Source organism: Falco biarmicus, chromosome 7 (genome assembly GCF_023638135.1).
Source record: "Falco biarmicus isolate bFalBia1 chromosome 7, bFalBia1.pri, whole genome shotgun sequence".
Classification (NCBI taxonomy): Eukaryota; Metazoa; Chordata; class Aves; order Falconiformes; family Falconidae; genus Falco; species Falco biarmicus.
The window spans coordinates 58945047-59188839 of NC_079294.1; the positions used below are offsets into that span (position 1 = coordinate 58945047).

The window sequence follows — 243793 nt, forward strand, 5'->3', positions numbered from 1 at the left end:
TGACCGATGCTAAATGGATCTGGGTGGGACTTCCTGGCTGGCGCCAGCCAAATATGCAGCTGAGTTTAGATCAGGGTTTGGCAGGGGTCCGGATCTAGAAACTTTCAAAACTTACAAAAGCACTTGTATTAGCGTTTTGTTTTCAGATGCACTCAGAAAGTGAGAAAAGGGAAGGCATTAGATGAAGATTGGGAGGGAGGCCTTGTTTATGTGACAGTGGTTTTGTGTAGAATAAATGTTGTGCAGATCTTCTGTGGAATGAGTATTAGATGGGCCAAGTCTTGTGCAAGCAACAGGAAAAAAATGCTTTGTTTTGGAGACCTTTTGACTTTGGGCGTTCTTACTTTTATTATGTTTACACATTTTAGCCTGGTGTAGCTGGTTCTGCATAGCTGTGGAAAGCATTACAAAAGCCTCACAGACATGTATGGAAGTACTAAATACTGAGAAGTTCCTCTGAAAAGGTAACTTGTATTCTGTCGAAATTCATGATACCTTTTGCTAAACTGCTTCTTGGACTGACTTTGTGTATTTCTGTGAGAACAGCCACTGATGGGAAATAATAGCGTGGGTGTTTACAAGCAGGAAAAATGAGTCGTTCTAATTCAGATGTTGAGTGATGTGGCCACATTTCTGACAACCTCTGTACCTGGCAGGGAACGTCTGTGAGAACAGAGGTAAATTGTCAGGCTTGACTTTATGATTATTTTCCTTCAGCTGTAAGTTCAGAGGAGCAACTGAAGCTTCTTTTCTACAAATGGAAACTCAAAGGAACACAAAGCATAAGACAAGTGCACAGGCAAGCGACGCGTATTAGCCAGTTTGCCACTGGCGGGCTGTGAGGGGTGGCAGTGCACTTGTGCTGAACGAATGGCAACTGTGGAGCTGGAACAGAGAAACTGTTCTTGTTGGGAAGCGCAGGGCACGACTGCAGCGTGTGTGCCTGCATGCTCTAGGGGACTGACGCGTGCTGCTTTTTGGATGGGCACCCCGCAGAACATCATTCCCTTCTGCTTCTGTGGCATGCAGACAGCGGAACAGCCTCGTGGTATCTTCCCACAGAACTCCTCAGCACCTTCCCCCCTTTCTTTATAACTTTCCGTAGCTGGCTGTGTATCGGCTGAGCAGTTTTACCTCCACAGAAACTTTGTGCCAAGAGGGGAGAGGTGAACCCGAGAAGGAAGGCCTGACGCGTGGTTTGGATCTGTTGGTTGCTTGATGCATGTGAGTTGGCACAAGGAATTTTGTCAGTGTATGTTACTTTCAGCACTGATCTTCATGTGACTTTTTTTTTTTTTTTGGCTTGACAAACATAACTTAGTGGATTAACAGCTGTTATTACTTTGTGCTGTCACCATGCCATAAATCAGAGGCCCTATAAAGTTTCTGGGAAAAACATTTGAAAGCTTGGCTCAGCAGCGGGCTAAGTGAGCTGAGCAGGAATGAGGGACGGCCACCCTGCGCTCTGCCTGCCCGGCTGGCAGGGCCCCCTTTCTCCGTGCGCCCAGGGGGGGCACAGCCTGATTGCAGCTTAGGGCTCTGTTTGACTTCGGTTTGTTCCTTCATATTTATTTTTATTTTAACGTGGTGGGACTCCAGGCTTGATTTTTGAGGTGGCAAGGAGGAAGAGCAATTGGTTTGAAGATGGAAGGACAGTTGGGGAGGGGTGGGGGAGGGAATAAAAATTAGCCCAAACCCTCAGGAGGAGCAGCCGCGACGCTGCGTTCAGCCTGTTGCTGGGTGCCGCCGCCGGCGTTCGCCGTTAGACGCCACCGGCCCGCTACGCGAGGGCGGGCGGCACGGGGGGGTCCCGCGGCGCCCGGCGGGCGGTACCACAGGGGCGGGCCGGCCCGCAGCTCCCCCCCCCAGCCCGGGCCGGCCCGCAGCTCCCCCCCCCCGGGCCGGCCCGCGGCCTTTGCCCGCCGCCGGGCAGCACCTGGCGCCGCCGCGCTCCGCTCCGCCCCGCCGCGCCCGCTGGCAGCGCCCGGCGCTTATCGCGCACGGGGCGGCGGCGGGCCCTTCCCCCGCCCTTCTCCGCGGCGCAGCAGGCAGGCGAGTGCGGGGCGCTGGCGGGAGCGGGGGGCGCCCTGCCGGGAGGGAGCGGGGGTCCCGGTTCGCCCCGGGGGACGGGCCGCGGCGGGGGCGGCTCTGGGCCGGGGCAGCCTGCGGGCCGAGCGCGGCCGGGGCAGCGCCGCCGCTGTGGGGCTGCCCGCCGGAGCGGGCACCTGCGGCCGGGGGCGGCGGGGCGGGGGTCGCCGGCGGGAAGCGCTGCCCGGCCCCTGTGTGCCGCCCCGGGCGGGGGCTGCTGGCCCTGTCCCTGCGCGGGGATGTTGATCTGTTAATCTGCGGCCGGCTGTTCAGCGGGCGGTCGCGGTAATCTTTACTCCTGCTAGTAAGGTTTTTCTAACTTGACTTGTTCTAACTCCCTGCAATAGATTGTAAAGTGGCGCAATGAAGTCGTCAGTCTAGGGGTTTTGCACTATATAAGGCTAATACCGACCGTCATGTTTTGAGTAGTTTACAGGGCCATGGGTAAGTGTGCAGTGTGTTAAAATGGTCGTGTAAAAGCGTAAAGTTTCAGCTCGGTTCAGCAATCAAACCGTGAATTTTCCCCTTTGCCTTCATTTCTGTTCTGTAATTCCCCTGCTCCTTTATCTCCGGTGCCCAGAGCAGAGGGCTGGTGTGCTGTTGGCAGACTCAGTCATGCAGCTGCTGTCAAACTTGAGAGTTTAATATCACTGACCTGGCTGATGGACAGTGCACCCTCAGCAGGTTTGGGATGACACAAAACGGGGAGGAGCGGCTGATGCACCAGAGGCTGCGCTGCCCTTCAGCGAGACCTGGGCAGGCTGGAGGGTTGGTGGAGAGGAACCCCATGAAGTTCAGCAAAGGCCGGTGTAGGGTCCTGCACCGGGGGAGGAACAGCCCCACGCACCAGGACAGGCGCAGGGCTGACCTGCTGGAGGGCAGCTCTGTGGAGAAGGACATGGGGGTGCTGGTGGGCAGCAAGTTGCCCATGAGCCAGCAGCATGCCCTGGTGGCCAAGGAGGCCAACGGGATCCTGGGGTGCGTTAGGAGGAGCGTGGCTGACAGGTTGTCTGCTCTGGTGCGGCCGCAGCTGGAGCGCTGTGTCCAGTCCTGGGCTCCCCTGTTCAAGAGAGACGGGGGACTCCTGGAGAGGGTCCAGTGAAGGGCTACGAAGGTGATGAGGGGACGGGAGCATCTCCTTTATGAGGAAAGGCTGAGGGAGCTGGGCCAGTTCAGCCTGGAGAAGACTGAGAAGGGATCATAGCAATGTCTACAAATATCCTAAGGGTGAGTGTCAGGAGGATGGGACTGGGTTCTTTCCAGTGGTGACCAGTGACATGACAAGGGGCAATGAGCAAAAACTGAAACACAAGAAGTTCCTTCTGAATACGAGCAAAAACTTTTTTTTGAGGGCGACAGAGCACTGGAACAGGCTGTCCTGAACAGGTTGTGGAGTCTCCTTCTCTGGAGCCACTCAAAACCTACCGGGATGCCATTCTGTGCAACCTGTTCTAGGTGAAGCTGCTTTATCAGGGGATTGGACTAGATGGTTTCCAGAGGTTCCTTCCAGCCCCGACCATCCTGTGATTCTGGGACATGAAGGATTTTGCTGTTCTTTTTAAAACAACTGTCTACAAATGACACTTGTTTGTTTCTGTATACTCTGAAACAACTTAAAAGCAATGTAATACGGCATTCTCATCAATTAGGCTGCTGTTAGTTAAGGTACATTTTGTGTGTGCTTATAAGCATGCTTACTTCAAAATCTGTACGGTCAGAGAAGGTAATTATTCCTTAGTTAGCATTACAAAAATGAGGTCTTGTTCTCCTGGTCCGGCTGTGCTGTGTGGTGTTAACCAGCAGGCCACTGTGCCTGTTCTGTGTGTTTAATAAAACCCAAAGCAAAATCCTGTGCTCGCAAGCTTCCGGAAACAGGACGTCCCTCTTCAAACTGTCCTGTGCACGGAAGTTGCAAAACTTACCCTTCACAACGAATGTCTGTCTGACTTGGAGAAAGCAGGACACATCTCCATCAGGTAACTTCTGTTTCTGGGGATAGAATAACTTCCTTCCCTTGCTTGAGCAGTCTGTGCATGTCTTTAAATAACTCCCTGCACTAGAGAGTTAATAAACAGCCTTCTAAAGTGAAACTAACTGGTTCTAGAGTTGGTGGTTTTGTTTTGCATGGGGAGGAGGATGGGAAGAGTATGTCTGAACCTTTGAAACTTTCTGCAAAACAAAATGATTACAATTGTTTTTACAGTGGACACCTCTGAGATTTTCCCTCTGTAACTCCTGTCTCTAAGTACCATAAATGAGTTCTACCCTTTCTGAGTGCAAAAGCTGGAGTTCTTGCCTGATGACTCAAGGAATTAAACAAAGGGAGCAGATATAGAACACAGGAAGGTCTTGTCCTAAATTGCCTTTCAGGTTGTAATGCTTACTCATTCTTTATTGGCAATGTGGCAATAAGGAACTGAATTAAAATAAGTTTATACTTGTTTTATCGTTGAAAAGCTAAAAACTGATATTCAGCATGTGCAAACAATGGATTTAGAACAGGGAAAGTTCTTGTTCACTGTAGCAGGAGGGAAACTTCGGTTAACCTTGACTGCTTCTAGATAATGCAATTCTGTGTACAGTGCTACAATTGTCAAGATATATCATGCTTTAGGGTTCTGGCTGTCACTAGTTGGGTGACAGGGTCAGCTGTAGTGAGGATAAGCATGGGTTTCTGACCTTCGTTTCCAGCTGCTTTGCTGATGTAAAAGCTAAGAGGCGACTATGGACAGAGAACCAAGTATTGTGGTTATGCTCAAAGATCCCAGGTCTAGGAATATGTAGACTCTTGTTTCATTGAACCTTGTTTTCCTGCCAGGCTTAGGGCTCACTACTTCCACAAGAACAGACTAACACATGTGCTTTTGCTCAAAGCACCATAGAACTCGGCATGCTTACCCCAGCGGCTTGCATCCCTGAGAGGCACTAAGAAAACAGGTATGTCTGATGGGTGCATGTGCTGGTACATCCTAACATTAAAATACAAACGTTAGGATGTATTTGGCTGACTAGTATTACAGTCAGCAGAATGGCACCCGGTTTGTTCACACAGCTATCTTGTTCAGTATTTCAGTGATCTACAACACCTAGCGAATGTTTGTCCCTTTTTGCAGTCCTAATCTCTTCAGGACTGCAGTATTACAGCTGGAGTTGCAGTGTACGCATTGCATGGGGTCAGATACAGTTTCCTGCCACAATAACCAGAAGATGTTTTTATGCTTTGTTAGAATTCATTTGCTTGTATGAAATTTCAATTTCCTGGCAGAGGCCGTGATTGACTTTTTTTTTTTTTTTTTTTCCTTAAATTGGTTACAGTCCATTTCCAAATTAGTGGTTTAGCTGCAACAAAGGTTTAGTATTATAATTCTTGCCTTGAGGACTCATCCAGGCATATAAATTCTACCTTCCATAATTGTTACTGGTGCCTTTCTTTATCTTGCAGCTTCCCACTTACTGGGATATGTCAGCAATTGGAGTAGTGTCTTGTTCCTGTCTCCATCCTGGTGCGTGGCTGCTGAAACCAAGAATGCAGAAGATGAGCTCCTTAGGCTTACATACAGCAGCCAGGTGTGCTGCCAAGGATTATTATGAAGTACTTGTGCTGGGTGGAGGCACTGGTGGAATCACCATGAGTGCTCGGATGAAGAGGAAAGTGGGGGCAGGAAATGTGGCTGTTGTTGAGCCAAGTCAGGTAAGTCTTCCTTTGCTATAAAGCATTGAAAAGCATAAGTGTTTTACACAGGTGACCAGATTGGTCTGATTCTCATCCCTCTCCAACCCTACATATTTTTAACTGTGGAGAGGAAGCCAACTAGCCATCTTTTAGAAGGCTTTGCGTGAAATTTGTTGCTCCACAGTAGAGATGCGTGCACCCCTCCAGCTTTGTCACGCAAAACTCTTTTGTTAAGAATAACGTAATGTTAAGAACACATCACTTCCTATTTGGTGTGATGTGCCTTCATCTTTAAGTTGCTTAGTTCTTAAATGTCCATTTGAACACCTGTTTCAGACTCATTACTATCAGCCATTGTGGACCCTGGTTGGTGGTGGTGCCAAGCAGCTGGCAACCTCTGCACGTCCAACAGGCAGCGTGATGCCTAAAGGTGTTGAGTGGATCAAATCTCGAGTTACAGCATTGGATCCGGATAAGAACTGTGTCTGGCTGGAGAATGATATCAAGGTAATAATGTAAAAAGTTATTCTTGGTTTCTTATCCCATATCATGAGTTGTCTGTCCACCTCCTACAGATCCTCTTGGAACTGCCTATCGAGCAAGACCTTCCTCCAACATCTAGGAGGCCAGGAAATTCCACCTAGTCTTATGAGAAGTACTTATCCTAAAATCTGTTTTTACTAAAAATTGTTATAGATAACTAGGTTAGAATAACATCAGCTTAAAATATCATTACAATCTTTTCCCTGTTTATAATGAACTGAACACAAAAGACAGAATACTTTGTTCCAGATGCTTAGTTTTGTGTCTAACAAAGGCTGTGTGTGTAACTCCTAATGCAGTTGGTAACTATAAATTATTCTTAGAGCTTAACACTTGCATTAATAATGCTCCCTGTATCTCCTTCCCTTGTGACTCTTGCTGTCAGGTAACTTCAGTTTGCTTTGAGGTAATGTTTTGGGTATTGTCTAAAATGCCTTTTTTTCCCCCCTTACACAACAGGTATCTTACAAGTATCTGATAATTGCCCTTGGGATTAGTCTGCATTATGAAAAGGTATTTGTTTTACAGTAATCATGTTTTTACTAGTTTTAATGGCATCACATACCCTTATGATTGACTAAAGTAAATGGCTTTTCAGTACACTTCTTTTTTTTTTTTTTTTTTTTTTTACTGCAAGATATTGAACGCTAATACAAATTAAAGAGCCAGAAGACAGCCTAATGACTTTACTGCTTCCACAGATCTCTATGTAATAACCCAAATTACCCTTGGGAAGGTCTTTTAAGACTGCTTTGTTGCACCTCCATGGCAGTATGAGCAGGTAGGGCAGCAAGTCAAATCTAGAACTTAGAGGCAGCCTGTAATAATGAGATAATAAGGTATGCTGACTGTAGACCGAAGCCTCTCTAATGTAAACAAAAGCGAGGAACATACAGCAGTCAGTAAAATCTGTCCTGCAGAATTAATTTGACCCACCCTCAGCTTTCTTAAAGGATGCTCTTCAGAAGGAACCAGCTGAGTTACCACGTTTGTGTTTAAATAGGCCCTGGGGCCCTTCCCGTCTGTTAGGTTTGCTGTACACTTCATACAGTGGCACTCAGAGGAAAACGTTAATACCACTGTGCGGCACAAGAATGACAAAGCAATATATAGCAGGAGGAAAACACAAAGGCAAGATGTTTGAGTGATTTGACTCCCATGGTTTTAACCTGACCTGAATATGATGTAGTACCAGAAAATATATTTGAGTATCTCTTTGAAAAGCTCCCAAGGTATACATAAAGCAAGAGCTAGTCTTAGTTAACTATAGTCACACCAGATAAATTCTGGTGATTTGGCCAGTGGAATGAGGAGTTGCATTGTGTCCACTGACCCTCTCAGTCTTCATATAGAACTCTTCAGTACAACCTGATAAAACTAAATCCAGCGTTTAGTAGAAGGCATGTGATACAGTTAATCACTATTACTCTACAGTGCATAAAATTCATCGTAACAGATTTGTATGGCTCTGAAATGAAAGTGACCAGTTTAAAAAGAGGGATGGTTACTCATATTTTTCTTCACCGACAGAATACTTCCTGGTGTAGACTGTAATGTTCCAACCACATTTTAGTGCATGTAACATGACTCCGTTTTCTCACAGAATTTCCGCAAGCCATTAGTTTGAAATGGGTTTTACTGCCTTTCTCACAAGCAGATGGTCAGGCATAGTAGGAGTAGTATGGAAATCATTATTGGAGACAGCTGAGTTTAAACAAAACAACTGTAGGAAATACAGGTATCTGCAACTGACTATTGAAAAGTTTAACTCGCCTTGTACAGTTTCGTAATGCCTTTTTTTTTCCTTTTAACATGATTTTTACTTACAATGATGTGGCAGTGACTTTATATATTCTTATTCGGAGTTTCATGCACTAGTCTACAAAAACTTGGCTCTGGGTCTGTACTGAACACTTATGCTACAGATGTTGCAGACTAGAGTAATTTCAATAAATGTACATCTACTAAATTCTAATGGAAATACCTGTTTGATTGGTAGGCATATTTTCAAAAATGCCAATTAGCAAGTGAGTATGGGCTTTCTTTTTGCTAGAGGCTTCCTAAATAGCTGTTTGTGGAGTCTGCATTTAATATTTGGCGTTGATGACAAAATTTTTGCCATCTGTACTTTAAACCTTAATTTCGTTTTCTTAGATCAAAGGCTTGCCTGAGGGTTTTCATCACCCTAAAATAGGTTCCAATTATTCGGTTCATACGGTAGAGAAAACATGGAAAGCTTTACAAGATTTCAAGGAAGGAAATGCTATCTTCACTTTCCCAAATACTCCAGTGAAGTGTGCAGGGGCTCCTCAGAAGATCATGTATTTATCAGAGGCCTACTGGAGAAAAGTAAGTATTTTACTCTCTCTGCCACTTGTTTCCCAGTTGGAAGGAAGGCTTAGCCTAAGGGGTTCATATTATCTTTACAACACATGAAAACCACACAAGGGGAATGTGACTCAGAATTATTGAAGGGACTGCATTGCTTTTTTTTATTATTGATGTATACCAAGTGAAGTTAACTGAATCATACATGAATAGCCTATATTTAATACTGGAGAAACTTGCAGAATTCGGAATCCGTAAGGAAAGAACTGCTTACTGTGCTTCTGGTGAGCTACAGATACAACTGTTCTCAGCCTAATTTATAACTTCAGGTGGTGGACTAAAATAACACAGGCTGGAATTAAATAGTTCTTGTTACTTTACGTACTGAATACCTGTTGCCATTTGTCCTTCTGCTGGTCTGAAAAGCGGCTGTGCTTGCTTGTTGTGGCACGCTGTCTCAGCATTAGGAGTCTTAGCAGGGCTGTTAAAGTAAGCTTAGTAGAAACAAAAGACAACTTCAAGTGGAAGTGTCAGGGTTCATATGTGTTTGTTTCATGAGCGATCTACTGGGCAAGCACCTGAATAATGCACAGAAGTGAAGGTTTCAGAAAGCTGTATAATGCTAAGCTGCTACAAGTGTCTAACCTGCACGCAGCAGTTCATCAGTGAATTGCAGCCACCCCTTCTCACTAGCAGTTTGTGTGGGGTGTCCTCAGGGCCTTGCTCAGAAAGGGCAAAGATGATCCTGTCTAGCTTCTAACAGGGTGTGGAACAGCTGCATCTGAGATGCATTAATTCTAATGTTAATACCTCATTAATAATTGAACTGCATTAATAGCTCTATCAGCTCTTCAGTAGTGCAGCGTAGTTCTTTTGTCTGCTAGCTTGTTGCCATTTCTTAATAGAAAAGGCTAATTTGATCTCTTTGTGCAGACAGGAATACGTTCCAAAGCAAACATAATGTTCAACACTTCACTTGGTGTCATTTTTGGTGTTAAGAAGTATGCTGATGCATTGCTTGAAATAATAAAGGAGAGGAATATTGCTGTTAACTATAAGCACAACCTTATAGAAGTTCGAGCAGACAAGCAGGAAGCTGTGTTTGAAAACCTGGACAAGCCCGGAGTGACTGAAGTTCATCAGGTCAGGAGCTTTTGGGCCTCTAGTTTGGTCCTATTTCTTTTCTTTGTATACTGTAACATAACTGCCATGCTGTAACAACATCTGCTTCATTGTATGCCATGCTATAATAATTCTGCTGTTTCCTCCTGAGAGTACCATCTCTAATTTTAGCAGAAGATTAAAAAGCTTGAAACAAAGGTGGAGGGAAGAAAAAAAAATACTTAATAAACCATGCTTGGAGTCCTGTATGCCTTATCAGTATAACTTGGGAATGTCTCGGGTGTATATGGAAGAAGGCAAATTGGTGTTATGCCAGTCTAAATGGACTTGCCTGAATAAGGTTCATGTTAATAAAAGGATGCCCTTCAAATCTGAGAGCAGATTTTCATTCTATATACTTGTGTTGTTAAAAAAAACCCCAGACTAGAAAATCCCTCTCCCCACTGCGCTTATTGCCTTCTATCAACCCAGGTAGGATCTGGTCCTGTAAACTAGCTATTGAGTGCCTTTTTCTCCTGTCTAGTATGAAATGCTTCATGTCACGCCCCCAATGGGGCCACCTGATGTACTCCTCAACAGTCCTGTCGCAGATGCAGTTGGCTGGGTGGACGTAGATAAAGAAACTCTACAACATAAGAAGTATCCTAATGTATTTGGTATTGGAGACTGCACCAACCTTCCAACATCAAAAACTGCTGCAGCTGTAGGTAAGGTTGTGCACGCGTGTGTGTGTCTAATGAAAAGTGTGGGAGTGACAGTAAGCTTTTTGTTTAGTTTGTTACTCCTGAGGTCTTGACTTCAATTATTTGCAGCTTTCAAAAAGACCCAAGTCTCCTGGGCCAACTAATTAGCTACAGACTGTGCTGGTGCCACTAACCCACAGTCCTCTTGTTCCAAATGCCTCACAGATGAACTAATTCTATTTTCTGTGTTCACAGAATGGCATGAAATGAGTATACTGCCCTTGCATTCTGTCATCATTCAGTAACAAAACTTTCTGCTCTATCTTAGCAGCTCATGCATATGTGTCAGCTGATAAGTCACTATTGGAAGTCACATGTTCTGTACTTGTAGCCATAGAGTCCAATATAAAAGCACTTCAGACATATTGTCTCACAACTGAAAAAAAAAAAAAAGGCAAATAAGGGCATGGAAAAAAAGAAAGGCTATATGGTATCTGATTGGTGTAACGTGAAGAATGTTAAGTCAACTATTCCAGGAAGTGGGTCTCGAATACTTCCCTTACAGCACTGAAAATGAAACAAAACTTCAGTGCCAGAAGCATAGCGTTTGGGAAGACTGAGCAAGTGTAATAAAACATACAGCTCCAGTTTCATTCAGCTTTAGCATGTTACAACAGCAAGGCCAAAGCATTATTCCAAAATTATTTTTTTAAAAAAAAATTGGGACTGTAAACTTTCCAAACTGATTTGACATTGAAGTTCAATTACAGCTGAATCATCCAACCAAATGCCTGGGTAGTAGTGTTTGCCTTAGTAACTACAATAATTGTTACCTGAAACAAAGCCTTAATTCTTTTTTTTTTCCTTTCTTATATAGCTGCCCAGTCTGGAGTGCTTGATAAAACTATTTCCCTGGTTATGAAGAACCAGTTGCCAACTAAAAAGGTACCTACAGATCTTGTTTTATCATGAATGTTTTCTCCATTCACGCAGGAAGTCTTGCCAGCAGCTAAACCATGTGAACCAGAAGGCAGGAAGGGCTTTGCAGCAGCAGCTGGGGTACTAAATGGCTAAATGCTGTATGTCATAATAGTAATCGAGTTGTACAATTCATATTTTTGATACTGCTATTAAAAAATAGTACCTATTTAATTCCTTAACTTCTGAGTTGATACAAGTTGAAAGGCTTAGTCCGAGTTCTTAATCAGTGTGGGTGACTTATTTAGAATAAAACTGTTGACTAGTATAATCCCTGCTCCAGGAAAACTCTTCCAAACCTAACACATCTGCACAATGTTGAATTTTAAGGAGTTAAACTGAGGTTTTGTACTATAAAAAAAATGTTAAGCCTGTAACTATGTTCAAATTTCTTCTCGAGACTTGGCTTTCATTTTCTGAATTAATATTCCTTGGGGCACTAACCTGAGTGTCATCATCCATACTCCTGCGATCCTCTGGAAATTCTGGCAACTTAGTTCAAGGTTCTTTTTAAATACTGACTGTTAAAAGCCAGCACCACCTCTCATCCTGATCTTACTGGTCACCTATTCTGCTGGTTACAGTAATAACCAGCAATTAATGACACAAAGCCCTATTGTTCTAGATTAGTTCTAATTTAAGCAATATTGTTAAGCAAATCTGCGTTGGAAAGAAAATGGCTTGGTATTATGGTTATTAAACCGTAATTGGCTTAGCAGCCTTCCAAACTCAATGGTATTAATGCTATAACTGCAGAAACGTCTTCGTAACTCATTTCGAAATACGTTAAACACATGGCTTGTAATACTTTGGCACTTACTCTGCTTGAATTAATGGAAAGGGGATATTCTTCATTGCAGTATGATGGATATACTTCCTGCCCGCTAGTAACAGGCTACAACAAGGTGATTCTAGCAGAATTTGACTACAACGCTCAGCCCTTGGAGACCTTTCCCATTGACCAGAGTAAGGAGAGAGTAACCATGTACCACATGAAAGCCGATATGATGCCTTTTCTCTACTGGAATGCGCTGCTTAAGTAAGTATTTCAGTTCTGAGGAGGCAGAGCTGCTGTGATCTCTCAGGAAGAAGCCAGGTTACAGATAACTGTTCTGGCTTAGTTCCTTGCTAGAATAGAAGCAAACAGAAGTGCATTCTTAGTCAAGACTAAGACCTTTACTTTTTGGGCACTTTGTTCTGCTTGAACCCGTTACTAGCTGAGTTGAATTGCACAGAAGGGAATCCCTTACCCAACTGACAACCGCACTGAAACAAAGATTCTCCAAAACAGACCCCTCTTAGCAAGTATGGCATCTTCCAGCAGGAAAACAAAAACACCACCACCTCACCACCCCCCCAAACCCTACTTTAATAGTATAGCCATAAAACTTGACAAAACAACTTTCTCCATGTCTAGGGGATACTGGGGAGGACCAGCTCCTGTCAGGAAGCTGATGCATCTGGGCTTGAAGTAACTGCTGTTTTTGTGTGGAACAAACCCTTTTGAAGAACAATGACTGATCTTACAATGGATCTATAGGTATCTTCCCTCTTGGACCACCTCGTCCACTGATTTATTTTTTTTTTTTAATCAAGCTTTTGTCCTATATTCACTTTTCCCCCTTGTAAGGATGAATCCTTCATGTGCTCTTCTACTGCTTTTCTATGTAAGCCAACAGCTTTGACTACTCCTGTGTATGCACAGGACTTGCCTTAAGCTATGGAACACTACTGAAATCTACAGAAATCAGTGATTTTAAAGCTGTATATTTATAAAATAAAATTTTCTCCCTCACTTTAAACTGGATTGTCTGCATCTGAAATCTGTGTGTGCACGGGATTTAACAGAATAATTAAATCCTGTTATCAAGAGGCATAGTTGCTGCCTGACTCGAGGGATTACAGAAATTCATACAAGTTACTGAAAACTCAAAGCAGTGTTATGTGTATAGATACATACACACTCTCTCCTACCTCTAAGAGTTGTGCCATTTAACATCAGTTCCACTATAATGTTTTACTCTCACAGGTTAAAAGCACAGTGAAAAGAATTCCCAGGAGACTGGGAGAAAACAGATCATCTGAGGCCATATACTAGCCTGAAACACAAATGAAGTTAACAGACAAGGGGGAAGTGCTTTTTAATTATGACCATATATAAGTCAAGTTTCAAGGGAAGACTGAAGAATTTAAGAGTTGAGAGTCTTCACAGAAGCTGGAACTTTAGTGGCAGTCAGGTAGACAGCGCAGAGCAAACAGGAATCATCTTCACTCACAAGAATCGGCAGCAACAGCTTACTTCTAAACAGGAAGATACACAGGAACGTATTTGAAGTTACAGCTTCATGCTTTTTCAACATAGCCTTTTTTAAAAGGGTTATCTTTGTGTTGTAGTTATAAGCATGAATACGTACCTGCATGTTAAGTAATTCTTCAATCTTATTCTGGATCTGTCCATACACATCATTAAACAGCTCCTCCTTTGATTTTGTTCCATTCAAGTGCACTTAAAAGAAATTAAAGTAAGAGAGTTGTAATTCAATGTTTCTGTAATACTGCCAGATCCTAATTTAAAGAGCATGCACTTGACAGGTATCAGAGAAACATACGGCATCCCCTTGCTCCAGCTCCTCTCATGCATCTAACCAGCACAACTATCCCAGGTTTGAAAACCACTCCCACAAAGCGATCTTTCAAAAGTGCTTTTGTCATTAAAGACTTACCCACATCAACTCCAAGATCTTCCATTATCTTCCTGTGCTTTACATACATTGGCCAAACATGGCCATCAAACAATCCAGGTGGATCCGGTACAGTGTAATTCCTTGAGCTGTAAGTTAAGGCATTGTTATTCAAGAATAGTCTATTTACAGTTCAGGGAAATGACAGCTCATTCAGTTTGTCTACGCAGCAGCCTAAGCCTGTTGCCTGCAGTGTAGTTTCTGAGCTTATCAGAAGTCAGTAGTCAGCATAAACTGCAAACATGAAGATACCCCATAAAAGTTGGAATTTGACATGCAGGTCCTAAGTGTTCAAGATACAAAAAGGATTCCCAAGACAGACTGATCTTAACATTGATGAACCACCTCTTTCTTAAAGCGTCAGCAAAGCTTTTTTAGTAAAATAGCTGTCTGCTTATTCCTCTGAAATGTAACTTCAAGTTTTAACACATTTCATTTGCATTAAGAAGAGTTAATGTGTACAACAATACGGCCAAATAGAAAACCCCATGATAGTTAAGAGACCTGGCAGCACTATCACTGGAAAACTGGAAAAGGAGAAAGCATATTGAAAAATCTGTGCAGAAACTGAGCATTACTCTCACAATCACAACAGCTTGGTAGGAAGCTTTTGGGTTTGGGTGAGGGAAGCTACAGGCTTGTAACAGAGCAGCTGCATTAGTGTTTATCCTTTCTTATCTAAAAGCTTTAGAAAAACGAGTCTTGAACGGAGCAGGTTGTTACTGGCCTAGCAAGGGAACTCAAAGACCTACCTCCTTCTCCTTTTACACTCTTCATATGGAATGGAAAGAAAGTACCGATGGTGGAATACATCAATCAGCGGCCTGAAAGAGATACATGTTTGGTTACAGCTAGACTGATTAGTAGCAAGAAACAGAAAGGTGGAATTACACCTGTTTCCTGTACCTAGGGCTATCTTTGGACCTGTGACACCTGAACTCAGCCGTGATCAATACCAGCTACTAAGTCTTGGTTCAGAACTCTTAACTGTTAACTCTTTTTATTCTGTTGGATGCTTGCCCGTCATGTAAAAATCAAAATGTAGGAAGGCAGGTTTGATTACCTGTAGGTGTAAAGCAGGAAGCCTTCAACTATAAGAATGTGGACTGTTTCATCTCCTCCGTCCTTATCTTGCAAGATCTGGGCATCCAGTGTGTTGTTGATCCCATGAGAACGTTCAAACTTGACTGGGTTTTTTATCCAAGCATTTATGGTACTCATCATAGCTTCCATATCTAATGCACTAATCACTAAGACAAAACAGACAACCATCGTTAAGCAGCAGTTAAGTATCATCTAGCGGTAGTCAGTAGAAACAGTGCACGTCAAGGATCAAAATACTCTAAAGTTTTTGAGTTACACTTTGATAACTGTAGCAAAGCCTTACCATCGTACTGTTTGAACCCATCTTCAACTTCTATTTCATCTTGGGGCTGAAACAGCGACAAGAAAAAAAAAAAAACCGGCTTGGTCAGGACAGCTACTGGGAAGCTCGATACCGATTTCAAAACAAGATTCAAGACCCGACCCCTGCAGCTAGGAAGGGGAATCTTAACCCTCCACCGGGTCGCTCTGCATGCCGATAAAAAGCAGCAGTAACGAGGCGCAGATAAAGCAGCCCGCTCCTCTATCTTCCCACCGACACGAGCTCGTCGCACAGCGCTCCAGGGAAACGGGGAGCCCTCGGGACAGGCTACATGGCGCAGGCTCAGCCCCCCCGGCCGCACGGCCGGCCCCGGCCCGGCCCAGCATGGCGGGGGCGCCGGGGGGGTGGGGGCGCCCGGGGGCCGGAAGCACGCGGGGGCCCCCCCGGCCTGCAGGGGGCGGCCGGGCGGGCGCCTCACCTTGAAGAAGTCATCCTGGTGCACCACGCTGCAGTTGGGCAGGGCCTGCATCAGCTTGCGGGTGAGGGTGGTCTTGCCCCCGTTGGTGACCCTGCGGGGAGAGCGCCCGGCCGTCGGCAAGGGCGGCGGGGCCACGTGCGCGCGCCGGGCCGCCTCCCCCCGCCCCCACCCCCGCTTCGCGCCCGCGCCATTGCGGCAGCGGCACCGGGAGGGGATGCGGGCCCGGGCCGGGCCCAGTCCCCTGGCGGGCTGCCCCCCTCCCCCGGCCCGCCCCGCGGCTCTCACCCGCCGATGCCGATGATGATGTTCATGGCGCGCCCGGCAGCCGCCCGGCCCGACTCCTACCGCCTGTTCCTGAGGGGCGGGGGGGACCCCGGTGCCTCCGGTACCGGCCGCCTACGTGCCTGAGCCGGGACCCGGGGCAGGGGGGAAGAAAGGGGCTGGAAAAAGAGGAGAAGGTAGAAAGGGGAGAAGCCAAACGTCAACTGCTGGGCAACGCCATGGTGGGAGGAGGAGGGAGCAGCAGCAGAGCTGGTCCGCGCCGCACCAGAGCGCTCCGCAAAGGGAGGCTGGCACCCGCTGCATGGCGCTTCCCCTCACGCTCCTGCGCGCCCATTGGGCCGCCGCCGCCGCACCGCGGCCAATGGAGAGCGCGCAGCGCGGGCGCCTCGCGGCTATTGGGCAGGGCGCGCTCACTCAGGCCCTGGCGGGGCTGCGGCGCGGCTGCTCGGCGGCGCTCATTGGCCGCCGCGCTGGGGGACGGCAGCTGCGCCAATGGCAGGCGCGTCGCACCGGGGGGGGCGGGGCGGCGGTGGCCGCGCGGGGTGGCTGTGCCGCGCCGGCTGCGCCGCGCCGGGGCCGCGCGTTCCCCTCAGGCGCCGCAGCGGGTTGGCGGGGGCCGCGCCCGGGGAGGGTGAGGCCGGGCTCCGCGCTGCGAGGCGGCCCGAGCGGGGCCCGCTGCCGCTGCCCCCCGAGCTGCGCCGCCCGCCGCCATCATGGGGGCCCCGGCGGTCGGAGCCGCTCGGGCGGGGTGCGGCGCCTGAGGGCGGGCGGGAGGCCCCGCCGGGCCGGGCCGGGCCCAGCCTGGTGACAGCGGGCCTCGCCCAGCCGTCAGCGCCCCCAGCCGGAGGGCCTCGGGGGCTCCCGGCGCCCCGCCCCGGGCTCCGGCCCGGCCTTCAGCGGCCGCGCTGCCGGAGCGCCGGGCCCGAGCGGGCAGGGCGGCGGGGCGGGCTGAGCGGCATCGCATCCCCAGCGGCGCCAGCCGGTGAGGCCGGGCCGCTGGGGCGGGGAGCGCTGCCGCGGGGCAGGGCCGCTCCCCCCTGCCCGCCGCGAGTGCGAGGCGGCGGCGGCCCTGCGAGCACCTGTCGCGGCCGGGCCGGCCCCTGCCCCAGCCCGTGCGGCCGGGAGGCTCCAGGGCCCGGGCTGAGCCCCGGCTGGGAGCTGCTGCGCCGCGGGTTCCGCCGCCCCTGGCCCGGGCTGCGCGCCATCTGTGAGGGAACAGAACTTGGGCTCGCAGCCTTTTCTTGCTTTCTATTTATTTCATCTGATTTTATTCTTAGTAACACTAAATTCCATAATTTACAAGCTAGGAGCTCGGTACGTGTTTACAGCACCAGTAGTTGGTGCATTGCCAGCCATTCGTCTTCTCATCTTTTGTGTTTTTTTGACTAATTTTGTTCTGGCAGGACTCCAGGCAGATCCCTCCGTTGATTTCTCTTGCAGTTACATTTAACTTTCAAACAGAACACACAGCTTGGTCTCTTGGCTCGTCTTAGAACAGACAGTTAAAACTGCCCCCCTCCCCCCGTTATTTGACTGAGCTCATTTCCACTTTGAAATAGAGGAGCTGCCTTGGTGGTTTTTTGTTTTATTTAAATGTGTGTGTACTTAGCTTTTAAAAGGGGAAGCTTCAAATCTCTGTGCACAGAGACTACACCCAAATTCCTTAGATTAACACCACCAACACACCTACATTGTTGGAGGTCTCTGTTAAACCGTTATTCTCAGCTTTCTGTGTGAGGCTTCGGGGTGGCAGAAGGCCAATATATAATCATACTACATAATAGTTTGTTACATAGTTTGAGGATTACATCTCAAACCAAATTTGTCATCTGTATGTACGCTAGTAAAATCAGGATGCTACTTCCAAGCAGTTAAGCTCACTCGGCAGCAGGATTTCACCTGCTTGGCTCCAAGGTTCTTCCAAAATCTTGGTAATTTATTGGGTTTTACTCCTCACCTTTCACCAAACAAGACACACTCTTCAAGGTTCTCACTCAAAACTAATTTTAGATCTAGAAATAGAAGTTCCGCTGTTTTTTACCATACCTTGCCATTCAAATAGAATAGAATGGTTCAGGATTTTAATGTGATGCAAATATCAAATGGGCAAAGTAAGGACAATGAATAAATTAGCACGGTGTTTTTTTAGAAAGGCAGTTTGACTAAACATGTTTCTCGCATTGGTTCAGTACTGACAGAGCTGGAGTGAAAATGACAACTGGACTCAGAAGTTGTCACAATTTAACAGCTCAGTCAGGGCAGGGTGATGACAGCCTGCATCTGAGGTGTGATAATATATACCAGCTTTATTATACTCGCTGTCTTTCACTAACAGCTCGGAGTCAAGGGTTTGTCACGATCAGACCCTGAGTCTAAAGGCTGATTGTGAAGAATGGATATGTTTAGCGATGTTATTTATCAAGTTCACCGTGCATCTTCCATGTCTATGGAAAGGGAGAATTCTTCTGTCCTGATTCAGGCAAACATTTCCCACTTTGAACAGAACTGATATTTTGTAAGTAAAATATGAGACTACTTTGAATACTTTTTAATATGCAGCAATGGTAGAACAAACTGAACGTTATGCTCAGGAAAGTACATTTAAACATTCATAAAGCTGTCAGGCGCTCTAAGATTGCGGACTCCAGAATGGCTGTGCATCCTGCCCATCTCATTCAACATCTGTGTCTGCGCGTGCTAGCCATTTCCCTGACCCTTTGTCTCTCTCTCCTCGATGATACTGCTGCTATGGTGAAAAATAGAGAGAAAGAACAACAGGATATTGTCCAGTTCTAGTCTGTGTGCCAACAGTGACAAAACGTTGTTTTCTCCTAGGTTTGGGGATTCTTGTTGGCTTTTATTAGTTCTGGGCAAGCCTGACCACGTTAAGATGTTTTTCAAATTCTTCCAGTTAGTGTGGAAACCTTGAGTCTCTGGGAGGAAGGTGGTGTCCCATGCCCTGGCACGGGCATTCCTGTCCTGGAGGATGATACTCTGACTCATGCAGAGGAAAAGAAAAGTTCTCCTGTAAAACACAACAGGAAGCTGTCCAGTCCTGCTGTGTGCCAGGAGGACACCTGCAGAGCTGCCGCAGGGGTGGAAGCGAGCCACAGGCTGTATGGATAATGCTGAGAAAACTGCACGGCTGCACAAATCTGACGCCAATCTAGGGCGCTATTTTTGGTTTCCGCTCTGCTTTTCTGACACCTGTAGGTAAGCGCGAAGCGCACATCAGACTTCTGCAGCACCTTACAGAGCAAAGGAACCCTCGCAGGGCGTGGGATCACGGTGAAGCGTTTCTTGCTTTGCCATCGGGATTAATTATAACCCAGGGATAGGAACTGTAAATGCACTGGAGTTGCCAAGACGGGAGCTGGCTGTGTGCCAGTGCACCATCCCATCAGGACTCCCGGAGAGCAGCAGGTAACACCCAGGTACGCACAGGGCCCCGTGGAGGTGGAGTGCCAAATGCTGGGGGGTACGGTGAGGGGAGAGTTGGTGTTCAACAGTTATTTTGGGATGGGGGTGCTTATCGAACTTGATGCTCATCTCAGTCTGCTTTCAAAATAGGTTATTAGTGGATAGTGACACAGATTATGATTTTTAAGAAAACCTTAGCTTTGATGCAGTTCTCCTTAATGTGAAATAAACCCAAACAATCTGCAACCAGCGTGACACAGAGCCAAAAGCTTTGGCTTCTGCATGTTCTTATGTTGTGTGGACCACGGCCCCTTCTTTGCTGCACCCAAACAAGGCATCAGTGGTGATTAAGACCATTGTGAGAGGATGAAGTGAGCTGAAAAATGATAATTGAGCCAGATAATGAGTTGTATTAAAACCACCCAGGATAACATGGAGTAATATATGACACATTCTGCAATGACATATCATATAGGACACCTAAAGCTAAGGCAGATGTAACGCATGCTTTGAAAGATAAATGGCAGAAATTTGAAAAAATCTGCTTGAAGTGTGAGAAGTGATGAAGTGTAAGAAAACCACAAAGGTGAAAGGAATAGATGTGCTAATTACATAATTGTGGGACTACATAAGAAATGCCTGTGAAGGGGGAAGCTTGTGCTGTTTGGTTGTGAAGCCTTTGGTGGGGTTTCGGGAAGGTTGAATTCATGAAGCTGTAACTTCTGTTAAGCTGTAAGTTTAAAAAAAACACACCAACTTTTATAAAATTAACATGTTACAGTATTGTTTTAATGATCTAAGGTACGAAAAAGTTTATATGAAAGGGCCTTCTCTAGGCTGGGTTTGATTTGAAGGAAGATACTAAAAATCCCCAAACAGCAACCTCTAAAAGCTTGGTTTTTTATCATAGCTTCAGGGCACTTACAGTCGGTGAGTTGCCTGGTTATGTCTCCAGTTCAGGAGTGCTGTGTTAATAGTTTTCTGCATTCTGGGAAGCTCTAAGCTTTCATGAATGGTTTCTGTTGCTGGGTATACAAAGCTCTTTCTTTTTCTTTTTTTTTTTCTTTTTTTTTCTCCTCTTTTAAGAGTTTTTTGCAGTTGTAGAATACTTTTTACTTTGTGCTTTTGTACATCTAAGAAAAGCAGGTATATCAGGTGTAATAAAGTAACTTTCTTTTGCACTCATTTGTGAATGTTAAGCATTCAATCTGTTGTACTTCAAAGCTCTTTTCTTTCAAGATACTAAATAATTTGTAAGTATTGGCTAGCTCTGCTTATAAGCAGATAGCAGAGTGTTAAACAAGATGTGATTTCATTCTAGCGTTGCTCTTGCTATGCTTTTGTAAAGAAACCAGAATTTATATATCTGTCTGGGCAGTCGATGTGTGGGGTTCTTAACCCTGATTTCTGACATGAACACTGATTTGAAGTTGATGCTGCTCTTCTGTCCAGGTATGTTTAAGAATTTTGCAGTCTTGTTTTAGTCTTCTGAAGCATCTATTGCTCAATAAATGTTACAAGACTTTGGTACGTTTTATTATAAATTTAAATAATTTCTTTTCAGGTATACTCATCAGATGCTTTCTGTGATCTTTACCAGTGAATCTGCACGAGTGATTTTTTTTCTAAGCTTACTTTAGGAACTGCATCTTGGTCCTTGTGCTGCTTTAACTCCCTGAGAAATAATTACGCTTAGCAAGACCTTATTACCAACTGAAGAACATAATGACTGAATTCCTGGTTTGCTTTAATTGGTGCAATGGTGAACAGCCCCAGCCGGTAGGTAGATGCACAACTGCCATCCTTTATCAGACTTGAAATTTTGTCTTTCAGTTATTTGGAAAATGCTTTCATTGTCATGTTGTTTTGATTAGTTTGTGCTAAGTAATGCCAAACCTAAACCCAGATCTGTTAAACTGTGTTTGAACTATGTGTGTTTTGCCAGAAACTTTGGCCATATGACTGTTTGCAGTTCTCAGGCTCTGGCTTTCCAACATTAAAGAAAGTTTTTGCAACAATTCAGTTAGCAGTAATAAAAGTGACTTTGACCCTCTCTTATTGCAAACAATCTGAAACAGTTGCTATGAGGCACCACCTGTTTTTTGGTTTTGGTTTTTTTTTTTTGAGATGCTTGTTTCTGCCTGAAAGCTGCTCATGTTTTTTGAATAGGTATCTTTTTTCTTACAGAAGAGACGTCGGAGACTGGACCGGAATATGATAGGAGAACCAATGAACTTTGTACACACTGCGCATGTGGGGGCGGGAGACATGAATAGTGACTACTCATCCGTAAGTGTGCACCTCTTGGATAAGCAGAACTCTCTGCTCATTAGCCTGTAAAGCAGGTAGCTAATAAAATGCTAGCTAATTGTAAGAGAGAGAAAAATCTGACTTTTTAAAAGTCAATAGAACAGCATCAGAACAGAACTGACCTTTAGTTTGTAAACACAAGATACTGTGGAACATATATTCAGCAAGAAGTGCTAATTTCCCCAGTACCTTTTGTATGATGAGAACCTTTTGGCTAAGGATTTTGTGGAAGCACTTGATACTAGGTCCAGATAACACATCATCTTGAAGTCAAAGCTGTGCCAGGGTGAGGGATGTAGGAATAAATGGATTTTGGATAGCAGGACCTATCTGAATGCACTGACTTAAAATAGTATTTAACAATCCTGAGTTTAGTTGTTATTTCTCCCTACTACCTTTGGGACCCAGCACTGTAAACTTATGTCTCACCTGCCTCTTCAAATCGATGGTTTTAATAATTGCTCTGGCAACCAGACTTCATAAAATGCAAGTTCTAATGAACTTTTTTTTCTAGGCTGTATCAATTCAGGACCACATGAAGTCTAAAGGTGGCTACACAAACAGCACTCCTGCAACTGTTGAGATATAGCAAAGTGAGAGAAGGCTGAAATTTGCTCTGTCTTATGAGGACCCCTTGGACTGTGCTTTTGTATTCTCTAAAACCTCTTTATCATGGAGTAGGGAGAGTACTTGAATTATAAACAGGTGAGTGCAGGCTTTGGTGTTCTTTGCACAATAGCTTCCAAAGGAGTTATTTTAAGTTAACCTTAAAATGGTCTGTCATGATAGCACTGTAGTAGCAACTGTAGTTTGTCATTGTGGATGACTTCCTAGCTGTGTCCCAAAAACCTCACAAAGTTGTCTTGCAGGATAGGATGGGAAGTCAGTATGAATTGTTTGGGGGTTTGGTTTCTGTCTTTTTCTCCCATCAAGAAATGCAGAGATTGATTTACTTGGAAGATAACATGTTTGCACTTTAGGCTAAACTGAATTGTTAAGTAGGATCCTGTAGCTTGTAGTAAGATTCTGGACTTGGTTTTTTAGACCCTTTACAGCCTAATCTAAAAAAAACCAAAAACAAACAACCAACAGAAGTACAGCTCAGTAGGTTTATAATTTTTGACGGTGAACAAACTAACATAATGTAGTTAGCAGAGTTTGCAAAACCCAGTGAAACATCTGCCTTGCTGTGATAATGCTTTTGTAGCTTAAAAATAGAGGGTTTGCAAACGTACCCGCTCTTGGATGAGGCTTAGAAAGACTGCGGTTTCTCTCGGATACTGGGCTGCCTCCCTTCTGTCCATGCACTAGTGTGACTGACGGGTATCGCAACAACAGTGCTAATAACATGTACCAGTTAACTTCAAGTGGTGCTACAGTATGCTCACAACTGTGTTAATTTTGCATGACTGCTAATGAATTTTAATTAAACTAAAAGTATCTAAGATTGCTCTCTCTGCCTGTCTGTAACAGTAACTACACAGGACTTTGAGGGATATCTCTCTTGTCTTTCTGGCTCCTTAATTTCAAGACTTTTTTAGATGAGAAATAAAAAATATGGTTTAAGTGATACAGCCACGTGAAGGACAGAAATTTAAAGAATATCATGAAAACCTGTGGGAGAATATTAAATAGAAACAGTGTCTTGCAGAGCTCCAGCACTTCAGAAATATTTAAATAAATAGCCATAAATGTTTAGTCATACCCAGACTACAATTTATTACTTCTTATACATCTTTCTATTAAGTGGTATGACAAAACTGCTGAAGTAGAGCTAGGTTTTTTTTTTACCCAATCCTGGCAACTGTTCCCCAGACAAAATTCTGAATGACTGCCGGTGCAGAAATTTAGGAACTCTGCTTGCTGTCATGGGGTTCACTAAATAAAAGCGCTTAGATTGCTGCCATGTCAGCACCAGTTATGCTGGAAGTCAGTGGAACTCTTTCTGTGCTCTGGGTGTACGATCAGTTGTGAGCTTTATTCCATAAAAAAAAAAAATCTACTGGCAAATCTTTCAGCTTGTATGATTCTGTTTGTGGCTTGTGATACTTATTAAATCTAGAATGCTGGCTTTGCTGAATTGTTAGGCTGTCTTTTCTGAATATACTAGGGAACTTGAAAGACAGACATGAAACACAGAGCTACCTTTCTTATGCATTCATCACACCCCCCCACCCCCCCATTTCATCTTTAAGGGCCAAGGGGAAAGAGAGAGTATTACTTTTTGCAACAGTCAACAGCTGATCATAATATTCTGCAACCACATAAGAGAAATCTAATATCCATGTCTTGCTAGATCCTTACTCTTGAATTAGAATGTATGCCAAGTTTTAATATATTTTAAAATTAGCATGAGTTGGGTGTACATTTAGCTTTTTAAGTCTTTTGTTTTTCTGGCTTCTAACTTCAGATTTATTCCAACAGCCTAGTTAAGATACCGAGTTTAAAGAAGCTAAATCCTGTACACCATTGCGGGAGCATGAAGTGGCCAAATTGTTTTAAAGAATAGATTCTAACTCATCTGCTATTAGATTGAGTTAATGCGTTCATTGGTCCATACCTGCCTAGAAAAAAATAGCGGTAGGGCAGCTGCTGCAAAGAGAATGGGTTGTATTTTGTTAATGCTATAAGAAAACAAATTGAGCAGGAGTTAGTGTTTTAGTGTTTCCTGAAGACCCATTCAGTATGTTTAAGCTTAGTGGTGTATGCATAACTAGAAATAAAGAAGTTGGTGATCATGTCAGCTCTTCTCTCCAAAAATAAATCAACAGAGAATTATGTTATTAAACCCTTATTTATAGAAAAATTCTAGCTTTCATTAGGTAAACAAAGTAACACTATCTGGTGTAAAATTAACCTATTTTCATCAAGATCTATAGTATTATATAGGACCATATTAAAGTGTCACATCATTACAAGGAAATGTTTTGCTATTTCATTAAGAGTGCCATTACTTTAAAAATCTAAATAAACATAGAAACATGTTTTAAGACTGACATTATTTTGTTGTATATTTAGAAACATTTATATAGCTGTAATCCGTCATGTAACTCAGTATAAACCTATCCTGGTTATAATAAATACGTTGAACTAGGCACTTGTACTCTTCTCTTATTGTGGAAAATCTTGATATTTTTCTCTGCACTGTAAACCTGTTGGTTGGTTAAGCAGATGGATCGCCATGGCTTGAGCTTTTATTACACAAAATCAAGATTCTCCACTAGAGAGCACAATTTTACATCAAGTCTTTTCCATCTGCTCTATGAAAGCTATTCATTGTGGGAGGTTTGGTGGGTTTTGAGCTTGACTGGAATAAAATACAGTAAATAAGACCAAAGGATCAAACTTCTTAATTGCATTGTAGTCTGTGAAGACCTTATATCAAGACAATGTGGCAATGAAACATTAGTGCTCTGACTTGATGGCATTTTATGGGGTTTTTTTTGTATTTGGAAGTAAACCAACTTGCAAGTGGAGTAGGATCAAATCTTTTATGTGTAGTCTGGCAGATTCTTAGCACTGTATTTGTTTGCTTCCTTTAAAAAAAAAAAGTGTGTGTGTTAACTTATTTTAAATACTGTATGTCTTAGAAAAGCCTAGCAGGGACATCAAGGGCTGACTATCCCATAATGCTGCATAAACCTTCAGTCAGTACATAGAAAAGGTATTTGGCTTTTTCACAACCTAATACATCTTTTCACCTCCTGTAGAGTGACTTTGTAACAATTACCTGGTGTCGTGCCGTGTTCCAGGTTAGCCCGTAATACGGTAACTTGCAGCCCAGGCAGGCAGCGCTGTTCCTTTTTATGGTCTTGCTGTTTTGGACTATCGTGCTTCTGTAGCTTCCAGTCTGTATAGACAAAAAATATGAGATTAATAAATGCCTGTAATCTTACTGTGCCAGCAAGAATTAGCACAATTTGACAATGCTGAATTCCACGGAGGTACGTTTATGAAATGTGTTGTATGTTACTAAATATGTTAACACTGGGGGGAAAAGAACCCGAATCTGAGAGTGAAAGATGATTACATGGCTGCTCTTGATTGTGTTTGGATTTACTTTGCTATCAGCACTGTGACACCGCCATAAAAATCCAACAGCTGAAGATAAGAATAATACTGGCTGCCTTTCATAATCCCTGTGGAGACAGATGAGATGGACCACAGGAAGCAAACAGTGCCGCGTTACAGCGGTGTCAGAAAGATGCCCTCTGGTGAGTGGGTTCCTGTATGGCTTCCAGGTACTTTGTGTTCTGCAAACTTGATTAGTCAGGAATCTCAGGTATTTGTTGTAATGATACTGTACTATGAAATCATTCAGGTAAAGTTAGGCAGTCGGGGAGTATGAGGTAGAAGCTACATCTTCCTTCCTAGCGTTTGTATCTTCTTTTCTCAGAACGAACTCTTCATGAGTAATCACAGTACTCTGGTTTACTAGGTCATGCTTCTAGTTTATGGCTCCTGGAGGTAGACTTTGAATACTAAAATCTGTGAGACAGGTGAATCACATACTAAGGTTTAATGTCAAACGTGTGGAGTCCTGAAAAATTCTCATTCATTAGATTGCACATAGGCCTCAGGGCAAAAAAAAAAAAAGCTAACCATAATGGAATGTTTCCCTAAAAACAAGGCTGCTTATTTATTTATTTTTAAAAAGTGGAGACCTGCATTTTTAACTTCTTGCTTTGTAGTATCACTCTTACTATTTACCTTTCTGTCTTAATACAGAGGCTGGATCAACCGAGTTTAGACCCAAAGCAGCGGTTAATGCTTGAAATTCAAGTTTTTAAACGCTTTCCTCTACAGCTGAAGTCCCAGTGTGCCTAGGGAGATGCTCTAAGTGGTTGGTTGGTGCTTGGGCTTCTGCAGAGAAACTGCCCTTTCTTCACACGCAGTCATTTGTCTAGCACACAAGGCCCAAGTTACTGACATAGGTAGTTTTCCTGCTGCTATTCATGTGTATGTAAAACAGTGTATATGTAAAAGGTCTCTTAGTTGTGTGCAGAACAGGTGCTCTCCAGGAACCGGCCCGTTGGACAGCTGTTTCCTCAGCAAAGCCTTAAGCTGTGGAGTTACTTAAACTTAGCACCACGTGCAGCTCTGAGTTAGTTTTGTACTTTGCTATGAGAAAGTGTGAAGTCTCCTTGTTGTTGCTTAATTCTTGGTACGCCAGGGAAGGTGGTCAGGCAAATTGGGAACTACAGAACAACAGGTTGATTGGAACTACAGAAAAAGGAGCTGTGCGGGTGAGGCAGGCTTAGAAGCTCTGGAGAGGCAATGCGGTGTATGTTTATGAGGAATGAGCAGGGAGCAGAACATGTGTGTGTTAACGTTTGTTATCTGCAATGCACAGGGCAGCTTTGTTGGGAAATACTCGTTATACGTACATCATTGGCATATGGAGGAAATGGGGCACTTAAATGCGTGACTGAGTTGGGACTTTATGAATAGTAGCATCCTCTTCCCGTGGTGGCTTACAAAGCTGTTTACAGAAAGCATGGAGCCACCCAGAAAGCTAGCTTGGATTTCAGCAGTGGCAGACTGATGCCATGTATGTGTTTGGAAGACAAGATGGCTTTTTTTTTACTTCTGATGAATGTGGGGTTGCAGATGTTGTAAATATGGAGGCCTGCTGCACTTGATGCTACCACTGTAGAACACAAAACAAACAAAACTTAGAGTTAATACAAAACAGTAGTAAAAGGGTAATTGGCTTTGGTCCACCATGCTGCTGAAATGTCAGGGAAGTTAACTAGAACCGCCTGATGTTCAGCTTCCAGGAGCTGGGAGAGTATGGATGGGTTGGGTGGAACTGAAGGGTCATGAAGACTGCCTTGGGGCTGAGGATGTTTGAGGGATGTTCCTCTGGACTCTCTGCAGGCTGAGGTGCCAGGAGGTCACCACGGCTACACCACATTTCCATTAAGACCTTTTCTCCCAATGCTATGTAGAGAAAGGAAAAGTGAAAGGAAACTATGAAAGCATTTTAAGTAGGCGGGGATCTTACTCGTGTTTATTCTTGTGCCAAAACCACTCCCAGCTTGAGGTGCTTGATGCTGAACTAGGACTGCAGTCTTCCCCTGGAAACTTACAGATAAGCAAACTCATGGTACCATAAAAAACTGTGCCCCTGCAGGGAGAGCGGGGTGCACGAGAGCACCCATGCTGTGGTATGCTGTGACCTCTGTAGCACCTGAACCCACCCCTAAGTGGCTTATCGGGCGCTGCAGTACAGCTACTGAACTCCTCGTGGCTGTCGCTTGTTCCATACATCCTGCTTCTGTGCATCCCATTAGCATGTCCCAAATCCTAAAATGTTACCCACAACCATAATTCAAATGGGAGGAAGTTCTCTTAACCTAGCTTAATCCCATTTAGAAGAGAGCAGTAACAGATGGACAAAAACAACTTTGAGGTGGCTGTTGAGACCGCTACAGTAAAAAAACCTCTGAATTGAAACTACTTTACTTAGTGAACCTTATTAATTTTTTTGTTAAAACAATGTAAATGGGAAGAAAATTATCTTTGTAACAAGTGTTAAATTTCTTCTGATATTTGCTTGTAAATCCAAACTGAACAAAATTGAGGTGGTTATTATTAAGGGCCCACCCTAGTTCAGGGGTGGAAAAAGAAGTCAAATTATGTCTTTTACTGGTTTAATATATATGTTTTAATATATATTTAGAACTTCCTCCTAAGTAGAAGGAAATAATCAGTTTTTAAACTGAAATTAGTATGATTGCTCCAGCTTACTGGAAGTTTTGTGTTTGGTTGTGTGGTTGGTTGTTTTTTGTTTTTTTTAAAGATTTAAAATTTGAATTTAAACTACTGAGAGAGAATTTAGTATGCTTTTATAGCTGACGTTGATGAAGAAACTGAAATTATTTAGGCATCCACTTGTACAGGTCAAAGAGAAAAAGTGTTTGGTCACAGGATTGTGGTGGTGGGGTTATTTTGTTTTGTTTGTTTGTTTTTATGTAATAGTGTATTTACATGCATCTGATGTTGCTGGTGCTTAAGACGTATATTTTGCATAACTTACCTGAGCTGAGTCTAAAGGTGAATGAACACTATACTGATAACCAGCAATTAATTTCGTCACAGTGAGCTGTCCAAAACTCAGGATTTGTAGATCAGGCAAAACAATGGCACTTATTATAGACAGAAATTTTTTTAAAAATTGATCTCATATATGTAAGTCTGAAAGTCCAGTCTCAACATGAGCTGAAGCTGCATATTAATGGTGAAAGTAATAATGCTTTTAAATGCAGCTACCCACGTTTACCCTTGTCGACTCTGCCACCAGGAAACATTAAAACCTGACGCAGTACCTTGAGGTTGTGATACAAGCTTGAAAATATAATTCCAAAGTAAGGTTTATAGTCCTTAATACATGCTAATGTAACCGTGTTGCATAATGGCATATGAGAAAGGCTTTTACTAGGTTTTTTTCAACTACTTTTAAACATCACCTTTGACAATGCACTTGAATTGGTTATTCTTGTTATTCTCTCCACTGCATAATATCCAGTGAAGTAGGGTATTGCTTGCATAAAGTGATATTTACTGGTGTTCAGATAAGGCTGCTAGTATGTGAGGAAAACTTGCTAGATGTGTGTCTGTATTAATAAATGATTCTTAAATACCAGTCTTTCCATGTTTTGGATCGTTTTCTTGCCAGGAGATGAAGGTCTGTCTGTCCCATCAGGCTGTTGCACGTGTCCTCATCTTTGCCGTGTGTGTGTCACAGAGACGGCAGGTTTCAGTAACGATGTTTCCCGTGTCACTTCAATCACGAGGTTTCACAGTGTAACCTTGCTGTCTTGTTCCAGGCTCCAGCCAAAAGGCTGTGAAAATACAAATAACTGAAAGAGACAGTTTATAGGACAGGCTCAAATGTTCTTTGGTTAAGCCAATTTGTTTTCCTTGTCACCTGCTTTATTCTACCCTGTTACTCTACCACCCACTAAATTGCTTAGAAATATGTTTACATTCAGTATTTGGGTCAGTGTTCTTAGTTATTCGAATACAACATATTAAAAATTCCTTTATCACTTTGAAGCTTGTGTGATGATTAATGAACCCAAAATACCCTCTTTACTGACTTTTTTTTTTTTGCATGACATAACTGTTTAGTGAGTGGAATCTAGTCTGTTTTACAATCTTAGTCCTTTAAAAATCATGCAATATATTTTCTTTTAAATACTTAATGCTGATAGCCACCCTTCCAGATCTGCCTACCTAACAAGACAACTGTTTTCTGCTTACGGTAATTTTATGCAAAATCAGCAGAATTAGATAGTAACTCCAAGTTAAGGTAATGGAAGAGCAAATTCAATTGCATGAGGAGGTATAGGGAAAGGAACAGAAAAAGGCTGATCGGTTGGGATAAGTTCACTCAAAAGCTGAGAGGCCGTTAAACATAAGAAAAACCATAAAGGAGCACTTAATGCAATGGGAGAGTTGGGGGGATGGCCTTGCAATGGAAGGTGGTTTAGATGTCTCTTGGATGTCTGTCCTTGTGTTTAGAAGTGTGCATACGTGGTAGAAAACAGGTAGAGGGAAGGAAAGGATAATTTCATTATCCCTTTGAAAAGGATTTCAATATATATATAGTATTATTCAAGCAGTTTATTTTCTGTGCTAATGGTTATTTAGCTTCAGTTTCCACTTTCTAACTAATGCGCTCAAAGCCTACAATTAAGCATCTGTGTTCCTTAATGCTTTAGGAATGCCTGAATAGAGTTACAGATTTCATTTCATGTTGTTGTTTTGGCTGGGGAAAGTGATTTTTCCGAGTGGTGTTGCTTTTCTTTTATCTGATGGAAATAATTCTGGTGGTATAGAAAAGATGCGATTCTCGGTGTAGATTATTAGTATCTCACACTGATTATGGGTAGAAGCTATATTGTTCATGCCAAATACGGAATGTCAGGTCTAAAACTGGAAAGAAAAAAAAAAAGAGGATTGTGGCATATTGATGTACAGACTCCGAGAGCGGATCAAAAACTCGAAGACACCTTGAAGACACTTATTAAAATCGAGCAAGCCTTTTATACCTTTACAGCGGGCTGACATATCAGCCTGTAACTGTGCTCAGCAATTTGCCACTCTAGCACCTTTTTGTATTGCAGACACAGCAATTTAGCAACTCCCTTTATCTATGAGGCCACAAGCTCTGCAGACAACTCTGTATCTTAAAGTTTCTCTTCTGGCTCCCATGGCTTCTTTCCAACAAGCATAACTGTGTCTCTCTCCCAGGGTTGGTTTTTACTCATTGGTGCTGTTGAGGTAGCTTGAAAAATACTCACAGAGGATCCTTTAGGCTCTGAAGTCATTCCTCAGACTCTGGAGGCCTTTATAAACTTCTTCTGCCTGGGACTGGAAATAACATATATGAATAAAATGTAGTTTTTGTCATAGTACTGAAATTTGAGACTAGATCATCTGGGTTTAGTTTAGGTTACACGTTAAAGCCAATGGTAAAAATCGGGAACTGCTTTTGCTGACAAAGATTACCTAAAAAGTTTTTATCGGTGTCCTGAATGTGAACTGCCCATGTTCACAGCCAACGTTGGGGCTCTTCAGTGCAGGCATTTCTAACCTGCACAGTCCTGCTGGACTGCAGCGAGTGTGTTTGCTTTAAGAGATGCTTCCACAGTATCTTTAAGCATGCAGCAAAGCAGGGGAGATCAAACCAAACATACGCTTTTTTGGGAAAGTGGTTTCCTTCTGTTTAAAGGAAATTGTACTCCCTAGTATTTTGCCTTGGTCCATTTTATTTTTTTTCCCCCAGCTGTGGACAGAATAAACTTGTGCGTTCCTAGGGAATGCAAGGAGAGGGTAGGGCAGGACAATCTGATGTGGAACCTGATCCTGTGAGCAGCTACGCACTGGCAATTCAAATTAAACACACTTTCTGTGCCCAAAACAAGTCATGTACATGCCCTTAGCTCTTTACAGATCACAGATTTGATAGATTTATCGAGGTAATCTATATTAATCTTTCATCCAGATCTTGTTAGATGCAGAAGAGATGGTAGCTGGCATAAAGCTGCATGGTCACTCTGACAACAGCAGCAATATAGAAGCACACAGATGGGCAAGTAAGAGCTGTTTTTTAAATACCAGTTCTGCACAGAATATGAATTATTAGCTGTGTCACGGGGTGCTGCTATCTTTTGTTGTTTAAGCACATGAAATTGTTAGATGTGCTTTGGCAGCCCGGTGGACCTACGGGATGCACAAGCCTGTTGCTGATACAGAGCTGAACTGCAGATGGTCGCGGGGGCGGGGGGTGATCCCAAATTTGCCTGTTACCATCAAAACACCCGTACTGATCCAAGGACTGCTTGCTTATAGGTATGTAAATGTTACTCTGATTCTTACAGCAAGAGAACAGCTGGCCGAAAACTTGCCATAACGCAGCATGGACGTTCCCCCGTGGATGTTCTGCATGGCTCTCTCCTGAAATTCACGCAGGGGACAAACCACGCGGGCGAGCACCGCCGCTGACGGTGCCCAAAGATCGCTGCGGCCCAGGCACGCGTGTTACCTGCCGGGAGTCCGGCTGGCAGCGCCGGGCTGCCGCTGGCCCCCTCGCCGCCCCCCTCCCGCCCGGTCGCGCCCTGGCGCAGGGGCGAGGGGCCGTAACGGGCCCGAGAGCCCCCCGCGAAGGGCCCCGCGCAGCCCCTGGGCTCTGCACGGCGGGGCTGCGCGCTCTCCCCTCCGCGCCGGCGCTGCGGGCCGTCGCCGTCCTCCTGAGGCTGCCGCAGCCTGTACGGCGCCCTCGGGCGCTGCGGCCTAAGCGCCCCCAGCGCGGCTCCCGCGGCCCCTTGTGCCGGGGCGGGTCCCGCTGCCCTTGCTCTGCCCGCTGCCCCGGCGGGGCGGGCGCTGCCGTAGCTTTGTCTCGGGAGCCGTGGGGCAACCCCACCGCCCCTCGCGTTTCCCGTGCCTGGGGGGTGTCGGGTACCGTTCAGCCCCCAGACCTGCGCGTCTGGGCGCGGTCGAGCCGCAAACCCGGCGGGCCGGCAGCCGCCCACCACCCTCAGCCCGGCGGGGACGGCTCCTACCCGGGCGGGCGGGGCGAGGCCCGGCCCCAGCTCTCCCGGGCACTCGCCCGCCGGCGCCGCCCCGCGGCGGACGGGGGGGGGGGGGGGGGGCGGGGACGCTCCGGGGGCCGCGCCGGCAGCAGCCGTCCCCGTCGCCGCGGCGGGCGGAAGAGGAAGTGGCGCCGCGCCGGCAGCCGGCGGCAGAGAAAGGCTGCGCGGCGGGTGCGAGGAGCCCCGGCCCGGCCCAGGCCCTTCCCCGAGCGGGCGGCGGTGGCTGAGGACGATGAAGGCCGCCGGGCTGCTCTGGGCCGCGCTGTGGGCGCTGCTGCTGCCGCCGGTAAGGGGCCGCAGGCGGCGCTGGGGCCCGGCCGTCGGGCGGGCCTGGGCCGCGGCCGTCGGCGGGTGGCGGTGGGGCCGGCCGGGCCGCCCGTCGCTGCCCCGTCTCTGCGGGCCGAGGGGCTTCCTCTCGCCGCCTGGCTGCTGGAGCCGTCCCCTGGAGGGCCCCGGCCGCCGCGGGCACAGTCCACGGAGCTCCCGCCTCCTGCGCCCCCGCCTCAGGCGCCTCCCGGGTGGCCGGGCCCCCCGCCAGGCCCCTGGGCTCCCCGGGCTGGGGGCGCGGGCCGGGCTGCGGGCGAGCGGTGGGTTTGGGTGACGAGCCCCGGTGCCGTGTGTGGAGCCGTTCGGGTTGGAGCGCCGAGGGGCAGGGGGGCTGGGGCGTGTGCGCGGCCGGGCCTCGGCCCGAGCCGTTCGGGCTGCGCTGCGGGAGCCCTTCCCGGGCTCGGCCCGCACACGGTGTTCGTCGCCATGGGAACGGGGGAGATTGCTCTCCGCCTCATGGAACAGCCAAATGGGGAAGCTGGAAACCTCTGTAATCTGTTTAGGCAGTATGAAGGACGCATCTGCATGAAATGCCGATCTACAAAGCTGCATTCTTGTTGGCTGGTAGCTTGTTTTTAATGTAACTTTTACCTTGTGTTGGTAAGGCAGGATACAGAGCACTTCGCTGCGGAGGGAGCCACCGCTGGATTAGCTCAGCAGCAGGTGCACAGCGCGGTTTGTTAGTGCCTTGAGAATGCCTTCGGGTGAAGTAGCTTGTGCCTCTCTGCGAAGGGCTCCCTCCATGCCTGTGAATCCCACGTACCTGTCCTTGGAGTTGCCTTGGGCTTTCCTGAGGAGTGGCTTTGCTCCTTAGCCCCGTGGTTTATTGCTGCTGACAAGGGGCTTCTCCTGCCCTCCTGGAAGACTCCATGCCCTGTGTCCTGCCTCCTCCTTTGCTCTACAAATGCAGTTGTAGCGGTGGTGACCAGGTCATTCAGCCTCGAGAACAGCATCCTGAGACTAACGACATGGGGACTCAGCGCTTGGGAAGGCAGTAGGTGTTCAGCTGGGGACCGGTGCTGGTCTCTGAGCATGGGCACCGGTTCCCTGGGGTTGCAGTGCCCAGAGGGAGTGAGGGAGGGGTGGTTTGTGTGTGATGGGGCCACTGGCTGAACTATGAAATTATGCTTGTTCTGTTTATGGCTAGTTTTTTCCTACCTTTTTTACATTTCTGTGAAATTTATGTAGTTACTTGCTACGTACAAAATACCTTCTCCTTGTGCTTTTAAGTTTCTTGTATGTCTTACCTAGGTGCGAACTGTGATGGATATTGTAAACGTAGGCTTGGTTTGGTCTCTGTGTCCACTGGTTCATATAACTTGGAGTATTCTGTGTGGTGGAGTTACCTGTGCACTCCAAAGCTCAACAGCCAGCCTAAGCTCATATCCTGGCAGTGACAGGGACCTGTTGGGAAGAAGGAGGATTAAGAGAGAGCGTGAGATATCTTCCTCTCTCTCAAAGTTAAGAAATTATACAATAGAAGTTTAAAGGTGGTAGAGGAAGGAACCACCTGTCAGAAATAGGAAGAAACTTGTTTAAAGGTGGGGGGCCACTGGGAATTGTCTGAACCTGAAGTGAAAGGTGATTGTGCTCCTTTAGCTAAGGACAGCTGTCACGCCTCTACCCCATGTGGGAACAATTTTATGCTGGAGCAAGTGAGCCTATGGAAGCAAGATAATCTTCTCGGGAGCAGTTTTGTGGACACACTCTTACTCTTAAGTACCAAGACTGAATATGTGCTCAGTGAGAAATTTTTAATTTGCACATATACTGAGAGTAGGATTTGGTTTGTGCTGTTCGGTGGCACAGCTGACTGCAAGGCCATGTACCCACACTAGTAGCCCTTTTCTGTTGTGCGAGAAGGATAGTGAAGCAATTAGGAAAATAAAAGTTCAGCAGCATGCAACAGGATTTCAGTGGGGGTGTTCCAAACAAGGTGTAGCATGTAGCGCTTCGCTTCGTTTTTGACTTCTAAATGCTGTTTTTAGAGCTCAGCAATGAATATGTGAGTGTAAGTGTTGTCCTCTGGTCTTCCCTCCCCTGACCTTGTGAGCAAGAATTGTGTTCCCTGATGCATCCCCAGAGAAGGGAAGCTTGCCAAAAAAACCTTGAGTATCAAATAAGCAAGCAATTACTTCTAGGTAGACTTATGGTTGTGTAACATTAACACTTGATTTCCTGGAACCCAGAAAACACTTATTCTACTTTGTGAAGCAGAAAGAGCTTTTAATGGATGGAAACATCTGGGCTTTGCACCTGCTGGAAGTCTTTATTGCTTTTAATTTGCCATTAGTTTGTGCTTTTAGGTGAGTGCACTTAAGAGGGAAGCTTGATCATTTTTGTGCTGATCATAAATCATGGATCAACTTACATTAGCTGACAGCTAAAGAACTGTTATATGTTAAACAGTTAATGTGCTCAGGCCCTTTGACACAGTTCTCCTAGCAGATGTTCGTGTGCTATGGCCAATATAATGGATTCCTCTGAAGAAGGTTTTTTGCTATTCAAACCAGGCAAACATAAACCTCTGGAACAATATCATTGCATGTTTTTCTTTTCTCTCTAGTTCTCGCTGCAGAATACTGATAATGCTAGCCTGAGGAGAAATGCCTCTGTAGCACTGTTAATGATTAGCACTGTGTATCTGACAAATATTTGGGCTTCCCTCCACCTTACCCATGCCTACTTCTAGCTTAGTATCTCAGTGTTCTTTCAGACAAGCCTGGAATTTTACAACAGGATTTAATTATTTTTTTTTTAAATCTGTTGATACTTCTTGATACCGAGGTCAATTTCTCTCTCAAGAAAAACAATTTAAATGAGATCATGTCCCAGTTTTCTTAAGATGACACTTCTTTGAGGTACAAATTATGCTTGTTTTCATTACTTTGGAGCTGTAGCTGCATCTAATCCTTTTATGATTTATCCACTTAGATACCTTAATGCTTGGGGAGAAGTATATATCCATAAAATTACTGGAAGTTTTAAAATTCATGTGTATTAGTAAATAACAGAAGTCATATTACATGAGGGACTCTGAGAGTAATCTTAATAGACCAAAGTATTTCCTCAACTACGCAAGTTCTTTAAGTGGCACACTAGTTGATCTTATTGTGTTTACAGTTATTTGATAAAAAAAAAAATATTCTAGGAATTGCCACATAATACCATAATTAGTAGGAGAAGTCCTAGAATCTGTGAGGAGGGAAGGACTTTAATCTACTTTTCCATGTACTGTTTTAGTTGCTTTTTAATTTTAGACTTTTTGGAAAGTACAGGACACAGAATATGCAATCATTTGCTTGGGTTTCTTGATCGTATTTTACTTGGTGACATGAACTGTACATGTAACAAATACATTATATTTGAAGTGACGATAAGCAGCATTATACAGTGGCTAGGTTCTTGCTAGTTTTCCATCTTGCTCTCAAGTTACCCATCTCTCACGGTATCGGTCATTATATAAAATAATTATTTGAATATTCTTTTTCTCTGAACAGCTCTTTCTCTTTCTAAAAACTTTTTAGAGGAATGTCTATATACTGATGTTCTGAATTAAAGTTCAGAATACCCTGGTTTATTGCAGGTAACTGCAGATGAGGGGATCCTGCACGCTTCTGGAAGTGGCATACCTCCCGTAACAAAGGATTATTGCATAATTTACAATTCTAGTTGGGTATCTCTTCCAAAGAGCCTGGACAATGCTGTAAGTAGTTTATAACCATACTTTCTAAGAAGATGAGAATGCAATTATGAATTTGGGTCAACTATAACTGGTCCTCAAACTTTTGAGTTAAATAGGTGCTATGTTGAATATTTACCTTTTTGGGTCATGTTGTTCTCCATCTCCCCCAAAAAAAACTACAGTGAAATTTTCTGTGTTTTAAAAATCCAGCTTCTAAAGCTTACAAAGGTGATACTCGCTGTGTGCTTAGAACCCATTTTAAATACGTTTACATATTCATCTGATGTAATTTTTTTTTTCTTCCGGTGTCATCAGTATGTCTAGGTTTCAGATTTATGAGTAAAGCTTCTGTTCATTTGTTTACAAAAATATTGTAAATTTTTGAAACAGTTTTCTTATATTGGTTCATCAGTTTGATCTTCTGTGTAATTGTCTTGAAAACATGTGGTGAAATAGGAGATTACCTGGCATGTAGCATCATGCTGTATGTTCTGAGTGTGTTTCATTGAGCCAAACTGGGGTGTGAGGCAGAAACATTTTTTTAGGTGCTCTTCCTATAAACAGGAAATACTTCGTGTTTTGAAGAGATCAAGCCACTCTTCTCTCCCTTTTCTACTGTGGTTCATTAACATGTTAACTCAGTGTTAGAACAGTAAAAATCACTTGTGTGCCCCAAACAACTTTGCTGTGCTACTTTGGCCACTGGGATGCCTTGACTGGCTAAGGAAAGCTGACAGTAATTTTAAAATGACTGTCAATATGAAATTGAACTTTGAAGTAAGGATAGAAATAGTTTTTTCTAATTCTCGTGTAGTAAGTAATATGTTACCAGGCTTCAGAACTCTGGTGTATCTGTCAGTGCTTTTTTTGGTTTGTGAAGCCTGGGAATATCACAGAGAGTACACTGGATTCCCCAGAACTACAAGCAGTGATTTTCCTATATAACAAGTTTCCTATGTTTAAATTACAGCAACAACTGCTGTGAAATTGCATTTAGAAGCAGCCATATATTTCAGCTATATGCTGCTCTAAATGTCCCTCAGTATTGCAGGCTGCAGAAACTGCTGCTCTGATTTTATGTTCCTGAATTACTGATTCCTTTCTGTTATACCTCTTTCATGGCAAATTTCAAGTTGGGAGGCATAGTTCTGTAGCCTTCTAGATTAGTTTGCAATATCAAATTTCCTACTTCCATCACGTATCTTTTCTCCCTCTTCTCTCTGCAGACTTTCAGAACTCTGGAAAACCTGACTTCTACGGTACTCTGCAGTTCTTCTGAAGTTCCTTCTGGCTTAATGAAGGACAAAGCAGTTGTAGTGATGAGAGGAAACTGCACTTTCTTGGAGAAAGCAAGAATTGCACAAAGATTGGGTGCTAAAATGCTGTTGATTGCCAGTAAGCCTAGGCTGGTAAGTCACAACCTGAAGTTTTCTTCTGTAGTGAAATAGCGTCTTACCTGTTTGGTCCGATGCAGTGTTGTGCAGGGTTAGCTGAGAGAAACCCCAAAAGCAGAGGATGCTGGTGATGGGTGGGATTCCAGCACGAGTGATTAACCTTCCCCACAGAGCACTGTGCTGGCACGACTGCTGTTCCTGAGACTGAGAGGGTCATTCTGAGTTAGCTGTGTGCAGTGCTGTGCTATGGCATCTAGAAGTATCTACAGCTGAATTATATTTTTAGTCATGTTTTTGTCTTTATCATTCCCTAAAAGTAGTGTACTCTGAACTCCCTGTAACCCTAGGTGACCTTGTTGTAGGCATGTGTGACAAAAATAAGATAGGAAAATGTAATCTAAAACTGGAAATAAAAGAAAAAAGGCTTTTTGAGAGATCCTTGCATATACTTCTGTTGCTTTTTGGTTCTCAATTGCAGCTGTAACATGTATGTAAAAATGTTTGCAGTTTGTGAATTTGTGTGATTATCCAGGAAAGTTACTCTTGTTTTAAAAATGTAGAGAATAAAACCAGAGTTTTGAGTATCCTTTGTAGCACTATAAAAACATGAGAATTTTATGAATCCAGATGTGTTGGTAGTATTGTCTGTTTTGATGTAATTACATCTGTCTTAACCTTTTGCAAAAGGTGATGATTGAGCTCCCCCCCCCCCCCCCAGTACATTGAAATCTAAAGGACAATCCCCTTTTAGGGATCTAACCTGCATTACAAATAGGCTTAACATACTTAGCACTGACACTTTCCCTTTTAGTCTCCTCTTTCAGATAACAAGACTGATTTTGAAGATGTGACTCTTCCGGTTGCTCTTATAAGATACAGTGACATAGTAGATATGCAGCTGGTAAGTAATATAACTTCAGCGTGTTATGGTTTGTATAAACTTAGGTTTTTGAACAAATAAAATCATTTCAGGTCAGCTATGGATGTCTGCCTGATTTGAATGTACTTAGATACTGCTTCCAGTTTCACAGAAGAGGATAGATATTAAGTCATGGAAGTACTAGTCTTCCTAGTTTAGGTTAATTTGAGAGAATGATTAATTAAACTCTAAGAATGGGAAACACAATACCTGACTGGAGGGGTGGTAATCTTGGGAGTCTTCTTGCTAAACAAGATAAGCAGCCTTCCAGTAGACTTGTATACGACTGAAGGTGCCTGACACACATCAAGAGCTATAGCCCGAGAGGGCTGTTCCTTTAGCACAGTAGCTAGGATAGCTGAGCTTGTGCCTACTGGCATGATATCTTTCAGGCAAGCTGTACCTTGTCAGGTTGGATCTTGAGGAAGATGTGAGGGTGGTTGTAATTTTTGCCAGATGATGAGCTCGCTCCTTATATAGCATGACGACATCTGTTACAGAGCAGTTAGGCAGTATAGTTTGAGTTGCAGCTGCCGAGTTCATGGTGAGATGCCAAGTGTGTGTCATTAAAATGCTGTGATTGTGGTATCTCCTGTGCTTGATAAGCAGGGGGTTTTGTGTTTGGGGTATTTGGAGTTCGTTTTCTTTGACCTGTAATATCAGGATACAGACTCTTGCAGAGGGTTTTAAGGAAAACAGTATCTTTTCTTCCGTGTGGCTTTTTCTGTTGTTTTTTTGTTCAGTTTTGTTTTTTATCTGGTGTTAAATAGCTTTGCTAGGCAGGAGTTGCGCTGCACACTTTTCTGTGAATAGCAGAGGCTAGCGCTAACCTGCGTAGTTTTAGCTTCTTGGATTGAATTTACAAGCTCACTTCACCATTTCTGCTCTTAATCTTCAGAGCTGCCATGGGAGGTTGTCTTAGGTAAGTATGCAAACTGAAACCATGCCTAGATATATAGGACTTTGGTTGTTTACTGTTCTCGTTAAAGACTGGTTTTTGCCAAGCATTGACATGACTGAAGGTTTATGATGACAGTTCTCAGTTTCCATAGTTTTGATGAATACTGTGTTTTGGGTTGGGTTGTCCTCTGTCTTCAGATTTGTTCCTTCAAGACAGACAAGTGTTTTTCGCGTAGTTGAGTGGTTTTAAGATATACCCCACTAATACGGAAGGGAACTAGGGCAAGGTTAGACCTCTGATTTGTTCTGAATCTTCTCTGTACCACTTCATTGCCTAGTGCTGCTTGGGGTGGTGTTGTGTAGCACCACTTCTGTATAGCTGTAGTAATTCACCAAAGTAACTTTGCTAGTAGATTAGCATGCTGGATGATGTCTCATAACGCTGTTGAGCCAAAGAATTAGTTTTTATCTTATAATGAGGCTGCCCTCATAAAAGTAGTGAGGAACACAGCCTAGAGTACAAGTGGTCCTTTCCTAGGTCTGATGTAATTTTTGCCAAAGCTTCTGTCATGTCACTGGCAGCTGTTGTTTTGATTGGTGCGTGCTGCTTATAAGCTGGCAGCCATTTTACTCTTCCTACTACAGTTGTGTTTCTGTTTTAACTCTTCAAGGCTTCTAAACTACCCCTCCTGTTTAGGAGAGAGGGACAGCACCAGTCTGGGGGTAGCTAGTTTGTATGGACATTCCTTCTTCTTAGACGACTTCATCTCTACTAGCCTTCACCATTCGTGTCAGGTGTGTTATAAGTCTTGATAGCAATACCAAGAGTATTATGAATCTTCTAGTAGGCGGACAGCTCTCCTGGGGAGTTATCTGATGCAGTGTGTTTGATTCTAGTGCTCCCTGTGGTGGAAGTTGAGACTTTGCAAGTTTTTAGTGAAGTGCAGAACGACAGGAACAAAAGGAAACAATCACTCTAGATTCTGATGTGAATTATACTTTATAAGATTTATGAAACTTAAAGGAAAAACTGGATTAAGTTATGTTGGAATTGAAGACTAAAAAAATGTATAAGCCTTTAGATTTCTTGGGGTTTTGGTGCTTTTTTTTTGGTGTCTGGGCTTTTGTTTGTTTGGGGTTTTGTGGTTTGGTGTTTTTGGGTTTTTTTTACATAAATGATGCTGTAATTTGAGTAGAGGTTTTTTTGCCTTTATCTCATGTTATGTTCCACTTTGTACAACTGCAATGTTTCACTAGAATTTAATTTTCTGGTTTTCTGAACTTCTGTAACTTCAGGCAGAAGAATGATTTTTAGTTCTTCAGGCTGCAGTAGGGTTAATATCTGTAATTAGGTAATTCAGATGCTAAAATGAATCAGCTTTCTTCACATATGGCCAGTGTATTCCACTACACTACTTGGCTTTCCCTTCAGTCTCTCCGCTGCCAGTTTGAGCTTCCTGTAGCCAGACCTGCCTGGCATGTTCGTCTCCTCTCCTGCTTTTATTGTATGTGCAGGCTGTTAACAAATCTGTTGTTCTGCTGCATCTCTGAAGTGTATATCTGCTCAGTACCGATCAGTAATCACTGCAGGATTGCTTCACGTGCTTTGACTGACTTGGATTACAACAGCAAACCTTTCTTCCCTGCCACCTTCCATTTCCTGTCAAATCATATTCCATGTTTCTTAAATCCCACCTTTCAGTCAGATGGCAGCATTTTTTTTTTTTGCTTTCAAGATTTTTGTCCGATTTGGTATCAGTTATGTCACCATGTTCCCTCCCATCTTCTTCAGTGTCCTTCAGCGGATTTTTTTTACCATGGTCTTGAATTTTTTCAGTGGAGTGAAATTGCTTTTTTTTCCCCCTTTGAATCCATCTCCAATCATGTTCATGTAAAGCTGTGAGTAAATAACTTTTTGACAGTTTTCACTGTGTCCTGTCTGAAGCATCGTGCCTGTATCCGAGCTGCATGTTTTGTGGTTTCACAAGCTAGAGGTAGACCTCTGCTGGTGTCACAGTGGACCTGTGAGTTTGTGTTGCAAATTGATTGACTCGGATATGCTTTTCTGCAGAGCAGACATCTCTGATAGAACTTGATATATTTGGGGGATGAGAAGCATTTGGGCTAGAGGCACAGCTGCTCAGAAGTGTTGAAAGAATGCAAAGTAGTACCATTTTGCCTTGTGGAAACCAACGGATACTACAGCAGTAGTGATAGGGTTGTTTTCAAACCTGACCATCTTGAAAGATAGTATGGAAGGCATTACTTTATTACAATGACCAAGGCAAATACATGGGTTGTCTTGTACAGTAGGTTGAAAACTTGCTGTCAGCATTGTGTAGGTTAAGAGCAGGAAATTGTGATATATCGCTTATTTTCCAATAAGATGCATAATTTCTTTGTTGTCCTTTATGAACCACCTTGCATGTTATATTTCAGACACTGGGAAATGAAGTTAATGTGACTCTGTATTCACCACCTTTGCCAGAGTTTGATTGCAGTATGGTTGTCATCTTCCTGATTGCTGTGTTTACAGTGGCACTAGGAGGCTACTGGAGCGGAGTAGCAGAACTGTAAGTTTTTTTTAAACAGAACTGCTTAAAATATGTAGACTATAAACTTTGTGAAAACTGTTGATATGATTGGTGACAAATTATATTCTTTTAGGTTGGTAGTTAAAAAATTAGAAGACCTAGGTGCAATTAGCTGCTTTGCCATGAAATGCTTGAGCACTGCAGCCTGTGAAAAATCACTGTAGGTCTTTGAGGAACCTTGAGTAGTTGATTGTAAAAAGTCCCTGAGCGCTAATGCTGCTCTTGGGAGGAGGAATGAGTTAACATGTTGACAGATTACCAAATACCCTATAACTAGCACCATAATACTCCAATATCCATGATGAAAGTAGGTATTTTAATGACACCTTTAAAATCCAGTGATCCAAGAGGTACGTTTGTAGTTGAATGTAGTGTCTGCATTGACAGGGATGTGTGCAACTGCTTCATCCCAGCTGGCTGTGCAGCACCCTCTGGGATGTCTCTGCACCGCACTTCTGTCACTAGGGGTACTGGGGAAGGCTGTTGCATTGTGTCTGGGTGGCTCCAGATAGTTAAAGTCCAACCAGGCTTATCTGCTTCAGCTTTCTGTGTTACCTGGTGGAGCAACAGAGCGGGGGCAATAGCAGCTCTAGGACTAGGAGAGGTCAAGGAGGCAGCAGCAGTCCCTGGGCAGGGAAGGGGAGGGAGTAGAAGTGTAGAATGTGGCAAATGCAGGAAAAAGAGTAGTAGGGCTTTCTGCTCCATGCTTGAGGGATGTGCAGCTTTTAGTGAGGTGAGGCACGCTCGATGCACGGACCTGGTTTTAGTCTGGGGTTAAACTGGGTATAGCTGGCCTTTGAGAGCATGGTGTTACTCTGCAGTGTTTCTTGGATGTCTGCGGATGCTAAATGGACCACTGTGCATAGCTACCTAGGGCTTCCTGTTCTCAGCAGTGTTCTGGTGCTTTTCTCCCCAGAACAACAGGTAGTGGATTGTATGTGGTAACAACAGCTTCATCTTTCCCACTAGTTATGCAAATCTAGTGATTTTTAAAGAGATTAAGCAGGGGGGAGGGGAGTGGCAGCCTGTGTGTCCTTTTTGTCTTTTTTGTTTTTTTTAAGTTTGCTTTGATTATGCTTCTTTTTCACCCTGCAGTGCTATAGGGTGTGACTGCACTAAATGCTAAAATAAAATGTGGTGCTGTCTCCCATATTGAAAAATACCTAGATTTAATTATATTAAACTTGTTAAAGTGCACTTTCATAAATCGAGAATGAGCTGCTTTTTTTTTGAAGCTGCTTATTCAAAGCATGTCCTCTGAGAAGGTGATTCATCCAACAAAGTGCCTTATTCCTGTGGGTTTTTCCCTTTTGAAGGTAGCTGTTTCAGTGCTGAATTCAGCATTTTGTAGGTAGGTTCTGGGATTTGTCAGGAACATGCTATCTGATGGGCAAGTTGCACTAGCGTCTGTAACTAAAGAGTAGAAGGTCTATGGGCTCAAAGAACAGACAACAATTTAAGTCTCCTTATTTTGCATAGTGAGGTATAAATATGGAGTATGTATGCACAGAAATCTTACTCCCAGCAAAAATCCCCAGTTACACCCTCCCTCTTTCATTTACTCTGTAATTATGAGGTGTAAGGGTAAAAGAACTAGTACTTAGCTAGCTTCATTCTACTAACATGAATGGGGTTTGCAGACATGTAGTGTTGGTAGTTGAGGTTTTAAAACTGTGTAATACCTGTGATTTTGATTTATCACAGGTATATTTATCGGTTGACTATCTTTAGTCCAAGGAATCCTATAGTCAGAGATGATGTGCTAATAGAGTCAACTATTAGATGTGCAACCTGAAAAGGGGTTTAAGAGTTCTGATATCGGACTAGTTTTCCTCACATGGAGCAGTGTTTTGGTTGAGGTCACTCCTTAAAGTTGGCAGTCACCACACGATTGGAAAGGAAGGCAGTTAAGAATCTTTTCCTTGTGAGCTATGCTAGGTTAGAAGTGCGTATCTCCATTAAAAAATGGAGAGAAACTCAAACAATAAGCATACAATCTTTCTGTACTTGAAAGTCTTTTTAATGGTATGAAGGATTAGACTAAAATGCTGTCAGTCTAAATGCTTTATGACCAGCAATTTGGGTCAGTAAAATGTTTTTGTAATCTGTCGTCTGAGTTTAATGTGTGTGTTGTTTTCTTAAAACAGTGAGAATTTGAAAGCAATAGCAAGTCCTGGGGAGAGAGAAACAAGACGGAAGAAGGAAGAAAATGTTACTTTCACCCCTGTAACAGTTATCTTGTTTGTTGTCATCTGTTGTGTCATGCTGGTCTTACTTTATTTCTTCTACAAATGGTTAGGTAAGAAACAATGGATGATCTCATTTCACTTTTCCTGCATGATCTTATTGGGTGTCTAAGTCTGAAAAGCTAGACTTCTAAATGAAAACCAATGTAATATTTTAAATTGTTCCCTCTGTGTATGAGTTGAGAGCTGAAAAGATTTAGTTGCTATTTAAAAAAAGAGAAGCTTTCTTCTGCTCTCTTACAAAGGCTGCCTTGACAGTCCTTATTCTGAATGAAGTGATGTCAAGGAGAGATGACTAGCAACTAATAAAAAAAAAAAGTAACGCTGTATGTTGATGTCCTTGGGAGGGTGGCGCTGATAACTTAGTGTTTTAGAGTGAAAGCTTTTGTTCAGTATTGTGATGTTGACATTGAGTTAGTGGTTGCAGCACCCTAATTAAAGCACCAGGCAAGTTGGCATTACCATAATGGAATAAACTCAAGCATTCTAGCAATAAGCAAAGTTCTTGAATTATACAATTCCGCTAGAATATAATTTCCGAACTGTTTGTTAATTTTTACTTCCCCCTGCCCTTCAATTCATGCAACCAGAAAAGGTACACTGTTTTAAATTATGCTTTTTAGTACAATTTAACTTTCATTCTGAAGCTTCCTAAATTCACTCTTTCCTAGAGATTTGTTACCAGTTAAGCTCTTTTTTTCTGCAAAAGAGGCCTCTACCATCCTGACTTCTGATTTTTGTTTAGCTTTTGTTATCTTGCTATGGGTAATGCTACCTTTACTACACTTGCCCCACTATAAGACTGATGAAGCTTTTAATGCAATCTAAAGGTTCAGGTTAAAAATGTTTCCTGTTTGCTCTGAGATGTTTCAGGTGAGATTTAGGAAGAAGTAAAGAAAGAGGCCTCTATTGAGAAACGGAGAGGAGTAACAAATTGGGGGGAGGAAGAAATGTGAATAGTTCAAAGGAAATATGTAATAGCCTTGTGCTGAGAACCCTTAGTTCTGTGCACTTTGGAGCAGACATGTATGAAATTTAGAGGTAAAGAAGCTGTTACCGTGGTATGACATGCTGTCGCAGGAGAAAGAATCTGTACTGAATTAAACCCAAGCAACCAAAACCCACCCACTTCAGTATGTCACTACTGTGTGTGTGAATGCAAGTCCTAGTACTGATACTTGGGAGTTAAGATTGATGCTGTAACTGAAGTACTAGGGAGGGAATGTTTCCAGCATAAAGCCAGTTGAAAAGCTGTGGTCTGTGATGGAGTTCTCTGTACCTCTTTTTGCAATTATTCAGACATTGTTAATACTCCATTGTTGCCTCAAAAATTGAGATTACTGAAAAAGCTGATTTCTTGCTGACTTCAGAAGAATCTGTGGTGCAAAACTTCTTGTTTTGCCTGTTGGGGGCTTAACAGCTCATAATGGTACACGATCCTGGTTACAACTATAAAATCCACCTTCATTGCCTGTTTTTTTCAGTAGTCTCCTTATAGACTTTCACAATTGCTTATATATATTGCTTATTCCTTATAGACTTTCCACAATTGCTCTCTAGCCAGACCTTCACTACCAAAACCAAAAGGAACCCCAAGTAGCAAACAACGGGTCTTGTTGTTTGTCCACATCTCAGGGTGCTTACCATAAGTTAGAATACACAATATGTAAGTTAGAAAATGGAATACAGAGTTTTTTCTTAACCAGGTGGTTCCTAGCTATATAGACATTCTTAGAAGGCATGGGATCTTTAGTATCTCAAAATGCCACCTAAAGCATTAATTAGGTCTTGGGGACGGTGAAACTTTTATGCATAAGCAGACAAAGTGATTCAAGTTAGAATTTGAAGTGAGGGATATTAACAGAAATTGAGGAAGCTGGTAGTTGTAAAATAGCACTTTGGTTTTAGCCATAACCAAGTAACAGTATGTGAAAGCTGTAACAGATGACCTATTTCTTCTTAAAGAAACGTGAGGAAAAATAATAAAAAAAAATTTTAAATTCAAAAATTTCAAAGCTCAAGTCTTTGCTTGATGAGAACTTGTCATGGCAGAGATGCTCAGAATTCAGCACTTTGTGTAATCAGCTGACTAGGGTCTCCCATGACTGGTATCAAGTCGTGCTATAACTGTTAACAGTTTGTATCCAATGTACATTGTTGTGTTTGATTCCTGTTCACTATTTTGTTGCATTTTGTCACTGATTCCCATCTTTCATTCTTTTTATTTAGTGTATGTTATAATATCAGTCTTCTGCTTGGCATCTGCAATGAGTCTATACAACTGTCTTGCAGCGTTAATAGCAGAAATACCATTTGGGCAGTGCAGGTATTGTACACCTTTCAATTAGTATAAATGTAAAGTTTCTTCTGGGTATCTTCTGGTTGCTTGCTACTCAAGGTAGTGTGAAAATATGACAGTTTGACAAATTGTTTCCTGTATAGTTTAGTGCGTGGGATTGTTAAAAGAGAAAATTACAAGCTCCTTTAATTATATATTAAAGGTGTATGTAGCATAATCAACAGTTAAAATAGCATTGTGGGAGATTTGTTGTATTACCTTTATTTGAAAGCATTGCTATAATCAAGCTTGAAAGGCTCTGCTTGGCTGTCTGAGCTTGGTTTTATGAAAACTCTGATTGATTGTAGGGTGTGCTCGCTTTGTTCACCAAGGAGTTCTGGAAGGGTGCATCCTGCACATTTGGTTCTGTTTTGAGCTAGTACCATGCTATAGGCAATAGAGGTTCTTTTTCCTCATGTTAATCTGTACTGTACCTGTGACAGACCAAGTTTTAACTTTTTCTTGCGAAGGCAACGTATTGCTTGTGCCCTCTGAAGTTAGTGGTGACAGTCCTAACTCAGGTAGTGTGTTATCAGTGTACAGATAGCTGCTTCTTACTACTCCAAATTAAATATCCTGCAGGTATTGGTGAGTATGGGAATGTCCCTGTTTTCCTCCCCTGTGTTTTCCCTTTAAAAAACCCAAATTATTAATGCCACAGATGGTTCTTTTCCCCCAAACAGCAATGCTTGTAAGCCTACGATTGTGTTTGCATGTTACTTAGTACAGGACATTAGTGCCAGGTGATCCAGTAGCCCATCAGGTAGAAAAGACAGCAGGTTTTGCAGAAGGTGCAGGACAGCATTACTTCTGTCAGATAACATCAGTTCAAGAATTGTCCCAGAAAATTGAGTAGGCAGTGGAAACAGATTGGCTCACAATTTTGCAATACATAGTTACTCCATTTTTACTCTTGTATTATGTGTCCTAAAATTGATTATTTTTTTCCCCAACTCTCCCCCTTTTCTGGAATTAAGATGCAGCTGTCCCTCAGTGATGTAGTTCTGTTGGCACATTTGTTATATGACAGAAATGGATTAAATAAATTCATTTGCTTGCTGCCTTCCCTGGATGTGTTGGCTAAAATGAGGACTGTCCATCAAAGCCCAGCTTGGCTTACTCTCTGTAGGCATGTTTCTAAGGCAGCCCGCAGAAGGACTGGTACTGCAGCTGCAAGAATAATGCCACCTGGGTATGCATGGAACAAACAGGCAAAGAAGGTCTCAGGATGAGAACATCTTGTCAGCTTAAGGACAGTACAGGCATGTGTTTTGACCGTCACAGGTTCTCTTTTTTTTTTTTTTTTTTTTTTTTAAAAATTTTAATTCCTTTCTTTTAGGATTGCATGTTGCAACAAAAACATTGAAGTGAGGCTTATTTTTCTTGCTGTATTCTGCATAGCAGCAGCTGTCGTCTGGGCAGTGTTTCGAAATGAAGATAGGTAAGTGATGCATTCTGACTTAAAAGAGTAATATAAATAATTGTTGTTAATGAACTTCCCATTGTATAACTAATTCAGGAGCATAGCATCCTTCTAAACGCCAGTGCCAATTTAAAAAAAAGTCGTGAAAGTATGAAGCTTAACAAACATGGGATAATAGAGAACAAAGCTATACAAATGAACTGTGTAGTAATTTGAAGGTACAAAAAAATACGAAGATGTGGAAGACCTAGATTGATCGCTAATGATTGTTATAAAAAAAAAAAAACTGCAAAAATAGCATAGGGATTATAGGACCTGTGCTTCCTCTGGTCCAGTGGAAGCACAGGACCACAAATATAGTGCAATCCTAAGTAGCATCTTGAGCCAGATATTAAGTAGGGCTTCCAATCAAGTGAGCAGTCATACAAGTGAGCACCAAGGCCCTGTTATGGCCTCTGTTCAACTCATTTTCTCTATGGTACACTGATGAGTAACGGTGTTGTGGTTTAACCCCAGCCAGCGAATGAGCACCACACAGCCGCTCGCTCACTCCCCCCTGCTCAGCTGGGGGGAGAAGTGGAAAGGTGAACCTGAGAAAACTCACGGCTTGAGGTAAAGGCAGAGTAATAGGTAAAGCAGAAGCTGCACACACAAGCAAAGCGAAACAAGGAATTTGTTCACCTCTTCCCGCGGGCGGGCGGGTGTTCAGCCATCCACGGGAAAGCCCGGCTCCATCACATGCAACAGTGATTTGAGAAGATAAAATGCCGTCACTCCAAACATCCCCTGCTTCCTTCTCCTTCCCTCGGCTTTATGTGCTGAGCATGACGTCATGCAGGCTGGCATGTCCCTTGGCTCAGCTGGGGTCAGCTGTCCCGGCTGTGTCCCCTCCCAGCTTCTTGTGCCCCCCAGGCTGCTCGCTGGGGCGGGTGTGAGAGGCGGAGGAGGCTTTGACTCTGTGCAAGCACTGCCCACCAGGAGCTAAACCGTCTCTGCACTATCGACACTGCTTCCAGCACAAAACCAAAACATCGCCCCATGCTAGCAACTATGGAGACAGCTAGCTCTATCCCAGCCAAAACCAGCACAGTTACCTATTTATGATCAGACTAGTGTAAACTGACTGTCCTGATACTAGTATTTTTGTGGGTTTGGTTGCAGTACTGCCTAAAAACTAATTTTTTGCTTTCCAGTCTGTTTTGCCATCTTGCTATTTCCAGCAAAATCTAAAATCATTACACTTAGATCCCAGCAGTAATTTGAACAATGTGTAAAAATGTATTCTTATTTTTAGGTGGGCTTGGATTTTGCAAGATATTTTGGGAGTTGCTTTCTGCTTAAACTTTATTAAAACACTGAAAATGCCCAACTTTAAGGTACTGTAAGTTACTTACCTTAAGAAAGTATTCTAATGCCATGAATCTGTAAGTTCAGTGTCAGGAAGTAGGTTTTCAACACTCAAGATTATATATATTAAATAAGAAATCTTTACAGTTTTTAATAAGTTTTAAAATAAATGAATCTTGTTCTAAATGTTATGCTAGAATAAAAACATGGTGGTGGGTGGGGGTGGGGTGAGGATGAGTTTCTTGTTTTTTTTTTTTTTTTTTTATACCAGAATCTCGCTATACAATCCTTGAAAACCTATGGTAATACTTTCTTCTTTTTTTGCCAGTCCTGTGTGATACTTCTAGGCCTTCTCCTTCTATATGATGTGTTTTTTGTTTTCATAACACCATTTATTACAAAGGTATGTCTGTGAATTTTAAAATAAAACAAAGAATATTGTCTGGTCATTGTGGGGGAGTATTTTTGTCTAAGGGATCAGTGTTTTCAGTATTTTCAATGCAGAAATGCTGGCTGACCTTTTCCCCGTTTAAGACAGCCGTGGCCTAAATTTTCATCGTGTATGGGTTGTAGAGCATAATGCTTGTGTAGGTGCCATAAGTTTTCTTAACTAAGTTTTCAGTAATCACGTGGCCAAAAGTAAGCAGTACCCAACTGTGTGACAGGATGATGATGAGAAATTACTGTCCTCCAGTTTTCTTCCTTCCTTTGCTTTTAACATACGTATATTGGAACGTGCTCTACTACTTTCTGCAGTGCTCATTTGCAATATAGTATGAACTGTATGCAAGTGTACCTTCTTTTAATTAGAAGCACAAAGCTAATGGCAGAAAAAGCTGATGCTGTTCTGTCTAAATGTCCAGCTACATCTAGTGGATTTGTTGCTTTTTTTGGTTTATTTTTTTTAAACAGTTATTCTAGGCTGGACTACGTGCATTTAATGCAAAACAGTGTTGTATAATAATGTACAATACTAGTGCGTTCACTTCAACATTCGGGTATTTTCCAACCCTGAATTGTACAGTGAGGTTCAAGCAGTTTTTGTGAATGTCGTATGAATGTTTTAGTATATTAACCCACTAACTTTTGAAAAATAACCTTAATTTCAGAATGGGGCAAGTATAATGGTTGAAGTTGCAGCTGGTCCTTTTGGAAACAGTGAAAAGGTATGAACAGTTGTTATAATATGTGCAACATAAAAATACACTGTGTAGCTAATTCATAGCGTGCTTTTTGGCATAACTTTCTCACAAAATATAGCCAGCTTCTGCTATTTTCTTTTAAGTATTAAATACCTTTTGACTTGGGTTTGATCCTAGAATGATGGAAACTTGGTGGAAGTCCCTGCTGAACGCTCAGCTCCCCATGAGAAAGTAAGGATTGTATTTCAGATACTGGATTTTTAAATGATTCCCTCTGAAAAGACTATTCTTTTGGGGAAATCCTAACTGTCCAAATTTCTCTTCAGGGCCTGGATATCATTGATCAATACTCTATAGTTAGGTTAATAATCCAGACTTTTTATTCCCATTATATGGTTAAATGTTGTTTTAACTTTTTGTTTTGGTGTGTGCGTATTTATAAATCTGAAATTCCATCTTACCTTAAGCTTTATCTACTTGCTATGTTGGCTTCTGGTTTTTACTTTAGGTTCTACCTATTTTGAAGTTCTTCATAACAATAAACAAATTACATTTAAACTGTTTATTAATTTAAGCAAATGAACAAAAAAAAAAAACCAAAACCAAAACACCAGGATGATTTAGATTAGATTTATGTGGGCTTTTGAAATACTGTTTTACAGTTACCTGTGGTTATTAGAGTGCCTAGACTTGAATACTCTGCATCGACACTGTGTGACATGCCATTTTCATTGTTGGGTTTTGGAGACATTATTGTCCCAGGTGAGCAAATGTTTTTGGCAATTGTAACTTACAATTAAATATTTTGGGCTTGATTCATGACTGACTTATATTAGAGTTTATTCTACAAAGTAATTACTAAATAAAATGCAGCAGTTTGCCTTGATGTATCAATGCAGGGTACAACAAAAGCCACAATGTAAGAAGGTTTAGTATGTTACAGAACACTTAAATAGTGAAGGGTTTTTGTTTTTCTGTTGCACTGTATTGTGTAAATGCAAATCCCAGAGAGAAATCCAGTTGTCAGTATTAATTAAATCTCACTGAAATCTCACAGAAAGCAAGGATCCTGTGACTTCATGGTATTTTTGTATCCTAGACTACCTAATTAGAGGTGAGGTAACGGAAAATATATTATCAAATTTTTCCATCTTTCCCAGAAGAGCTGAATTTTGCCGTAGTTGGAGTCTTGAGCAAATTACTTAAGTCAGGCACAAAGCACCATCTTGTGAACAGCGTGCAGGCAAAATTGCTGATTAAGCGCTAACATAAAAATCCTATTGAAGAAAAGTATTAAAACTAGGTTATTGCTCTTCTGTATCAGAAAATTCAAAATAGCATGATGTAATTAACTTGCTTTAAAAACCAAAACCTTTTAATACCAAGCTCACTTGGCTTATATTTCCCTTAGGGTTTTCATTTTTAAGACTTACTGTAGGATTTCTTAAACTGCTTCTTGGCTTTCCAGAGATAAATGGGAAGGAGATAACATACAGTAATGGGAATTCTTATTATAAATTCTTTTTATTCTGCTTTGATTTGGAGGATTGCAGAGGGAAAAAAATCATGGGTAAACATTTCATTAGTCCTTTTTTAATTAATTTTTTTTTCCTTACAGGGCTTCTGGTTGCCTATTGTCGAAGATTTGATGTTCAAACAAGTTCATCTTCTGTATACTTCATTTCCTGCACAATAGGTAAATCACAGTACTTCAGCATCTTCATGGTAGCTGTTTTTCAATGGCAGGGCTAGATGGTTTTCTTCAGGTAGAGGTTTGGTGTTGTCAAGAATCTCTTTATCATCTTTTTAATGTGCCTGCCCTTACTTAAGGCGAGTATTCTTTATGGTAGTCAGTTGCTTTGAGAAAGCTTGCAAATACAGAGCAACGTATTGTCCTTCTCTTCTTCAATTATATTAACAAGATACTAATTTAAAAAAATAGTAATTCTGGCTTACTGAATGAGTGATGCTAATTTAAAAATTCACCCATTCCTGATTGATGTATAAATATCTTTTTATAGCTTACGCCATCGGTATGGTGCTGACTTTCATTGTTCTGGCATTAATGAAGATGGGACAACCTGCCCTTCTCTATCTTGTACCATGTACACTCATAACTAGCTCGCTTGTTGCTTGGCGGCGCAAAGAGATGAAGAAATTTTGGAAGGGAAGCAGTTACCAGGTAGGCTGGATGCCTTGAGTATTTTGTTGTTAATTCCTTTGAGTATATGCTTCTCTAAGTACTTGGTAATATATCACCCACAATCCAATTTTTACTAGTCTTTATGTTATCTTCTGGAACTAATAAAAGGAAAAATAGTTTTTACTCTTAAAAAAACCAACAACCCTTGGTAGTTAACAAAGCTAAAGGTTCAGTACTCATGGGGAAAACTTTTATTTAAAACTTGTTCTATTTTCTTTGAAATGTTTTTTTATGTTTTAACACTTCTCAACTATCATCCTGATGTGGTATGATATGAGTCACTGAACTAAGCGTGCAGATTCCAGTCTGCCCTAGACCAGCATTAAGAAACAGTTCAAAAAAAGTTGGTGATCAGTTAGAATTTCAGAAACGTTCCATGCATCACTGCTGCTCTGCATCGTCAGGATTACATGGAGCACTCGGCAGCGAAGCGGCTGAGTGGTTATATACTGTTTTCTGTCACAGCGCACACTGTGTGCGTTGCCTTGGGTATTCTGCATTTCCCCTTTGGTTATCCCTAGCACTACCCAGGCATCGCAGTCTTTAAAATCTAACCAGTGGTCTGCCTCTGACATGGGCACATTCTCCCTGATCTGACTTGCTGTAGTAACCGAGTGTGCCCTTGTGAGCTGGTGTTTATCAGCAGGCAGACCAGTCTCACTAATACCCTGAATTTTTTTTTTTTTTTGGAGACCTAAAGTCCAATATTGTTTGAATTCAGAAACTATCACCTGCATCTAGGCTGCACTGAGCTCAGCTCAGAGGATGGATAGTCTGTTGCCGGGGGGAGATGGGTGATGTGAGGTGGTTGGTGGAAAGAAGCAGCTCCTGCTGCTTCAGCTTCTGGGTTGCAAGGTTTAGGTGCATCAATGGAAGTGGTAATTCTTGTAAATGTAAAACTGCAGCCATGCAGCTAATACTATGGTATTATCAGCTAAACACTACCTTTTGTTGCTCTAACTAACATCCTACACCTGCTTCAGCTGGAGCTTGGCTATGTATGAAATTACTGAGGGAATCTTCAGCTTTAGCTAGACACCCTGTCTTTTTGTCTACAAAACGACTTCTCCTGTGATAGGTCCAGTGACTACAAATCTTTCTTTGTAGATCAGAATGAATTTGGCTTACCAGGCATTTCTTTATAAATTGGTGATTGTTTGCTATTCTAATTAATTAATTCTAACATAAACAGTGTGACAAATATGAAGACCAGTAACTCTGGGTCGGTTGCGGAGGGGGAAAAAAAGCTTTGCAATTTATTTTCCTCACTTGAGTTCTGAGTAAGATTGGCCTAAGTAAATCTGGCAACTCTCGTTAGTGACAACCATTTCTTGCACTTTTCATAGCAAAACTCATACTTGGAAGAATTATGTTGCCATAGTAGTTATTTCATGTCCTTTCAACTGCTTTCTTGAAGGATTAAAACTGCTCTGAACTTCAGCTTGTTTTGAGGTCAGATGACTTAATTTCTGGCACAATTTAAGATCTTGATTTCCACCACCCTGAGTTAGAGTTGTCTATGATTGAACACCTCTGTGTAACTTTACTAACTCCTGTTTTTCTACAACTTTCTGAAGAACATTTTCTATATTTTTTTTCCAGAGGGTGTTACTCAAGTTGCACTCTCAGAATGCTGCAGTGTTGATCTTTCTCATGTGTTGTCCTCCTCATATAAAGCTGTATTGTGAACTGGCCTTACTAAACTTACAAACACGCAACTTCCCCCACCCAGACAACCCACACAACCCCAGAGCTGAAATCTCCAGCTTTCAGTGCTCATTCTGAGAAGGAAATATATAGAAAGGTGACAGAAAGCTATTTTTTGCTACAGCAGTGGTAACTTGGTATGGAGCAGAGCTGCCCCATTGACAAGGGTGACCAGACTTCTGTAGAGGTTAGCTTTGTTTTCATGGGAAACTTTGCAGACTTGTTAGAGCAAAGCCCCCTAAGAACAGGGGTACAAGAGCATGTGCAGTGTGTGTATCATGTAACTAAACTTCATGAATGCTGCTGTTTGTTTATAGTCCATTAGTTAGCTTTTTTGAGTTTTGGGGTTTTCTGATTTTTGTTGTATATGCTTTTAATAATGGAATGAATTTTATTTAGGTATCGGACTCCCCCAGGACGCCTTTGCTACAAGGTGTGATTATGGCCTTCTTTTAATGCAACTTTATTAATCATCTTATGGTTTCTTTTTTTTCCCTGTGCTTCCTCTTTTCATTCTTTTTTGCATCTATGTTCTTTAATTTTCCGAGTAATCTGATAGAAGATGGTAGAAGTGAAGACAAGCTATAAATCTGGTTTTATGTTTAGGTGTTGGGTGTTTTTCTTCCTTTAAAGGAATGCAGGAAAATTTATATAAAGTACCAAAGGAGCCATGATTCCTAAGCCTGAAGGCAGGCTTTGTATGCCTCTCTACTCTGTAATTTCCCCAATCCCTAGGAGTGTCTTCAAATATTTAGAATTGGTGTTAGTTCAGCTACTGTTTCCTATATGGAACTTAATTTTTCTGTGTCTCTGCATTGACATGAAAACCTGCTTAGTGCTAGACAGTGATTTTGTTGTCCTCTGTTACAATGTTCAGCATTATAATTTGCCTTTACTAATCATGTCTACAGTCCCTCTATCATCTTGTTAGTCGGCAGTATACTTTATCCTGTACTGTCTGCAGTGCTTGCAGTGGGATAGGGAGCAAAGATCCAGACCAGCTTTTGTGGTCTTGCTGCTACACAACTTCTAGACTGCAGCAAGAAGGTTTAACCTTGCTAGGCTGTAGTTCATGGCTGCGAACACTGACAGTATTTATTTTAACTGTCTGCTGTCTCAAGCACAGCATGGAGGAAGCAATGCAAGCTTTAAAATTTCAGCTTTGTACAAAATTTAAGCATTTAAATCTTGAATTATATAATCTTGAATTATATTTAGTCAGCAGTCTGGAGTGACACATCTGTTTATAAAGCATAGCTTGTCTGCCCTGTACACTGAAGACAATTTGAGATGGTGAACTCTGACAGTGAACTGAAAAGTACTTTTCTCATTAGCCTCTTTCTTCTAATAAAGAGTACTTTTAACAATGTAAGTCTCATTAGAAAGCCTTAATAATAAAGAAATTAGATACAAAGCCAAGAAGAGGTTAGGAAGTGGGAGGGGTTGAGTGCAAATTAAAATCAGATGGCCAGACTGTATTTTTATAACTTAAAATTCTTCTGTCCTGCTGTGTGCACTCAAGTTCTTGGATAGGATTGTAAAGTCAGTTTTTCAATTTCTACTTTATACATACAGAAAATACTTGACTCCCTAAGATAGCTCTGAGGTCGCATGATTCTTAACTGAGAGTATTGATGTTTCTGCATAATGATGCAGTCTTAAATTCTAGTTATACTGTGTGTAGCTTTTTTGTGGAGTAGTCTTGAGGTGTAGTAAGTTGCTGCACAGAAAAACATTGTAACTATTCACTGAAGCGCAGAGATTTATTGAGGGAGCAACACACCTACTTTCCTACCACTAAATGGGCAGTATTGCTGCTGTGAAGTGTGTAATAAAGGTTTTTTCTAAGTCTTCTGGATTGCTTATAGTCCTCGTGTGTCTGCATGGTAAACTAATTTTGATACTTTTTTCCCAGTTATTGATTTAATGAAAAAATATTATTTAGTTTTTATAGCAGGAAAATCTATGAAATCATCAGTAATATAATGAAAAATCTAGTGGACTAATGCAACTTTGAAGTTTCCCAGGTGGCATAGTCTTGCAGCTTTTCAGACTGTCAGTTTTGAAGGGTTTAGCAAGCTTTCTTAATCTCTCTTTGAAATAATAATCAACAGATTTATCATCAGCATATTACACAGCATGCATGTGCTGTTTAGTACTGTAATTTTAAATCACACTTGTAGTTACTTGCAAATTAATTATCGCTAGAAATTGTTAAGAATTATGCGAATGCGACATCAGAGTGAATCTTGCAGGCAAGTGTTGTGCGTAGGTACTATGTACTCTTTTACAGGTAGGAGTATGATATTGCAGCTTCTGGTTTGGCTTGGTGTTTGGTTTATGGAGGGGGTTGGTTGCGTTTTTTGGTTTTTGATAGTTCACAGTGTTAGGAGATGGCTTTAATTAAAATACATTTATGTTTAACCTCTCTTGACACCGCCCACCCCACCCGTTAAAACCTGTCAGGAATTCAGATATGGAAGAAAATCTTCTGAATCTCTTCCACTTTATAAATGTTTGTTAGCTCTCCACAATGTATGATCTAATTGCTTTGGCTTTTTTGAGGCTTGAAACGACACCTTTGTCTGGGATTTTAGCATGGTGCCTTCATCTCACTGCTGTTGTCATCAAGATTCGTGCAGTTTCTGCTGAGTCTTTGAGGATGAAGTTGTCCTGAGAGAACCTACAACAGAAATACTTTTGGAAAAAGCTGCTTAATGCAATCTTACATTTTTAGAAAGGCATCTGTTGTCCCTGACTTCAAGTTGTGGGCTACTCTTCTTCTATATGGTGGAGACATTAAAATGGGGGTGGGGTGACTTGCTTTTTTTTTTTTGCCTTTTTGATGTACATTTATGTGCATCAAAAAAACCCAAACACCCTTTTGGTTTTAAAGTGAACTTAAAAGTTTGATATATTAAGCAGAGGCTTTAAATACAGGGGGCATCTCCAACATAAATACATTTTGTTCTACTTACCTTGCTGTAGGATTAAGAGAAGAATCTTTGACTCTGTGCTACAATTCAGCATATCCCATAGTGTTAACTCCTTCCTTCTGGAAGCATCTTGTTGATTTAGGAGGGAAACACTTTACAAAAATGCTTCCCCACACTACCTTCTCTGTTAGCTGTTAGATGATCCTCTCTAGGATGGAGGAAGATAATGGCATTATTTGATGTAATGTGGTACTGCGGGGGTGGGGGTGTTTTTTTGCCAGAAACAAAACTTCAATCCTCATTCAAAATGACAGTTTAACTTCTGTAATTGTAGGGAGTGTTTTGCTTTTGGTGACTTTTGATGTGGGGTTTTGGTCACAGTGCAGGGAAAGTTCTAGATATTCTGAAGTGAATGCAACACTGTCATTAGCAGAGGAGCCTGGTATCTGCTACTGGATTGAGCGTGTGCTATTGCTGTAACTCAGTTCTTGGGTGTATTGGCAATGCCTTAATTCTTACTGTCTTAATTCTGACACATGAAGGATGTGAAGGATTGTCCCTAGTTTTAGTCAGATCTATATATTGTGGCCATTGGGCTCTTCTAAGCCTTACCCAAGTCCCAGTGACTTGTTTCTGCCTTCTGAACTGTCATCTCACCTTCCTGCACAGCATGTTGTTGTGTCTGGACTGGGAAACAGCTTGTTTAAGCAAACCTGCTTTTAATAGGACATGTTTGTATACCTGCAATGAAACAATTCTGTTGGCATAAGAGAAGGTATGGCACAGAGGTGGGTCACAGCTAGAAAAGAAGAGAGAAGTTAATGGAACTGCTCTCTTTGCCCTATAAAGAGAATTATACCACGCTAAAGTGCGTATGACAGAACAGTGCCAGAGCCTAGCTTTGTCTTGACAAGGATCCTCCAGCGGGTGCTAGTTAGACAAGAATGCAATCATGTCCTCTGTCGTGTGGAAAGCTGTTGTACACCAAGACAGGGAGCTCTCTTACTGTTAGGCAGGATGTGCTGGTATGGAGGAACAGATGTAAGGTTTTCTACCTTTTGACACTGAAAGCATTGTGCCCTTGTCCTAATAATCCTGCCACGCTAGGCATATGAGCTCCTTGACACATTGTCTTTCAGCATTAGTTTTACTGCTTCTGTACCTTCTGTCTGTGGTTGTCAGCTATGGAAACAGTCCAATCCTTGGGCTCTTGTTAATCACGCTTGAAGTCTGAAGCCTTCAAACTGGTGGGTCTTACTTTGCCATGCTAACAAATGTGCATGTTACCTCTGTAATTTTAGTGCCTTGTCCTGTGGAGGAGACAGGAGCCTTTGTTGCCCTGGTTGCCCTCTAGCAGTACAGCGGTGGGTAGGGAAACAGGCTGCTTTTTAGTCAGGAAAAGTGCAACGTTGTCTTGTGTTATTCAGGTGACCTAATCAGTTACATTAATCGGAAAGTATAATCAGTCTATATAGTAATTTGGTTTAGATTTTCTTCTGTTGCAGACTTTACAATTCAATTTCCTTTATCGTTTTTACAATAAAATGAAAATTTACAAAGAGATGTTGGCAATACAGTTAGTAAAAACTAACTGTACTATAGCTAGCCTTTACAGTCGTGAAAAGAGAAAGCTACTCGAGAAGAGAATTCAAGCTATTGTTTGCTACCTGTAAATGTTAGGTAGGATCCTAGGGCCTGTTTCTGGTTCTACAAACCATGTTTTTGAAAAATTTGCTTAACCCCAGTCAGGTGGTTTGGGTTTTTTTCCTGTATTTAATAATTGAGACACTTTTGACTTACAAGTTTAATTTCTTGTAGAGGACTTGAATCCTTGGTTGGAGGATGCTTTTGTAGTGGGAAGCATTAGCTAAGAGAGCTTTGATTAAGTTGGCTTGAATACTTTTCTGATCTATAGAGGATTTCTTACCTGTATGCTGCTAAAATGCACTCTAACACATGTTTAATTATATTCCTCTTAGCTAACAAATACTTTGGAGCAGTGGGGGAAAAGCAGTATTTCTTTGTAAGAAGCTATTGCTCTTTTTTTTTTTCTTCCCTCCATTTAGATGATGGAGCACCTGGATTACACAGGAAATGAAGAAAGCACAGCATCAGCCAGTGAACAGCCTGGAGGACAATAACACGTAGGATCCTGATTTAAAATAGTATTCAATTTTTCTACAAATAAATTACAGTAAATTTGGTGAAACTTTACAATATTTCTCACTCGGTAAAAGGATTTTTTACTCCAGCTCCTATATTTTTATGGAAAATATTGTTAAAACCAGAAAAGTTATCAAAAGAGACTTGCATTTTTACAGCCAAACCATAGCTAGTAAAACTGTGCCTTATTTCGATATAAATAAAAGATATTTTCTATGCAGTTTTCCAAATGTGTTTCTATACAGTATATTTTTATAAAAAACACTTGCCCATATCAATTTGATGCATTAAATGTTTTCTTGATTTTGATTATTCATTTTTTTAAGAAGTACAGTACCCTTTGTAGGATTTCTTTCCAGATTTTGAATGTAAAGATGGATAATAATGTAACTGTACCAACTAAAGAATGAAACTGTAGTTCCATTACTAAAAGTAACTGAATAAACTGTGTGTATGTTAGTCTACCTACATTGTAAGCCATAAAATAGAGAAGAGGGCAAATGTAGCTTGGGGTTCTGAGCTTTTCCCCCTACTGCCCCTTGCCTCCCCCCCCAGTCACTGGCTTAAATCTTATGGAGACTGTTAAACTTTGATGCAAGTCTTTGGATTATATACATCACCAACCATTAAAAAAAAAAAAAAAGTTGGGGAGGTACTTACACAGTGGTCCTGGAAACTTAGGTGCAGCTCCTGGAATAGTTGACAAACAAGATGGTGCAAAAGGCAAAAGAGTTGTTGCTCAAGAAGTGCTGTTTGGGGGGGTGGGGTGAGATGTTAAATCTGGCCTGGTTCTTCTCCTACTCATTGAGACTAGGTCTGTATTTGTGGCCTTTGTCTGGCTGTGGAGCAGTTCAAAGGGAGGACGACAGGACAGATTTACAGATTTTTTATTTTTTTTTAGCTTTTGCATCTACACAATACTTTTTTAAAACTATTTTTGAAAATTCTTTGCAATTGATAGACAAAACAACAGGTTTGAATAGTGCTAGTAGTGCCTGTGTTAGTTAAGGCCAATGCATGTGTTTTAACTTGTTTAATCTTAATTTGTTTTAGCTTTTAAAGACTTGGAAAAGAAGGAATAGTTTAAATCATTAGTTTGCATTTAGAAGAGTTTGAGTTCATTTGATACTTCTTTTTTCAGGAAACTGCAAATTGAGGGGGATTAGGCATAGAAAATTTGTGTACCTGTAATGCTAACACTTTACACCAAAGAAAATTGGAAAAGGCAACAACAGCAGACCACTGAGTTCACTTAGTGCTAATGTCAGGTAGTTATTAAAACATTTTTCCTATTCTTTAAATAAATGTCATTCCTGTATTCCGTACAAGTTCAAGAACCCGGAAAAAACCCCCGAATTAATGCAAGCTTTCCAGCAGTGCCTCATGGAATTGCCTCAGTATTTATCTGAAGGTCACCTCTAGACATTTATAGTTAGTTTGGGGCATGCTGGCTCAGGAAAATTTACCCAGGTTATATCTAGTTTAGCTAGATTTACTTTGGAAGTATGCTAATTAAGACAACTGTAAATCTGTATTGCCAGTTAACAAAGACTTAACTGCAAATTCACTGCTTAACTTGGTAAAAGTTATGTATAAACCTTTGTTCGCAAGAGTCGGGAGCAGACAAACTTACAGCCTGTGTATCACTTGTTGCTGTTCACACAGATTAACTGTGGTGCCAGTTGATACGGGTAAGATAACCACCTTGCTTACAACTTTCCTAAGAAAACATAAATTACAAATGGGTTTCATATGCTAGTAGTTGCCCCTCTTGACTTTCTTGACCTAAGCTTGAACTGACAGCCTCAGAATACAATGATCTTGTGCACCATCTTCAGTTTTTGACTTGCACTTAATAATAAATTACAGCATACCTCAGTTTTCCAATAGCAGGCTGAAAACTTGTCTTCTGATGTGTTGTCATGCTCTTTGACAAGCCCAGTATCTGCCAAAGTTAAATGGTTCCGAAGAAGTTTCTGAAAATTCCTGAAAGAGATAAAGAAGTCATACCTCATTCAAAGTCATGCACTACTCAAAGCCCTTGGAAGCTTCACAGATCTATGTAATTATGACTCCTCTTTCTCTTTGGAATCTTCTGCCTGGAGGATTTATTGAATTTTCAGCTATAAATGATAATGGAGTTAGTATAAATAGAGAAGACCTTTGGCAATGTAAGTGTCTTTAGCAGCTGGCTGTGGAAACTCTGTCTTGTTCTGTGCCTAATTATGCTCCATGCCTGATCATGCCTGAGGTTTCACGCATATGTGCTGCAGTTTAATGGGATGTAAACTAACTTTTTTCTTTCAAATGCGTAGGTGCTTTGTTTACAAAAATTAAGAATGGAGTTTAAAATTTTATATAAATAATAGGTTAGTATTGACTACTGAAATGAGGTTTTCCTAAGTTCAATAGAACTGATGGCAACACTTTTAGCAATTTTGAATGTTTTTAATGCTAAATTTGGTTGGGCTAAACACTGTTAAAAGCCTTTTTAGTCATACTTTAATATAAAAATCTTACTACCTTTTCATTGTATGTTTACTGACAACAGCCCCCTTCCTTAGGACTTTTAAGTTATCACTTTACAAATGTTATTAATAAATGTTACTTGGGAAAAAAATAATCGAGTAATTGCTTTGTTCTCACTCATCTTTTTCTTACTGTGAATGTTCAGGGCTAAACAGTTAATGCTTCATAATACCAAGTAAGTTAAAAATTCATGATACGCCCCCATACATACGTAGCTGTGGTTTTTATCCATCCTGCCTGATGTATCAAAGTTATGATTCTGTTTGTAAATACCGATGTGGTGGTTTTGATGGACTGTGCTTTTTTGCCCCCCTCCCTCCTGCCCCTTTTCCTTTATTCAGGGGTAGGGGGTGAACTGAGGTGTGTGAATTGAGCTGCATCAATTTTACTGGTTTAACTCAGCAAATGCTTGTTGCTCAGCTGTTAGTCATGGGGCTCTGTGAAAGTGTACCTGACAAACAGCCGGTTAGGAATTTAACACATGCAAGCTTCTTGATGGGAAGAAGTTTACTTGCATTCAGCCTCGGAAATAGTGCTGTAGAAGCATTGTTCAACTGGATGTACTTAGCTTTAGATGTGAAGGGCAAGAAAAAGGCAAGCTTCAGTCTTGAAACCCAGGCTGGGTTGGAAATGTTGGCAGAGGAAAAAGAAATAGCACTGAACCTGAATACACTTGCTAATGTGATCCTTGAGACCCCCCTAGAACCATGTGATAGTATGTTTGTATTTAACATGTTTTTTTTAAATATTTGAAGCCTCTGCTGCTCAAACACTGGAGGTTTCAGTAGCACTGAGTCACAGTAATTGAGTAAATGCTCTTTGAATTTACTTATTTTAAAAAACAGGAAGACCGGGCACAGCTGCAATCAGCAAACTTGTTTTTCACTGTCTGTTCCCCATGCATTCCGTTGTTAAGGCTGGGACGTTCAACACGGAGCAAAACTGCAAATCTCAAGAGGCTTTAAAACTGCAAGGAGGGGGGCATTTTCTTCTAAGGAAGATAGTTACCATTACCAGTTACCAAGTGCTTGCCTGGTTAGATTGGCCCAATCTTTACAATACCATTCCATTTAGACGCAAGAAAAAGCTTTTCACTGTGAGTGTGGTCAAACACTGGAGGAGGTTGCCCGGAGAGGTGGCGGGGTCTCCGTCCTTGGAGGTACTCAAGTGGACACAGGCCTGGCAGCCTGCTCTGAGCAGGGGGGTTGGACTATGCAGTCCATAGAGGAGCATTCCAACTCTACTGCTCTGATAATTAAGGCATTTTTCTGCTTGTTTTCCAGCTTGAATAATTGCCATTTTTTTCTCTATAGAAAAATCCAAATTTTATTACCACAATGTGGGTTTGATTTTCACTTGGAATAACTTACTTCTACTAAAACTGTTAGATTTAAGCATATATAAAAGTTGTCTTTGGCTTTGTAATGCTTTCAGAAGCTAAAGTACTGTTTTAATTTTGAGTAGCCTATATAGCACGTTTTATCAGATGAATGATTTATCCTTCTAATTTTTCAGGGAAGAAGGAGGACAGCGACTCAGATTGTTATCCCTTTTGTCAGAAGTGAGTGATCAAAGTTCAAGGTTTTGTATTCTTGAGAGAGGCTGATGATGGAGGCTCAGGTATCTCTGGAATCCCCCTTCTTTATAAAGAATGTGCAAGATCCTGTTTCCCTGAACACAGAGGGCATCAAATGGCTGAGAATAGTTTTGGGGTTTTTTTGCATGCAGCTCAAAGACCTTTTAACTAAGAAAGTGTTAGATCAAAGAGCTCACTTTCTGCTTTTTCTTAGGAGTGTGTTCTCAGGTATTCTGCTGTCTGGTTTCCTGTTCCCTTTCCTTGCCGGGTGCACATACTCGCCTTCTTTCTTTCCTTCTCTTTGCAGCAATACCAGCATGTTTTGAAGCATCTTTGCACGTTACTTTATCTTGGACAATAATATGTTCTTCTGTTCCTGTATGGAGACAACAGCTTATCTTCTGAAAATCCTTCTTCAGTGTTAAGGTCTCACTGAATTTCTGGGGTTGCATGATTGTTGGTGCAACAGCCTGGCTTAGATTTGAAAACCAAAAAAAAGTAAAGTAAGTTTTTTACAGTTTTATCAGAGGCTGAAATGCTCTCGTGCTGGCTTTCCCTGTGCTTTGCAGAAAGGCTACCAGTGTATATCAACTAATGTATTGTACATGCCTTGGGAATACAAGAAAATACAACAGGGATCAGTACGTTTAAAAGTTGAACAATAACTTGGTTCAGTTTCAAGCTCCGTTGTGATGTGTCCCTATCAAAGCTACAAGAAAAGTGGGGTCCTTTTAATTAATGTTTCTTTCAAAAGTTAAGGGAGACTATGCTGGGAAATCGATCCATCCTCGTGGATTTAAGGCAACTAACTGCAGAAAATTAGCTAACAGGTATTGCTGGTAGGTGAGTATTCATCTGGTAGCTGATTTCAGAAATAAATTCTAAAAGTAAATTTACATTATAGTCATAATGGAAAAAAGAGCAAATGCATGCCCGTCTGTACCTTTACCTCTAGGAAGTGGAACAGCAAACCTCTGCAGGACAAAGTGACGCTTGTCAGAGTCGCTGTCAAATAAGAATTCAAAGTTGGATAATTAACACCAGGTTTGTATAGGCTTGCCTAACATTTTACCTTTTGATTATGAGGAACTTATCCCTGCATTTAGAAAAAAAAAAAAACAAAAAACAAAAAAAACCAACCAAGAAACGGGGCTCCTGTGAACTTGTCTCTGATTTCTAAAATTCAGGAAGAAGTTGGTTTGACCTGCTGCTCTGTTCTTGTAAAGCAGTTTGTTCAAGACTGTCGCACTGGGCTGGCGTTGCCTGCTGCTGCTGCCTGGCCACACAGAGAAGTGGCACCTCTGGCTGCTGCTGTTTCCCCCGCTGGTTTGGGCAGTGCAGTCATGGAAGGAGGTGCTGCGTGTCTGTTTGGAGATGTCTCTAGACAGACGTGGAGCATCTCCTCTGCACAGAGGCCACCTTGCTGCCTGTCCACCATGTGCCAGCTGGGCTGCTAACAAGCAAAAACTTAAACCAAGGATTTGTGAGGCCAAAGAACAATTTTGACAGGGAAGCTTTAAAAAAATCTCGTAGAAGTTATGGGGGGAGAAAGTTCAGAAGGAACAAAACTGACATAAAGTAGGCGGTTTTTTGGTTTGTTTTTTTTTTTTTTTTTTTAAAGGCAGACACTAATAAAATCTTGCAAAGGGCCACCATTGTGGTGTAAATGCCCTTGTGGTGTAAATGTCCTCGTGCAGTTCAGGCAGCTATTGATTTTACATATGTAAATAGGAGTAGAGAGTGGAGGCACACCCTTGGCAGTTCTGTGCAAGACTTGGGCCTGTGTTGGTTAAGCTCTCAAACAATTTTCTGAGCAGTAAGTAATGTATCATATTCCTAAGTACAGGATAGGCTTACATTATACTTTAGACGATGGGTTGGGTAATGTATCTTTTTTTGTGCATTTACGGAGCATGTTGAAGGCAAAATCGTGCATTCAGAACTACTGTGTGCACTCCATTAGTTCCTTAACTTCGATATCCCTTCCTATTAACGTGGGCTATCTTTAATGCACGTTTTAAAACGAAAGATACCATGCTCTCATTTGCCTAATTTGGATGTGACAAGCCGTACCGCAGTCTTGAGTTACTGGTTTTGCATTCTGAGCTTGGTTTATTACTCACCTGGTCCTTTGCACTGCCATCAGAAAGCTACTCTACAGCCCTTTCCTAGTGCTGGAGGTAATTTGCCAGTCCCAGAAGAAGGGGGAAGGACTGAAAAGATATGCCTCGCATAGCTTTCCCTGCATTTGCATTGCAGGGTAAATAGCTGACTTTGTAGGATGCTCTAGCCTGAATTTAACGCCTAAATGGAGTGAAAACACTGCTGCTGTGGTGGGCCTCATGGTTAGAGGGGAGCTGGGCAGAACTGCACTGGTGGCCTTTGGGTGACACCAAATCAGCTTTCCTTTCTCTAAAGGCAAGCTATCTCTTGTGTTCGCTTTTCAGAATTACTTTGTATAGTAAGATGTCAATGCTATTTTGCCAATTTTAATACGTGAGCAGTTCTGTTACTTCAATCTAAATACATACATTGCTTGTGAGATTGGAGCCTAAATCCATTACAGGGGATAATCTGATTTGGCTGTTAAATATGTGAAATTGACTTTTTTGTTTTTCTTGATATACCTAGAATTTACCCTACATGTTATGACTTATTTCTTGAATGTACAGCTAAGGCACTTCCTTCCTTTGAAGGAATACATCTCAGCTGTTAAAGCTAACGTGTTGCTCAGACTAACTACTTCTTGGTTTTGAAGAACCTTGCTATAATGCAAAAAGATTACTAAACCTTTGGGACTTCTTCAGAAGATGATGTGTAACTCTGCAGTGTAATACATACCAACAAAGTAACCAGAATTTCCAAACAGTTTAGAAACTCTGAAGTTACGTGTTTCTTGAGTTTTATTTTCCCTGGCTTCAATGGAGACACTCCTCCTCTTAGGTTATATTTCCCAAGCGTTGTGATTAACAGCAATAAGCTCTTTCTACTTCATCCCATTTTGAAACAGCGTATTTTGAATTGCTGAAAAGTTGCATGTTTGTAAGGTTATTTGGTGTATTATCTGAGAGGTAGTGGGCAAAATATTTTCACAAAGCCTTGGCAATTCTAGCACTGGGAAAACCCTTCACAAATTATGAGGGGACCTGCAGATCCCATTAACCTGTGTCATTTTACGCTTTTTTTGCCTCACTTGACAAGCTTTAAAACTTAGTGTTTGTTGAAAAATAAGTATCTTCAGTGTCAGGAGTAACAGAATGTAAACTGGTGAGTTGCCACTTTAGCTAGACAGCAGATTTACCTAGATATACAATAAATGGACAAACCTGTGGCTGAAAAAAATAAAAGTATTTGGGAGAGTTCACCCTTGTTAGAAGAATAAGAAAAGTGAATCAGTAATACCTCTTTTCTGCCACAAGTGACTTTTGTAAGGGACAAAAATGGTTTCTACACAGAATCGGTTTGACCTTGAGTAGGATATTAACTAGATCTCCTTATCAGTTGGCATTTGCATCTGATTTAACTACATGAACTCCAGCATGTATTTTGAACAACTTTAAAAGAACAGCGGCAGAATAACAGTGTATCTCTGGTGTACAGAGTCCAACAAAGTCAAAACCAGATGACTTCTGTTTAACGGTAGCTCATCTCATCTCTCAGAAAGAGGAATACTGTATTTTAATTTTTTCTTTCTCTGCACGAGTCAGTATTTCATCTATGTGAGGGTGAGCAAGCCGTCAGCCAGCTTCATCCTGGCTACTGGCTATTGCAGTATCAAGATAAGGGCTGCTTTGGAGAGGTTTCTTGCAATTCTTTAGCACTTAATGCAGTGAGATCAAGTTACGGCTGGTTTAATGCGATGTAAAACCTATTAAGGTTGCCATCGCAAATTTTAAACGATGATTTCATAACAAGCTTAACATAAAGTGCCAGTGACAGACTGATTGTTTAGTTGAAGATACAAAAATGAGATATGGGAACCACATAGCAAAAGGAGTTTTGTTTAAACCAGTTATATTCCATTTTAGATAACAGAAGCTTGCCTCAGGTTAAAGGTCCTTAAATGCAATAAGGTATAAAATAATGCTTCATTATTTCTTCCTAATTCACAGCTGACAGTTGTTGATTTGGAAGGAGATATCAGAGGAATTCTGAGTTGACAATTGCTGTGGTTGGGAGATAACGCTTGGGGTGACAAGTAGCAAATATTTATCCTACAGCTTCATCCTCTAAGGCTGAGGTACAGTAATCAAAACATAAGATTTAACATCTGAATGTAGAATAACTCAATCTTTTTGGATGACTGACACCGCTAGCTTAGGGTCAAATCACATCATGTTCTGTATGGCTGATAACGTAATCGAAGGATATAAGGTGACTTCCCCGTGCCTTGCGCCGTCACTGTTCCCCGTCGTGCTATGTCCTGCCCCTCCTTCACAACACTGAAGGCTGACGCTCCCCCAGACAGTGAGGCAGAGAGGATGTTGATGACTCATTTTTCCTTCATTTTCTTCACAAGCTGTTCCAGTGAAATAATGTGCTGTCTCTCCATCTATGCTTATCACAAACAGCTGAACTTTTCATACAATTTGATGTCAATCGCTTTACAGTTTTGCAGGATCAACAGGAAAAAAGGCATGGAAAATTCCTCACCTCAAGCATGCTTTCCTAAAACAATGGCTTGTACCAGGGAAGTCTCATGCCCAGGCTGGCCTCCAGCTACTTTTTCCGAATTCTTTGCTGCTTCTAGCTCTTGCATTTACAAACATTAAACTTAGAGGGTACGGGAAGCAAGTCAGTATAGCCCAAATACTGCTGTGAGATGAGGTGAAGGAGCTAATCGTAGAAGAACTTGCTCTCATTAACTTCATGTGTGACGTGAGGAGGTTTAGATTAATCATTTAGAATGGGGGGAAAAAAGAGGAAGGGAGGAAGCAGGAATGTGGTAGTTTGTCAGAAATGCTTTATCGTGTTAGCCAAAGAACTCAGAAATCCCCCACTTTCTCTGCTTTCCTTGGGAAAGTTCTTGAACAATCTCCAGAAAAATATACTGGGCTTCCACTGCTCCTTCTGTTCCTGCTCTGTAAGCCAAGAGCTAGCACTAGCACTTGGGAATCCAGGCGGGAACAAGTAGCTGCAGGGCAGCAGGCTTGGGATTTCTCCTGCAGTAAGAGTGAATCCAGTGTGTTATTTGCGAGATCTTGCACTCAGAACTAATTTAAGTTTTCCCTGGAAACACCTAATTTTCCTGTTCAGTGGAAATTAAAGAGTCCTAGGGGCCTAATTTCCATACCTATGTAAGAGAGCACAAATTCTGAAGCTGACTAAAAAGAAACACCAGGAGCTCCTCTGCAGCTGAGCTCCCTGCAGCAACACCCTAACGTGGAAGCTGAATGCCCAGTTGCCTGGATTTTTCCAAATTTGTGCCTTTTGTTTGTAGCCAATTTACTGCTGGACTTGCCCTGCTAAATGGCTGTTAACACGAGGACCTTTTGCTTCCTGTTACCTACGGTTCAGTCTAAACTAGGGGCTGCCAATTCTGCTTTTTTTTGAATGCTTGACTTGATTTTTGATCACCCCTTTCTAATCATTGCAGTGGGTCTAGTAAATTTGGTAGCGTGCTGAGCCTCAGACTCCTCAGAGGCAGTTTCTGTCATGCTGAGGCTCACCAGTTTTCGGCTGGGTGCACAGAGCTGTTACCCTGCGATGCACAAACCATGGTTCAGGTGTGAGTGCACACTCGTGTGTCTGCCAGCTTCGCCCAATGCTACGTGCAGTTAATGCTGACCTTTTGCAGCAGGGGAAGATGGGTAATACCTGGTACAGCACAAAGGATAAGGCCCAATAATGAAACCCAAAGGTTTTAAATTAATTTGGATGTTCTGATTGAGTTTATACAAAAGTACCGCTCTTCTGTGGCTATGGTATTGTAGAAATGGTACCAGGACCTTTAAGTCAGATTTAACTCGCTTTTGATCCATGTTTTCAGTGCAAAAGCAACACTGAGCTGACTGCATATGTCTTAAAAATTAACGTCATAGTGTTAGACATCCTAGAAAAGTCATCCAAAAATGTATTTTTTTATATATATTTAGGGAAGGCAAATAATTAAGCCAAAGTTAATTAGTCTATTTGTCTTCCTTTACAAATGCTGTTTATTCAGGCACACAGTTTGTTGAAAAGCTATATAATGAAACACACACTGGGAGTTATTGTGGGAGGCTTTTTGTTGGTGATACTGATTCCCACAGTTTGCTGATGGCATACGGACAGCAGACCGGGCTCCTGCCCAGGGCAGCGCCTGATCTCAGCTGGGAGCGGGGCCGCTGCAGTGGGCGAGGCGCATCCTCCTCTCTCCCTCCAGATTGAATTTTCCTCCGGTTTAGCCCAGGCCGAGCTGACACGGTGCTCATGGCGGCACTTCACCGCGGAGAAGCGCCAACAGCTCCTCACTCACGCTGCTCCCTGCTACGTGGTGTAAGCAGTGAGTAGTGCGGGGGCGGGGGGGCGGCCGGCGGGGCGGTGCGGGGCCTCCCTCTCCCCGCGCGTTTCCCCTCAGCCGCGCTCCTGCCCCGCACGGCCGTCCCCCCGCCGCCGGCACTCGCTCCCGCCTTCCCGGGGTGTCGTGGCGCTCTCCCCCCGCCCCGCCGTGCGGAGCGGCTGCCCCCGCCGGCCGGCCCGCCCCCGCCCCGGGGGGCCGCGGCGTCCCCCTCCTCCCGGGGGCGGTGCGCGCTGACGCGGCAGCGCCGCGGCTCCGCCGGCCGAGTCGCACAATTATGAGAAAGAGCCGCCGGGCCGAGGCCGCCGTCAGCGCCGGGTCCTGGTGCGGAGTCGAACCAGCGCCGTCCGCCTCGCCCCGCTCTCCCCTGCGGCCCCGGAGCGCCGTCCCCGCCCGGCCCGTCCCCAGCCCGCCCGCCGCCGCCGAGCCCAGCCCCGATAGATGGAGACAGGCCCCGCCACCGCCGACGCCGAACCACGAGCGGGAGCTGCCCGGCGCGAGGCGAGCCAGAGTCGGCGCCGAGACCCAGCCCGGCCCTGAGGAGAATGGTGAGGGCGGCGGGGGGGGGAGGGGGGGTGCCGGCCGCCGCTCGGACGGGTCCCGGCCGGCCGCTCCGGGTGCCGGCGGCTGCGGATCCGCTTCGACCCTTCTGGCCCCCGGGCCCGCCTCCGCCGCGGCGGCTGCCGCCCTGCCCGCCCCGTCCGGGGTGCCGCGGCGGCGGGAAGGAGGGACCCGCCGGGCTGACACCTCCGCGCCGGAAGGGGAGGCGCGGGCTTGGCCGCCTGGGGCCCGGCCCGGCCCGGCGTCACCCCCGGCCCGCAGCTGCCCGGGCTGCCCCGAGCCGCCGGGGCGAGGCAGCCGCCCGGCATCTGCGGAGCCGTCCGGTTGGTGCCGGCGGCCCGGCCGCGCCGCCCTGCTGCCCTCCGCCCCCCGGCGGGGGTCCCGCTGCCCGGGGCGCCGCCTTCCTGCGGGGCTCCTCGGCGCGGTGTCGCCCGGTACCGGAGTGGTGCGGCCGACGGCGCCGTTCCCGGGGATGCGGCTGTGCCTCCCGGCTCGTCTGTCTCCCCGTGTCGTTTGTACCATTTCGACGCGTTGCCATGTCCAGGGGAGCGTGTGAGCCCTTGCAGAGAGCTGGGCGGGTTCCTACGGGAAAACACGGCTTTAACCCCAGCTCTGTCTTTGGCTGCGAGTCGGTTCTTCATCCTTGCGAATTTATTCCTTAGGTGATGCTCACAGAATTCGGAGCGAACCACCAAGCGCTTTCAGATAATTTTGAGAGTGCGGAGCGTGGATCTGTGGATTTCCATGCTCTGCTTGAACTTCCAGCCAGCTGCTTTGTTTCATGTCAGATAAAGGTGTTCCATGTCACAGTATATCCTTCAAAACCACAGGGGTTCATACCTGTGAGCCTTCTGTTTCTGACGATACCTGTGAGCTGTGTAGAAACGCGGGCCATCTTTTTCCAGAACCTGCAAATCCAGCACCCTTCCAGCAGGAGCCTTCCCTTTGGCTTTTCCCACTGGAAAGCGCGCTTGGCATCTCCCACCTGTGTGGTGGTACTTGCACTTCTCTCCTGAGGTGGTTTTTATTTTTTCTGGGGTGTGGTTGGTATTTAGCTGGTTTGGGTTTTAGCTCCAGTGTTCAGTCGGTGCTGACATAGCCTAGAAATGCACAGATTGCTTTTAACCATGATAGATTTGTAAACTGATTGCGGCTCAGGAGTTTTGCTGGCGATGTAGCGTGTTTGCAATGTTTTATACTTACCCCGTGTTTATCGGATATTTTGAAGCCACTGTTTAAACAGGTGTTTTGCCTAAGTTGAATGTGGGATGTTTAACGCAGGTTCGTTTTGCTAAAAATTTCCCTGCTGCTGCATGACTGTTTAGCAGTTCTGAATAATTGCTGGGCAGTGTCCAACTTTAAATCAGGAATTATCCTCAAGAGTGAGTATTTCAGTGTGGTAATTCTGGGATTCTGGGAGTTAAGTCTTTTTGTCTTTTTTTTTTTTTTTTTTAATGTGTCTGTGTGGGTGAGATAAGTGTTTGCTAGATCATCCTTCATACCTTCTGGTATGAGGCCATTCTTGACTTAGCTATTTAAAGTAGGTGAAAAAACCTTTGTGCATGTGGAACTGTTTAGGCTGGTGTTGGACTGTTTGTACCTTAGTTTCCTGATGTTTCGCTTTGATATTTTTTTTCTGCTTGTTTGAACTCAGGAGTGGAAGGGTGATTTTCACTTGTCGAACAAAGGCACCTTGAAACATCACTTTGCATTTAACAGCTATCTCACTTGTATTTAAAGATACTCTATCAGATCGTCTACCTCCCCACGTGGATTATCTCAGAGAGAGGCACTCCATTGTGTTTTAAACTTTCGTTTCTTTTCTTGTCCCTTGAGGCTCTGCCTAACTCTAGTCTCGCTGACTTACCTTTTTGTCTTATCGCATCAGCCCTGCTTTCTCTGTTCTGCTGGCGATAGACTGCAGGATCCAGACTCCTCTCTTTTTTCCCATCATTATCTTTACCACTTGCTGTGCTTCTCTTTCCTGGAAGCTTTTCACCGACACCCAAACTTTTCCTTCTCTTTCTCGTCCCTTCGTGATGTGCTTTCTGTTAACTGTTCGCTCCTTGTGGACGGTCATGACAGATGAGTGTTTTCTAAACTAATCGATGTTGTCTTGAACTTAATTGATGCTGACACAATAGAGTTTGGCCGTATCAGTTTGTCGACTTTACACCAGTAATGCTGCAAATCAGTCTCTAAGAGGACTTGTCAAAAAGTGTGTGTGAAGGGAGGGAGATACATTTATAGTCAACAGTTTGTGTACTTGACAGGTTTTTGCATAGCAGGTTTAATTTTCTTTCCCAGAAAGACCCTGATTACCCTAAGTAGGAGTTTAATACGTAGCTATACTAGCAGTGACACTCTTACTAAACTGATGCTGTCAGCGTGTTGTCAGAAACAAGCCCAAATTTGAAGTTCTAGTCTTTAAAGACTTGAGGTTGGATTTTGAAATTGTGACTTATGCCTTCAAAAATCAAGACAACGAAATGATACTTCTCATGCCAATATACTTAACCTGAAAAATGTATCTTTGTCTTGTTCCTTTTTTTTTTTTTTTTTTTTTTTTTTTTTTAGATATTTATTTCTTTTGGAATCCTTCGTTTCCTTTAATCGTGTCTACTTTGGCCGCAATATTTGCGTGCCACCTTAATTTGCTGAAGCAAGTAACATCAGTTCTGGTTTCTTTGTCTCACTTTTTTAAAGGCAAACTGACAGTAAAATCAATGTGTGTGTTTTCCAGAACTGAAGTTTTGTCTTTGAGGTCATGTTTCTTGTTTCTGATGTGAATAATTCCATCTTGGTGTATTTTAGCTTCGCTGGTTGAAATTCTGGCAGTTGACTTTTCAGCAGATAAATTACCGAATAATCTCAGTCTGTGTGTATATTTGGATAAGGTACTTAGCATGATTATTGAAGATAATGTCACTTCTTACCTCTGATACTGCCTGTATCTACTACTGTAGGTAGTGGCCTCTGACAAATTAGTCTATATGCTTCATTATTTCTACAAAAGTAGTCCATGATACTGACTTGACCTGTGGTAAAACTTGGGAGTTTGTTGCATTGTTTCTTTATGTTCCCTGGCCTGAAACTTTCATTCTCCTCTATTGTATTCTCTGCACTCTTGTTATTGCCCTTTATTTGATTTAATTCCATCTCTTTTGCTCAAATCATGAAAATGTACAGGTAATAGTGTCATGTTAATATATATTGCGATTCAACCTCTACCAAAAATGATCTACCTCATTCTTGGTTTCTGTTATTTTTATTACTTTAAGCTTAGCTTTTCTTTCACTTGAATTGTAGATATTTTTGTATTTCAAGTAATAGAAAGCTAACCTAACAAAAGAACCAAAAAAATAAACCCCCAAAACCTTTGTATTGGCAAGCTTAGCTTCCTGACCTGGCTTGGTGCAGGATTAGTGGGGCATCGGTGCTGCTGCACAGGGGAGGAGGCAGGGTGTGCGGGAGGTGACTGCTCTGTTTGGTAGCAGCCGCTCGCTAACCCGGTGCTGTTTGGCACACTGAACCATGGCGTCCGGCTGGATGGGACCACGGGCCTCAGCAGCAGTGTTTCAGACCGGTCTCCATCACAGCTGTTGCACTGACGGAGAGAATGCTGTTTTTTTGAGGAGTGGTGAGGCTTTTTCAGCCCCCTTTACGCCCATATTTTGCTTAGTATGTAAAGTGGATATGAGACGTTTTAAAGCAGGGGTGTGAGCCACTTTCTTTAACTACCAGGTTTGCTGGAACCACAGAACAGCTCAAATTTGTTTTTCTCCCCAGCCACTAGAATTCTTGAAGGGAAGCAGGGACAACACGTGTTGTCTGATGGCTGTTAGGTGGGCAGAGGAAATTTCTTACCACAGAAGGAAAGGCCAGTGAACTTCTGATGGGATAATGAAATAAAAAAACCAAGAGAGAAACTGGGATAACTAATGTTGTTATCCTTAACTGTATTGGTTTGGTTTTTTCCTTCTCAAGAATTGGGCAAAAAATATTCTAACTGTATGGGAGATACAGGGAGAAAAATAGCTGTTGCTGATTGTGGTGCTGATAATTCCCAAAAGCTGCCTTATGAAAGGACTAGAATATTTAACTGTGGAAAGTGGTTTGACAACATAATGGTATGAGGATGTTGCAGGAATAGCCTGTAAAATAAATGTAGTGGTTGATTGCCAAGAAGATTTTAAAGTATGGTAACAAACTTGACAGCACATTAGAACAGATTAAACTTGGTATATAAGTTCTGCATTTTCTTCCCCTTAACCAAAGTTCAGATGTTACTGAGGTGGTAGGCTTGGATTAAACCTTAATTCTGGGAGTGTCTGTGTTTTGTTTTTTTTTAAATAAATTCTAAAAGTCGCATCAAAGTTGCAAATTATTTAATACTTATGTTGTTAAAAGCAACATATTTTTTTTTGCCTAGACTCTTACAAACTCATTCGAAATCGAGCTGTTTCATGCATTTCTTATTATCGGATTTTCTGAGATGTTTGATCTCTCTGTGTGTATGGCAGATGTGCAGTTGCGGGGTTAGTGTATCCCAACCCATTTTTATTTGATTTCATTTCAGCTGAAGGAGGATGGCGTTTGATATGTGTGCTAGCGTAGCTGTTGACTTTCTACAGCTGCAAAATTGGAATGTTACAGGCTGATTCCAGAATCAAGTTGGTACTCTGTTGTGTGTACTTTGACAGCTAACGTTTTCAGAAGATCATCCAACTTCAGAAAGCTTGGTTGATACTTCATCTTCAACCTGTCTGTGGAGATCACTAGTTAGCACTCAGATACAGTCCAACATGAAGTGCTTATTTTGTTTACGTGCACATCATGTGCTTTGCAAAGAGTGTGCAACTGGCTAACTTTCAAAGAGTATAGGTAGATGTGTGCCTGTAGCTTGTCTACGCCTGGAAGTTATGCACATGTGAATCTTATCAATGTCTAGACTTAGTGCTAGTAATTGTAATAACAAAAGGTTGGGGAGGCCTTTTTCTGAGTTGGAGAGCTTTGGAACTCTCTTAAGGTCTGTGACAGCCTGGTTAGGCTTTTTGCTTCCTAGTTGGGGATCCCAAAGTCGGATATGGATGACTCCCAGTGCTATTGGATTCTGTCTTTAATTGTTTACTACTAATCAAGTGAGATTTTAAAAAAAGAAGCTGCAGGTTCTGAGAATTGGCATATTTCTATTAATTTCTGATTTGCTGATTTTTATTTTTTGTTTTTATTTTTTACTGATAACCTTTTGGGTTATTAATGCAGTATATTTTTGCTGTCATACACTAATCCATTCCTGCTGTTAAAGCTCTAAATTAATTTAATCTAGGTGTTCAGTCTTTCACCATAATATAACTATGTAATCTTCAAAGCCTGGGAAAAGTGTCAGTTACAGCTCTGTCAGTTTTAACACAATGATTATTGCAACTGAATACCAGCCTTTGTTTTGTGCAGCATTCCCACTTACCTCTACCCAAAGAGGTAGTTGTTTTCTTAATCTTATCTACTTGTCTACTTGATTCTTGTCATCTTTGCTAAGAGACAACAGAAACAGAAAGATGCCTTCACTTTGTAGCCTCCTACCTTGTGCTTGGTGGTATTTTGCAAGATGACTCTGGTTGACAGTTCTTATCCTAATATCTGGGAAGTTTTTCTTTGCCTAATACTGCAAAGTGGTAATCAATTTTTGTGAATGAGGACTTGACAAACATGACTTCAAATTTATGTTTATGCCTTCTGCAAATGATTTTCTGGTTGCTCTGTTAGGAATACTGTATTTCACAAGCACTCCTTGCCTAAAAAATTCTAGATTCAAGGCACTTCTAGAACTAGTACTACTCAGCAGTCCAGGTCTTCCCACTATTACTCACTTCATTGATAATATAGTTCCCAAGACGGACCTGGAGTGCCTGAGGTGTGGATGTGTGTGTTGCAGGGTAATAATCTCAGATGCAGGGCAGGGTCGATGTTCAGGTCCATAGCATCTTTACTAGCCGCTCCCAAATCTGCCAAAACTTCTTAAAGGTGTGGCTGTAATCCAGTCTAAACTCACCTAAGCCCTGGCTGTCACCCTTCCACCTGTCTCTTTTGCTTCCTTCTGTACTTGGTGACTGTTTTGGGATCTGAATTGAACAAACATGTATTCTAATCACTTCCTTTTTTTTTTTTTTTTTTTTTGAGGATTAATTATTTTGTCGGTCATTTCCCTGGATTGGCTCTCCATGTGACTGCATAAGTGCCAGTGCTGGTATGAGATAGGGTGGGATCATGTGCAGAGGCTTAGGAAATTGGACTGTGGCACACCTAAACTTGATGTGAGCTGTGAAGCTGGTTTGGAGGCTTGCTTTGAGGTGCTTGAGAGTTGACTTGTGCCATCCTGTTAGTAAGTGTTCAGTTACTCTGCGTGCCACCCTCTCTGTATGAGTGTTTTCTCTGTCTTACAGCCTTGTGCACAGGCATGGATGGAGCTGCACCATCACAAGTCAAGTTCTGTAGCCTCTTTGAAGTATAAACCAAATCGCATTGCAGACCTGGTCTAATTGTACTGCAGGCATGTAGTAGCGACGTTGGAATACTTCTGTATCTAAATTTCTGTTTAGATAGGATGCTTTTCTTGACATTCTGAGTGTGTGCTACTAGATGTAAGATGACTTTTTTACCAGGTATGCCGTGCTGTAGTCTGTGCGCTGAGCTGCGTCAAGATGAGTTTGACCCTTCCCATCAAGTTATTTCTGTTGGCAAATGATCCACTGCTGGTAACTTGTCTCACATAACATGATAATGCTAGTTTTTTTCTCTCCATCTTCTTAACATGCTGCTTATTTGCTTTCTAGTGCTATTCCTGTTCCTGTTTAACTTTCTCAAGAAGCTGAACCTATTTCTTTGGGGTAGGAGAGTGCGAAGCTGCATGCCACTGATGTATCTGACAGAGCTCAGCACAGCAACCATGTGGCCAGGTTCAAAGAGGGTCACACCGATGTGCAACGTTGTTAAAATTGCATGTGTATTGGTCTTGTGTAGTAAGCTTAATACAGTATACTGGTTTGTGGCTAGAGCCAGTCTGAAAAAGCTCTGCTTCCTTTCAAAGCCTGTCCCTGTGGCTGCTGCGGTCATGCAAGTATTTAGTCAGGCATCACTTCAGTCACCTGAATAGGTTAAATTATGCATGTGCTTAAGTGACAGATGATTTGAGCCTAAAAAAACCGGTTGTGTAATTACAGAACTGTTAATCAACTTTCTCTTCAATTACAAAAATCAGTTAATCTACAGGAGTAGGTGCAGTTAATGATGTTTGAAATGTCAAAGTCTTACCAGTTTCTCCTGTGTTCCCTGGCTGCAGTATTGTCTAAACTGTAGTTTGCAGCATTCTGTTAAACAGCAAATTTAATAGAGCTTCAGCTGAAGGCATTAGAAGAGTGCATGGCTGAGGGTGATCTGGCCAGAAAGTCTGAGAGTGATTGATCTTGAACGAATTCCTGCTCAAGGTAGTAATCTCACACTAGGGAAAGAGTAATGAATCACTGATATCATAGCTGACAAATATCCTAGACAACTTTCTAGGAACTTAGCATCGTCTGGTGTTGCAACGCCTCTGGATGCAGAACTAGTTGGAAGAAGCTCACTCCTGATTTCACAAGCTGTAGTTTACTGACTCCTTGATCGTGCTGCTGCAAATGTTCGCAGGGTTATGCTGCAGACTAGCCTGTGGGGCAGCCCTGCCAGCACTTACCTTGGCCTGCTTGAGGGGCACTAAACAAAGATGTGAGGTTGGGATGGACATTAACCTCTTAAACCGGCAGGAACTGGCTTGGCAGCCAGAGGCATTGAAAAGCAGAAATATCCCCCTAACTAACCTTTGTCCTTTTAATTTGTGCCAGCTTCACAAATGCTCTTGATGAGGACTGAAGCCTTTGCGTTGTTAAGCAATTGGTCTGTCTTATTCTTGGTTTCTTTTGTAAAAGTTTTATGTGGCAAAATCCCCTTTCAGTTTTCAGCTGTAGAAAGAACAGTTTGTATGCGTGCAGTTTTCCGTGTAAAACCTACCTCAGTATGTAGCAGTCATGGATTCTTCACTGTTAATTTCTCTGTAATTGTTTCAAATACAGTAGTGAAACAATGCGGTCTTTTTATGTTGCTTATGTAGGGAAAGAGAGCAGAAAGCACTCATCATCCTTGTCCTGGTTTGGGCTGCCAGCTAGCATTACAGGTGAACGTTCTGCGGTGATGAAGGCTGCTAACAAACGAGTCATTGTTTGAATGCATCATCTGGTTGTGCTCGGTGTTTTGTAGCCCACAAGAGAAATATTTGGTACTAGTATAATCATAGTACTTTGCTGGACAACACGATACAGTATACTTTAGGCTGCACTTTCTTTGTGCTGTAGAAAATGTGCAAGACTGAATCTTTTCTGCTTTCAGAAAAATCCTGTTTTCAGGTTGTAGAAAGATGTTTTCTGGTCACATGGATGTAGATGATCTGCAGAATACAGGTAGACTTTGCAGAGAGGGGGAGGATTATTCGCAAAAGCTAATTAGGCAGTGAGTCCCTAGGCTTGCACAGTGGGGACTGAGGGGGATTCAGAGCAGCTCTTTTCTCTCCTCTCTGCAGAGAGAACGTAGGAAAAATTAGCACTGCTAAGATAAGGTTGGTCTTTTTTGACTATCCTCTTGGGTGTCATTACTGGTTTTTTCTGATAAATATAAAGATCTTGCATGCAGGACAAGAAAAATCTCTTCTAATTAATGTATTAGGAGTTAGTTGGGGTTTAATTATACCATGAATTAGAAAAAAAATCTTTAGTGCCAGATGAGAATGGATGCTATTCTTAAACCCAGGGTATCTTCTCACCTAAAATGTGACCTTAGGCAGTATGTTCTTGCTTCATTGGCAGCTCTCTGAGAAATAAAGAAATACAGTTAGCTTCCTTTCCTTCCTGAACATCAGGATACAGGTGCTTAAAAAGAATGCCTTTTTAAAGTGTGACAGATCTGTAGTCTTTTCCTGGATGCCTAGAGTAAGTAGGCTTTGGGGGATTATTTTGATGTACCTTGACAGTATGCTTAGATCAGCTCAGCTGTTTTGCTAACCCAGTATCTTACTGCTACCAGAGGGGATGTTTTGCTTCCCACCCTCATCGTGGCCCTGTGGTCCTTTCCTGTGCCTTAGTTTGCTGCCCAGTTTGCATCTGAATCAGTGCATTCTGACATCAGAGCTACCTCCTTCTTTTTTCCTGGAAATAATGTGGTGCTGCTTAGGGAGTTCAATCAACTTTGCCTTCTCTGACTGCACCCTGGCTGTATAATTTGAAGAATTGCATCTGTTAAAGCAAATATTTCCCGTATGTATCTTGGCTTTGCCGTTACCAGGACCTCCACCTCCTTACTGTTGTCTTTTCTTTCTCTAGAATGATAGTCTGTCTGCAATCCTTTCCCCCCGTAGGCCGGAGGGGAGCTTGAGGTGTAAGTCCAGTACAGCTTAGGCGGGTCTTTGTGCCACGTACCACTCGGCACTGGTGAGCTTTACTGGAAGTGAGTGCGCTGGAAGTATAATAAACAGAAAACATTTACAAAGTGCAAGTGGTGCTGTGATCTCTCAATATAATTTAATTAGTTGTTCCCCCCACTCCACAAAAAAAAGCTATTTCTGAAAATCATTTATTTAATTTTGGCGTGATTATTTAGGCTTGTGGTGTTTAACATGAAGGTGTTGCAGCTAGTTCGGTTCTGTGGGTAGCCTGCAATTCTGCATCGGCGTTTGGTGCGAGAGCTGAAAAACTGTACTTTCTTTGACCTGCTTGAGTAGGTAATACCTCTACCACTATGCAATAAGCAAAAATTAGGAGATAAGATGGAGACAGTAAATTGTATATCCTACCTGCATTGCTTCATTATACCTTCAGTTAGTGAACAGTCATCTGGAATGGATATCCTGTTTTACATTTCAGATATTTTTTTTCTTGAGTTGATTTTCATTTTATCAAATATATTTAGTTTTCCTTGCTAGAGCAAAAAGGGAGTTTTTGTCCTCACAGATTATTCTGCTTTTTAGTTGGTATTATCCAACTTGATGAATCAGAGTATTTCAAGTCCATACAAGTGTTTGATAAGAGTTTTGTGCTTTTGATTTGATATCTGAATACCCAGCTGGGGAACTCAAGCTTACTAGGGTAGGAGAAACACCATCTTCTCTTCCCCTCTGCATTAGAGCTAGCCAGACCTAGGTTTAAGTCAGTAGTTAGGCATTAGGATATCTGTGCTTGTATCTTAATTAGCAATGCTGTGAAGTATGTGTAAGATAGGAAGCTTGGTAGTGCTTTTGGTAAATGGTGCAGTCAAATGGTACGTTTTAGCAGCCTGAGTATTGACTTGGAGGTAAAATGAATGACTTTAAGCTCTCTCACAGTACGTTGCATTGTGTAGGTTTTACAGGTCTGGCTATAATATTTAAAAGAAAGATTAATGAAGAGGGATGCAAGAGTGTAGCTGAGACTCTCAAAACCTACTAATAATAAAATGGTTGGATGCTAATGGGAAAATCAGTGTAAAAGAATATTTCAAGCAGTCATCATGAGGTTGTGATGGTGAGCTCAATTTTTATGTTTGACTAGCCTCATTATATCAACAAAATAAGACACAGTAGCTCAAACAGCCGTTCCCCTCAAAAACAGAGGGTGGAAAATTTTAAAAATGCCTAAATAAGCATTATATATTATTTCAGATGGTAATTAGCTGCTTTCACATTTGCCTAAATAAACCCAGTTAAGTTTCTTCTTTGCACTTTTCTAGAGTAAACAGAAACTACTGAAATGGTTTTAATGGGGAGCTTTATCTTCTGATAAGAGTCTAGGTACACGGATGTCTCTAGAATGCTGTCATGCTACTTGTGCCCTGAGATGAGGGCTGCGGGCGGCGTGCACTCTTGAGCAACTGCAGACCTAGCTCGCCCTGGGAGGAGAGCTGGTTCTCTCTCCTGGGGGCAATGGAAGTGTAACTGAATCCAGTAGCTCTTTGTCAGTGAGCTGAATTTAAAAACGCTTAAGTCTTTGTAATTCGACAGTAGGTGAAATATACTAAGCAAATTCTTGTTTTGGCTTTTCTCCCAGCTCACCCTACTTTCTCCATCCTGTTCTAATCTCCCAAGAACTCTGCTCGCTGTAGAGAGCTGACCGAAATGTTCGCTTCCCCTGCTGTAGCTAGCAAATACTGGGACATTGGTGTGCAGGCGTGTACCCCATCACACCTCCATGATCCTGTCCGTGAGTAATGCACGTGCATTCCTCTTGCGAAGGAAGTGAGAACAGTTCAAGGGTTGTATGACTGACTTCTGTCTTCCTCAGGCAGTCGGCTCCAGTGCTGATATTTTAATTCTAGCCTGGGACCAGCCTAATCTTAATTTTCTGCTCTGAGGTGATTTCTGTAACTTACACAAAGTGACTTTTGGTGTGGTTCTTTTTTTTTTTTTAAATTGTACTTGCTGTTAAAGTGAACAGAATTCCAAATCTGTTTCAGGTGCTTCTTTGTTTGTTTGCTCGCGGGCCTCTTTCCTAATGTTGGTAGTCTTGGTCATAAAAAGAAATCGGGTTTCCTTGATACTGTGTCGAAAGATAAGTTATGTGAAATGTCATCATCCTTAGCAGTAGTTTGGTGCTGTCACCTATTTCACGTCCCACTAGCACTTTCTCTTGCCTTTTCCTCTCACCCATGCTACAGAGAAATATTATTGATTTGTAATAATTTAAATGTGGGCATAATGTTTTGGTTATGTTTTTTTGGTGGTGTTTTGGATATTCAGAGGATTGTCTGAGGCTAGCTATGTCAAAAATCCCATAGTGATAACAAGTTTCCATCGCTCTAGCGAGTTAATAATAGCCTACTTAAGTCAGCAGGCACCAAAATCTTTGCTGTGATGATGGAGAAGTACCTTTATTTGTACATTAAAAATAAGTCAGATCTGTAAATGGGAAAAGCCTGAGTAAGTGGTAGAGCAAGATGAACAACATCCACCCTTCCAGCTTGCTTTTGTAGTTTTAATGTGCTTCAGCACATAATGCATTAATCAGATGTTCATGCACTTCATGAGCTAGAAAGGGAGGACCTTCTTTAAATCTGCAGCTCAAATAAAGCTGAAATACATCCTTTGCACAAGGTGAGGTGAACTTGCAAGCCTGTATGCTATCTATGAATAGTGGCTGCCAGTTGAGCTTTTTTCATCTGGGAACAAATCGGAAGCAAATCAAGGGTAGGGTTTATTTATTTGGCTGCTCACAAGAACCCTTTCCTACTGCTTTATTACCAGAGGTGGTCACAAACTCATTTCTTGCATCTGTGATTTGTATTCCCTACGTGATGGGGAAGGGACTGGAAGTTGCTTGGGGAGGACAGGCAACGGATCCAGGCTATGTGAATTGTTTTACCTCTGAAAGCGTGCCCCAAGTCTCATTCCTTCCAGAAATAAACCCAGAGTTTATGGATTGTCTGTTCATACACCCTATGTGGCACGTGCAAGGTAAGCCCAGCAGCTGCCAGAAATGTGAGGTATGAACCAAACTAATTCTTTCCTGTGGAGTAAATCTGGTGAGCCAGGAGGTGCAGAGGCTTCCACAGCCATTCAGTGTGTCCTGTCGGTCCCTGCGGAAAGGACCAGGGAGGGTGGCCATCCTTGATACCCACAGAAATTATCTGACCCACCTGAAAAGGCATGGCAGGGTTTCTGTTGCGTGTTGGTGAGTAGTTACGCTGACTCTACCTTCCTGCTGGTCTCATTTAAGGGAGCATGTAGGCTTGCAGTCTGCATCAGCGGTAAGGTTAGAACGATTGCAGGCTGCAGCTAAGTCGGTGCTGCTGAGAGAGGTAAAGGGGATGCAGACTATACGGTTCTATCTCTGTAGATAAGGAAGGCAAAGCAGTCTGTTTAAAAATGTCAGAGATTTGGAACTGGTTTAGATGGGTGTCCCGGCAGAATGAAAAATGGGTTTTGAAGGAGGGACCCCATCAGAAAGAAGCAGGCGCTGTATGACAAGTTTGCAGACATTCCTGTGTACTTCTGCCATGTATTTTTTTGGAACCTCTCATTTGAACAAAGTGGGTATTAGAGTTAAAAATGCTGGCTGAAAAGCTGTGGCTGTATTTTCCTTGCAGTTACTACCACATGCTCCCTTTTTATCCTTTTCTTTCATCCATGGTTGTTAAGTTTTAGGGAGTGAAGAATTATTTTCATCTTCTTTCAAAACGCAGTGGTTTGTTGCTTCTAGATCATAGCTTTGGTGTATGTTTTGAAATGCTTTATGGAATGCATCGAAATGTGATTGGTCTAGGAGATCATAGAAAGTAATTTATAGATTCTTTAGAAGGGCTGAAATTTTTTTAGCTTGGGATTTCATTAGTTGGGAGGGTTGGAAATGCGAACTATTTTGAAATCAGTTTACTTACCCCAGTTTACAGCAGTGAAACTGGTTTACCTTCTGCTGTGTTTTCTTTTTCTACTAAAATTCCAAAATCTGTTGGGATCTGAAAGCTGGGAAATAAAAATGCATTGCTCCCCTTGCCCCCCTCCCCCTCGCCGCCCCAGCATGCCATCTGCTATGCTGACACAGTCTTACAGAGTCTCTGGTTTTGGCAGGTTTATTTAATTACTGTATCTGTTATAATTGGACATTTAACTCCAAAGGTGTTTATTGTTCTCTTGGCTGAGAGAAAGATGTTCTGGAATTACACCAGTGTGTGCGTCTCTTCTGAAATCAACTGATATTCCATTGTGACCTGAGATATCTCATGCTGTAGAATCAATTGTGAAATATTTTCCAAGTATATCTTAATTTATATTTTTGTATTTTAATAGATAAAATATATTTTATGGATTATTATTAGTTAACCTCTTTTTAATGCCTTGTATGGATGGTGTATGCATTTTAAGATTAAATGCTTTCTAGAAAGGAGGAGTAATTTTATGACTGGTCTAACTACAGAACAGCATGCATGTTCCTTTGGGTGTTAAACCAGCAATTTAAAAAAAATTATTTAAAACATGCTGGATTTGCCCCAAATTTTCCACTGAAAGACCCGTACTGAAGTTAGAACATAACTTTCCCAGTAATGTGGGTAAAGTGGATTGAGTTTGGATGTAATAGAAGTGTCCCAACAATGTTAGGTCTGTTGTGGGTTTTATTCTGGTGCATCAGGATTAAGAATAACAACTCTGGAATGTTAAATTCTGTATAAGAATTTATGGTCTTCTGAATTAAATGAATCTACAAAAAAATTCCCCAGACAATTTTATGCTTTGTGATTGTATGGTGAAAAAATTCTCACAGAAGCAGCCAGTTCTCCAAATAGCACATAGGAATAATTTTTTTCAAGTTCAAGAGAGCTGTAAAAATCCCTTTTGACAAATCCCAAGTGTTCTTTGCATCCAGACCTGCATGTGGATGTGGTGAGTTCTGTGGCGACTGCGTTACGTCAGAGAAGAACTTGATGAAACAATAGCTACTCTGTTAGAGACCTGGATTTCTGTGAAATCTGTTCAGAGCAAATCTCCTGAACTGTTTAATGAAGAATGGGATTGTTGAAGGTTTGTTTTCGGCACTAAGGGAGCCATTGATTTGAAGATTCCTATCTTTGCTCACTGGCTCATTGGAGGTCTGCTGCTGAACACAGCGTGCAGAAAGCTTTCTCTGATGCCCTTTTCCCTTCCCTTCCCTACTTCCTCAACAGTTTTTATTTAAAATAAAACCGGTATTTTTTTGCTGTTGAGCAATGTATTTTCAGGACCGTAGCAGTATTTTCACTGGAGAAGTCTTTCAACCCAGAAAACGAGAGCTGTTTGGTGTCTTATGAGTCAGGTGAAGCCGGGTGAACTGTTCTGCTCGGAACAGGATCGTCAACATAGCAGAGACACCTTTGGTGCGTGATGGGTCTGTCTGCCTGATCCGGTCGAGTTCTGTGACAAGAAGTGTGCCCAAATGGGTTTGGGAAAAAAATAAATGAAACAACATTTCTGCTTGTAGATGAGGCTGGTAGTTGTTTCAGAATAATAATGAAATAATCCTGATGTGGACAGCAGGTAAAATATCCTTGCAAATATTTTTGTTTGTAGTGGATTAAACAACAGTTTAATGCACAAGTTCTCTTTGAGTTATATCCTTCACAGGGCTACGTTAAAGCCCTCTGTGTAAGTATCATTTGGCATTGTGAAAATATTTGGGCCTTTTTGTCTATCTAGTATTGCACATATCCATTATTTTCTATAGCAGTTACTTTAAAAAAAGCGATAAGGTTGACTGATACTCTAGTTATTGATTCAAGAACAAATTTTGTAGGTTTTTTTCTGTGTGTTTTGTATCCTCTGGACAGACAGCACTGTTACTTTTTAGCAGAGAGTCTTTTAAATATAGTTTGTAATACTAGCTGGCTAAATGCTTTGTTTTCTTCCCACCTCCTTTAAAAAAACAAAACAAAAAACCCCAAACAGTAATTATAGAGGTATGTAATTTTAAATTGCAAGGAAAGCAAGTAAATTAAATGTCTGGGGTTTGCTGGAGCCAAGAGTTTGAAACAAGCATTAGCAAATAAGTGGCATCAAACTGCCTACCTTTTTCTTTTTTCCTCCCATCTGCTTATTTACTTAATGTTAGCTGAAGTTCTGAAGACTTTCCTCAAATGATAAATGTTTCCGTGAGGAACTGAGTTGTGGTCTGCTAGCATTTTTAATACAAAACTTTAGGTGTTTCGGGGGGGGGAAATATAGGTATAACTGTCTTTAAGATAACTCTTCACCATACACAGTGGCTTTGTTCCTTAGCTCATCCTGGGATGCACGTTTTTAGTATCGTTCAGTTAATTTGTGCCATGAACAAGCCCAGGTACTTTGCCTGGAGAGCAGATCTTACCACCTTAAGGGTTTGAAGCCCCTGCTGGAAATCTCTGCAGAGAGCTAGCGTGTGTTTTATTTATGGCACCTCTTCCCACAGTAAGTTTTATGAATTCTAAACGACTCGATATGTGTTGATTTAATTGGGTATCATTTTCGTCCTGGTGGTTTGGCTTTATTTGGTTTTATTTGACGTATTGAGTATGCGAGCGATAAGATAAAGGTTTGTCTGGAATTTCTGCCTCTCAGCTGTAGCTGCGGGAGGCCGGAGCTCAGCTAGGGGTGAGTTGGCCGGGCAGGGATCACAGTTCAGTCCCACGGCACAGCACGTGTTTGGCTGATGGAGTTGGGTCAATTAGATAAGAGATCCTCTGGTAAATCAGGACAAGAGTGCGTGCAGTACGTATAGTTATATAAGAAGCAGTAACTCGGTGGTGGATGTTTCCTTGAACAGGCAAGCTAAAGGATGTGCTTAGTACAGGGTGTCACTTAGAAATGTTTTGAAATTTATCTTGTTGGTTGCAAGTGTCCTACAGACAGGACTGCTCTATGGCAGGGCACACATGGCTATTCCTGCTGCAGTTTCCACTGTATCTTGTTTTCAGGCTCACTGAAACTTTCCATGTATTTTCTTTTGCCCAAATGGAAACTTAAGCTTTTTGGAAAATTGGAGGTGGTAGGGAAAGAATACAGAGTCTATTTTTAAATAAAGGACAAATGAAATTGGAAGATCTCTTCCTTTAAAAACTATTGCCTATATTGAACTGCCATATGGTGTAAGTGAAGATTTGAAAGATGAAATACGACGTGCCATAGAAAGTGATGTGACTTCTAAATTTGAAATGGAGGTTCAAATCAGTACACAGTCAGTAATTGTAATATCAATTATCAGCTTTCCACAAAAGTCACAGTTTGGAATACAGTTTTTAAAATCCAGGTCAGTTTCCCGATTTAGCAGGTCAGCTCTATAGAAAAACTGTCAGTAGAATGGCTGGGTTGGCATGCAGCGTTGCAGGTTTGAGAGCAATATATCTGAGATAAGTTAAATTTTAGTTTTGTAGCATATTCTATAATTTATGAACCTCCAACAGTATATAGCATCACAAATGAGCAGAAGGAATAAACTGGGATCCTTTTGTCAGTTATACAGTGTATTTATACCTGCCATATTTGTGTTCATTGAAAGCCATGGAAGTTATTCTGAGATCTTGCAAAACAGGAAGGCTTACTTTCTATACAGAAAATAATTCAGCCCAAACTTGTTGGATAAACTTGGAGAATTTCACAATAGTTTTATAAGGCTTTGCCATACTCTGTGCATAAATTACTGCCCTGCTAGAACTTAGTTGTCTTACTATTTTAATATATTGAATGAGAGGCTCATAAACTCTTACGTGAGTTGAAGCTGGGAGAGTGGTAGGTGGTTGGGTTTTTTTTCTGAGACCTGATCTCATACTGTACTTTGGTGACTGCTTCTTTTTGTATGTAACCTCCTATCTATATAACCTTAATTTATAGTTAGCTTTGTGTTCAAAGTTTCATTCTACAAGGACACTTGCTAAAAATATCCATAGTGAATTTCAGTGAAGATAACGTAAGGAATTCCTTGCATCTTGAGCAGGTACACTTAAATAATTTCCATTACTGGTGCTTTGGAGTGCTACTGCTATTGCTGAATCAAAAATAGCTAATACTAAACCAGCTATGGTAAAACTTCCACCTGTTCTAACAGGCTGTGGGATTATTTTGGCATTTAGATACTTCCAGAAGTGGGAAATACTGAGGTTGGGCACGCATCCTCTTGAGTTTGTAGTTCAGAAAATATGTGGGTACGTTTTGTTTCGAATAGCAATTACAATTATTTCAGCACTCAAGAAACTTTATGAAAGGAGTTTTTTATTGGAAATAGTTTAAAGTATTTCCTTTAATCATGATCCTGGGGCGAGTATATCTCTTCTAGCTCATTGAATAAAATCTATGTGCTTTTTGTTTAAGTTCTTTCAGAAGTACCAAAAGACACAGTGAACTTTGTTGTTTGCTCAGAAATCTGTACAACCAGAGTGGGGTATCTTGCATAACCCTCTACAGCTTAAAGACTGAGCAAAAAAGTTCATAGTTCCTTTTTTCACCCCTTTTTCTTTCCTTTTTCTTGACTAGCTGCACTACAAGGCTCATTCTTTGTATCAAGAGCTCCTGAGCCATGTTGCCTGTAACCATTACGTGAGGTACACCTTCTAGGAGGTACACCTTCTTAACATGCTAGCAAAGCAGGTCACTCCAATCAGCAGTAGTTGCCCCATTACTGGAAGCAGAGTTTAAGAGGTGTAGTTCTGTGATTAAAAGCTTTAATAAGAGCAGGCAGTTTTTCTAAGTCTTGATAACTTGCATACTGATTTTTGAGTACTTGTCTGGATTTCCTATTGTAACTTAACCTTTAGCTGACAAGGAACTATTTCTATAGAGGTAATTGCTGCAACTAATTTATCTTAACAGTGTCCTTATGTCATCTTCCTTTTTCTGGTTGTCACAGAAACATTATGTAATAATAGGTCTTATTTACAGGGAAGGCAATAATGTGTGTCGGTTCTTCCTACATTTTTAATATGATCTTTAGCCATTTATGGGAAATGTCTCTTAGTTAGTGTTCTCTTCTTGGTTTGCATTTTTAATTTTTTCTTTTCCCCTCGACTGAAAACAAGACTCTAATTAGCGAGATCTGTATAAAATATCTTGCAATAAAGATCAATCAGCATAGAGGAGTTCAGAGTTAATTTTAGCAAATGAAAAGTTCCAATTATGTTTTAATAATGTAATAGAGCCTTCTCTGTGTAAACAGCATAGATTTACTCATGCCTTAATGAAAATACTTTCACTGCTGAAGAATAGAGAGAAATCCTCGATGAGTGGTTAGAACTATACATTCTTTAAGATAAAAATTAATTAATGATTGGTTTGTGGGTTTTTTGTTTGTTTAAATTTTCAGAACCGTTTATTATGAAAAGTGGTGTTGCACATGGTGAGCCAGTGTTCCTTCTCCCCAGCTTTGATTACCACTTAATAATAAAACACTATTGCATGGAGCAATTGACGCAATTACTTGTGGTTTATATACTTCAGCTTTCAATATCTAGCATGTTATGCCTGTGATAGCTTGCTTCAAGGTGTGGTTTTAGCCAGCTGGCTAAAACATTTAAGTATTAAATTACTCTTCTTTATCTTTTTGTATTCTGGAGGATCTGCAGAGTTCATATGTAAGCTTGAACAACTGCCATGTTAAGGTAATGGTCTATACAAGATCTCAGTTTTAAGAAATGAAATACAAAAATACGTACCCATATAAACAGTGGGGACACTCAGCTAAGAAAGCAGCTTCTGGAACTGGTATTCATATCACGAAGGCTGAGGCCTGATAGTGTTAAAAAAATACTATGAGAGGAAGAAGCTGAGAATTTGGACTACCTACTGTATGTGTATTTTTACGTAGAGTACAATAAATATACATAAAGGTACATATACACTTATATCAAATTTATTTTTATAACATTGCTAATCTTCTGATAAAGATAGAGAAGAGATAAAGGTGTTTTGAGCCCAGCTCATGTAAGGCGCAGATGTCCTATAGGAAATACCCAGCTTCTTTGTGGAAAGTGATGTGCTTCTCTTTTCTTACCCAAGGACAAAGGAGAGCTACTGAAAGATTAGAAGGACTTTGAGGACAGCGGAGGAAGAGATCTTCTCTTTCACAATCCTGTTAAGATTCAGTCGCTTCGATCTTCTGCTCCAAAAGAAAAGGAAAAAACCAAAAAGGAGGGGAAAGCACCATAAATGTGATAGAATCCTTCATAACTCCATGTTTGCTTATAATGTCTAATATCCTGCTTTTCCCTTGCTTGATTTCTTCTTTTGCAACAGCATCCTTTCCAATGTATAGGGAAAGGAGGTAGGACGGTGGCAACTAATGGCTTTGGCTATTTATTCCAGGTATTTAAAATATGAATTTAAATCTCAAATATATGGTGTATGTGCTCGTTCTGTTGTTCACAGCTCTTCTTCCCCGCCATGGTTGTTCCCTGTGGATTCTGCATCCCTTTCTCCTACCCTTCTTTCTCTCTTGGGAGCACTTGTACCCTGCACCTTCCCATCCTCCTTGGAAGAGACCGGTGACCGTCTTAACGTTAGGACAGAAACTGGAGCAGGAGTTGTTTGCCATCTTGACAGATTCATAGTCAGAGTTCACTAAAACAAAATATTGGAAGGTAGATCGTGATGAACAATGTGGGAAAGATCTGCTGAGTCTGAGAAATACTTTGAAAGAGGGTGGGGAATTCAGGAGCAGTTTTCCAGGGACCTATATTAAAACTAGCTGGTACATTCTTACCTGTAATAATTTCTTGGTATTATCTTAAACTGATCTTGAAATTGTGATGAGTGAAAAACTACCCATCTTTACTGAATCTTCTGTTATAATAGATCTGGAAAAAAATATCTTAGTTTCTTCATAGCTTCCACAGACCTCTATTGTAGATACCTGTGAAGAATATACAGCAGTTGGGTTTTTTCCCCTCATTGTAAAATAGAACAGGTATGAAACTTCTCACGTTTTTCTAAAGGTAAAGTGTAACTGTAGAACAGGACATGCTGTCAGCAAGGAAGAAATTTTAATGCAATGTTAAAAAGAATTTAAAGTAATCTTGCATAATGTGCAAATCGGCATCCCAAGACTGATTTCTTGTTTTTAATTACTAAAAATCATGTCTGAGTTCCTTTCCTAATGTATTGCTGAAATGTGACGTAGACATTGTACATGATGATATCATTTAGCATGTAATCCTGAGATTATCATGTAAGATAACATATGTTAATGGTTGCTTAAAGTAACTGAAATAAAATTATGTCCAGCTATTGGAACAGGTAAGCATTTGAAGAAGTAAACCTCCTTAATTTCATGTTTCAGAATATGTTTCAAGTTTAAGCTTAAAATTAGGGTTGCTAATTAAATTTGTTTATTGAAATGAAAAGTTTCTTGATGAAGAACAAAGGTTCTGACCTATTTATTGCTACTAGAAAAGATTGCCAGTGTTGCTACCTGCAATTTCAAGATGAAAATTTTATTTTAGTGAAGAGGTAAATAGATGAGATTATTTGTTTCTCACTGCAGTGTGGTTAAGTTTTAAAAATTGTAACTTTTTTTTCTTAGGAAGGTAAACAGTATATTTTTAAGTTGTTTGGGGTTTTTTTGGGTGCATCTTTATTTGCATATTGCAAATTCTTGCTATTTAAATGTTAGCTTTGAAAACATTACTTTGGATTTTAAGGGAATTGTGTATAATTACATAATGATTCTGGTTATCTCAACTTTTAGGCCGTGTGAGATGCTTTTATAGGGACATACATGGTTTTGATAGTTTTTGAGAGACAGCAAAACAATTAATGCTAATTTAACCTCTTTGTTAGCCTCTAGTTGCCTTCATCTTTAAATATAATACCCCTCATACTCTATTTCCTGTTTCCTTAAAAGGCATTTTTCATTGCAAAGTTATATGATTTCTATTTTATAATACTGTTTCGCTTTTTTATTTTTCAGTCCCAGAAATCCTGGATAGAAAATACTTTCACAAAGAGGGAGTGTGTGTATATTATACCAAGTTCAAAAGACCCCCACAGGTAAATGACACATGACGCAAGAACTCATTGCTGCTCTTTAAAAACATATCAGTACTTTAAAGATTATAAAGAGAGTGTAAAATAGATTTTTGGCTTAACTACTTATCTGTATAAAATACTGTCTTTAGTAGTTCACTTTTGTTGCTGGACATTGTCACTCTGTGTGTGGCTTGGGTTTTTTTTCTTTCTTCTTCTGAAAGTACTTTGGCATTGCAAAAATCTCTAATAAATGTTCCTCTGTTCTCTTTGCTGCTTCCTACCAGTCCTCCTAGTGATGTCTATGGTGTGTCTCCTGTGTGGGTTTCGTAATTTATTTATTTATTACTTTTTTTTGCTGGCATAGTTCTGAAGTCAGAAAGTCACATAGAGATAGCCTCTATTGGCATTTAAAGAACAGCAGTGTGAATGCTGGCTAAGTGTAAAAATAAACCTGATAGTGCAGGAAAAAGGGGTGAAGAATTCATAGAAGAATAAAGAGAATTGTGATGGAAGAAAAAAAAAATTACAAAACAAAGAAATATTTGCTTCCAGGGAAGATAGATTAAATAAAAACAATATGGATATCAAAAGATTTCATGTGGTATCTAGTAATTTTTTATCCTTAAGTTCTGTAAGGAAAAAGTGAGGCTGAAGGATGGGGAAAGAAGTTTCTGGAGGGGAGGCTGAGACTAATGAAGAATGTTTTGCATATCTCACCTATTGCTTTTCCCTTACACTATATTAGAGATATGAAATCAAGCAAGTTAGCGATACCTCTAACATATCTAATTAGTAGAGTTTACCTTCACCAAGTATTATAGGTATAATTCAAGAGTTCCTACAGTGATTGAATTTGATGTGCATAGTCATGACAGATTAAATAAATTAAAATTGAAAATCGATTCAAAATTGATTTTGTAAAGCAGTTTTGTCTCCCCAAAATGTTTACTATTGTCATTATGGATTTCAGATCAGACTTTTTTTTTTTTTTAGCTTCACGTATTTGAGAGAAGCTGAGAAACTTTTTCTTCTGAATTTCAGAAAACTTGGATTTTAGTCTTTTCCATAAAACAACCCCTTATGCTCTGCCCCAACAGAACAAAAGAGATTTATTACTCAAGACCTTTGTTTTTAGGCAGAAAAAGGACAAAGTAAACGCTGTAGAATTTTTAAGCTATTGTAAGTAATTCACCACATTCCTTGAAACCATGTGACATGAGAAGCTTTTAGAATTTATAGCCATGATTGTAGCACATGGAAAATTTGCAAATGCAAACAAAGTAATTAGGAAGCTGTTAAAATTTCCAGAGCATTTCACAAGGAACAAAATGATCTTCAATGCTTGCCCTTTTAGTTTAACCCATTTGTAGCATACAAGGGACTTCACAACTTTCCTATCATATTCTGTCCTTCAGTTTCTGAGAATTGCTTATTGTGTTCGTGAATTATGCATAAATGAATCTAATTTAGACAGGAGTATCTGATATGTTTTGTTGATCTGTACCTTTGAGTAGAGATAATTATAATTTAAAAACTGTTAGAGAAGATGTAAAGCTGTAGTTTACTGTTAAAACTTAGATGATTAATATCAGTGTAACTTCTGTAGAGGATGAAATTTAAAAATTGTTTATGCTCAGAGTCTGAAAACAATTGAAGACTACTGTGTAACATCTGGTTTTGTATGCTTTTGCATGCTCTTAACCATAATTGGTTAACAGCTGCTTATGAAAATTGTGGAAAACAGTGGTATAAATTTATCTGCCGTGCTAATTTTAAATGATAAGAAAGCTGTTAGCAGGAAAGCATGGAAACTGTTTGAGATGGAAGAGGGTAGAAATTATTTAATAGCCTTTATGTAAAGACACTACTGTATAAGGCCTGTTCAAATATATCTTTTTCTGTACATGCAGCTCGGAAATGATCAAAATAACCTTCCCGCACAGGTAGTACAACTTGGATGTGTATTAGAAGGATGAATTTGTAGAACAGATGCAACAATGTCGTTAGAATGAGTTCCAGAAAATGCTGGTCTGTTACTAACTTCTCAGCATCTAGATAAAAAGTTTCAGTACTGCAGATAATCCAGTCGGAAATATTCCTGGGCTTCAGATGTTGATGGTTCAAAGCTGGAAAACCTGTCTGAAGTCTCAGGACTGAAACTTTTGCATGTTTATACATTTTTACACGCCAAGTATGTTACAGTCATGTAAAAGAAAGACAGACAAGTTACCGTGTTAAAAATGGGCAAACTTGGGCAGCATGTTTTCCATTCATTAGAGATCTCTTGTTCAGTAATCTTCTGTAAGCACAGGAATCTGACTTTCCCTTCCCACCCACCTCCACCCCCCTTCAAAGTGAAGCTGGAGTTTACTCATATCTTTAAATATTTCTTGTAGATGCCTTCCAGGATGTCAGATTTGTCAGCAACTTGTCAGGTAAGAGTTCTTCTGTAATTACAATATTCCTGAATATTTTTTTCCATTAAATAAGCACTTTCATAACAGGGTTTGAAAAAGTTTTGATCAATATTGCAAATGACAAGTCAGTGAAAGGTTAGATATAAAACATACAACTAACGGATAAAGAACTGTCTGCAATGTGTAGATCACAGATTTATAAATGTTAAGTAAATTATTTGGCTTCAAAGAATCAGTTTCTTCTGGCCTCCAACTTGCAATATGTGAGCTTCCATATTTTGCATAATTATTATGTATTGTAATTAATACTTGCTATAAGCATGTGTGGTGACAAGGCTTGCTCTGGAAAAGTGGTTTCTATACTATTTAGAATCTTTGCTTTCTAAATCTGACATATCTCTGTAGATAGAAGACGAGAGAAGAAATCTTTTAATATTAGTCTTTACTGAAGTATTCTAAATGATATGGTTGGGTGCAGGTGCTGTTGTGGCCGCTTGGTCAGACAACATGCTTGTTTTACTGCAAGTCTTGCTATGAAATACTCCGATGTGAAGCTGGGTGAAAACTATAATCAGGAAATAGAAGAGTGGTCGGTGGAAAAACATACGGAACAGACGTCTACTGATGCTTACGGTGTCATCAACTTTCAAGGTGGCTCTCATTCTTACAGGGCTAAGGCATGTATGATGTTTTCTTTTTTTCTTACTCTAAACATGTTGATAGAGATGGTGGATACTTCATTTAATTCTTGAAATTGAAGGCTGAAACAATGTCACACATACTATGACAAATCAGTGCCCTCTACTAATCTTGTATTTTTTTATTGTGATCTGAATTCTTTCTGATTTTCCATTTTTAAAATTTATTTTTTGTACAGAAGTTGCTCAGCTCTATCAGAATTAGTCATATTCATGTACTGGCTTACCTTTAAATTGCAAACAGTGATAGGAATTCATAAATCACTTCAGCAAAACATTACATTAAGAATTTAATATCGCTGTTTCAGACTTCATGAAAATACAGCTTATTCATCTATGCTGCTTGCTTGCTCACTACTGTTGAATTTTTGTAGGACCTTTTAAGTAACATCTGCTATTGTAACCCTCTATTCATAATTTTTAAACTCTGAAAAATCATTTAAAATTAAGGACAGATGTGGAATATGCTACTTCAGTGGATTTGTTCAAAATTATTGAAGCATAATTGTACCGATCAGAGTAATGGGAGTTTTTTGGGAGAGGGCATTAAGAACAAGCATACCAATAAACTGGAAGTTTGGAAACTAACTCTTAATTCACAAGTGCACATGTATTGGAGAGACTAGAAAACTGGGAATTCTGACATATTCTCCACAACCATTTTGTAAAGGATTTCTAGTTGTGGCAGAAATGATTTAATGCCCCTGTAGTTTCAGGCTGCAGGAGGTGCTGAGGCAGTGTGGCTCCTCTGGCCAAACTGGAGTGCTTGCAGGAGGGAGCTGTGTTCGTTGTGCAGCTGGCAGAGCCCCCAGGGAGGGTTCAGGGCTCAGAAGTCAGATCATCTCTGTGGAGAGAAGGGCTCTTAGCAGAATTCTTTGGTGTTCATAATAGCAGCGTATGCATTCCTTTGCACGCTTAGCTTAAAATTGCTGCAAATCCTTTTCGAGCACAGAAATAGCAAGCTGCCTACATGCATTTCTGTGCTCGCTTCTGCAGAGTGCTTGTGGGGTTGCTAAAACTAGTTTCTTGGCATAGTGATGGTTTTTTAGTTAGAACTTGGTTCAAGTAGGGCTTGATTTCTGCGTAACGTCCCTTTCTCTACAGAATAGCTCATATTAAAGATGTAAGAGTATTTTTAACTGATCAACCATCTACTTAGTTTTATGCTGTTAAGCAGAGAGAGTTAAAAAGCTGCAAGTTTTGAAGTTTTCTATTAAAAGAATGTAGCTTTCCTTCCCACCAGGAACAGGGAAGGAAAAGCAAGCAACTAACTGTCTGTAATTCAAAGGGGATATGCAAGCCTTTGCCCAGTAGATGGCAGAACTTTTATAAATATTTCTGAATTTCATCTAATTTAGAGATCATTCAGTGCTTTCATGAAGATTCGTTTTTCTAGGTCACTGTGCCAGTAGGATGAAATAACAGTCATTCCCTTTCCAAAACTTGCTTTCAAAACTATTAACTGACTTCTCCTTAATCCTGGAACACATAAAGGAAACTTGTTCATTTATTGCATCCGCCGTGTTTTGAGGAAGTGAATTACTTTTTTGATGGCCAGGAGTAGGATAATATATTCTGAAACACATTCTGGTTCTTCCTTTGATCTATTGATTCTGTGATGATTTAAGAACCTTTGAACTCTCTTCCTGTGCCTGCAGTACGTGCGATTGTCATATGACACTAAGCCTGAAGCTATTCTGCAACTTATGCTTAAAGAATGGCAGATGGAGTTGCCGAAGCTTGTCATATCTGTCCATGGGGGCATGCAGAAATTTGAACTTCACCCACGCATCAAACAGTTGCTTGGCAAAGGTCTTATTAAAGCTGCAGTAACAACGGGAGCCTGGATTATAACTGGAGGAGTGAACACAGGTAAAGTACCACCAATGAAGGGGCACGGTTAGCTGGGTTACGGTTTGTAAGAGTCGAAAGATTTAATGGATGCATAGCTTCATCTTAAGGCAAAGCGAATTTGAGTGAGTTTGGTCAAGTGAAATTAAAATAATGCATTTTGAACGTGTAGATTGAAGTGGGCTGCTGTTTTGTCTTGCAAAGAGAAACAATATAAAGGTGGGGGCTTTGGGGGCTTTTTTTTTGTTTGGTTTGGGGATTTTTTTGCTTGTTTGCTTTTTGAAACCAAAAGAGGAAAAACTTACTGTGATTAAAACAAGTACAGTAATGTACTGGGAACTCTTTAGTTCTTACTAGGCTAATATATATTTTATTGAATTACTGATACATGGTACTTTGTGTCCTTCTAGTAGATGTAGTATAGTGCTTTTTCTTTGGGGTTGTGTCATGTAAGTTCCCAGATCCTTAAAGGCCCAGTTAACTAATACCACAGTTGTATTTCTCAATAAGCTGTGACATTCAGTACACTGAAATCTCTTTGTGCTCCACCAGGTGTTGCAAAACATGTTGGTGATGCTCTACGAGAACATGCTTCCAGATCATCTCGAAAGATTTGCACTATTGGGATTGCTCCATGGGGAGTGATTGAAAACAGAAATGACCTTGTTGGAAGAGATGTAAGGATAAATTACCTAACTGAAATAATGATTTACCTGCCTTATTTTTTGACAAATCTGCTCAAGCGTGTTTTTTTACTTGCTTTGCATCACTAGAATACTTGCTTTCCTATGAGGATACGTTGACATTTGTGACTTATGCAAGATCATGAGTGTAAACAAGTTGCAAAATGCAAATGCGCTAGAGGAGTGGCTTGTTCTCAAGTATTTAATCCTCCCACCCACCCCACCCCCCAATATTACTGAATCAAATAAACAAAAATGCTGAAGTATTACAGAGAATTCACGTTTTCAGAGGGCAGTAAGTTGAAAAATTTTGATGTGGAGTCTTCAGTGCTACTATTTGCCACAGCAGTCGCAGGTTTTCCCCAAAGACACTTTTTTCCAAGTATATTTTCTCTGTTATCCTGCAGAACAGAATCCTTCTGTGATATAGTTTTCTGCTTTCCTGCACAAAGTTAAGAGCTACGGCTGTTGGTGTATCCTGACGCCAGGCATGCTTATATGTGTCAGTGCTTCTTGTTGAGCCACCAATTCTCATGTCCAGACAAAAAGTTAAGTTTCAGAGAAACAAATGTGAATCTTTACAAGTAAAAGACATTGTTGTGTGCTTATACATAGGTGGTTGCTCCATATCAAACGTTGTTAAACCCATTAAGTAAACTAAACGTCCTAAATAACCTCCATTCCCATTTCATTCTGGTGGATGATGGAACAGTTGGAAAGTACGGAGCAGAAGTTAAATTGCGGAGAGAACTGGAAAAAACTATTAATTTGCAACGGATTCATGCAAGTAAGTAATTCTGATGCCTGATGGCTGAACGTTACTATTCTTTAATGAGAAAGGTACTTGCACCAAACACCTGAATGAGAAAATAGAAAAATTAATCTTTTGTTTATGTTTCAAGTCTGAATGATTGTTTTGCAAATTTCAGCGGCTGCTTTGGACCCTAGGTATTGCTGGTAGATTTCAGATTTCTCTGGGGCCAGAGAGGAGGGTTTTTTTGAGTGTTCGTTTTGTTTGAGAAAGCAAATGTATGTCACTTGAGTTGTTAGTATGTTGTCAGGTCTTACTGATCTGATTGATGCATGGTTTTGACAGTGATCACTTGCAGTTTCACAATAGGGCAATTCAGTTTGTAAAACATCATCTGTGTTTGTGCAAAGAAGCCATGACTACTTTTGGTGTTTTCCCAATTATGGAGCAACGCATCTGTGGGTTTTTTTTCTCTTCTAGGAATGCTTTGGCAATACTCCCTGTTTGTAGAGGGTTTCTGTGTAACGATGTTCAAATTGTATACGTGTTGTCATCTTTAGAAACTGGGGGGAAAGTAGAAGGGGAGTTCCCTAAAGAAAAAATGTTCGCTCTTCTGCGTTGGTTCAGGAATATTTCTGTGAAGAATCTCTTCTGTTTTGTAGACTGGATTCCACTGTAATTATCAACTTCTTTTCGGTGCTTTCCCTGCCATGCAAAGTATAAAGAGTGCTTGAAACTGTGCTAAAATGTCTGTCAGGCAGGATTTAAAATGTTATTCAACAGAAGGGACATACGGGGCATAATTGATTTATTAAATATGTGAAATCTATCTAGGCATTCCTTATACACTTACAATGTTGTTGCAACTCTGTAGGAATTGGCCAAGGTGTGCCAGTGGTGGCGCTTGTATTCGAAGGTGGCCCCAATGTCATACTCACCGTTTTGGACTTCCTTCAAGAAAGTCCTCCTGTGCCGGTGGTCGTGTGTGAGGGAACCGGGAGAGCTGCAGACATACTGGCATATGTTCACAAGCAAACAGAGGAGGGAGGGTAAGTCCTAGCACTGCCAGCCAAACTACCAGTCATATGTAGATGGATTTTGGGCTATTCCTTAATGAATTAGTGCAAGAGTTTTTTCTGCATAAAGACAAAGGCTTTTAAGCGGAGAGTGTAATCTTACACGTGATGCAGCTTTCCAGGCTGGCTGCTGTAATAGCTCTGTATAAAGACAAAGACTTGTTTTCTAGTTCTATGTTCCTTGTACATATTTTTCACTAGTTGCATGAAATTCTGTAGGGTATGCTTGCTTTAGCAATGCTTAAAAAAAGGAAAGGAAACGTGTATACGCCTGTATCCTAAATTAGGGGGAACACCTGGTATGTAACTTGAGTTACATGCAGTAATTCTGTTACACCATTGTAACGAGAGGGCCCAACTCTGTTTAAACGCTCCCTGTGCTTGGACTTCAAATTTTAAGTAAGCTGCCATAGTAACCTGAGTGATAAATGTGGCTGGTAAGTGTGTTCAACAGGAGGCAGAGCTGTCCAGACCTTCCAGGGACGGAGAATAACGAAGACAATAATGTGTTTCCAAACTGCTTGGAAATATCACTTGACTACATTGAATGGAAATATTTTCATGCAGTTAGCTGTTATAGTAGTAACTTTTCTGAAAAGGGATTGGTTGTGGTTTAACCCCAGCCAGCGACTGAGCACCACAGCCGCTCGCTCACTCCCCCCTGCTCAGCTGGGGGGAGAAGTGGAAAGGTGAACCTGAGAAAACTCACGGCTTGAGGTAAAGGCAGAGTAATAGGTAAAGCAGAAGCTGCACACACAAGCAAAGCGAAACAAGGAATTTGTTCACCTCTTCCCGCGGGCGGGCGGGTGTTCAGCCATCCACGGGAAAGCCCGGCTCCATCACATGCAACAGTGATTTGAGAAGATAAAACGCCGTCACTCCAAACGTCCCCTGCTTCCTTCTCCTTCCCTCGGCTTTATGTGCTGAGCATGACGTCATGCAGGCTGGCATGTCCCTTGGCTCAGCTGGGGTCAGCTGTCCTGGCTGTGTCCCCTCCCAGCTTCTTGTGCCCCCCAGGCTGCTCGCTGGAGCGGGTGCGAGAGGCGGAGGAGGCTTTGACTCTGTGCAAGCACTGCTCGGCAGGAGCTAAACCGTCTCTGCACTATCGACGCTGTTTCCAGCACAAAACCAAAACATCGCCCCATGCTAGCAACTATGGAGACAGCTAGCTCTATCCCAGCCAAAACCAGCACAGGATCAGAAAGTTTCTATATTATTTCTTCCAAGTAGTCTTAAAACTGAACTTTTTTTACATGCTTCTGTTGTCTGTTTAAAGTGTAGTTTCACATAATAAAAGGGATGTGCTTGGGCCACACAATGTCTAGTGATTTCTAGTTAGTTGTCAGACTTGCTTAAATCCTTTAAACATACTGGGTCCTTGCTGGGACTGCCTCAGAACCAGGGGGCAGGGACTAATGTGGCAGTAAACCAGCTTTGTCCATAGTATGATCAGAAGCAGGTCTTACTCACAGGAGTGAATGCTTAGTATTTTGTGTCAACATCTTTTAGTTGAGAGTATCTTGAATCTGAGTATGGGAAGGAAAGGGAGAGAAGCTGAGTCACTTTATGAGGCAGTAGTAGAAAGTTGTAGATTAAGCAATGTATACGTCTTTCTGAAGATTACCCAAGGTTTTGCCACTGAAACAGTAATAAGGTTATAGATAGCAGGACTCTGAATGGACGTGTTCAAACTAATTAAATGCGTTGTTTTTCTTACTGTTCATGTGTAACAATATGTTTTCCTGTTTTGTCTGTTCGTTTCAATCTCAGGAATGTTCCTGAGGGTGCTGAGCCTGAAATCATTTCAACCATCAAAAAGACATTTAACTTCGGTCAAAGTGAAGCAGTTCATTTGTTTCAGACACTGCTGGAATGCATGAAAAAAAAAGAACTTGTAAGTAGATCTTGCCATAAAATTTTTTTATGGAAGGTGCATGCATTTGTGGATATAATATTAAATTGTATCTCTGTGCTGTATATGATTAAGAGTTATTAAAAAATCTTTTCTGGACATAGTGGATCTTCCAGTGTTTTCATGTATACTTTACCTCATGGCCAAGAGAGACTTAATTTTTTGTGATAATTTCTGGTAGTCTTGAGTTTTTTGTTGTTCCCAAGCCTATTTGTTTTCATATGGCAGGATTCTGATCTGTTTATAGTGTGTATGTATTTTGTATTTGCATTGCTGTCCTTTTTTCTTGCTTTGATTTTTTAAAACCTTGGGCCTTTTTTTTTTTGCTTTGATTTTTGAAAACCTTGGGCATTTTTTTTCTTTTTTTTTTAATATCTTTTAATTGCAACTACTAACAGAGGTCTACTATCACTGCATGCTTAAAGCAAAAGCACTTATAGAGCTTTATATGTAGCCTGGGATCGAGTACTGGTGTCTCATTTGGACATCACATTGTGCTGTTCTGAGATTAAAATGGTCATATTTGGCTAAACATGTTTGCTGGTAACATGGTTAAGCTCATAATTTAGAATGAACTGGAGGCGTAAACAGAATACTGTGTGGTGTTTATAGACAATAGGAATTATAATCAGAGTGGGAAAAGAAGTTCAAATTGATTGAGGAGCGTAAAGGGTCATAAAAGGTCATAAAGGATTGTTTTGTGTGGCACCCAGTTAGGAAAACAAAACACAGGTGCACGCTAAAGATAAGTTTAAATTGAGCATAGACTTAAATTATATTGAAGATAAGGTGACTTTCTAAAGTATTTCAGAGTTATCACCTTTGCCTGAAAATAATTTTAAAATATGTTTTCCCCATTTTAACCTTTTGGACAGATTACAGTTTTTCATATTGGGTCAGATGAACATCAGGACATTGATGTTGCAATACTTACAGCGTTGTTAAAAGGTGAGACTTCATTTTAAGAGTGTTTGGAATCCCCAGCTATTGTTGTTTGGTGTTTATATGATGGATTACTTATACTATAATCTAGGAATATTTAGTGTTTAAGGAAATAATTATCTACTATGTTTTCTCATTGTATAATACCATCATGCGTCATGAATTATGAAATATACTGTATAGCTTTGTGGTGGATTGCTTTTTAGGAAGCAATAATGTTTATTATCTTATACTTTAATTACTTTTAATTTTTTTTCATTGTTTTTGCTTCTTAAGGCACGAATGCATCTGCATTTGACCAGCTTGTTCTTACACTCGCGTGGGATAGAGTTGACATTGCCAAAAATCATGTTTTTGTCTATGGGCAACAGTGGCTGGTATGTAATGGTCTGAATTAAGCAGAATGTTTCCTAAAAGAGAGAAAATCAGCTTACTGTAAAGAATTAATCTTTTGACTTTTGTGGAGAAAGACTGTAGAATACAGACACATTTATTATGAGGGCAGTAATTTTTTGCATACTGCAGTCTTACAGCTGTTTTGTTATTGTGTAGTTGAAAATGGTCCAAAAATTTTAGAAATGTGCCAAGTGTTCTGAATATCTAGGGAAGAAAAGACATTACAAAAGTTGGAAGCTGAATTTCTGTTAGTCTGATGCTTTTTGTTCCTTATAGTTGCACGGTCATAGGAATATCTTAAGAAGCATCTAGTAAAATGCACTGTTGGCAGCACTGCATAGTTTTTTGAGGGGAAGGGCAAAATGTCTGTTTCTTGCAGTCTGCAAATTAGTTTGGAAACTACATTGTGGATCTCGCCTTTTTCCCATATTACTGTAAAAATAAAACACAGTCTTACATGAGTGTGCAGTCAGAAGTACATACTGCAGGGCTTGTTGATAGCAATGATGGTTCTGACCATTTGTCCTTGGAGAAAATTATGCTTTAAATGTTCTATGTCTTTGTGTTTTATCCAATATCAATCTATGAAAACAGCTTAGTGATGTTAAACACAATGTCTACTTAGTCCCATGTACTTTGTCAGTTGGAGATACCTGTGGAAGAGCGTAAGACTTGCTGGTTAAGTCTTCAGAATGTTTTGAAGGGTGACATCTCTGTATTCGTAGACATAGGTGGTTTCCCCAGCCCTGTAAATGAATGAGGCTGCTGCGTAATCTAAGTATATTTACTTCTGTGGGTTTTCTGGTTCTCCCCAGGCTCTACCTTGTTACTTGTTTGTTGTAGGTTGGCTCCCTGGAACAGGCTATGTTGGATGCCCTTGTGATGGATAGAGTTGCATTTGTGAAACTTCTGATTGAAAATGGAGTAAGCATGCACAAATTTCTTACAATTCCCAGGCTGGAAGAACTTTATAACACAGTAAGTGAATGATTGCTTCTTAAGCTACTTCTAGAGCAGCTTTTTAGTTGATTGGCTTGTGGTGTACTGGGTCACACGCACCACTGAAGGCCATGGGGCGATTGGGAAGGCTCCCTGGCATGAGGTTGGAGTTGGGAAGCACGTGCTGTTTGGCTGCTTTGTAGTGCCACAGCTGCTTTCTGGCTTTCCAGAAATAATACCAGAAACTGTCTGTCAGCAGGGTGTTCGTCTGTGTCTGATGCTGGGGAGAGATACTAAAGGGAAAATTGCAGCCTTGTTGTGGAACATGGGAAGTGTGTAACCCGCAGTGGGGAAGAGAACAAAAGTCAGACGGGTGAAACTTGAGCAGCAATATGAGGTCTATAGATAGTGTTGTTAGGGCTTTGCAAGATGAGTTATGTCTATAACGGTTAATATTATCAAAATAGTTATAAAAAGTTTATTTTGTGAACCTGCTTAGTTACAAATATTACTTAGAATTTTTATTTTTTTTTGCTGTAGGTGTTGATTTAAGAATTTTAAGGTAGTTTTATATAATGCTAAGTATCTAACAGGACAAAACAAAACCCAAAAAATCTTCCACCAAAAAGTAGCTAAAGAGAGTAGTTCACAAATATGACTTAGGCTTATGTTAACAGTCTCATTGTCTGCTGTTGATCAAAAAAAAAAAGAAAAAGGAATTCTTTAGCTGATAAAGCTTTATAAAGGAGCCAACCTGATCAGGTGTTGTTACTTTTTTTAAAAAAAATGTTTTATGGTGTTGCTTTTGCACGTGATGTGCTTTTGATTGAGTTTTGTATGGGAGCTAAGGTAACCATATGTCTAAAAGTGTAACAGTTCATGCACGCACAGGAAATCAGAGAAGGAATAAAAATTCTCTGTAGTAAAAAGAGGAAATGTTCGGACTAAAAATTAAAAAAAATTAGAAGTAAGGGAGCTTTACTATGGGTCCTGCAATACTGTAAATGTGACTATCAGTCTGTGTGTGTGTTCCTGTAAATTAAAATGTTTATTTGTTAAAACTTGTCTCTGTAATATTATGTTTTCATAATATAAAAACCTCATATTGCCGCTGTTTGCATTCTGGTGTGGGTTTTTTTCCTTCTTTTCTGGACAAACTATGGGTGTATTAATTATGTCCCAAATTAAAGAGAAGTCAAACACAACAAAAAAGGCAACAGCTTATAGCTAATACAGTAGTTTGAAATATTTGCATGTATTTGATTTGCTAATGTTTGTTGAAAAACTAGGATTTGGTGGGTTTTTTGAGCCGACATGTAAAAATATGTGGTTTCTACTGTCATCTTCTCATGTTGTCATTGCACTCTGATTTCTCATTCCAATTTTTTTCCCCCTTCTTTTTTATAAAGAAACAAGGCCCAACTAACCCAACACTCTTTCATCTTGTTCGGGATGTCAAACAGGTATGCTGTAAATGTAAAAATCTGTCAAACTAGCAATGTTAGTCTTTTGATGATTTCTTAGGTTTAACTGTCAATTTAATCTTAGGTTTCTTAATTAGGTTTTATTGTAAATAATAAGCCATCTTTGCAGACATTCTGTTTCTAGTACTTGCTGTTGTATGCTTAATGCCCTCCTGCCAGGAGGAGGTTAAAACCAATGAGTGTCATCCTCTTCATTTTATTTGGGATTGTTTTCCTTTTTGGGGGTGGGGGTTGAAAGCTACTACTTTCAGCTACTAGGGGTAAATTTGACTGTTAAAACGGTAGACAAAAAAACCAGTGCCTCCCCCCACCCCACAACAGAATGAACATTACCCTTCTAGGGGAGATGATACAGAAAAGAAGCTATAACCTTCTCTTTCTTCAAAGTAGGTTTAAGATTATAATTTGAGAAACTAAAAATACCTTTTGTATTCCTAGGGAAATCTTCCTCCAGGATATAAAATCAACCTGATTGATGTGGGGCTGGTTATTGAATATCTGATGGGAGGAACCTATAGATGCACCTATACAAGAAAACGCTTCAGAGCTATATACAATAGTCTCAGCGGGAACAATCGTGTATGTAGCAGTTGGGTAACAGGACATGCTGATTTATATGTTCTCAATTTAAAAAAACACACATGTATTTTGGAGAAAAATTAAATCCATATAGGTTTTTTGTTCTTTTCAATGGACTGGTTCTTTCAAAGGCAATAGTGAGGCATGTCAGGGCAGTTGGCAGCTGTTTTGGGATTGAGGACAAACAAAAGGTTTTGTTCTCCTGCTCCTTATTCTAGCACATCTAAATTCCTTCTGTTTTATTCTTACTTTTCCTACTGGTAAGGGAAGAATGGGCACTAGCCATGCCAATTCATCAGGGCTTGGGATCCAAGTACCTTAGCTTCTTGTAAAACAACTTAACGGCCTACTTTCAGACTTTTTACAGAAAAAACAAAGAAAAAACTTGTTAAATATCCAGTGAAAATTCTGGTTGTTGCTGTTACATATGTTCATCACTGTTACAGTAGCAAAGTAACTGCTTAATCGCTCAACTAAGTATCTAACTATAAACAGATGATTTTATAATAATGCCTAGTTGGTAACAGTAAAGAAACCAAACCAAATCCCTTCCCCTTATTCCTGTTACAGCGATCTGGGCGAAATCCTTCAAATACTACTCCTCAGATGTGTAAAAGCCATGAGTCTTTTGGTAACAGAGCAGACAAGAAAGAAAAAATGCGCCATAATCACTTCATCAAAACAGCGCAGCCGTACAAACCAAAGGTACGGATGTGTGAGGGGAACGTGGTGGGGGTGACTTTAAGTAGTTAAGAGTGGAAAACCTGGTTGAAATCCAAGTGTGAGTAGCAGCAGGTTTTACTGGCTTTGGTAGAGCTGGAATTTTAGCCTAGCATGCTTACAGGGTTCTCTAGGGTGTTTATCTTTCTGTATAGTGGTCTTCTGGATAAGATTTGACATGTTAGGGAGCAAAAAGCTTATAATTGGCACAGTTCTAGCGGGGGGTGGGCGGGGGAGCTCGCTTGGCTCTGTAGACTGAGCAAGATTTGGCCATGTGTTCCTGTAAGCATTCTCTGTGACTTTCCTTGTTTGTGTGGAGGTATATTAGTTACTGCTTTGCTTTTGATCTAGAAATCAAAATAATTCAGTCTCCCAGTTACTAAAATGAATTGGACAATGAATTGGACTCAAGTGAAGCTTTTGAATTGAAGTTCCAGCTGCTTTTCAAGCCCTCAAAAGTTCTTTTTTCTTTTTATAATTACATATCATTTGATATTGGATCACTCTAGCATTTTATTTCAAGTTACGAAATGACCAAGTTCAGAGGTTTAAAATGTAACTTTCTGTTTTTATTTTAAAGATTGACACTGGTGCAGAAGAGGGAAAAAAGAAAAGAACCAAAGATGAAATAGTAGACATAGATGATCCGGAAACCAGACGTTTCGCTTACCCTCTCAACGAGCTGTTACTTTGGGCAGTGTTAATGAAGCGGCAGAAGATGGCCCTCTTTTTCTGGCAGCATGGGGAGGAGTCCATGGCAAAAGCCTTGGTTGCTTGCAAAGTGTACCGTTCGATGGCATATGAAGCAAAACAAAGTGACCTTGTTGATGATACTTCAGAAGAACTGAAACAGTATTCCAAGTAAATTATATTTATAAAGATCTCTTCTTGAAATTTACAATAAAAGTAGTGGGCTATATATGAACAAAACCCAAACTCTTCTATTGAAGAAAACTATTGACTTGAAGACAATTCCTGTTTCCAAAAAGGATGAAGTGGCACTCTAGTAGGAGTTTTATGTTAGACATTGCGCTCTTGAGTACTGTTACAAGTCATGATTTATAGTTAAAATGACACTGAACGTGCCATTTACTTCCATGTAATTTCCTTGCATATTTTAACAGCTGTTTATAGCCTGCGTATGCTTTTAATAGAAGTCACAGTTTCACGTGTTGCTTGGAGTTACAAATTACTGTACGCTATATCTGTACAGAAGGGACAGGTAATAGTCCCTTCGAGTTGTGCTACTGGGAATTTGTACAAGAAAATTCAACTTAAACTCAAGGTCATTTCTACAGATAACGTATTTAGTTTTGTTGTTTGTTTTTTTCTTCATTCTAGTGAGTTTGGTCAGCTGGCAGTTGAACTGTTAGAACAGTCCTTCCGACAAGATGAAACTATGGCAATGAAATTACTAACCTATGAGCTTAAAAACTGGAGCAACTCCACTTGCCTGAAGCTGGCAGTGTCATCCAGGCTTCGTCCGTTTGTAGCACATACTTGTACGCAGATGTTGTTATCAGATATGTGGATGGGAAGGCTGAACATGAGGAAGAATTCATGGTACAAAGTAAGCGTTGTTGCGGTTTATTGGTGTTAAAAGGATCAACACAATTTATTTTTAAATAGAGGGAAAGCACATGTGTAAATGCTATTAGTATAAAACTTTCATAACTATCGCTTATGTTAATAAATCCTGTAAAACAGTGTCCTATAATATAATCAAAACTGGAAGTATTTATTGTTAACTCTCCTTTTGACACTCTATTATCTTTTCAAATAAGGTACACAAATATAGAAGGCAAAAACCAGGCAAGTAGCCTTTAATCAGAGGCTTAAAGAGATCATGTGAATACTAACCCACTACTAAAAACTTAGTGGTAAAAAACCTTAACAGACAGAAACCCCCCTGTAAGAATATAGTTTCAGGCATTTTGGCTCTTTACAAGCAGCACATAAGACTTGATATAGAAAAGCTTTGTGTGTCCTATTTTGGAGGAAGAAACTGAGCGAAAGCAGGGCATGGAATGAAACAGGAGTAGGCAAATCGGGGATAGGTTTCCCAGTGGTGCCCTTTGTGGCATAGATCAATTGAACCAGACTGGGAGTTGCATATTTCTTTGGGATGGTGTGCCAAAACCTAATTGTTGCTAGGAATATAATGAAGTAAAAACTTTCCTACAAAATATCTACAAGCATCGTTTAACTTGTGACCTACTAAAATCCTCTTTGATAACCGATTAACCATTTTCTTGCGTGCTTTTTAACAAGCTAATGGCAATAAATAGCTTTCACTTATTCTCTTCATCCATACCTTAGCCCATTTTTCTACCTTAAGTTGAATACCCTCCTTCCTCCCCAAAACAAACAACAAACCACCCACCCCAGTCAAAACCACGACCTCCACTTGTATGTGCTTTTTAAATACACCTTGACATCACACAGTTCCAGAGGTTCTGCAAGTGGATTAAAGAATAGAGTGTAAACAGAACATCTCTGGATCTTCAGACTTGGAGTACATTCTTCCTAGTGGCTTTTAGGTTTGGCATTAGTTGATTCTTCCCCTTTCTTATATCTTCCCGTCAAGGAACACTCTGTATATGTGAGCTTAGCCTCTTAAGCATGTATGTAAGTAATAACAACTAATTATTTTCTACTTTTTTTTCCTCCTCAATAACAAGCAAGTGAAATTTGGATAAAACATTTTCAGAGGCTATTCTCTGTGTTGGTGTGTTCTGATACTTTAATGTAGCTGTAAACTATTTGCACTTAGTCGTCATCTTTTCCAGGTGATACTGAGTATTTTACTTCCTCCTGCTATACTGCTGTTGGAATATAAGACCAAGGCTGAAATGTCACATATTCCTCAATCTCAAGATGCGCATCAAATGGCAATGGATGACAGTGAAAACAACTTCCAGAATGCAGCAGATGAAATACCTATGGTAATGTGGGGCAGGGGGAGATATTAAAAACAATATTTGTAACTTAAAATAAATAATTACATTTTTAAATCAAAGCAGGAGTTAAAATGAGTGTCCAAAAGCATGTATTTCTGTATGTGAAGTTAACAGTCCTTTCATTTTAGGAGGTGTTCAAAGAAGTAAGGATTTTGGACAGTACTTTAGAAAAGCATGATATGGAGACTCCAGCAAAACCTAAAAGACTTCCCATTACACAGAAATTTTACGCATTTTATCATGCACCGATTGTGAAGTTTTGGTTTAATACGGTGAGTTTTCTTCTGTGTAATGTGTCTTTTATTTGGAAATCTAATGTAGATCTTTGGGTTCTTTTCCCAACACATAGCTCTGTGACCTGAATCAAAGTTTTAAGTGCTTTTAAAAAAACAAATAAAAACCCCTTACCTTGCTAAGCTGCAAATGAGAAGTACTTGCTTCTGAAAACCTGCATATCCACATGGCAGTTCTCTGTGGTTTGAGGATTTTTTTAAAGTTCATGATGCTGGTTTTGAGAAATTCTTTTTTTTTTTTTTTTTTTTTTTTTTTTTTTTAAGCTGAGTGATTAACATTAACGTTTTTATTCTGGCCTGAGTAATTAATTTCATCAGTTGCTACCAGGAATTTTGCAATCATTTATTAGGCTAAAGTGTTCATGCACAGCTTTGTTTAAAGTACTGTCATAGTAACTCTAAAATTTTTATTAAAGGAAAAATAGCTGTAATAAGAACAAAGCTTTGCTAACAATAAATAGCTTATTACAGCTATTTTTCCTCTTCTAAGAAGAAAATGTATCCCCTTATAAAAAGCAACTTGTCTGCTTAAAGGGCTAAATATAGTCCTGTCATCCTATGTGAAGCTTTTATTGTATACCACATCAAAAGATTCCATGCACATCTATAAAGAACCCGTTAGTGATTACATGTATAATTTTCATTCCTTTTTTTAGTTGGCATACTTAGGATTCCTCATGCTCTACACGTTTGTGGTTCTTGTAAAAATGGAAGAATTGCCATCCGTTCAAGAGTGGATCGTTATTGCTTACATTTTCACATCAGCAATTGAGAAAATTCGTGAGGTATGCCTCTAACAATCTGGGGGTTTAGTTTTCTTTGTCCATTAAAACAGTATGCTTTAAACTGTGTTTATAAACAAGAGAACCCAAGAAACTTCAAGCATCAGAGTACCTGATGGAATGCCTTTATCTTAAATTTTGGTACAGGCTGCTAGTTTCAATACCAGTGCTTCTAGACCTACCAGTCTGATTTTTTTTGTTGTTGTTGAGGTTCCCCCACCAGGAGCTGATTTTTGTAAAAAAATGTTTTTAATCTGTTACGTTACAATTTGTAATGAAATAAACCACCTTAGATTCCCGAGGGGTGAAATGTGTATTCGTTTATTAGTGTCAGTCAATTTTTACCACTATGCTATGACCAAGATGACAAAACAAAAAAGCTTTAGGGACACAGGATAGCTGTCACAACTGCAACATTGCTGGTCAGCAGGAGGCTTTTCAGAAGTTCTGTAAAAATTTTTCACTGAGAGAAAGTTCATTAACCTGGTACCTCAGGCCCAGCTGAAGGGGCAGAAAGTAGGATTCATTTTTGTAGCAATAGCTGCCTCAAAAGAAAAAAACAACACAAAAAAACCCCCAAACCAAAATTCCTTCATAAATTATTCAGCCAGAAGGAAACGTACATCTTCCTTGTCCTTGTTGTGAAGCTGACACAACTAAACACTGGGTTTGATTGCTCGGTGTAAAAGTTACACATTTGAATGGATATTTCATTTTTGCAAGCATAAAAATGTGAGTGCTTCATATATTTCAGTGTTGGTCCATGTGCAATGAATGTGAGCAGACCTGACACTTATTTTTATTGCAGATTTTTATGTCAGAAGCCGGGAAGATTAATCAGAAAATTAAAGTGTGGTTCAGTGATTACTTCAATGTCAGTGACACAGTTGCCATTGTCACCTTCTTCATCGGGTTTGCATTAAGATTTGGAGCAAAGGGGAATTTTGGCGAAAACACTTACAGAGAAAATTATGTCTTTGTTGCTGGAAGAATAACATACTGTCTCAATATAATTTTTTGGTATGTGCGATTACTGGATTTTCTAGCTGTAAATCAACAGGCTGGCCCTTATGTTATGATGATTGGGAAAATGGTAAGTACTACTTTCCTTAATGTTTGGGTTTTTTTCTCCCCAGCTGAAATAAGTTTTGCTTGCTGCATCCATTTACAACTTTTCTCAAAGTTTTATTTAGAAAAAGGTTGTTTATCCTGGTGTAATGTGTCAACACATTAGTGTGCAGAATTAGCTAGACGGAATATAACTTAATGGGTTTCAAAACAAGCACTGATTCGAAGGCTCCCTTTTTTATGGAGCTTTCTCTGTCACTTATCTGTAGAAAGCTGCTAAATGAATGTGGTGATGCCTTTTTCTCGATTCGTCTAGCATTGCGTCCCGTTTGGATCTGAGACTTATTTATAGTTTGGGTTTTCTTGCCCTTGTGCTCTTTAGTGCAAGACTTTAACTTGTTTTGTGTCCCAAAGCACTTTCATATTTTGTGCCGTGGAAAACTGGAAATAGATTGTGGCTCCGTTCTTGTCTTCTTCCATATAAAAAATTATTCAAATTGTTTGAATTAAAAATAAATAGCTTTACGGTCAGTGAGCTATTCTAAATGTGAAAAAAATCTTAAGGATTAAGACCTGTGTATACAAAGGTGGAAGTGGTGGTTTTTTCCTACAAGGTTGAACCCTCTCATTCCTTAAAAATGAGGGCGTTGAGTTGGTTGCTTCTCACTTTGATTTCTTGAACCTGTGCAGGAGGTATAGGCTCTGTGTTTCAGTCCTTGGAAAACTACCTCTGCATTTTGTGCAGATGTTGAGTGCATTTAGGAAGGAATGTCTCTCTGTCAGCTGCCACTCATCCACGTAATAGGAATTTGAGTTACAAAGGAAATACTATCACTTGCCTTTGGCCAAGGTTACGAAACAAACTATAAGAAAGGACAGGAATAAAAGAAATTTTCTTATCGGGTTACTTAACAAAATGTTGTGACTGAAGTGGAGCTGTCCTAGACTCTGTTCCTTATATAATATATAGAATTAATCAAGTTTACACTGTCATTGTAAACATGTGTGTGAAATCATGATGATGACCTTGTAGGTGAACTGACTCTCTTTGTGTCTATAGGTGGCCAACATGTTTTACATCGTGGTGATTATGGCGCTTGTGCTACTCAGTTTTGGTGTTCCTAGGAAGGCCATACTGTATCCTGACGAGGCACCATCTTGGACTCTTGCTAGAGATATTGTGTTTCATCCATACTGGATGATTTTTGGTGAAGTGTATGCCTATGAAATTGATGGTAAGACACTGCAATTTTGCAGCAAGTAAGGAGAAAACTCACTCAGATAAGACCATCTCAAGGTCTTAGGAAATTCTGTTTTTATGAAATGAAATCCCAGTATTGTTGACAGTGATTCCGTTCATTGGGTTCCTTCCCCCTCTTTGCGGGTTGCAGCTGAATAACTTATTGCCTTGTCTTTTTCGTAATCCTTTATAAAACTTGAATGTCTTTAGAATGAAAACTGCACTTAATCACCATTTCTCACAAGGCTTGTTCCTGGCTAGATTTTGGAATTTCTCCCCACAGCTGTCATGCCAAAATTCTGGCTGTGGTGCTGTATTAGGCTTTTTTAACCAGAAACTTTGTCTCCTGTGGTTTTCTACCATATTTCTAAATGCATGGAGACATTTTGAATTGCAGAACCAGTGCATGACCGATGGTTGTTGCAATCTTTCTAAATGATTTCCTACCCCACCCCCATACCTGCTTGGGAGTTCTAAAAGTTCTGTGTATTTTCTCTTTATCTTTTTTTTCCTACAGTATGTGCAAATAATTCTGATGAAAAAGTTGCTCATCTCTGTGGCCCAGGAACATGGTTGACCCCGTTTCTTCAAGCTGTCTACCTCTTTGTACAGTACATAATTATGGTTAATCTCCTTATTGCATTTTTCAAGTAAGTATTTGGGTAATTGTTAATTTTTGCTAATCCTTTGATGAGTTTCTATTTCACTGCGACAAGATGACAAGCAGTCCCATTTGCTGGAAGTATTTTCAGGTTTTAAAGCTGGTCGTCTTCTCCTCCTCACTGCAAGCCTGTGACTAAGCAGGGAAGCGTGTGGTGTGACTGGTGTGTGTCACATCTAAGAGGCTAGGGGAGTCGGAAGTTTAAGAGAATTTGAAAGCATTTTGTAACTTCCTTCTGTCAGAAGACAAACAGTCGTTCCTTCATCTGTATGTTGACTGTCGGTCCTAAATTAATTTAATGTTCTGTAGTTGGTTGAGTTGAGTTGTAGTAGGGTAAATTGTCTTTTACAGTTCTCTGCAAGTGCTTGATTTATGGGGATAAGCAGCTCACTAACACTGAGGAATGGCAGACTGCAGAATTAATGTGGTTTGATGTAAAAATCTTAGGTTTAGTTAGAAATAATTTTGTTGTTTGGCAAACTTGAAATTTTATCTCAATGTAGTTTATTTCTGAGGCCGTTGCCAGATGAGATAATTTTTTTAACCCTCTCCTTGCTTTGGATCATGGTGTTTCCTTGAATATTTCCAACTTCCACTAAAATAATTTTGCAGTAAAAAACAAGTATGTGCTGTTGTCTCTTACTTATCTAGCTTTAGAATTCAAGGTTGTTATCAAAGTGTTTAAAAAAAACCAAACATCACAAACAAACCCCGAACACCAAGCTCCCCCATGTCCGCCCACCACCCCAAAAGCCACTGTGATGTGTTAATACTTTTCTGTTTCCTTTCAGCAACGTGTATTTACAAGTCAAGGCAATTTCAAACATTGTGTGGAAGTATCAACGCTATCATTTCATTATGGCCTACCATGAAAAACCTGTTCTGCCTCCACCACTTATTGTTCTTAGCCACATGGCTTCCCTCTTCTGTTGTATATGTAAAAGAAGAAAGACAGACAAGACTTCAGATGGGCCAAGTATGGATAGTTATTATCCAAAAAAATCTCAGTAACTTTTTTGTTACGATTAAAGCAAACTGTCAGAGAAGTGCTACGTTTTTGGTTATCATGTACGTTCTCAAGAAAGTCGTAGCAGGTCTTAATTTCCCATGGTTTTGATATTGATTAAGACTCATTCTGTTCAAATTCCCAGTGTTTTGATGGAAGTGTGTAATAGAATGTAGAATTATAGAACGGGTTGGGTTGGAAGGGACCTTAAAGAGCGTCTAGTTCCAACCCCCCTGCTGTGGGCAGGGAATACACAGCCCCTACAAATCTCCAGGCAAACGAATTTATGACATAAGCAAACAAACAAACCCCCAAGATTAGATTGATTAGATTTCCTGTTAATGTGGGAAGATATTTTTTTTTTCTTTCTGGAAAACTTCTTATTTCTTATTGGAAACCTTTTGAAAATTTAAAAAGAGGGGGGAAAAAATTCCACAGATAATAAAATCCAGCTAAGGAATCTAGCTGCTTCTGCCTCACAGAAAAAGGGGTTGGAGTGATAATATTATGCACAGATCCTCTCAGAACTACTATTTTGATTTTTATTTTAGCAGAAATCTTTGCCCTTGAAGTTTTTTCTAGCAAGGAGAGAGGAAGGGTCTTAGGTGGCACTGTTGTTTTTTTTTCTTGGTTTTGTTTTGCTTTTAAATTTTAATACCCTTTGCCAAGGTGTTGGCATTAGTTTCCAGCACCTGTGCTGCTTCACTACACGTGCATTGGCTTAACTGTTTAATCTCTCTTTAGAACTCTTCCTGACAGAAGAAGATCAAAAGAAACTTCATGATTTTGAAGAGCTATGTGTTGAGATGTATTTCAACGAAAAAGATGATAAATTTCATTCTGGAAGCGAGGAGAGGATTCGAGTCACATTTGAACGGTAGAATACTTAAATTGCGGTGCTTAGCGATATGGTTTAGTGATGGACTTGGCAGTCTTGGGTTAACGGTTGGATTTGATGATCTCAAAGGTCTTTTCCAACCTAAAAGATTCTATTCTATTCTAAAATTTCGGAATAGGGAAGCTTAGAACTTTTGCAGTTGGTTTTTTTTTTTTAATGTGCTTTAAGGGAGGGTGGGGTGTGGGGTGGGTGTAAAATGCAGCTCCAGAAGGTATTTATGCAAACTTGAGGTGATGTCTTTCCATTGCTACGCAGAGGCTAATAATGTGACTGATGTGTCCTTATCTGTAGCAGCACTCAGTAAGCTGAGGTAATCATGTTATTTAGTTTCTCATGGTGTTATAATAAACTGATAAATTTGAAAAAGTGCTGTAGGCCCTGTATTGATGTGTATGTCAATTCCGTGATTCAAAATCATGTACAAATGTTGTATTACAGAACAGTCCAATATAATAGTGCATGCCATCTTGAAATTTCAGAGATTTTTTCCTTATTAAATGGGCAGAAAGGGTTGCAAAGATGTTTCTTTTGCATATCAAGAAAAATACCTTCCTTAGCTACTTCATAATTTGATTTTTTTCTTAGGGTGGAACAAATGTGCATTCAGATAAAGGAGGTTGGCGATCGTGTCAACTACATAAAACGGTCGTTACAGTCTTTAGATTCACAGATTGGCCACCTGCAGGATCTCTCGGCTCTAACTGTGGATACCCTGAAAACGCTGACTGCACAGAAAGCATCGGAAGCTAGCAAGGTTCACAACGAAATCACACGGGAATTGAGCATTTCAAAACATTTGGCACAAAACCTCATTGAGGATGGCTCGCTGAGATCTTCTGTGTGGAAAAAGCACAGCATTGGAAACGTCTTTGGTTCTTTTCCGCAAGGAGGCCTTGAGAGTAATAATGCTTTACTCTGTAACATTTCTATACGTGATGAAAAAGAAGTCCCACATAAGACAATCGGTCAGGAGTTAGCTCCAGTTCCCCGAAGAGAAGAAATAAACTTTCAAGAGGCAGGTTCCTCGGGCAGTGCCTTATTTTCAAATGCTGTTTCTCCTCCAGAACTTCGTCAACGAATACAGGCTGCAGAGATCTCAAAATCCGTTAGTAAAAGTAAGAAATTAGGCAATTCATCCAACAGCATGCCACATGTAACATCCCCAACAACCAAATTTTTTGTTAGCACTCCATCTCGGCCCAGTTGCAAAAGTCAGCTGGATTCTTCAGCAAAGCATGAAGAGACTGTTTTCTCTAAGGCTACAGAAGGAGATAATAATGTAGAATTTGGTGCATTTGTGGGTAAGTATAACCAAGTAGATTCTGAATGTCCTGAAGTCGTTATTAGCTGCTCTTATCCTCTTGCTTCTGGCTCTGCTTGCCTTGCTTTCACCCAACCTTCTGTTGAAAATGGAGGATACATTAATTGTGGTTTTATTCATGATGAGAGTGACACTAATGATAACTACAGCTGCAGAGTTGACAAATGTGATCACCAGTCCTCTGTCAACTTATCGAAGAACAACCCCCAGACGAAGTGCTCTTTGTCAACTGGCGACTTGACATCAACAGTCAACTGTGGCAGCTCACACGGAAAATTGAATGTTAAAGATGAACTTTCCAAAAGTCAGCATGTCCATGCAATGGAACTACAAACCCAAGATTTATGTTCTAACATCCTTATGGGACTACTTCATAAACTGTGGACCAAATCTAAGCCACAAGGTTTGACTTACCAAGAATTGTATAGTATTTTGGGTGTATTCCGGTTGCAGGTGACTTTATTCTACCATTTTGCTCTGCTTTTTTTTGCTTTTAACATCTCTAATTTCCCTATGTTGCTTGAATATTTTTTTTAACTTAAATTATCATTTCTTTATAATTCTGTCACATAGACAATATTTTTTTGAAAAACATTAGCCAGTTGTTGAGTGTAACAGTTTGTGCAATTAGCAGCTCCACAACTTGGTATGGGCGTTGTAGACAAACTTTTTGTGACTCATTATGAAGCTCCTACCTTCTCATTGCATAAGCCAAAAATATTGTCTATTTCTTGACGTAATTACAGAAGACTTCTTAGGCTGATGGAATCCTGGACAAATATCTCTATGGTATCTGTGTCAAGCTGAGGGATCCTCCTATACTATGTTTCTAAACACTGTTGTAACTGGGATCTTCCACTGTTGCCTAGGCTAACATATCTTTTGGCAGTCATTTTGGAAGCTTCCAAAGTCCTTTTATTAAATATAGCATTATGCCTTCCCTCAAGTTTTGCTGAACAGTAAAAAGGTACACGTTTCTGGTTAGAGTTACATAAATATTTGAAATGGTAAAACAGTGGCAGATTCATTGCAAAACACAGGTGTGGGTTTACTAACTGATTTCTGTTAAGTACACCATGCTTTGAGTGTGCTTCGTGTAGGGCAGAAGAGCACAGTCTGGAATTGTCAGGTTGCGTGCAGAGGTGTTGTCTTGCCCCAGGTGTTCAGGGATGTCTCAGTGTTTCCAAAAGGTTTGTTGAGGATGTAAAAAATTTAAATCTTTAGGCAAGAGTTTATTTTACTGCTGTGAAACTTCGAGTCCTAAGAAGTTACCTACATGCACTAGCATTTTTAGATTTGTGTATGCATAGGAAGAGTATCTACACATTTGCAGATCAATCTGTATTGATACAAATCATTTGTACAGTCAGTAGCTATTTATAATTTCCTCATGGTTTAAAATTTTATTTTTTTTAAATTCAGAAAGCAAGACTAAACAGAAATAACGGACAGTGATTGTATACCTCTTATCTAATCTCTAAATGTATTTCACCACTAATAGCTCTGAATACTAACGATACTTATTTTACTGGAGCCAAGTTTTAAGTGTCCAGTCCTCTGACATTTCTAGCATTTAGAACATACTCTTCATTCTTACTGTCCATGTTTGATAAAACTCGTGATACAGCACAGCTTTCCCTTGTGAAGTCAACTAGATTTTCATTCATTATAAAGCCACATGATTAGTAAAATTCTGAAAAGTGCTTCTTGCAACAGGGAGGATGAAGGGTATATTGTAAAAGCTACCTCAGGACAACTGTCTACTTGTCCTTCCTTTGTCATACGTCCCTGACAATACTGTAATTCAGACTGCCCAGTGCCTTTCACATGAGGAGCATGCACTCGAGTAAAATTTTAAAATGTTAGTTTTACTTTTTGGATTGTAGTGATCCACACACTGATGTGGGAAAACCCGTAGTTTCACGTTAACACTTTATGACACTGATATTTAGCGTGTTTGCAAAGTCGTCTCTAGTGCGAACAGGCACCCAGAACTTAGATGGTTTGTAACCCTTTGCTGTGGTGATGCGAACTGTTGGCATGGTCAGAGCACTGGAGGTTGCCTTTGATTTTGAATACTCTTTTTGAATTCACTGTGTCAAAGGTCACAGAGACAGCATGGACTTACAGCGGTTTAAAGAGGCAGCAAGCAAAATTAAAGAAAGGAGTGCTGATATTGAGGTAAGCATGGAAGACTTTCTCTCAAGCATGTTAATGGGGATAATTATTTTTTTTTTTTTTTTAATCTGTAACATCACAATATGTTTTGAAAAAGTCTAAGAGCAAATATAGTTAAAGAACTTGCAAAATGCAGCCTGGAAGGAATGTGTATCTGGTTTCTGTTGTTTAAAAAAAAAAATCTCATGAAAACTCGTGCAACCTTAACTGCACATCAAGTACTGTTGCTTCATAATATGATACTAATGAGATATTAAACAAGGTCTGAGGTCATGAAAGGTGAGATGACTGCAACTGTGAATTAAGATAAAGTTACGTATCCTATAATTAGTGTTTAATGAAATGTTTGACACTTACAAATTTCAAGATCAGCATTTAGGAAGATTTCAGTGATTTACATGGTATTTTATTGAGCAAGATTATAGTGTATATGATTTTAAAAAGTGACAAAAAGTGTTCATTATGCTTCCAAGAAGAAAAAAGCCTTTGCAATAAACTTGTCACAAACTAAAATGAAGTGTAATTTCCGTTTTCTTAAAGAGTAATAAAAATAACTAAATGGAAAGTGGTTAATCATTACAAACCTGTCCTCCAAATGCTATAGTATATTTTAAAAAGCTGGTTTTCTTTGTAGCTGTGAAGATAAGTTAGTAAATACCAGTTACCATTTGCAGTTACCCCTCATTCAGGGGAGAATCTGGCTTGAGAACTGTGTTAGGACCATTTGCAACGTGTTCTGCTGAGGTGTCCTTCAGGACCTTCTGATTAAGTACAATGTGTGACCGCAGAGCTTTTTGTTCGCGTGTATTTTTGATGTGGGGTTTTTTTCGTAGTCATGTTTACAGTTTGCTTTGGGTTTTTTTAACAGGAGCGACAGGAAGACTTCAAAAAGGCTATATTGGAGGGCATAGAGACAAGTAGGCTTCAAGTAAGTAAAGAAGGTTTCCATTTTATTAGAGGCATTACTTTCACCAAGTACCGAATGTATTCTTTACAGCGAAGACAGGGATATCTGTTTTCTTAAATCATTATCTGTAAGTAAACCCTGGCCATGATTTAAAAAAAAGGGAGGGGGGTGAAAAAAAAAAAAAGTTGTACAGTTGAACCTTTGTACAAATACAGCTGGATGTCTCCTTGACGTAGGTGTACATAGTTCCAGTGTTTGTTACTATTGGGTTGCAAACTCTGGTAGCGTTTCCAGACAGTACTGCTGTTCTTAGACGCGTAGTAATAGAGTTGTCCCAGGTTAACTGGTGGGGCTGGTTTGATTCTTATCTTTCACGTAGGTACTACAGTCATTGATTGTAAGATGCTGAAGATGTATGCTGAACACTGAAATGCATATAGACCTAAAAATGGGTCTTCAGAAGACACTTTCAGCAGGTGCATTCTCTGTGTTGCATTCCAATGAAGTATTTATGTTTAGGGATAGAAAGAAATAGTCTTTCTCGTATTTATATACACACCTCTGTAGACACACACGCATATTTTGGACACATGTACACACAGGTGCGTGTGTATGTGTTTAGGTGTGTGGGAGTGTATTCCTTAAGAGGGAAGGGTGAAAAAGGGTGGTTGCAATTGCCTGACTGTTATAAATCTTGGAACCAAAAATGGCATAGCGTTCCAAGTTCTAGGTTTTTATTCTTTTAGTCTGTTAATTTTATTCAGGTAACCATTGGAATTAATAGGCTGGTTGTGAGGCGTGTTCCAGCCCTATGCCAGTTTTCATGTAGTTCTAGTTTGTGATGAAACTGCCTTTCTCCTTTTTCACAAAAGAAATATTTTGTTGTCAAAAGCTGACCAGCTCAGTAGATAATCAGAAAGTATGTAATTATTATTAAGGAATACATCCGTGAGGAAATTCCATTCAAACTGTAGGTGTCTGTGTGGTAAGACTTCTCTAGATTTTGTTCCTATTTTCAGTGGGTTCGACCTGAACTTTAGTTTCCGCTAGAGCCACATTCTTAAATGGGGATTGATAGTTAACAAGAGCCCGTGACAGGATAGCTGAACTTGGTGCTGGTAGAGATGCAGTGCAATGTACACTTCTGTAGTTGTATCCTGTTGTAACATTTTCTTTTAAAGAACTTTTTCAGTATGGGTCAGTAGTCTTAATGTGCACCTGAACATGTTAGAGCTGATGGTTACTATGAAGAGCATTTTAAATGAATTAGGCACTCGATTTGCACGTTTTTGTGCAGCAAGGTATTACAGGTACATCCAGAAGTTTTAAAAAGAATCCTAGGTAGTCCTTGAAAAGAAAACTGGGCAGATTGTGTGCCAAAAGAGTAGCAGTTTAGAACAATGATAATGAAGACTAATGATATGCGGTGGGTTGTGTGTGTTTGTTTGTTTTGTGTAGGGTGTTCAAACTGACTGTGGTCTAAGACAATCCAGTTCTTGCGGTGGGTTTACTGACCCTCTGGCAGCCCATTCAGAACAATGTAAGTGTGTCGTCTTTTCAGGTAACCTCATTTTATTTCTAAATTCTCATGATAATGCATATTCTAAGAAGATACAAAGGAAACACAAAAGGTTAAAGCATCTTGAAATATTTTCCTGGCTGGTGCTACTTGATTCTGCTCCTGTGTCTCGCGGTGGTTCTAGTCACGCCAGCTTAATTCTGTTGTATTTGCCACAGGTAGCTAGAGTCATAACAAGCAAAGTGATCTAGTCAGGGCTGTGCTGGAAGTGTGTAAAGATCAGATAGTGGTGGATCAGGCTTTTTTTATGAGAGCCACACCAAGGAGCCTAGTTGCTGACTCTTAGGAAATAGGTGAGTACCAACAGCGTGTGCCGTCCTTTGTCCTGTGACGAATCTCTTTCATTCGTAGTATACAGCAAGAGCAGAAGAGCATCGAGTGAAGACACTCAGCAAGTAGACTCTAAAGCAGCCTTACTAACGGTGTGTATCTGCCTTTTTTGTTGTTAGCCAGAACTAGAAACTGAGCAAATGAAGGAGGAGCAGCAGATTGTGTAAAGAACAATACTGATTTGTGGAATCATTTGTTCAAGGGCACGACAGAAGGGGACCTGTTTTGCCTGAGGGGAAGAAGTTGTGCACGTTCTCTACTACACCTTGTGCATAACCTCACCATGAAAACTTACGCTGCTTCCTGTTTATGGGGAAAAGCCCACGACTTTTGTTTAAGAAATTAATTATTTATATAATCCATAAAACAATGGTGAATATATAGCCCTATCTATTCTTTAAAATGTAATTACCATTCCTCGGTTGTATTTGAGTCTTTCCATTCAACTGCGGTTCAGTACAGCCTGGTGAAGTATTTCTGATAAACCGGCTGTACTGCAAGATCTTAAAACTTGTTACCACCCCACCTCCAATGAATGTACTATGTTTTCCTTACAAAACCAAAACCTTATTTGTTTTTTCCTCTCCTTTGTTTTAAAGGATTGGTTACAAGGTAGACCTTCAAACAGCAGTCAAATGTAAGTAAGCTTTTTTTATTGCTCTGTATTTGGATTTGTTTTTCTTTCGGGTCGTTGTCTTGGGCTATAGTGGTATTCAGTTGCACTTAATGAAAAAAACCAAGGTTTAAGGGTTTTTTCTAATAAATAACTGAATGTGTTCACTGGAATGCTTTGACAGGTTCTATTTAGATTAATGGGGTCACATGTCAGAAGGCAAAACATGCCCTGAAATGAAAATGCCTGTGTTGACACTTATTAAGGAACTAGCTTCCTGGTAAAGGTCTTTACCCAACCTTTCAAACTGTAAACCTTCTCTGAGATTCTGCAGACATAGCTCTTGTTAACAGTTATCCCCCGAGTTAACTGTTAAAGCCATTACTTTATTAATCTGATAACAGAAAGGTAAGCTGTTGTGAACAAGTTTTAATTAAAGCACCTCTGTGGGAATGAGCTCTTGTGATGCAGACTTTGCATAATGTTGTGCGTGACTTGGTGGTATTTGAAGCGTAGCTCTAAAAACATGAGATTACTTAACAACCCTCCATTACTGTTTTGTAATTAAGAAGCCTGTGCTGCCCTTGAAAAAGAGGATAAAAGCAGGACTGTGAGGTTAACAAGGTGACCTAGGGTGACGTGTCAAATCAGTGAATACAAAGTACATTTTTAAGAGGCAATGACTGTTGGTTTTGTGGCATTTCACAGGCCATCTGAAGAAGATGCATTGAATGGTAAGTTTGTTTCTACTATAAACAAGCTGAGAGCTTTTTATATAAGCAACTGTTTGGATTTTGTATGAGAATGTATTTAACTTCTGATAATTTGGAACTGAATGGACACATAATAGTGTGATATTTTTTTCCCTGTCAGTAAATAGCCTACTATTGAACACTACAGTTCTTAATTATTTTTTTTCTCCCCCTCCCCCGAGGTACTGAAGAGCTAAGCAGGAAGCTATATGATGTACTTTCTGCACAGCAAATCTTTTTCAAACTCTAGTTACTTGGCAAGTGTTCTTTACATGTGGCAATTTCAATACACAATACAGGTAGCAAGAAGATGCTCTCTTTTTAATTTTTTTTCAGGCATTGCTTCTCCTTTCAAGCCTATCATGGATATCAATTACTATTACTCAGGTCAGTCCCTCATGAGGTAATGTTCATATTTTTAATGATGCTTATTAGATCCTCTAAACTTTAACAAATGCTGTAATTTCCCTCTAGCTGTAGAAAGAAATAACTTGATGAGATTATCACAGAGCATTCCATTCACTCCTGTGCCTCCAAGAGGTAAGAACTGTACTTCTTGTTGCTGGTTCACTCTGGTCTTTTGGGGAAGAAAAGAAAAGTAAACCCCGTACAGGTTCCTTCTAATAAAGAATGACTGAGCCAAATTTCACACTAAATTTCAAACTAAAGTCTTAGTGAACTAAATGAATTCTAGTGCCTGTCTTGCAACACTCAGAAACGTAAATGGGTATGACACCTGTTCTAGGGCAGCTCACTTGATTATGAAATGTAGATTTAATTGTAGTTGTCCTCAGAAATGGTGATACAGTGGTGCTGGTATTGTACTAAAAGTTTTTATAACAAGCTGTTCTGGAAGGATTCCCTTAAATTGTCTTGACTGATATAAAGTGTAAAAAAACATTTATTCAGTGTTCTTAATGCTGGTTGAGCAGTGTCATTAATAGTTCCAATTAGGAGGACAAAGCCACTGTACTACTTTGCTGCTCTATGAAAGAAGTTGGAGAGGGGTCTTCCCACTGGGTAGTTTAAGTTCTTTTGTTAATTCAGGATGTTAATGACAACTTAATATTGCAGCACGTTGAAATCTAAGAAACTGTAGGTTTTCAGCGCTTTTTAATTTTAAACTTGGAAAATTAAATGCAGTATTTACTTTTTGCATTGTAACGTAGGTGAGCCAGTCACCGTGTATCGCCTTGAAGAAAGTTCTCCCAGCATCTTGAACAACAGCATGTCTTCCTGGTCGCAACTTGGACTCTGTGCTAAAATTGAATTTTTAAGTAAAGAGGAGATGGGAGGAGGTTTACGTCGAGCTCTTAAAGTAGTATGCACGTGGTCAGAATATGATATCCTGAAATCGGGACATCTTTATATCATCAAGTCTTTTCTTCCTGAAGTTGTGAATACTTGGTCAAGCATTTATAAGGAGGACACTGTGTTACACTTGTGCTTGAGAGTAAGTTTTATCCTTTTCAGTTATTAAACGTAGACAGGCATGGTACATTAAACAGAAGTTCCTCTCCACCCTTCCTGAAAAATAGCGTATACTTACTAGAAAAAGAGGAAAAATAAAAAAAGAAGGTTAGCCTGGGGTTCTGTATGAGCAAAAGGGTTAAAAACTCTGCTCCAGTATGGTTTACTTAATCAAAGAGCTCAGACTCTGAAGATGTAGATGTAATTTAAAAACCAAGGAATTAATTACGCTGCCTTGGGGGGGGAATAGATGCTTACTGTTTATGCTGCTGTTTTGTCTCCTTGATGTTGGATCATACCATGTGGCTAACAAAATACGGGCTTTGAATCGTAGGAAATCCAGCAGCAGAGAGCAGCACAGAAGCTCACCTTTGCTTTCAATCAAATGAAGCCCAAATCCATTCCATACTCTCCAAGGTGAGTGTATTTAAACTTCCATTATGATGCATGTTTTTGACAGAGAAGAATGCCTACAGGGCTGTTAATAGATGGATCAAATATATTTAGGTACTGATCTGTGCATGTAGGTCTCAGAACATAACTATGAATGTGTGAAGCAGAGTTCTCCTTGGCAGTGTTTTCGGTTGTTACTTTTTGCACTGATTCTAGCCTAGTGCGATAATATAAATTACTTTGTATAACAGTTTCAAATGACTTAAATGATTAGTAAATCAACAATCTGGTAGTAATGATATATTTGCCATTTATTTGGAAATATATTCATTAAGTATGGTTTTTACTAGGTTCCTGGAAGTTTTCCTGTTATATTGCCACTCTGCTGGCCAGTGGTTTGCAGTTGAAGAGTGCATGACTGGAGAGTTTAGAAAATATAACAATAATAACGGTGATGAAATAATTCCAACCAACATGCTAGAGGAAGTTATGCTAGCTTTCAGCCATTGGACATATGAGTATACAAGAGGAGAGTTGTTGGTACTAGATCTGCAAGGTAATGTCCTTATTTTGAAATTGGGATTGGGGCCAAGGCAGATGTATGTGGGTTTTTCTCTTGTGATAGCATTTTATTAAGGATTCATATGTCTGTAATAAATAACAAGCATTAGTCAGTGCATCTAGGTCTAATTAATCTGAATCTGTGGTTCTCTTATTTAATCTTAGAATCATTTAGGTTCAAAAGGACCGTTAAGATCATCAGGTCAAACCATTAACATGGCACTGTCAAGGCCACCACTAAACCGTGTCCCTATATGCCACTTCTACATGTCTTCTAAATACCTGCAGGGATGGTGGCTCCACCTCACCCCTGGGCAGCCTGTGCCAGTGCCTGACCACCCTTCCAGCGAAGACATTTTTCCTAATCTCCAATCTAAGCCTCCCCTGGTGCAACTTGAGGCCGGTTCCTCTTGTCCTGTCACTTGTGACCTGGGGGAAGAGACCGACCCCCCCTCGCTGCAGCCCCTTGCAGCAGCTGTGGGGAGCGATAAGGTCCCCCCTGAGCCCCCTCCTCTCCAGGCTGAACCCCCCCAGCCGCTCCCCGTGGGACTCGTGCCCCAGCCCCTTCCCCAGCTCTGTTGCTCTAATGGCATTAAATCTTAGAGCAGCACAGGGAATATAAATATAGACATCTTTCTCTAACAATATGCACCATTCTAAGTTCTGTATTTTGCACGTTTCTGTAGTGCCAATATGGTAAGCTTTATTTATCCTGAATTGTATGTCAGGTACTCTGGCTGAGAGCTATATAGGAAACTTCTTTCTTACAGGTGAAAACTCCAGTTAGAAATCACAGGCAGATGTAAAAATAGGTGGAAGAAATCTGAGAAGTACAAAGTGCTTATTTATGAGCGATTTTTGTGAGGGTAGAGTAGCACATATCATTTGGGTGTTTTTTTGGGGTTTTTTTCTGCTTTTATTCTTGGGGAAGTTAGAAGTCATAGCTAAGGATGCGAAGACTTTTCAAATTAATGCATTTATGTAATGTATCAGATTTAACCTTTCTTCTTGTGCTGTCTGAAGGTGTTGGTGAAAATTTGACGGATCCCTCTGTGATAAAAGCTGGAGAAAAAAGGTAAGGTTAAAAGAAGGATTTAAAGAAAAGTATTATAAAATTTTTACCAGAGCACACATGCGACCCATGTTTGTGTACACTTTATTTCTAAGGTCATACGATATGGTGTTTGGTCCGGCCAACCTGGGAGAGGATGCAATAAAAAACTTCAGAGCGAAGCATCACTGTAATTCCTGCTGCAGGAAACTGAAACTTCCTGGTAAGATCTGTTGTATTTCTTCTTCAGAGACACTCATGTCATGGATCTTGCATGACACATAATGTAATAGTTATGCCGTGCTGGGTAAGTGGAATAAGTAATAAACAGCACTTTTGTGATTTAACTTTTAAAATGATGTGCCATTTTAAGATAAAATCCAAGATGAAGTAATTAAGAACATCTGTGTGTTCTATATCCGTATTGCACAGGATTTGAGGAAGGTAGATTAGGTTGATCGAGACAGTAAAAAAAACGATAAAGGTTCCTAGAAAAAGTAGGAAAAGGAGGTCAAGATGATTGCTGGTCTTCAGGCTTTTTGAACAGAATGTTGCTTGTGTTTTGGCAGTTTTTGTTGGTGGGTTTTTCGTGTGTGTGTCTGTCTGGTTTTCTTTTTTCTCTTTTGTATTATTTGTTTTTTGTTGTTTGGTTTTTGTTTGCTTGTTTTTTTTTTTTTAATAAAAACATGTCTGGGTCTGCAAAAATTCATTCTGCTAAAAACTTTCAATTCCAGATATTTTTGCTGCATGGACTACACTACACTCATCTCAAACCTTGACATTGTTTCTCTGTATCACGCTTTTAGACTCCAGCAGAGCAACATAAGGAACTCGCGTGATTCCTGCCTGTTTCACACTTCTTTTCCAGGTTGTTTCTCATATGAAGAAAGGTCATTTATTCTAAATTTGCGTTGTAAATCCTGGTACCATCAAAACAGATCATGGAAGGATCTGATTTCCATGGAAAGTTGACTCAATACTTGCTATAATAGCTATAGATGAAATATTCAGGGTTTTCCATCACTTTTCAAAGAAGAGCTTTAGGCTTCTGATTGCATGTATGATAAACACATCCTTTTTTGACATAGTACATATTGAGGAATTCTTCTTTATAAGAACATACGCATACCCCATTCTTTGAAAGACTTCTATGCCCCATTGATTCTGTTAGCTGAAGAAACAGTCATCATTAATTATGACTTCATTTTGTTTGCACAGATCTGAAGAGGAATGATTACACACCTGACAAGATCCTATTTCCTCAGGACGATTCCCCTGAACTGACAATTCAGCCTGGAAGCTGCACCAAAGAATCCGATTCAGCTAATTCTATTCGTCTGATGCTCTAATGATGTGACCAAATCAGTGGCTTCATCCAAACTTCATGGAACATCACAAAGTTGTCACTTACCTTTCCTTCACTATAATTAAAAGAAAGATATGTCAAACTAAGGACTGCTGTCTTATACGTGGAATTTTGGCTGGTCCATAATCTAAGGACCTAACAACTTGTGATAACCATCTACAGAGAACAGCCTGGCGGCTGCTCGCTCTAAAGGTGGAATAATGACAGAATTTAAGATATGTTTTTAAAGGGGCTTTTTAGCAGAAGGTTTATTTTTTATTTTGTTTTGGTTTAGTGGAGGATTTTCTCTCTGTAGTGACCTGCAGTGTGCGGTCTGCCTTCCATGGAAAGCAGTTTGGCAATCGATGTTTTAAGGTAACGCGTTTGTTTGGCCGCTGTCTTACTGTCGATCGGCACAAGACGGGAGAAAGCACCTACCTCTGTAACGCCAGAGTATTATTGGAGTGGGTTTTGGGAAGCGTTCCACTAATGTTTTCTCACCAGATGTCTTTCAATCTGGCCTTTTGAAGAGGACAAAGCCAAATGAGGTGTATATATGATGCCAGTAGGCTGGGGTCGAAGGTAGAAACTTGGTCTGTTCCAGTGGAGAGAGTCTCCTGAATCAGGATTCAGCTTCGTGGCTGTAAAGCTGGGTTGGGTTTGGTTTGTTTTAGGGGGTGGGGTTTTTTTTGTTTGTTTGGTTGGTTTTTTGTTTGTTTGTTTTTAGGGGGGGGTTGTGTGTGTGTGTGGAATAGAGCCCTAATGGTGCATAATGAAATTTCTTGTTTTACACATTTCAGTTTCACCAAGTCACTGTCGAATAGTAACAAAGCCATGATAGACTGGTATAATCGTATTTAATAGAAGAAATAGTATGTGCTGGTCCAAATAAGTTGCCTTGTAAGAACACAAGTTGGAAGTGCTTTTCCTCGTACGTAGTGACTGCTTCAGAAGTTACGCCTTCCAAAGATCTTGTGAAACCAGTATATCGAAACCGAATGTACACATAACTTGTAAATGTATTTAAAATTATGTAGAAAAACATCTTTAATTTTATGTTATTTGTGGTACTTATTTAAGAAGAGGCTAGGGTTGGATTAGCATTGTGTAAAGTACGGGAGATTGCAATGCACCTTCATGCCAATAAAATGTAATTTAACTGTCCCAAATATTGTTGAGCATTCAGCAAGAGAAAACTGTTGTCCAACTGAAGTTTCATGCTGCGATTTTTTTTGTTACATAGGTACTAATTTGTAATTTTTAATTAAAAGGGCAGTATATAGCTCTATAAATTTTTTATTCAGTAGTGTATCTTATAGATACAGACCTAAGGCACGAACACAGTAGCTGTTTAAATGGTGTTTTATGTTTGATGGGGAAAGGTAAAATGTTATAAGGATATAATACTGTATACATTTTGTATATCATTAAATCTTTAAAGAATCTAAAATAAATTTATTCTTGTTTACAGACTTCTGCTGTCCGTCTTAGTCTAAAAGGTTATTTGGGTGAATTTAAGTAGCTCTTTATGTGCAGAAATAGAATTTGCCATGCTGGATTAAAGCAGTTGTCTGCCTTTGAGGTAGCTCGGCTTTGGCTAGTACCAGAAACCGGCTGGGGGGGAGTGAAAACAAATGTATTATATAATAGTGGGTGTATATATATTTTATATATATATATATATTTATATATACTAGAATACTAGATAAATGTATGTGGTGGAGTTAATGAGTAAATGAGGCAAAATATCTTAAAGCTCTTTACAATGTTTGTTTTGAATTAGCTCTTTCTTGGGTGCCTGGCTGCCACCCCTTCTGTTGCTGTGAGGTGATGGGCAGTTATTCAAGACATATTCTATAAAATAATTCACCTTTTCAGGGCTACGTTGGTAGCCAAGTGACAGCACCGGCGCAGCTCTAACGGAGGCTGGCTCCTCAAACTGAGAAGGATTTCTAGAGGAGCCTCAGGTGTTGTGAAAGCATGACAGAATTCATTTGAGAATTTTAAGTAAAAGTTAGGAAACTTTGTTTCCTGACAAATACTTAACACCACGCTCTTAATCTTGACAGCCATGGTACCTGTCTTCAGTGGTTTTGCCTGTGTCTCGTTCCTCAGCAGGACAGGCAGCTGTGACCTGTGTGGCCGGGGTTGCAGCAACTGGCGCCTGAAGCCTCTCCAGGACCAGAATGGACGAACAGGGTTGGGGAATGTATGTAAGACCTGGAGTGGTTTAACACTATCCATGCTTCTGTGCGTCTCCTGGCACGAGTACTCGCTTACTCTGTGAAACTTGCAGCTGGCATTATATGAGAAGCGTATGGCTAAACTGAGGGTGCAGGGTGGGGATTACAACTGTCACAAATTACCTTCTCCTTCAGCCTAGCAGAAAAGAAAACTCTAAATGCAAGTATCCCTCAGGGGAGGCATTGGAAAAGGGTGGTGGCAAAGGAAAAGCGCCAAGTTGGTTGGAAGAGGCAGCCTGACAGCGTTAGGATTATACCGTGTCCTACTGATGTCAGGCTGTAGGAACGTGAAGATCATCCAGCGTAGTTTTATTTGGTCGAGAACATCACGTGTCACTCCTCTGCTAAACCTTGTCATTCCTGAAGTGCTCCATGAGCTTTGATCCTGTAGCTGTTAAAATTCCCTGTATTTTACTGAAGTTTAGGAAAGTAGGAGCATCACTGGAACTTCTGTTAAGTATTTAAAACCAAAGTATCAACGTATCTTGTTAGAACATAGTTTTTAATTACAGGAATATAATTCAAACTTTCTCTAATTATTTTTAGTGAAAATCTGAAGTGCTTCAGTGACTTTTCTACTTAAGAGGGTATTTAGAGAATATCTTGTATATAGGAAAATAGGTAAGGTACATAACTTTCCTTCATAGATAGTTTTGATTCCCTACCACCATCCTCAGGATTATTTTCATGAGAAGAAAACCCGTAAAGTAACAGATTAAATGGAATCTTACGTACTTGCAGACTAGTGTCGGTTGCATACGTAACTTCTGGTTTAAAATGCACTTCGATTTCCTCCAGCATCAGTATTTCTTCATGCAAAACCCTCAAATATATGAGTGTGTTATTTTAATCTTCTAATTAATCCAGCAACTTCAGCATTGCTGACTGCTTTCTTGCAGTATTTAGATGCTGAAACATTTCAGGGAAAACTGTATTTGGGATCATTGTGGCAAAATAAGCAAAGGCGAGTCTCCTGGGGAGCTGGCTTCCTAGCTGCTGCTCAGCAGCCATGTGACTTGGGAAAGGAGGGATTTGGGTTTTAAACATCCAGCAGTCACTTCCTACTTTAATTCTCTGTGGTTGCATCTCACTTAATGGCACACCACTTAACACTGCAGGAATTGTGAGGGAGAAGACGCCAGCTAAAAACTTGTCAGTAGCAGTTCAATTTGCATGTTCCTAAAAGATCAACTGGATAAAATTTTTTTTTTTTTCAAAAATACAACGTTTCTGAAAAGACTTCTGATGATTTAATCTTTTTACAATTAACGCTTTTCCTTGCAAGCAATCCGTTTTGTGGTGACAGTGAGTTAACTCTCAGGCCCTGAGCCTGCAGGCGGCAGCACTGATGTGGATTTGTGTATCGTGTTCTATTAAAATAGTAGATCAAGGTCTTGATTCAGATTCCACAAGAAGTAGGAAGAAGCACATGCTTCTCCCTTCCTGAATGACCAATGTTAGCGTGGCTCATTTTAGTACTAAAATTCAGCTATATGGATTTATAGTCTTTTTTTTTAAATACAGACAACGTATTTAATGCTTTTAGCGATTTGTAGTTTTCAATACAAATGTTGTTCTACCTGTGTGACAGCTATTATAGATTGAATTTAACTTATTGTTTCCAGATAATGGTTTCAAGAAGTGCTTTTTAATGCTGCCATTCAACCCCTGTATGACCCAGTACTTGCTTTTCAATATGTTTCTTCAAGTTATCTTCCTTCTCAATGTGTTCCCCTCTGTAGTTAGGACTCTTTTGGTAAGAAAGTTTTTAAGAATTGGAAGTTGACACAGCCCTTGTTAATGCTGCCACCCCTAAACAGTTGGCAGTGTCACTGTTCCCTGTCCTGTGTAAGAAAAAATAATTACTTGGTTCCTTCCGTCTGTTCTCAGTGCATTTTACAACATGCCTTATTTGCTGCTCTTGCTTTAAGTAAATAGTTGGCTGTGCTCATGCTTGTCATTAATGGAGTGAAATGAAGATAAAATTCCTTCACATCAGCTACAGATGTGGGCCAGAACTTAAGTGTATCAAATCAGAAAATACTATGGCTGCATCCACTAGCCCACCACTGTGAACATAAAGCTTGCGAACAACGTGTAGCTACTAAGCCTTTAGCAGTTGTAATTTATTTTTGTGCATTTGCATTTTTAGAACAGATGATGAGAGTATTTAGTCCAGTAACAGCAGCTTGCCAAGAAAATCAAGGAGCAAGTTCTGATGTGGAGATCCCAGACGAAATGGGCAGGAAAGGTAAGATATGCTGGCGGTACAAGGCTAATTACTGTTTCCTTAGTAATAATGTAATATATCTCAGTATTATTTAACCATGTAGAAGGGTGAAGGCATGTCAGCATGTGGTGGTGTACTACACCAGAAACTAACAAAAAAAAATATTCCAGGCAGTGGTTTTCCATGTTTGTGTCATGCTGCTACATTGTGGGGTCTGCGCTAAGTATGAGATACGCATCACCAGGTGTAAGTAGCAGCAGATGGGGAAACTAAGCCCCAACAATTGCCCAAGGGCTGTTGCAGAGCAGGAAGAGGAGGATTAGGAGAAACTGCTTTCTTGCAGGGTGCTTTGAAGTCAAGAAAGATGATGAGCTGATTATTTTGAGACCAAAACTTCACGCTTTCCCTTTTCAGATGGGAGTCATGACCACTGCAACCAGTGGCAGCCTTCTCTCACCTTGTTTCCACAAAAATTCAACTGACTACAAATAAAAGCTGCCCGTGGCAGGTGATGCCAGCCCTGTTTGCAGCTTGTAAGCTGCTGGAAAACAATCGGTCCTGGTCTTAACTCCATCAGCAAGACACAAGCAAGCAGAAAAGATCGTGTAGTACCAACCTGATCAGCCAGGAAAAACTAACCCAAATCCAGAGCAAGGCCCTGTATGAGATGCAACTAAAATATTTTTTAAACTTATCTGTTCTATGCAAAATAGTATTTTTTTCCATTTGAAGAAGCTTTAACCCTGTATGAATATGATTCAGACTGTCATTACACAGAGCCCTGACCATTACACAACTAGCTGAGAATGAAAACACCAAACCCATACATACATTTAACAGGATATATTTTTAAATCATTTCTTCATTAAGGTTTTCGATGCATGTGTACATGAAAATTTATATTAAAAAATTAAAAAGGAAAATCTTGTTTGTTTAGAATAACTCTGAAGTGCACAAATATTGACAAAAGCTAACAGAAAAAAAAAAATACAGCTCTGCTTTTTTATTAAGTAGTGTTGCAATTACTTAGAGCTGGCAAATAAACGCAATCCTCTGAGTTTTAGAGATTCTCACAAAAAGGACAACATTTTATTATATACATAGTTCTGATGTGCAAGTATGCAATCAATATGTACACTTACATTCCTAACTGTTTACATCATTCTAGAGTATTCACAGTAGAATCAAGCTTAAGGTTAGAAATGTGAAAAGGCCATAACAGTGAAAGAAAAAAAATAAAAACCAAGATATGCCTTGGGGACTTTAAGACATTTTAAACTACTTGTTAATAGATTTCAGATGACTAAGCTAGAATTTAATTTTGGAGCAGACTAAAAATATAGTTGCTTTTTAAATAAATGGTAATGCAAGTATACTTTTTAAATGGTTTCACAGATGGCAGTATTACCACAAGCATTATTAATCAGTCTTTTGATTTTTAAGCACTAGTACTGACCAGAAAGAGCCTGCTTGCAGAAAAGCTGCTGTAACCATCCCCATATGTGAGACTATGGTTGTCATCATTTTGCATATTTATATGCATTCCCATACCTACACTTTGCTCTTATAAAAAGAAAACCAGTTTTCTTAACCCTCACTACTTTATGTGGCCATATCCACTGCTCGCTGTTCATAGGAAGTGTAAAAGAGAATATATGCAGCTGAGGATTTCACAGACGATGCCGAGATCTCAGACACTTCATGGTCATCAAACTTAAACCAGCGTTGTTTTGAAGCATTTTTGCAATAGGCTGTATAGTGCCCACCATCCAACCCGCCGTAATGATTCTGTAAACACAATAAGAAAAAAGCAATCATGGCCTTGAAAGCTGCCATTTTTCCCCTGGTTAGGGAAATAAGCTAGAATGGGAGACTTTTTACTAAATACCAATCATTCTTTTTAGAATACAACTTAATCTGCAACCAGGCAGGCAGCCTGGAAACCCAGATGAATCGCACAGGCTAACCCGAGCCTTGGCATAAAGAGCAGCTGAAAAGGGACACTGTTACTTACTGATACTGAAAATAGATTGTATCTCTTCAAGTTATTCTTTGGACCAATAACATACTGTGAGAGGTCGAGGGTTTCCAATGGGAAATCTACAGAGGTTTGAAGCTTTTGCTTCCATCTTCCATCATAGGAAAATCTAGAGAGTTGAAAAGCATCATTAAGTTACAGGTTGCTCAGAAGCTATTTAAGAATATCAGGCAATATTCTTAACTCCAATACTAAGACTATTTGTTTTCCCTGTTTTTAGCCAGGACATGATCTCAATTTGGCCCCCGTTTTGTTAATGTTTGCACATGTATTTCTTAGCACAAATGAAAAGAGATTACTTGTCGAAGTGCTTTATGAACTACAGCCTAATAAAAGAGGCATCAGATGAAAATAAAATTCTTGCAACATTGGAACTGGAAATACACCCAGAACTTTCTCTAATTAAAAAAATGGTTAGCTATTGCACTGGAACAATCAAGCTCCATGAAAGCCTGGTCACTTCATACCCATTTTCACTAATCACCATTTCTCTTACCTTTTCAAGTGCACAAGAAGAACAGGTGGTAATTTCCAAATTTCTATTTTTTTCAAAGAATCTCTTCGAGTTTTGCAATGGCTACAGTAAAACCTATTGTTATCAGTGAGCTTTTCCTCTTTGGAGAACAATCTAAGGCATTCCTAAAACAAAATACAAACACAGATTGGGAAGAGGTGTTTACCAAAGCACAGCAAAAATATTCCCCATTTTCTTTTTAACCCACACCAATTATCTGCATGCTATGTTTCACAAAAATGAGGACAAGTGAGTTAAATCCATGTGTGGAAGTACATTTTACTGCATATATTAATTAGTTGCAAGTCCTTCAAAATACATCTACAGTATTTTGTTTAAAACCACGAAGTATATATACTATGACCAACAAAAGCAAATACTATGCATGTCTTCTCTGCTACTGCAGCTTCATTACTTCCATCCTGCTTGTATTTTAAAAACCTTTAAGGAACTACTTATATTCTTTCAAACTTCAAAAAAGAATTTCAGAAAAAATAATGAATACTCAGATCTGTTCACGTTTCAGGTTAGTGTAAATTAAGCTGGAATATTGCTCAACCCCTTCAACGAGAGGCTGAGCAGAACCAACAGCATAATGAAGTCATGGAGAAACGTTTTTATTGCAAGAACTGTTTCTCTCTAGTTCCACCATACCTGCAGCGTACATTTACTAGTGGATGCAAGTGGTAACGACAAATACATGAAAGCCTCAAAGGTTCGGGACTTCTTGTGACATGTAAGACACTGCACTGTAGATTTGAACTGGCCTTGAAAGAGTGCCACAATAATGGATTCATTCAGCTGTTTGTGTTTGTGCCAGGCTAGTTCTGCTGCTTTGAAGTCATCCAGATGATCATTGTTTTCTTCCTTGTATCTTTTCCTGTTGTCAGCCTGGGTAACAGAAATTTAAATATCATAGGCATATATTAACAGATATAAAAACAGGAAGTCTCATCTATAGGCAAGCATACTATTGAGTTTCTGCAAAAATACTTAAATGCATCACTGTAGCCATCCATTTCTTACCTAGTTAGGCTTCTTCCATTACTCCTTTCAGTACCTTATACTGTCTGCAACTAAATTCCTACTTTAATTCTGAGTATTTGTATTTCCTTCTATACAAGGTTCCAGTAACAATCTTCTGATGAAATAAGAGGGTCTTTTAAAAACCTACTTCTCTTTATCATCTGACAGATGTATCATTTGTTACAAATGTGTATTGCTTACTTTATTTAGGTCTTCATGCAAGCCATCCATTAGAAAGAGAAGTAATTCTTGGGAGTCCTGTTGGCTATATCCTGCAAATTGGTCATTAATCTTCCCAATTGTAATTTTAAAGTCTTTTGGACTGATATATTTATACTGTCCTGTCCATAAAGCTTTCATTATTACACCAAACTCTTCAGCCACTTCACCTTTATGCCCCAGGAAATTTGACCTATACAATTAAACAGACAAAAAAAAAAAAAAAAAAAAAAAAAAAGAGTAGTGAGCCTTTCAAATAACTTTAAAAAAAAAAAATATTATTGTTATTAATTCAAGACATTATCCCAATTTCAAAGTAATTTCTTTAGACCAAGAAAAAAGTTTTGTCTACTCTGGCACTGTAATTTGGTTCCCTATTCAAGACTGGGCTGATAGAAGGTACAGCCCTTCCCAGCTTTTTTGTAAACTGCTATTTAAATACTCTGGTTTGCTTTTAGGAGACATATTGATGAATGTGGGAAGCACAATTTCATTAACACTGTCCAGTAAAACCTATTTTGTCACATATTAATTTTGAAAACGTCAAGACACTTACAAGTTAGCATTTGTCCCCTACTTAACCACCACCCCCTTAACCCCGCTAAGTGATAATTTTTTTTATTTAACAATTGTAAAGGCAGGGGGGTTTCCCCTTCAATTACAAATTGAAGGATGAGAATAAGAGATTGTTACCTGTTAATATCATCTTGATACAAGTTTCTGTTGAAATAATCCGCCAGGTGAGGTGCATTGCACAGACACTGTAATATGGAATTCATATAGCAAGTGTTCCCTAGATTACGAAGTCCTGTAAGAGCTGGTCCCGATCCCCCAAACACAGGATTAAGATTCCGAATTTGTGATGCAGAGAGTCTTGAAATTTCTGCTTTAGTGTAACAGATTGGCCTGTAAGCAAGAAATTATTTATTAGGAGTCTCACACCTGACAAGGCCGTGCACATAAGCCAACAGAACCACCCTCCTTCACAGGGATTGAAATATCCCCACACAAGATGTCACAAAAATGCCATCATTTAAGGTATTCAAAACTAATAATGCAATAGCGAGAAATCCATATACGCTGGCCTATAATGAGGCTGTTAATAGGCTCCATCAGTTGTTTTTGTTAGCTTTTTTTTTTGGCAGGAGGTGGGTGGGTAGGGTATTTTTTTTTAATTCACAGGTAAAGAATTAGCTGTTGATTTAACCCAGTTTAAAAACTGAAAACTCTGCCTTTCACAAGCTGCCAGAAGACTGGCATTTAATATGTGAACACAAATACCACAACTTAAAAAGCAACTATTGTCCAATTACACCATGACTTCAGAAATTCATGTTAGTACATAACAATTACATGAATTCTCAAAAGATAATTGCCCTATACATTGAACTTTTAGCAAAGAAATTTAAGTCTATCACCCTTGCATCTTTTCAAACCTACTTAGAAAGCATTAATGAATTCTAGTTGGTTAAACACAAGGAAAGTTCTATACGCTATCATATTGCATGAGTTGCGGTATAACCTATTGGACGTACTTATTGTCACGATTGATTGTAGGAGTTACAGAAATTCTTTTCTTCTCTTCCTCCTGAATGGCTTGGGTTATATCTGGGGAAGAGTAGGAGCGCTTCAGTTTGGAGTGCTCTCTTTCTCGTTCAACAGTCACCTGTGGCTTGGGTTTATGGGTTGGAGGGGTTGATGGAGGAGTGGATGAAGGAGCCATTTCTGGTGGATACATATGAACAGTATTTGTTGGCGAGTGATAGTAACGAAAGGTTCCAGTGATTGGATCCAGAAACTTGGGGAAAAGAAACAAATTGTTTCAAAAGACAAGTAAAAATCCATCATTAACTTAACTATTTTTAAACTACTGTAAGAACAATGCATGAATTTCTCAAACATTAAGATGTTGTGACTGGCCTCAGTACTCAATGGATTAAATTTACTGGAAGACACCACTTTACCAAAATGAGTATTAAACAGCAACTGCTTAGAGTACTGTAAACAGCAGATGAGCTCTCCCAGTTAATTAAAAATAACATTAAAATTCAGGAAACAGCCATGTGGAATTTGAAGGGGAAAAACTAATAATTAGAAAAGATATTTAGGGGAAAAAAAAAAAAAATATCAAACAAGGTCTAACTTAGAAATAAACCACAACTGAAATGTGTTATGGAACTGCACAAGGCAACTTGACTGAAACATCAGAACAGAAATTTACCTTTGCCCAACCTGCAGGCAGTCCTGGTATTATCCTTCCCATTTCTTCACTTCGTGCTCTTATTAACGGCTCCCGCTAAGAGTAATAAACAAACAGAAACGTAAGGTATGTACAATTGGGCAGAGCAGCAAGCTGCCTGTCACTTCCCTATATAGTTACATGATTCAATGCAGAACAGTTCAATAAGAACTCATCGATTACTGCTGGAAATACAATTTATTGTAATGGTAATACAGTACTACTGTTGTCTATCGCACAATCTTAACAAAACCCGTTTGTTGACATGCTCCAGATAAAAAGGACAATTAAATCTCACAGAAGTCTGAATACTCATTTTCTTCCCTAAAGAAGCTACTTTATTAGGAATACAGCCTTCTGTCAAACACATAAGGGTGATCCTTTCTCCCTTTCAAAGCAGTACATGGAGGAGTACGCATGAGATGATGAACAAGTGTGGAATGCTTGTTAATGCCATCAGAAACATATGAGGACTTCTAATGAAAGCTTCAAATACTTTTTTCAGATGAATACGACAAATGAAAAAAAGCAAACAAACAGCTGTAAACATGGCATAGTCTTTTCTTAAGATCATGCCTTCAAAAATTGAAATGAGATGGAATTTAGCATAATATAATAATCATATAGCATCTGCACTTGATTGGTTTTCGCTACATACAACACATTGTATTTACTTTAAGTCTTTCAGTATCCTGTTCAGAATCCTCTCTAAGGGGTCCTGGCTTTTGAGCTCCACTGTCTGGTTGTCCTTTAACCCCAGTTTGCTGTAAAAGATTTTGAGAGAAGGCTTTCAATTTTCACCTGGAATGTTAGTAAAGAATGCTGATAAAGCAAAATAGGGAAAAAGCAGTTATATTTTCTTTTTTAGTTGTTAAATGCACGTGCCACAGAAGTGGTTACAATCATTTTTATTCTTCCTAGGCTATTTACTGGAATAGCCTTTGTAGCTGAATGTTTTGTTATGTAAGACAGTCTGTTATGTAGTTTCAAGAGCTAAGAAATAAAGTGCAGAAGTTCCACCTACACTACTTTCCCCCGCTAAAAGCTGTGGGCCTCACAATTTGTTTTTAAATGAAAGACTTGTTCCCCTTTTATTCTTCACTGTGACAAAGCCTCTCCACAAAAAAGGCAAACTGCGAAGCCAATATTATGAATTTATTTTATCATAGGCAGTAATTTTAGGATTATGTGAAGCTGCTCTGTCAGTCAAAAGCTCACAAATGACTGTGCTAAGGTTGCCCAGGAAGATTTGTTTTGGCTTCCTAGTGCATTTGCATTACACAACTATCAAAGTCTGGTCAAACAACAACTGCAATTGCAAAGGAAAAGAAAAATATCATAATGCAACTTTTTGAGAAATGGTTTTAAAGCCATCTGTTCCATTATTAACTCAGCTTCACAAATGGCTCCTGTTTCATGATCAGATTATTTTCACACTCTCAGAAACTTTGGAATTTTTTTCGGGAACCTGATGACAGAAGGAACTGTGACCTCAAAAAAAAGTTAGGACTGGACTGTTCTCAGAAAAATACTAGATTAGGGTACTGCTTTGCTTCCTAAGCCAGTCAACAAAATCCTGTTACATCAACATTTATGCAGCTGGGGGCACTAACAACTTCATTACAATAATACAATTCTGTCCCTGGCATGTGTTACAACAGTATAATATACAGTACTGGGTTGGTACACTGGGCTGGTACGAGAGATTAAATGCTGCCATGCTTCTGGTTTTGAAACAGGATTGCAGCCTATGAACCATCTCTGCTAGCTCCATGTCAGTGGCAAGTTTTATTATCCTGTGGGGATTCCATGCTGCCCACCTACAAGCAAGAACTGAGGTTGTCTTAGAAAATAAAACCCTAAAAACAATAAACCAAACCACAAAACTGTTTGTGTCCTGGTTTAAACTTTCCCCTTGTATTTATGTGAAAATGGCCTAAATAAAAATCCAACGATGCATTTTAAATTTCTAGATTGATACTAGAGTACACACTCACGAATCATCCTTAGTAATTTTAGCAATGATTTTCTCATTTTCACTAACCTTGCCTGAAACAGTCACAAAGGGCTGAGATGTATCACCCAGTACCCGTCTCTGCATTTCTGGCGTTCGAGTTCCCTTTTCTCTTTCTTCAAGAGATATTTTGTCAATCTCAATCCTTTTTGCACCCACATTTTCTAGTTCATTTTTATTTTGCTTTTTTGTTTCTATTGCTTCTTTGCGTGCTCTTTCTTGTTCCTTTTCCTCCTGTTCTCTTTTTATTTGTTCATCCCTCTCCTCCTGTTCTCTGTCCTCTTTGGATTGCTGTAGCTTTTCTTTGCGTTCTTTTTCTTTCTGTTCTTCTTTTGCTTTTTGTTCTTGTTCTTCTTTATCTCGCTTGAGTTTCTCTCTCTGTTCTTCCTGTTGCTTATCGCGAAGTTGTTTTTCCCGTCTGTTTTTCTCTAACAGAGCAGCAGTTTCTGCATGTACACGACTTTTTTCTTCTTCTGTCAGAATGCTTTTTGCATCACGTAATGGCTTTGTGGATCGGTCTGGAACTATTTGTCCATTTTCAAAAGGCTGGCTGTCACTGACTGTACCTTGAGATTTTGGTCTGTTGTCATCAGGGATTTTTAGTGAAGGCTTTTTAGTACGATCAACCTGTAACACAAAGTGTAGAACAACAATTCACTACAGCTATTACTGCTCTGTTAGCTACACTTTTTTCAAGTGATATTTATAAGATAACTGATATAAAGTTGACATCTGCCAGAGACAGTTAATCTTCAGTTTCATTACATCTAGTAATTCAAATTGCCTGTTAGTAAAATTAAGTCTTCACTTAACTTCAAGATGTGAGATAAGAATCAACAAGCCCTACAAACCATAAAGACAGCATTAAGCACTGATTACTACAACTATTTTATCTTCCAAGTTTTCAAAGGTGAACATTTTGGGGCAATCAGGCAGCCTAATTTGGGTTTGGCTCTCTCAGTCATGTGACAGAGCATGTGATAAAGGCAGATGTGCTTGATGCGAAGAGGTATTTAAGAATGGCTTATGCTCAGACCTAGGAGAGCAAGCTGGTTTTGATACTGAAGTGGAAGTTCTGAAGAAATAAAAGCTTGTCTGGTTCAGGGAAGAAGAGAAGTAAGGCCTTTAGGTTTTGGGGTCCCTTGGCTGAAATCCGGATTAAAGGCAGTATCTAGAAAGGTGAGAGCCAAGAGCTGGACTTTAGCTTTGTCTCCTAAGAAAAATGTTATTTTAGTGCAAGGGCTTTACAAGTGTCTTATGTAGACATAAACTTTAAATGGCACAAGTTTTATCCCCATGAAAAGAAGAAACAGATCCCTATACCTTCACTACTGGGCCAAGAGTGACAAGCCACCTACATGTGGTTATTTAAAGAAGATACAGTCACTGGAAAGCAGACCTTTGGAAAAGCCAAGGTAAGCCATGGCCTAACTGCCTTCCCTGTATTTCAACACATAAGTTTTGAGTAGAAAAGTTTGCTTATAGACTTTCTGAATTAATTTCTGAATTGCCGATCTTCAGTTTCTCAGGTGGTCATATCAAAACATTCATTAAAAGCTCTGCAATTATGCAGAGTATATTCAGTTTCATAAAGTTCTGTAGATTAGTTACTACGGCTTCACAAACCACCAATAGTCTCTGCGTCAATCTACTTGTGTACAAGGCTTAAACAAATATTGAGCATGTTTCCTTATGGCTGCTGCATGTGGTGGGTCTCTAATAGATTAACCATATACTAACTCTGAAAAAAATACAGCTTACCTCAGGGATACTTCTTGTAACTGATACTGGATTAACTACAGGTGAACTGTCAGATTTTGCAACAGCAGCATCCTGTGCGTTCAGTCTGCTAAGTGATTTTAGTCTCTCTTCCAAATTATCTCCCATTCCTTCATTTTCAGTTACTTCTGTTGGAGGTGACTTTATAGCAACAACAGGTGGAACAGGAGCTGGCTCCTCCAGTGATGGATACGTAAAATCCACTTTAGGAGCAGGGAAAGGAGGGAAGCATGAGAGAGCTCTTAAAGACACAAAAGTAAAATAACCCACATTCCACCCCAAAATTTAGATTTAGCTAGGCTATCACAAACATATTTGAATGAATTAAAGATACATCCAGTAATTATAAACGGTTGTGGGGAGGGTATGTGTGTCATTCTTTATACTTACAAGAAACAGTCACTGCTTCACGCCTGCTATGCTGGGGTGGAGTTACTTTAGCATTTGTTGTGTATTGGGGAAAACAAAGGAGCCAGTTTTCATAACCTCCTTCTAGAATTAAAGGTTCATTCTGCAATATAGTTTTGCTTTCCCACTATAAAAAAAAAAAGTTTGAAATTAAGTAATTTAAAAATAGAAAAGAAACTTTTACATCTTAAGTGTTGTTGAAATTTCTTTGTCTAGTCATTACAATGAGACAGGTTATTTTTGAAATTTTTAAGTAAGAATTAAACAGGCTGCAAAACCCCTTTGGGGAACAGGGATCCTCTTTGTATTTAGAATGCCCAACACAGGTTCCTGGCTCTACCTACAACAGGGTCTGAATTATTTCCAGTACAGAAAGAACCACGTTCTACTACTTCCAAGTAACAATCCTCCATGCGGAAAAATATTTTTATTACAATACTTGCTTCAGTTTCTTATCTGATAAATTTGCTCAGTGATTATGGGCATTTGCTTTAGAATGCACAATGTTAACTTTCTGAAAAACCCATGAGTTTTCAGGCTCCAGACTGCACTCCTCCTGAGGTCCTCACTATTTGATTATGAACAAGGCACAGAGGCTCAGAGAATATTCTGTAAAGCAATAAACGGGGAGATCTGCCTGAATTATCTCTGAACCTCAGTCTTGAATGTTTAGGTAACAGAAAGATGTGTAGTCTTTCACAAGAGCCACTTACATAAAAAGCAGGGACAACACGAGCAGGGATAGCACGAGTTCTGACTTGAAAATGTTGAGTATCTGCTTAACACTGAGTCTACAAGCTCCCTGCACTGATGAAGCTCAAATTTAAATCTACGTTTCTCTAAAAGTTACATTCAATAATGCAGAAAAGTTAACCGCACTCAAAATACTTCTGCCATCTCCTTCGCTGAAATGCCTCCATTCTGGGAAGTGCTTGACTGACAGGACTGCAAAGAAGTTGGTTCCCTTCGGCCTGTACATGGCAAGTGGCCAGCCAGTTCCCTTGAATAAGGAATTACAGTTGCTAATACAGGAAAGAGGGTGACAATGTTTCTGGCAAACAGTACTAAGTACGTTCCCCAATAACTCTGTCAGCCAAGAACTCTTAAGTTTATGAGCTAGCTGTTGAGGAGGGGAGTCATTCTGCTGTTCACCTATTTTATAAATTATACTGTTCTCTAGTACAGCACAAGCGTGGGAACGTGAATGCTATCAAGATAATCAGTCTCTGAAAACTGAACCAAGCTGTTTGCCTGAAGTGTTATTAGGCCTTCCACATACTTTGTAGTTACAGGTTAAGACAAAATATGAAACTTGCCAACCTTAAAAAGCGCATCTTTCAGGCTCTGAAGAGTTGTTCCTAGCTTTAAGTCTTCAGCAGAACTAAACCAGTCTAGCAGTATAACATAATCAAAGTGTCCTCTCCTCTTCCATGGATCTCTAGAATCTTCTGGGAGTCTAGCTTCAATCCAATTAGCAGTAACTCTGAAACGTATTAACATGCATTTAAAGACAAATGTACAAGTCACGCTTTGTCCAACAGTACATAATCCATATATTTATGTGTTTGGATAAAATAAATGTGCTCTGGCTTGAGGTCAGTACCTGCAAGAACAGAGCTCTCCAGATACATCTCACCTACTGGTACATATCGAGGACTCCAAAACGATGTGTACAAGCTTTAAAAGCGTGTACATTTTTCCAGTCACTTTTCAAAATTATAAAATATTTCACTATTATTTAATATATTTAGTATTTATATTTAGTATTTCATACCCAGGACTGATAGCTTCCTCTGGGACACTGATAGATCTTGGAATACAGGATTCCTGGTAATCCTTCAATCTTCGAGCATCCATTATAATCAATTCAATATTTTTGTCCGACATCATTGCAAACAGTTTCTCAGCTGTGACTGCTCCTTGAAATAGAGAAGCTATTAGATGTAAAAAACTACATTATGAATGCAGATGTAACTATGATCACATCTGACTGGTGCAATAAGGACTGCAAACAGATGAAACAGAACAGAAAAGTCCCACAAAATCTGTAGAGGTGAGACACTACAAAATAAATATACTGGACTTTTGCTCCCACTACTGTAGTGATTAGCACCTGATCTGCTGAATTATAAACAATATTGAATTTATCACTTCAGTGATAGACTAGTTTGACTTTCTGTGGTCTCATATAAATCAAGCTATATAGGCAAACATTTGTAAACTACACTCTGCAGATGTTCTTCAGTTAAGAACTCTAGAGAACATTTTCACATATTTATTACAGGAACAAAAACCAGAAGGTTGGGAGGGGGAAAATTTCTAACTTAACTGAGAAAGCCAACACATTTCAGCCTTGCCTAGATTTTTTCTTATCAGCTGAGGAGACCTTTTTCTTTCCAATTTGATCACTTTAGAGCTAGTTCAGCTTTAGTTGTTAAACTGCTGAAAACAGTTTTCTAAGTTCAAGAGAAGTGATGAAGGCTGCAATGCACAGCTTAACTACTAAGCTGCTGTTACTGAAATGCAGGATACTAGAATTTCATCAAAATACTCTGATGGTGAAATAACTCCTTAAAAGAATTGCAGTTGCTTAGGTGATAGGTACATAGTCATAAAGACCTTCTTCACATCTGTGTGAACGTTTCATCTCTTACCACTAAGACTGTTGGACCGATCCTTTCTTTCCAGTGAATGCTTCCTCTCACCATTAATCTGTGTTGTAAGGAGGAAAAAAATTAAGTTTAATATCTAATACTCAGAACCAAGGTGGCCTACAGACATTGACTCTCACAGAGCTCGAAGGAAACTGGTCAAGCTGTAAGCCACAGGAAGAAATCTAGAAAAAGGAAGCTTCTTCTAAAGATGTGCTGACAAAAGGTACTAAAAAGAGATACCAAGGTTGATGTCCTACCTAGACAAAAAACAGTTAAAAAGGCAATATAACCCTGGGCAGCACCATCTGCTAGATGAAATTCATAAAAGTATTTGCAGAGAAATGAGTTTGTTTCTACACTATTGCTGTAAAGTCAGCTCTCTCCTAAAGAGGAGACATGTTATCCATAACATCAGTTTGTTAGCGTTACCTCGGGTTTCTTAAACTAGCAGTTCTATCATAAAATAGAATTTGACTTTACAAAAAACCCTAGCCTATGTTATGCAAGACTTGGAGGTTGGCAGGACTCAACAAATGTCAAAAAAGGCTTATGGGAGCTAGTTTAAAAAAATCTCCATGATTCTGAACTGGAAATAACTACCAGCAGAGATTGAATGCTAGATTAAAACTATAAATTTAGACTGAATGAGAGAGTTCGTAAACATCTTCAGTTACCCTTTGGCTTTTTCCTTTGGAATCCACAGCACTTTCTGAGTTTTTAGCTGAACTCCTTCCATCATCTTTTGGTTCTTGCTTCTTCTGCAGCTCTTGTCTGTCCCTCTCTTCAAGTTTTTTCCGAACTTCAGCTTCCTCATATCTATTGTGGAGGGGAAAAAAAGAAGGCACGCTTTTTTTCCCCCCAATACTGCGTTATTAGCTAGCCTTGGATAATTAACATCAGAATCATCAAGTCTTCAGGAGGGGGAAAAAAAAAAGTATTTAAAGTTAAAAAAAAAAAAATTAAAGTACTGTCTATTTCTGTATTTCCAAACAACCCCATTTTCCTCCCTGACAGCATGATATTATTTCTCCCACTCTTGGCTTGGTCTTCTCATTCTTAAATCCTGTTTTGGGTCCTATTTCATAGCTCGTAAGGTTATGCTTAAGCCACTCTAAGCCACTGCTCTTAAGGCTAACTAATATATTTTGTTTTCCTCTAAATGTGGGGTCACTAAATGTAATAGGTTTTTCACTTCATAAAGCGTAAGTATTAGTGACTGACAGGTAAACTTCAATATATTATAACAATCATCTCAGGTATTTTATTTGGGTTTGCAACAGAGCTAACAATAAATTTGGAGTAAGTTGGCCCCATTATCTAAACTTCCTTTTTCTGAGAAGTTGGATCAGAACTACTTACATGGTAGCAATCACCTTCAGAATGTAAGTTGACTTTATAATGCTGCTACCTCACCTGTGTCTCTGCTGTTTGTTTCAAACACTGGGGCTACAGTGAAGACAATGCAAGAACCACGTATACTCTATTGGTGGACCTAGGTCTTACATACAGTTGTCCTTTTCATAAAGCCTTAAGACTTTAACCTCCCAGCCTTTTGCCATTGTAAGGACAATCATTATATTGTAAACCAGTGACCTCTAAAGTACAGCTTTTAGATCACCAACTGCAGGTTTGTACTGTCACATCACTGTTAAACAGCATTCGCTTATATTTAATTTAACTGAGAAGCTTAAGGGTTACTAGTGATCCATAAAACAAAAAAGAGTAATATTTTGAACTAACAATTCTGATGACTGAACGACACAGTGAAACATGAACTGAACACGAAACACTGAACTGTATTAGTAATTGCTCATTTTAATCAGATGTTGCCTAATCAGGATTAAAATTACAATGACAATACAGCTGTATTTCGTATCACAAGTACTGTGTTAATAAATGAGATCATTAAATCAAATTATGCTTCCATATCTACTCCACTAATTGGCCACTAATAGGAAGGAAACAGTCTTCTGGATTTGGCAAAGGCATCGTAAGTTAGAACAGAGCATTTTTTTCTTATTTGGAATTAATGGTACTAAAGCATATTTCCGATTTTAGTTTCATTCAATCAGTATGGAATATTTACCCATCAATTTCCCATTTATGCCTTTGAAGCACAGAGTAGGTCATTGATGTAGGTATTCCTGCTCCTAACGAAATGATGTTTCAGCTCCACTTCTAGTTAACAATTAACATTCAAACTATTTGCCGGCCTACTGCCTGGAGAAGAAATTGTGCAAATAATTTCCCTGAAACCACTTCTGTAGTTACACAGGAGTCATATTTCATTTGTATTCCCATTAAATATATATACATTTGCCCAGAGTAGTTGAAAGTTACTAATTGTGTCAACTTTCAAAACACTATTCCTTTCATAAAACCCCACAAGTTACTAAACAGTAAGTCTCTAAATAAATTTGGTTTTCTGTAATTCTATCAGTGTTTACTCCTACAGTGAATTCGTAGCTCTGTTGAATTTTCGGACTCCTAAAGACTGTTTCCTGCACAGTATCATGAGACCTCTTTGGAAAGGCTCTTTTCATATACATGTAACTACACTCTTACTTCCATGTTCACCTAAACTGACTTTATGGATTAAGCACTTCCAAGGGTATAGAATATACTTTCACAACAATTGGGGATGGGTGGGAAGGGAAACGTCCCTAGCTGAAGGGAAAGAGTTGCAAGGCTGAGAAAGGAGTGAGACAGTTGCTAAAAATGGGAAATAGATAGGGCTGGACAGAAGACATACTGCACTAAGTATCACCTAAAGATAGAGTCTACCTTACAACTTCTTAACGACACAATTTTGTGGGTTATGGCACAAAGACACATAACTTGACAGTTGTAAATGAGCTACCTAAAAGCCTGTGAGCATCAGCTCAGTTACATGCTGGCAAAACTGTACATTTCTAGATATGTATCTGCAAACGGCAGAGGTAGTTAAAAGGTGTAGCAGCTAGACAAAGAATCAAAAAATGTGTTTTGTTAGTGTAAACTAAACCCACACTAGGACTTCTTAACATACGTAAATATTAGGGATGTTCATTAGTATATTTGGTTTCAGATGATCTTATGATGAAAAGGGCAAGGAGGAAACGTCTCTTGATCATCTCTAGCATATATATAGTTTATATCTTGTGGTTTCTTTTTATTAGTCATAAAACAAAAATAGGCCACAACATCAACAAATCACAGTTACCAAGAATTAGGAGACAATGTACACAGTGGGGCAAGTTATTGGCATATGTGATGATGAAAATTATCTCTAATAATAGACTTTTGTGGATAAACAATTTAAACTGTCAAGAGTTTCAGGTATCTATGGTCTACTCAAGTGTTATCCCTTACTACTAACTAGCACAAAAACCTGCAATTGCACATGTACAGGCTTCAGGTATAGCAAACAATATCTATTAACTGTAACCACATACCTGAGTTTAAGGCTGTCTGACAGTCTTTCAGCTTCTTCAATAGCTTTCTTTAGATTTGTAGGTCCAAGAATTGAATGAAAATAATCCTAAAATTACAAGCATCACCCCACATATTAATAGTACAGCTTCATAATGCCTACTTTTGTGCAGATCAAGAGCTGCTAACTTAGAAAGAATTGGTATTATAACGATATTAATGCCAACAAAAGGAACTGTTTTGAATCAAATATTTTCCTCTCAAACATGAGTTTGTAAGTAAAATTGTTCTATAGCACTAGTAAATTAAGGCTAGGCAAGGTACAAAAAGTCTGAATGGGAAAGATGGCAGGAATACTTTTCCATGAAAAGACATTCACAGATCTGACAATGTATATACCTTATGTGTATTAAAAATAAACTGTAAAAGCAATTAACAATAGAATTATCAAAAACAGGAAGGAAAAAATATCACCACAAGTGAGACAGTTTAGTTAACACCAGTGTAATCCTTTCCATGTGCATTAGTGTAATTCTCTGTACTTCTAATACTTCTAACAACACAGAAAAGGTCAGTCAGAAAGCTTTTATACCTGTTGCTGCTTAAAATCAGGTCTCTTTTTAATAAAGTTATAAACAGTCACATATTTCATATATAGGATGTAAGCTTTTTCTTCATCTCGGTCCAATCTGCTTTCCTCTGCTGCCTTGAAAATCTTAAGGGCACTCTGCACATAACTGAAATCAAAGAAGAGGAGTAAAGCACACGATTGTTGACTTGTCCCCAAACACCTTTTCACTACACGATGCCTTTTTACGTGTTCACAGCCTCTGCTCCCATAAATTAAGCATTGGATTTTACCATCTTGATGTAAGGCTTCCATTAAATATGAATTACAATCATGCTCCTCCAAATAAAGTTTATCTCTGTTAGTTTGTTTACTAGCCTTATTTAAAGTCTTCCGTAATTAAATAGCATAGTAAGATACGGAAAAAAGTGCTTTTCCCTTCTTAAAATAACTTTTTGTTTTTGAGGAAAAACTAATTCATAGAGAGACAAAATGAAATCATTGATTGTCTTAAAAATTATAGAGGCAAAATATGTTCTATTCACACATTTGCTAAACTTCTTTAACAATTAGCATTTATGTAGCCTTTTCTTAAAGTATGCAAATTTTCACGGGCATCATGCTCTGTCCGTCATGTTTTGGCAGTATATCTGGCTACCTTCTGTAGGCAGTGAGCACATTCCATGTGACAGCTGAGAGACAAGACTACCAAAGATTTTAAATTTAACAGAAATAATTAAGGAAATTTAGATCCACAACACAGTTGTTCTGGAACCTGCTCAGGAGAGTAGCACTAATGCTTCTAAAATTAATCCAAAAATCAATTAAAATATATACCTCTTTGTACTTGTCTTTTCAGGTTTTATTTCTGTCTTCTTGTTGAGATCTTTCAATGAAGTACAGAGATATAGCTCCTTAGGTACAGATGCCACAGCAGGCATGTTAATGTTGTTACTTATGTCCCTTCTAGGATGGTCCAGCTTCTTTGAGGTCTCTATCAACACTTTTCTGGGGGAGGAGGGGAAAAAATAAATTGGGAGAGCCCGATTAGATTCCAATGACTTTTAGTACAGTTACCTGTATGGGGTTATTGCCTAATCTATCTCACCTTTTGTGAGCTAGCACTAGGTGCAAACAGAGTGGCTGAAGAGTTAAATTAATCCTCCCAAAGTGACAGAATTATTTGAAACCATTCTAGGTAATTTATCGAGAATGTTGGCAATATGTTGCTAACAGAAGAAAATTATAAGAAAAGAAATGCTGACTTAAGAATGTTCAAAATCATCATATCCAGCAAATTTATTAAACTGTATTAAACCAGTAAGCATGTTTTAAAAAATTAGCTGACTTCTGTGTACTCTAAAATTATGGATGTATAATTATTTTATCACTAGCTTAGCACAAACCTCTGCAAATACATACTACACCCTTGGAAAGATGACTTCTAATGTCTTGGTAAGAGAGAAGCTGCGAAAAGGAAAGTTGCTACTGTTAAAGTTGACTTGAAACTTCTTGGACATGCTGTAAGGTCTTAAAACTCCTAGGTACCATTGTCTTTCTGCTTTCCTTCAGAAGTGCTCTCCAGGTAGCCATGAAATAGTTAAGCAGAGCTGGGCCAGAGGGGACTATTACATCATCTCATCTGACATTCTGCATAGAGCAGTCCATTAAGTCTCATAGAGATAGGCTAATTGGAAATCTTTGAATTTAATACACAGTAAGCTATTTTAGCCCTTGGAGGTGGCAGGGGAGGAACTAAGCTCCCTCTGAAGGAGTGAGACATTAAGGTGCTAGCAATACTGAAGAAATGAAGGGTAACTAATTAAAAGACAGACACTCAAACCATCCAAACAAATTATATTCTAGTAGTGAAAATACACGTGGCCTTTGCAAGATGAAGGCAGGGCACTTTCCACCCTTAAGATGATGATCGGCATGACAAGTGTGACCAAGAAACCATCAGCCAGTGACCTCAGAGTGCAGTTTCAGCAAACTGAATTGATCTGTAGCTGACTGCCACCAAATGAGGTGGTCCTGATTTCCCTCCCTCTTTCTCATGCTGGTCTAGTACTTCTCCAACCTCTTACTGAGCCAATTCAGCTTGCTGAAGAGGCAGAGAGGCTATGCAGCTTGTGCAAGGAGAGCAGTCTGCGTGTGCAGCCAAGATGGGAACGTGATCCCTTCCCATGACACGTAGCTGTTGTATTCTTTGAAGTATCACTGCATATACTATTGCCAGGTTGACTCTTCTCGGTCTAGGAACTGGTTATCAAATAAAGATACAAAGTTAACCCAAACCTATGATAAGTCCATGTTGGCAATAAACGCAAAAATAAGATGACATATGTCTAATGATGATTCTTTGGTTTAAGGTCTGGCATGCCAAGGTCAGACAAAGCAGTATCTAGCTAGGTAACTTACTGCTTGAATGCAGATGTTGTACTTGCCAGTCTCCAATTACATAGCAACTATTCAAAGTTGATAAACTTGGAAAAATCCTTCCTTAGGAGGCCAATTTCCAGATAATTCTACAAAGTAAATAATATTAAGTCCTCAAATACTGATTTTAATACATAACATTAAAAATCTATCCCATGCCCCACTCCACTTTGTCTTCCCTATATAAAGTGCCTTGTGTTCTACTTCAATTTTCAGGGAGATATTAAAGTGCTGAAAACAGGGCAGAAAATTCAACAGAAGAACTGCATTCAGTAGACACAAAACACAAATACACACTTTGCCCCAAAGTAGAGGGCCTTTCAAATCTAAAAGCCTTTTTGCCTAAAACAAAGACATACTTTTTACAAGCTCAGAGAATTACAAATAAAGACTTCACTTATTAAGGTTTTAGTGTTACTTGTCTAATCCTATCTTCACAGCATGTCTTTACCTGGCTCCCCCTCCCCCCACCCCAGCCCCTGGTGCTGTAAATAGACTTTTTCTTTGAAGCTTTAAGTCCTTTCCAAATATATCTTCAATGTTTGCTCTGTTATGTAACCACTATTTTCTTAATCTTAAGTGGCAGCATTTGGTTGTGTTCTGACAGAATATTTTAACTAAATATATAGTCCAAAAAAGATATAACGTTACTGTGTCTCTATGTGCATGAAGAAAACCCACAAGATTATGTGACAGATGACCCAGTTAATGGAAAGCAAAAGGTGCTAGTAAATTCTGAAGTGCTGCTGACACACCTTGATAGGGGCAGCTCTTCTGAAACCTCATCTACGCAAATGTAGAATTAGTGGATAAATGCCAAATCTCAGTTTTGGCTCAGACTAAAAATTGGCTTTCCATGTTTTCCTGCTATAGTTGCTAAGTTATAACTGCAGGTCTTTAAATTGCCAGGTAACTTCAACATTGAACTTACTTTTATTTCCTGATCTGAAAAAATATCTGTACCTTTTTTCAAAACATGAGAGCTATTTACCACAATATCTGATAAATGAGCTATTGCTCTTTAACCTCCCACGGCACCATAATTCATACAATATGCTGCAGTAAAATGAGTAAGAATGGATTAGGAATAACATTTTCTAAATTTTTTTAAAATCCAATTCTCAACAGCCTACTTAATGTCATAAGTTGATAGGAGATTTCAGATGCCGTTTCTAATTCATTCCTTTATACAGAATCTTAACTATGGAACTATAACTAGCATTTTCAGTTTTATGTATCAAAAATCCCCTAATTAGATTTTAGTCAGTAGCAGCGTACAGACTGGCCACTGGTTGCCAGCTGACTGCTCAGTCTTAGCTCATAAGGACCCTTAACATTCCTTAAGTCTCTACTAAATTTAAGATGTGCTTGTACTTTGATTTTCCCTTATACTTGAATGAACGAGTTGGGTTTTTTCCCTCTTTGAGCAGGCTTTGGGAAGACTATGATTTCAGAATCCAAATCAGCCACTTCATACATAAATACAACCAGCTGACTTTGAACACAAGTTTTTGTAGATAGCCGATTCCTAACTGGCCTGGCCTCAACAAAGGTATCTAGCAAAATAAGTTGCACAAATAAAGCCATTCAGGCATGGAAACAGATCAGCTGCTGCAAGTTCTGTACAAGGTCTATATTTCTTTCCACTAGAGGAACTGCAATGAACTGTACTTTTTTATCAGAATCACGTCCATTTTATCAGGATGAATTCTTGCTGCTCCAGGCTGTATTGACTAGATTACGCTCACTTTTGCCAAGCATTCCATTTCCCTCCATGCTTACAATCACCGTATCAATACAGTGGCAACACCGAGGCACCTATGAACCCTTCCAATTACATATGTGGACCTTTCACACATCTCTAAGGAAGAGGTATCTTCTTTCCCAGCAAGAAAACGAGAACTGGATCATAAAACCATGAATACAAGGAACTGGAGAAGCCACAATAGCCAACTCTGCTATCAGTCAACCCTGTGAGGAAGGGGAAACAACCTATTTCAATTTTGTCAACATTTTCTCAAAAATTAAGATCAAACTCAAAACTGTGGATCTTTTCTTCCCCCAACTGAAATATTATCTCAGGCTCCTTTTCCATACTTAAGAATGCTGAAAACGAGGCCAATATCCCAAAAATATAAAGGAAGTCATGCTTAGATGTTTATAGGTATTTAAAATACATAGAATGGATAGTTTTACACTGACAGGGAAACACACCTGTTGGTAACAGGTTCTTCAACATCTAATTACTGTGCCTCTTTTACTACGGATATGAGTAAGCTGTAAGTGGTATGACCATAGCAAGAACACCACACAGAAGCAGTTATATTGCAAGCAGCACACAGTCTGAAATAAATTGACATGCTAAATACTGTGCATCACCGATTCAGATACGTAATAAAGCATTGTTCACCCATTTTTGTCTCTAAAACTTCAGCAAATGAGGAACATGCTCTCTCACGAGCATTAAGTTCCTCAGTTCTCTTGGAATTAAGTTTTACTGTCTGTACTCTGTACCCAAGAGTTGGTTTTGTTAGGATTATCAGTATTAATCTAGAGATACAGTATTTCAATATGATTGAACTATACAGCCTATTTGTCTCTGTGAGCCCTGTAGTTTTCTTTCAGGCTCTGGTACTGCAAACACTACAGGCCTTGGTCCTGTAACTTAACGTGCACAGGCTGATTGTAACCATTGGGGCTTCTTTTAGCACGGCCATCAAGCTCACAGAGTACCAAACTTTCATCATTTTGCTGGGTACCACCGGTCATCACGGCAGTAACACATTGTGGGGCTGTGTCTGGCCATGTACCACGCTGGAACTACCTGCACCACCTTTGCACTGTGCGAGAATCCTTTCTGACAGTCGTTTTTCCAACAGCTTAACTGATACTGATGGGGAGCGAAGGCACTACCAAAGTCAAGCGGCTTAAAAAAAATAAAAGTTGGATTTTAGGCAGGAAGTTTGGAAGTTGTTCGATCTATGTAAGAATACACATAGCTTCGCTTCTTACGTAGATAAACGAGAACCTGCAAAGTGTATACAAACGGCGTAGGTGGCAAGAAGCCGGGGAGGTGACCGAGTCCGAGAACTCCTCCAAGTTTACACCCGGGAGGCTGACAGCCCTGCGGCGCCCGGGTGCGGGCCCGGGACCCCGCCGCCCCGCGGGAGGCCCCATGACACCGCAGCGGGCCGCCCCGCCCGCCCGGGCCGGAGGGGTGCGCTCTGCCAGGGGCCGCTCCGCGCCGCCTGCCCCGGCCGCCGCCGGGCTCCGCGGCGCCTTCCCCCGACCCCGCTCCCGCCTCGCCCCGGCCGGGCTGCGGCTGGGGGGCACTGCGGGCTGCCCAAGGTCACACCGCCGGCACCGGGCCGGAGGGTACCGGCTCCCGGCCGGGCCTGGCCCGATTGTCCCCCGCGTAGCACGGCCCAGCCCCCCCCGCCCTCCGCAGCCGCCTGAGGGCCGCCTGAGGGCCGCCTTCCCCCCCCCCCTCCCCCCGCCCCAGCGCGCACGGCGGGGCCGGGCCGGGGCTCCCCTCCAAGGGCGCCCGCCCCCTCCCGCCGCGGCCGGAGGAGGGCGTGAGGCGAGCCCGCCCGCCTGCAGGCCTCGCTCCCCCGGCGCCGCCTGCGGGCAGCAGGCGGGCCCGGCCCCTACTCACCGCCGCGGGGACTCGCTGCCCTCAGCCCGCCGGCCCGGGGCAGGCCCATGTCCGACTGCGGCTGCCGAGGAGACGCTACGCGGCGGCCATGGCTGCTGAGGCGGAACTCGGCGGCGTTCCTCCCTCCCTCCCGGGCCTCCGCTCCCCTCAGGGGCGGGGACTCTCGGCGGCCCTATCGGGGCCGCGGGGCCGGGCTCGGGCGGTGGGGGGACGCGGCGGGAGCCTGGCGTCCAGCCGCTGGGCTGCGGGGCGCGCCTGGGCCGGGCGGGGGTCCGGTCCCCCGCGGTACCGCCTCGGAGCCAGGGCTGAGAACGGAGAGGCAGCCCGGCTCCGATCAACGGCACCGCGCGGGCTGCTCGGGCCAGGCCCTGGGGAGCGCTCACGGGGAGCGCGGGGCCACCCTGCGCCCGGGAGCTCCGCAGGCCGCGCCCGCCGAGCGCCGCCCGCCCCTGGGGCTGGCACGCCGCCTGCCCGGGCGCCTCGCTGCGGTGCCGGGCACTTCGTTAGGAGGCCGGGCCGGCAGCAGCGGGCTTTCCGGTATGTCACGCTCGGGCCATCCAGCATTTGTATGCGGGGTTAAACTGGCCCTTCTGCCCTCCTTAGCCCCTTGTCCCTAAGGGGGAGACACCTCCCCCTTAAGACAGTATCCTTGTTGGGTTTGTTTTCCTAGAGAAAGCTGCATTGACTGTGGGGACATTGGAAGTTCAGATCTCGTTTTTTGTTGATGGCTGTGTTTGCTGTGCAGCCTGTGGTGTTACTATAAGCATCACACCTCAGGGATGACAGGTACATGCTGACGTGCTGGTATAACGCTGGGATTTAAAACACTGGGAGAAGGGAGGGGGAAAGTGGTCTGAGCCTGTTTCCAGCCAGTCAGTGAGGTAGGTCATGCCATCGAGATCTCACACAAATGGAAAGATGCTCTGGCCTGCCACAGTCCCAGTGTGTCCCCTAACTGTGCCAAGGTGGGGGATTCGATTATACTTCAACCTACTGCTCCATTTTGCTAATGGAAACGGCTCGTGAACTGGAGCAGTTTCCCTCAGCCACTTTGGGAAGCAGGGAGGTCGTGAAGCCAAAATGAGACAGACATCTGTCTTCATGTAGCCTTCCAAAACGGGACTGTTTCATTGCCCAGAAGGCTTAGTTGTATCACCATGCTTAGTGGTACAGTAACATTGGTTGGTACTGGGTATTTGAAAGGCTCAACAGTACCTTCCATCTCTAATTTGCAGTGCATATAAGTCATCAGACATGTAAAAGGTTCCAGGAGAAATGAGTACAGCTCTATGCCTCCTCTATTGCACGATCGGGTAAGTTAATACCAAAGTCAATACACTGCAACAACATTCAAACCGAACTGAGTAATATCAGTAATGCAATGCTCTTGTGCCTTTTCCAGAACTACACCATTTGTTTTAGCCAACATAGGTCATGCTAGAAAGTTACAGGATGAAAGGAGTAAGTCCACTGATGTCAAAGCCTGGGATCCAAGTGTGCAAACTAATGTTGAGCATCATACTTGCTGCTCTCCAAACTGGATTTGGAGTGTCCCTTTTATTGTTTCTCATATATGAAGAAATTGTGTTTCAAAATATTTTGGTCTTAGTTGTATGGGCAAACCTCAACCATATATAGAAAAGTGTTGGGGAGGACCTGCCCATATAGTTAGCTTTAGCATATTCAAGAACTTGTTAAAACATGCCAATATGTTGATTGCATTATAGGTGGTGTTGCCTTAGGTTAAAATACATTTTCCTATCAGCACGTAAGTTACTGTGTAGCAGTATTGAATAAATAGTTTTAAACAGTAGAAGTCAGTGTGCTTTTTAATAGAATGTATTAATTATTCGGTTAAGAAAAACTATAAATTACTATCATAAAGCAGGGTAAAATAAAGAGAAAGAGACTAGGTACTTTACAGAGATGAAATGTGTTTAGACTTGCCTACATCAGACATCAAATGCCTCTCTTTTAAATGTACTTTTGGTGAATGTGTCAAACCCTCCCAGCATTAGACATGATTATTTTAAAGATGGAAGTCATGATCATAATAATGAAAACTCATATACAGTGCTAATGGACTAAATGCTGACTGCATTCTTCACCTCTGTAAAAGATTTTCAGTAGTGCAGAACGTTTTGGTTTTCCATAGAGCTGTGGCTAACGCCATGAGGCATTCCTGCCTGTTGGTGCATACCTGCCAGGACATTGTAACGTTTTCTGTATCCCCTGCTACCGGGTAAATGAAAACCCTTAATATGGCAAGCTGAATGCTTGTTGAGAAACGCAGACAGTTACCAAAAACTGAAAAGGGACGTGATGAAGGCTGGATTTGAGGTTTCTATACTCTGGTGACAAGCGACAACCCCGCGAGGGGGCGTCTGCACTTGCTCTCTAGTGCCGCCTTCTGGCTGATCACTCCTAGAAATACCACTGAGTCAGCCAGGTGGCAACATGGAAAGAATTATCTGGCTTTCCAAAAAGCGTATGTAGAATTCCTCCCTAAAGCCTGACTCAGACCAAAAATACTGCAGGAACTGGAGAGAGCGCTGTCGGCCAGGGCGGTGTCAGCCCTGCCATCAGGCTCAGCCGAGGGCAGTTCTGCCGCTGCGTGTGGGAAGTGCGGTTTCCTCGCCTGAACTTCACGGGTCTATTTCGGCAGTGACTCTTGGATTCAGTTCTGGTATTTGTGATGTTTGCACTTTGGAATACAGTTTATTGTCCAAAGCTGTGTTAGCTAAGTCAAAGGCAAAAAAATCAAAGATCTGTAAACAACTTTACAAGTATTCCTCCGATTAAGAGTATCTAGTGGGTAGTACGATCTCCAAAGTAACCAAGTGGAATTTTGTGATTGATATCCTTTTTCTGAAGGATGAAGATTATGGAATCTATGCTTTATGATGGTATCAAGATCTGTGACTTGGAATAGCTTTGGGGAGAACATGAGCACGACTCATTTCACATCATTGAAACAAAAGCTGGACCATTTCAAGGGCTGGGATGTCAGGTCCACAGCCAGTTTGGGACTGAAGGCTCTCTCACAGCGCAGCAAGGGCTTAGGATCACCTTGGATTCATCATCCATGTCCTATCCCCATGATAGAAGGCTTAGAAATAACTAGATTAATAGGATAGGGAAAACTTAGAATAATTAAAACTCTCATTGTATGTACAAAGACGAGCTTCACAGTATAACTTTGCAAATTAGGCCCGATCCTGGGGCCCTTTGTATTGGTAAGATGGACCTGGGATGCTCATGTGCAGATAAGAAGACACTGCGGGTATGCAATCTGTCCTGTTTTTTGGTTTTGAAGAAACTCGAGACAACGGCCCCCACGACCACCATCAGGAGACAGTGCACAAGCGCAAATGGGAGGAAACTTACGTTAATGACTTCTTGATAAGACTAATTATCCTAACCCAACATATTCTCGGGCATCTATTGAATATGTATGAATGTATACTTTAAATCACACGTGCACAATGAAGTCAGGGCAGCAGGTGCTTTTGGAATTATCCACCCTGATGCCCACCGGTGAATTAAACATACCTTCTTTATAACCTATCCTGAGTTATAAAGTTTAATTCCGCACGTCACCCATGATCCCAAAGCATAGCTAAAGCCCTGCCCAGGGGAGGCAAGCCAGCAAGTCCCTCGCTCGGGCAGGGCACCCTCGCCTGGGAGCTCCAGCAGCCATGAGGCGGGAAGCGCAACCCCCACTGCCCCGCGGCAGAGCGGAGCCTCAGCGAGGCCAGCGCGCGGCACGGCGGCCCCCTTCCGTATTTCTGAAGCTGTTTCTAGGGAGGCTCCCCCCGGCGGGCCCACAGCTCGCCTGCACCCGCCGGGGCCGGCCCAGGGCTGCGGGCAGGCGGCGCCCTGCCCCCCGCCGGGCGGGAAGCGGGACGGAACATGGCGGGCCCCTCCAGTCTCCGCTTCCCCGCCTTTCCCCGCGCCGCCGCGCATGCGCGGCAGGCGGCACCGAGGCCGTATCCCTCCGCCGAGCCCCTTTTGTCGGGGATATTTGTGTAATAAGATAATACCCGCACCCCATGGTAAGTGCCGGGCGCCCCTCGAAGCGCTGCCCGCGGGCGGCCCGCGCCGCCTCACGCCCGGGTGCGCGCTGGCGGCGGGGCTCCGCGGCGCGGCACGGCGCCCCTCCCCTCCCCTCGCCGTGTCCCTCCGCCAGGCGCAGCGGGGACTTTTGTGTGGGGCTTTTGGGCGCCGATGAGCGGCGGCCTCCGACGCCCCTGGTTGTTGTCGCGGCGGCGGCGGCCCGGCCGGCAGCACGGTAAGGCCCCATCCCCGCGCCCCGTCTCTCCCTCACCCCCCCGGGCCGGCCAAGCTTTTCCAGGTCAGTCTGCGCCTTTGTATAGGGCCCTGTTACCGGATGTGGAAGTTGATCTCTTCGCTGGTAAAAAATAATTCCACTTCCCCCGGAACCCGGCGCCGCGGCTCCCTCCGCAGCGCCCAGCCCAGCCAGGATTTCCTGTTGGGGAGAGCGGGCGCGCTGGCCGGCCTTCCGGGGACCCCGCCGCGCGGGGGGCGCGGGCAGAGCCGGCGGCGGTCTGGGCCGCGGCGGCGGCCTGGGCGGCCCGCGGGGCGCCGGGCGCGGCCTGTGGGGCAGGGGCTGCGCGGGGGTGGGGGGCCGCCGCGCGGCCGGCGGGTCGGGGGGTCGGGGCGTCGCGGGGACCGAGCGCCCGTCGCCACCGGTGGCCCCTCTCGCGCTGCCGCGGCCGCCGCGCAGGCCCTGGCGAGCGCGACGCGCTGGGCGAGGGGCCCAGGCGCTGAGGAGCTGCGCGGATCCTGCTGGGCCCGCGTCTTTCCCTGCCGGGCAGCCCGGTCTGGGCCGCGGGGGCCGGTCTGGGGCCTCACGGGGGGCCGGGGGGCCGGTTCCGTCACGGCCCGGCGCCCCGCGGGCGGCAGAGCCGCGTGCCGGAGATTGGCGCCAAAGGTGCCCTGAGGAGAGGCAGCTCCGCGGGGAGGGGAGCTCTGCCCTCCTCCGCAGCGGCCCTCGCCCCGCATCTGTAACTCCTGCTTTGCACTCAATAAAGCATGTGGTGGGAGCATAAACGTGGCACAAAACGCGTTCGTTCGGACTGTGGTTTTCTCTCCTAGATTAGTTTCTGTCGGCGAGACGCTGTCCCTTAGCGCGTCAGTGAAATCTCCTGTAGGAAGTCTTCTGTGCTTAAAGAGTTTTTAACCCAAAGCAGTTGTATGTTGTCATTTAACCTTCTTGCTCAGGTAGCTTTCATTTGATGGCAAATGCTGCATATTACTGTGAAATGTGCTAAAAGTTACGAATGCACACCTTGGAGTACTGTAGCTTAATGTTTGGGTGTGGTTTTTTTAAATCGTGACTTCTGAAGTAGTACTAAGACTAAGCAATTTGGTTGAAGTGCTTGTGCACACAGAAATACTCAAAGGGTACGTAAATCTGCATGAGGTTAAGATTATACATGGCAGATCAGCATGCCCTAGGTGTAGAGTCTTGTTCGTGACCCACTTTACTGAAAACAGTTTGTTTTCTAGGGGTGTTTTTAGGCCTGTGTGTCAGACAGAAACTGTTGAGGAAGATTCCTCACAATAAAACAGATGCTTCTTTATAATAAAACAGACAGGCTGGTGGTTTTTGTTTGAGGATATTTTTAAGTTTCAGTTAATCTGAGACAGAGTCTGAAGGCTGTAGTACAGTTCAAAGGCTACATCACAAGCCCTTAGATGCTTCATGTCAATCATAGCTGCTGTAATGTAACCTTTTTGTATCTAGTGCCAAAATGATCTGTGAAAGCTTGCTGGCAGTGCCAACCCAAATCTTGGTTGGTGCCAGTGGTTCACTCTTGTTGAATAATATTTTTTCAGATGTTGCATTTTGTTGCAGATGATAATGGCCAAATCTGTGCTCTCCTTTAAGGACAAGACTTTTCTACCATCTGTGTTATTTAATGGAGTTGATGATTGGTGCCGATTTAAATTAACGTATGAACCTAATTGGAGGACAGACTTGCGTAAATACAGGCTTGACTGTCTTAACCACTAAGCTATTCAACAATGTTTGCTTTTCTGATCTCTTTTCTCAGATCAAACATTTTTCATCTGCTGCATACATTGTCCAACATGAAGGTCATGTTGCTGTTTAAACAAACTAGAGAGAATTTAGTTACAAACACAACACAGTCATAGAGGAAAGCTGGAATCACTGGAATTAAAGCCAACTGCTATTAGCATATTAGTGTGATTTTCATTATTGTAATAGAAGTGTGGATACTCTAAGCCTAAGATACGAAGTACTACATGAAATCGTTGTCAAAATACATTTGTAAGGGTATAATTCCCTTAGGAAACACTATAGGAATTTTTGAGTTTATCCCATTTAACTTGTAATCACTATTAAATTACATACATGGTTAAATCATACCAAAGTGCTTAGGAGATGCTAGTACATGGGAAAACACTTAGGTGTAATGCAGACCTTCCGGTTCCTTTAAAAGTTACAAAACTAATTGAAATAAACTATTTGAAGAGCTGTTATGAGTTCAGGTATTGTGCTGTTATGTCAGGATGTTAAAAAAAAAAAAGTGGATCGTATTATTTCAATTATAATAATGATCAAAACTGAGTGCTTGATTAAAGACTTTAGCTTATAAATAGGAATAACTGCTTTACTTCAAAATATTTCTGACCTTGGTATAGATAGACATACAAAATTAGAAATGGCTGTTTCTGAATTTCTAGCGATACTGTGCAGTGTTGAAACTGGGGGGAGGATAGCACTTCTGAAGGTCAGGTTTGGGGAAGCAGGTTGGGTTTTTTTGAAGTGGAAAGAAAAAGACATTCTGCAAGAGCATTCTTTTTCCAGATGTAGTGGGTGTGAGAGATGATAGATCTCAAGCTATCTTCCAAGTACAGTTCTGTTGTGTGTCAAGTCAGTAGGGAAACCTGTTCAATTAGCATTCTATGGAACTTTGTCCTGGATTTTTTAGGAATGATTGCAAATCCTTATCATAGATATGGTGTATATTGATGTAGTTTACTTTCTTGTAAATTGCACTGCTGCAGTTCATGCTTTTCTAGTGTAAAAAATGTCTCTCGGGAGTGTTCCTTGGTAGAAGTACACTGGTGGCTGCAAGATCTGTGTGTTAGCAGGTGTTCTGCAACAACTGTTTTGTGCCTGCTGATTCTGACCAGCTGATGTTCACCACTGCAGTGGCAGAAGGGGGAATAAGGCTGTGTCCAGGATCCTTGGGACAGGACACCGGTCTGAAAGGTGCTGCAGTATTTTAAGCCAAACGGTCGTCTTCCTTTGGACTGCAGAATCTGCTGCTCTATTGTCTGTAGGCTATGGTGTGGTAGCCCACGCTTCCCAAGCTGCATGCTTTTCAGCTCCTGTCCCTCCCCGCAGAGCCCATTTCACACACAGTTCCACCTAAACTCCGTTCAAGTGCTGTTATATACCCTTCTGATCACAGCGTGATGTTCAGAGTTTTATAAAATGTATAAAAACTTAAATCTAACGTGGATACAAAAAAGCAGTAGGATTTCCTGTTGAACAGAAGTAAAATAGCAATAATAATTTGATCTCTGTTTTCATTGCCAGTTAATTGTGGCATCTGGCAAATGATACCATACAGAATGCATTGCAGTAATGAAATGTGGAAGTTCAGGAGGTGATTAATGCAAAGAAGTCCAAACCCGGCAGAAGCTCTTCCCTATTTACTCAATTGTAGACAAAACCTTCTGTTCTCACACTTGCATGGGAGCTCTTAGAAGTCTGGAAACATACTCAAGATTGCCGTAAGAATAACTGTAACAGTCTCAAGACTGTATTTCGGAGGCAGTGATGTTTTTATTGTCTAAAAGAATCCTCTTATAAAACATTACCCAGCTGTTGTGCTAGCCCAGCTTGGTGGAAATGACACAGTTACTGAGGAGTTACCTTCTGACACGCTAACTCAGTAGAGTTGATTTGTAACACTGTATGGCATAGTAGCAGTAGTTAACCAAGAGTACTGCTTTGAAATGGAAATCTCATTTAAATTTTAAATATATATTATTGTACTATATATAACTTTGCTTGTGATAGTATCACTGTGCTATTGTAGCGTTACTAAATGATCTCAAGAAAGCAGCTGAAGTATTTTTCTGGAAAGGGAAGAAAGGGAAATTCTGACACTGCAGAGCCTTTTTGTTATGTCGCAGTACTAGCAGTGGAAGAGTGTGGGGGAGGTGTGGGGCATGTTATTACTCAAGGGTTTCCTGACCTTACAATATTGGTACTTGGAATCGTCTACAAAGTAGAAATCAACTTTTGGTTGACTACTCTTGATAAATTTTGTCAATGTTAGTATCTGTTGGTTAAAAGTGACTAAATAGGTATGAGTTTTGTTGCAAAGGCTCCTTCAGTTGCTGTTGTTCATGGATTAGTGACATAACAATGTCATTTTATTTTTGAGTTCAACAGTGTAATTTTGCTACTTTTTTAACTTTCTTCCACTAGATGGCCCAAGCGTTCTTTCAAGTATGAGAACTGGAACTTAATTTCTAAACTAAATTTGTGATGTTTTAACTGAAGTTAAAATTCTGCATCAAGAAACATATGTAAATTTCTGTGATGCTTTGTGCTTGTTTAAAATACAACTACTTTATATCAACCAAGAGAGTGTTGGTTAATGTAAGTAATATGTGGTAATGAAGGTTAAATCATGTATGATTTTCCATGCCCCTCTTTTCCCTTGTTTAGAACATTTCTTACTGCATGTAGTACAAAGCTGTTTAGCTTTTTGCGTTGAGATGAGAGCTGATGTACTGTCACTTGGACAGTGTGTTCAGCAGTAGTGGTTCAGAGAGACTCTGAAAAGGTGTTGATCTCAGGCTGAAGTTTGTCCCTAACATCTCCTGGGACTGAGACTCTTATTTTTCAGACTACTGTAACTGATTTTTTTTTTCTGGTCTGTTTTGCTGCATGGGGTGTTGATAACAGCTTTGCGGTTTTTCACCAGTATAGATGTGGTCCATGGGTTCTGAATAGGTGTAGTTGTTAAATGTGCGGACAGTAATTTAATTCACCTATTTTTATTGTCTAATGGACATAAAGTATAAGCTTGTCATCAAGGCTATCTTTTTGGTTAGGGGAGAAAGACAGTTACACACAGAAGGCAGCTCTTACTGTGAGGGTGGTTAGACACTGGAATGAGGCCGAAGAAGTGGTGGGATTTTCACCCACAGAGACATGCAAAACTCAGCAGGACTGAGCCTGGCCATGCTGGGCCACCTCTGACTGGAAGATTGAACTAGGTGACCTCGAGAAGTCCCCCTCAGCCTCAATTATTCTGTAATTCCAAAAGAAGACTTTCTTAGTTCCTTTTCTCTACTGGTATGTAAACCAAAAATCAACACAAGAAAAATTAATTATTGTCTTTCTGAGTTAATTCCTCACTTCAGTATTTTGCATAGAGTTCCAGCTTTCCTTTTGCTTCTGAGGACCTTGATGTGGTGGTATTAGACCACCAGAACAAGTGTGTGTCTGTGTGTGCTCTTTTCCTTCTTAAATTGCACCCCCTGGAAAAAAAAAAAAATAAAAGGGCGTGCTATAGTCCTCCTTTCACTGCTGCACTTGCCAAATGCCCTCTCTGTCCTATTGTTTTATATCGTTACTCCTGGGGACTCCCTTTAACAGGGACAGTAGATTTTCTCTTATTCCTGTTTCTCTTTTTCTCTTTATGGAAGAGAGTCAGCTGTTGTCCCTTCCTCTGCATCTGACTGCTCCTTCTTTCCTTCCTTTTCCCATTGTCAGTATTTGTCCTGTCCTGCCACCTCCCTGTTCCTCTTCCCTTTTCTGGCCGGAGACAAATGAATATGTCCATGTGTACTAGAAGGATGGACATAAATGGAGAAGTATTTGGAAGTCAGTTCTGTAGACAAAAAGTCCTGTTCCAGTTCACCGCTCTACTGATACGTGGTGGAGTTCTGCATTTGCAGTATTTGTCTTGCTTTCTAATTTCTTCCAAAGTCAGTAGTTTTCACCTTGTTGAGCAATATGCCACACAGATTTTTACCAGTTGAGCCAATGGAGAACTTTCTAAATACGTTGGGTTTCTGATAGAAGTATATTTTTAATGGCATTTCTTTCTGAACTGATACACTCTTAACTTTGTGTAGGAAATTGGCTGCATGGCCTTGCAACTGCTGTTACTACTAATGCAGGCTTAACTTTGTGGCTGGAAACTGGACTGGTGAAAGTAATTCCATTCTTAGCATCCTGGTAGTGGAAAACATAGATACAGGTCTAAAACGTTAATGATACGTTTTGGTTGGTAGTGTTTAGTTCTTAACTTTCTTTTTACTGAACAAATTTAATAGCAAGTACGAAATAGTGTGGTTTTAAAAAGATGTTATACTCGGAAATCTTTGATGCAACAGAGACATATATAGGTGTCGCTTGTCTACATGTAGTTTTGCATGCTCCATTGTATGGAACTTTCAGTGCTGTAAAAGGGGGATTATCTAAAGGTGATGTGAAAGTTTTTTGGTTTTGGTCATGTCTCAATCAAAAGTTTGCACTTAACATGTTTTTTTTGTAGCTGTAGACAGTTGAAGCAGGTAGTAATGTTTGGTTTCAGGTGGACATTTTAGTTCGCGTATCTGATGCATGTAGTACAATAGTATGTTTATTGTGTTGTTTTGTAGCTAGAAATAAAGACATTATATTTTAGGGTGAACAAAATGAAGTGATAGTGATGGACAAGACTTCAGAAAGGTGTTGTTTCATACCTGAATGCGTTTACGTAGTGGCACCTCTTAAATATGTGTAGGCTTTTTGGATAAGTGAATGTAGTGCCTTTGGGTGTGTGACATCGCCATGATGTAGTACCATTTGGAAGCTGGACAAAGCTGGAGAAGAGTGTGGTATCAGGTGAGAGCTTCTGAACCACTTTCTGCTGTAAGAAATGTGCATCCAGTTCAGTTTAAATTTAGTTTGATACAACTTTACAGCTGCTGTGGTTGCAGCATTGTAATACTGAAATCTTCACCCCCGTGTCAGTTCTGTTTGGTTGACAAAAGTAATTCTAAAATCAGGCTGCTTATTGCAGTCAATAAAGCTTGTTTTCATGACTAAAATACCCCAGTTTTTGAGCTTTTCAGAGTAGTTCAGAAATAGTAATTTTAAAAAAATGACAGTGGCATTTGTATACTTACAATGATACTAATTTTGGTTTTTTTTTTCTTTATATTCCTTTATGTCCTTCACTAGATGTCACTAGTAGATTTGGGAAAGAAACTTTTAGAAGCTGCACGAGCAGGTCAAGATGATGAAGTTCGCATTTTGATGGCAAATGGAGCACCTTTTACCACAGATTGGGTAATGAAAACTTTTGCAGTGTTTGGTACCTGAAGAAGAAAATAGGATTATTACAGTTAAGCATTTGTAGTGCAAGCCTTGGGAGTTTCTTCTTGGAATTCTGCAGTCACATCATCTAATGTCTAATTAAGAATTAAAATTGTCTGTTTCTTCATATGACCTCCTACTGATTTTAGTAACAGACTGAATGAGCTCATTCTGATGGCTTTTAAGATGAGCTTTGGAGTGGTTCATGGGAGAAAGCAGCAATCATCCTCCTAGTTATTGTGTTTGTGCATTTAGTATAATAAGAGATCTGATTTAAGAAAGCAGTCACAACTGCCTAATATGTACAGCTGAGTGTTCCCTGATATAGAGGCTCAGAGTTGTCTTTTGGAGGTGTCTGTTTTTGAACAAGTTGTAACAGGGAGGTCAGGTACCTAAAATTCTAGGGTATTTAGAAGCCCTTAAGAGCCTTAATCTACTTAGTGACCTAACTTTTAAGCTGACTCTGTTTTGAGCAGGAGATTGGATTTAAGTGACTTCCAGTGGTCCCTTCCAACGTTGGTGTGGCATGTTGGCCAATACTAAGAATGGGGTTAGACCCCTTGAAACGTCACACCTCAAAGACTAAAAAAAACAAAGTACAGACCTCAAAAAGTTGCTTCCAGTGAGCTAGTTTTAGTGTGTTGTGATTATTTTGGGGAAAAAATTGTAAACTTTTCTTATTCTTCTCTTCACATTCTGTAAAAGCCCCAATGGCTTCTTTCCTTGAGACTGCAAGGGAAAATGATTTTGAAGTGGTGGCCTGACACCTGAGTTTTCTAGCCCCAGAATAAGAAGAAATACTTAATACTGACATCTGTTGAAACTCCACTTTTTCCATTACATTTGCAGTTGGGAACATCTCCACTTCATCTAGCAGCACAGTATGGACACTACTCAACAACAGAAGTGTTGCTGCGAGCAGGTGTAAGTCGGGATGCCAGAACCAAAGTGGACAGAACTCCATTACATATGGCAGCATCAGAAGGCCATGCCAGCATAGTAGAAGTCTTACTTAAGGTAAAGACTGCTGAAACAAGGTCGGAGGATGGGATATAACTATGGTTTATGATCAGACATTTGAAAATTTCTTTTAGTCATGAAACCAACATTGAAATATTTATACTGTGTGCACTGGGTGCTTTGTTTTCCTATTAAACTGTAATTTATTTTAGCATTAAAATCATCATGATTTCCAGTGATTACTTACTGCTGTTTCAAAATAAGACTACTTCCTCATTTGACATTGTGCGAGTAACAGCTTTAAGAACCAAGACATGTTATGTCTTGGGGACTCTTTAATCTTTTGAGGTAAATAATTTATTTGGTAGTTAGATTGAAGTACTTCTAATAAATCTGTAAATGTAAGGTAACAAGACATTACTGATGGAGAAAGACTATCCGGGACTTCATTCTGTGACCAGCATTATTTAATTCAGATACTTTTACTAACATAGTTCATGCAATGATCTTGTTTGTAGCATGGCGCTGATGTAAATGCGAAGGACATGCTCAAAATGACTGCGCTTCACTGGGCCACTGAACATAACCATCAAGAAGTTGTAGAACTCTTAATAAAATATGGAGTGGATGTTCATGCTCAAAGTAAATTTTGCAAAACGGCTTTAGATATTGCAGTAGACAATGGAAATGAAGACCTTGCAGAAATATTACAGGTAACTTTTGATTTATGATGTTAAGGGAATTTACAGAAAGGTACTTGTTTACACACGTGATACAGCTGCTGTATTAAAAGCTTAGTGTGAGAGATATGAGACCATATATTGCCTGATAATGCTAAGCTCAGTCTACTTCATGACATGGAAATGAGATTAATGTTAATAAACATTAGTTCGTCAAAGAACATTTTCACAGTCTACAAAGTCAAGGATAAGTATCCTTTATTTTCTTAAATTTGAGTGTTGTAGTACACACAACTAGGTGGAGTCATCACAGGCAAGGTATAAAACTTAACTCCCTACTCTGCCAATACATTTTGATACCCTAGTGTTGGGTTAGCTCCATGTATGGATATTCATGTCCTTGGAGATCAGGAGAGGAGAGAAGAGATGGCAATTTTTCCTGAATTAGAAAAACTAGAATTGACTTGTTGAAGTGATTGGGACCAGGCTTATTATAGATACTTACATGGAACTGTGTACTTGTTGTTCAGTAGTGTTCTTAAAGCCAAATTAAGTGCTAAGCGTTATTGAGAAAAAAATAGAAAGCAAACGAAAAATCATGCCACTGTATAAATCTGTTGTTCCCCTGCATCTTGAACTGTATGAACTTCTGGTCTGTTCCTTTAGCCTTTTCACTGCAGAAAGCATATAGTAAATAAAAGTCAATAATTGAAAGAAAGACAAAAGGAAGACTGTAATCTACAATTCATGGCCATTACTAAGCTGTTGGAGCTGATTTTCATGGCATGTAGCTGCCACAGCAGCCTTGGTTCTTCAGGCCTCCATTTTAGATACGTGAGCTTGCATATCTACAAAAGGGCCTTGTCTTTATATGGTCCTCTTTTGTTCACAGTAAATGGAAAGGAGAAGTAGTGGTGTGTCATTCTCTTTCACTTGAATAGATCTTTTGTCCTTAGATTGCAGACAAAAAAAAAAAGTTTCTCATGTACTTGCACAGAGCACAGGATGTGACATGATGTGTATATGTTGCATGAGTATAATGAGGCAGATCCTCCCTGTTTGGGTGGAATGTGCAGTAATTCTAGTTCTTACAGAGTAAATAACTTCCTTATAACTACAGCTGGAATGATGATACTACGTTTGTCTCTTAGATTGCAATGCAGAACCAAATCAATACAAATCCAGAGAGCCCGGACACTGTGACGATACATGCAGCAACACCACAGTTTATCATTGGACCTGGAGGGGTGGTGAACCTAACAGGTCTGGTATCTTCTGCAAATACATCAAATGGGACTAGTATTTAGATGCCTATAGGATAGCTACTAGGATTTTATACTTTAATTGATTTTCACCATTTGGTGGAAAGGCTTGAGGAAAAACAGGGGTAAGAATAGAGTAGTTACTGTGTTCCTCTTCAGTGTTTTTTGTGTTGTAAGTATTTAGGTACTGAAAACACCAGTCTTCAGAGATAAATTGTAAGAAACTGTATTCGCTTAACAAACTTGCCTTCAGAATAGCACTTTAGTTCAGCAGAGTGTTGCTGAGAACAGAGTGAGTGTTACAAGCTTCAGTGCAATAATAATGAAAAAAGGGACTTCACTGTTTTTAAATTTATCAGCTAACTTTTTTTCCCTGTCCTACTAGATGAAACAGGAGTGTCTGCTGTACAGTTTGGAAATTCATCGACATCAGTATTAGCCACATTGGCAGCTTTGGCAGAAGCATCAGCTCCACTGTCTAATTCTTCAGAAACACCAGGTTAGAAAACTAAGGCATTTAACCTCATTTAATAAACTAAAAGTACATAACTGGTACTTCTGGAGATACAGTTCATACAGAAATGAGATTACAATCTTCCTTGTTTCAGCATGAACAAATTTTTTCCTTTACTTTCACTTGGAAGGTTGCCAGATTCATATGTACTATTATTTCTTAATAAGATTTCTGGACCTAATGTGAGTAGCATTCATCTTGCTGAAAGCAAGCATAGATCAGGAGGTTGAATTTACATCTTTGTCTATATATGGTTTAGTTGCTTCTGTTAAATGTTGGGAGACGGTCCCCAATGTTGCCTGCATACACTTTGTCAGGAGTTATTTCAAATCTTTCACACAAAAGTCACAAGAACATTTGGCAATCTTAATGTGCGGTTTGCCCATTAGAATGTCTGTGGGTCATCTTTTCAACACTGAGTCATTCTACTTGCATTTGGACTATTTAGTGGTTAGTGTCCCACTTCAGGCTGGTAGGCTGTCATGACATTGCAGGTAAATGTAAGCCTAGCACAGGGGTCCTCAAACTTTTCAAACAGGGGGCCGGCGCGCGGGTTAAGTGGCAGGAGGTCATCTGCGGCTGCTTGGTTTCACCCCCCAACCCCCGGCGGGGGGGGGTGGGGTGGGCAGGGGGGTTCTGTAAATACCGGGGGCCAGATTGAGGACCCTGGGGGGCCGTATCTGGCCCACGGGCCATAGTTTGAGGACCCCTGGCCTAGCAATACATTGTCGTTCTCCTAGGAAGAAACAGCCTGTCTCTCTCACTGCAGCCATATGCACCCTCTCTTATTCCATAAGGCCATAAGAAGCCAGAAAGGCACAAGGAATTCCATTGCCTCAGTTCCCAAGTTTTGCATTCCTGTTTCTTAACACAAAACCCCTTCGCCCCGCCCCATGGATCTTTGCCAGTTATTGCTTTGTGTGAAAAAAACGCAACTTTTGTCACGGTTTCATACTCCATACTCTGCAAGTTGCCCTGGATATATTTGTCCATTGTTTGAGTAATGTGTTGCTTGTTTTTCTGTACCTTTTCACTTTTGTTCATTTCAACATGCAAAGTGAATAAAGAGATAGCAGCCAGGTATCTTACAGCATCAGAGTGGATAATAAAGACTAGTAATTACCATTAACAGGTTTGAGAAGGACCTCATCAGGTCCCATGGACTATGCACCTTCAGGTTCCTTAGGTGGTATTGAACCTGATGATCTCCTACAGCGGGTGGTTCTCCATTCTCCCAGCCCCTGCCTTTGCCTTCTGCAACTTGGGCAGTGGGGCTGGAGCACCTGCCAGTGAAGACCGAGGCAAGAAAGTCACAGAGTACCTCAGCCTTCTCCATGTCCTGGGTAACCAGGTCTCCTGTTTCCTTCTGGAGAGGGCCTACACTTTCCCTAGTCTTTCTTTTATTACCTACAGAAGCTTTTCTTGTTGCCCTTGATGCCCCTGGCCAGATTTAATTCCATCAGGGCTTTAGCTTTCCTAACCTGATCCCTGGCTGCTCAGACAATTTCTCTGTATTCCTCCCAGGCTACCTGTCATTACTTCCACCCTCTGTAGGATTCTTTTTTTCTGTGTTCGAATCTTCAGAAGACAATGGCTGCAGTCGTTATGTGAACCACAGAGTGATTTTTGTGTGTTGTGTGATATTGTAATTAACTTAAAAGATGAAAGCTTCAGGCTTTTATGTACCTTCTCTCATCTCGAGCGTCACAACACAGTCTATAGGGTTTTAATTTTATCTCTAGATAGGAAGTACTCTAATATCTGTTATTTAAATCAAAGGCTTTGCTTGTACCTTGACAATTTGAAAATAAAATACAGAGTGTGTTTGAAATTCTGTGATTGTGCTACTAGTGATCTTGCTCTTTGTCTCAGTATTTTGTTGCTTTAAAAATAAGGCTGGTAGTGCGAGACCCCAGTTACAATGTATAGTGCAAGCTGAGCTGTGTGTTGTAGTTCTGAATGCAGTCTGCCTTATGTTACCTTGATTTATAGGTACAATATAGAACTGTGAGGGTTCACTGCTGTATATTTATTATCAAATCATGAATTTGAAATGTTTAGTTCAGCTAGGAGTTTGTATTTTTAACTATAAAATTATATACATACAATGTTTATTTTACTTTTTAAGCTTTATTGTTCTTGTTTAAAGGTGTAAAACTTTCAGCTCTGTAGCACTTTTCCTTTAGTCCTATTTCATACTTTGTATAATTAAGTTGTGGATGTGTTTGAAGCACCCATGTAGTACAGACTAAACTTTTAAGGTTGTCTAGAGGTCCTTCAGTCTGTTACTGTCTTGAAGACCATTATGGTAACCAGAGAAATCACAACTGGGTCCTGAGGTACACCTGGCAAAGTGCTGGCTGAGGAGTAATTTCAAGCTTAATTATTTTTTTTTTTTTTAATTCTGCTGTCAGTGTAATTTAGTCCAGCTTGTGTACAATGCAGAAGTTAGTTGTGTTCTTAAAAACAACTCTTGTTCTTGTAGCCATGTTAACACTGAACCCCAAGTGTCAGTTTTGAGTGGGGTATATCTATTAGGAAACATGCTAAATAAAAAAAATAAATTACTATATCGAGCAAGGCAAACCAGGACAGAGTTGCATGTATAGTTCAATATGTTAGTTCTCTGTGTTGGCCTAGTGAAATATTTCTATTAACAATATAATATGTAGTAAGGCATTGGAGGGGGAGGGGTGTGACATCAAATTTTAAGACAATGGAAGTGATTTTTTTTCTTAGCTGTACCAAAATGCCTTTGAAATCTTAAAAATTTATAAATTGACTTAATTCATTTACTAATCTGTTGATAGTTGTGGCCACAGAAGAAGTTGTGACTGCAGAATCTGTGGATGGTGCTATTCAACAAGTTGTCAGTTCTGGGGGTCAACAAGTAATTACTATAGTTACAGACGGCATTCAGCTTGGTAACCTGCACTCAATTCCAACCAGTGGAATAGGGCAACCAATCATTGTGACCATGCCTGATGGACAGCAAGGTGAGTGGAAACTTGTATGGTTTGAGCTTGAGGAGCTATTGTAGTTACAGTAATAATAATAAATTATTAGGTGCAAATAGCTTGGACAACTTTGTGTAATTAGCAGTTTAAATACATCTTTGAATTCTTAAACTGCAAAAGGCTCATAGACGCATGAGCTGCTGCTGTTCAGTGAATTACCATGTCAGCTGAGTCTCTGCATTAGGAAAAAAAATGGAAGAATTACTAAACTGTATGGAGGAGAAATGAGTCATTTAAGGGAAAAGTGATAACTATTTGCTTTACCTTCACTAAGTTTGATTGTTGGAAACTTGTTATGAAAACTAAAAGATGGAGTAAAACAAAAGCTGCCCTCCAATACTTAGGTGGTTGTCTTGCTGGAAAGATGAGGAGGTGAGGCTTGGGTTTAGAAACCTGATATATCAAGCAAGATATGCAAGTCCAGTGGAACATGTTCTTAACAGGACAAAACTCAAGTCTTACATGCTTGAAGTTTTAGAGGAGCAGTGGCATAACCAGTGAAGCCAGGGCAATGCAGATTGTACTGTTGGGCCATATGTACCTTGTTTGTGGAAGCTGTTGGTGTAATAAGTGCTATTTTGTGACATGCATATGTGTTGGGTGGTTTCTTTTAAAGATGCTCTGCCACTTACTATTTAGACAAAAATGGTTCCTTTTCTGGTTTCTTCATGAGGTCTCCCAGTGTGGAGCTTGAAGAGTTGTACACTGGAGACAAATTATTTGGTTCACAGTCTGAGCAAGTACAGCTAGTTATCGGAAAGCATGAATGTGTGTGGGTAGTAACTGAAGTGACAGTTACGACATTTAATTGCCAGATGGTTGCATGAGTAACTTGGAGTATGAATTTCTTTGGAGCCCTTATTGTTTGTCCTTCAAGGTTAGTAACTGCTGGATTTTCAGATTGCCTAAGGTGTTCTAATTAATCAAAATAACAGTTTCGTATTTAGTATTTGCTTCAGAAACATTATGAAGATGGTCTGCTACATGAGTTACAGGCTGGTAACTCTGCTGCAGTTCACTTCCATGTTGGTTTACTCTCTGAAAAATGGCAATGATACTCCAGAGTGACAACTAATTCTTGTAGACATCAGTAACAAAGAATTTTAAAAATAGTAGCATGCAAGCAGCTAAAGTGTTTAGTAAATTTTCACCATACAGACTTTATACTGAACTTTATTTGTTTTCATAAGTGAATGTCTCTGCATTTTATTGCTGTTAATAAATTACTTAATTGTATGATTTTTATGTAGTGCAAATATTGTTTGAAGTAAATATATTTATATGTACAAATATGTCTTCAGTACTAACAGTTCCAGCCACAGACATTGCTGAAGAAACTGTGATAAGTGAAGAACCACCAGTGAAGAGACAGTGTATTGAGATTGTTGAAAATCGCGTGGAGTCTGCAGAAATAGAAGTAAGGAATATATTAAGTGATATGTGTTAATCAGAGTGTTCAGCACTGAGTATCTGGTTGTGGTTTTTTTTGTTCTAGAGTTTGATTTCTGTGTTACCACAGAATGAAGTGTGTGAAACAATAACTTGCTCAGCCTCCCCTGTTACTGAAATTTTGTCTTCTATGAAGTTGTAAAAAGAACATAGGAGAACTGTTTGCTTCATCCTCTGTACACATAAAAGTGACCTTTGTTTTCAGTATATGATAACTTTATTTTTTTGTTTTTCCTTGAAGATCACTAACTAGTTTTTAAAACTAGGTACCATTGTATTATTGAGTAACTTGACCCTTTCCACTAGCAGTGAACAAGAGTACTGTACCCCTCATCTGTCTGTTATCACCACATGCTTGTCCTGATAGTGAGATCATATTTTGAGCAATGTTTCCTTTCCATTCATGATATCTAGATAACTGTTAATGGAAATGTGAAACAGTAGATGCTGTGTTTGCCAATTTTTATCTGTACACCCCCCCCACCCCACCCCCACCCTTTTTTTTTTTTTAGTTCTGGAGCCGTTTACTGTGAAGTATATTTACACCATCCTGTTTTTTTTAAAAATGGTAATGTGGAAGACCTAACATCCTTTGACCTCACCTAAGAGCTTTTCTTTTTAAATAAGACAAATACATGTAGCTGTTCAATTTGAAATTGTAGCTTTTTTATATTAGCCATGATAGGTCAACCATCTTATTCCTCCTTCTGTTTCTTATAACTGTGCTGACCAGTTTTGGTCAAAAATTTATGAAAATTGCTGTCTGCCTTGGCTAGGCTCTAAGTTCTTGTTTTCTTAACTCCATGATACTTCATTTATCAAAGGCTGTATTCTCCAACTTCTGTTCATATTACAAATTCTGTCTAATTGAATATGTTTTATTGTACAGTGTGTGCTATATGTTATCCATGTTTAATAACAGTAATTACCACCTTTCATCATTTGCTTTCCCTGTCCCTAAGTTGTCACATCAAATACTTTCGGCTTTTGCAGCTTTGTGGTCATTACAGATTATCATGACAGTTGAAATTTTCTTGCTGCAGTTTTTTAAAATGTATGACTGTTACAATAAAAGCATTTCTTTTGTTCACACTTTTAAACATCTGCCTGAATTATTCGTAAAGGAAATTACGTTTCCTTGAGTATTTTGAGAATTCTGTTAAGTGAATGAAAAAAAATGTAGATCCATTAAGGAATAAATCAACCTGTTCCTAATTACAGATAGTTAGTATAACTGTACAAATAGTTCTTTTAGGAGGATGACCAGTTTCAATTCTATATTTTAAACACATTTCTCAAGTATCAAAAGAAGTTAGTTTAAACGAGTTACTTTTATCTGTTACTTTTTAAGTACAAGTTTTGATGACTGACGTTGTCCCTGCCTGTACAGCTGGAAATGCACATGCAGACGTCTGCCTCTGTGTGGCAGCCAGTTGACTTCAGGAGCCTTACTGTGGTTCACAGGGCTGTGGTGCTACCTCACCTTGGTAACGGGGACATTAAAGAAGTGCACGTAAAGTTGGTTCACTTCAAGCTTCATCATCATAGAAGGTGGTAGATACTTGAATTTGGAGGGAGTGGGCCCCCTCCCCTCATTAAAATATTTTTTAATGTAGAAAACCTTTAGTATTTGGTTTCTTTGCCTCACTGGTGATTCGTCCCTTTATTTCATTATAAAGAATTGATTCAAGGCAGAGAGTGCTTCCTTCAGCTCTTTTAAATTCACAGTGTATGAAAAAATAACTGTAGTTTGAAAGTCTTTAGGTTGAACATCCTCCCATTCATGTGAGGTGAGAAACTTTCCCATGAAATTATTGTGAATGCCTAAAGCTGAAGTGATGCCTTTTTGATTTTTCCTCTTCTGGGTCTGTTAAGTTCAAGCATTTCAGCTAATTTTTAAGTGTGATAGCAGTTTTCCTAAACAATTTGATATTTTAAAAATAGGATGGCAGCAAAAAACCCTGTCACACAGATACTGTTTTTCATTTTCATGCATAATTCATTAACATACCGTAATTTTTATTTTCATTCTTGATTTTGACTGTTTTTCCTGTGTTGCATGTTTGAAAGGTGACACACATTAGAAACCAGGATGATCATTTCATTAGACTGAAAAAAAAAATCATAACTGTAGATCAATTATATTAGTGAATTCATTGCCCTGTTTTTTTCTGTCGTTAAAAAGAATGCTTAGTTTGGTTATTTTAGTTATGGGTGTCCCTGTTGTCAATGCATATAGACTGTTAAAAGTTACATGTAATGAAGAGAATTCCCTGATAAAATGGAAGATTTCTTAAGAGCACTCGGGATCCTCTAACTTGATTTTTACCTTGGTAGGTTTTTATACCAATACAAAAAGACTTTGGATAATCAGAAGGCTTTCAGTTGTGTTCTACAGAATGCCCCAAGAACACTTTCTGGATCTATTAAGTTAACAGACCAGATACAGTCCGCCCTGTTCTAGATGTCAGAGTTAAGGGACCGATTGTCACTGTTCAGTCCACTGTAGGTCTGCATTGCTCCTCCAGAAGCATTAGTTTCTTTCCACAGCCTAGTTAGTATACTTGGCCTCAGCCTAACTCATTCTGTTTACATTAGGACTATGATTGACTAGAAAATTACACCTGTTAGTTGCTGGACTAATCTACATGCTTTTAATTGCTAATCTGTCTGGTAGATACTGGTTTTATCTTCTTGTATCTGCCACTGGGACTTGGGTTTTTTTCCCTTTTTTTTCTATCCCTTCCTTAATGTGCTATACTCACCATGGGTACACAGCTCTATTTATTTCTTCTGTGGGAAATACTCTTTAAGATGTGGTTTAAGAACCTCGCTACCCCCAAGTGTTTGCAGTCTGCACACACCATAGTAGTGGTAGTCCCTTGCTTTTTGTAATGCAGCACAGAACCACTGGCCAGTGAGCTACCAGTGGTTCTTACTCTTCTGCAGCCCAGTAGGTAGAGCAGCTTTACTTCTTGCCAATGTTAGATTTCTGACATTTTTTATGTGACAAATTCATGAGAGAAATAATGCCCAGCTCAGTATATCCCAGGGCTCTGTGCGCTCAAGAGGGAAAGGTTGCTTTCCACGCATAGCAGGATCAGCTGTTTTGACTGCTTCCCTGAGAATTGTCTTGTAAGTCTGTTTACTGACTTGCTACTTGGGCTGTTTTACATCAGCTGTTGGCTCCCCTTGTGCTACATAGATAACTTACAGAAATAGGAGTGTGTTTTGGTTGGGCTGGTGCTGGAGTATCGTTCATGTAGGCTCTACCATTCATTTGGCATTTGTCAGTCTAGTTGCTACATGGGGTTGGGCATTCATAAAGTGGCTTAAAAAGCAGGATCCAATTTTTCAGAGGTGGAAGTTGAACTTCCTTTTGAAATAAGTAAGCTAGATCAAATGAGCTCTCATTTTATTAGCATATGCTCCAAATGAAGCGAACCCTAGCTAGCTTCCTTCAGCTCTCAAACCCCGATGTAAAATGAAGTTGCACATAATGGAGTTTGTTCTGTGTTATAGCTAGTCTGTATAATGTGTTAATAACATCTCTCCTTCACCTGTTGTTTTTGCTATGCAGATGCTGCTGTTAGCAATGATCTGATCACCTATGTCATTATATTCCAGCACATTCAGCACAGCATGTGACTGCTAAATGTGACTGTGACAAGTACTGAGAACAGTAGGAAGTAGAAGGGAGGCAGAGTATTCTGTATTTTCAGGCTCTGACCATGAAAATATGTGAGTGCAATTAAAGAGGTGAAGAGTAGGGATGCTGTTTCGGGGTGGGTGTGGGGAGAAACCTCGAACAATTGTTACAGGTATTAATTGGACTGTGATACAGAACTGCTGGGATGGGAATAAGGTGGAAAGGCAACTTATTTTCAAGGGGCCTCGGTTTTTGATAAGAGCTTTGTTTTTCTGGGAGATAGCTCATTTCTCTGACAACCTCCCTGTGCCTACTTAAAAACTACAGTGGAAAGAATGATTTGAAATCAAATGCTACCTTACTCATAAAAACATGATGCACTTTAATGAAATGGTATTTTGTTGAAGATCAAAACAAAACTATTTTCGAAGCAAATTGCTTTTTCAATTGGACCAGTGCAGCATCAAACAAAACAACGGTACCTACATCACTGGAGATGGGAATACATTCTCCTTAGTTCCTAAGGCATCTTCATAGGAAGTGGCATTTCCCATATTGTTTTGCTTGGAAACCATTTTGTAGCCATCCTCAACAAACTTGTACGCAGGATGGAGCCTTAAGTTATACTTTGGAATTGAAAAAGCTTATCTAGCTAAATGCCTGTTAATTCATAAAAACGTGCCCTTGGGGATGTAATTATATCTCTGGATTGCGTCGTATCAGTCACTTCAGATCACTGTGTTTACAAACCAGTTATGTGTATATTTTGGTTAGTGAGCAACTGTCATTTTCTAGTGCAAACTAGGTAACAGTTTTTCATTATAGTGTTTGATTAGAATTACAACAGAAAGGGACAATCCTATTAGATTGGATTCCAATTTTAAAAAGAAACAAAGGGAATTGTTAACATTCCTCCAATGATTCATAGTATGTTAGTATTAGGTCACCACGCTTCCACTTTATTTTACTCTTCTTCCATGAAGACTTGCTTGATACCTTTGCAGCTAAAGAAACTTGGGTTTACTGTATTTAAACTTCCAAGCCTTATTGTGGGGGGTTGTCTGGTGTGGTAGTCCGTGGCTAATTTACACAGCAGCATTCGTGTAGGTTTGTCCGAATAAGAACTGAACGATTTCTACATGATACCCTAACACTTGTGCTGCATGTAAAGGAAAAGTATTTGCCATTTTAACTTTCATTTGATACATATTTGACAAAATATTGCTGGTTCTGTTTCTAATAGGAAAGAGAAACTCTTCAGAAACAGCTGGATGAGGCAAACAGAGAAGCACAAAAATATCGTCAGCAGCTTCTAAAGAAAGAACAAGAAGCAGAGGCTTATCGGCAGAAGTTAGAGGCAATGAACCGCCTGCAGACTAATAAAGAAGCTGTTTAATAAAAAAATGAACATACTGCAAAGCCTGTTACTTTCAAAAACCTGCAGTACAATCTTGAACTGTACGCTATATAGGTACAGACACAGGATTACATGATAGAGAAGATGCTACAAGTTGATAACCGGACTTAAGCCGTGAGCTCTGATGAATTTCTTGTAACATAAAAACTCTGAATTTAGAAATTGTGCAAAGTATTTAAAATGAAATACTGTAAATAGTTGGTTTTTTTACAGTTTCAAAATGAGTTGATAAATCTTTTTGAAGGGAACCAGAAACATGAGAAGCCAATGTTTTTGTGAAATTTTGATTTTAGTATGAATCTTAACTTCTGAAAAACAGAACAGTTTTAAGGGTGATGATGTTGATTTAAGCTGACAGCTTGAAAATGAATTATGTGGCAAAATGAATTAACAGTTATTTCTCCATGGTAACAACTTAAACTTCTCTGAATAAGACATTTCCAGGTGGAAATCTTTGTACAGCTTTAAGTAGTTGTCTCAGATTCTCTGAAAACCATTTTTGGTTTGTTTTTTTTTTATTTTAGGTGGTGAAATTTTTATATTTAATTTCAGATATATCCAAGTAGATTTACATGTATATGAAGCTAATATTTTTTAAACTTTTCAGTTTGTACATATGCTGCATGTTTTTATAATTTCTACACATACATCTTGCATAGGTATTTTTCAGCAAAGATGAGAAAAATGAGAAAAATGTTTAGCCTATAGGTCATTTGAAATAAACTAGCAGCCGGTTTTATTGTGGATGGTATATTTCTTGGAAGAATGTAATTTGTAATTAAAAAGAACAAAAAAAAAATCTTAATTTACATATTGGAGGCAATTTAAAATTGTGAGTGGAGGCATTGAAACTTCACTTTGTTTTACAAACTTAAAAGTTTCACTGTGTCTTACAGTTTTCCTGTACAAACATTTTAAAGTTCAGTAACGAATAGAAAAGAATGTCTCCACTGGAACACAACTAGTAGTTCTTTTAGAATATTCCTATTGATCTCTTTTTCCCCAATAGCCTTGAAATTATTTCAGTGATATGTTTTTTTTTTCCAAACAGACTTTTGCATTTTAATCATGCAATTGGACAAGTAATTTTTTTATGTTGTAGTGATGCTTTTCTTACCTAGCATCATTGTTCCTCACTGTGATACTCTGTGTGTGTGTGTCTGTGCAGTGATCTATTATGCTTAGGATTTATATAGCACGTTACATCTTCAGAGCATTGTAAAATCTTTTAAAGAACCCTTACTGTACTGCCTGAGGCAGGTAAGTGGGTGTTATTGTCTCAATTTTATAACTGGTATAAGTGCAACACAGGGAGTGTTAAATGACTGGCCCAAGACCACATGAATCTGTGGTAGACCTGGGAATAGATCTCAGGAGTTCCTGACTTCTAGTCCTGTGCTTAGACTGAGCTGCCTTAAGATTGTTCAGTGCTGTGTTACATTAAATTTTGAACTACTGTGCAGATTCCTTTTTTGTAAGATACAATTCTTTGTGCTTTGCTTTGTTGTTCCATGTTTCACTGCTTTTATGGAATTGTTTATATAAACTTAAGCAAAAAGTCTAGTTTACCTATACTGTACACAGAAGAATTACCCTTAAAACTGTACTCTGGCCTACTTTTTCTATTTTACAATTAAATATCTTTTCCACATATATATAGTGTAGAATCAATTCCATTTCAGTTGTTTTGTGTGCGCATTAGAAGGTCAAGGCTTTGCTGTGTTAGTTATTCAGAAAAATATGAAAAACCTATTTCGGGCTTAGAGCGGCCTTCAAAGGTAGGAGGGAGGAATGGGGAAAGAATTACGTTATACAATATGAAGTAAAAATCTTCCTTCTTCAAACCTTGGAGTTTGTAGAATTGACAGTTAGGAGAAAATCCTAAGTATCCTGGTATTGGTATAAATTTGGCAAATTCAATCCCCATTGGCAAATTTTACTCCAAAATAATCAAAAGATAATAAAAAATGGAAAATCTGTGGTGTTGGTTTTTAGAAGAATTGTCTTCAAGGATATATTCATGCTCAGCTGGTACAAGGACTTGAAGCAAGCCTTGTGCAGTGACTAACTGGAAATTACTATATTTTAGGGTTGATTTCTTTGGGTTCTTTCTTCCCCCGCCCCCTTCCCCCCCCAAACTATCTGTTAAGTTACTAGCAAATGCAGGAACAAATTAGTCAAGTTAAATGTGCTCGTTAGGTGTTGCTGCGATTGGATTACTCTGTGATCAAAATAATGTTTGCGTCCCCACATCCCACAAACTTAACTACAGTTTAATCTGTGTTCTTAATAATGATAAGAATTTCAGCATTCGTCAGAGTAGTGATAGTGGTAGTGTTCATGTCCAAATGGAGCATTTCCCACGGTTTTGATGGCAGAGACCTTTGTAGCAAACAATGAAAAGAACGTTTTCTATTCATTCTGCTTCCTGTGAGCAAATATTCTATTCCTCATTGTCTGTAACAAAATCCTTCCAAGTGCAGGGTAGCTATAACAAAGATTTATTTATCACCAGCAATATTTACCCTACCTGTAATTCATTATCACCTATTTTATTCTAGTTCCGAACAGGACCTGCTGTTTGTTCTCTTCTGCACAGAACGAGAAACCAACCTGATGAAACTATCACCTTTGAGCAAAGGTGTAGGGTATGTGTCACATGGAATAGTTATTGTGTAGTCGAGCTCTGAAAACATTGTTAGAAGTATTGCTCCTTATTTGCTGTTCCAAATTGAAATCATAAATGTAATTAGCTACCAATTTTCTTTGAACAGATGTCCGTATGTTAAAATAATGTATGAGTTAGTTGTAATGAACTAGAATCACAGGTTTTAAGAATTTTCACCTCTTTTTGAGTTGGTCCTGTGCTTGATGCCAGTCCCTTCTTGCTGCCTTTGTTCCCCTTTATGGTAGCATTTGCAGCAAAGCCAAGAGAGGTTCATAAATCGATATTAACTGTGAGGACAGCTTGTTGGATTTTCTCCTTCTGTTTCCAGAAAACTCTGAGATAAAGCAGATGAATATGCATACAGTACGGGGTTTTTTTGCACTTCTTGTGCTTGTTCTTTCGGTGCCTTTATCAATATTTTTTATTATTTCAGTATATTAATCTGATGTGCGTGTATCAGAGCATCTTTGTCATATCTGTGAAATGGTTCTTTCTCAAATATCTAATCGCAGCAGAAACTAGGAAAGGTTTTCACACTGTTCTGTGGAAAGTATGCGGTGGAGAAAGATGTAACAACTTCCTAGAATAATGAATGCATTTAGGCAGCGTTATAGTACCTGTGGCAGAAAATCAAAGCTGCTCTGACAGCCAGTTCTCTTCTGTATGATGAGAATAAAGAAACTGCTGTCACGTATCAGAGGAAGGGTGTCAGCCTAGACGGGTATCCTGCCTCCAACAGGGCTGGCCCTAAGCAGGAGCCTAGGGTATAGCAAAAATAGGGCAAGCATATACTTTACAATGTAATAATTTCTTTTTCTGGTTCTTAGTCCGTAAGTCCCACCTCTCTTTTCCCAGGACTGCCTGGTATCAGTGTAGAGCCAGGTGCGTTCCTTCTGGTGAAAGTAAGTGCTCAACATTGGATACAGTGTCAAACAAAGGTGATGCTGCCAAGGAGGTCAGGATGTATTCTCAGGTACTACAGCTGGAACAAGGGGGAATCTATATGGCTGCACTTCCAAACTGAGGATCATCCAGGTGCAGGAGCTGGAGGAATTCAGGAGATCTAAGGCCAAATCCCAGTGTGTATGCATATCATGCGTGAGGAAAGGAAGAGCAGTGAGGGGGGAAGATATGTTTTCCCAGCTCAGCAATCTAGGGTGGTATCAGTGGAGGAACATCACCCTGCAGTGTAACCTCATCTTATCTGGAAGGGCAAGATATCCACACAGGATCATTGCAGCTTTGTACAGCAGTTCTGGAACTGGCAGTAATTGTAGTGCCTTTCTTTCTAGCAGCAAGGGACTGACAGCGTAGGCACTGAAGCCTTGGGGGATGTAGGTATGCTCTGGGGAAAACACGGTCCTACAATTTTTTTTTTTTTCTTTAAATGAAAAGTCCTTGCCTGCAGTGTCAAATTTGTTCTTGCTGCTGGCATGTTTTAATGACTACTGTTCAGTGTGCTAGAGTGACATGTCTGCCTTTATTTGGTTTTGGAAACTCTTGAGCTTTTACTTTCCCACAAGTCTGATGTTAATGCGTCATATATTTATGACGTGGATTACTGTGGGACTTCTGAAAGATCATTTGAAAGTAGGAAAGGGTTAGCCCAGAGGCAGCCCCTCTTAGAGATGGACTCTTAAACATCAAAAGAGCGCAGATGAGAACATACGAGAGACTAAAAGCCCTCAGTTGGGAGGAGTTTAAGATAAACGCTCACCAATAACCTGCCTGCGTTAAACCTTTTCCAGAATGCGTGAGTCTGAGAGAGCAAGGGAGCTATAAAGGGTGAAGCAGCTAGCAGGGCACCAGACCAAACTGCCCACCTCTCCTGAAGGGTTGTGGCCCAGGTGTGAAGAGGTGCTTTTAGAAGGAATCAGCATGGAGCCTGAGGAGTACAGACGGAGAGGTAAGTGATCCTTTACTCTTGGAAACGGGTAGCATTTGCTTGTGGAGATCAGCTGTTGTAGAGCTGGGAATGGTACCCAGAATTAGGATGGGCTATACATACTCTTCATTTGCAGACATGTCCTTGAGAATTAGATCTGCTGAGGCCGAGACAAAAATGTGTTCCAGGGTTGAGTTTAATGGATTTGGAGTCAGTGGATGACTGAGGCTTTTTTTGGTCTTAAATTTAAAATACTGTGGTAAAGCTGCAGAACTGTGATTCTGAATAAACTTGTGCCAAGGGGTTATGCACAGTGGTTCTTCCCTGGATGACACCATGAAACTTCAGTGATACTGGCACAGTTCTGGAGATGGGAAGCAAACTTCGGTGCCAGGGCTGGAGGAGGTTGCCTAAAAAGTGGAGAAAAGGTGTGGACCTGTGCAGTTTTTTTAAGAAGATGCAAAAGGGGGTATGCTGTAACGACAGGGAAGCATGGGGAATTAGGAAAATTTGATGTCTGAAATGCAGTTTCAGTTAATTTGTAGGCAAAAAAATCTGTCTATCAGTAATTAAACTGTACTTGTACCATGATTGTATTTTAAAGGTACATTTGAACTATTCAGTGGCAACGCTGAAATAACCCTGTGGATCTGTTCTGTGCCCGTGGAGCCTGTTCTAGAAGCCGTGTCCCTACATTATTAGATGGGACAAGTAGGGTGTAGGAGGAAGGTTAGTTCCTGTGGCTGTCCTCGGAGCAGTATTCCAAGCCCTGTCCGATGCTAATGACAAATTGCATGAAGTACTAGCACTGTTAGTTTTCCTGCAATTGAAACTCAAAGCACTGGTTTGCTTCTTGCAGGGAAGGAGATGGTGGACTACATCTGCCAGTACCTGAGCAATGTGAGAGAGAGACGAGTGACTCCTGATGTACAGCCAGGTTACATGAGAGCCCAGTTGCCAGATTCTGCCCCAATGGACCCAGACAGCTGGGACAACATCATTGGAGATATAGAGAAGATTATTATGCCTGGGGTAAGAAATAAAGTATAATCACAAGAAAAAGCCATTACTACCTCGGGTGAACACCAAATCCTGGAATGCACAGGTTCTACAGAACATGTATCTAAAGTGCCCAAAATATAGAATAAGGTTTGCAGAAGGATTCTGGAGATTACTGTTGTGTTCCTAAGTACAATTTTAGGGGACAGACCGAATGTATTTTTGAAGTATTTTATACATTAAGAATAACTCATGTTTGCTTAGAGGGGAATAGTGATTTTCTGACACTGGTGAATTTAGCTTCACAAGACCCCTCTGCCTGCTGACCTGCATCATCTCAGAGGTGAAAACCCAGGCACAGCAAGGTGAAATGTCTCTTGTCCAGGGTCACCTACCTGTAAGATTTGTCTCCTTGCATGTAAAGGTCTCCTTCCTCTTGTGTATAAGTATTGCAGATTCTGCTAAATGAGTTCATATTACCCAATTAAGTGTTTTAGGTAAGAAGCTGTTTCAAAGTGTATTTTAAAATTTTCTTTACAGATGTTTGCAGAAACTTGGTGTGATGTAGGAGACGTATTCACATTAAACATACTTATGCTGGTGTCCCACATACAGGCTCCTTCAGTGTAAGGAGGGAGGCTATATGATTTGTAAATTGGTGTGTGTGACTGAAGGCAAGATATTGTTTGACGAAATAAGTAAGAGCAATTTTGTTGCGAGGGTTCCCTGTATGAAGATAAATGTTTTGATAAATATTTCTGACTGTTGTGTCATGTTCAAAAGACCATTATTTCCTGTTCTGAGTCTTTGACTGCCTGTTTAATTCAGATAAATGCTTTTGCTGTAATTTGGAATTTATCTAATAACGACCCAGTATTATCATTCGCTAGTGCTGCACTCCTGTTACTATCTCTGTAGCTTTCTGCTAGCAGATCTGTAATTGCACATATTAGGTTGCTATGATCCTTTTCCATCACTTTAAACAGATACTAATCACTACATCATGTGCAGAAATTTGTGATGTTTTCAGACCTAACTTCTAGATAATTCTGTTCTAGGTAGTCCATTGGCAAAGTCCACACATGCATGCCTACTTTCCAGCTCTTACTTCCTGGCCTTCACTCCTTGGAGATATGTTGGCTGATGCAATTAACTGCTTGGGATTCACATGGGTAATTTTCTTTTTGTTATTTTAGATATTTATCTCCTGTGTGTATTATGCAGGGAGCAGGTCATAGCCATTCTCTCTTCTTCTGTGAGTCAGTATAATTATTTACTTTAACCAATTGTATGTCATTTGCATAAATGACAAAGATCACTTAGAAAAATAAATAAATAGAATATATAAGAGTAAACATTACCTAGTAGTGAGAATGAATTAAAGAAATATACCACTAGAAATGTCTGTTTTCTAATCCTTTGCATATCCCACTGTGAGCATTGTTCCCTGTCATCTAGTCTCAGTGCCAAGACGGTTACACAAGCACTGCAGGCAATAGAAGAGACACCATCCATGACTGCAGGCTACGTTGGGCTCTGTTCCAGTTCTCCGGCTCCTTTGAGAGAACACATTTCCCATTTTTCCTCTTCGGAAAATAATTGTTTAGTGGCCTGTCCCAGTCTGAATATTTTGTATCCTCCTGCAGCAGGTACACAGTGCTACTTGGTTATGACTCTACATACCTCAGTAGCGTTCTGAAGCCAGTGTTTTCCCCAGTGGTGAAGTTGCCTGGATTTGTAGACTTATGTCTCCATGTAAGAAAGCAGTAGAAGCTCATAAACCTTCAAAGAAATTGGTGGTTATAGTCTTCATGTAGTTGTATAAGATTAGCTCATTGCATACACAGAAGCACCCATTTCTGTGCCCTCAATCTAGCTGTGATAGATTTCTGTTAAGTTTGCAATGTGAACAGAGTCTTTCTTAAGTGGAAAGCTGGATACTGCAGAACGGCTTTCATCTTTCTTTTGCCACTGCAAAAAGCCTCCCTTAACTCAGCTGGAAGACAGACGAGCGCTCTGTCTCTTCAGGGACCAAGAGCCTGTACTTGTGTGGTGAATTGCAGTTTCAGGGCTTTGTCTCAAATAGCTCATTGTGAATTTTTTTTTTATATGAATGACTCTCAAATTATTGATAGTTTAGAAGCTCAGCACTGAGAGTGATGCAGGTCATCTGGAGAGAGCATTTGAAGGAGGTTAGTGGGAGTCTGTATTTGGTTTTAAGAGAGCAGCTGTGAATGAACAAGGTACCTGGCACTCACCCTCATCTGTGACCTTAACCTAGCGGTCTGTAGTACAGAACTCAGCAAACAACATAATTTTTATTGCAGTAGCGTTGTATTCAACTAGGTATGGGCTATAGCTTTACCCAATGAGCTACTTACATCTCCAGTGTCACAGAGCTGGTCATCTGCCTTTGTTGCATCTGGGTGAGACTTCTCCCAAGGCAATTAAAACCCGTTAATAGCTATTAATTAGAATGTGATACGTGGTTTACTCTAAGGGTTATACTCCTACTGTGTTTGCAGGATGAATTACAGGCTGATTCTCTTTTTTAAAAATTATTTTTCTAGGCCTCCAGTCCAGCCTGTACAGAGCTGGAAATGAATGTGATGGATTGGTTGGCTAAAATGCTGGGCCTTCCAGATAAATTCCTGCACCACCATCCCGACAGTGTGGGTGGAGGAGTATTACAGGTAGGGGAGATCAGAGGTGGCCTCATCAACATTTTGTTTTCACTCAGGTGATTTTCCTTCTGGGTGATAGTTTTTCCTGCAGGCAAAACCAACAAGATTTGCTCTATGGGTCTGAATAGAGATGAAACCCAATTTGACGTTACTTTCACAAATTTTAGTATTAAATATAGAAGATTATAGAACAGGAATTAGTATTGCTTTTAGTCCTGTTGTGTTATGGATGAGGAGCAGGTATTCTTGTGGCCTTATATAAGGACAGAGGAGAGTTAGGTTTGGTTTCTTCGGTCTGTTTCACATAAGCAAATTATTCACTAAAGTGATTCCTGCATAATTAGAGAAGGAATCCTTGTTGTTCCTTCTGCCAGCAGTACGTAGCCACGCAAGAAATTATTTTTCTTTTTTCTCATGTCTACTTTGAGAGTTGCAAGGTCAAGGCCTGAACCTTTACCTCCTTTCACAAGGCCTAAATGAGTATCCCCTGGAATTGGTGCAGAGACGCTGTGGTGTTGTAAGGAGCTTTGCTCAGGTTTGTCATTTTTATGGGAGATACTGCATTTTAGCTGTAGAAGAACAAAAGGAAAATGTGATTTATTTACTCCCCCTAACTTTCAGTCCTGCATGTTAAAAGTATACAGCAGCTAAAAGGCTTTATTTTGTGTCGCTGGCCCAGGGACCTGCTCATCAGCTAGCAAGTTTTCACTGCATCCCAGAAAAGCGGTGGTAGAAAAGAGGGGATGGGCAGCTGAGCACCTCAATGACATCCGTAAATCCCTGACAAAATAGCAATAAAGGAGTAATATGTTGCAGTAAATGAGCAATGTCTTTGCAGAGCACTGTGAGTGAATCAACCTTGGTTGCACTGCTAGCAGCAAGGAAAAACAAAATTCTGGAGATGAAGCTTTCAGAGCCAGACACTGATGAGTCCTCACTCAATTCTCGCCTCATCGCTTACGCATCTGATCAAGTAGGTTCTTTTGGTTACAAAGAAAATAAATTTGCTTCTGCTGTCTTGTCCAGACCACACAATGCGAACGTGACTTTCTGTACCAAGACAAAACCGCAAACATGAATGGTCACAGGCATAAACGAGCCCCTCCAATGTTGCTTTCTGCAAATGGGGAAACGAAATCTGTGTGAGATGAGGTTTTGTAGGGTCCTGGCAGTCTTCAAGAGACTGTTTCACGTGACTTACTTCGGCACGTCCTTCCTGTTGTGTCACAAAGCCTTACTGCAGTAAGTAGGTGCTGATCTCGTGCTGCTGCAGCTCTTGTTTCTTCACAGCCTCCTTCCACTCGGACAGGCATGCTGAGGGCATTACTCCAGTGCTGCTCGGGGTTGTGGTCTCCACTCCGGGCCTCTGTGCTTGTTCTTGGAGGAGACATTGACACAGTACTGCAGCTCTGCCTGCAAACCTGTTCCATCCTTGGACTCCTGAACTGAACAGTTGTATTCCCCTGTGAAAACTGCAACAGGAGACACACTCGTTCTGGCTCTCTTAGTATAACTAAAAGGGCTTTTTCTCATCAGGGGGTTTGGTCTACCCCAGCCCAGAAGTAAGCAACTTCAGGGGGCGGTTACCTTCTTATGGCAGGGAGGAGGGAATAAACTGAGGTTGATCCATTTCTAGAGGCTCCTTTAAGAGCTGAGTTCTGATAAATGGCCCTCCAAACACAAGGTGAGGATGCCTGTTACTACAGTTTAGAGACCAGAACCCAAATAAATGGAACATAAGCATTCACTGGAGTAACAGTTTCTTGTAGTTACTCACAAAGAAACTTTCAGACTTGTATTAATATGGATTATAATAAGGACCTTATCTCTGCTTTTCCTGCTGTCTTTATAAGGCCATAACTTACCACAGCTGTTCAGCTTCAGAGCTTGCTTTCTTACTGTTTTTCTTTTTTTTAAAGGCACATTCTTCTGTAGAAAAGGCTGGCTTGATTTCTCTTGTGAAGATGAAATTTCTGCCTGTGGATGAGAACTTTTCCCTCAGAGGTGAAACTTTGAAGAAAGCCATTGCAGAAGACAGAAGGAAAGGCCTAGTGCCAGTCTTTGTATGTTCAGCTTTCTGGTTGGGAGTATCGGCATCGTTTTGTGTTCTTGATGTCAACGTAAAATTTAATCTGAAACATTCCTTATTAATTAAATATGTTAGCTGGAAGTTAAAATGCATAAAATAATTTCTATTTTATTGGAAAAAAATTAGTATCATTTCAACTGTCTGTGATGGCCTACCCACTTTTAAAGTGCTGCGTCCATTTGTTTAAAAAATGCCATCTTAACAGGTTTGTTTCCTTCTAGGTTTGTGCAACTTTGGGTACAACTGGTGTCTGTGCTTTTGACAATCTCTCAGAACTGGGTCCAATTTGTAAGTGTCTTTTAAGTGTCTTCCCTCCCCTCCCCCTCCCCTCCCCCGAGTTGCAAACTATGATAGCACAGAAAAGATAGAATGAGAAATTCTCGTGCCAAAACAAAGGAGAGCAGAAACACTAATGATCTGAGTTTTTCAGATGTGTCTCAAAGATCAGTGGACTCAGCACAAGACTTCGTAGTGATTTTTATAAGATTTAGGTTAGGATGCTAAAGTACATTCTACTCAAGATGGATGAAATTTGCCAACTGATAAATCTTTAATGTGGTTATTCAGGGAATACAGACTGTACAGTACAGAGTGCAGTACTGCTGTAGGATGGATACATAAATATTTAACCTAGCAAAGGCGTTTTGAAGGTGGTGTTTGCTAGGACATCTTTTGTAGCCACCGGTTCAAAAGGTAGATTTTACATGATTGCAGACCTTATTCTGGCTTAAATTCTGACAAGTAGCTGCTGTGGCACTTTCTCTTGTTGGGTCAGCGTCAATTCTCTCTCTGGGTCTTTTTTGCTTGCCACTGTGTCTTTATTCTGGCATTGTACTGGGGAATTTCACTTAGTAGAAAGGCAGGTGAGACAAATCAGATGTTGAAAAGCCTCATATGAAATATGGAATAGTGAATTTTCTTATAGACACCATCTGATTTCAGCATTATCCTATGTTTTGGGGTTCTGGATCCACAGCTTTAGAATAAAACTAGATTGTCAATTGTCTTGCTTGCTATTTTGTTGTCAGCCTGTCTGCCTTCTGCAAAAACATGCACCTAGTTTTCAGAGAGGAGAGATTAAACATGTACTTTGATTCCTTCTGTCCCTTACGTAAAACTATTTCGATTCCAACAGGTGATGCTGAGGGACTCTGGCTTCATATTGACGCTGCGTATGCAGGAACAGCATTTGTATGCCCTGAATTTCGATTATTCTTGGATGGAATTGAATATGCAGATTCCTTTACCTTTAACCCTTCCAAATGGATGATGGTTCATTTTGACTGCACTGGATTTTGGTGAGTAAAGGCAAAACACAAACACCACCAAAAGGATAACATGCAAATTGCAGAGTTTTTCTCTGCATAATTTTTGCTAAATACAGTTCATTCTACATTTGATAGGGTTAAGGATAAATACAAACTACATCAAACCTTCAGTGTTAACCCTGTTTACCTCAGACATCCCAATTCAGGAGCTGCTGTTGATTTTATGGTAAGTTGTTATTTGATTTAAATTGTATATAAAATGTTCAAACAGACTACAAAATTCCTCACACTCTGGAGCGTGCTTATCTTATAGCTGGTCATACTATATAAAAGCATAAAAGCAGTTATACTGAGATCCTAATGCAGAGTAAGTAATAAAACTGAAGTGAGCCCTGGTTATGAAAATTAATTATAAAATTATATGTAAAATATAGAGATTGAAATACTTAAGATTTTTACACAGATGGGGATCCAGCCTTGCCTTTTTAGTTAGAAGGGTCATTTCTGTGCATTGTGTTGCTGAAGTAATTCCTAGTGGTGGCATTTTGACTGGTTTTCTTGTACCTCTGGTACATACTAAAAGAGAGAAAAGAGTAAGTGATGGAAGTGCCACGCTGTAAAACAGCAGTAGAATGAATTACATTTTTCTTCGCATTAAGATATTCATAGGAGAGCTAAGGAGGCATTTCACTTTAGATCAGTCTTACAGCAGATTTCAGCACAGGAAAACAAAAGAATATTCACTGCCAATTGTTTCTGCTATGATCTCACCCTGGTCCTGAAAAGATAATTGTTTCCTTGAAATCAATAGTGCTTTTCACTAGAGTGAGTGTGGAGAGGAGTGGAAAAAATTTATCAAGGAGTCCCTCTTGCGGTTAAATAGGACTCTGCATATAATTGCGTAGCTCCCTAGAAGTATTTGCATTATATGTTCTGTCACTCTTCTGCATGCGTTAGGTGTTGCTTCCTCTGGAAGGGTCTTGCCCTACATCAGTGGTTGCTGTTTATAATTGTTTTGGGAAAAAATTCAGGATGGTACTTAAATATGCAAATTACAGGAACTGATTTGAGCACTCGGATCTAAAGTGTAAATGGACACATCTGAAATTGATAATGCTCTTTAAATGCAAAAAGATGTTGTTAGCTGGTAATTAACAAAAAATTCTAAGCATATCCAGGCCATAGATTAAGAGGAATTGCCAAAATCTTACTTTTGCAATTAATTGAAAAATGTGTAGATAGAGCATTTCTTTGATGGCTATTTCCTAGGTTTAGCAGATTTTCAGTAATTTGAAATGATTTGTGTCAACAGAGATTTCTGACCTAAGTCTGAAGCGACAGAGGCAGCAGTGTAAGGGGACGCTCCTTTCTGTTGTTTCTGCACTCGCTGGTCAACTGTTGTCTTTTCACAGCACTGGCAAATTCCACTCAGTCGTCGATTTCGTTCTTTGAAGTTGTGGTTTGTGATTCGTTCATTTGGGGTGAAAAAGCTTCAGGCTCATGTCCGACATGTATGTAAATTAACAATCCGAGCATAAATGTATGATGTTCACTTACTGGTAGCTAGGGCATAACAAGTCCTCTTGCACACAAAGCTTGCGTGTGAACACTCGGTGGGTGCTGATTTTACTGGTTAAGTAATTTGGAAAGATTGACTGTGTAGACAAAAGATTTCCTGTACCCTTCCTGCAATCAATAGGTGATGGAGAGCGACTTGGTCAGTCAGTGCCTTCTGCACATGACCGAGTACTGATCTTAGAAGCTTTCTTTGAGGCAAAGCTGCAGCTGTTAGGGAGGCAGGCTGTGATGAATGGCTGAACCCATTGCGATGAAAATTTATGGTCTTAAGTCTTTGGAGCATAAATAAAGGGATCATATTGTGGATCAATGGTTGGTGCAAAAGGACTAATCTGAGAAGGCATGTTGTGTTTTCAAATCTTCTTCTAGAAAATTCCTATATCTAGTCCAGTTACTCTTATTCATTGTCAAGGGTTTGGGCAAATAGAGACAGACTTTTAAATTCTTAGCTTGGTCGTCATTCTTCTGTTTGCTGCCATTCATGCATTGGAATGATGTGTTTTAGTAAGGAAAGGAATTCTTAACTACTTAGTTTAGTGTCTTACAATGGGTTTGTGACAAACCAATACATAACTACTGGGTTTTTTCCTTAATTATAGGGTACTGAAACAGCCAAATTCTTTGAATCCTTGGTTAAAAGTGATCCACTCTTTGAAATTCCTGCCACAAGACATCTTGGACTGGTTGTATTCCGTCTAAAGGTAAAGACTGAGCCTTTTGCATGTCTCTTTGGAATCAATTGACCACAGCTGATCTCTCCCCAGACATTAAGAACTTTGTGTAAGAATTTGTAATGCTGGAGTTCTTATGATGTTTGGATGTTGTTGGAAATTCTAACTATAGTGTCTTTATTTTTTTTTTTTCTTCTTATTCATATTTAAAACAGGGTCCCAACTGGCTGACAGAAAAACTCCTGAAAGAACTAAGCAGTTCTGGCAGGCTCTTCCTTGTTCCAGCAACTGTTCGTGACAAATTCATCATTCGCTTTACTGTAACATCTCAGTTCACAACCAGGGAAGATATTCTGCAAGACTGGAACATCATTCAACATACTGCAGCCCAAATTGTTAGCCAGAATTATGGGTTGCACTGCATCAATTCTGGTGATGGGTCAAGAATAATCCCTAATATGATAGTTGAGCCTAGCTCTGATGCCACTAGTAATGATTCTCAGCTTTATCTAGATAGAGGAAAACACAAAATGCCTTCCAGAAAAATAGTAGTTCAGCCTAAGAAGTCAGCAGCAAGTCCCAGTACATGTGTGGTTAGTCAACAAGTGAGAGGTCAAGGGGATCCTCTAGATGACTGTTTTCCGGAAGATGTCCAGGATGTTACCAAACATAAGTTAACTTCTTTTTTATTCAGTTATTTATCTGTTCAAGGCAAGAAAAAGACAGCACGTTCCCTTAGCTGCAACAGTGTGCCAATGACTGGTAGTCTCGAGCAATGTAACCCCAAGGCAGCAGCCACTGAGAAGGAGTCTCATGCAAATGCCAGAATTCTTTCCAGGCTGCCTGAAGAGGTGATGATCAAAAAAAGTGCCTTCAAAAAACTAATTAAGTTCTACAGTGTCCCGAACTTTCCAGAGTGTAGCATTCAGTGTGGCCTTCAGCTGCCTTGTTGTCCTCTGCAAGCCATTGTTTAACAAGTAAAAGAGCTCGGTCCGTAAGACTTCTCCAGGTAGAGAACCAAAGTTTGTTTATTCACATGCAATACTACGTGTTACTTTGTCCAATATGTAAGTAGTGGCAATGACCACACAGAAAATTCCTGTGCTTTTACTGGTGGAAACCTCGTGTACTTATAGATTAAAATACCAAATAAATCTTGCAGCCGTATGACACAAAACTCTGGTTTGTAGACTATGGTGAAGAATGCCAATTTCTGCCTTAGAAGTCCTGGTAATGGACAGTTTGTAGCTGGTACTCCAGAGCCATTTTGACAAAATACGCTGGTAGGGGATAAACCGTTTGACTATTTATTTGCACCATGGACGCTTTTGGTTTTTTAAGACTTTCACTTAAACTGTCTACACTAGTGTAAGGATCTGCGTGTGCAGACAATGCCAACATCACTTCTGAACTGTGCAGAAAGAAGGGTGTAACCCAAGAGATTTTGCTGTATTAGGGCAATTTAAAAACTCCCTGAGTTTAAAAACACAGCAGCCCTGCCATTCCCTCTGTGGAATGTATTACAGTACACAGGAGGCGTTACACGGCCGTGCTGCAAGAGCGGTTGCCCTTGCTCTGAGCGCCTGTGGCCTTCCTCAGCATGGCCTAAGGTCTGTGAATCACAAGTGCGTGAGGGAAGAGAGCGGGAATGCTATTTCACCCTTTCTCAGAAGAACGAAGGGTCATTACAAAAGAAAGCATCTCTGTGCAGCAAACAAACTTATTGCTACAAGAGCCCAGTGATTTACATATTTTTCAATAACAATTTAAAAACCTGGGGGGAGAACAATCTGTTGAAGGCAACTCTAAATTCAGAGATACTACTATTGAGTCAGGAAGTGTGATGATTGCTAGGAGATTATTCTGGGAAAGCACTGCTAGATGCTTGCTGCCTTCTCCATAGTTGTCTCCTGGCACCTATAATCACCCCCTCTTGAAGGCAGTGCATCTGCCAGATGGATCTTCAGTCCGACCCAGTACAACTGTTCTCAAGTTATATAAACAATGAGCCTGGTTAATCAGAAAAATTTCCCTACTTCATACAACATCAGCTAAACTTGGTGGGGTATACTGAAGCATGTGTTACAAGAGGCAGTAGAATTTGGCCTGTTAACCCTTTCTAGTGAGAAAAGATCTATTTTATTCCATTCTGTAATATTATTTGCCTTTTTTTTTTTTTTTAAATCCTAGAGAAGCCTAAGACCCACTTTATTATGAAGTACCTGGCTTGCCATTCCACCATTCGCACCTGAAGGAAAATATATCTTAGTTCTTACAAATTGTTCTCGTTCTGTGTCTGAATTTGGTGCATGAAAGATAAGAGGGTAAAATTGATAATGGATGAAAGTTAATGTAAGCATCTAATACGGTCCTTTTTTGATTAGTTACTTTGAAACAACGAAGTTTCATTAATGGTCTTTTTTAATGAGTTTTCTGTTTTGACATAGGGATGTAACTTTTACTAATGCAGTGGTTCATCCTTTAATATGAATATAAATGTACCCACTTTCGCATGCTTAGGTGCACAGTATTAACATTTGCAGCATTAACAATACATCTGCACACAGTAGGAAGGTAGGTAGGAATCAAAGTGTGAAGGAGAGGAGAGGCCAGGCTAAATACAAGTAGAGTTGAAGTTCTGCTTTGTTAAAACAATCGCACATTCACACTTTATTTCAGATACTGATATTTGCTAATATTAACGAACAGGACTTCCTGGCAAGGTTAGAATAACATGCTTTAAAAACTGAATATTATAAAACACAGGTTTTTGGGGGTTTTTTTACATGCTTACAATTTGACATCATGTTTTTTTACAGAGTTATAAATGTCCTGGGTCATTTGTACGTACAGGTTTTCTCTATCATCCAGGAAATACAGGTGATCTTTAATGACTGCTGGATTGAAACTCTCTTCCACTAGTTGTAATTTACGGTACTTAAAAAGTTGTAAGTTCAATGGCACTCTGCAAAACAAAATTACATCTCTACTTATCAATGTCAGCATATAATTGTGGGAATTAGATTCAATTTCCTAGATTTAAAGGGAATCATATTTAACAAAAATCCATACAGCACAGAAGTCAAAGGCTCACTAACAGAGGTCTAGACTATCTGCATTCATCAGATAATAACTGGAATATGGGGGCCAATAATCACTCTGAATGTAAGAAGTCCTGGGGCCACAGAAACATTATTGAAAGGCTTACTTTACTTTTCTATTTAAATGAGGTGGGAACACTAGTTTCCAGCTTCTAGTCAGAGAGAATCAAGGGTTTAATCCAGAAAATAATTTATGTTCTTGGATCAAAAAACAACACAATTTTTCTCAGAAAAGAAGAGCAAAAAAACCATGGCAATTGCAGACTAGGCAGGACTCACTGTACTTTACATGGGATGGCAAGACAAACCACTGCTTTGGCTGGTTGACCGTTTTGTTTGTATAAACCAAAAGCTTAAAGATTGATGAAATGATTAGGTACGCTAGTATCTGTGTTAGTCCTTTTAAATCACTTCAGTGAATACGCAACCTTTCTCAAAGGAGCAATGTTTATTTTAAATAAATAACATGAGAAGTACAGCGAGAGAGACATTATTGCAACATTTTCCTAATTCAAGTTAAACTTTAGGATTTGGCTATTTATTCACTGGTAGGATCAAAATCTAAGGCCTCTCTTGCAAATTTGTGCATGGTGTAGATCTTCATTTTGCACAGCACAGCCTGTAGATGGAGTTACACTAAACTGAGAACACAGCTGCGTTACTGTGCTGAAGGAATCCAAAAGGAGATTATTTCCACTAAGATTTTCCTGACTTTCTGTATTAAAATGTGCCAAGTATCCTGTAACTACTCATGCAACTTAGTTTTTTTCAGGCTGAACTGAAACATCTGGGAGCAGTTCTGCTTTCGTATTGGTAAATGACAAGAGCAAGTGAGAGACAAAAGAAGCTTTTTTGAGAATTGTTAGTATAACTAGGAAGACCATAGTCCTCATAGAAAAGACAGAGAACACAATGCAGATGAGCACACAAAAGCTACTTGGAAACACTCATTTACCTTAATCCTTATAAAACGAGGTCTTGCATAGCTTGGAAGGTGAGCCTTAACATGCCTGTAAGTACTTTCTCCATTAAATTCCCAATTTTCCTTGAGTCGAATACATACCATTCCTGTTTTGCCTTCATAACCTGAAGGAATAATGACAACAAATAACTAGTTCGTATGTAAATTTGAACTTCAGGCTAACCATTCCCCCCCCCCCCCCTTTTTATTTTTTAAATTTTCTCCTATAAGTGAACCCATCCTTCTAAGCCAGTTAGAAAACATTCTGACATATTTTCCTGTAGACATGTAAGTGATTAGATTTTCTTAAGCCTTCAGCATGCTAGATGCCAAACTCTTCTGAAAGCCTAGCATCAGAATTATAGATGGCAGACATCCTGAATATCATCCTCCTTTCAAAAGTCCTTGGAAAGACTTTGGAAAATCAGGCCTCAGTACTCTGAGGCAGAAGTCTGCCTGCAGCATTTAACTGTGTGGGTTCATTTACTTTACAATAAATCATGGTAAATATGCTTGTACTTGTGCTGACAAGCTCATGCATGCAGAAAGAGGACAGAAAGGAATAAGACCCAGTTTAACATTGATTATTACCATATGAACAATTAATTAAGCACTGCAAAAATCAAAGGACTTAAGATTTTTTTACTTGTTTATAAACAATACATACAGAGAGCTTCTTCCCTTTTGGTGGCTGAGGGATGGGACAACATTTGAACACAAACCTTTCGGTGTTTCTTCCATTTTATGGGATTACAGGTAATGCAAGAAGAAATATGTAATATTCCTATATGAAACTTTTACATTAGAACCATACTAAAGCTTTCACAGAATTGTGTTCAGGAGGAAGTGAAAACAAAGTAGCATCTAATGCTTAAAGAAAAGTAGAGCACAAGCATATGCTAATTTAAGATTAATTGTTCTTCAGTATCTTTTGAGTCTTTTTTCTGTTTGCCTTTAACACCATGTATTGATCATACCTGGCATTCCAATTTGTTTATTCAAAATCTAGAGTGTTGAATTAATGAGTTTTCAGGTGATGTATACTACCACTCCCTGCTATGTTACTAAAGTACAAATATTTCTGTGCCATGTAAAACAGAAAAAAAACCCAAGCAGAATCCACCCAGTTCTTACACAAATGTGAGAGCCAGTTTGAACAATATTTTTTGTTCCATAAAGTTCTTCCATAATTAGGTATCAATACCTACTCTGTGTGGTTTTACAAGAGCATTAAGAATAACAGCATATCTTCCTGATCTCCTAGAGTGTAATCTGTACATAAAGAACTCTAGACCATTTATGTTGTTACCTTTCTTTTGAAATATCTTCTAGGGCAGCTATGTGTTTATCCCTACCACAGAGCAGCTGAAAACAAGGGCTATTTAAAGAGAGAGACTTGAATTTTAGATCAATGGGTGTAGCAGAGACATACATGATTAATAAAAAGTGTATTTATTTGAATTAAATTCACTATTCTAATAGATCATCTTGGTTTATAAACAGCCCTGTTATTCTAGCCTCAGAAACACTGGGCATTTCTATTCTCATGTCCTCTACTTTTAGTAGAGGAAATAGCGAGTGGATCATAACGTTAACAGAACCTCTCACATGTTGAATAAATGGTGTAAGGAGATGGTGGATGTAGGAAGACTGGCGTCTCTAACACACCTTTCAATTCCAAAATACTAAACTGTCATTGATATGATCCATGTTGTGATACACCATAGTCTGGAAGCCTTTCTGGAAAAGTGTGATACCTGTTAATTAATACTGATAGTGATAATAATTAATCTGTTATACCTGTTAATATCTGCTAACTTAGTTAATAGGGGCTTCAAAGTTCCTCCTCTCCCTTAGACCACTCTAAGGGCATACAGCTTGTTATGCCACCTAGTCCAAACCATTTGTGCAATGCAGCACTCGGGATTTCTAACTTACTAACCTTGTTTGTTTGATTTCAGATTGCTATGTTACACTGTAAGAATGGGTTCCCTTTTAACTGTCCATCACAACCCAAATGCAGTGAGGAGCTAGATGGGAGTCCTGTAGGTCTTGGGTAAGTGAGACATATGGATAGGAAGTTATGTTCAAAATACAGGAGACGAGACAGCAGGGTAAAGCTATATGTCCCCTCTTCTGTTTTCCAATACCTCTGGGAATCTGCCTTTAGCAGCAGTGCCTCTCAAATAAATAAAAAAAAAGCTGCCATAAGCACTTGGTTTATGAAAGTTCAAAGATAGCACAGATTTTTTGAGGAGTAGAAAAAAGGCAGCTAAACGTGTCCGAACTTCTTGCATTCCTTCAGATTGTTAAAGAAAGGTGAAAAAGGGAGGAATCAATTTCTTAAATGACATTATTGTTCTTCTAGAAATTCAAGTCTGTTTTGTTTGTCCCACTCTACAATAATTGCAGACCTATATTCCTGTAGCAGATACAATGTTTATATCCAATATACTTAATCTCAAATGTTCTTCCATTCTCCTGTTACTATTCTTGTCATACTGTGTTAATATAAGATTTGGCTTTGGGTTTTTAGCTAATTAATATTGCATACATTTAAATGATGGAATGTATTGAATGTAGCTTACGAAAAATGAGCTGAAGTAGGGCTAGCTATACTCGCAGTTCAGTATATTGACATTTTGTTAACATACTAAAAAATTCTTCTGTTGAAATACTTCCAAGTATTTCACTCATACCTGGAACAGATACTCCATATACAATAACTTCTTGAACGCGGTCAAGCAGTCCTAAAACATCTGCAGCTTCTGTTGTAGAAACGTTTTCCCCTTTCCACCTGGAAAATAAGCAGTCAGTAGTAATGATTTCTGCGTGTGTTACATACAGTGATCTCCAGTTTTAATGTCTGACTTCACGATGCGCTGAGCACTGTTTGGGATCAGAAAGCACTTTTGCACTAGAGCAAGGAACTTGTTATCCAGAGTAGAGAAAAGCATGCCTCAAAATGCAGCAACGCATTCCAGATTATTCAAATCTAAGAAGAATTTAACACACTTAATCATGTTTAAAATGGCTCTAAACTCGTAAACAAAATGCCAAAATGTTACTTCTCTTAGATTCCATCATAGGCTCTATGCTTTCTGAGTTTTAAAAGTATAGTGAGTATGAAACGACAATGTTTTTATTCTGTGAATGTGACTGGTTTCTCACTGTTGAAAATACCATTCATTCATCACATTAAGCTGAACCCTTGTAGGCTCTGTATGCAACTATAAATACAAGTGATAAAATGGTGGAGGTGACTTGAAGTCCTCTCTTTTTCTCGCTGAGGTTAGAGGAATTCCTCTAAGAATTCCATCTAAGATGACAAGAAATCAGTCAGTAAATACTGGATATGAATTCACACTTGAGAATGAGTCAGAATTTTCTCTTGTGACAAGCATATTTAAATAAACAAACTAACCGGAATGTATCTCCTGTTCCATCATGGAAATAAATGAAGTTATCATTGTCAATCACTAAAAGGTCACCACTGTTAAAATATGAATCCCCTTTCCGGAAGACATCTCTTAATTGCTTCTTCTCTGTTTGATGTTTTGCTCCTGTGTAGCCATTAAATGGGGCATATTGAGTGATTTTGCAGATCAGTAGTCCAGGTTTACCTATAAAGAGGAAGAACACTTGTCTAAAAAGCACTGTGTAAATTGCCAAAAAATAACTAATTTTCATTACATCAGTGAAGTTTGCAGATGTTACAGAGTTATTTGAGAATTAAAAAATATTTTCATGCATACTTTTTCTATTGCCAATGGCAAAAAGTTTCAGCTGCTGCTGCAAAACAGAACTGCTTTCTATTTTGCAAATGTTTCTTTAGTGGCATGTTAAGTGCAAAGTCTGAGAAGAATTAAAGAACTCCTGCTGAAAGTCAAGATCTGTACTCAAAAGATGTTAGCATGTCCATTATTAAAACTAGGTAAGTTATTAAAATCTAAGTACACAGATGCTGCATTCCCCACTGTACTTTACCTTTCTGTTAAGCTGTATTACAATAGTATGAGATTTGTTATATATTTTCTAAGCTGTATTTAAAATCCTGGCTTACTCCATGGCAATTCTTAGCATCTCTCCAGATAAAATTGATGCAAAGAGATGTAATTTTAAAAAGTAAATCCCTTTCTGAAGTTCTTAAAGGAGTTTTTACCTTAGGGAACTCTTATGCAGTATCGGTTCTCATCTCGGACTGGTTCATCTTCTCTACGTTGTATTTAATCAATTCATAGTGTAAGATTTTCTAGTGGAAATTTGCAAAATGTATACACATGAATATTCAATCTTTGAAAAATATTTTCAGAATTATACTACATAGTCAGCTTTCTATTTAATAGGAGGCAAATTCATCACATTTCAACTGGATGTACTGAGTCTCAATATTCTTTTGCCTGAACTAGCAAGAAATACCTGTGATATCTAGCATGGGCAGCTATAGACTGTACTTGGGGGGAGAATCTTCTCCCTAAACAAATCCATAACTGAGCCTTGGGTTCTTCCCAACTTGTCATACAAGTGGCCTGGTATATGCCCTTGGCAATATACTAAACTTCACCAAGGACAAAATGCCAGAATTTGTTGTTATTCTTACCTTCTGCAGGCAGTTTACTCTTCCCACTGCACCAACTTTTCCAGTGTAATTAACAAAAGAAATGTTTCCTTCAGTTGATGCATAAAATCCAGAATATTAATATTTCCAAATCTTCAGATACATTCCCTCCAAACATCAGCCCTTACTCCATTTCCTATGGCAAGTCTGACTTTGTGGTCCTGATCAGTGTTTCTCTAGAAACAAGAAACAGTCATGAATTCACATTTCTGCTGAGTGAAAGCAGAATTTCTACTTCTGGAAAACTCTGAAGGAAACTTTAGTCTAAAAGTATTGACCATATTCTGAAGCAAAATGCATGCAAACATCATTAAAGTTAAGCTTATGGTTTTGATGTGGAAAAAGAAAATAAATTTCTGAGAAGTTAGGCTATATGTCTAAATGTAGTTAGGAGTTGATTTGGATGAAGACAGGAACAAATAATTCTATGCAGAAACTCAGGCACCATGTTAAACTATTTTGTTTGTAAGCCTTGTGAATATCTGCAGAAGCGTGTAATTTACCCTGAATTCAGCAAAATATTTGCAGGATTTTAAATGGTGTTTGGGTAGAAAGGTAATCCCTTATGCCATTGTAAGAGCAGGATTGAGCCTGCTAAAAATTCTATTACTTTATATCACTTTTAATAGTGCTATTAGATCTTTCTGTTTACACAATAAAGTGATAAACACATAGCAAGGATGGCTGTCCATTTATGCCTTCTCTTAGATGCCTATGTTTGTCCTCAACAAGAGGAAGTACTGTGCTGGGTCAGACACTTGTAATTCATAAACTTACCTAACATGCTAATGAGTAACAATGGCCTCAGAGAATTTTCCATCAAGTATGGAAAGGCTTTTTTGTCCACTATCTGCCTTTTTCTCCAACTGTATATTTTATTTTATAATTTAATAGTACTTTAAGGCATGAAGAGTCTCCTAAAATATATATTGGCTTCTTAACTTGGAATACGTTGCTGGTAGACTAGTCCTACTCTTTCAGCAACAGACTGGAATGTGTATTTGTGCAGAATAAGTATGTTGGCTCTGTGTCTTTCAGGTAATACAGTGCAGAGGACAATGCAGTAGATGGTAGAAGATGAGCATGGAACACTGGAATTGCAAAATGCTCTTTCAAGGAGCAGTCAAAGGGAGAAATGTGGCCATTAAGACAAATATGAATTGATCTTACAGTGTCATATTCCTGGAAAAAACCAAAAATTGCCACACTAAAATGGCTAAAAGTTTTAAATACTGTAAAACTAATTTTATTTTGGAGTTTAGTCATCTCACTTCTGGATTATTACTGCTTTTCTGTAAAGTAGTCTAGAAATGGATGTCTACATTTAATCTAAAGAAGAAATACATTAATATATAGTCCTGTCTGTGATATTGAGAGGTCTGCCATTGACATGTTAGTATGTCTGCTGAAATTCGGCATAGTGTCTAAACAACTTGCTGTTTGCTTCTTATAAAATCTTTGTTGTAGATGATGCTCTGCAACACCATACACAATACTGTAGCGTCTCATGAGAGAGACTCCAGTTCACTGGGCATTTATACATCTGAGCTTAAAAATCTTATTTTGAAATCATTCACTGAGGACAGAATGCTGCTTGGATCCACATTGTCCCTCATCTTCTGTTGTTCTCAAGTCTGTATTTTCAATCTTTCTTCCTCATTTGCTTAGCCAGATAAAGAATTTTTTTTTTATTTAGCCATTAATTAGTCACAGTTAATGAAAGGAGGAAGGAGGGACTTAGCAATTCACCCTTAAGGTGATTTCTGTAATACTTGGACTGTTCATTTGTTTTGAAATTACTACGTAAGTTAGCTGGTAATAGAATCAGAAAGAAAACTATGACGTGTACCGAGTTCTTTTCTTCTGTGTATTTGTAAAGGAAAGAAATGATAGCATAGATAAAAGTTACCAGCACAATAAGGAAGTTCAATAATCAAATGGCATTAGTTAAGACAGGTGACACCCTACATCAGTGTGGATCTTGCTTATACCGTGAGTTCCTCATGGAAAAGACTGTCTCTTACATCTGCGATAACAGGCTAAGCCCACTTGGCACCATGGCAGTTTAAGTAGTAATTTCCATTCCATCAAGTTCTTGCATTCTTAAGATGTTAATCCCATCTTTCCGGGAGACTTCTGCACTCATAGTAGCATGCACGTGGGTACATGGGATCAGGTATTATAAACCTTGCTTATGTAAAGGTGTTTTCTCCACTGGTGTTGAATTCTATGTACGGAGTAAAGAAGAATCCTTATATATAAATAATGAAAGCTAGGCTATCTGTGCCTGTCTTAAAATCTGACCTTTGTAGATAAACAGCCACCAATAATAAGTAATCTTTAGAACAGCCTGAAATACTACTCAACTGTATCATTCAGTGGGCTTCAGATTCAGCTATTCGTGTTATTTTTAATTAATGGGTCTCTTTAAGCTAAGTGCTCTGTGTGGCTAACACTACCAAACTCACCCCGTTTGGGAACTAATTTATCCTTGGCTGGCAACTGTACATATCTTTGAGATACCAGTTGAATTCAGGAATTTAGAGAGTGCCTTGTGACTCAGTTATATTTATGCATGTATACATGCTATGAAGAAACACAACTCTCTCAAAAGTAATTAGCTCATTCTTTAAGATTACTTTCCTAAAAAAACATTCTGCATGAAAGAAGAAAAGTTTTTCTTTTTCCCCTGTTTTATTTATACCAGTTGAGTACTGGCTAATTATGAGTACTTGGCCAACTGGAATTTTCCATTAACTGCAGGACTGAGGCGTAACTTATCACCGTCCTTAACTGTATGTTTAAAATGCCCAGTTTCCTTAACTCAGTTTTAATCTCCTCCACTTACACTTTTTGATTAAATCTAATGGCCCAATCCACAGGCCAAGTCTTCTGATTATTATAAAACCTTATTAGCGGTGTATTTTGGGCTAACAACTCTTGAAGAAATACTACAAAGCATTGCAGAATCTTGCTTAGATACCTCATTCCTGAGGAATCCCACTGATTTCCAGTGAAGATATTTCCAATCTCTGTAACTGACATCAGAATGAAACCTCTGTATATTTCATATTTTGCACACTGACATAAGTTACAAAGAAACTGTGGACCTGATTCTCTGCTCTAGCTTATGGTTATCAAATGGTACTGGGGAGAGTGATTGATACCACCTTTGTTCTTACTAAATTCTCACGGCAGTTCACTAGGTCTACTGCCGTGAAAGCCATTTTAAGCAGACACGTTTTTGAAATTAAGGATTAACTAATACGATTTCATGGAACTCAGATGGAAAGTGCCTGTGAATAGGTACCCTATGAAGACAGTACATTAAGTGCATCTTCAGACAGGGCACTCTTTAAATAATCACATTAACACTTTCACCTGGGGATCACCTGACTGTCTTGGTGGGGACATCTTAGCTACAAAACTCTCAAAACTCACATTGCCCAAAACACAGGTCCACTGGTTCCTACAGAACTCCTCGTTTTTGGTTTGCAGATGAAGTGCTCGTATAAGGTAAGCATTTTCTCTATCCATTTTAACAGAATGTTAAATTAATATAGTGCAATTCTTCCACTATTCAAAAGAATGATTAATTCAAGCAGTTTTTCTCCTTAAAAAAACTTACTGTTAGAATGCAATGAGATTACAGACATCTTTAGGGAAGGTTTTTTGTTGGGCTTCCCCCCCTCCTTATGGCTGGATTTTAAGCATAATGTAGCAAATATTCCCGGTAATGTCATTAGCTAAAAAAACCCAAGAGGCAGTTAATGTTACCTGTGGCACACTGCATAGATACCGAAGCACTTCCCCAATATACTGTATCACAGTTACGTTGTATTTTCTGCAGTCATCCCAGAACTGGCTTGCTGAAAACCTGGCACGCAAAACTATAGTTGCACCTGTGTAGAAAGAAGTAAAACAAATTACAGAAGGAACAATGCTTATTGTATTGTAAGACCTTACAGAATTTCTTAGCACAGCATTGTAGAAAGCTTCTAGAATTAGGGCTACATAGTCTTTGGAAGTACCCATATATTGAAATACAATCCATTCTGAATAATCGGTTTAACCTCTATTCATCAGAAGTTAAAGGCTATTATTATGGATGGAACTCTGTACTAATTTATCCTAAAGCTGTCATGTAAGATAGGATATATCCTGTTTGTCCAGGTGATGAAATAAAATTTGTACAGGGTGAGGATCTGTGCACATCATATGATGACAGAGAAACAAGAACGTCTCTTGACTTAGTGGAGCTTCTGGTAACAGGGACATGTATAACCAAGTATTTCATCTCAGAGTTTGGTAGCTAGGGAAAGGCTTACTGTGTCTGTGCATGAATTCTGCACAGTGACACATTCATTCAGACTAGTCAGGTGCACAGTACCTTTCATGATACATCCGTGGAACCCAACGAGGAGGGCAGAGCTGTGATAGAGTGGTAGAGCAGTATACACAATATCTTCTGAGGTAACATTGCCAGCATCGAACAAACCACATGCCAGCGTTATGCGTTCATGGTTAATCACTGCAGCTTTAGGAAGACCTGTTTGCAATCAAAAAAGTGTGTGACTTCACTTGAACAATAAACAGAGTAAGTCCAGGAGGTTTCACAAGGGCTTAAGCAAAGATTTTCTCTCATTCACTGATGCAAGTGGTAGTTCCAGAGTTCAGGGAGGTATGCAGCTCGTGTCTACGCAACACACTGGCGATTAGCCTCAGTGAGGCTATGTCTTCCTACATGTAAATTTTAGGTGATTACCCCCCATTAAGTGCCTGAATTCTCAATACTATGGTACCTAGGAATCACAAGTACCTAGAGAATGAGGAAGTGGGATTTGGAGAATCTAGCGTGCTGAGCGAAGGGAATGGAAATGCTAAAACGGAGGTTAATCTCAGATCTTGCATCTCCGCTGGAACTGGGTATCTCCTTGCAGCTCCGAATCGTCCTAGATGAAACCGGAATTCATACTACAAAATCTCTTCCTGGTTTCCCATCAGACGCAGTTGAACTGGTTACTTGCTGAAACAGATACTAGAAGACAAAATTATGATAGTGCTTGCCAACTCTGTAAGAACAGAGATGTTAGAGCCCTTAAGGATGAAGGACACCTGAGGTATTTGCCTTCTGCAGCCCAAACAAGATTCAAATTTGTACTTCCACCTTTCCAGGGGAGTTCCTGCCCTAAGAGGCTTGAAGACTGAGCTAGTGTGGAGGCATACCCTGCTGCTCCTGGTGAAGCTATAGGTTTGAGTGCCTTCAGGTGTTGTCTTCATCTTCATCCTTGCAGCCCAGTTTCTGCTGTGGCGAAGTGCTCTTAAAGCTAGATGCTTTTATGTGGAGCAGGTTGCAGCTGCTGTACCAGCTGCAGTTTTGCACAGTGGCCATGACTAGCTGTATTTTGTGCTGCACTCACTATTTTTGGTACTCTGACACCCAAAAAATTAATGGCCAGTGTTTAGAGTTCATGATACGAAGATACCGAGTATAAGGTGGGTGCCAAGAGCCACACCTAGGCCAGCAGTGTCTCCAGAGATGAGAGAGAGCATGTGTCTAGTGACTTTACTGGCATAAAACTTGTATGTTTAATTGGCTTTTACTTCAGTCTCTGTCCCCAGATTTAGTGCTTAAAGTCAACCTATATTCTACATGCTTTTGGAGTTTAAATACAGACATCAAATTTTCAGTTTCCTGAGCGGGAATGAATGGGAGTAGGAATTAATGTGAAGGAACAGATTCTTTTTCGTTACTAAAAAATCACAACATCAGGAGGAATGCGTCACCTGATTTTGTGAATTTACATTACCTGTAGTACCAGAAGTATAAATGTACATGGCAGGAGTTTTAAAGGTTCTATCTGATCTCCAAGACAATGGAGTAGGCTCATCTGAAGCAGCATCTACTTTATCAAGAAAGCTCTCAACACCTTCAGTAGCAGATGTCTTGCTTAAATAATAAACTTTAACTTTTTCTTTCTTCAAGAATGGCAGTATTTCTTCAACAGATTCCTTCAGCTCTTAAAGAGAAGAAAGTAGTATAAGAAAATTATGTACTATTCTATCTATATACTATCAGTGCATCAACTCTGGCTCAGCAGCTTTCATGTTTAGCTGCTGTTGGAGAAATTAATGGTCAAGTGACTTCAGAATCCAGCAAAAAGGACTGAAGAGGAACAGTGTCTCCCCACACAACATTATATGATTTGATCTGATTTTTTGCAGCAGGAACAGAATTGCAGAGGAAGATTCCAAGCAAACTTCCCCCTGCCTGCAGACCCTGTGGGACTCTGAGGAAGTGTACACCTGGCATCACCAGCTCCATGTTGTTACCTTCCCTCCCCACCATGGGGAAACGTCTCACCTGACAAGTGCCCACACAAAGTTAGGTGCTGCTTAAATCACCACTATGTTTTATGCATAAAGATAACATAATCTGTCTCAAGTCTCGACAGAAATGGAAGAAAAACTGAATATCAGGCTGAAGAGTGACTTGGTAAGCCGTGGTGCTACTGAAGCGTGGAGTCCTAGGTAGTTAACGTTCTGTCTCTCCCTGTGCCTGTCTCTTACACATGTCTTGATTAATCCCAGTTCTCCTCATACTCCCTGTGGTATCTCCAACCAACAAGAGCGCGTGATTAATGTGCAACGAGTAGGCTCACTCCCTGCATGATCAAATCCTGTCTGCCTTTCTCTTAGTGAAGCAGTAATGCAGGTCTCTCTCCACTAGCCACTGCCAGTTTCAACCAAACTGGAAAGAATGTAGCTGTCCGAGACTTACTCCCTTAGGAAACTGGATAATGGAATGAACTGAAGAGGACCAGACAGCTGGTCCAATTGTATATACCTTGTTTCTACAGGAATCCAGACTAAAAGCCTTCCAAGTCACAGGCACTTTTACTTGAATAGACAAACCACAAGATTTAAAATTAATCCTCATTTCCAATTTCACTGAAACATCATAATACAAAATTGTCCATAACATGTAATTTATTTTTCACCACCTGTCATTTATTTCAAAGCAAAGAATAAATTAACTATTATTAAATCAACAACTCTGTGAGGCAATTTGATACTGAAAACTGAATTTGTTACTGGAAATCCTATCTCCACACTAATTGACTAGATAAAGCCAAGATCCACATCAAAAGTTTGTCTCGACTGCACAAAAGTAGTAACTTTAATAAAAGCATTACCTTTTTCAAGTCTGGCAGACTCTGGAATTCCTCTTCAAACAATTCTGTATTTCTGCTGTAACTTTAGTCCAAAAAACATCCTGGGATTACCATGGGTGCCCTTTAGCCACCAAGCTACTCATGAAAAGCCAGTGAAGGCTTCTCCTAGTTAACAGGTAAGGAAACCTCAAAACAATAGCACAGCCTAGCCTCCGTTCCACCTATGCTTTCCAGCACTGCACAGCTGCTGGGCTACACAAAGAGTAAAGCTCGGTGGGAGAATGTCATGACCCAATAAGAATGGGAACAGTGTTGGTTAGATTTCAGAGGGGAAGGTAAAGTCCGTGATCAACAATTTATGTCAGGCTTGTGAACTCCACCTTACTCCTCTTACTTTTACCCATTTTCTTTGTCTTACAGTTGTGAGTAAATAACTGTAGGTCTCGAAGTTGTTCATCCAAGTAAAAATTTTAGTTGTAGAGTCAGATTAACAGAATTTACAAGCACTGCTAGAATACAACAAACTATGGTTAGAACAATGATCCTAATGGCTTTATGTGAATACAATAATAACATAGCATCCATTCTGTTTCATATTTTAGCCCTTGCAGTGAAAGTGTCCTTGGCTGTGCAGGATTCACTGCGCTAATGAATTGCTTCACCTGCCCCTGACCAGGACACAGCTTTATGAAGACAGGGTTACCTATATGCAGCCAACTGTGCATTCAAAATCAGCGTTTTGCTACTTGGTTGCTTCAGTGTAATCTGCAACCTGGCAGCCTGGATGCAGACTGCTAGTAGTAACCCTGTCTCACAGGGTTCGTTTGCAACAGAGGGCAGTTCTGCTCCTTAGACACCATCAGGCATGAAGGAGATAAAATAAGGCCTTTTATGCAAGCATCTAATGAGCTGGCACCTTAGGGATAAATAACCCCCAATAAACTGTCACTGAGATAAATAACCCTCCAATAAACTTTGACATCTGTATTTTATTGTAAGTATAAGTAACGTCAATGATATATATAAACTATATTAATGAATTCAGCATATTTATTTCCAGAAACTTATCTGTGCAAGCACACAGAATCTTATGTGATGGTCAGTTCTGATGAGACAATGTTTATCTTCTGCATGGAGTAGCAAGATACTAAAGGATGAAACTTAAAAAGGACAGAGAGAATCAAGGTCCAGCAGAAAAGACCTAGCTAGACTTCTTTCTTCCTGATGTCTAGTAATCACTAGTGGAGTCAAGCATGTAGTAAATTTTTATGAATAAGGCTCAAATTTATTTTTTTTTCTTCGCAGCTGAGGGCTTTTTTAGAAAATGTGAGGCAACTATGTTATAGAAGGAGGAAAAAACACATTTCCTATCCTACATAATAGCTTTTCCCACATGACGCTAATTCAAATACTGATGAATTTTGAAAGTTCAGGGATTGCACAGAATTTATTCTCAGCGAGGCTAATATTTATCACAAAAGGAGAAATTTTCATTTGGACTCCTGAAATTTTGAGGCACATAAAATACTCCAGTTACATACAATAGATTAATGCGTTCAGCTATCAAAGCTGAAACGGGAGTAGATATTCATGTGGAAGTTGTTAGCTCTAGGCAGATGAAGAGCATTCCTGACTTCCCATATAGTCAGTCATTTATACTGTCTGTATGCAAATAACTATATAAAAGACCAGGCATCAAATAGGGTCTCTGCCCTGTAAGGAACAGAATGCAGCTCTCCATTGAAAACATACCAGTACGTCCAAGTGTCTTCCACAAAAATAACCATGGGTTGTCTGCATGAGTCCGTGCCTTTTTCTTTACACTGAAACCCGACAACGGCTTGTCTATGGGAGGCAACCACCTTCCCGTCTCCCAGCTGCTGTCCAGCTGCAGCAAGAGGATTCTTCTGCGCTACCTGGTTTGTTTCCGATGTGGCCATCTGTGTGAACACAACTGGGAATCGACCCCCTTGTGCACGGCTGAGGGCTGGTTCATTTCTGGGGCTTCGGTACCCTTATCAAACGCCTAACGAGGTATCCGAGCTCAGCGTCCACCTCTTGTAGGTCAGCCGAAAATAAAAACGCGATGCAAAGTACCCGGAAACCTTGTCCTCTCACCAGGTCTGCAGCAGCTCCGCAGGCCCCAGCCCCAGCCGGCGCTGGGCAGCCCCCTCCGCGGCAGCCCGCCCGGGGGGCCCGACGTGCCGCCCCCGCCCGCCGCCCAGCAGCTCCTCCCGGCGGGGGGCGGCCGAGAGGACCCCGCCGCTCCGCTCCGCTGCGCGCCCCGCGGCCGGGGCTCCCCTCACCTGGGGCCGCCAGCAGCACGGTGGCCGCGCTGCTCTGGAAGCAGCGCAGCAGGGCGCCGGCCCTGACGCCGCGGTTGAGGCAAGCCACGGCGCAGCCCTGCCACAGCCCATGAGCAGCGCCGGGCAGCCGCCCGCCCGCAGCCCCGCGGCCCGGCGCAGCGCCCGCGCCGCCTGGCTGCTCCGCCGCTCCACCTGCGCGTAGGTGCACGCCTCGTCGCCGAAGAGCAGCAGCGGCTTGTGCAGCGCCCGCCGCGCCAGCACGTCCAGGAGGGTGCGCGACCGGCTCTGCGCGCCCTGCCCGCCACCCGCGCCATCGCGAGGGCGAAGCGAAGGTCCTGGAAGAAGGAGGGGCAGGCGCGGCGCAGCAGCAGCGGCAGGAGCAGCAGCCCCGCCAGCGCGGGGCACAGCGCGGGGCACAGCGCGGGGCAGCATCCCGCCGGCCCGCCCCGGCCCTTCCCGCGCCCGCCGCGCGCTCGGGCACCGCCGCTGGGCGGGACGGCGCTGAGGGCCGCGCGCGCCCGCCTCCTCACGGGCCCGCGGCGGCCGTGGCGCCCGCCCCGTCAGCGCTCCCCGAGCGGTGTCCGACCCCGCCTGAGGAGCGGGGCTGCTGGGTGGGCGCCGTCGGGAGTGGAGGCGCTGCGGGTGGCGCACCGAGGTGGCGGAGCCGCAGCGTGAAGGGTGCTGCGGGCTCGCTCCCTGCCTGCGTGCGGTGCGGGAAGCTGGGCCCGCGTGCGGCGGGGGGGACGCGCAGGTTCGGGGCGGAAGGTTGGTGGCATCTTCCCTTGCGATGAGGGCCGGCCTCTCTGAGGCTGAACGCATCCTGCGTGGGATACAGGCCGTCTTAGCGTCCCGTTTGGAAGCTGCAGTAACAAAGGCAGCCGAGCCTGGTCAAGGTTCACACCGAGAAAAATGGAGGATGAGGCTTCCTGGCAGAAGTAGCGAGCTGCCCCGGGGAGCATGTTCCTACCCTGTTGTACCACCCCGGTGCTATTCCTCACTAGGTGGTAAGCAGTGGAACAGACAAATAGTAGCTGAGCCAACTGAAATTTTGGAGTGTGACTTAATTTTTTAAAATTAAACCCTTCCCCCCACACACATTTATTAGTATTCTAGATGCACAAAAGGAATTTACAGTCTTGGTCTGTCTGTCTTGCTCCTGTCCAAGGCTGAGACGCATTAGTTTCTCAGACAACCTTGAAGCAAACTCCAGAAATTTCACCCTTCTGACTGGGCCCAGTGACCAGAACTCGGTGCTTTTCTTGGTGAAGTTTAAGCAGCTGTTACTGTGAACACAGGCTGGTTTTTCTGTCTTCTAAAAAAATTATTTTTATTTTATGTTTTGCTAAGTGCCACCAAGGGGACAGTTTCCTGCCCTTTTGTTCACAGTTTTCTGCTCCCCTTTGATGTTAAATCTGATACTTCTCACCCCAAGGTGAGTTGATTCAGGTCATTGATCTGCCGGGAAAGTTTTTTTCTTCACTGCAGACTTTGTTTCCCTGCCAGATAAATTCACTTTGCTACTAGGTGAGCTGTGGCCTAGCCCTAGCGCAGCACAAGCGTTGGATGTTGGAGCGGGCTGGGAGGGAGCAGAGCTGTGCAGTTAGCTTAGCTGTGGTCAGACCTCCCAGGCAGCTGCTGCAGTTGAAACTGGACCTGGTGGATTGCAAGTGGCCCACAGCCAGTGTCGCCTTGCCTTCCTGCTCGCATACTTCTCCACAGGAGCCAGCCTTAGAACTCACGGGACTGAGCAGAGCTGCTTCAGGGAGCTAGCGAAGGTGAAAATTAACTGGTTTGTGTCTGGGGTAAATGTTGACTATCATTAGGCTTTAGCATTTGGATAAATGAGAAGTGTTTACAGTTCTTCTGTAACAGAGCTACTGTTTCAAACTGGTGCCTGAAGTATTTTTTTGAGTCACTTCAGAGCTGTAAAAGCTACAGAGTATTTTTGAAAGCTTCTTTATCTAATGGCAACTGCCTGGGAGAAGTGGGAGAAAATAGTACACCCTGTTGGCTGTGTTCACAGCCAGGCTTTCCAAAGCGTTGCTGAACTACTATAACTTAATTCCACCTCCTGCGCAGAAAAAGTGCGTAGCAATATTGTGCTGTGGTCCTGCAATGGGCTTTCTGAAGAAGAGGTTTCCTATGTAACCTTTTATTTTTCAGTTACATCTCTGACTTTCTTGCATGGACAGTGGCATTAATTCTGTAACTTTAGCATGGAATCATAATCAGCAGCCGGGAGAGCTAAAAGCCTCAGGTTAGTTGATCACAAATGTACCCCAGTGGCATTTAGCAGGAGCTGTGGATGCCTTATTATTCAGGACTAATATTTTTTAAAATTTGTACATTTTCACACAACAAATACTGGTTTGGTGGCCAGCTTTTTCACAATATGTTGTTCATCTAAGCTATTCTTTGAGATAAACCTTTTCGACCGTCCTCCAGTTACAGGCTCCTTGTAAAGGTTTTCAGGCCTACAAATATTTCAGTCGTGAGCTAGTTAGCTTGCTGAGCCAGTTAAATTTCAGAGGCCATATTTACCAATGCTTAACCTAGCAATGGCAACTAGAATTCAACAGTTTAAACAGTAATGATGTCCACATTACTAGCCATTTGGATAGCCTCCAAATTTAAAACAAACTACACTTTCGCAGTTTTTGTTATTTTCTCTGATATCTGCCCTGCCCTAGCTCCCTTTGTCTACAGTGTTCCTTCTGATACTTTTGATTTAGCACTAACATTTGTTTTGTTCTCTAAAATAAATGCAAAGCAAACCCCTGTTAGGAATTAGTCTGTGCTGCACACTGGGACGATCTGTTTTTCTTCAGTAATCCCAAGGGGTGAAGGTGTGTTAGTCCACTGCTAGATATAGTTTTGTTTGTTCAAGTATTTCTCATTACTATAGCAGTTTTAATAGGTAATTAACTGCTAATTATTATGTTTGAGGTTAATATATCATTAAATGCATCACATATGATGTCATGTGACTGAAATGGCTGGTGCTTTTCTGTTTTTTAAGTTATTTTTGTGCATGAATTACTAATCTAGGCAGGTTATTTTGTGCTTGACTAATGTTATGGATGGCCATAGTATGTGTTGATATTTTTGCTCAAACAGCTGTCACTTTGGCTATAAATTGCAGTCTGTAAGCTTCAGTATTTTTGCTGAACAAAGTATAGATTTAAATATTAGCCTAGGGAGAAGGAGTGCTTTTTTATTGACTTAGTTGTTTGCTAGGTTTTATAGTTCAGTAAACCCTATTTAATACCTTATTTTCCTTTTTATTTTCAAATAGCTACTCTAAATCCAGATTTTTTTAAGAGAGCTTATGGAGCATCCTATCACAGGTTGACACGTGTTTAGTGTTCCTAGAGGCATGTGTGCTTGAGCTGGTGCTGGAAACCTGTCAAGGGCTGTTGGCAGTGCTGTCCTGTGCTGGGTGTTGCCCATGGGACCTGGCCCTGCAGGTGGCCTCTTGCCAATGTTCAGCAATGCGCAACCACCCCTCCAGAGCCTGCACAGGCTGTGTGGCAAAAAATTGCTGCTTGCGCTCAGCTGCTCACTGTGGTTTCAGTGGGTGCTCAGCTAATGAGTTTATGACTTCACATCTATGCTCCACTTCCATTGTCTCTTCATTTCCAGCTTTCAGTCTCCTAATGCTTTGTGGAAGCACTTGAAAAATAGATGCCTTTCTAGTATAGCTCTGTGATAGCTGGCATTCATGGAACTCTTTCTTTTATTTGCATCAGTATCATCTGTGGGGGATGGGTTGAATTTCAAGGTGCCTGCAGAGGTCACAAGGGACTGTATTTCTTGTTACATGGAAGTGATTTTTTCCTACATTATGAGGTTATAATTCAACTTACAGTAAACTTACATAAATTTAACTTATATAATGAATACATAAGTATTTTGAAATGGAGACTCCAAAATTAACCATCCAAAAAGAATTAATATTTTTGGCAAAATACTACCAACTTTTCTATTTCTTACTGTCACAACTTGAATCTGAGTTGAGTCTTTAGTTCCAGCCCCTGTGAATGATGCACGGGCATACTGAGAGGGTGCATTGCTTGATACTTGCAGGGTACAATAAGCTACGGTTATGTGGTGCTGATTATTTGCTTGCTCCAGCTACTGTGGCAAGCAGTTCATAGGTTCCCTTGGCTTCAACTATGAAATCCTAATTGCTCAATACTTGCTTATACTCAGCTTTAGGCACTAGAATCTGTTTTATTAATAGAAAATATAGTTCATGAAATGTATTCACTACTTTATTCTCAGCTTCTGTGCTCTACTCTGTCATTTGCTTTTTTCTTGCTTACTTCTATTTTTCAGTTCTTTGTAGGGACCTTGCTGCTACAGTGCTCATTTGCACTATCCACGGAGCAGGAAAGGAAGGAAAAAATAAAGGACAGTTAAACGTTGTTGGATGCTATAATGCTCCTTAGACTTGGGAAAGAGACTTCCACTCCGCAGGTTCAGACCCACGAGGGTTTGCCACCAGGCAGTGATCCACAAGATGTCACCAGAGGGTAACAAGTAACTGGAAGTTTGTATTAAATTGGGATTCAAGCTCCCTGTCCTGTTAGTTAAACGGAAGGTACATGGACAGGGAGCATGGGAAAGCCCAGCACTCCTTATGCTGGCTGACCTTGGGATGCTCCAGGCTGCAGCATTTTCTGTGCAGACATTTTCTGGTTTTTGGTGGTTTTTTTTTTTTTTTTTTTTTAGTGGTTTGATGGGAGACTGTAGAAGAATTATAGAGGAATGAAGCTGGGTTAATTAACATTGATAATATACAGCTGTGGGCTTGCTTCAGGGGCAGTGGGTTGGCTGACGTGGATAATGCAGAGCTGTGGCTGGTTCCTGCCAAGTAGTTAAATAGCGCTAAGGGGTATGGAAGAGGAGCACTGGGTGAAGAGAGACCCAGAAGAAGCAGAGGGAGGAGAGAAAGCACCCTGGATGTAGGAGAGACAAGGAGAGGCCCTGGGAGAAGCAGAGAAAAGGGGGCCTAGATGAGGAGAGGCTGGCTGGAAGAGGAGCCTGGAGAAGAAAGACTTGGGACACAGCAGAGGCAAGAAGCAGGGTGGACTAGCCTGAGGAGGATGAAGAAACATGCACGGACAGTAGAATCTGATCGACGGCAAAAGCCTTGTTGCAGCCATCTAGTTTTACTAGTGCTGCAACAGGACACCTCACTGTAATGGTACAAGGCAGCATGCTCCATTCTAGCTAGCTCAAGTGACAATAATTATACCACAAAACAACACTTACCTATTTACTGATGAATGGTAGTGAGATGGGATTCAGAGCGGATCACCTGCGACTTCAGTGAACCTGTGTAACAGGTCAGCTGGGTTTTTTCTTTTCTTACCTGTTTCACCTGATCCCTCCCACTGAAAGCCACAGCTGGGTATTTTTCAGGATGGCCAAACCAAAGTCTTCCATCTCAAGTTTCCAGTTTCAAATGCCTTTCTGTCCCATTTTCAAATTCACAGCTAGTACCATTGCTGTTAAAGCTTTATTTGCAGTGTTACCACAGTATTTCTGTAAAGTTGTAATTAGATGAGACAGGTTGACCTGATCTAATTCATTGGTGCTGCCAAAAGGGGTGATTCTGCTTCTTCCTTATGCGCTAGCTCTACTGCCTCCCTTGCCCCAGCTCTGGTATCTTCTGACACTTCAGTGATGCATTCAGCTCACTAAGCTAGCAGAAGACTGCATTTTGCTGGGTGAGTGCTCTGCAGACTCACTGAGTAGAACTGGCTCATCAAGGAATCATATTAGTACCAATATTAGGACTAATGCAAAGGAAAGAACGAGGAGATAATACGCAACAGCTTGATCTCCTTTCCCTACATGTTATATCTCAAATTCTCCTGCTGTTCCCTTCCTTTCTCCCTTGTGAAGGGGTACAAGGTGTGTATTAACCAAGCAAAATAATTTTTGTAGATGTAAGAACCAAGTTCATAGTCTATGGAGTGATAAATCACTGAACCTACTTGCGGAAGAGTTCAAACCATTCTGTTTTTGTCCTTGCTGTCTGGCAGAGGATCAGGAGATGAAGATCCCTGAAATGCATGCTCTGGCACCACTTAAACTACGCTAACAACAGCAGTTTATTGGTATTTTCCCAGATCTTTCCCTGCTTCTGAGGGATGATGCTTACAGATTTGTAAGGCATCAGGATTTCTAGTAGGTCAGCTAGAAGAGCTGACTTGCTGGTCCAATCTGCAGCTGATTTGACACCTGTTCACTGAAATACTTTGCAATCACCAACCTCCAAACAAGTCTCCTTCAAAGTGAGTGAATCACTCCTGTGACCCTGGAATTTCCAAGAAAGTTTTCTCTAATGGGTTATCCAGATGCCTCCAAAAAGCAAGGAATCTAGATGTTACGGAGTGCCTTTACTTCGCTGCATTCAGTCACAAGCTTTTTAGCATTCCTTTATGTTAATGGCATTGTACTTAAAAGATAAGGTGCAACCTGCTTGTAAATAAACATGCCATGATGTAGAGGAATGAAGCTGGGTTAATTAGCATTGATAAAATACAACTGTGGGTTGGCTGATGTAGATAAAGTGCAGGTGTGGCTGCTTCTGTTGAGTGGTTGGGCAGCCAATGAAGAGAGGGCAGCCAAGGAAGAGAGAGGAGGAAGAAGCAGAGAGAAGAGAGAACTAGAGCCCTGGGTGAGGAGAGACTGGGAGAAGGCAGCAGAGGGACTGGTGTGAAGAGTATATTGGTATGAGATGGTAAAAAACCTTGTTGCAGCTTGATAGTTTTGCTAGTGCTGTGACACCATGACTTGTTAGACAAAACCATATAGATAGCCCATATAGCGATGTCCAATAATGCAGACGTACAGGAGATCTGCTACACTCCACAGAACACGAAAGGTGTGTTAGTAGGGTGCCATGAAATTACAGTACTATTACTATGTATGCAATTAATAATGATGGATCTTAGCTATTTCATCCCGCACATCAGGACTTAGTAGCTTAGCCCAATGGTTAGAAATGTAGATGGTATCTTAAGAGAGGGCCTGGTGTTCAAAGGCCTCTAGTAGCTCTAGTTGGAGATCTAACCATTTTGCTGCAAAGCCAGAAGGTTTGTAGCGTACACGTAGCACTCAACAGCAGACTGTGAGTGCCTGTCTTCCAAGCAGCTAGAGTGGAATACTGAAGCAGAAAGTGGAAGAAGGAAAGGGAGCCATTCCTCTGTTCTGCCTAAATCTATTGGATCTAAAACTTAATGAAACCTTTCAGTTTCAAGAAATTGGCATTTTGCAACTAAGAGCTAGTTTTGCTAGAAAACTGTTTTCCTAGCAAATCTACCTTGCCTACCAAATCTCCTTACAATACCGTGTGTGTTTCTAGGATATTTGAGTTAAAAATCTTAAACTACTTTGTATTGGGTGGTGAGCTTAAACCTAGCTCTCTGCTCATTTATGGCTGGCTAAAGAAATTCTAGATTAAGCTGTCTGAAATATAGTGAAACTCATCTTTCTGTTGCAAAGGTGTTAGTAGCAACTGGTATGATATTCAAGGAACAAAATTGTAACATTCCGCAGTGACATGTGAGAAATTCCTTATGCTGGATAGATTCTTGACACTGAGCCCATCCTCGTCTTCTTTGGATGGACATGGTTGCGATTCATCAGAACAGATGTGCTCTTCAGGATCAGGGAAGGGACCTGTCAAAGCTCAGGGGTTATCCCATCTCCTAATACAGAAACTCCAAAGGGAGTCTTGCTCAATTCTCTTTCATGGCGTTGAGAAAATGTTTCCATCCCATAAAAAGATTTTGAATTATGTTAGTTCATTACAGATGCACAGTCAAACTCATTCCAGAGCTATGTCAGCAGAAGCTAGTTCAGAGTTTTGATAGGTTACTCCAGGTATCCCAGTCATTGCAAGCAAGCTACTTGCTCCCTCCTCTCTCCTGAGGGCTTGTTATCTTTCAAGAACTGAGGTGGCCAAGGTGAGATGAAAGGATAAGGATTAAGCAGAAAGCTTAGCTGAGCCTTGACCTTAGGAGAATTTAAAATTACTCTTTTCCACCAAATTTTGACTTTGCCATGTATTTTCATTTGTGATCGCAGAGTGGATGATATCCATGTGTCCAAATCCTGTGTTGTTTTTTAACCACTATAGGCTTGAATCTGATTCAGCATAAAACTCACAATGAATTTATGAAGTCCTCTGAAGGAGACACTCAAATCAAACCCTACTTGTATAATTTGCTACTATCCTACAATCAAAGCAAGCTTATACTCAGCCAACCTTTCAGGGGCATTACAGTATGAGCAACATGCATAGGTGCTGCCAACAAAAGCATCAAGTGATGGAATATGCTTATCAAAGAACCTGTTTTCTAAGAAAAAGGGAGGGGGGAAAAGAGGCTTTATTCTCACAGCCTTATATACTGAGCAGTAGCAGACTGAACAGACAAGATCTGCCATCTAGTTTAGTCTGAGGATACTCCAACCTTTTTCATGTGAATAAGCTGCATGCATATGCTAGAAAATAGTAACTGAGTAATTGCTTGTCTGTCAAAGGGAATACTCAAAAGCTTAAGAATCTGCACAGAGTGACTGAGGCTCTGTGGCTATTCCTCTTGTCTGGGAGTCTCTTCAAGGCGTTCTGTGGCTCAGTGTAGAAAAGAGAAGCAGAGGAGCTCTGGGTTTCGTTGCATTCTCCCTAAAGTAAATAGAGATCCAATAACTTTGGTGCATTGGGCTGTCCTCTCCCGGAAGCCTGGGATGGAGAAGAGGTTATTGGAGAGCCAAGGCTTCCTGTCTCTTCCAGGAAAGAAAACATGTGGAACAAACACTAAGTATTGCCACAAAAACCATGCAAAAACTCTTTACATTGGGAGGCCTTAGCTTACTTGCAGTTGCCACCCACACAGTGGTTAAAGGAATCAGAATTTTTGAAATTGTCGTTTGGATGTATAATGTGATATGGCTGCAGTTTTAACTCCAGTGGGAGTGAGAAGAAAATGGATGCAGCTGTGATTTCAGGAGCACAGCAAAGTTTTATTAATAATTTCTACAAATATTCTACAAGAAAGGTGTGAAGCAGTTTTTGAATTTTAAAAGTTGATGTACAACAGGCTGTGTCACAAGACCTTATATTTGAGATTCAAGAGATTTCAAATGTCCTAGAGCCATGAAGTTCACTTGGCAGCCCTGAGGGAAAGTACCGTCACAGTACTGACCCTGGAAAATGTTGGCAGATCATGTTACTGTATGCATGGAAATACTGGTCTGAATGAAATCTATGCCACCAAATGATGCGCCTTTTGCTGCACGAACCTCGGGTGGTTTTCAGAAGTCAGGGCTGCACTGCCTTTGGAAATGACAGTGTTAAATATCATGGGTTATGATCACCAAATGCCTTGCCTTCATAGAATTTTCTTCAGCTTTGTCACCTTTCTATAATAGAAACATGACATCTAAAATTAAACCAGATATTTATATGTATGTTGGTACTCACGTTTATGTGCACATACAGTGTAGCTAGTCAGAAGGTGGATTTCTGCAAGCTCTGTTAGGAAAAGAAATTAATTATTAAATCAAACATTGCTATGATGTAATGTGATTTGTGAGTAACCAGAAGGACAGTGGAAAGTCCCGTCTTCTTGAAATCAGGTGAATTCAGTCAACAAGGACTATTTTATTTGCTCAAAGTTCAAGAATATTTTTTTTGACTACTTTTAAGCCAAAAGTTTTGTCTAATCGTTATCTCACCAGACCTCTGTCACTGTGTTTGCTATTTCAATTGCAATTTCTATCTCCTCACTGGCCAGTTTCCTGCCCTTCACGTATATGCACCTCTACTACCTGAACTGCTTCCTTTGCTCCTTACTGAGCCTTGTTTTGGATAGGGATACATAACTGTTTCTCTACGTCCTTCTAGTATTCCAGCTGCCTGGTTCCCAAAAAAGGAGTTAAAGTATTTACTAAATTATCAGGCATGCTTGAAATTTAGTGCAAGATGTATTAATATTGAGACGTTATTTTGAATCACAGATGTTGAAATGCATTTTGATTGTATATGTGATTGGATTGCACTTCGCAATTAAATTTAAGACATTTTAACAGAAAGATATGAAGAACAATATTTGCATTAAAAAACCAAAATAATACACTAAAAATTGAATCATACCAGTGTGCTAATAATCTCACAAAATTTTGATCTATTGCTACCTAAGTTTCATAGAGAAAACATCTACATAAATCATATGCTTTCAAACATGAGAAATTTTTTAATCTTTTGATTTCTTAAAGATGAGGAAGGTTTCGGTCTTGCCTCCTAAGAGCATAAGGTTATATGACTGTGGGTTGTGTATGTGCGTACATGTCTGTGTTCTCTCCTTCCCCTCCCTGTAACTTGAACCTGTTGGCTGCTTTCAGACAAATTTGAGAAAAGGTCATAGGTCTCAATGGTATTAAGTTCCTACAAGTTTTGTGATAATAACTAGCTGAACAGGAATAAAAAGACCTCTTAAGTGCCTCAACTAGCAGAAAGGTTGCAGAGCTATTACACACCAGTGTATCCACCACGTGATGGAAGTTCCTTGTAAATTCTGATCTCTGAATATGGTAAATACCATCCAGTTTATAATTATGATTTGCTGTTTACTATATGAATTGCACAAAAAGAGAGGAAATCAGTTTTGCTTAGTTCTTCTACTAAGTGTTTCATTCTGTAGTCAAAACTCCATTGTAGCAGGTTGCATTCAGTCTGACAAAGAATTTGGCACTTCGGCATGTCCCACAGTGAAGATGTCCTGACGTAGAAGGACAGAAAATCTTCCAAAAAGTACTCAGAATTGGCATTTTGGGGAAAACTACAGGATTTGTCCTTCAATAACTACAAAAGATAAAATAGAAGTCACGTAGAGTTTGTCAGCCAGTTTAAAGATTAAATCGGTTTCAGTGAAGCTGGGATTAGAGAGGAAGAATTTCCTGCTATTTTACATACATAGCGTCTGTTGGATGAGGGATTAAATCTAATTCTTTCTTTTAAGTGTGAAGAATGATAAAGCAAGATTTATATTATTTTATTAAAATTGCAATATCTTTCAAAGGACTTTGAAAATAGTACATTGATTTTTCAGCTCTTAATAGGTCACAAGTTAAAGTGAAATATTTTAAATGAAAGAAATTCTTTTAATTATGTGTAACAAAATATTTTGACTTTTTAGAGTTCAGAGTTGACTACAAAATTATGAACTAAAGGGAGGAAAAAAAAGTAATTTTAATATTTTGTGGTGCATTTATTCTTCCCATCTGGAACAGCCAGACTTCTGAACTTCAGGGAGTTTGAAACTTGCTTTCTAAGAAGCATACTGGATTCTTCTATGTTGTTCCTGATAGCTAGCAGATAAGATTTGCTGTGCCGAATTCTCTTCTTATGGGTGTAGTCTGCTAGAATTTAGCAAGCAGTATGCTTGACAAGGCACTAGAAGGAACTGAAGTCTCTCACATTTGTATGGTTGAACAGAGTAAATTTCTGTAAGTTAAGTAAAAGTAAGGATGAGTAAAACTGTTGAGTATATGTAAATGCTAAGACCAGCTTACACCAGATATCTTATACCAAATTGCTTTAATCAGTAATATAGCAGAAATACTGGTAAGAAAGGGTAAGCTATTCCTTAACCTTAGACATCATGTCCCTCAAGTGCTTCAGATGTGTTGCTTTACCCCATTACAAATCTAAACAACAACAATGTATGCTCTGAAAGGCAGGACCTCAATTCCTAGACAGATGGAAATTCACATTTGAACAGTAGTATAATCCCTTGAGACTTCTGTTTGTGTTAGATATGTGTTAAGAAAAATATATGTGAGAGTATATGTGAGAGTTGAGGCCAGCTACTGTCCTAAAACATAGCTAAGTTTATACTTTGATCTTCACTAACACACGGGTCTTGTTGCCAAGGATAACCTTTCTACTGCATGTCTCATGTTTTTTCTTTTTGTATGTCTTTTTCTAATTCTGTGGGTTTAAACTAGAATTTTACTACTTAATATCTTATTCTCTAATGCTGCGGGCCAGAATGTTGTGCTTTGTTAACTAGAATTACATTGCTTTAAACAGTTTACCTAGTTATCAGAATGAGATGGTTTTATATAAGCCTGAATGACACCTTATGTAATTAAAAATGATGGACAGAGTATTTTAAAAAATGCATTGAGCCCCATAAAAAACCAAACAAACCCCAAACCAAAAAAAACCCCAACTTGCTAGGTAATCTTTATAGGCCAGATCTCAGCTATAGTGATTTGAAGCTTTTATTCCTGTTTCAAGGTAGAATTCCATACTGAGGTGAGGTTTGCAATGGAACAAAATATCTTTACTAGATCAGCGTATAATTCTGAAAATAGTTGGCAAGCTTCTGGGTAGTGAGCTAAGCTTTCAAGGTGTTACACTGATTCTACCAATTGTGTGTAATGTCGTTAATGATGTGATCTTTGTAACAACATTTTTGATCCAAAGAGCTTAGCACCTGCTTAGTTAACCACATGTTTAAGTAACATTCTTGTATCTGAATGAATGAACTTGGCTTTATTTACATTTGAATAATCGTTACTGCTGTTGTGCTCCATGATTTATGTCACTGTTAAAATGCAGATTGGTAGGTCAAGCTTTTCTTGTAGAAGAGGGAGATGATGACATACAAAAAGCAGGAGGGCTTTCGTTTTGATGGCAAAGAGGGAACTGTGAGGAATGACACTTCCATACACCATAAATGTGAACTGCATGATGTATGTATTGGGTGTTAAGGAATAAAAAGATGTAAACAGAGAAATATAAGTGACTGCTTTAAGGACACAAATGAGATATTTTTTCAAGTGATCCAGAAGATGGTCAAATGATGAAAGAAACATAGGGATACCACTGTGTGTTTTAGATGGTTAGTGCCTTGGTAATGTTGCAGGTATCAAGGCCCATATGAGGGCATTCTGGAGGTCAAATGACTGGTACTCAGTGAAGGCTGGAAAATAAATGCTCTTTACTATGAGTAAAGGGGATCTGAGATTTTGGGGACCCTTAAAGCATCAAACATATGTAGTAAGTAGGAAAAGAAGTATTGTGCAGAGTCAGAAAAAACTATGTAAACTGAGATGATAAAGAATGATCCAAAGGTCCAAAACTAGCTGATAAGTCGAAAAGGGCAGAAAAAGAGGTAAGACCTTTGGATTTAGCCACAAGCCAATCATTAATTTTTCTAGAAGGTCAATGTGAGTGGGGTGATCTTCGTAAAATCAACTGAATCAAATAACAAGCATTTGAGCAGAACTAGCATAAACTTATGGGTTTTTTTAAAATTAAATAGATGACAAAAATTGACAACTAAGAATTAAGTAACATCAAGAAAATTTCTTTTTGAAACAAAAAAAATAATCCTTGTATCCTTTTTGATACAGGAATAGTGTTTGAGGCAATTATGTCACAAATAAATCCTAACTAAAATGAGTTATGGAAAAGTTCTGCAGTCATATTAAACAGGGTGAAGCATGCTTGATATCATGCCAACTAAGATGATTAACTTTTCTCTGAGAACTGTGTAAATTCATGAAGAGAGAACTTGCACTGTCCTGTTTCTCCTGGGAAGGTGTAGCATCTACCTGTGCCAAAAAGGCAAACTGCTGAATCATTAACTACCCAGTAGAATAAAACTTGCTTACTCATATATCTGAGGCGTGTTAAAATTATAGCGGATTTGCTGTGTTCTAAGACCATAGCTTACATTTTAATATATGTTCTACTAGTATGTTTACCTTTTCCTGCTATGGATATATCTGCTGAGTTCACTAGCACTACCCTGTGATCTTATATATAGAAGTAATGTTAAACACCGTGTCTGTGCACAGCCATGCCCCATTGTGCTCACTTCAGATAACAAAGCATATAGGCTGCAGGAGTATTGATCAAGGCTGCAGAAATGCTAGGCACTGCATAGGTGATAAAGGCAGGACCAAAATTGGTATAATTGAGAGAAAGATGCAGATTTTTACAACTTTAAATGGAATAACTCAGGCAGGCAAAACTAATTTTTTGCTATGTCTGCTTTTTACTTTTGCAAAATCAGATGATTTAAAAGTGAACTTGTCTGCAAAGTTGAGAAAATGCAGAATAATTTATCAGGCTAAGGGAGATATGCTAAATACATGTAGAGCTGGTAGCAAACATATTTCTTGAGGACTGCAGTGCTGTTGAGATAGAAGTATTTTTGAAGATAATTTGTTAATTTTATCATGGAGAAATTTTGCAGGGGAAAATAAGTATAGGTCTACCGTTTTGCGTTTCATTTTAAGGTCACTTTTCATCATACCACTGCATTTTGAGAAGCCAGGGTTTGAAATTGTTTGGGATATTCTTGAAACACTCCCTCAGTAATTAAATAATGAAAAATTTTTAGGTGAATCACAACATCTTTAGGTTGTAGTCTGAAAATATGAATTCTTAACATATAAATTGTTGGAAATTTTGGTAACTTTTTTTTTTGTCTACTATAGGTTTAATGAAGAATACACATATCTGATGACTGAAAATAACAGAATGATTCGCTTAAATACACTTTGTAGAGAGGGGTTTTAAACCCGACTGGAAATCTTCGAAGTGGAGTTGCTGCTGCAGAGCCATCTGTGGCAATGCAGTCCAGGTATGTTGAAAGAAGCCGTCCGTCGGCTGTGGCGATTGCCTCATCCAGGCGGGCTGCGCCTCCCTGGGGCTGGGGCTCGGCGGCTCCAGCTGCTCTTTCATCCTCCGGGGCCCCCCGCCACCCAGCAGCAGCCGCCGCCGCCCGCGGCCGTGTCGCCGCCCCGACGGGGCCCGGTGGGCGGCCCGGGGCGTGGCGGGCTGTTACAAAGGCGGCGGTGCGGGCGCGGAGCGGTGCGGAGCGGTGCTGTCCTGCCAGCAGGGATGCTGCGAGTGCGGTGCTTGCGCGGGGGGAGCCGCGGAGCCGAGGCGGCGCATTTCATCGGCTCGCGGGTTGGTACCGCGCAGATCCGGCGCTGAGTGCGGGGTGCTGGGCTTGAGGATGCTCCGTGGGAGGGGGTCCTGTGCGGCCCCTGCCTGCTGGCGAGTGCGGAGTGCTCCGAACGGTGGGGAGCGGGCACGGGACAGCTGCGGGACAGCTGCAGGCTTCCTGGGCTCGGGCTCACCCATGCATCCTCCCAGCTCAGCAGCAGAGTTCAGCGTGAGTGCTGTGCTCCTATGCCATTACCCTTCTAAACCACATGTATTTTAAAAAGCAGTTTGTCCTTTAAGCATCTAGTTGACTGTGAATAAATTAGAATGGCTGTAACAAACACTGTGTTTCGGTTAATGCTCCAAATAAGGTACATTGCTTTGGGATTACATGTAAGGTACTGGTGGACTGAATCATTGCGTTTTTCCTTTTGTAAGGGAAACATAAATTTCATTCTTATTTTTATTTTAAGCTTGGAAGAGTCTTTACAGGATGGGTGCAGCGATCTTTCCAGAGCACCCAGGCAGCTACAGCCTCCCAGAACGCCTGTGCTGCTGCTGACAACAAGGCTACTAGCCCTGTGCCTAAGGACTGTCCTGTCTGCTCATACAATGAATGGGACCCACTGGAAGAGGTCATTGTGGGAAGAGCTGAAAATGCTTGTGTCCCACCTTTTTCTGTGGAGGTTAAGGTAAACAATAAAAAAAGCAACCTTAATAGGAAATAATGCGGGTTTTATATATGCGGTTTACTTAAGCTTTGCAGCACACGAGGTGTGGTGTTTACTCTTGAGGATTCTTCTTTCAAAGTAGCTCCTCTGTGAAACTTTACGGCATAGTCATGTTGGTGGCAGATGTGCTTTTTCTTTCTGTTTTCAACTGAATTAGCTGTTCTGACAGAATTCAGTAGTGGAGAGAATCTCTAATGTGCAATCTCCTCTAGTTATATAGCCCTGATGCTATCAAAGTACACACTCAAGCTTTTGAGATAGTTGATAGGACTGATGTAAGTTTAGTTGGGCTCAAATCCGAGTAGGTTACCACTTGAGGAAAAAGTGTAGCTTTCTACTTAAGCTGAGAAAGATTGAGTTCTACAGCTGTAGACTAGCAGGACTATTCTGTTTAAATAGCTCCCTGCAGCTTTTACGTGCTGCAGTATGTATTATATGGAAATATATACACCTCTGTTCTTCAGGCTTTTTCTATGCCTGAAACTACAAAAGCAACCTAAATAAATCCACATTTATTTGTTCTTTGAAATGTTGTTTTTTAGAACAGGAACACTCAAACAGTGGGCTTGGTCCAGATTTTTATTGTGTACTTTACCTGGACTTTAAAGTTGCTAAGTATATGTTGTTACCTGCATTTGTGGGGATGATCCTGAATTGTTTTCTTCCAGTGGTACAGCATGTTGCTAGCTCCAAGGCAGTACCTAATCTGTATCTATTGCAGCAAAATGAGCTGGCACACTGCTGCTGAGGAGACCTCAGTAAAATTTTAAAGGGTATGTTGACAAAGTTGACTAGAAGACCTCAGTTAAAAAGAGAAAGGGAATTCTTCTGATGTGACATTGAAGGAATGGCAAACAAAGATACTGAAAATACGTTTAAAGTGCTAGAAATGGTGGTTTAGAGGAAGTTTGGGATGTACTTGTGAAGAAAACTTCTCTTCCCTTAGCCTTCTCATGTTTTTATGTTTTTCTTTAGAATCTGGGCTATGATTCTGGGTGGAAACATAAGTGGTTGGAGGAGTGTGAATGAGTTACTGCAGCTTGGTAGTTCTGATTCTCAGATAGAAGAGTAATCATCTGACTTACACTGGGACATTTGAGCTGGTATCATGACCCAGTGAGCACAATGAAAACTTTACCACTGATTTCATTATGGCTGGAATTTAGTCCTTGAAAGCTGAAGCTCAGTTACCAACCTCTGGAATCCTGTTTCAGACACTCCAAAGGTATTCTAGCAGATTCAGAAAAAGAAGCAAATGAGGACAGGCATTTCTAGCATACAAGTGTATGTATGTGCATTTATGTACTTAAAACTGCCATAGTGAGTATACAGAAAGAATAAGGAAAAAAGCATGTCTAACTTTTTTACATTGTAACATTAGATGAGGCAAAATTCTGTTCTCAAGTAATGGCTAAAGGGTAGCTTTAGTGTCAGAAAAAAATACTCTATCAAATGTCTAACTGGCTGAAATGTGACCAGCTGCCTGACAGAAAAGGACCTGGAGGTGTTGGTCTACAGCCAGCTGAATATGAGCCAGCAGTGTGCCCAGGTGGCCGAGAAGGCCAACAGCATTCTGACTTGTATCAGGAATAGTGTGGCCAGCAGGACTAGGGAAGTGGTTGTCCCCCTGTACTTGGCACTGGTGAGGCTGCACCTCAAATACTGTGTTCAGTTTTGGGCTCCTCACTGCCAGATGGACATTGAAATGCTGGAGCGTGTCCACAGATGGGCAACAGAGGTGGGGAAGGGGCTGGAGCACAAGTCTTATGAGGAACAGCTGAGGGACCTGGGGCTGTTTAGCCTGGAGAAAAGGAGGCTCAAGAGGGGACCTTATCGCTCCCTACAGCTGCCTGCAAGGGGGTCATAGCAAGGTGGGGGTCAGTCTCTTCTCTCAAGTAACAAGCGACAGGACAAGAGGAAACGGCCTCAAGATGTGCCAGGGAAGGTTTAAATTGGTTATTAGGGAAAATTTCTTCACTGAAAGGTTGGCCAAGCATAGGAGCAAGCTGCCCAGGGATGTATTTGAGTCACTATCCCTGGAGATATTTAAAAGATGTGTAGATGCGGCACTCTAGAGACAAGGTTTAGTTGTGGACTTGGCTGTGCTGGGTTAATGGTTGGACTTAATGATCTTAAATGTCTTTTCCAACCTAAATTATTCTATGATTCTATGCTAGATGGCTAGCCTGGTTCTGCTGCCCATTAAGCCATAACTAACCAAATGAGGTCAGAACAGAATAGTAATAGAGCATGCCAGCTGAGATGTGGTTTCTTCTAGTTTTCTCTGCTTTTGTCTTAAATTTTGTTGTAGAAACTGCAACAGTAATTTTGTCTGGGGGCATTGCTGAGAAACCCAAACAGTAGTCCAAAGCCTACCTTGCCAATACTGAAATTTATTAATAGATTCAGCTGTTCTGCAAAATCTCTGTGGCTGAAAGGTAAGGCATCTATGTGTGTGTTGCTCCAGTGAAATACGATAGCCAGAACTCCCAGTTACTGTCCCTGTAAGTAGCAATACTAGTGTTGATGTGCATCACGTGCCTTCTGCTAAGTATGAATGGAGGTCACTGGTTATATTGGTTATAAAACCTGCAGTTTAAAACTAGCGAATTTTAGTTGTATAAGGAAAAACTGAGGCTCTGGACCTGACAGGCTTTAAAAAAACACATCACAAATTATAACAGTCAGGAGATAACCTTGTGTGTGGAAGGGCAGATTCTCCCTGCATCCCATTGCTGTCACTCATGCTGCCTGAATGAGCAGGACTCTGGTAGAAGGAAGGCCTGACCACTTGTTCACCTGTTTCTCATCCCTTCCGCTGTTGTGGAAGGGCTCCATATGTATTTGTTCCTCTGTCATGTTAGTATTAGCAGAGACCCATCAAAACTGCTGGTTTCCCAGCTTATAAATCTGAATGAAGTACTTCCAAAGATACACTGAACTGAAGCAGCATCATTTGTGTCTGGATTTTCTTAGCCATGACATTATTAACTTAACTAGGGCATTCTTTTGAATTAGTTTTTAATTTGAGAAGACATCACAGGATTTCAGGAGCGGAGGATTTAGGTCTGTAAGTGTTGTACTTGCTTTACATCAACATTGACAGTTGAATGTAGTATCTCTGACATTTCCTAGACTGCTGCTGTATCTGAAGTATGGCCTCTTCTAGCCAACAAGGTGTATTACATGTCCTTGGGATGGCTTTACAATTCCTGATGTCACCACTGTGACCAAAGTGAGGTTTTAACAAGGTGACTACGGATGTATGTGTTTTGGGGATGAGCCTAAGGCTGTTTTCATTTAAAAGCATATCTGCCAGCCTTATTAAATAGCAGGCTTTGTAGCGTTTGGTGTGGATTTGTACAGGTCTAGTGTAATAAGGACCAAATCTTTCATAGATGCTTGGCAATACTAGTCACTAAATACCAACTGAAATGTAATGTAGTCTCTTGGGTTTCATCTGTAATTGGATAAATAATGAGACTTTTTGTAGAGCTATGGCTAAAAAGGGGAAGAGACTTCTGGAGATATTTATTACATTTATAATTGTATTTCCATCAGTAGAAACAAGTAATATAAGCTACTGATCCATGTATATCCAAAACTATGAAGAAATGAAATACCCTGAAAATCCCATCCAAAAGTCAAACTAAACTTGCAAGTGGGAATTAAATGTGTGCTTTCTTCTCCCCATTCAGAATGGCTTTCCCTTTTTTCCTGCTGTTCCTCAGAGGACTTTTTTTTTTTTTTCTTGGGAATCATGCCACATGTACAGTCTATTAGCAGTGCTGAAGCTATCTGCTAGTTCAATGAGCCTGCTTGGCACATACAGCTGAAACTTAACTTCGTTACTGTATGGAAGTGTTTGTGAAGACAGCAGCCATTCACAGTTAGTCTTAACACCTGTGCTTATATAAGTTTAATGACTGAGCACATGCACATCATAAAACATCTGAGTGAAGCGTTGCCAATGGTGTGTATAAATAGAAGTAGTAAAGGCGAAAAATAAAGACAGCAGAGTGCTACCAGGATAGGGATTCTCAAGCAGGAATAATTGAGCATTTATCTGCAGCATTGATGCTTTTCCCTTCCTTTTCCCCCTCCCTTCTTTCCTGCCTCTTTATTTTAGAAGAATCAGCAGGACATTGACAATTTTTAGCAACTATACAAATATTGTAGGAATCAAATATAAAGCACACTATGACATGTTAGGGCCATCACACGTACAAAACAATGGCAAGTCAATGAAAGGAGAACAAGAAACCTTGCATGAGACACAATTTTTAATGTTCATCTATTTCACTCTACCAAAATAACTGATGCTTATTCTTTGTCACCTACCTGTCCTTTTGTTTTAGGCCAACACATATGAAAAGTATTGGGGATTTTACCAGAAATTTGGAGGCCAGAGCTTCCCCAAAGGCCATTTAAAAAAAGCTATTGCTGAAATTGAAGAAATGTGCAATATTTTGAAAAGAGAAGGTGTAATTGTCAAGAGGCCTGATCCAATTGACTGGTCTGTGAAGTATAAAACACCTGACTTTGAGTCTACAGGTAAATGTTCTTCCGTTGTTGAAGGCCTTGCCTGTTTAGCTCTTGTCTGAGACATTTTGGATATCATCTAGTCTGCCTTCTTGCTTGGAGCAGGATTGTTACTAGTGCTAGATGAGGTCAGTGATGGCTCTGTGTAGCTATGACATGGAAAATATCCAGGAATGGAGACTGTGCCACCTGATTTGCTGACCTGTTTCAGTGCTGTGTGGATATCCTAATGAAAGACATTTTCCTAATACCTAACCTGAACTTCCCACAGCAGCACCTGTTGACAGATTCCCTTGCTGTGCTGTCACTGCCACTACCAAGAAGTGTTCATCTGTCATGTCTAATGGCCCTGAAAGTAGCTGTAAGCTGTTACTACTTTGGCGCTTACTTGCCACATGAAATAAGCTGAGGTACCTCCACTTCTCCCAGGTCATGTGCTGTAAGGCCCCCCTGACTATCTTGATAGCCCTTCAACGAAGGATCCATCTTAAACAATGGACACCAAAATGGAAAACAGTTTTCCAGGAGGATCTTCACTAGCGTCAAGGAAAACTGAATGTTTCTCTACCTAATGGCTACATCCCTCTTTGTATAGCGCTACGTGGCTTTGGTTATTTGTAGTGAGAGCACACTGGCTCACGCTGAGCTTTGCGTCAAGCATAGTCTCTGACCTCCTTTCATGTCAAATGTGTTCTTAAGTTGTTCTAGTGGAATTCAAGCTCATTAGGGAACAGATAATGTTAATGAAAAGTCTAGTGGGACTACTTCCTGCACTACTTCTGTGTTCCATCAAATTCCTCTTCTGTGCTGCTACTTTTTAAAAGGATGGCATATAAAGAAATGAGGTCTGCTTGGAAAACTTGCTCTCCACCTTTTATTGTGTAATAATTGAGTAATTCCTAAGCATTTGTCTAATTTCCATCAACCAAATTATGAAGTGGTGGCTTGTAGTTTGTGGATGGCTTTCATCTAGCTGCGAACTTGTTACAAGTGAAGAAGCTTTGTAGCAAAAGTTGCATGTATTTTTAACAAAAAATGTTACTAAAAACTTACTGAAGAATGGAAGTACCTCAAATTGTGTGCTGGTTTCCTGACTTTGCTAAAGATTCTTTTTGCCATTCTTTTGGGTAGAAGTAATGGTAAAAAGGAGGGTGAAAATTGAGTAAGCTAGAGAAAAGAGTATTTTTCTCATAGGTTAATAGCCTTTTTCCTTTCAGGTATGTATGCTGCCATGCCAAGAGACATCCTGTTGGTCGTGGGAAATGAAATTATTGAAGCGCCTATGGCTTGGCGTGCTCGGTTCTTTGAGTACAGAGCATATAGGAAAATAATAAAAGATTATTTCAACTGTGGTGCTAAGTGGACAACTGCCCCCAAACCCACAATGGCAGATGAACTTTATGATCAGGTATTGTTCTCATTTTGCTTCAGAATTTCAGTTCTGGTTATACAGAATTTTTTTGATAGTTTCAAGCTGATATCTAGGTTTCCCAAAATTGGGGCAGGGGGAAAAGACACAAAACAGCTCTGGAAATGTGTGGGTTTTCTAATGTATGCAATTATTCTCTAGCCTTTCCAGCTGAAACTGAGTATGTGTAATTAGGGGATAAGAAACAGGATGTTGTGTCTATTGAATTCAAGTCTGCTTTGAATTTTTTTATTTACTGGCTTTAAGTTAGCATTACTGAAGAGGAAGGAATGCTAGAAAGACATCACAAATATTACTTTAAAGAATTAAAATTCCCTGAGAATATCCATATGTCTGAGGTCCATATGTCCAGAGTGTATCAGGAAAGTGGGAAAGAACATATTATTTTGTCACAGAAAAACCCCTCTTAATTCTTGTTTTGCATGATGATTACATGAAAGTTAAATGTAATCTTCTGAATGTTACATGAAAAATAGTGGAGGATCTAAACTGTGAGTATTTGCCTTCCAAATATTTAAGTGAGTATTTTCTTAATTTTTTTTTCACTTGTAATGTTGACTCTGACAAATCTGGTAGTTTCCTATAGGCCCCCAAATGTGTTAGGACCTTGGTAAGAGCCTCTACGATAAGTGCAGTAAAACTGGTTGTGGAATGATTATAACTTTCTGGGAACAGTGACATCTTATCAACAATGCAAACAAGTCTTTGTTAAACAAAATTACCTTAGAATAATCTGTTGGTATTAGAAAACTTTCAGACCCTGTTTTAAAGCATAGAAACTACTTAACCAGTAGGGTTTTTTGTGGGTTTCATACCTCATTTGTTCTTAATTGCATTGTTTCATTCTAAAATTTATTTAAATTCCTGAAGATCTACCTTCTAGTTTGAAGTACTGTTCCATTCTAAAATGTGGAAAAAGTAGGGAGTCCACCTTTGTTAAAAATAGTTTGCATACCAGTATTTCTGTCACTGTGCAGTGATTGGTTAGACTGATAGTTAAACTCCAGTGATAATGAATACTTTTGATCCAGAAGCTAGAATTATTGTAAAGACGGTGGCTCTGAAGAGCAATTAGCTTCTTGGTATAACCATTGTCTCTTATCTCATCACCTATCCTTGAATGTACTTAAAACCTGTTACTTGGGCTTCCACATTTATACTTTCTTTTTTTATTCTAGTAACAAGTAAACCAAACCACCTCCCAGGAACACCCAGCTATCAATACAAACATTTTTTCTTAGTTTCAAAGTACTCTTCAGTAGCAAATAGTTTGAAAACTTTCCCTTACCATCTCCAACTTAAAGTTGTTATTCCTTTTTCTATAACTAGGATTATCCAATCCACTCTGTTGAAGACAGACATAAACTAGCTGCTCAGGGAAAATTTGTAACTACTGAATTTGAGCCATGCTTTGATGCTGCTGACTTCATTAGAGCGGGAAAAGATATCTTTGTACAAAGGAGCCAGGTAAACAAAGGTTTCATCCAACAGTTTTGGTATCAGTTTTGATACTTGTATTTATGTCTTCTTAAATTCCTGGACAGGATTAACGTAAGAGTGTTGGGAAAAGTTACGATTCGTGAAATGTCTAATGTCTGAGATACAGGATGAGACTGTCTTACAGTTAAGAGGGTTAGCTAAAGGCACAGACTTCTATTATTATGGCTTTAAATATTTAAAGAAAACCTTAGACAAACTAGGCTTGGATGCATTTTATATTCTAGCCTAGTGAAACTTTGTCCTGTTTTCAGGTTACAAATTACATGGGCATTGAATGGATGAGGCGACACCTTGCACCTGACTATAGAGTGCATATAATATCCTTTAAGGATCCTAACCCTATGCACATTGATGCCACTTTTAATATCATTGGACCTGGTCTTGTGCTCTCTAACCCAGACCGTCCCTGCCATCAGGTAAGAGCATAGCAGAGGGGAAAGTGTTTTGTGTTTAAAAATGACTCAACTGGATTAGGTCCCTGCTGTATAATTGCTAATCCACAAGTCTGTTTTGTATACACTTGAATAATATTAAATTATTGGATTTAAATAGCACTCAATTGTTCAGGAACTTATAGATGTATTTGTATCTTGACTCTAGAACTTTCTCAGTAGTGCAATGACTATTGTTCTCCCACAAATTTCTGCTACTGCTCTTAGTGCTTTCTTGTGAGGCTACGCAGATATGTTGTGTGCTTCTTCCGATGTTCATGGTTTAAATATGATAGAAGTAATCTGTTTTGTAACAATATAGTATCAAAGCAAGTACATAGAATATACTACTTCTTTGAACACTTCCACTACTTCAACATATTAATTGTATCCAAGGAGAAGCTGAGGGTTTTCTGCAGCGCAGATGAGTAATCCCTCCTTTTTATTCCTATTTTGGAAGTCTTTCCTTTGGTGTTGTTAAAAGTACCAATGGCAGGAGGCTGATAATTTCTCAGGAATTCAGCTTTGAATAACTGAATGAGAAATACTTTTTGAAAAGTAGGAAAGAGGAGAGGCGTGGTTCAGTTATGTAAAACTTAGTACCACTCTGAGAAAAAACTAATATTGCTAAACTGTAATCCGACCAGAAAGCCTTCCAGAGAGCAGGAGCTCATGTTAGACAAGTTACCTGTCAGTGCTTGAGGATTTTTGTGAGGATCCCCATGATTTCAGCAGCTGTACAACGACATGGGAATAGCTGATCAATAGTGGATTGGCGGGATAGAGCTGCATGCAGCAGAGATTATGGAATCATGTACACAGCATAGCTCTTGGAAGCAGTGTTACTCTCTTCTTGGCAAGTGGCTTAAATGCATATGGTCCCATTGAATTACTGCCTCTTGTAATATCTATTATAAGAATACAATTTTTAAAACAATCATAATCTCTTCCTCCTCTTTTCCCTTCCCCTGTTTTTCATAATCTTAGTTCTAAGAGGTCTCCCTGGGACTTTTTTCATGGAAAACTGCTGTCTGTGTAGATAGAAAAGATAGACGTAGCTTTCTTTTGTAAAAACTAATCTGGCATTTCTTGATGACCGGAAAAAGCTGGGGGGTGGGGAGGTGGGGTGTGTGAGGTGCGAGTGAAAGGCAACTCTTCTTTAAAATCCTGGCAAACCAGGCAGATTAAGTTTTTAAATTTTCAGGATCGGAGCTCCACCTCGTGGCAACACTTGAACAAAGAGCTCTTCGGAGTATTCAGACAATAAAGTTGAAGAGCCAATTCTCTTAGCCAAATTATCCTCCTTATATTTTTAATTTGTGTAATTCTTAAAGACACAAATTATTCCCTAGGATGCTTTTATTTTGTTCCCTTTGTTAAATAAACTACATATTAAGTTTCTTACGAAGCAAGATGCAAATGTAATTTTATGTGGTATTTTTGGTGGGTTTGTTTCTATAAATGGCAGTGTAATGCATATCAATGGCTTTTGCAGTCATATGGTAAGAAATTATAAAAAAGAAATAAAGAATTTAATATTTTTGTGCTGCTACTAACATCTTTACTTCACAGAATCCAAACTGCATGTGCTACCTTTTGCCTTTAACATATCTTAGTATACTTAGCATACATAAAACCGGTAGAAACAAATGCTAGGGGTACGCAAAGCTCAGAAAGGCTTTCAAAAAATGTTTGTATGAAAACTGGGTTTGTAGATGGAACTTGAATGAGGGCATGAGTAGTGAACAGAGAAAAGAGGATGTCATGTATATTGAAACAGCCTGAGATAATATGGCATAGGTTGGAGGACATAATATGATGCTTTAAGAACTCTGTTTAGAATCTAATTATATTGTTCTTTCAGATTGAGCTCTTCAAGAAAGCAGGCTGGACTGTGATTCGCCCCCCAGTGCCACTCATCCCAGATGGTATATTCACTCTTTCTTCTCTAAGGATTTCAATAGTATTCTTAAGAGTGTTGATATGGGCAACATGGGTTCATTCTTATGTGTTTAGATCACCCACTGTGGATGTCTTCTAAATGGCTCTCCATGAATGTCCTAATGCTGGATGAGAAACGTGTGATGGTGGATGCCAATGAGACATCAATTCAGAAGATGTTTGAAAATCTGGGTATGCCCTAACATATTTCAACATACACTTAAAATAAAATGATCATGACACCAGCTACACACATCAGGATGAATGGAGATTTTACTTAAATTATTCAAAGCAGCCAGCACTGGAAAAGGTATTCAAACAATTGGATTAGCAAGTAAGAATCACTCAGTGATTTCTCTTCTGAATATTTCAGACATATGAATATGGGCTTCTTACATCTCGTGTCCCCTACAATTGCGTACTATTGCAGCAAATAAAGGTATGAGTAGCAATTGAATTTACTGCTAGCATGAGTAAAAAGCTTTTGAATGAGCTTTTTCAATGTAAAACTGTCTGCTCAGTTTGGAAGTCAAAATCTGTCTTGGAGAAGTTAAGTGCATGTATTGGTGAGTAATGTAGAGCAGGCTGTACCTCATTGCCAAAACACTTTCAGATTTCTCTAGTTTCAGACTCATTGTACTTTAAACTGTCAAATTAAGACCACTTAACTGAGGTATTTCTGCTCATTTATGGAGAATTTAAGTCCTGTGGGGTGTAACCTCATGTTACGTTGCAATTCCTTTAGGTATGCAGTGGTATGAGAACTGTAATTGAATATAAAATCTGAAAGTCTTCTATGCACAGCTCACTGCAAAGACAAATAATATAGACTTAAATCTGAACTCATGCAGTTAATCTAACTGCTTCCATTATGCTGGGAGTGAAAGATTTATGTAGATCTTCTTGTGGCTCATAGGTGGTTAGTATGCTTGGTGCTACAGCCAGCTGAACTATTGCTGCAGTACAAGTACATGGTGACGCAAAAGTTGACAGGGTAGGAAGAAGGCTGGTGGGTGATAAGGCAAGGGAAGTGAGGGATCGTTGTATTGTAGAGTAAAAGATAATACTCCCCAGTAGCAAAAGACTCCTTTAAAGGGAGAAAAATTATGGGAAGGACAGAATGATCCAAAGGTAGTAGACGGCAACTGTGAACACAGAAGGATTGGTACCATGGTGAAACAAAAAGCAAGCTTCGTAACAGAAAAGTCTTCTGATCCTAGTCCATCTGTCTGGACTTTGTATAAACTGAGAAACAGCTGAAGCTTCAGAGCTGAAAAGAAGTGGGAGGAAGCTTGACCTAGGTGGTAAGTATAACAGCCTCTTTCCCCTTGCAGAGAAGAAGGGACTCTGAGCTCTGTACCTCAAATGCTTCTTTCCGTGAAAGGCAATGGAAAGAGCACATTCAGTGTCTGAACCATAAATGCTCACACAGATTTATGTAAATGTGCCCTGGTCATATACTGTAGCAGAATTTCAGCTAATTCTTTGCATACTCCGAAGACTGAATTTTTCCTTTTTATTACTGGCACATCGTAACACATCAAACGCTGGTAGTGCTCCAGGCACTGTATATTCCTGAGAGTATTGCTGGAATAAACAAGCCAGCTATGTTTCTAGCTTGTTCTCTGCCTAGAATTTGGGAAAATAAATTCTTAACAAATGAGTAGGAAATAACTTCCTGTACTTCCTTTCATCTAGCCGTATGATTAGATAAAGCTTTATCTAATGTTCTGATCAAAGCTTACCACATGATTTTGATATTTTAATTTTAAAGTATGCAATGTATGTTTCTTGTAGGCATTTCTACAATCAAAGTGAATATTCGCCATGCCAATTCACTGGGAGGTGGCTTCCATTGCTGGACGTGTGATATCCGCCGTCGTGGTACCCTACAATCTTATTTTGACTAGTTATGAGCCAGATAGGCAGCAATGGTTCAGCTTCTAAAATAAGCATAGGAAATAAACAAATTAATTTCCCTTTTGTTAAAATGACTGCATGAGCTCTAGTGCTTGATCAGCGGTGTCCTTGCAGTGGTCTGATAAATGATTTATTCTTACATACTCTTTACTTTCAGCAATATAATTGAAAGTACTTCCATCAGCAATACAGGTTTTCTGGCTGGCTTTTTGAAAGATGCCCTTCATCTATGAAGCCTTTTCACATTGGTTTTGAATGTAAAAACCTGGCAAGATAGCTAAAAGGTCTTGCTAGAATAACTTGGCTACTAATAATGGACATCTACCTCTGTCTGGTTACGCTATCAAATAGGCAGCTTGAAATGTTAAACTTGAGAAAACTTTCCTTATTCCTTTTTATCAGTCTATTGTTCTAATATAATTGTGTTTAACAAAGTTAAAATAGATGCAACTGTACAGATTTCTTATGGAACCAAGTAATTTGATAATGTTTTGTGTCAAGCCATGCAGATATTTACAGAGAATTTCCAGTATGATCTAACTTTTAAGACAGGTTCACTTACTTGACATGTCCTTCTACATTTCATTCTGATGCATGTCATGCATCTGAATACTTTTTTATATTGCTTTTTGTATTGCTAAAATTGGTTTTTATTTAACTTTTAAGTGTACAAATGATAGGTAATATTCTGCTTGTATAGGTTTCACTGAATTGTTTACATAACTTAAAAAAAGGCACCAAGAAACCCAACCCTACCACCAACCCTCCTCTAACCCTAAACCTCTGACATCTTACAACCTATTCTTCCTCCAGCTGTAGCAGATACAGAAAGATGTATCAAACATGCCAGATGCTCTGAAGGAATTTGATTACTTAATATGTACTTTTTATGCTAATAAAGTTTTGTTTCATTCTCAGTTTGTTGCCCTTCTGAAAATGGGCGAGGATGAAATGTCTGGATGGGTACATGTTTGTAGGATACATACAGAAATATAAAATACACATGGATTCTTCTTTTTTCTGTAAAACGTGTAACATATTGGGCACTTGTGTAATGCAGAAAGCCCGTGTACTATATTGTTCGTATAGTATGTTTCTGTTTCTATTTTGCACAGAAGTATGACTGGTGGGGGAAAGTAGTACCTAGTAGCTGTTTCTTACCAGAGTGTGGAAGAATCCACACCTTGGCACAACATGCTCACATATAAACCGTATGGCCATATTTTACACAGAATTGGGTAGGACTAAACAGATGATATGGCAGACTGGAAGAGCTAATGAGACAGCTGCCAGAACCTGACCATGCAGAAATGGTTGCTGTTTCCCCCCTCTTTAAAATCAAGGCTCTTTGGACAATGGAAATTCATCCGAGTCTTCCTGTAACCAAGCTCTGCTTTCCAACATCGACAACGGAGCTGCGTAGACGAGCGTGCACGGCAGGTCATCTTTCCCGTTGTTCTGCACGCTGTAGTGCTGAAATGATGTGTGTTTGTGCTTGGCATAAGATATCGTAAGGTACAGCTGAAACTGTTAAAAGCTCTGGCCAAATGTGGATTAGTAGCAGGACACATGCGGCCCTGATACTTCCAGGTTTAAGGAGACTATATTTTCATATCATCTTATACATGACTCCTACTTGAAAGGGCAGTCAAGTGTATGAGCATTACAAATGCTCTGACTTCATCTCTGTGTACTCTTCTGAAGAAATTGTGGTATGAAACCATCACAATTTCTTTTTTGACCCCCTAAATGAGCATGATTGACCCCAGTGATGAAAGTGCTGCATGTGCCATGACCTTGATGTTCCCTTTCTCTGGAAAAGCTGCTGTCTGCTCTGGTGTGATCAGTCATTTCTTTCTCATTTTCCAGAGCAATAGGAGAGGAAGGGTTGGTGGGGAAGTCTGCCTGTTTGCTCTGATAAGGAAGGTATAGTTCCTTCAAAAATGGCATAGGCTAGAGATTTTGACATCACAGGGAAACACTCAAGACACATTTAGCTTCAGCATTAAACTAATGGCTTAAGTTTAGCTCCCAACAAATGCTTCAGCTCCAAAGTATTTCAGTTACCACCATTCATATGCTATTCTAGTTTGTAGTATTCAGTTTAGGCATGGGTATCCAATGGTGAGCATGACTGAAAAATTATAAAGAACCTTGGGTAGTTGTTTACACTCATCTGGGAGAAATGCAAAAAGCAAATGGCAAAAAATCCAACAAGGGCTGTAATTTACCCTTTATGTTAAATTCATTTTTTTAGTTTGAGGGAAAAAATGCTAGAATTCTTTTTTTAGCTTTTCCGTTTTGTATGGATTTTCACCTCTGCAATTGTCAGGCTCTGTTGCTTATGGGCTGTTTCTTTTTAGGCATGTGATGTACTTCTATGCAACCATGTACTCTTTGAATCTACTCAACACTTATGTGTTTTCCTAGGGTTTAAAAAAAATGCAGTAATTATTGCTTTTATGACAAATACATAAGCTCTAATGCGGGCAAAAAGCTGTCTTTACAGCAGGCCCGTCTCACTTGTTTTTTCTTCAGTTCATTTTAGGAAGCTGAAATAACCAGTCCAACCAAACAAAAGTACTGATTAGAAAGTTTAGGTTTCTAGTTTAACAGGAAAGCACCGTTTTTACCATGCTTTTCCTATTTAGACCATGACAGAAAATAGATTTTAAAGTTTCTAATGTCATAGTTTAGCTTTAGCCTTCTTATTTGTAGTACTCATTTGAAGAGCAGCTTCAGTCCTGGGGTGGATGTGCGTATCTGTATTATCAAATGTAAAATTACCGTGTCTCACAATTTCTTCTGTCAGTGTGATTTGGAGATGTGATTGTGTTGCTATAGGAGAGAATTTATGAAATGGAAAATGCAGTGGTAAAAAAAGTTCAAAGGTAAACTTTAAAGCTCTAGTAGGCTTTCTTTGTAGTGGAGGAACTTGAAAAATGCTGATGAGAAGCAACATTTTCCCCAGTAACCCATTCAAGAGGGACTGATACAGAGACAGCAAAACCTTTAGAGGAATGATGAAGGGAACGTGATATATAATATTGTTATGGTGGATGCCACCACATAATACTGATATATATAATCTTCTGAGTTATTTTTATTCTTGCAGAGAGGGAGGTCAGCCCATGTCACAGTTGGTTTTGGTTAGACAACACCCTGGAAATAGGAATCTACAGTGAGAAAGAGAAGGGCTTTTTTTCTGCTTTGATATCTAATTACAAGCGATTTTTTGAGGTCAAATTACACGTGGGCAACAGGATACTATTGGCTGGAGGAAGCAGGCACGATGGTGTTTGATGACCTCAGTTCCAGGCTGCAGTTTATATGTAAATAAAGCAGATTAAATGTGGGCTGGACTTGAATTCTCCATAATCTGTTTTTCACTGACTGTGAAGGCCTTAAATACTTCCTTATTGCTTGGCGGAAGGTCAGCTTCAGCTTTCAAAACAGACAGCAGCATCAAAAGAAGCAGCAGAAACACAGACCTTACTTAGTGGGAGGCCTAGAACGCTGCATCAGTTAGAGACATAAGGAAAGATGGTAAATCAGCCTAATCTGCAGAGAGT

General features: G+C 40.4%; 10 protein-coding genes and 1 long non-coding RNA gene across 29 annotated transcripts; 7 read left to right on the forward strand and 4 right to left on the reverse strand.

The window, feature by feature from the left end:
* Positions 1–1528: 1528 nt before the first annotated feature.
* Positions 1529–13217, forward strand: SQOR (sulfide quinone oxidoreductase). Of its 3 annotated transcripts, XM_056346919.1 has the most exons (11): positions 2320–4064; positions 4907–5025; positions 5531–5779; positions 6098–6268; positions 6764–6817; positions 8459–8653; positions 9566–9775; positions 10278–10461; positions 11315–11382; positions 12276–12454; positions 12833–13217. In XM_056346919.1, the coding sequence occupies exons 3-11, from the start codon at positions 5549–5551 to the stop codon at positions 12888–12890; spliced, it is 1350 nt and encodes a 449-aa protein (XP_056202894.1). In that variant the 5' UTR covers positions 2320–4064; positions 4907–5025; positions 5531–5548; the 3' UTR covers positions 12891–13217. The 3 variants fall into 3 exon arrangements, with proteins under 3 accessions (XP_056202895.1, XP_056202894.1, XP_056202893.1); XM_056346920.1 differs by lacking the exons at positions 2320–4064; positions 4907–5025 and adding an exon at positions 1529–1552; XM_056346918.1 differs by lacking the exon at positions 4907–5025 and having other exon boundaries at positions 2322–4064.
* Positions 13218–13526: 309 nt separating this feature from the next.
* On the reverse strand, positions 13527–16579 carry LOC130152815 (nicotinamide riboside kinase 2-like). Its single transcript, XM_056346927.1, has 8 exons — positions 16286–16579; positions 16001–16091; positions 15544–15589; positions 15220–15406; positions 14909–14980; positions 14139–14245; positions 13830–13921; positions 13527–13716 (listed from the first exon to the last, which is right to left on the reverse strand). Exons 1-8 carry the CDS (start codon positions 16309–16311, stop codon positions 13711–13713), a joined length of 627 nt encoding a protein of 208 aa, XP_056202902.1. The 5' UTR covers positions 16312–16579; the 3' UTR covers positions 13527–13710.
* A 267-nt stretch (positions 16580–16846) lies between these two features.
* On the reverse strand, positions 16847–31270 carry LOC130152314 (uncharacterized). Its single transcript, XR_008822948.1, has 3 exons — positions 29659–31270; positions 25743–25862; positions 16847–19307 (listed from the first exon to the last, which is right to left on the reverse strand). It is a non-coding gene; the product is annotated as an uncharacterized LOC130152314 (long non-coding RNA).
* LOC130152313 (CDC42 small effector protein 2-B-like) lies at positions 19306–24069 on the forward strand. Its single transcript, XM_056345670.1, has 4 exons — positions 19306–19716; positions 21267–21481; positions 21890–21991; positions 22527–24069. The coding sequence occupies exons 2-4, from the start codon at positions 21428–21430 to the stop codon at positions 22599–22601; spliced, it is 231 nt and encodes a 76-aa protein (XP_056201645.1). The 5' UTR covers positions 19306–19716; positions 21267–21427; the 3' UTR covers positions 22602–24069.
* Positions 31271–33227: 1957 nt separating the features above from the next.
* SPPL2A (signal peptide peptidase like 2A) lies at positions 33228–61114 on the forward strand. Of its 4 annotated transcripts, XM_056345667.1 has the most exons (17): positions 33228–33400; positions 37028–37147; positions 38353–38535; positions 39332–39421; positions 42779–42912; positions 45081–45232; positions 47409–47505; positions 48857–48958; positions 50235–50316; positions 50616–50690; positions 51397–51453; positions 51607–51660; positions 52092–52191; positions 53048–53125; positions 53451–53611; positions 55739–55772; positions 60342–61114. In XM_056345667.1, the coding sequence occupies exons 1-17, from the start codon at positions 33347–33349 to the stop codon at positions 60371–60373; spliced, it is 1605 nt and encodes a 534-aa protein (XP_056201642.1). In that variant the 5' UTR covers positions 33228–33346; the 3' UTR covers positions 60374–61114. The 4 variants fall into 4 exon arrangements, with proteins under 4 accessions (XP_056201642.1, XP_056201641.1, XP_056201644.1 ...); XM_056345666.1 differs by lacking the exon at positions 55739–55772; XM_056345669.1 differs by lacking the exon at positions 51607–51660.
* Positions 61115–71343: 10229 nt separating this feature from the next.
* On the forward strand, positions 71344–130439 carry TRPM7 (transient receptor potential cation channel subfamily M member 7). Of its 2 annotated transcripts, XM_056345638.1 has the most exons (40): positions 71344–71590; positions 93053–93132; positions 95508–95546; positions 96007–96205; positions 97885–98098; positions 98630–98754; positions 99376–99547; positions 100386–100560; positions 102358–102481; positions 103375–103447; positions 103718–103818; positions 104681–104815; positions 106186–106239; positions 106699–106839; positions 107410–107544; positions 108140–108420; positions 108901–109129; positions 110349–110504; positions 110648–110791; positions 111469–111597; positions 112403–112687; positions 113723–113897; positions 114420–114552; positions 115355–115539; positions 116314–116446; positions 117053–117768; positions 119893–119969; positions 120835–120894; positions 122332–122413; positions 122804–122874; positions 123382–123419; positions 124104–124129; positions 124484–124534; positions 124622–124687; positions 125317–125600; positions 125952–126034; positions 126361–126566; positions 127595–127646; positions 127739–127845; positions 128841–130439. In XM_056345638.1, exons 1-40 carry the CDS (start codon positions 71588–71590, stop codon positions 128969–128971), a joined length of 5670 nt encoding a protein of 1889 aa, XP_056201613.1. In that variant the 5' UTR covers positions 71344–71587; the 3' UTR covers positions 128972–130439. The 2 variants fall into 2 exon arrangements, 1 of the variants encoding a protein (XP_056201613.1); XR_008822946.1 differs by lacking the exons at positions 122804–122874; positions 123382–123419; positions 124104–124129; ... (6 more) ...; positions 127739–127845; positions 128841–130439 and adding an exon at positions 121253–121349 and having other exon boundaries at positions 71457–71590.
* Positions 130440–134268: 3829 nt separating this feature from the next.
* On the reverse strand, positions 134269–156557 carry USP8 (ubiquitin specific peptidase 8). 5 transcript variants are annotated; one of them, XM_056347871.1, is made up of 21 exons: positions 156405–156550; positions 153741–153805; positions 151148–151318; positions 150335–150479; positions 149766–149851; positions 147006–147147; positions 146332–146389; positions 145452–145611; positions 144998–145160; positions 143660–143804; positions 143252–143472; positions 141521–142117; positions 140151–140240; positions 139459–139533; positions 138773–139035; positions 137931–138143; positions 137220–137430; positions 136647–136883; positions 135975–136117; positions 135455–135587; positions 134269–135228 (listed from the first exon to the last, which is right to left on the reverse strand). In XM_056347871.1, the coding sequence occupies exons 3-21, from the start codon at positions 151249–151251 to the stop codon at positions 135043–135045; spliced, it is 3372 nt and encodes a 1123-aa protein (XP_056203846.1). In that variant the 5' UTR covers positions 151252–151318; positions 153741–153805; positions 156405–156550; the 3' UTR covers positions 134269–135042. The 5 variants fall into 5 exon arrangements, with proteins under 5 accessions (XP_056203846.1, XP_056203849.1, XP_056203848.1 ...); XM_056347874.1 differs by lacking the exon at positions 153741–153805 and having other exon boundaries at positions 145452–145593; positions 156405–156557; XM_056347873.1 differs by lacking the exon at positions 153741–153805 and having other exon boundaries at positions 145452–145596; positions 156405–156557.
* A 3622-nt stretch (positions 156558–160179) lies between these two features.
* Positions 160180–182391, forward strand: GABPB1 (GA binding protein transcription factor subunit beta 1). 6 transcript variants are annotated; one of them, XM_056347884.1, is made up of 10 exons: positions 162536–165777; positions 167117–167316; positions 167656–167763; positions 168640–168807; positions 169269–169463; positions 170582–170693; positions 171078–171191; positions 174017–174202; positions 175525–175640; positions 180565–182391. In XM_056347884.1, the coding sequence occupies exons 3-10, from the start codon at positions 167656–167658 to the stop codon at positions 180715–180717; spliced, it is 1152 nt and encodes a 383-aa protein (XP_056203859.1). In that variant the 5' UTR covers positions 162536–165777; positions 167117–167316; the 3' UTR covers positions 180718–182391. The 6 variants fall into 6 exon arrangements, with proteins under 6 accessions (XP_056203855.1, XP_056203856.1, XP_056203859.1 ...); XM_056347885.1 differs by having other exon boundaries at positions 167216–167316; XM_056347880.1 differs by lacking the exons at positions 162536–165777; positions 167117–167316 and adding an exon at positions 160180–160459.
* A 136-nt stretch (positions 182392–182527) lies between these two features.
* HDC (histidine decarboxylase) lies at positions 182528–195747 on the forward strand. 4 transcript variants are annotated; one of them, XM_056347878.1, is made up of 14 exons: positions 182528–183386; positions 184262–184379; positions 185155–185312; positions 186151–186323; positions 187349–187462; positions 188861–188983; positions 189813–189947; positions 190894–191037; positions 191285–191351; positions 192199–192361; positions 192467–192557; positions 193744–193842; positions 194509–194610; positions 194796–195747. In XM_056347878.1, exons 3-14 carry the CDS (start codon positions 185285–185287, stop codon positions 195552–195554), a joined length of 1998 nt encoding a protein of 665 aa, XP_056203853.1. In that variant the 5' UTR covers positions 182528–183386; positions 184262–184379; positions 185155–185284; the 3' UTR covers positions 195555–195747. The 4 variants fall into 4 exon arrangements, with proteins under 4 accessions (XP_056203853.1, XP_056203851.1, XP_056203852.1 ...); XM_056347876.1 differs by having other exon boundaries at positions 184262–185312; XM_056347877.1 differs by having other exon boundaries at positions 182528–185312.
* A 1126-nt stretch (positions 195748–196873) lies between these two features.
* On the reverse strand, positions 196874–213560 carry SLC27A2 (solute carrier family 27 member 2). The gene is given in 16 exon segments (XM_056346016.1): positions 196874–197527; positions 197529–197545; positions 198637–198767; positions 201342–201439; positions 202067–202265; positions 202805–202855; positions 202858–202894; positions 203243–203331; positions 203334–203436; positions 207038–207162; positions 207651–207809; positions 209071–209280; positions 212742–212846; positions 212849–213028; positions 213031–213227; positions 213328–213560. Coding segments are annotated over 16 exon segments (2091 nt in total). The 3' UTR covers positions 196874–197370.
* Positions 213561–227634: 14074 nt separating this feature from the next.
* On the forward strand, positions 227635–241138 carry GATM (glycine amidinotransferase). The gene is made up of 9 exons (XM_056347603.1): positions 227635–227748; positions 228201–228419; positions 232817–233012; positions 234218–234408; positions 235759–235896; positions 236181–236345; positions 238225–238288; positions 238377–238493; positions 240099–241138. Exons 1-9 carry the CDS (start codon positions 227680–227682, stop codon positions 240209–240211), a joined length of 1272 nt encoding a protein of 423 aa, XP_056203578.1. The 5' UTR covers positions 227635–227679; the 3' UTR covers positions 240212–241138.
* Positions 241139–243793: the final 2655 nt, after the last annotated feature.

What these genes read in the sequence shown, in the direction of transcription:
- TRPM7 (XM_056345638.1), top strand. An exon ending in TCTATGGGCAACAGTGGCTG is followed by an intron (nt 103,819 to 104,680) that starts GTATGTAATGGT and finishes TGTTTGTTGTAG; the next exon opens with GTTGGCTCCCTGGAACAGGC. An exon ending in TTGTTCGGGATGTCAAACAG is followed by an intron (nt 106,240 to 106,698) that starts GTATGCTGTAAA and finishes TTGTATTCCTAG; the next exon opens with GGAAATCTTCCTCCAGGATA.
- SPPL2A (XM_056345666.1), top strand. Translation starts at nt 33,347, where the DNA reads ATGAAGGCCGCCGGGCTGCTCTGGGCCGCGCTGTGGGCGCTGCTGCTG. An exon ending in GTGTTTCGAAATGAAGATAG is followed by an intron (nt 48,959 to 50,234) that starts GTAAGTGATGCA and finishes TCTTATTTTTAG; the next exon opens with GTGGGCTTGGATTTTGCAAG. An exon ending in TGGAGACATTATTGTCCCAG is followed by an intron (nt 52,192 to 53,047) that starts GTGAGCAAATGT and finishes TTTTCCTTACAG; the next exon opens with GGCTTCTGGTTGCCTATTGT.
- SQOR (XM_056346920.1), top strand. Translation starts at nt 5,549, where the DNA reads ATGTCAGCAATTGGAGTAGTGTCTTGTTCCTGTCTCCATCCTGGTGCG. An exon ending in TTAGTCTGCATTATGAAAAG is followed by an intron (nt 6,818 to 8,458) that starts GTATTTGTTTTA and finishes TCGTTTTCTTAG; the next exon opens with ATCAAAGGCTTGCCTGAGGG. An exon ending in CAGAGGCCTACTGGAGAAAA is followed by an intron (nt 8,654 to 9,565) that starts GTAAGTATTTTA and finishes CTCTTTGTGCAG; the next exon opens with ACAGGAATACGTTCCAAAGC.
- LOC130152815 (XM_056346927.1), bottom strand. Translation starts at nt 16,311, where the DNA reads ATGAACATCATCATCGGCATCGGCGG. An exon ending in TGGGTTCAAACAGTACGATG is followed by an intron (nt 15,407 to 15,543) that starts GTAAGGCTTTGC and finishes GTTTTGTCTTAG; the next exon opens with TGATTAGTGCATTAGATATG. An exon ending in GAGTGTAAAAGGAGAAGGAG is followed by an intron (nt 14,246 to 14,908) that starts GTAGGTCTTTGA and finishes CTTAACTTACAG; the next exon opens with CTCAAGGAATTACACTGTAC.
- LOC130152313 (XM_056345670.1), top strand. Translation starts at nt 21,428, where the DNA reads ATGACTGAATTCCTGGTTTGCTTTAATTGGTGCAATGGTGAACAGCCC. An exon ending in ATGGTGAACAGCCCCAGCCG is followed by an intron (nt 21,482 to 21,889) that starts GTAGGTAGATGC and finishes TTTTTCTTACAG; the next exon opens with AAGAGACGTCGGAGACTGGA. An exon ending in TGAATAGTGACTACTCATCC is followed by an intron (nt 21,992 to 22,526) that starts GTAAGTGTGCAC and finishes TTTTTTTTCTAG; the next exon opens with GCTGTATCAATTCAGGACCA.
- GABPB1 (XM_056347880.1), top strand. An exon ending in CATGCCTGATGGACAGCAAG is followed by an intron (nt 174,203 to 175,524) that starts GTGAGTGGAAAC and finishes ATATGTCTTCAG; the next exon opens with TACTAACAGTTCCAGCCACA. An exon ending in TGGAGTCTGCAGAAATAGAA is followed by an intron (nt 175,641 to 180,564) that starts GTAAGGAATATA and finishes TGTTTCTAATAG; the next exon opens with GAAAGAGAAACTCTTCAGAA.
- USP8 (XM_056347870.1), bottom strand. Translation starts at nt 151,251, where the DNA reads ATGCCTGCTGTGGCATCTGTACCTAAGGAGCTATATCTCTGTACTTCA. An exon ending in TGAAGCAGTGACTGTTTCTT is followed by an intron (nt 143,473 to 143,659) that starts GTAAGTATAAAG and finishes CTGCTCCTAAAG; the next exon opens with TGGATTTTACGTATCCATCA. An exon ending in TTACAAGAAGTATCCCTGAG is followed by an intron (nt 142,118 to 143,251) that starts GTAAGCTGTATT and finishes TTTGTGTTACAG; the next exon opens with GTTGATCGTACTAAAAAGCC.
- GATM (XM_056347603.1), top strand. Translation starts at nt 227,680, where the DNA reads ATGCTGCGAGTGCGGTGCTTGCGCGGGGGGAGCCGCGGAGCCGAGGCG. An exon ending in CTTTTTCTGTGGAGGTTAAG is followed by an intron (nt 228,420 to 232,816) that starts GTAAACAATAAA and finishes CTTTTGTTTTAG; the next exon opens with GCCAACACATATGAAAAGTA. An exon ending in CAGATGAACTTTATGATCAG is followed by an intron (nt 234,409 to 235,758) that starts GTATTGTTCTCA and finishes TTCTATAACTAG; the next exon opens with GATTATCCAATCCACTCTGT.
- HDC (XM_056347877.1), top strand. Translation starts at nt 185,285, where the DNA reads ATGGAGCCTGAGGAGTACAGACGGAGAG. An exon ending in TGAGGAGTACAGACGGAGAG is followed by an intron (nt 185,313 to 186,150) that starts GTAAGTGATCCT and finishes TGCTTCTTGCAG; the next exon opens with GGAAGGAGATGGTGGACTAC. An exon ending in CTCAGAACTGGGTCCAATTT is followed by an intron (nt 191,352 to 192,198) that starts GTAAGTGTCTTT and finishes CGATTCCAACAG; the next exon opens with GTGATGCTGAGGGACTCTGG.